Consider the following 204,044-nt stretch of genomic DNA (forward strand, 5'->3'; position numbering starts at 1 on the left):
AGCCTGCCTTGACGTTTTTCTATCCGTCTACTCTAGAGCAAGCAAGCAACTTATTTATTTTCAGTATACTAGTCCTGCGCGATGGGAAACGCCCCTCCATTTACACATTGAGCTTTTTTGGTAGTGGGAGTCATCAAGCTCGGGGGGTAAGCAGGAGGAAAAGCTCGCGGTGTTCAAGGGGGAAGCTTTTATGCGGGTGCAGCCGGGAAAGTTTTAGTTTAGTGGGAGGGAAAAGCTTCTATGGTGGTAGTAGTAGTGGTCGGGGTGGGTGGCAATGGGGTGAAAGGGAAACGCTTCAGGGGGTTTAAAGCGCCCTCTCGCTCGGCAGGTCGTACCAAATGAGGTGGGAGAAACAGGAGACCCGGGCAGTGCAAGCCGGGCAGTCTGCCCGATGATATCGGTTCCTTGATATATTCCTTTGTTAATATCTTTACTTGATAAAATCATTTTTGCCGCTATTTAGTGACTCACCACGGTTGTGTTTTTATTTTTTTTTTTTTAATAAACTATTTTTTCAATTTTTAGTACTTGTGTATTTTTTTAATTTTTCCTTCTTTACAAACATTAATTTTTTTTTTATTTTTTGTGAAATTTTTTTGTCTAAAGGACGACGTAACAGGTTGGTTTGTTGAATTTATAAATCTTATTTTTTCATAAATTTTTTTTCAATTTTTCAGTCAGTGCTTAGTGAGATAGTGAATTTAATTAACTTTATTATTATTTTAAAGAAGGATAGAGTGGTAGACATAATGATAATAATTATATAGTAAAAAAAAAAAATGGCAAAGTGAGGAAATAAACGTAGGTAGGGAAATTACTTCTCACTTGATCGGGGTATTTTTCCCTGTGAAAACTGTTGCGCCTCGAGCCGACCCAGTCTTTGTTAGGTCAAAAAAAAAATAGTCTACGAGTTTTTTTTAACAAAGCATACAATTAATTACACGTTTTTTTGGACTGATTGAAGAGTGTCACGTTTTTTCCGACAAAAGGGTAACTTTAGTACAACCAACTCAATAGCCGGAGTGTTGAAAAAAAAAAATTACTAATAATAATAATAATAATAATGAAATAAAAAAATGATGGTAAGACTCAAAGGAAAATCTTTTAGTCATTTTTTTTTTTTTCAATCTGTCGTACAAAAGAAGCTTGACCATGTTTTACTTTTTTTACCTTTTTTTTATAGCGTTGAAAGGAAAAAAATAGATATGAATTGAAATATAATAGACTTTTTGTTTGGCTTACTCAATTTTTTTTCAGATTCGGTATTTTTTGTTATCCGTGACCTTTCCATTTTTATTTTCAGCAAAAAAAGTTTTTTGCAAAAATTATATATTTTTTTTTTCGTCAATAATTAATATGCTGACATTTCAAAAATTTTTTTTTTTAATTTTGAATTTAAAAATAATTTCAAGTTTAAGCAGCAGAAAACAATTTTTTTTTGTAGTCACTTTGAAATTTTTGTACTAGTGAATTTTGGAACTTCGATTGAGATGTAAACAAATTTTTTTTTGAATTCGATTGACAAGAAAAAATAAATTTTTTTTTGAAAGTTAATTCGTTCGGCCCGAAAATGAAAAATGGAAAATTTGTCTTATTTTTTAAGATAACAGTCAATAGCGGATTTAAAATTCAAACCTGAATTTTTTTCCGTGTCCCCATTCCACCCCACCCTCCCCTAAATAAATAAATAATAAAAACAGCAAATATCGTATTGAAAAATAATAGCACGCGTAGATTTTGTTGAGCTATAAAATTTTCTCCATAAACATCTCTGGAATATATAAATATATATTTTATTAAGAGTAAGGTGTTTAGAGGAGCGAAAAAATTGTAAAGCAATTTCACGAAAGAAGGGAAAACAAATGGGGCAGAGAAAGGGCGTAAATGACATCTTGTACCTACAGGAAAGAAAAATAGGGAGAAAATGTTTAATAAAGATAATACGTTCATACAATAAAATCCATCAGCACGAAAAATGTCACGGGCAAAAAGTTAAAAAGTTATATCGGTCTTATTTTCTAAGCTCTCAGAATTTCCACGCTCAACGCATACACAAGTAAAGGAATTTTATCTATTCAACAGTCGTAGAAAATTCAGTCGACAGAATACGTGAAAATAAAAAAGGCTTAATGACCATAAGAAAATCGGTATTTGAATGTCGTCGCATTCAGAATATACCCGTCGAGTGTTTAAGCTTTCAGTGACAAGGGTACTTTTCAAGAGATTTCACTTTTTCGTGAGTTTACTCCATCCTCGGTCCTCTTTATTTCTCATCCTTATTTATTTCTCATGAGCATGTCTCTCGGGCGTTTCGCGCGCGGTTACCTTCGATGCGCGTGAGTAAGTGGTCTGTACCTATATTACTAAGCTCTGAGTCGGTTTATTCCGTGACAGGGTCACCTGTTGACCTACTTTACGTAACGTTCATGTGGGCCAGTGTGTTAGTTATTTTCTCTCGTTTTCTCTCTCATTATATGTATACATATATTTATTATATATACAATAACTTACCCTGTATACGCGTACTTCTCATTTACTAACTATTATTTCTCATTGTTTTGTCGTTATAAACTTTTTTTTTATACTCGACGGTTAAACTAATTTTTTACTCGGCCATTGTTTTGATATTTTTTATACTTTTCTATTAGAAAAAAAATTGACTCGTAATTTACTTGCTCGTTTTACCAAACGGAAAGTTAACATTTTTAATATAATGATAATTATGAAAATTTAATGATATTTTATTTATAGTATTTATAACCTGGGCTCCTTAAATTATTTCACTCTATTTAATTTATTTCCTGTTGTCAGTTTCGTTGATATTTAACATAATTGTGTATCATAAATTTCCGATAATTGTTTTATTTATTAATTTATATTATCATTGTTATTTTTTTTTAGCTTAGTAGAGTTTGTATCAAGCAATTGAGTGCTTTTTAATTGAATTATAGATTTAATGGCTTTAATTATTATACAAGAGACTAATATTTTCATTAGTAAATTATTTTTATTAAATATTTATTAATAGATATTAGAATGGCTTTTTTTTTATGACAATTTTATTTTTTAACTTATTTTAATGTTAAAAATTATTCAGATAATTTTTTTTTTAATTACACTGTAAAAAATCAGGAGTGAATTCGAAGTAATTACGGATTAAAGTAAAATCCGTAATTACTCCGACGCTTGGAGTCCCGGAATTTTTCCAAAAAATCGCTTCGCATACGAAGTAAATAGGGAGTTTTTTTATTTCATTGCACGGAAAAAAATGAACTGTATAAATTGATAATGACAAGTAATATAATGATAAAGTGATCAGTAAATAGCATCATTCTAAATAGTAATTTTTTCATTTATTTTTAAAACGTGAATAATTACAGGATAAGTATGAAAATTTATTGTCTATGCAAGAAAAATTACTATTTGAACTTTAAAAATCGTAACTGATACTTAGAAAATAGACGACACGTATTATAAAATTTACTATTTGAATGTTAAAATTCCCCATATTGACAACCGGGTCCCGGGTTATAATTTCAAATAGTAATTTTTAAAGTTTATTTTTTTCCGTGTGGTGATTTGAATTTTATTTAAATCCGCATTCACTCTGATCCGGAGTTTTGTTATTAAAATACTCCCCATTGGACCCATACGAAAAAAATATATATCCGGATATAGATTTTTATCTTTGGGGAGTAAATTTCACTCCGAGGGGATTAAGTAAATAAACAGTCATCCGGTCCGCATTCACTCCGGATTTAATCCGCGTTCACTCAAAATTTTTACAGTGTAGTATGCGGCAAAATTTTAAATTGCGAATTTATACGCACGAAAAAAAAATCTTAACGATCACCATCTTGTAATAGAGGGTGATTACCATCTGTATGTGATAATCATTATCACGCTTTTATGTTAACGATTCGTTGATGTACCTGAAGATCGGAACGTTTTTCGCGGAACGAAAATATGAAAATAAAATGAAAAGTAGAATATTTATTGGAACTAGATTTTTAAAATTTTTCGCACAGGTGCTAGTATGTCAGCCGAAAATTGCAGCCACCCCCAGCTACCTCTTAAGTCACCTCAGCATTTTCGTCGCGCGAAAAACTCTGATCTTCAGGTGAATATTCGTTGCTCGTATAGTAATAATTACTATTGCCGATAGTAATAGTTACCATCTAGATCGTAATATTCCTTATGTCTGAAAAAATTTTAATTTTGCCTTCTAACATAGTAATGATTATCATCGCAGATAAGAATGTTTACCATCTCCGATAGGAAAAGTTAACATAAAAGAATGAGAATCGTTAAAATGTAATGATGGGAATAATTACTAGTTAAGATGAGTATTACCCCTTTTTTTTCAGTGTATAATTTTTTTTTCGTAATTTCGGTGTATGAGAATTGTTCCATAAAATTTTTAATTTAAATTTAATGAAGAGAATTTCAAAGTAAAAATTTGAAAATAAATTTTGTTTCATTTCGACACGACAATTTTTTACTCGACTCACTTTTTTAAACTGCATCTCTTTTTTACGTACAAATAATTATTTTACAATTTTTTTAAATAGTATCAACACTCGTAATGAATATAAAACTTAATTGAGTAATAATTGAGTGATAAAACGGTGAAAATAATTCGATTAAAGTATAAATTAATGTATTACTATTTAAATTGATAAATACTCCAAGTTGAGTAATAAAATACGTTAGTATCCCATAAAACAGTCGTTGCAACAAAGTAACCGAAGAAAATATGTTTATAGTATAAATAAAAGTGAAAAATAGTAGACAGGGGAATACTTAGTAAAAACGTCTATAGATACGTTGAGAAAATGAACAAAGTACGCAAAAGTTTACCCGTAATATTCACGTAAGCTATTTTTTCCGATCTCAGGTGTCTTGCATTCTCTTTTAAATCCATATTACTTTTTGCAAAACTTTATTTTTTATTTCATAGATTAGTATTTTTTATACTTTTCATAAATTCAGTCAGAGGTTAATGGGTTACAGGACTAAATATCCCCGGCAAAAATATGACAAATAAGTAATTAATCATATTAATATTCACCGTCAACATTAGAATCGTACTGTCCCCTTTTTTCATATATTTAATATATGTGCATTTACTTTTTAATCTATAAATTAATTTTTTTCATACTTATATATTTATTCAGAGGTCAATGGCCTTTAATATACATCGTGAGCTATATGAGCTTATAAAAACTTATGAAAATGCCTCGAGCTCTTTATCGACAAATACAAACTCTATATCGTACAAAATATATATGAAAATATTTTCCGCAAGAGTTTTTAATTCGATTCGATAACTTATCCAATAAAAATTGTTTTTAATTTACTTTCAATAAATAAAGTATATATATATATAAGTATATATTGTTGTAATTAAAAAAAAATATTTTTTTAGTTTCGAAATACAATTAACTTGAGTACTACGTGTTTTAATTACATTTATAGAAGTTTGTTCTGACGTCAATTACAGTGTCACGTCACACGCAATTAGCAAATGATTACGATTCGAAAAAAAAGTGATACATGTTTTATTACTTTAATTAAAGAAAATAACTATATAAAATTGATTAAAATAAAATTTTCTATTAAATTAGAAAAAAAAAAAAACAGTAAATTAATTTTATTTCTTTTTTTACTGCAGTCTTTTTATTTCTATTGATACTTTTTTTAAAGATTAGTAAAAATAGTGTATTGGGTAGAAGATGGCGAAGGGTCAGAGAGAAATGTGAGCTAGCTTACACTACCGATCAATAGCTACAGGTGGCAGCCATTTCCCTTTACTCACTACATATAGCTTTCTTCGTTTCCTCTCTATCTTTCCATTTCTTCTCTTCTCTTATTTTCTCTTCTGGAAACGTCTAGTCTCTCAATGCTATACATTGTGCAACGGCATTAGTGTTAACTTTTCCTTGGTGAGAAATAAAAATATCGAGTATCAGAAAATCATTCGTGAAAATTTAATCGTAAAAAAATACTTGGATGCTGTGATTTAAAAATTTTAAATTCATTTTATGAAAAGTATTTTGAATTTTTGATACAATCATCATTAATATTCTAGGGTTTATTACGTAAGTAATTTATGTGATAACTACGAGATTAATCTAATCGTCGATTTGTTAATGAGACCTAGTTAATGCGAACCAACTAAACAGTTATCATGGAATATTAATATTATTATTAATGCTTCTATTAAATTTACAAAATAGCGAATGTCTGTTTCGCTATACTGGATTATTATCATTATTGTTATTGTGAGAGGAAGGGACACAAAATGGGTTAGAATAAAAATTTTTTAAAATAATTCTTCATTAAATTAATCACCATAAGGTAGACTTTTTTTTACAATTTTTATATTTTTTAAATTTATAGAATTTTTTAAAATTTTCCTGACTGTATGATACTGAAGTCAGCGGACGTCTAATAGTTTTTGAATTTTTCTAAAAACGATAAATTTCACAAAAAAAAATATTTAAAAAATTGCACCTACAGTTTTTAAAATTTTCTACCATATTTTTAATTTTATTTTTTTTTTAAATCAAATTGTTGAAAAAAAAATTCAAAAATTTTTAATTGTCTGCTAACTTCAGAATCATCATTAAATTAATCACCATAAGGTAGACTTTTTTTTACAATTTTTAAATTTATAGAATTTTAAAAAATTTTCCTGACTGTATGATACTGAAGTCAGCGGACATCTGATAGTTTTTGAATTTTTCTAAAAACGATAAATTTCACAAAAAAAAATATTTAAAAAATTGCACCTACAGTTTTCTAAATTTTCTACCTGTGCATATTTTTAGTTTTTTTTTTTTTTTAAATTAAATTGTTGAAGAAAAAATTCAAAAATTTTTAATTATCTGGTAACTTCAGGATCATCATTAAATTAATCACCATACGGTAGACTTTTTTTTCAATTTTTAAAATTTATAGAATTTTTTAAACTTTTCCTGACTGTTCATTTTTCCAAAGGCTTTCTACTAATCTTGACAGTTCCTTGCATGTTTGCCATGTCCTAGAATACCTCAGTCGGTTTTATAATTTTTTCAAATGTTCCCGCCACTAGAAATTTTTTTTTACGGATTTTAATCAGATTTTAACTCATTTTTAAACCCATACTACTCCAATTATATTTATTAATATTTCTATTAAAAAAAAAACAATAGTGAGACAGTAAGAGCCTTTAAAATAATTAAGACAACATTATTATAAGTGTAAAAATAAAAATCCTATTGTTTGATAATTTTCACAATTATATAGCAGAAAGTACACGTCGGTTGACCATAAGAAGCTTAGTAACTACCCCATTGGGCACGTGAGCTCACAAGGCCATTTCCTAGGGGTTGTTCTCGCGTGGGAAGTAATTCCGGTTCGCTGCAGTTTACGTCAACTTAATTTAATTTTATATTTTTGTTTGACCGCAACATTATTTTACAACCTTCCTGTTTATTTTCATGCTCACGTTTTTAACTTCCTTCCTTCCCTACTTACTCGCTTACTTACTTATCAGTCTTTTACGTTTCACTTTTCTCTTTTACGTTTCTCGTAGCTTCTATTTATTCAGCAATAATTACGAATAATGTTAAATTTATTCCGTCTTCACTTGACTCAGAGTCTTAGTATTTCTAAGAGATAAAAATATATATATATATATCTGTCTGCAGAGTGTAAATGATGCAGTAGTTGGTATTAATGGAAGTTACAGTTAGTGCTTTTTTCCAACGTAAAGGCAACTGAGTATATCACAGAAGTAAGAATTGAATTGGAGAGAAAGTGAAATACGTCACTGAATTATAAAAATGAAATTTAAATTTAATTTTTTTCTTTGATGAAATTTTACATTTCATCTTTGGCTGACTAATCAGACGTGGTCTTTAATTTAATTTTATTTTACGCTCCGAGTCTTTCAATTCAAAATTTAATTAAAATTATGATAAATAAATATTTCAATTTTTTTAAAATTCCTCAGATCTAATTTCAACTGTACAAATTTAATGAGTCAGATAAAAGAAAAATTATACGAAGAACTGATTCCTCTTTGATCGAGCTATTAAATATTTTATTTCTTCCTCAATTCACTTTTGAAATTTAATATGCAGATACAATATATATTTTAAGGCAACTGGAAATTGATCTATAAAAATATATATTTCAGTATCAGAACTTAAAACTTTTTTTTACGCTTCAAGTCAGATAATATTGAGCTTAAAAAAGTCGGGAAAAAATTAATTAAATGTTCTCTTATTCGCCATTAAGGGGGATAGCCACTGTGAGGATCGAAAAAAAAGGTGATTTTCAGGAATTTTTTTGACTGGAATAATAAAGGAATTTGGGGATCGGGTTTTTTTTGTTTTCTAAAGTATACATTGAAGATAATTCTCCTAAATTTTCATTAAAAAATATCATGTTGTTACAAAGTTATAAGCATTTTTGTGGAGCAACAAAAAAATTTCCCCCACCACGGTGTCATCTCTAACTCAAAAACGGATTATCAGAAACAAAAAAACCAAACGGCGTTGTAATCTGTATGCATGTGGTTATCGTTCCACGTAGGAGATTTTGAAAATTTGAATTTGAAAAAAAATGGCGACATATTAAAAATTTATTCGTTATTTTTTCTCATTTTTTTTGGATTCAAACAGCCCTAAAAAATCTTAAAAATCAAAATTTTCAAAATCCTGTAGGTGCAACTTTAGCTACTGAATAGACGATTACGGCGAAAAAAAAAGTTGCAAATCGGTTGATATTTATGCAAATTACAGATGCCACCAGTTCAAAAAAAGTAGTTTCGAGAAAAAGGCGTTTGAATTTTTTAGTCGATGCAACGGTCAGTTGACGCGCTGTCACAAAAATGACTATAACTTGAAAAATATTCCGAATTTTCATATAAAACTCTAGATACATATTTTTGTACATATACACTTTGATTTAATAAAAAAAAAAAAAAATTTTTTTTTAAATTTCACAGTGGCTATCCCCCTTAAATTATTTATAAAAATAACTCCCATTACTCGTTTTTTTCAATAAAAAAAAAATAATAAGAGCTTGCAAGTTTAAATTTATCAGATAATTTTTTATATTGACCCCGTCTGGTAAGTGACCTCAGTGGTCGTTTACTAATGTAGTTTTTAGTTAAACTCCGGGGAGTCTGTAGTCTGGGGTGATGTAAATGTGGTAGTAATGTAATAGAAGTAAAGGATCTCTTTGTTTAGTGAGCGACTCGAAGGAGAGCGAGTGTGTATCTGATCAGCCGCAACAAGTAGTCAAGCTGCGAGACCGAGCGGCCGTCGTCGCGCCACATGACCTCGACACATCCAATCCCATGTTACATAGAGATGTATCAAATCTATATATAATATATACATATATATATATATATACAAATATGTGGGTTTATATGTATATATACGTACGAACTTGGAGTATTTGTCAAAACAATCTGGCTACATTTATTTCAAATAAATAAATTAATTTATTATCATTAAAAATAATTTATTTGTGGGGTCATTTTCTCTAATAGGGTATAAATGAATAATAAATAAATTTGTCAATATAATAAATTATTAAAACTAATGAGTATTTAATAATTAAACAAATATTTGACAGGCAGTGAAAATTAAAAACTGACGTGATAATTAAATAGAAATAAATTTGGTGTATGTAAGGTCAAAGTTCTCGTTAAAGCCAATGTCGAGATGTATACGAATGATTGTGTGTAGACACGAAATATTGCGTTTTCAAGTTATTTTTGAATGAGCAAATAGGGTGCCGTGTTGATATTAGAATCGATAATTTGGAACAAGCCGTGTGCGATTTGTAAGAGGTTATGAGGATGACGCGAGTCGTGTATGTTGGTATGTTTGCGTTACCCTCTTAAAAAGAGGGTAAGGAATAGCAAGAAAATGATAAAAATAAAATTCGTAGAAGCACATGGGCATTTGAGAGAATGAGCTTCTGTCAACATGAGAAAAAATGACGAGGGAGGTTATCGATTTCAATTTATATTTACTTTGCTTGCTGGTTTCATTTTTTCGCTTCTTGTACTCTTGACCATCTCATTATAGTTTTCCTTTAGGATATTATGTGCTCTTCGTAATAAATTGTGTATCATAGTTTGTATGCTGTATTTTTTTTATTTGCTCTTGGGGTAGTTTATTATTTTGTTCAATACAAATTCAAGGTATTTTTTATTATTGATAGAATCGCTTGATTAACTGGAGATAGATTTATTTTTTATAGCAAATAGATTGTTCATTTTTTTTTATGGTTTATAATTCGGCGTATTGATGAAAAATTAATTGGAGCCGAAGAATGTATGGATGTTATTGATGGAAAATGAAATGTCAGAGAAACATTTAATAGAAGAGTATATTATTCGCTTCCTATTTTTTTTTTTGACTATACTTTGATAAAAATGTACTTGGTTTATTTAATATTTTTTATTCAACTGTTTGTTTGTCAAGCAGCCTGGTCAGTTTTATACAGCAGAAAATATAAATCAATGGGATGATAATTATTGAAATGGTTTTTTTTTGTTTTGGAAAACAATATTGATTAATTGTTAATATATATAATCGGTAAATATTTACAAGTGGGGGCCACCCTATTTTTATCAAGCATAAATCCAAAAATATTCGAATTGCCAAGGGACTTGTTCCCTTCTCTGGCATTTGTCGGCGGATTAAAGATATACTTGCTTATTTAGATGTTATTTAAGCATAAATAATTTGTACGTGTATACCAAAGGTATAAAATTAGCTTGATTCCAAAGATTTTTGTTTGAATTTTTCAGTTCCGTGCTACACTGCACCATTTGACATATTTTTCTTATGTTCTATGTATTGACTCTTAAGTCAATCACCAAAACTTAAGATATATGCCTATTTGCCATAATTTCTGTAGTTTCGTCCTAAGTACGTTAACGGACTCGTCAGTAAGGCTATGTTAACGCACTCATGCCTTAGACTACATCTCTTACTAGTACGGGCCGGCGTAAAACTGTGTTGCGAGCTTCAGTCAGACACTATACTAGCAAAGGAAGGCGGATACCGTCCAAACTACTTGCAACAAAGTGCTAGGTGAGCTGTTGTACACCGTTAGTGTATTGAAATAACAGAAATATGTCAATTTTCCACTATACAAGAGCTCAAAAAATATTTTAACTCTTAGTTAGACCTTTCTATCGCCACCGTCCATCTTACGGTATTAATAAAATTAATTATTAGTATTTATTAGAAATTTATTAAATTTATTTTGGAAAATCAACATGATTTTTGTCATTTTTGATCAATTTTGCTCACTTTAGTTACAAGGTTCGGATAGATATCTTGTGTTATAGACATAAATACATACAGAAAATTTAATCCGCCGTGTGGTAGAACACGTGGAAAAAGTTTAATTATAGATCTTAGATGTGTGAGCACTTGGAACTTTGGAAAAATGTGTGGACCCGATTTCGGTACCATTACCATATAATCTATATATAAAATAGAATTCGCATCGAAATATTAATTTAACTTGAAACAGATTCTATTGCAGTGGTTTTTGAATTTCATTATTTAACGTAATATTCGAGTGAGTTATTATTGAGAACAATATTTATAATTAAAATTAATTTTCACGTGGGTTAAAGTGAATCTCTTTGCCGCATGACAAATGTTTGTTAGCATTAATTTATATCTTCTAACTACGACTATTACGTCATCGTCCTACACTCGCAGAGACACGTACACTTATTTTCAAATGTACATATTCATTTGCTAATTACTTCTTTTACTAACTCAATATTTGATCTTACTCAATTCCAAATGTTTATATTTATCCAACTCCCTACACCGGAAACAAAATAAAATACTCGCATTAATAATTTACTTTTAAAATTAAACTCAAAATTTTCGCATTTCAAATTATTTGCCACCATCCGTCAGTTCATTCTCCCAATACCTCAAAACCTGAAGCGTGTAACAAAAAAATCAAACCCAACCCATTAAAACCAAAAGTCAGTTGTCCCTAAAATCCTTCGACACACCCAATATATTTTACCCCAACATTTCGGTATTCATCAATCACACTCGACAATTTTCATCCCCGAAATCCCACATAACATCTTAATAACCACCTAAACATCCATTTATCACTTGAAATTAATAAATAATAAACCGTAAATAATTACACTAATTAAGTCGCATTAAAAGCGCGGTCACTTTTGGTGGGTTCCTAAGGTTAACTTGGCTACGTAATCAGATTGTAATTAATGGTAAGCCAAGAATAACGAGCACAAATTCCCAGGAAACTACGTGGATCCTTAATTTGCCTTCTATATATATATATAATGCTGAAAATTTATTTCTGCCACTAGTGCGAACGTTGTTCAATTTGTTATAACTGCCAAGAGATCTACATGCTTGTTCGTTTCACTTAATCTCGATTATATAAGTCACATATGCGCTCTTCCGTAAATAATAACAATAATCATTATTATAATCAGTATTTTGACCTACTCTATGATTCTTATTTTTTGTAGGACGTAAATCTTCATATTTTTGAAAATTGAAATTTTCCTCAGAGGAATCAATTTTTTATCCTGTAGTTCCCAGAATATTTTCAAAAATACTTGACAGTATTATTTCAAAGCGTTGACATTTTTTGAAAAAATCTACGAAATTTTCTATAATATTCCGAAAAATTATCTACTGTTCTCGTATTTTTGGGAATATTTTAAGATTTCAAAATTTATACAGTTCTCAAGATCTTCAAATTTCCTGCATTGGCCCAAAAAAATGAAAACTTAAATTTTTCCAAACTTAAATTACATATTTTTGTATTCTAAATATTTCGCGCTCCGTTTAAAATTTGCCGAAATACTTCAAATAGTTCAAAAATTTTTAAGAAGTGTACGAATGTTTCCGCCGATTCCATAATTTTGAAAACGACATTCGAACTTATTTTCGCGCGCAACTAAAACTATGCGCACTAGTATAATAATAATAATTATAATGATAATAACGAAAGGAAAAGTAAAACAAGAGATAAACGGGATAATAATGAGGAAAGTTAACGCGTCTGTTCACTTGAGTGAGAATCTAAATGGTTTGGTAACACTGTTGATTGTTTATATAATATATTTATGCACAGTACGATGTACTTTCTACAGTTCGATTGTTAACATTTCCAAACAATCATGTTACCTATGCTCGTAACAATCCAATTGTAAATTAACATTTATTTATATATGGTAATATCATGTAAAGTATGCAAATGAATTGTCCTCACGTAATTCTATCTGTCGGTTTGGTCTTCTCTCATTCATGTATAGTAGATATATTACTACGAAATCTAGTAGTATAGTATAGTGTAGTGCAGCGTAGTGCGATTTTGCGTTCAAAATGTCATCTGAATATTCCGATATGACATTTCCTCATGTCAAGTATACAGAAATTGGAAAAAAAAAAATTATCGTTTCGTAATTTATTTGAGAGCTAAAAAAAAAATATTGAATAAAAAAAAAAATACTCGTTTTATTTCTATTGATTATATTTTTTTCTATGACGTTGATATAAAATAATGTTGGAAAAAAAATTCATTAGATTTGAAATGAAAAAAAAAAATAAATAAATAATTAGTGAGACAAATGAAATTTTATTGGTTTAATTTTTTATAATAAAAATTTTATTTTGAGAGAAAATAATAATTTTTTTTTTTATGTTGATAGATTTGATGTGAGAAGAAAATAAACAAGGAAGGAAAGGAAGAAAAAAGGAGAAAGTTAAAATATCACGTAATACACGGAAGTAATGCTTATGAGGATCCTGATGTTCGGAAGGTCACATTTAGGAAAGCCAGACGTGAGTCAAAATCGTAAGAGGGAAAATCACCAAAGTACGACATTAGGGCACTGTCGTTAGGTCACAGAGGAAACTAGAAGATAAAAAGTGAAAAAAAAGGAGCCAGAAGAAGGATAAAAAAATAGTAAGCTGTCTGAGAGGATAAATTGTTGAATAGAAGCAGTGAGGTAGCCCGCCGGCATTTATGACCGTCTTCGGGCATCAACAGGACGTCAGAGCGTCGTCCTGGTGGCCGCTTATTATTGACACGTCTTGAGATTTTTTTCTTTGAACCGCCAACCGGCATTTAACTCACCTCAAACTACAAGAAAATTTAATATCTCTGGCTTTACTCTAAATTTAATTGTGTGCCGACAGTTTAGAAAAATAAGTGGGACTTTATTTCAAAATTCAAAATGTTGCCGACAAACGTTATGTCCTTCATGAAGAAGGTGAGTTATTTTTATCATTTTTAAATTAATTTAAATATTTTTTTTTTCCCGCCAATTTTTAAAATTCAAAATTTTGTAAATTTAAAAAATCAACATCCATTCTAATAAAAAAGTCATTTAAATTCACAATTGCGACTTTTTGAAAATTAAAAACAAATGTCACTTGTAAAAATAACCGATTTTTTTTGCTGGTAACAAAATTTTGTTTAAATTGTCATTTAAAAAAAAAAAAAGGCTAATTGGTTGGTGCAGTGCTGTGCCTTAAATTAAGTCGCCTTCGATTGATTTACACCTACGGACGTATCTCGGTCGCACGCGAAACAATAAATTCCCAACCGCCCATTCCGGCCACCCCTTGAATAGCTTCAGATCACCGAAATACCAACCGCTACAATCTTCACTTAAGAGTGACCTAAATACCCGTGTGATTGCGTTAACCTTTTTTCCTATTCCACTTTATATTTTTAATTAATTGCTCCGAGCATTGAAAAGACCAGCACTCTTTCTTATCTTTATTATATAGTAAAAGAGATATGAAAATTTTTTATTCTTCGAATTATTCGAGTTACTTCCCGCACTCTATTCCTTGTCAACCATATTCAGTTTTATTTTTTTGTTGCTTTTAATACTTTTTTTTTTCTTTTCAATATCTATCGTATCATTTCCTACGTCTTATCTCAATCGTGCATTACTTCAAGGCATTCCCGCAGTACTAGGTAATGTCCTTGCTCTCGTTTCTTTGTGAATCATCTTCGAATCTTTTACTCCAACATTTTTTACAGATTGTTATTATTACTATTATTATTTTCTCTTTTTCAGTAATAAAATTGATTAGACTTTTTATGTCAGCACGAACATCTGAGAAAAATACTATCAATTTAATTATTTTGTAAATTAAATTTTTTAATTGAAAATAAATTACAAAAGGGTTTAGTAAAGTCGAATCTTTAGACAAGGTGATAAATGGGGAAATTAAAAGAAAAATTTTTTTTTTACTAAAAGTAGGGGATGGAAATTAAAAAAAATTTGGATAGGCCATTTTGAGCCGGACCAAAAATACAATCTTATGATTTTTAATAAATGATCATAATAAATTTTTTGGTGAAAATCTGAATAGTTTTATTTTGAAAAATTTTGGTCAGAATCGCCGCCTAAGAAATCTTATAGAAATTCGATAGAAAATCTAGACCCAGGGCTCAGTACTTAAAGAAAAAATTTTTTTCCTTTACTTTTATGTGCTAGCGTAATTCCAGAAGACCTCTGAATCCTAGAGAAATTTTTTTCCTTTATTTCTGTGTGTTAGTATTCTTCCAGATGACGTCATCTAAGAAATCCCATAGAAAATCTAGACCCAGGGCTCAGTACTTCAAGAAAAAATTTTTTTCCTTTACTTTTATGTGCTAGCGTAATTCCAGAAGACTTCTCTGACCCTAGAGAAATTTTTTTCCTTTATTTCTGTGTGGTAGTATTCTTCCAGATGACGTCATCTAAGAAATCCCATAGAAAATCTAGACCCAGGGCTCAGTACTTCAAGAAAAATTTTTTTTCCTTTACTTATATGTGCTAGCGTAATTCCAGAAGACTTCTCTGAATCCTAGAGAAATTTTTTTCCTTTATTTCTGTGTGGTAGCATTCTTCCTGATGACGTCATCTAAGAAATCCCATAAAAAATCTAGACCCAGGGCTCAGTACTTGAAGAAAAAATTTTTTTCCATCACTTTTATGTGTTAGAGTTTTTCCAGAAGACTTGTTTGATACCCTAGAGGCCTCCCAACCTTCAACAGCCGCCTGAATTGTGGTCAGAATCGCCATTTAAGAAATTCTATAAAAATTTCGGGGTTTTCCCGCAGCGTCAACCGTTTTTCAGATTTTCTTTTTGATGAAAAACTTGAATTAATAAAAGAAAAAAAAACACAATGTTCTATCTACAACAGCAAAAATATTAGCATGTAAAAAAATGCTGTTAGTCAAAGTGTCTTACAAATGATTTATTTAAAATCACTTTAAGGTTTCACCCGAATTGAAAAACATTGTAGGTACTTTTTAAAGAGCTGTAAGCTTTTAAAACGTGACTGAAATGTATTTAAAATGGAAATAAAACGTTTAGACATTTTAAATTAAATCACTTGACAAAGTTGAGATTTACAGTCTATGAATTTATCCTCGAATACCGATTTCCTAATAGAGAGAATCTCTTTTATCTTTTGCCACGAGCAGAAGTAAATTCAAATAAAAATAGACAAAGAAATAAAGCAATTAAAAATAATCAATAAAGAAGGTATAGATAACGTCTGTAATTAATGTCATTTAATTTTGAATAAGCCACTCTATGAATGATAAGACATAATACAGGAAAGTAAGGAGAAACTATGAACAACTAGAGTTATACTAGAGTAGGGGAGATGGGAGATGAGATGAAATGAGACGAGATGAGTATAGATGAAGAGTCTTATCGATTTATCGAGGAAATGTCGATTGGTGTGATAATTGGAGTGAAGGAGGCGAATTCTACTACAAAGTCCTTTACTTGCCCGATGCTCTCGATCCAACCAAACTCTCCATAGACTGCTTCGAATGTCAGATAGTTGCCCGCGGAATTTCACTCATCCTTAGGTTACGTGACTTGAAATGTTGGCGTTTCAACTAATCGCCAATGACACGCACACTTGCTTCTCTTTATATATAATCTGTCATTCAAAATATATCAATATCATGCTAACACGTGTTTGAAGATATAGGGGAGACCGAGGCATGACGGACCCTTTCATAAATTCTCCAAAAAAAAATTTTTTTGTGATCGTCATACTTTTCAGAACTTTGACATATAAGTGATGTTCTAGAGCGATACGAACTACCGGGGATCGACGGACCCCGCAAAAAAAATTTGAGAACAAATTTTTTTTTCTTTACCATCGGGGTTTCGTCGGGCCCCGAAAATTTCTTTTTAACGTTTAAAGTTTTTAGTCGATGCAACGGTCAGTTGATGCGCTGTCACAAAAATGACTATAACTCGAAAAATATTCGGAATTTTCATATAAAACTTTAGATACATAGGGGAAGGGGGGGGCAAAACGAGATACTTAACGAAAAATTTAGTTTTTAGCGACATAAATATCGTAAATTGGCTTCATTTTGATTCTATTTAAAATAAATATAACGAATTTTAGACTGCCATTAGAAAAAAAATTTTTATTTTCTGCGGGCAAAATGGGATACCCCAAAAAAAAGTAAAATTTTTTTTTTTTTCGAGTGAATAAAATTGATGTAATAATGTCTTTCTAAATTGATGTAAGTGATAAAATTTACTCTCAACATATTTTTTAAGAAGTTTTTCCTTGTTATTTCTTTTCAAAATTTGAAATTGGCGCCAATATTATACTTTTCGCAAAAAATATAAAAATGTTTTTTTTTAGCTTTTAATAGTGTAAAATGATACTAGATGTCATTTTTGACCATTTTCGAAAGTTTTTCGAGAAAAAAAAATTTTGGCGAAATTTTGAGGGTATCCCATTTTGCCGGCCTATCCCGTTTTGCCCCCCCGGTGGCACGTCTAAATACCCGAAGACAAATCACCCGCGACAGAATACCCGCGACAAAATACCCGACGACAAAATACCCGATACCAAAATACCCGACGACAAATCACCCGACGACAAAATACCCGCAAACCAAAACACCCTCGACAAAACACCCGCAATTAAAAACACCCGCCACACGGTGTGACGCTTTTTGACCAAGATAATTCATCCTGAAAATCAATTGAAATTAAAAAAATCTCTTTATTTTTTTTTCCATGCATTTTTTGAAATTTTTTTATGTGTGGGTATATTCTTTTAATTGCACACACACAAAAATCGTGAAAAAAGGGCGCTATGCTTCACACCCTTTTATGTATGGGTACATTGATATAATTGCACACACACAAAATTTGAACTAAATAATAATAATTGTAATCAGTATTTTATTTTTTCGTGAAAAAAAAAATTTTAATTTTTGAATAATTGAAATATTTTTCGTTATTAGTAAACGTATCTATAGTTTTGGCATTTTGGCATCGGGTATTTTGTCGTCGGGTATTTTGTCGCGGGTATTTTGGTTTGCGGGTGTTTTGTCGCGGGTATTTTGTCGCGGGTATTTTGTCGTAGGGTGAATTGTTACGCAACCTGCCCCCCCCCCCTACCCCTATATTTGAATATATAAACTTTGATTTTATAAAAAAAAAACACAATTTTTTTTTTTTTTTGAAATTTCACAGTGGCTATCCCCCTTAAGGAAGAAATAGCATCCAGTAGGGAATATAAAGAGTTTTATTATCAGTAAATACATTATCAATTTTCATTGGATATTTTTAAAAAATAGTAGCGGGGAGGGCACTGTCTGAGAATGCTCTTGAAAATTTATTGTCCTGCTTATCGGCGGACTAATTTTACTGAGGTTGCTGCTGTCGTGATAATCATAAGCGTTCTCATGTTTATAAACAAGTTAACCTTTGAAGTAATACACTAAAAAATAAAATAATTTTCTACAAATAAGATTTTAATTTATCAATAAAAATTGGGTGAAGATTTTAATTTCATTTATTATCCTAAAAATTCATAAAAAAGTTTAATAATTACTATGAAAATATTCGCATTTAAGCAGCATGTGTTCACTAAACACTTTCCAACTAGTGATGCACAACCTAAAGGAAGAATTATATCAAAAATTCGATGTGATGACAAAAATGTATATATTTACAATGGTAAAGATTCGACTGTTATGAATAATCAAGATCCCCCAAATGTTCTTTCACTCTTTTCAACAAAACCTGAATTTCGAGGTATCTGGGTGTTCGATTTACTAAGACAGCAATGGAGATTAATGAGAAATGAACGTAATTTACCAGATGATAATGATTTCATTTTCGGTACTCAGGAGGCTATGACGATAATGCCTTCAATGATGTCTGTAAATTGAATCTCACAAGTTCAAAATGGACGTGTCTCGAGAGATTTGGTACCCGGTCCAAAAATAAAACTTGATTCAGGCTCGCTTCGCCTTATTTTCTTTTGAAGTGATCGATTTGCCGACGATTTTTCGATAAGATCTCGACTTTTTCGACTTAAATTTAATTTTTTTCAACTTTTTGAACTTTTTTCATCTTAGTTTCAACTTATTTCAACTTATTCGTGTTTTTTGATCTTAGTTTGAACTTATTCGTCTTTACTTCGAGCATGATAGTCATTCACCTTACTTTTGACTTGCTGAACTAAGTAAAAAAAAAGTCATTTATTCGCCTTACTTCCGCCTTTATATACAAAAATTATTTCACCTTAGTTTTGACTTTTTTGTCTTATAATTTAAGTCGAATAAGTCTAAATCAAGTCATTTTCGACTTGATTTAGACTTTACCACCTTATATTTCAAGTCGAATAAGTCTAAACCAAGTCAATTTCGACTGGATCTTGACTTTTTCGTCTTAAGATTTAAGTCGAATAAGTCTAAACCAAGTCAATTTCGACTTGATTTCAACTTTTTCGTCTTAAATCGTGACTAAGTAAGCCAGTTAAATCTAAACCAAGGCGAAAACATATCTTCGTAAAAAAAACTCGAGTTTGTCTTGTGATAAACGGCTTCCAATTTCGACTTGGTAAACCAAGTCTAAATCAAGTTTTATTTTTGACCCGGGTAGTCTTACCTCACTTTGTTGAAAATAATTCAATGACAGTTTCTCCTGCTGTAAAATTATTCACATTTGGCGGATATATTTTCGATTATGATATGGAACAAGTAATTATTAAATTTATATGTAATTGTTAATTGTCAAAGCTATTGATGTTTGAGTAATTAATGATGATAATTAATTTAGGGATTTTGTATTTCTATTCTGCACTCAACTTGGCTCAGGATTCCTAAACTCACAGACAATTGTTGGGAAGCTGTTTTCCATTATTATCCAAACTTGACATCAATGACTGACGAAGAATTATATTCTCTCGGTATTCCATTGCATTGACTCAAGCCGCGTATTAATTAATAAAATATCTATAAATAAACTGAAGCACAGATTTTTTTTTATAAAAAAGTTTTTTATTTAAATATTTCCCTTGTGGAAATATTTCTCTGAAAAAACGATGAAAAAGTCTTATAAAAATATGAAAAAATATTACAAAAGAATTTTTTTGTCGAAAAAATAATGAATAAGTATGAAAAAGTCTGAAAAATTTTTAAACATTATAAAAAATACCTATTCGTTGCTAAAATTGGGCCACTTGTATAAAACTTTTTCAGAGAAATTAAAAATTTTGGATGGAGATGCGGAAATGTTAAGTAAAACTTTTTCAGAGTTTTTAAAAATTTTTAATAGAAAATAAAAAAAACTTATTAAAACTTTTTCATAATTTTTTGGGTAAAATTTTTAAGAATTTCATTTGAAAGAAAAATTGGTGCTAACATAATGGTTTATTTTAATGAAAATATTTTTATTTTTAGGAATATTAGGAAACATTTGATAATATTTTTTTATTTATCATTTTAATCGTAAAAAAATAATTATTATAATAATGACAAAACAATAATATTAATAATAATAATAATAGTAATAATAATTTTTAATAAATTATTCAATGTATATAAATATGTATTTCTTTTGATCGGTTAAAATTTTTGTTGTTTAATTAAGTGGCAAGCATCTAATGTCTTTTAGAATTTTTTTCTTATTTATTTGGTGATATTTCGTGAGTCCATTACTCATATCTTTAAACCATTAATTCATTTTTGATATAGAGAAAAATATTTATTTATAAATTTTATATTTTTTTATTTTTTCACATTGTAATTGAAAATTTTATGTTTTTGTTAATATTGTTGTCTACTTATATCTTTGACAATTTTTATAATTGAATTTTATTTATTACATTTCTATTAAAAATTTTTTATACCATATTTGTCCACAAAATTTTTATAAAAAATCAGATAAATAAAATTAATAATAAAAATTATCAACTATATTAATGAACAAAAGCCAAAAATTTTTAATTACAATTTCAAAGAATACAAAATTAAAAAAAAAATATTTTTCTCTGCATCAAAAGTAAATTTAAAGCCTGAGGATTTGAGTGATGGGTTCATGAAATATCACCAAATAAATAAGTAGAACTTTTTGAAAAAAATCGGATGTTTGCCAGTTAATCAAGCCAAAAAAAATGATATTAGTAATAGTAATAATAATGATAATACAAGTAATGTTAATAATGATGATAACGATAGTGATTAATTATTTCCGGCTTGCCTATTTTTAATTTTTTTTTCTGCTCCCGTAATGGCCCTACCAAAATATGTATTTACGTTTTTTAACTCGTAAAATATTTTTTGTTCATGAAAATTTTTTTCTTTAAGGTACTTTTTAAAATGTTGCGTAATTAATTCTTTTTTCCGAGGAGTTAGCTCAGATTTGTCAGGTTTTGTATTGGCTTGCATGCGTACGGTTTTTGTTGCTAAATTTTCATACCCCCAGACTGCATATGCCATTGTGGTTATAAATTTAGAGGGGTTGTTTGCATTTGTGGCATTTTCATATGCAGAACTGAAAATATACAAATCGTCACCTACATGGAACCTGCCATCAGGAAAAATTCTTACGGGGTTTACATTTTGTAACGGTACTGCCGGTGGGTAATTTAGGTAGTGAAGTTGTTGTTGTCGTTGTTGTTGTTGCTGCTGTTGTTGTGGTTGTTGTTGCGGCTGCTGCTGTTGATGATGTTGTTGTTGTTGTGGTTGTTGTTGTTGTGCTTGTTGTTGTTGCGGTGGTTGCTCTTGTTGCTGTTGTTGATTATGAGCTATTCCAATTTGTAGTTGTTGGTTTTGCATTTTTAATTTTTTAATTTGTGCCATGAGTAGCGTATTCTGTTTTAAAAGTGTATTTAAATTACAGCTTTGTCCATCAGGTTCGACTGCCTACAAAATATAGAAAAAAAGAGTGACTTACCACATAAAAAATATATTTTACGCTATATATCGCTATTAGCATCAACTTTACAGTATGTACATTTGACTGTGTATGTACATAGACAACAGAAAAAATTTTTTTTGTTTTAGATGAAATACATCGCAAAAGTTATTTTAATAAAACAAAAAAATCCTCATAAACTTTTATCTCTGTATATTAAAAATGGAGCTGGCCCAATTTCTCTTCCCCACTTAAAATACATTAAAAAGTTTTTTTTTTTCTATTTTGTAAATAACTATGTGAAAATTTATTGTTTTCTAATTTTTTAATTCTGAAATCTTCTAGGAAATTAAATTCTTTACGAAAAAAGATCGCTTGTATCATACGTTTAAAATTGATAGAAAAAAAATTATAGATGTTGAAACTTAGAGAAAAAATTCGAATTTTTGTGAAGTCGTTAATAGAGCTCCGTAACTTTTGTTTTATGAGCCCTATTAAAACGAAAATAATGAAAAAAAAAAAAAAAGAAATCCTGCTAGTTAATGAAGAAACAACAAAAACAATATTGTTTTCAATGTATTTAAAATGAGATGCAGAGAAATCTTCAGAAAACTAATGAAAAAAAAACGGAAAAAAAAATTACCCGACTGTCTTTAATAGTAACTGCTGGTGGAAATTTCCGTTGGGTTCCTGATGTTGATTCAATGGCCTACAATTATAGGTAAATTAATAAATTTATATTGACACCAATGTAAAAAATGAGCTTTCATTAATTGTTTTGCAATTTAAATTTATATATATATATATTTATATAGAGCGAGAGAGAGAGAGAAATTATTATGTTTAAAAATTACCTCATCTTCTCGTATAGCTGGTGTTTTTGGCTGTTGATTTTCTATTTCTAATACAGGCGTAATGACCTAAAATTATATATAAAAAAATTAATTTATATTATTTACACCATCATATACATTAAACATTAATTTGTAAAACCTGTAACTTTTTAACTGTGAGATAAAAAAATAACTAAATAACGTATTTTGATTGCAAAAAAAAAAAAATTATAAAAAAAAAGTCCTATGATATTTTGCGATCAGATAGTTGAATTTAAGCTTCTATAACTTTTGAATGACTATAATTTTTAAAAAATTACATTAGACCTTTTTTGTAGAGCATTTAACTCTCTACAAACATATATTATGGTCGTTTTAATTTATTGATCCGTGAACGAGTTATGGAATTTTGAAGCGAAAAAAAAAATTTTTTTCTTATGTTTTTTAAATAGGAAATTTTATTTAAGCGAGTGCGCGTTATTTAATTTAGTTGGTAGGCTTAACTTGGTACCCAATTTTTTTATTTGACACAGTCTAATATATATTTATATATATTATATATATATATATATATATATATAGAGCGAGTGAAATTATTATTATGTTCAAGAATTACCAAGTATGAAAAAAAAAAAAAAATTACCACTTCTTCTCGAATAGCTGGTGTTTTTGGCCGTTGATTCTCCGTTTCTAATACAAGCGTAATTACCTAAAATTATATATAAATAAATAAATTTGAATTTACACCATCATATACATCAAACATTAATTTATCTTTTTAAGTTCAGAAATTTATAACACAGTGCTTTAAAAAAAAAAAAACAAAAAATGAAAACGAAACATTAAATGAGTTTGTGTCACAATTGAGGTTGCATAAATGAACTTATTTTATTCCTATTAGATTATATTCATCAAAAATAAACGTGACTATAAAATTGAAAAAGAAAAAGAAAAATTATTATTCATTTAAAAAATGTTCTATCGTTCAAACAAAATAATTTTTTAATTATGGTATAAAATAAAAATTACCACAAATAGTTCTGCTAAAAGGTTCAATTATTAATAATTTTTAAATTAACTATTGGCATTATTTAATCAATGCCATGATAATTGAAGTAATGTAATTTACACGTTGAACATTGTAATTTTTTGCGCGTTGAGCCTTGCCAAGTAACGTCCTATTTTTTTTTAAATATTTCGTCTGCTTTCATTTACTTCTCTGTAGTTTCAAATTTTTTTTTAACTCTTCAATTCTTATTTTCTAAAATTTGCTTACTTTTTAAAAAATTATACTATCATACTCGAGAAATTTCTATAATATTTTTTAAAAGTTAATGGATTTATAATTTTTTAAACATTATAAAAAGTTTTTGACACATTATATGTAAGGTGTCACAGCTATATAGACAGAAAAATTTCACAAAGCTTTATAGAATTGTATTCCATATTCTTTAAAACTAATGACATTAAAATATCGAAAAAATCATAATGAAAAATTTCAGACGTACCTCTTTCTCGGTTGACTCAAAATTTGGTGATGCAAGAGGTTCCATTGCTCCGTCGCTCATTGGAATATTGTTATCTTTTGATGCTCCTGATTCAATTTCATCGCCACTATTTGACAAGCTCAAATTCTCAGAAACCTTTGGTAATTACAAAATAAAAAAATTAAATATCACTATTAATCATAACAATAAAACTGTACTTATTAATTATAAATTTACCTTATTTTTTTCCTGACGTGTCATTTGATGAGCCATAATTATATCATTGACCATTTCTTGTTGGACATTGGCTTCCAATTGTCTCTTAAACTATTTATTATTAAATTTCGTTAGCATTTTTTAAGTCATTTATTGATCAACCAGAGATATTTTGAAATTTAAAATTACATTACCATTCTTTTTTTTCTCGCTAACATCGTCAATGAATCTTCTGGTTCCTCTTCACTCGTATCCATTGACGATGGATTCACTTTTGGTGTCCGAATACGGCTTCCATTATTCAAATTTTCCTTTACATCTAAAATTATTGTAATTAATAAGAACCTGTAATATCTTTTAAATGTGATAATATACAATTTGTTTAACATGCGAGTAAAGATTAACGCACATAATTAAAATTTTTTCTTTCAACGAGTTCATATTTGTTCAACTCTTTGTTTTAATGTATTTTAAAAGCCAAAATTTTCAAGAGAGAGAGAGAGAGAATTTTTTATTTTTGCATTTAAACTTAAATTATAAGCTTGTTATTTTTTTTTAAATTCTAAAGTCATAAATTCAAATTTATCATGATGTTAAGAACGTGTTCCTCTTATTTAAGATAAACAAAAAATTATTTATAATTTTTTGAAAGATTAATTTAGCAAATAACATAACAATGATTGAGAAAATAAAAAAATAATATTTATACATAAATATAAAATATCCATTTACCTTCTACTTTAAGGATTACACATTTCACTTTTTTTTTTTCCTCATGATGTAATAAATTTTATTTCTTGTTAAAAAACTATATTTTTCAAAACTCAAAATGTCCTTCGTTTCAACGATTATTTCATTATTTTTTTCCGATGGAATTAAAATCAAAGCATATGCCATTGTAGACTGATTTTAAATATTTTTCCACGATGCACTCTACACAACAGCTAGTTCTGTACTAAAAAGGGTACCGTATTTGTTTTTGGTCTAGATGTCACAAACAAATGCGCCATCTTAAATAAAATAAATACATATAGATATATACATATGTGTATGCTTTTGAACTTCTTTGTCTCAAAGAATGACGTCAATGTTTTTTGTGTCTAGACATCAGTCCATCGACATACTGTAGACTTTTAAAAAATATTTAATAATAAATTGCGAAGATACATATTAATTTAATTATAAAAATAATTTTTATTTCTATGACAAATATCCATTATATATTAATTATTTTTGGTAAATTCTTTGGGTTTTCACTGACATATCATTAGAATCCAATTTGCCGTTTCAAAATATATGCATATATATATATATATATATATATATATATATATATATATATGTGCGCCACTGTCTCTGAAAGTTTTGTCCTGGATTTTTCCCGCCTAGCGTCTGTCTACTACTAAACTTTAGACTTTTACATATTCATTATACATATTCTTCAGTACATATTTTTCGCTTTTTTTTTTTTTTTGTTATTATTTGAATATTAAAAATGTGGATTTATTTATTCGACTTTTATCTAGTTTTTTTATAAATTAATTAAATACATTTAGAACTATTCGAACACTCATATATTTTATACAAACAAAGTAATTAATAATTTGTTTTAATCAACTACCAATTCAATAATCATGATTTTGAATCGTTTCTAAACATAAATTAGTGAATATTCGTTTGCATTTTTTAAGCCATCTCTTTTTTTTATAAGTAAAATTAAAATAAACATTTGCTGAGTGAATGGATTTTTATGGCGCTTTTAAATTTCAAAAAATATCTCAAAAACAATATTTTTTTTTAACTTCAAAATCTCATTAACAAAATAGCATAATTTAATCGTTTGCATATTTATGATTTATCCAACTTTCTTATGAGATGATGATAAAAGTATTGAAAAGGTCGACTATTTTTGATACGATGCAGTTACGTTAAGATCTCGGACCAAAGTATCTCAGGCAAATGCATACAGAGGCACGTAAATATATATACATGTGTGTGCGCACGTATGTATGTGTGTGTGTGTGACGTCTATGTTCACCGAACTTGTATTTTCTTCTCAATGGTATGGCCGACGAAGTATTGAAAGATGTGAGTTTTATTGAGATATTTTTTGAAATTTAAAAGCGCCATAAAAATCCATTCACTCAGCAAATGTTTATTTTAATTTTACTTATAAAAAAAAGAGATGGCTTAAAAAATGCAAACGAATATTCACTAATTTATGTTTAGAAACGATTCAAAATCATGATTATTGAATTGGTAGTTGATTAAAACAAATTATTAATTACTTTGTTTGTATAAAATATATGAGTGTTCGAATAGTTCTAAATGTATTTAATTAATTTATAAAAAAACTAGATAAAAGTCGAATAAATAAATCCACATTTTTAATATTCAAATAATAACAAAAAAAAAAAAAAAGCGAAAAATATGTACTGAAGAATATGTATAATGAATATGTAAAAGTCTAAAGTTTAGTAGTAGACAGACGCTAGGCGGGAAAAATCCAGGACAAAACTTTCAGAGACAGTGGCGCACATATATATATATATATATATATATATATATATATATATATATATGCATATATTTTGAAACGGCAAATTGGATTCTAATGATATGTCAGTGAAAACCCAAAGAATTTACCAAAAATAATTAATATATAATGGATATTTGTCATAGAAATAAAAATTATTTTTATAATTAAATTAATATGTATCTTCGCAATTTATTATTAAATATTTTTTAAAAGTCTACAGTATGTCGATGGACTGATGTCTAGACACAAAAAACATTGACGTCATTCTTTGAGACAAAGAAGTTCAAAAGCATACACATATGTATATATCTATATGTATTTATTTTATTTAAGATGGCGCATTTGTTTGTGACATCTAGACCAAAAACAAATACGGTACCCTTTTTAGTACAGAACTAGCTGTTGTGTAGAGTGCATCGTGGAAAAATATTTAAAATCAGTCTACAATGGCATATGCTTTGATTTTAATTCCATCGGAAAAAAATAATGAAATAATCGTTGAAACGAAGGACATTTTGAGTTTTGAAAAATATAGTTTTTTAACAAGAAATAAAATTTATTACATCATGAGGAAAAAAAAAAAGTGAAATGTGTAATCCTTAAAGTAGAAGGTAAATGGATATTTTATATTTATGTATAAATATTATTTTTTTATTTTCTCAATCATTGTTATGTTATTTGCTAAATTAATCTTTCAAAAAATTATAAATAATTTTTTGTTTATCTTAAATAAGAGGAACACGTTCTTAACATCATGATAAATTTGAATTTATGACTTTAGAATTTAAAAAAAAATAACAAGCTTATAATTTAAGTTTAAATGCAAAAATAAAAAATTCTCTCTCTCTCTCTCTTGAAAATTTTGGCTTTTAAAATACATTAAAACAAAGAGTTGAACAAATATGAACTCGTTGAAAGAAAAAATTTTAATTATGTGCGTTAATCTTTACTCGCATGTTAAACAAATTGTATATTATCACATTTAAAAGATATTACAGGTTCTTATTAATTACAATAATTTTAGATGTAAAGGAAAATTTGAATAATGGAAGCCGTATTCGGACACCAAAAGTGAATCCATCGTCAATGGATACGAGTGAAGAGGAACCAGAAGATTCATTGACGATGTTAGCGAGAAAAAAAAGAATGGTAATGTAATTTTAAATTTCAAAATATCTCTGGTTGATCAATAAATGACTTAAAAAATGCTAACGAAATTTAATAATAAATAGTTTAAGAGACAATTGGAAGCCAATGTCCAACAAGAAATGGTCAATGATATAATTATGGCTCATCAAATGACACGTCAGGAAAAAAATAAGGTAAATTTATAATTAATAAGTACAGTTTTATTGTTATGATTAATAGTGATATTTAATTTTTTTATTTTGTAATTACCAAAGGTTTCTGAGAATTTGAGCTTGTCAAATAGTGGCGATGAAATTGAATCAGGAGCATCAAAAGATAACAATATTCCAATGAGCGACGGAGCAATGGAACCTCTTGCATCACCAAATTTTGAGTCAACCGAGAAAGAGGTACGTCTGAAATTTTTCATTATGATTTTTTCGATATTTTAATGTCATTAGTTTTAAAGAATATGGAATACAATTCTATAAAGCTTTGTGAAATTTTTCTGTCTATATAGCTGTGACACCTTACATATAATGTGTCAAAAACTTTTTATAATGTTTAAAAAATTATAAATCCATTAACTTTTAAAAAATATTATAGAAATTTCTCGAGTATGATAGTATAATTTTTTAAAAAGTAAGCAAATTTTAGAAAATAAGAATTGAAGAGTTAAAAAAAAATTTGAAACTACAGAGAAGTAAATGAAAGCAGACGAAATATTTAAAAAAAAATAGGACGTTACTTGGCAAGGCTCAACGCGCAAAAAATTACAATGTTCAACGTGTAAATTACATTACTTCAATTATCATGGCATTGATTAAATAATGCCAATAGTTAATTTAAAAATTATTAATAATTGAACCTTTTAGCAGAACTATTTGTGGTAATTTTTATTTTATACCATAATTAAAAAATTATTTTGTTTGAACGATAGAACATTTTTTAAATGAATAATAATTTTTCTTTTTCTTTTTCAATTTTATAGTCACGTTTATTTTTGATGAATATAATCTAATAGGAATAAAATAAGTTCATTTATGCAACCTCAATTGTGACACAAACTCATTTAATGTTTCGTTTTCATTTTTTGTTTTTTTTTTTTTAAAGCACTGTGTTATAAATTTCTGAACTTAAAAAGATAAATTAATGTTTGATGTATATGATGGTGTAAATTCAAATTTATTTATTTATATATAATTTTAGGTAATTACGCTTGTATTAGAAACGGAGAATCAACGGCCAAAAACACCAGCTATTCGAGAAGAAGTGGTAATTTTTTTTTTTTTTTCATACTTGGTAATTCTTGAACATAATAATAATTTCACTCGCTCTATATATATATATATATATATATAATATATATAAATATATATTAGACTGTGTCAAATAAAAAAATTGGGTACCAAGTTAAGCCTACCAACTAAATTAAATAACGCGCACTCGCTTAAATAAAATTTCCTATTTAAAAAACATAAGAAAAAAATTTTTTTTTTCGCTTCAAAATTCCATAACTCGTTCACGGATCAATAAATTAAAACGACCATAATATATGTTTGTAGAGAGTTAAATGCTCTACAAAAAAGGTCTAATGTAATTTTTTAAAAATTATAGTCATTCAAAAGTTATAGAAGCTTAAATTCAACTATCTGATCGCAAAATATCATAGGACTTTTTTTTTATAATTTTTTTTTTTTTGCAATCAAAATACGTTATTTAGTTATTTTTTTATCTCACAGTTAAAAAGTTACAGGTTTTACAAATTAATGTTTAATGTATATGATGGTGTAAATAATATAAATTAATTTTTTTATATATAATTTTAGGTCATTACGCCTGTATTAGAAATAGAAAATCAACAGCCAAAAACACCAGCTATACGAGAAGATGAGGTAATTTTTAAACATAATAATTTCTCTCTCTCTCTCGCTCTATATAAATATATATATATATAAATTTAAATTGCAAAACAATTAATGAAAGCTCATTTTTTACATTGGTGTCAATATAAATTTATTAATTTACCTATAATTGTAGGCCATTGAATCAACATCAGGAACCCAACGGAAATTTCCACCAGCAGTTACTATTAAAGACAGTCGGGTAATTTTTTTTTCCGTTTTTTTTTCATTAGTTTTCTGAAGATTTCTCTGCATCTCATTTTAAATACATTGAAAACAATATTGTTTTTGTTGTTTCTTCATTAACTAGCAGGATTTCTTTTTTTTTTTTTTTCATTATTTTCGTTTTAATAGGGCTCATAAAACAAAAGTTACGGAGCTCTATTAACGACTTCACAAAAATTCGAATTTTTTCTCTAAGTTTCAACATCTATAATTTTTTTTCTATCAATTTTAAACGTATGATACAAGCGATCTTTTTTCGTAAAGAATTTAATTTCCTAGAAGATTTCAGAATTAAAAAATTAGAAAACAATAAATTTTCACATAGTTATTTACAAAATAGAAAAAAAAAAACTTTTTAATGTATTTTAAGTGGGGAAGAGAAATTGGGCCAGCTCCATTTTTAATATACAGAGATAAAAGTTTATGAGGATTTTTTTGTTTTATTAAAATAACTTTTGCGATGTATTTCATCTAAAACAAAAAAAATTTTTTCTGTTGTCTATGTACATACACAGTCAAATGTACATACTGTAAAGTTGATGCTAATAGCGATATATAGCGTAAAATATATTTTTTATGTGGTAAGTCACTCTTTTTTTCTATATTTTGTAGGCAGTCGAACCTGATGGACAAAGCTGTAATTTAAATACACTTTTAAAACAGAATACGCTACTCATGGCACAAATTAAAAAATTAAAAATGCAAAACCAACAACTACAAATTGGAATAGCTCATAATCAACAACAGCAACAAGAGCAACCACCGCAACAACAACAAGCACAACAACAACAACCACAACAACAACAACATCATCAACAGCAGCAGCCGCAACAACAACCACAACAACAGCAGCAACAACAACAACGACAACAACAACTTCACTACCTAAATTACCCACCGGCAGTACCGTTACAAAATGTAAACCCCGTAAGAATTTTTCCTGATGGCAGGTTCCATGTAGGTGACGATTTGTATATTTTCAGTTCTGCATATGAAAATGCCACAAATGCAAACAACCCCTCTAAATTTATAACCACAATGGCATATGCAGTCTGGGGGTATGAAAATTTAGCAACAAAAACCGTACGCATGCAAGCCAATACAAAACCTGACAAATCTGAGCTAACTCCTCGGAAAAAAGAATTAATTACGCAACATTTTAAAAAGTACCTTAAAGAAAAAAATTTTCATGAACAAAAAATATTTTACGAGTTAAAAAACGTAAATACATATTTTGGTAGGGCCATTACGGGAGCAGAAAAAAAAATTAAAAATAGGCAAGCCGGAAATAATTAATCACTATCGTTATCATCATTATTAACATTACTTGTATTATCATTATTATTACTATTACTAATATCATTTTTTTTGGCTTGATTAACTGGCAAACATCCGATTTTTTTCAAAAAGTTCTACTTATTTATTTGGTGATATTTCATGAACCCATCACTCAAATCCTCAGGCTTTAAATTTACTTTTGATGCAGAGAAAAATATTTTTTTTTTAATTTTGTATTCTTTGAAATTGTAATTAAAAATTTTTGGCTTTTGTTCATTAATATAGTTGATAATTTTTATTATTAATTTTATTTATCTGATTTTTTATAAAAATTTTGTGGACAAATATGGTATAAAAAATTTTTAATAGAAATGTAATAAATAAAATTCAATTATAAAAATTGTCAAAGATATAAGTAGACAACAATATTAACAAAAACATAAAATTTTCAATTACAATGTGAAAAAATAAAAAAATATAAAATTTATAAATAAATATTTTTCTCTATATCAAAAATGAATTAATGGTTTAAAGATATGAGTAATGGACTCACGAAATATCACCAAATAAATAAGAAAAAAATTCTAAAAGACATTAGATGCTTGCCACTTAATTAAACAACAAAAATTTTAACCGATCAAAAGAAATACATATTTATATACATTGAATAATTTATTAAAAATTATTATTACTATTATTATTATTATTAATATTATTGTTTTGTCATTATTATAATAATTATTTTTTTACGATTAAAATGATAAATAAAAAAATATTATCAAATGTTTCCTAATATTCCTAAAAATAAAAATATTTTCATTAAAATAAACCATTATGTTAACACCAATTTTTCTTTCAAATGAAATTCTTAAAAATTTTACCCAAAAAATTATGAAAAAGTTTTAATAAGTTTTTTTTATTTTCTATTAAAAATTTTTAAAAACTCTGAAAAAGTTTTACTTAACATTTCCGCATCTCCATCCAAAATTTTTAATTTCTCTGAAAAAGTTTTATACAAGTGGCCCAATTTTAGCAACGAATAGGTATTTTTTATAATGTTTAAAAATTTTTCAGACTTTTTCATACTTATTCATTATTTTTTCGACAAAAAAATTCTTTTGTAATATTTTTTCATATTTTTATAAGACTTTTTCATCGTTTTTTCAGAGAAATATTTCCACAAGGGTTAAGTTAAATGGCGTGCTGTGTTGAACCCCGTGGATTTCCAAATGAGATAACAGGAGATCAACTGTCTCAAATCTATGGTGACAAATATAACAATTATGCGATCTTTCTTTACACTGAGAAAAAATTTCTCTTTGGACAATTAAATTGGTTTTATTAAATTCTGTTAAACTAAAATTTATTTGGGACAACTAAATTTTATTACGTCAATATAATCTATTTTATCATTTTTAACAAATGATTTAATAGACTCTATTTGGTTGACATTAATATTTCTCTCTCTAAGATAATAAAATCATTTGGTAAAGTTTAGAAAATATTTATTCAATGGACAACTAAACTATTTTATAGTACCAACAAATCCAAATATTAAAGTAAAGTATTATTATATTAACTCTAATAAACATTACTTAGATACAAAAAAATATATTCATTTACAATAAATACATATATTTGTTTGAGGTTAATAAATATATATTTGAACCTAATGATTATTGATTTAAAAAGTTATGGTGTTAGGCAGCTGCAGCGGGAGTAGTTCGGTGCTCGCCACTAGATCGCGCCCACCATTTGTGGTGTCCCTGGTAAGATACTTATTTCAGAGTTTTTATATTCCGAGCTTGAAGCATTTATAGGACGAGTAATCTGTCGAAAATTTTTGATAGCAATATACGGGTATACTGCATTACACTATGACATTAATGTTTAATATTAATATTTTGCCTGAACAATTTCTGTCACAGTACGAAAAAAAGTACTTGTGAAAGAAATAAATTATTTTTCTAAATATGCATTTATTGGACTGTTGAATAAATATTCTGTCATTTCAAAATAATATTTAATTATTATCAATAACTCATTCTCTATAATGATCACTCATACATTTCATTATGACTACTTTATAAACACTACCGGTAATCAATTTGTTTTTATTCTTTCTACTGAACGCGTAGCTATCTTTACTAAATATTTTATAGTTTCTAATAACTCGTTTTGTTGGTGGATTATAAAATATTTAGTTAAAACAACCAAATGTATGATTGGCAATGGGTAATCAAATCATTTTCTTGTCATAACTAAAATTTAGTTGTCAGGAGAAAATTTTTTTCTCAGTGTAGAATGAGAAGTCATACGTCGTTTTAAATGAGATGAGTTTCTAAACGTTTTTTCACAAACATTGCACGTGATTGGATCCTTCGTGGTATTTGCGGAACGAATTTTACCTGACGGTCATGCTGTACACTAGGGTGGCTCATTTGAAACGACTATTTTTTTTTTTTTGCTCCATTGACGGAATATTGTTCTAGACATAAAAAAAAAATTTTCCACAAAATTTGAGCCCTTAATTTTAATTTTAAGAACTCGCTAATTGAATTTGAAATTTTCCCATTCATTTAGCATGCAAAGTGGAGGTTTTTTTTTTTAATTATCTATAGCTCTGCTGCATTCCACGTTTTTTTACTGTCCATAGGCAGAAGTTGTAGGGGAATCTTTATACTTCAAAAGTTCCTACAGTAAAATTTATGTGACAGGAACGGGGTCAGAGTTAAAAAATGTAAAAGTCGATTTTTATCGATTTTTGCGTATTTTTTGAGTTTTTCGTAGGAAATATTGTAGTTACCGAAAAAAGGTAAATAACAAAATTGTAGGAAATCAAATTTGCTACAAAAAAGGTCCTGTAAGCCAAGGCTGTAAAATCTGTTGTTTCTGAAATAAATTGAATTATACATATGAAAATTCAATATATCTTTGCAGTATATGGTTTGTTAAATTAATAATTTAATTTTCATTTATTAAATGATTTTTTTGGACATCATATTATTTTTTCATGAAAATATAACTTCAAAAAAATTTATCTATATGGGGCATTCCACGCCAAATCGGACGGTTTCAAAAATTGATTTTTCCGAATTTCTTCAATTTTTGATATTTTTTAGTACCCCTCAAAAAAGGCTTCCCGGTAAATTTTGAGATCTTTTTGATTAATGGTTCAAAAAATATCGAATTAAAAAAAAAAACCGCTCTTTTTATGGTTTTTTGATTATAACTTTCGTAATAATGGTCGAAATTCAATGTTTTTTTATTCAAAATTTTCGATTTTTCAAAATTAAAAAAAATTTTTTTTTTTTGCTATAAATTATCATCAGTACTGATTTTTGACATTGTACACTTGTTTTTCTTGCATATTATAAATTCATTCCGATATTTTTTCGTTCTGAGTAGGAATTTAAAAGCAGTAAGTAAAAGTTAATGCTATTTATAAGCTGTTATAATAAATACTTTTATTTTTTAAAAAGCAACTATTTCGAAGCAAAAGAAACATTAGATTTGCTATACAATACAGCTAAGATCATTACAGGAGCTCCAAAATTTCATATAATTATTCGAAAAAGCGACGAAACTGTATCACAAACGTTTTTAATTATTTCCGTGTTCTTTCGAAAATTTTACATTAACGATTGTTTTATGAACTAAAGAAATCCTTAGTGAATATACCTTCGTCGCTTTTTTGAATAATTATGTGAAATTTTGGAACACGGTTGAAAACTTAAAATTCGAAAATCTCGATCAAAAACATTTCGTATATTTGTTATGCATTTTTGTCTGTAAAGGCCAACTCAAAACGAAAATTTTGAATAAAAAAACATTGAATTTCGACCATTATTACGAAAGTTATGATCAAAAAACCATAAAAAGAGCGGTTTTTTTGAAAATTCGATATTTTTTGAACCATTAATCAAAAAGATCTCAAAATTTACCGGGAAGCCTCTTTTGAGGGGTACTAAAAAATACCAAAAATCGAAGAAAATCGGAAAAATCAATTTTTGAAACCATCCGATTTGGCGTGGAATGCCCCATATAGATAAATTTTTTTTAAGTTATATTTTCATAAAAAAGTAATATGATGTTCAAAAAAAACATTTAATAAATGAAAATTAAATTATTAATTTAACAAACCATATACTGCAAAGATATATTGAATTTTCATATGTATAATTCAATTTATTTCAGAAACAACAGATTTTACAGCCTTGGCTTACAGGACCTTTTTTGTAGCAAATTTGATTTCCTACAATTTTGTTATTTACTTTTTTTCGGTAACTACAATATTTTCTACGAAAAACTCAAAAAATACGCAAAAATCGATAAAAATCGACTTTTACATTTTTTAACTCTGACCCCGTTCCTGTCGCATAAATTTTACTGTAGGAACTTTTGAAGTATAAAGGTTTGCCTACAACTTCTGCCTATGGACAGTAAAAAAACGTGGAATGCAGCAGAGCTATAGATAATTAAAAAAAAAAACCTCCACTTTACATGCTAAATGAATGGGAAAATTTCAAATTCAATTAGCGAGTTCTTAAAATTAAAATTAAGGGCTCAAATTTTGTGGAAAATTTTTTTTTTATGTCTAGAACAATATTCCGTCAATGGACCAAAAAAAAAAAAATAGTCGTTTCAAATGAGCCACCCTACTGTACACGGAGAGAAAAATACTGCCAGATTAAGTATACGTATCGCTATTCTATACGCTGTATAGTCATCTTACTTAACGATACGCCGTATAGCCAATTCAGCTATACAGAGTATCCTCACAGTGGATCGTCAAAATGACGATCCGTATCCTTATTTTAGGCATTTTATGAATCGCTGACATGACTATTGCGCAAACTCTGTATTTAGGCATCCGGCAACCGAGAACGATGATACGTATAGCCAATTTAGCTATACGGATCCTCACGCTGGCGATACAGATATCTATATCAACGAAACTACATATCGTTACAAAGGCTATTCGTCGTATTGTTAAATTAAATAAACGAATACTTAACCTAACCCAAATACGTATCTTTATTTTAACGATACAATAGATTATTAAATTAATATGAAAGTATTTCTAAATTAGGTATACGAATCGTTATTCTGACGATACGTCATTTGAGGATACATTGGATAGTCATTCTGGCGATATTTTTCTCTCCGTGTATGCACACTTAGGTGCGTTCCCATATGAGATGCCAGGTGATCAGATCTATTAAATTTTTTGTCACAAACATAACAATTATGCGATCTTTCTTTAGAATGAGTAGTCATATGTCGTTTTAAAAGAGATGAGTTTTTAAACTTTTTTTCACAAACATTGCACGTGATTGGATCCTTTGTGGTATTTGCGGAACGAATTTCACCTGAATGGCTTGCTGTACACTGAGAAAAAAATTTTCTCCTGACAACTAAATTTTAGTTATGACAAGAAAATGATTTGATTACCCATTGCCAATCATACATTTGGTTGTTTTAACTAAATATTTTATAATCCACCAACAAAACGAGTTATTAGAAACTATAAAATATTTAGTAAAGATAGCTACGCGTTCAGTAGAAAGAATAAAAACAAATTGATTACCGGTAGTGTTTATAAAGTAGTCATAATGAAATGTATGAGTGATCATTATAGAGAATGAGTTATTGATAATAATTAAATATTATTTTGAAATGACAGAATATTTATTCAACAGTTCAATAAATGCATATTTAGAAAAATAATTTATTTCTTTCACAAGTACCTTTTTTCGTACTGTGACAGAAATTGTTCAGGAAAAATATTAATACTAAACATTAATGTCATAGTGTAATGCAGTATACCCATATATTGCTATCAAAAATTTTCGACAGATTACTCGTCCCATAAATGCTTCAAGCTCGGAATATAAAAACTCTGAAATAAGTATCTTACCAGGGACACCACAAATGGTGGGCGCGATCTAGTGGCGAGCACCGAACTACTCCCGCTGCAGCTGCCTAAGACCATAACTTTTTAAATCAATAATCATTAGGTTCAAATATATATTTATTAACCTCAAACAAATATATGTATTTATTGTAAATGAATATGTTTTTTTGTATCTAAGTAATGTTTATTAGAGTTAATATAATAATACTTTACTTTAATATTTGGATTTGTTGGTACTACAAAATAGTTTAGTTGTCCATTGAATAAATATTTTCTAAACTTTACCAAATGATTTTATTATCTTAGAGAGAGAAATATTAATGTCAACCAAATAGAGTCTATTAAATCATTTGTTAAAAATGATAAAATACACGGAAAAAAATGAACTATATAAATTAAGAACGACAAGTAAAAAAATGATAAAGTGATCAGTAAATACTATCATTCTAAATAGTAATTTTTTGATTTATGATGAAAAAACGTGAATAATTACAGGATAAGTATGAAAATTTATTGTCTGTGCAAGAAAAATTACTATTTGTACTTTAAAAATCGTAACTGATACTTAGAAAATTGACGACACGTATGATAAAATTTATTATTTGGAATGTTAAAATTCCCCATATTGATACCCGGGTTCCGGGTTATAATTTCAAACACTAATTTTTAAAGTTAATTTTTTTCCGTGTAGATTATATTGACGTAATAAATTTTAGTTGTCCCAAATAAATTTTAGTTTAACAGAATTTAATAAAACCAATTTAATTGTCCAAAGAGAAATTTTTTCTCAGTGTTGGTAATAATTATAATTATTTTTCAGTTCACAATATAGATGAGAGATTGGTCAATTTAGATTATAATGACAAAACTGATGGAAGTAATGAAACTATTCACCAGCAAATTCAGTTACAAAACCATATTGACATGACTTCATCAATCACGTGCAATGTTTGTGAAAAAACGTTTGGAAATTCATATCATTTAAAACAACATATGAATTCTCATTCTGAAGAAAGACCGTATGAGTGTTTTATTTGTGACAAAAAATTTAAAAACGCTGGTGCTCTGACATCACATTTGGGAACGCACCTAAGTGTGCATATACCTTTTGTTTCATGATATTCGGAGTCTAAAACTAAAATTGTTGAATCCTCATTAAATTTAATTTTAACAATACCAATTTTATCACTTGTATTCATTTCGATATTACAATCTATATTTTAATTATCAAGTAATAGATTCAATTATTGACACTTGATTTAATCTAATAATTACTTAATATTTACTTAACGTTCTTTGAATATTCAAATTTTTTTTTTCAACAAACCATTTACACGAAAAAAAAAAAACCAAAAATAAGTCCATGTAAAAAAAAAATAAATAAGAGAATCCGTTGATAATTAATAAAATATACACTCTGGATGTTTTATGCGTTAAATGTTCTCCCACTTTTCTGAGCGCATGCGCTGTTCATAAATGTTCGGTGGTGGGGGCAATTTCCGAGGTGTATTCTCTTACTGGGACCACTTTACGAAGTCGTTATGAAAAGCCAATTTCTAAAATCACTGTTTCTTTGCATGAATGTGTATGTAACGGATAATTAGCAATTAAAAACAATTTTTAAGGAATGAATAAAATTTGAGTAGAATATGTCTCAAAAATGCGTATATAGATAATAATTAGAACATCAGTACGTACATTTTTTAAATTCCGTTCTTTAAATTAATCAATTTATTTATTTATTTAAAAATCATGAATTGTCTCATGTCTGCTACATTCACACTCAATTTCTTTGTTTACATTAGCTCTTTGAGCTCGAAAACAGCGGGAAGTTTTGGGGCTGGCCCGCAGGGTCAACCGATAGACAGATTTTTTTCTTAAATTATGATGAATTTATCAGGAATAGATCAAAAGAACCTGTACCTGCTTCAAAGCCACAAAAAATAATTATCAGCGTGAAGGGGCCGTCGTGTCCTGCTCTCCCCTACATATATATGTATTTATTATACTGATATTGATACTGACGAATCCGATTATTTGGTAATACTGATTTTCTCTACTCTATCCAATTTTCTCTTCCTCATCTCCAGTGATTTATTAGACGAGATTATTTATAATCTTTATGTGTAGCGATAGCGATATAGAGATAGGGAGGAATTGATTCGCTCTCGAGTTGTGTATCGAATATCCGGAACAAATATTTTTGTAAATCAGGAAGGAAAAAAATATTACAGCTATTTCTTTGTCTGATGTGGAGCAGGTATTGCGGGGTTTTATTACCTATTTTTCACGCAGAACACATAAATTGAGGGTATGCTTGATGAATAGAAACATGCGAGGGTAAAATATACCGGGTTTAATATTATATATATATGGGAATTTCAGTGACTTTTATTCTGTCGGTTGTAATGCTTTGGATAAGATTTTTTTGTTTTACTTGCTGGAGATTTTTATAAATCGCTTGCATTAACTGACTAATGGAAATTTCTCCCAGAGTAGAGTACTAGTATTTTTTAATTTCAAAATATTGACAGTGAATAGTAAAATCCCTTATGGAAAATAATATTTATCTAACATATTAAAAAAAAAAACCATTTTTGATAGGAAAAATTTTAGTCGTTTGAAGTTTTTATTGAATAAATATTGCAAATGTGGATGAAATAAAAAAAAAAAAATAGAGAACTTTGATATTTGGTTGGAAACATCTTTTCCATCATTGAATACCTAAGTAACTGTAAACCGACTTAGAATCGCTTAAGGTACTAAATTTTTTCCTCTATGAATTATGAATATATTTACATCACATACTTCTATATATATTTTGAACATGGAGTCAGCCGCTGGAAAAAAAACCGCTTTAACATAAATATTTCTAAAGTCACTGGACTGGTCAGTGAGCTGTAGGAATTCTCTGTACCGCAATTTCTCTGTAGGTCTTTTTGTATCGCTATAAAAAGTAGCCTAAGGAATTCGAGCGATCAACTGATGTTTTTCTAGGTTCATACATTTCAGGAGCTAGAAATGTCCATATGTAGGCTTAAATATTTTTATGTACACTATAGAAGACTATAAACTACAATCACTCTTATAACGATTCCATGACGTGGAAAATTTTCACGCATAAAAAAAGGAACCTTCAAGGAGGCTGCATTGAAATACCGATTTATCAATGATAAGTAAATTTAGGGTCAACTGACTTTTGGTTTTAATGGGTTGGGTTTGATTTTTTTGTTACACGCTTCAGGTTTTGAGGTATTGGGAGAATGAACTGACGGATGGTGGCAAATAATTTGAAATGTGAAAATTTTGAGTTTAATTTTAAAAGTAAATTATTAATGCGTGTACTTTATTTTGTTTCCGGTGTGGGGAGTTGGATAAATATAAACATTTGGAATTGAGTAAGATCAAATATTGAGTTAGTAAAAGAAGTAATTAGCAAATGAATATGTACATTTGAAAATAAGTGTACGTGTCTCTGCGAGTGTAGGACGATGACGTAATAGTCGTAGTTAGAAGATATAAATTAATGCTAACAAACATTTGTCATGCGGCAAAGAGATTCACTTTAACCCACGTGAAAATTAATTTTAATTATAAATATTGTTCTCAATAATAACTCACTCGAATATTACGTTAAATAATGAAATTCCAAAACCACTGCAATAGAATCTGTTTCAAGTTAAACTAATATTTCGATGCGAATTATATTTTATATATAGATTATATATATTAACAATTAATCAATATTATTTTCCAAAACAAAAAAAACCATTTCAATAATTATCATCCCATTGATTTATATTTTCTGCTGTATAAAACTGACCAGGCTGCTTGACAAACAAACATCTCTTCTCAAATGAAAAAAAACAACACAACAGTTGAATAAAAAATATTAAATAAACCAAGTACATTTTTATTAAAGTATAGTCAAAAAAAAAATAGGAAGCGAATAATATACTCTTCTATTAAATGTTTCTCTGACATTTCATTTTCCATCAATAACATCCATACATTCTTCGGCTCCAATTAATTTTTCATCAATGCGCCGAATTATAAACCAGAAAAAAAAATTCAGTACCACTGTGAAATTAGTAAAATAGCTCTACTCAATTCAAAATACTCAGCCCACCGCGAATTATAATCCGCTCAATTGATAACCGAGTTGTGAGTTCATGTAACCAATAAAAAAATGAAAGCAGATATTTAGTCAACAGTATAAGTGGCAACAGCCAAACGATAGTAAGTAAATACCAGACATTAGAAATTCCTGGCAGCAATCCAGTGACTTGACTGAATAATACCCAGGTAATAGGCACTATAGAAACCAAGTGGAGTTGCAGAGAGTCTGGTCTTGGGGTTTAGATACTGAAAGGACCGCGTCCGCCCCATCCCTGTATTCTGGCAGCTCGCCAGGCATTCTACTCCCAATTTACATCACGATTCCGAGATTGGCTTTTGCTCAGTCCATCTCCAGCTGGCCAACCTCTTTACCTCTACATTAATCCCACATCTCCATCTTCCATTCCTCGTCCTACATCCTTCGTCATTCGTGCTCATCGTCAGCAGCCGGCGCTTCTCCACCTCATCCATCTCCTTTTGTGCCAACCTTGAATCATTTTCCACGACCCTGGACTCTGGACTTTATCAATAAATATCTCATTGTTCCCACTATCGTCCGTTGATGTTATTACGTTGTACAACGTATAAAACACTCGTCGTTTTATTGTCACTACAAGCGCTCATTTACTTACGAGAACAATACTGACAAGACATGAAATTGTTTCCAGAGATTCTTATTGTTCGGCCACATCAAGTATTTTGATAACATTCTGTTCATTGGATTCCACCCAGTGTTCTAGTGTTCTAGTAGTCTAGTAGTCTACTACTTTGGCATGTAGTCTATAATCTGTAGTCTGTAGTCTGTAGTCTGTAGTATATAATCCATCCTAGGGTACAAGTAATATCAGGGCTTAATATTATCCATTCGATGGCTGATCGAACGTGAGCATGGACTTTATCAACGCTCTAAAGCTTATATCAAGGTTCATAGATTATATACGTAGTACTTCATCAAAGTCGATCACTTGATTGTTCAATAAGCTGTTCATTAGATATCATATCATAATTATATCATAATTATCCTGATAGATATTTTTTTATTTTATTAATTGCTACCTCAAACTTTTAAGTAATAAATGTTATATTTTATGATCCTGAAGTTAGCAGACAATTAAAAATTTTCGGATTTTTTTTTCAACAAATCAATCACAAAAAAATAAAAACTAAAAATATGCTCATGTAGGAAATTTAAAAAACTACAGATGGAATTTTTTCAAATTTTTATTCTTTTATAATTTACCGTCTAAAGAAAATCCAAAAATTATTAGACGTCGGCTAACTTCAGTATCATTATATTTTATATGTATCACGTTTTTTTAAGAAAACTTTTTGCAAACATTTTTTTTTTTTTATTTAATTATTTTTATATCAAGTAAAATTGATACTGAAGTGATGATACTGAAGTTAGCCGACGACTAATAATTTTTGGATTTTTTTTTAAACAATAAATTATTTTTAAAAAAATATTTGAAAAAAATGCACCTATAGTTTATTAAATTTTCTACATGTGCATATTTTTATTTTTATTTTTTTTAAAAATTAAGTCGTTCAAACAAAAATTCGAAAATTTTTAACTGTCTGCTAACTTCAGGATCATACTGAAGTGAGCCGACGTCTAATTAATTTTGAACTTTATTTGAAATGATAAATAATAAGAAAAAAAATATTTGAAAAACTTACACTTATAGTTTTTTAAATTTTCTACAAGTGCATTTTTTTAGTTTTTTTCTTTTTTTTAATTAAACCATTGAAAAATAAATCTGAAAATTATCAATTGTCTGTTAAGTTCAGGATCATCAAGTAAAAGTATATAAATAATTCTTATCATTATATAATTGCGATATTGTATTTTCCATGTCTATCAAAAGGCTTAGAAAATTTTTTTCAACCTAATAATAATTTTTTTTTTCTATTCGCGGTGGCCTGGGATCGAACCCGCGTCCGTTTGATTACTAGTCCAAGCAGCTACTGCACCAAACCGGCTGATTAATAATTCCATTTAATTGATTGATTAAATATATATATATACTTTTTTTTTTTCATTTAAGATGGTGACAACGCAGCCAGAAACGACTGCTGAATCAGTAACACCCGAAGATACAGGAACGACTTTTAGCAAATTGCGGCAGCTGATGACTGTAACGGGCAACGGTAAGTTTTTGTTTATCGAATTATTATTTATTATTTATTAGTAATACTTTTGCGTGTACTATACACATAAGTAAGCATTTATCATACAGAACAATAAATAAAACTTTTATTTATCATGTTTCGTAGACGTCTAGGCATTTGCGAACAAATAAAATGTAAATACGACTGCAGATATTGAAATATGGTTTCCATTTGTTTTGTATTCTATTCTATACTTTATTCTTTGCTTTAAAATGGAAGCGGCTTAGAGATTCCCGAGAGCATTGGTCTAGTTTTTAGAACTGGACATATTTTAATTTTTTATTTTTACCGTAAATTCAATTTTTTTTTTCATTTTCCATTTCGAAATTCGGAAATGCAGTCTCTATTTTGCCATCGAGAAATTTTTCTGTAACTTCCGAAGTTTGATTTGTTTTTCAAGTCAGTTTGACACCGAATTTAAAAGTATAATAAATATTTTAAAATGTAAATTTTTTTAGTGAGATATATGAGTTTGAAAAGTAAAAACGCTCTGCCCGGATTCTGGAATGGCTTAGCAGCTGATTTTTCTATTTTTCATCGCTTTTCAAACCCTCATAATTCAAAAATTTAGATTTTGATATATTTTGATTATTTTTTATCATCTCGAATCTAATAAACGATCAAAAAAGGGGATTGAATTGAGGAGAGCGAGATAAAATGGGCAGTCATAAATTTTGAGGGTCAAAATTTTATTTTAAAACTCATTTCCAATCGTAATTTATTCGTTTCCCGCAATTTCTCGCGAAAAGTGACCATTCGAGGTGTGCACGGCTTTCCAATTCCTTTGTCCTCATTCTTTTATTCCCTACTTATTACAATTATTTCCAATAAATAAAAAATTTCCTCTGTATCAATTCTTCACATCTATTATATCGAACCGCAAGAGGCTCAACTCGAAGTAAGCCGTCATATCTTTTAATACAAATAAAAGTGACACATCTAATCTAAATAATAAATCTTCCGTGAATTATTAACGTGCCCGTAAATAATATAAAGCGATAATTTCAAACATAACACAACAATACCACAATATTTTTTTATCTGTCATATATATTTTTTTTTCCATCCACCGACGTAAATAAAAAATAATAATTATAAACTAGAAACTCCTTTAAATATTTTTTATACACTGTAAAAAGAGCGGTGTTATAAATGGACTCATTTTAACTCCGCCCGGTGTAAAAATGAAATTACACCGGTGTTAAAAATACCGTTGTTAAATCAAGGTAGCCGGTGTAAAAGCGGAGTAAAGTCGGTGTAGAAGCGGGGTAACCGGTGTAAAAACAGAGTAATATCGGTGTAAAAGCGCGGTAATCGGCATAAAAGCGGAGTAATACACTGTAAAAAAAGCGGTGTTAAAAATGAACTCGTTTTAACTCCGCCCGGTGTTAAAATAAAATTACACCGGTGTAGGAGGAGTACTACACCGGTGTTAAAAATACCGGTGTTAAATCAGGGTAGCCGGTGTAAAAGCGGAGTAAAGTCGGTGTAAAAGCGGGGTAACCGGTGTAAAAACAAAGTAATACACTGTAAAAAGAGCGGTGTTAAAAATGGACTCGTTTTAACTCCGCCCGGTGTAAAAATGAAATTACACCGGTGTAGGAGGAGTAATACACCGGTGTTAAAAATACCGGTGTTAAATCGGGGTAACCGATGTAAAAGCGGAGTAAAAGCGGCGTAACAGGTGTAAAAGTGGAGTAATGTCGGTGTAAAAGCGGGGTAAATTGCGTCCGCTTGGAGTAATAACTTTAAAGATTATAAAACACAAAAAATGTCAGTTCTTTATGAAAATTAATAAAAAATATCATTTATTTAGCAGTATAGTGATCGAGTAAGTAAAAATATTCACAAAGTAAAATATTTTAACACCGGTGTAGAATATCTACACCGGCGGCGGCGTTATTTTAACACCGGTATAGAATATTTACACCGGCAATGGTCTTATTTTAACACCGGAGAATTTTTTTTAACATCGGTACAGAATATTTACACCAGCGGCGGCGTTATATTTACATCGCTTTCGGTGTTTAAATTTAACACCGCTGATTTTAACACCTACACCGCTTTCCTTACCCCGGTGATTTTTTACAGTGTAACTTTCTGAAAGTGTCTTCAATTAATTTTTATTTTATAAATCCCAGAATTATTTGTTCATTTTTTCTACTGTCTGAATCGTTATACTTTTTTTTCATTAAACTGCCGGAGTGGGATATGTGTAAAATGAATTGGAAGCCATCAGGTCATGTTACTTGGCAAGGTCGTAGTCTGAAAGTCTTGAGTCCAATTAGCACCTCGGTATAGTCTCTAGTCACATAGTCTCGGCGAATAAGCCGTATTACGTAGCAGGTGGAAAGGGGGCGGGGGGTTAGGCGGTGAGTCAAAAAGAGATGAAAGTTTTAGCAAAACTTGAAGTGTAGCGAAGGCGGTGGAAGTGAAGGCGGTGGAGATGGAGAAAAGAAGGTGGTAGTCGGCAAAAAGATAAAGTAAAGACAGAGTGAATAAGACGAGCCTCCAAGTTTACCCTCGAGGGTTTTATCCTTCCTTCTAATTCGGTCATACCGATTCTTTCTTTTCTAATATATATCTATATATATTTTCTTTTCTTATTATTTTCTCCTGTACGTTTTTTCTGTTATTTCTTGAGCTCCGTCATTTCACGGTCCTTCGTAAAACTTTGACCCTAAAGGTATTCAAATTCAACCGACCCTTGTATATTTTAGCTCGGTAACTTGGCTACTAGGAAGAAAATAAAAAGGATGAGGGATGAAAAATAAAATAAGGTGGCACGTGCCTAGAAATTTGCCTAGAGATTCTAAGGATGAAAGGTGCCGTGTGAGTGAGCAAAGTGGAAGCAAACAGAGCAAGTGTGTGGTTTGAAATATATATAACCAGTCCAATAAGGAAAACGATGGCATGATAAATATCATCGGTTTTATTGAATTGACGTCGCCTTCGATAAGCATTCTCCGTTAGGTCGCACCCCTTAAGCCTCGGATATATTCCATCTTGAAAACGTGCTGGAAATTTTCAAATTCTCAATATAAATTACGTCATTGTCTATCGATATCCGTCTTTTCTTTTTATTTTTAATTATTAGTAATTTCATTTATTTTATTATAATTATTTTAAATTTTTTTATTGAAAAAAAAAAATGCCTTACAAAAATTATTTACTTTCAAATTCACAAAAGTCAAGTAAGAGAAGTAGGGGTAGAACGGGCTCCCTAAAAAAAAATGTGGATTTTTTTATGATACCGAAGTTAGCAGACGTCTAATAATTTTTGGATTTTATTTTAGACCGTAAATTATAAAAAAAAAAAATTGAAAAAATTGCACCTGTAGTTTTTTAAATTTTCTACATGCGCATATTTTTATTTTTTATTTTTCTGCAATTGATTTCCCTAAAAAAAAAATCCGAAAATTTTTAATTATCTGCTAACTTCAGGATCATAATTTTTTGCACTAATTACACTTTTGTAAAAGGTCTATTTTACCCCTCTGCCTCCTGCTTAAAACTTGAATGTTTTCCTATAAATCTTGAATTCAAAAAACATGAAAGATGTTTTTCCTATTGAAGCTAATGATCGTTCTTTATAAATGACTCGAAATCTCTTACAAATAAGCCCTTATTACAGAACACCTTCACAAATCCTCTAAAAAAAGAACTAAAAAAAAAATTTAACTAGATATTTTTTTTAAAAACACTCATTTATTTAAAAAAAAAATCTTTTAACTCCGGTTTCATTATCTTCCATACTCATTTAATTGTCGGGCAATTATAAAAAAGTGCTCTATTAATTTTTTTTTATTAAAAAAAATCATTACAAGCCACTCAAGATGAAACAATTACGCTCTATAATTATCAATTTTTTTTTTTTGCTGTATAATATTTTTTAAATTATATGGACTACGTAAAATAACGCTTCAGTAAGTCTGACCTGATTTATTCAAGCCGAGTTCGATGGAGAAACTAAGAATGAAATTAAGATTGCGAGGCCAAAAGTAAAGTAGAAAATAAAATACAGACGAGAAGAGAAGAAAAAAAGTGCAAGTAATAAAGTTAAGGGATGAAAATTTGATAAAAAAAAATATAACCAGTACTTTATAGTTAAATATCGATAAAAACGCCAGCTCATAAAATAATGACTGTAAAATAAAGTAATACATCGAGTTTTACGGGGTTCAGTTGAAGATGATAAAGCGCACTTACTATCTCGAGTTGTACATTTCGTAATAATGTCAACTGTGAATGAAAAATGTTTAAAAAAATGAGGTATCGTTAAAGGCTATTGATAAAAGACGACAGTCGATTCGAAAATTAAACCTGTCTGCCTCGAAACTTGTAACCATAACTCTATCAACGTTCGACTCTTCTATTCGTCTTTTACTCCTGCTCTTATTTTATTTTTTTTTTTTTCTGTCACTTGCTCCCCGCCTCGCGCCCCTCGATTCAACTGGATACATTTTAAAATGGAATTCTCGGCGAGAATCGAATGGAATTACTTCGAATGGAAAATACTACAGGAACTACGGGAAAATAAAAATAACAATAATAATAATAGTAATAACATAAAATAAAAAAAATAAAGTAAAAACCTCGTAAATGCTTCGCAGACATTGTTAAAAGAAGTAATAAGCTAAGAGATGTCATTGTAAACGCTTTTTTATATTTTTTTTAATCTTCTCAACCCATAAAAAATTTAATTTTCCGTTTAAAATAACCCGAGTTGATATTAAAACTTCACAACCAATTTGATGCTCTTATATTTTATGTTTTTTTATTTTATCGTTATTAATTGTTAAATAAACAATTATTATTACAGCCTTCAAGAAGTCATTACCTGTAAGTTAATGAAATCGAACTGATCATTAAGTGTAATTAATATTTATCTATATAGAGATACAGTTTCGGAAAAGTGGGGTGGGGGGTAAGTTTGTCAGCTTGAGTAGTAAAACCATTTTTGAGTTTAGACAACAAAAAATTCCATATTTACTAAAATTGAAAAGAGTACAATAGGAATGCTCGTGTAAAAAATTAAAAAACTCAAATTTTGATCAAAATTGAAAATCTGTGTAAAGAAATAAATTAAATTTAAATATTCAAGTCATAGCCGATACTTATAAAATATATTTTTTTTAATTTACGAAGAAATTTTTTTTTTAAGTTCATTTTACCCCCAGTTTTTTTTCCAAAGTAGCGGAAAAGATTTAATTACGAAATTTTTTTATCTAAATCTGTCTCCCTTTGGAAAAAAAATTTCAGATATGAAATACAGTAGAAACTCTGTAAGTCGAACCTCGATAAGTCGAAAACCTCCTAAACTCGAAGAAATCTTTCATCCCCTTCCCTTCAAGCCCCAAAACCTCCGCTCGAAATTTTGACCCTCTATAAGTCGAAATAATTAGTGCGTCCCTACAAGCTATTTCTGTACATTTTTACCCTCCATAACTCGAATACATACACTTGGACCTCTTTATCTCGAATTTAAAATTATTACCGTATGTAAGTCTTATTAGGATTACCAGTTCTACGAAATGGTAATGGAATTTATAGCTGACGTCAGGTTTTCCGTTAGCGATTGTAAAATTATCATGCCTTTAGACTTAGTTAGGATTCACTGCAATACACATCAATTTCGACAGCTCCTGCTGCCTAACTCGAAATCCTCTATAACTCGAAAACTCTATAACTCGAATTTTTTTGCCTCTCCCTTGGAGTTCGAGTTATAGAGGTTCTACTGTATTTGATAACCAACAAAATTAATAGTATTCAAATTATTTAATTGCTGTTTCATGTAATTAAACAGTCAAAGAGACATGCAAGTACACGTAAATCCATAAATTAATATGAAAATTTAATAATTATAATAAATGTTATCAGTAACATATTATTAGAACCATTTGCTACCATACATTTGATAAATAATTCATAAAAATAAATAATTAAACGCTCATCATCACCCACTTTTCCAAACTATTATTACACAAATAACTTATTCAACTGCATGAAAAGTTTATTTAATAACACTTTTCTCTTTTTTGTTTATCTTACTTCCATTATCGTAGACTCATTTTTCGTAACGCCATGAATATTCATGAGTTTTCAACACTGGTTGGTCACTCGGTAGCTTCTCTATCACGATAAGCGAGATGCTGCCGTTAAATTTAATTTTATCCGTCTCTATAAAAAAAAAAAAATTGTCCATAATTAAAAACTTACCAATTGTTAATCATGTTATTAAATTATTAAAAGTTTTACATAATATTTTGATTCATTTTTACTAATTATTCATTTAGTAATTACTAATTAGCAAACAAAAATAATTGTTATAAATTTTTAACGAAGATAATTAAAATGGTCATTAGTCGTGACATTTTTAAATAATTAAAATTTTTTTTAGTTAAAGTACTCCAGTTTTAATTCATTATTCGAATTCATAATGTATCATATATATATATATATATATATATATATATATATATATATATATATATATATATACGGTTGCTTATTAAATTAGTAAGTAGTCAGTACGAATGTATTGTATATATTTTTAAAAACCCGGGAAAAAAGATTTTATATGATCATGTATATATATATTCATATATAATTTATATATGATCATATCAGAAATATATAAAAATTATATATGATTACATAAAAGCTTATATGATCTTATAAAGTTCTTATAAGAATTAATATACTCTTGTGAGGACTTTATGAAAATTGATATGATTTTATATAAAGTTATATATAACTTTACAAAATTACTAAATAAAGTTTTATATGCTTATATATAATCATATATGATCATATAAAAGCTTATATGATCTTATAAAGTTCTTATAAGAATTAATATACTCTTGTGAGGACTTTATAAAAATTGATATGATTTTATATAAAGTTATATATAACTTTACAAAATTACTAAATAAAGTTTTATATGCTTATATATAATCATATATGATCATATAAAAGCTCATATGATCTTATAAAATTCTTATAAGAATTTATATAATTTTATCAGGATTTTATAATAGTTGATGTGATTTTTCATAAAGTTATATATGAGTTTCTAACATTACTAGATAAAATTTTATAAATTATATGCAGTCATATATGATTGTATAAAAACTCATATGATCTTATAATAATTCGTATAATCTCATAAAATTTTTTTAAAATTCCATGTAACTTCATATAAAGTTATATATAACATTATGAAATTACAAGAGCACGTTTTATATGGTTATACATAACCATGTATGATCATATATGAAATCTTATATAACCTTACAAATTTTTTCTAAGAATTCAGATAATTAACAAAAATTTATGTGATTTTATATAAAGTCATAAATAAATTTGTATGATTACAAAAGAGTTTAATACGGTTATATAAAATCATATATGTTTACATAGTTTTATGGTTCTTATATAAAATATAAGATTTTATAAAGTCATATAAGTTTTTATAGGACCAATTTCATTATAAAACTTTATATGATTTTATGTGAGTCACTTTTATATGATTTATATATGATCATATAAGAACTTTTTTTTCCGGGAAATTTTGTTTTAAAATAAAAAAAAAAGTAATTAATGGAGTAATTAATTAAATACACTGATAGTGTTGACTATTTTGTCCAATTTCATGGGGTTGAATTTGTTCAAGTATAAAATAAGATTTCCGGATTTATTTTCTATGATCAAACAAAAGTAAAGTGGGAAGAAAAAGAGATTAGTGAGGAAAGTTGTTAAAACAAAAAGTTTTAGGCTTGGCATAAAATATAATTTAATGGGGATAATTTATTATTGTTTTGTATAATATAGTATTAAGTTGAGACTGATACTCGGAAAATTATTACCAACCATCGGAAGTAATCTGATAGTTGACAAGAATTTTTAATTAAAAGCTATCAAGTATAAATTTTAATTTTACTAATTTATTTTTTTAGTTAAATAATTAAGACGTTAAACTTACTAGTACATTGTTAGTGAGTTATTCCAGTGAATAAATAAAGAGAAAAAAAAAAGTTCAAGGTATTAATCTGAGATCGCAAAAACAAGAGTGAGAAGTTATCGCTCTCTTTATCACTTCGTGACTTAAAGGGTCTAACAAGCGAACGAAAACAATAAATAAAATACAATAATATATATATATATATATATATATATATATATATTTGTAGACTGTCGGAGTACAAGCACTTGAATCCTCCAGCAACAAAAAGCAAAGAATTCGATAACTTTTTTTTATTTAAAAATAAAATTTTAAAAAGTTTTAATTAAAAATTTATTTAAGCACAAAGTGTATAGATATATATATAGATTTATTATCATATATTTTTGGAATTATTAGGAGGGCTTGTCAAGTGATCTGGAAAATTGCCGCAATTTATATTACCATCGACGTCGACGTTCTTTATCCCTCTATTTTATCAACTTTACAAAAGTAGAACAAAAAAAAATTGCACTGGTGGTTGTGGGATACTTTAGGCGATGGAAAATAAGGGTGAAGAGATATGAAAGATAAGTGGGCCACCATTGCAATTTAAAAAAAAAACTTCGATTCTTTACTTGCAGATTTATTTATTTTTTTGCCTCTTTAGTTTCAATGATTTTTTTTATTCAAATAATTTGAATTTATTCCCGGGTGTAAAAAAATTCAATTAACTTTTGACATTTATCATTCAGTAAATATATAAAATTAAATATTTACTCAACAAATTACAGTGAATATTTATTTTTGTTGCAGTTGCCAAAGGCTCGCCGGCAAAAGTTACTCCCGTCGAGGACCTAGTGCCAAAAGAAGAGGCACCCGTCATCGAGCCAATAAAACCGTGAGTATAAATATTTACGATTTCAAATATATATCAAATATACAGTATATTTAATTAATAAAAAAGCTTCCGATAAAGTAAAGTCATTAAAAAAAAATTAATTGAACTTTTTAATTTCAATGCTTTACAGATCAATGAAATTTCCCTTAATCTTTTTGAGTGAATAAAATAAAACTAAAATAAAAAAATACAATACAATAGTACAAAGTAAAGTGAAAAAAACTACTAGTGTGTCATTGGATCATTTTGGTCAGCCATTTTATTTAACGAGAACTCGTTATCGCACTACTGTTCGTAATACTCGTGAACCGGAAATACTTCCAGTTGATTTTTTTTATTTATATATATAAATTTTTTTTTAAAAACTTTTTCTATTATATATATATATATATATATATATATATATATATATATATATATATATATATATATATATATATATATATATATATATATATATATATATTTTATCCAATTCCGTAGTTACTCTTTTTACTCACTCTCATTGTTTGCCGGGAAATCTCACACATCTGACGCTTTGACCCGATTTTTTTCTTCTTGTTAACATCCAATGTCCATTTGCGCAAAGAAATATTGCAGCAGTAAATTTTATTATTTTTATTTTTCATTAATTTTAAAAATTCATTCATCAATTGCAGATATTGCTGAAGAATAATATATATTTTTTTTTTATTTTGAATAGAAAACCAGAACCAGGAAGACCAGCAAGTAGAGCTGGATCTTGCAGAGTCTGCCTCAAGGCCTTCAAACCCGATGATTTCTCACGTACCTGTTATGAATGTCAGTTCAAGGTTTGCGATGATTGCGCCTCTTATTCTGAAACAAAAGACTATGATGATCCGGTAAGTAGATTTATTTTTTCATTCAATATTTTATATTTAGACTTTCATTATTTTCACTTCATCTCAATAATTCATTAATTAGGAGAACAACTTCATTTTATTTTCCTTTAATAAACTCAATAATTAGTGACCAATTGAAACTAATCACTGCTTCGATATGTAAATGTATCAAATAATTATTTTTAAAATTTTAATCAACTAAAAAAATTAATATTTAGTTCGCGAGGCTGAAATTCCTGTTTTAAAAAATTATTTTTAACTGACCTAATTCTCTTGATATCTTTATGCATATATATATGTTTTATATAATTAATATATCTTATGCCTTTAAGCGGATTAATTTGAAAACAAAAAAAATAAGGATTTCTATCCACTCTCATTTAATGACGCGAAAATATGCAGTGGAATAAAATAATGATAATAAATGTGCTGGAGAATATGAATATAAAAATTAGGTTGGCTGTTTATTTATCGTTAAGTCCCGAGAATTATTGTCTTAATCAGGAATTTTAAAAATAAAACTTGACTCGTATTTAATAATTACTCCAACTCGCATTTACTTCCTCATTCGCGGTAATTCCGATTTTCTCTTCCTCTAATTCTCCTCTCAAGAGACCTGTTAATAGATAATTTCCTCCGGTAAAAAAAGAAAAAAAGTTTCTGGGTAAACAAATTCTCGTGACCTAATTCTGAGACTATTTTAGGTGAATTTTTACTTTTGAATTTATTTAAATATTTTATCATTTTAAGTAAAGTAATAATCGATACTAAGTATAGTAGAACATCAATTTAGTCTAAGGAATTTCATTTATTTTTAATGGATTTTGACACGATGAATATGATGGCGGAAATTAAAATATTGTATGGGAAGATTTCAGAATATCAGTTTGTAAATTTATTAAAAGATGCTGGTGTTTTTTTAATGAACGATTTCAAGGGACGGTAATGAGGCGGAATAATTGTGCGTGGGTTCAAATTGAAGCTTGAACTTTTGACTTTTAAAAAATAAATCACATTGAGAGCACATAAACATTCATCTCGTTAAAAGCACGGATGCACATTTTGTGTTCCTTACGATGTCCTATAGTAGGAAAAACTCCGAAAAGTCCCGAAAGAATTTTTTTTCGAAGTATGATGGTGTGTCTGAGCAGAGAAAGTCTCGGAGGGTGACGTCTATATTTTTTTTATGAACAGTGGCCTGTAACTTTGCTCCTGTTGGGAATAACTCATCATAATATAAACGTTTTTTGTTCATTATGATGTCCTCTAGTGGCAGAACCCTAAAAAGTCTCGAGAAAAAAATTATTTTTTGAGTTCGGGTCCATATGAGGATTTGGTGGAGATGGGTGGAGATGCTGTCCATGTCTTTCTATGAACAGTGGCCCGTAACTTTGCTCCAGTTGGGAATAACTCATCATAATATAAACGTTTTTTGTTCATTATGATGTCCTCTAGTAGGGAAAGCCCCTTAAAGTCCTAAGAAAAATTTAATTTTTGAGTTCTGGCCCATTTGAGGGAGGGTGGACATGGGTGGAGATGGTTGTAGATGATCCTCTATAGAGTGGCCTCTAACTTGGGTCCTGTTGGAAATAACTCATCATAATATTAACGTTTTTTGTTCATTATGATGTCCTCTAATAGCAGAACCCTAAAAAGTCCTAGAAAAAATTTATTTTCCGAAACCAGACCCATATGAAAATAAATGCGGATGACTCTGCCCATGTACTTCCAAAAACTTAAATCGCTTCCACCATCAAACTCTAAAAAAATCGACTGATATTTCCAACGTATTCAGCGTAAAAATATCAATATCTATATTTTTTCGTCAATCATAATTCATAAAAATCGAATCCATAAAATATTGATGCTTAATTTATTTAAACCATATTAATTAAAATTAAAAATAAAATAACCCTTTCAGTCAACGTGGCGGTGTAGTGTTTGTCGGCGTAAAATAGCGTCACGTGGACAACCAATTGTAACACAAGAATCAACAGACTCATTACTTGAAGTACCAGTCCTCGAAGCATTACAAAGACGCCACAGCGATGCACGGCTTAGTTGTCAAAGCGGTGGTCCAACGGCGAATCTTGGCAGTGGTCTCGCTCCACCCCGCAGTCCTGAGCTCAGACGACACTCGGATGTATCTCCAGCAAGTCTCAAAGAACTCGAAAAGGTAAAAACACTTCAATATGTATTTATATGTCTATATATATTTGTATATATAGACATAGACACGAATTATTCATTTGAGATGTTTGTTTTCACAGCAGCTGTATTCATATTATACACACTCTTCATACAAATCTTTAATCTCTCGTCTTTAGAAATATATATTAAATATATATATATATAGATATATATATTTAATGAAAAGCATTAAATTAAACTGTAAATTTATCTGAGTACAACTAATGTTTACTCAGATTAATTGTCAAGCTTTCTTGATTTCTGTGTTTGAAAGCCAGAGGACTAGATATATAGTGTGGGTAAAAAAGGAGAAAGAGAGGGAGAGAGAGGAAAGTGTGTTGTTGAGTTTGTAAGATGAGAATTATAAACCAGAGCTTTTCAGTGTTGAACTGGTGTGCGCTTTGAGTGTTGGTAAAATGTTAGCTGTTAATTTTCTAAAACTTGTCGCTTCTTTTTTCACCATTTACACATTTTATCTATGTAATTTCTTCTTCTTATAAAACTTTTTACGCTTCTTCATCAGCTCTCTCTCTTCTCTAGTCAGCAAACTTCTCTAGTATTTTTTGTCTCCATGTACTGTTAAGTCTTCTCATTAGCGATATTTTTTTTACAAAATTCGCTGGCTGTTATTCAATTTGAAGAAAAAAAAAACATGGTCGTTCGGGTCTATAGGACTTTTATGCTTGTTCAAATTTTTTGAATAAAATTTAAAAAATTTCAAGGGTTTGAACAAACAGAAACAACACTATCATAAAACTACGATTCTAGTTTTAAAAAATAGTGATAATTAATATCTATATATAAATACATTTTTGCACACCAACTTTTCCGTTCTCATTCTGGCCTCTTGACGTTAGTTTAAAACACTTATTTACTAAATGCATTAATCCGATACTAATCATTAAAAAACGGTACTGAATAACTTGTTTGTTACATCCACAAAAATGGATAAAAATTATTAATAAAATTTTTAATTAAATAAGGAATTAAAATAAAATAATTAGGATAGGGCCAGACAATATGAGGACACCAACAGAAATTTTTTTTTTTTTTTTTTTTAATCAATACATGATACATTAAGCTCATTTGCTTCATAAATCTTCTCCAGGGTTGTTTGCTCTCTTAAAATGAGTCAGTCGCAAATATTCCCTGATTATTTGCAGGACTTCACCGATCCATTTTAATATGCAATTGGCATCAGCTGATAGTTGCATACCGAAACTGGATAACCTGAACATGTTTTCGTATAATCAACTCTGATACAGCAGTCTTTCTTCGTAGAGCACTGCAATTAAAAAAATTTTTTATGCTATATTAATCAAAAATTTTGAAAATCCAAAAGTGCACGACTCGTAATGCTCATATATTATGAAATAAAAAATAACAATAAAAAAATGGCGGGAAGTGCAAATAAATTTAAAATATAAACAATTCTCTTTCATTAAAACTTGTCATGTTTTTTTTTTTTTTTTTTTATTATATTAGTATTTTTTTATAATTATAAAAGAACTTATTCAAAATATCTCAATTAATAACAAAAAAAAATATATGTAAATAAAAATAAAAATACAAAAAAATTGAATTGAAAAAATTCAAGCGTACCAATTAGCAAAAAAAACAGCTGTTCTAGGACGGTAATGCGCAAGCGCCCCTGGTGGAATAAATGTACGTATAATGTATAGATATATCACCATCCATGTTAATTTTACATAGATTTATATAGATATAGTTATATAGCCTTTTTTGTTCTTTTATTAATTGTAATTAAACAACACTGAGATACCTAGTCATTCGCAATAGGGGACCTACAAATCGTTCAAAGAATTAAAAAAAAAAAAATTGATTCAATTACTGGATTTTTTCACAAGTTATCATGTATACGGGATCCGTACTTGACGGACAGGAAATTTTTTGAAACTATTTTGATGTTTTTTCCGTTTTTATTGAACTAAATAAAGTTTTGAAAAGTATGGAACTAATCTCCATTAAATTAACTTTAAAGTAGTATGCAAAATATCTTAATTCCGTGAACTAACAAGGGTATAATAACTGAAATAGTCACCGAAGTGAGGCGAAAAAAAATTTTCGATCGTAAAGCACGAGTCGTGCAATAATAATCATTGCAATAAATACTATGATCATATACTGTGAAAAAATTGTGGAGTGAACGCGGATTAAATCACGAGTAAATACGGAGCGGTTGATTTTTTATTTCCTTAATTGTCTTGGAGTGAAATTCACTCCGGAGAAGAGTTTATTTTAAGATGAAAAGTCCGAGTTGGAGTAAATGCGGATCGAAAATTAAAAAAAAAATTTTTTTAATTAAAAAATTTGCTGGTACACGGAAAAAAATAAATAGAACTAGCTACCATGTCAGATAGTAGTCAGTGCCATCTGTAGAAAAAAAAAATAGAGATAGCAGTGGGTCCTATCTACGTAGTACTGGCTACTCTCTACATTGTTCTCAGCGCTATGTCAGATGTTGCTCACTACTATCCTACATATTTCACTCTTACATATTGCTCAGTTCTATGTACATAGCAGCCAGTCGTATGTCAGATAGCATTGGTTACTTTTTAAACATATTACCCACTGCTATCTGCAGATAGCGCCTGCGTCTATGTCAAGATATTGCTGGTTACTGTGTAACATAGTAGAGAGTTCTATGTAAGATAGCAATGAGTACTATCTGAGATTTTTTTTCCGTAAGGACTTAAATAATTTTTTTTAGGGATGGCACTAGTATTTATTATTGACAACGAACAAATAAAATTATTATCAAAACTAAATTAATTATGACTTATTCAACTACGTTTACGTATTTAAATATATAATTATTAATTATTATAATAATTATAATAATAAATAAATTATAATAATAATTATTATTATTATAAATTTACTACCGTAAATTAAAAAAACTTAATTTATAAAATAAAATTCAAAATTCAAGTGTTCATTAATTATAATTAATAATTGTAATTGTATAATAAATGTTGTTTTAGTAAATTTATTATCATGAATGAAAAAAACTTATTTTATAAAATAAAATTTAAAATTTAAGTACTCAGCAATTAACGAACTCATATGATGTAATTATATTTTTTTATACGTAATATAAATAAATATAAACAAATAAAAAACAATATCATTTATAATTAATAATTATATATTTAAATACGTAAACGTAGTTGAATAAGTCATAATTAATTTAGTTTTGATAATAATTTTATTTGTTCGTTGTCAATAATAAATACTAGCGCCATCCCTAAAAAAAATTATTTAAGTCCTTACGGAAAAAAAATCTCAGATAGTACTCATTGCTATCTTACATAGAACTCTCTACTATGTTACACAGTAACCAGCAATATCTTGACATAGAAGCAGGCGCTATCTGCAGATAGCAGTGGGTAATATGTTTAAAAAGTAATCAATGCTATCTGACATACGACTGGCTGCTATGTACATAGAACTGAGCAATATGTAAGAGTGTACTATGTAGGATAGTAGTGAGCAACATCTGACATAGCGCTGAGAACAATGTAGAGAGTAGCCAGTACTACGTAGATAGGACCCACTGCTATCTCTATTTTTTTTTTCTACAGATGGCACTGACTACTATCTGACATGGTAACCAGTTCTATTTATTTTTTTCCGTGTACGTGCCCTGATTTTTTTTAAAATCCAAGTGACAGAGTGCATTTGAATTCAAATAAAATCTGAATTCACTCCTTATTTTTTTTTTTACAGTGTATAGAGTAAAGTACCCGATTGCGAGCCCTCTCCCCGCCATATATATGGACAAAATATTTAATATTACACTGTAACGAGCTTGCGAAGTGAACGCGGATTAAATCCGGAGTAAATGCGGAGCAGATGACTTTTTATTTTATCCCCTCGGAGTAAAGTTTATTTTGAAGAAGAGTTCATTTTAATATTAAAACTCCGAATTGGAGTGAATACGGATTTGAATAAAATCCAGATTACTCCGATATCACTCTGATAAAAAGACGAAGTTTCTATTTACTCTGTATGCAAAGTGATTTTTTAAAAAAACTCCCAAACTCTGAGTCACGGAGTGGATTCGAATTTAAATAAAATCCGTGATCACTCCGAATTAACTCCCCATATTTTACAGTGTAATGTAGATTTATATTAAAAATATGAGTTATACATACCTGTTGTCCCTCTTCTACGCAGTTTGGGTTAGTCTGTATAGAACAACTCTCGGTTAACAAAATAATGGCCATTACAATACCCAAAATTAAATAAATTTTTATCGACATTTTTTTAATTTAATTATTGTACTGCTCAAAATATTTGAATAAAAATATATTTATTCTTGTCGGAAACAAAATTTAGAATTTATTTATGCTGACAGTTATTACGAGCACTGTGTCGTAGCAATTTCAGTATGATTGGTAACAGACTGATTCATGTATTTATATATATGTCCCCACTCAAATAATTTGATTAAAATTTTTTTTTCAAACTGATAACAGTAATGCGACGTAGGTAAAAACGTGGAAGTTACGTAACTGCAGACATTATTATTTTCGAAATGGAATTTTTTTTAACTTCCCGCTAAGAAAATCGAGGATTTTCGAAAAATTCGAAAAGTTATTGTTTTCACCCCGATTTGCGAAAGTCGAAATTTCATCAGATGTCGACGTTTTGAGATCCTAGAAAGCTATTCTGACTATTTTCAGAATGATGTCCGCGTGTATGTATGTATGTGTGTGTGTATGTATGTAAACTCTTTATAACTTTTTAACTAATGAACCGATTTGGATGGTTGAGGCGGCAATCGAAAGAGCTTGTTGGCCATCAACTTTTCTGAAAATTTCAGATCATTTGATTAAGTAGACTCAAAAATATTGGCGAATTACGAAAAAAATGTTTTTTTTGTTTTTTCATGATTTCTCAGAAACGAATTAAACGATCGACTTCAAAATCCAATCAGCTCTAGAACTCAATAAAATACGTCGATTGCCGCCTGAACCATCAAAATCGGTTAATTCGTTCGCGAGATATCGTGGGAGAAAGAAATGCTGAAAAACGGTTTTTTTCGAAAACAATGGCAAACAAAAGTATTTTCGAAGAGCTCGAAAACAGCGGGAAGTTTTAGGGCTGGCCCGCAGGGTCAATCGATAGACAGATTTTTTTGCATTATTTGATAAAATAAAAATTAAAAAAAAACCTATGACTTTTTACGATAAATTTAATTCTTTCAGATATACGATTTTTTCAAGGTTTCAAACTCACGAATTCAGATAATTTTAATGTATTAACAATAAATAAAAAAAAACCACGATAAGATAAAAAAAAATACACTAATGCAAAAAATTAAAGGAGCAGAAAAATTTTATAAATTTTTTAGTGATTTTTGGAAGGCTGTAACTTAGTGAAAAATAATCGTATCGAGATTTTAAAAAAAGCATTTTATAGCTTAAAATCTCTAGTTTTGGTGAATTTTTTTCAAAATTTTTTAAAAGCTCCGGTTATTGGGCAAACATGAGAAATACCGCGAGACAAAAAATTTCTAAATTTTTTTTTTTTGCCATTTTTTGGAAATTTTTTATTTTTTTTGTCATTTCTTTGCATTTGCTGAGTCACCAACGCAAAAATTTGAGAAAAGTCCAAAAAAAATAATTTTTTAATTTTGATTATGATTACACAATTAAAGGAACAAAACTTGCTCCTTTAATTGTTTAGCAAAACTTTGATCAATGATTCCCCAAAAATGGTTCGATAGATTAATTTCAAAATTTACAGGGGTCTTGGGGGTACATTAAGCTAAAAAAGTCCTTGGCAACATTATTTTTTTTATCGATATTTGCAGAGTAGCGGTTGATTTACTAAAAATCCAAAAAAAGTCATTTTTTTGTACTTTCTTCTGATGGATGTTAAAAATAAAAAAAATTTTTTTTTCCAAAAACTGATGACAGAGTCTTGTAGGGAATTTATTCAAGTTTTCAACGCCGCCCTTTAACTTTCTGTGCGATCATTGGTACCTGAAATATCGAAGATCAAAGCCAAATGAATCATTTTCTGTTTGAAGGCTGATATCTCTGCGACAAATCGTCCTACGAAGTTAAAAAAAAACCAAATTAAAGCTGAATAAATTTGCTAAACGAGCTATACATTCGTTTAGTTGAAAGAATTTTTCCGCGGTCCGTGGGCTCTTCGGAAAAAAAAAAAAAATTTAGAAATTTTTTGTCTCGCGGTATTTCTCATGTTTGCGCAATAACCGGAGCTTTAAAAAAATTTTGAAAAAAATGCACCAAAACTAGAGATTTCAAACTGTAGAATGCTTTTTTTAAAATCTCGATACGATCATTTTTCACCAAGTTACAGCCTTCCAAATATCACTAAAAAATTTATAAAATTTTTCTGCTCCTTTAATTTTTTGCATTAGTGTATATTTTTTTATTTCTATACTAAAGTCAATAAAATTCTCACTAAAGTTAAAGTAAGAAAATGTTTTTTTTTTTATTTTTATTTTATCAAGTACTAAAAAAAAAAAAAAATTTCCACTACGAAAATGACAATATCATGGAATTGCTTAAATAATTTTGGTTAAAAAAATATTACACCAAATTGTCCTATGGAACGTACATTTATATCACCAGTACACCATATTGAAGAAAATGGCGCGAAAAAATTGAGGCCGAATAAATTCCGAAACTCGTACGCGGAAACCCACCAGACTATTAGCTAAATTTTTATTTTAACGTGAGCGTTCAAGGTTGCCACGTGTGAATTTTTTAGCATTTCTTTTTCCTCCGTTTACTCAGATTCGTATCAGCGCTATACTGACAGCTTGAAGAAGAGATTCAACTTAAATATTATCATTTATGAAAATAATAAAAATCTCTTCTCAAGAATATCTAGAATAACGAAACTATAAAAACTTAAAGAAAAGTAAAATAATTGAATAGAGCAACCAAGTGTGTTAAGCTCGTCATGTTCTCGATCTCCACAGAGTGAGCGCAGCTGTCGAATATCGGTATACTGACACGAAAACTCATGGTGGAACACGATAGTCTACATAATTTCAATAAATTTACAGCACTAAGCACACACTGCTAAAATCCTATTTTAAATTGAATTGAGCGCGGCTGTCGTTGATTGCGTCATCATCATGGAAATGTCATTTCCAACTGTTTCTCTGCGCTCACTATACTACTCGCTATTTTTTTTACCCCAGTTTATTGCTTCACTTCTCTCTACTCATTTACATTCTCTCATTCTCATCCCCATCCTCATTCTACTCTTCTCTTTTCGCCCAATCTCACTAATTAGCGAGCTAGTTGAGCATGCGAATCAACATCAGTCACTTCAAAATATCATTTTTTTAAAAAACAAACTTTTGCGCTCACTCGCTTCTATTGTCTCGCAATAATTCCCATCAAAACATGACAATTATCTTCAAAAACACTCTTATCGTCCGTTCATTAAATCGTAACAATAACAAATAATTGACTCATTAAAAAACAATTTTTTTTATTTGCCATCCAACAATTCATTTTTATTCGTTGCTAATTCCGGTTATTAATATAAAAATTTATTTTAATAATAATCAGTATCTATATAATCCTGCCATTAAAAAAAAATCAAATGTGGGGGAAAATAAGCTCCCGTAAAATAAAAAAAAATTAGGGGAGGGTGGGCAGAGCGGCCCCCCTAAGCCAATTATTATTTTTTGTGACTTTCAACCATAATATCACTTTACTTTTGTCCTATTTCAAACAAATTTATGGACATTTTGCAAAAATTCTGAAAAAAAAATTTTTTAAAGTGTAATAAATCGTTCACTCTCGATTACTTTAATTACTAATTGTTATTTAATAAAAAAAAAAAATCAATTCTATAGTTTTACTTTATTTCAAAAATTTATCAATTAAAAAAAAAAATTTAATTTTTATAAATTTTTAGTGACCAAATTTGCCTCTTACATAGAGAACGGCCGAAAAATATGAAAAAATAATTTTTTCGGAAGTTTCGGCTGGTCCATTTTGCCCTAGGTGTTATGCCTAGGGCTAGAAATGTGGAATTATAATAATTTTTTTTTAATTTGCCGATAAAAATATGAAAAAATCACTTTTTCAAAATTTTGGGCTTGTCCATTTTGCCCCGAATGTCATGCGTAGGGGTAAAAATGCGCAAACATATCGGATTTATAATAATTAGTCGAAAAAAAAAAAATTTTTTGATCAAAATTTCAGGGGGGGCCGCTCTGCCCCACCCTCCCCTAATTGATTTAATTAAACTCTTTAAATAAAATGAAAATTTACAACTGCCTGTAAATTTTTTATTTTCATCAGCAATTTTAGCTGCCCCATCTTGCCCCTTATGTCCGAGTTGTCTCATGAGAGTTAAAAAAAAAATTCTGGAGACCCATTTAGTCTCTTGTAATTTAAATTTAAAAAAATTTTAGTCGGTCCATTTTACCCGCCGTTACTACTTGAGTAAATTAGACTCGTTCGACAAACTCAGAAGTACATTTTATCGATTACACTTGAGATGTAATGATGCACGGCTTGATGGCTTCAACATATCATATTTAAATTAATAAGCTCGCCGTAATACCTCGATGTCTACATGTCTACATGTCTACATGTCTTCAATTAAACTTGACTGGCTGAACTGTTGCTGCTGCAGATATATCTATACATCTTCATATACATATACAAATATATGACAGTGTACCGAGTAGCAAACAACACACTCATAACTCATCTAACTCGTAATGCATATAATTGAACGTCTTGCGCACAAATGTGCCTCTTGCCTAAACCCTTAACTGTGGTGGTGTGTCCTCGCTTGTGCCCTAATCACCCTCGTAATTTTGTAGTTTCGAAAGGTTGCAGGAGAACGCCGCGAGGAGCTCAGATGGGAGAGAGAACTAGAGTGGAGAAGTAAATCACGCAGTGGTTCCCCTGATCGGCATTCAAATGATCGCGGAAGACCGACCAGTCCATCGAGAACCGCGAAAACTCCATCTATTGGTAATTTATTTTATTGATTAATCAATTCATCTCCCGCATGAAAAAATATACGTCGATAATATACGTGACATATATGTGATATATACAAAATATATGTACGCAAAAAAAATATACGTCAAATATATTTTCAGTTATATGTTGATATAAATGTATGCATGTATGATTTCATAGATGTCAGGATATACGTGAAATATATAAAAAATATATGCAGACATATATTTTATCATATACGTCAATGTATATGTCTGCATATATATAAAAATGTACGAAAGTATATATCTCAATATATGTATCAACATATATGCAATTATATATCTCAACATATATACAGCTATATACATTCACATTTATACACTGAAAAAAATAATCGCTAGCTGCTAGCGATTTTTTTCTTTAGCAGCTAGCGATTTTTAATCGTTAGCTGCAAGCGATTATTTCGCTAGCTGCTAGCGATTTTTTCTTTAGCAGCTAGCGATTAAAAATCGCTTGCTGCAAGCGATTATTTCGCTAGCTGCTAGCGATTTTTTCTTTAGCAGCTAGCGATTAACAATCGCTTGCTGGAAGCGATTATTTCGCTAGCTGCTAGCGATTTTTTCTTTAGCAGGTAGCGATTAAAAATCGCTTGCTGGAAGCGATTTTTTCGCTAGCAGGTAGCGATTTTTTCTTTAGCAGGTAGCGATTAAAAATCGCTTGCTGGAAGCGATTTTTTCTTTGGCAGGGAGCGATTAAAAATACTGTTTTTATCATTGAAATAAATTTATAAATATACATATTCATTTATATTTATACATATATATATTTATACATATATATATTTATATATTCATATATATATATATATATATATATATATATATATATATATATACATATATATAGATATATATAAATATATATATATATATATAAATATATATATATATATATATATATATATATATATAAATATATATATATGTATATATATATATATGAATATATAAATATATATTTATATATATGTATAAATATACATGAATATGTATATTTATAAATTTATTTCAATGATAAAAACAGTATTTTTAATCGCTCCCTGCCAAAGAAAAAATCGCTTCCAGCAAGCGATTTTTAATCGCTACCTGCTAGCGAATAAATTGCTTCCAGCAAGCGATTTTTAATCGCTAGCTGCTAAAGAAATCATCGCTTCCAGCTAGCGAAATAATCGCTTCCAGCAAGCGATTTTTAATCGCTAGCTGCTAAAGAAAAAATCGCTAGCAGCTAGCGAAATAATCGCTTCCAGCAAGCGATTGTTAATCGCTAGCTGCTAAAGAAAAAATCGCTAGCCGCTAGCGAAATAATCGCTTGCAGCTAACGATTAAAAATCGCTAGCTGCTAAAGAAAAAAATCGCTAGCAGCTAGCGATTATTTTTTTCAGTGTATATATTAATTTATATAGAAACATATATATTTACATATATGTTCATAAATATGCAAATGTATATTGACATATATTTCAACATATTTGTTACAATATCACAAACTTACATGAATTTTTTTTATTTTCAATACCTGAAATCCCTAGTGGAAATTTTTCGGATATTTCTCTGAAAAATTCTGAAAAAGTCTAGAGAATATATGTGGGTATACATACATGTCTGCATATATTTATATATATATGTTCGTATATACACGAATATGTAAGTCAAAATATATTTAGTATATATGTAAAAATTTATGTAAAAATATATGTTGGCGTATATGTAAAATATATGTGACTTATAAATGAGAATATATGCAGTCTTATACATAAACATATATTTACACATATATGTAACCATATATGCGCACATATAATTTATGGCAAAAAAAATATATGTCAAAATATATATTTCTATATTTGACATATATTTAGAGTATATTTTTCACATATATATTTTTCCATGCGGGCTATTAGCTTGTAGATTAATAATAATAATTATTTTTTTTTAATAGAACTAGAGGGAGATATTGGCGAAGATGAAGACGAAAGACGAAGACGAGCGGCACGTAGAAGTGGAGGTACAATAAGACGAAAATCCCGAGTAACACGACAGCACTCGTACGATGATGAAATTAAACCAGGTGGAACTCCCGGTGGTGGAGGTGGAGGCAGCGGGAGTGGAGGGGGAGGAGGAGGTGGTCAAACGGGTCATAATGAACCTGGGCTTGGGCTTCCGGTCCAGTTGCCACGTAGAGCATCGGCTTACGATGTGTATGCGACACCCGGAAGCGGAGGCCTCAACGCCATGGCAATCGCCGCCGCTCAGCAACGAGCCTCAATTTCTGCACAAGGTATACTACCTTATATTTATCTATATATATGTATATGAAATAAAAATATAAAAAAAGCTGCAACTATAGATGTTGAGCTGGAGGTTTCGAGCGATGTCGTTCTCATTGGGGAAAAGCAATTTTATCTAACCATCGATCGGATTTTCACTCACTCGCTCGCTCACTCACTCGTACACTTCATACACTTCTGCTTCTTCGGGATTTTATTCTTCAGCTCTTTTTCCACGTGCTTTATCCAATAACCTTGGAATATCTTCATGTTACATTTTTAAATCCCGCGGGTTTAGAATAACGTCAGTTACAATGGATTTTAAATTTCAAGTTACTGTTATTTCATTTCAACAGCGTCAAGTTTTTAAATAAATTTCAATTTTTTTCCCATCATCAATGCATGCAATAAAATATTAATCGGCAAAAAAAACAAATTTCATGCTGAGAAAAAAAACCGACCGAGACTCGAACCCGGAACCTTATATACGATGTCAAGTGTTTTCATACTCGAGTAGTTTTTTATTCCTGCGTACTCGATAAACATTTATTTATTAAATTAATATTGAGTTTTTTATTTATTTTCATTTTATAGAAAAGTTTAATTTTTGTTTTTTTGAAAACTAAATAAAATTTAGTATTTAAATGAGTTGATGATAAGGAAAAGTTTTAAAACTTTGCATAACTTTTCTACCAAATATTGAACTTGTACAATTTATTGTACTGTAACGAGTAAATAAACCTATATATATATACATATACATGACTGAAGTATACACAGTCTAGCTATTGGTCAATGTGAGCAAACAAACAGTACAGCTAAATAAACGAGTCTAGGGACAGTATAAATAAAATATAAATTAAAGAGCCATCATTTGTCGTTCGCTCGATAACTCGTCTCATGTATAAATATCTATACATATTTTTTGTCATATTCCTACTTATTTATATTATTCATTCAACTCGATTGAATCCGCTGCTCTATTCTTTACATAAATCCGCTATTTTTTTTTACCACCACAATCTTTATAATAATAACAGTAGTAGTTTACAGCTATCGTTACATCTAATGACAAAAATATATGAGTTTTCAGCGGATAAAAAGATAATAAAATTGCCGGTTATTGAATGAAAAAATTGACAAGGTATTTTTATTGTTGTTTTATGATTCAGGTGCTCGAGAACCGGAAGAGAGGCCGTTGGGCAGAAGACAGTCCTTCCGTGTCGTAAAACCAGTGATGCCCTACGAGATGAGTAATGACGATGAGAAAATAATAAATTTAGACAGCACCAGTGCACCAGACTCCCAAGTTCTTCAACCAGATGAACAGTCGAGACCAATGAGACGAAGGGCTTCTATGCTGTAAGTTTTTTTTTCTTTTACGTAAATCAAAAGACGCAAGAGAAAATTAAAAAAAAATTAGGGCGTTTATTTATTTATTTATTTATTTTCAATCGTAAGGTTTGACCTCTTTCGATCATATACAAAATAATTATTACATGTAGTGAACAGCTTAAATTTATAATTTGTAATCTATAGTTTATAACTTAGGGGAGGGAGGGGCAAAAGGGGGTACTTTAGGAAGTACCAAGTTTTCGAGGACTCAAATACGCTAAATCTTTTTTTTTTAATGATATTCAAAGTAAATAGAAGAAATTTTCAGTTACCGTTGAAAAAAAAATTTTTTCATTTCTGCGGGCAAAGTGGGGTACCCCCTAAAAAAAGTAAAAAAAAAAAATTTCTGGATTTTAAACGAATTTGATTAAGTTTAATTTTTTTATAAGTAATTTACATGAAGAAAAATTATATTTTACATGTTTATTGGATACAAAAGAGAAAAAAAATTTTTCTTTATCCCTTAGTCGAAAGTACGCACTTCCCTCCCTAATTTTAAGGCCTAAAGTCTCATTTCCCTCTCCTAGTGGAGTTACACGCGCCCCACTTACATCGCCGGGAGCAAAAAATTTTTTCGTGCCTACGGAAACAGCCGGCTGCTGCCATCTACTGAACGTCTACCACTTTATCAATAAAATTTTTGGCGATAACATCATAGATCGTTGCTTTATTTATATGTACGTCAGTGTTTTTTGTGTCTCGTTGTTTGTGATATTTTAAGTAAACAGTGTACTTGCAATAATAAAATGACTGAAAAAGTATCATCTTATGACTCTATGGACGAGGATGAGGTGATAAAAGATTTTGATGCAGAGGCGAGGTTAATTATTGAAAGTTTATGTATTCATTTATATATTATTTATTGGCAGGAAAAAAATCTTGTTCATAGGCATAAATTTATTTCTTTCGAAAAAAAATAATTATTTTTTATTTTTATTTTTTATAAGTATAATTATGTCTTTTTTTTTGTTTTGTTTTTGATGCCTGCCCCCGCCGACCAGACGCACTCGCTTCGCTCGTGCTTTCAAATGTCGCGGGGCAGGCATCAAAAACGCAACAAAAAAAAAAAGGGAGACGGAAAAAAATTAAAGTTTTATGTATGTCCGAAAGAGGCGCGTCAATAGGGAGCAAATAAAAAAAACATGGCCGACCTGTCAGCTGAAGGCAGTACGTGGTTGTGTTGTTTATAGTATTCAAAAATGTAATTAATAAACGTACTTTCGACCAGGTATAAAGAAAAATCGTATACACCACACGGGAAGATAGTTAAAAGCCCTGCCCTGTGTGTCATGATGCCCTCGGCTTCGCCTCGGGCATCATATCACACAGGGCAGGAATTTCAACTTTCTTCCCTTGTAGTGTAATATACTATTTAATAGTTTTTATCATAAAACAAACGTCATTAATATTTTTCAATTGACAATTGATTTTTGAAAAAGTTTATCAAAAAAAATTCAAAGTACCGCTTAATTATATTTACAGAAGTGATTTTGGAATTTTTAAAAACCATTTAAAATATACAATTTTTTTTCATCAAATTTTGGGGGTACCCCGTTTTGCCTCCCCCCCTTCCTCTATAACATATAACCAGACTCATTTCAAAACTCAGACTCAATTAAAATTACTCCAACAGACTTTTAACAGTTCCATACTCATAAATATTATTATCTATAGTTCATTCGATTTTTCTAAATCGATTAAATAATTAAAGCATCTTTGACGAAATAAATCTAGTGATTCTGATGACGTAATCTCAAATGGAAGTGAGTTCCAAAAAGTACAACCTACTACAAAAAAATACTTTTGATAGCAAGCTGTATGTGCAAAAGGGACCTGAAGTGTATCCGTTTAGTTTTTCGGATGCCCGTTTTGTCCCTCTCTGCCCCTATAGATTTTTTTTGCTAAAATTCTTGACTTTCAAAGTAAAATAAATGAAATCTCAAGAATTCAATATTGAAAACTTGAGTAAAAAAAAATCTCTGCTCAATGAACGTAAGAAAAATGACTTAAAAAATATAATAGTGCGTGGAATTTGAAAGTTATTTGTTCTTTAGAATTTCTACCATTAATCTTTATTACCCGAGTTGATGAATCAGAGTAACGAGTTCCGATCGTAGATAAAAAACTAATTTTTCACTCTACACTCAAGTGATTACAGTCTGACTGTAGTCAGACTTACTGATGATAAATATTCAGTAACTTTGATGCAAATTAATGTAAAACAAAGTTCGCAACTCTCACTAAAATGCATTATTTAATTTTTAATTTTAATTACACTTGCATAACCCTCGTTAAGAATTTTCATACCGATATTCAGTCCTTCGGACATCCAGCCGCCGAAAATAAAAACTAATACCGTCGACCTACAAAGTATAGTTTAAAATATTAATAACGAATTAAAATTCTGTACAAAGTATATGTGTAGAGAGCTCGGAAACGAAATGTAGTATGTGAGGATCGATAGAAGAGGTGAAAGGTCGCATAGAAGATGAACTACTGGCATGAGCGACGAACGGTGACATCGAGCAATAGACCCGACGGGAACGCATATTAGATGAGTTTTTCATTGAATTTCAAATGTCGGCGTAATTAAACGGTCCTCTATAAGGCCTCACTCTTATGTTGCTTCCCCCGATCGACAGTTCCCTTATCAAAAAAAAAAAAAACTACTTTGTACTAAAGCTGAACTTCATCCGTTATCTGTTCTCACTACGTATTGTTTTTTTTTTTCATTGGCAAAAACACAAAAGACTCAGTCATATCACCCGAACAAAAAACGCGCCTCTTTTTGAACTGACGTTTGTTTTTTTGTTACGAAGAACAACAAAATGCGGATGCTCGGAATTAAAGTTCTATTAAAAAAGAAACGAAAATGAGTATTCGTGTTGAGCAGTTTCTTTAACACGTAATCTACCCTCACATCCGGTCGTTGAGGAAAAGTTTAAATAAGAATTGACGATAAAGGATATCAAGATCGCATATTTCATGCTTATTTATTGCCAATTGTTGAAAAAAAAAAAAAAAATAGAGACATAGACTGTTATTGTTATTATTTTTTTCAAATCCGATGTATGCTGCGTACCGCGAATTTATTTTTATCCTCAAGGAGATACTAATACTTAATATCCACTAGGCGACCCTCAAAGAGCTGAAAAAATAGAGAGGAAAAAAAGCTTTTAAGGTTATAAATATCGGCTCGCATCCCTAACGCGGATTACCATTTAAATCACCGATTTTCTTAACAATACAATCTCCACGATCGTCCTTTTCGATATCTTATTTTTTCTTTATTTTTTCAAATTTTAGTGGCTTTTTTTTTAGATCAACTTGAATGTCTAGATGAAAATTATCGAATGAACGTGAGCGGAATTTTTATGGAGATAGTGCTTGGATTAAATCACAAGATCACTGATAAAATTGTTTATTGTGATTAGAACTCGGGGTTATGTTGACGATTTCGTATAAATAATTTATCATTTTTTTATAAAAACAGTTTCATAAGTTTCGTAATTTTACGAAAATCGGTATGAATATTTTCGAATATTTACGACGAAAATAAAAAACTCAAGGGAAATATTTATGGGAAAACGGGGAAATAAAATTTGATATTTTTGAATTAAATATAAATTCGTAATAAAAAACAAAAAATGAAAATTTATTGGTTTTATCCGGAGTTTATACATAAGAAAAGTATATTTCAAAAGGGGGCGCGATCAAAAGCTTTTTAAGGAATTGAAATAAAAGAACTTTATGCGACATGTGTAGAATAGGGTGAATTATAAGACAATCGTGACGTCGGTACGTATTAGAGTTATGCACACTCGTCATTTGAATGCGACACAGCCTTCGAAACTAATCTCAAGTCATGACGGGTTCACTTCCTCTTGACACGAAAGACGCATAAATTTTTGCATAACTTGCTATCAAAGTTTAATTTAGGAATCAAAATTATGAGACGTAAGATTATTATTATTATTTATTTCAATTAATTGAATTTATTTATCGATATTTCGCGACCAATTACAACCCTGACATTTCATTAAAATTTTTTTTTAAGTCACACGAAATGGCGGTCGTGGCATTAGAGATTTTGTCGAGTTTACATGAGCGATAAAAGTTGGTTTAGTGTCGTGACGTTTATTGGCGCTTGTGTCGCTTTTTAAATTTGTGGTCTAGTATAAACTGTAAAGTAATCAAGTTTTATTGAACGAGTGCACTAAAGTAAAATTAATTTTCTGTAGACGTATAGAAGTTTTTTCAAAATAAAAAATTAATGAGCAGACTGTCAGTAATTATATTTTTTTTTATCGTGAACTTACAGACAATTAACAATTTTTGAATTTTTTTTTTAACAATTCAGTTGTGAAAAAAAAACTAAAAATATGCACATGGGAAATTTAAAAAAATATGAGTGCAGTTTTTTCAAATATTTTATTTTTTGTAATTTATCGTTTTGAAAAAATTCAAAAAATTATTAGATGGCGGCGAACTTCAGTCATTTTTTTTAATCGACCTCGAGTGAAATGATTATTACGAAAGTGTGAAAACGTAAAAGTAATGTAAGATTAGAAGATGTAAGCGTAATTAAACGCAGTCTAGTATAAAAATTAGGTGTTGAAGTAGGAGGTATAATTTAAAAATGTTGAGAAAAATTGCCGGTAGTAATTAACATTAGTGAATACGGAAGAAGCTGCTCTGGTTTTGAGAGACTTGTGAAGTTGTGAAGTACGTCTCGTGAGCCCTTGTCCTAGTCTCTGGCAAACAAACTTTCCCTTATGTACCCTCTCCACTTTACTACGTTCACCGCTTGCATTCTTAAACTCTCTCTTTTTTTATTTTTCCTGACACTGGAAAATTTAATATCTGCACTTTTTTAAATTCATTATTCCATAATTTTATACATTCAAACAATAATTAATTTCTAATTATTTTCCTCTTATAAATTCAATTTGATTAAAAAAATTTATGACTTTTGTAATAAACAAAAAATTTTTATGATAAAACATTTTAAATTAAAATTTAGTACCAAATATTTTGCTGAAATTTTCTATACCAACTTTTAAAATAAATAACAAATTCTTGAAATTTATTATAAAAATAATTATCAACCCTCATAAATTTAAACAAAGCATCAGCTTACATTCTACAGATAGAAAATTAATGATCGCCATAAAAAATCTATCAAAGCAGCCTAAAATAAATATAAAAAAAAATATTTTTCCAGTGTACATAAACGCATTGGGAGCGTAGGCAAAGTTACGTGGGATTATGGATAAAGTTTGTAACCGCTAGCCTCCCCACACGGGTGTGGCCATAAACCAATTAAAAACACGTGGAGCTTTATATACTATCCATATATATATGCATATACCCAACTACTATTACACAACTAAAACATTAACCTCCATACTAATATCATATCCCCGAGCTATTATAATTGTCAACCGCGCCCTTTGTATGTCATATTTTCAGCGATAACGTTTTACCAGTCAGCCATTGATGTCTGAATTTAAAATAAAGCGATAAATACCCTCATGATTTATTTCTTTTTATCTCGAACTCAAACTTCCGAGTGATATCATGCGATATTTTTACAAAATTACAAGAAGTTTGTAGAAGAAGGCTCGTTTAAATTGGCACTTTGAGATGTCATGAGTTATAACATTGTGTAAGAATAAGTAATGTACGTGGGAATGAGTTTGTTAATTAGTCGATGAGTCTCTACAAAAGTTTATAAAAGGGAAAATTTTAATTTCTATGAAACAGTTAACCCTTTTTCCGCTTTTTCTTTACTTACTTCCTTTCTTTTGTCTCTTATACAATTATACACCTAGATATATATACATATACCTCTAGATAAATTTTCTCTTCATTACAGCCGTTAATTAGACTTTTAAAAGGTCTTTTAGATTTTAATTTGATTTTTTTTAGATTTTTTTATTAAATGCCTGAAATTTTTTTAATTTTTAATTTTCACATTTTATGTATAAGACTTTTTTTGAAGGCCAGTTCTCAAAAAAATTTTTTGTCTGACTTATTTATGTAACATCAAAGTTTCAGCAGCAAACTCATAAATAAGCAAACACTTATTTGTGTACTGAAAATAATTACCCGGGAAAAATAATTTAAATCTGTTTATAAAGACGTCATCAAAATTTTGAATTTTTCCATTTTTCTTTTCCATAAATCTAATTAATTAACAAAATTTTTTTTTTATTTATTAATTTAAACTACAATCTGCTAATTAACATTAAGTAATTTTTATGGTGCATATATTACAGGTGTTAAAGATAAACTCTATGGTTTGCGAGGTATTTGATTAGTTGAATCAGTTTTTCAAATCTGACGGTTTATATCTTTTCAATCTTCTGCTAATTTGTTCGACGTTCAGTAGGTTTGTTGCTAAAGTGTTGGGGTGATACATTAGTCTAGTCTCATAGTTGATGCTGCATTGTTTTATTTCAGATTTTACGGTTGGAATTTCGAGATCTCTATGAATTATCTTGTTTGACACAAACCATGGCGCGTTAGCTATAGTTCTTAGTGTTTTAGACTGGAATCGCTGGAGTATTTCAATATTGGAATTGCTGGCAGTTAATTAACAAAATTAGATATTTTCGGGTCGAAGTATAGAAATGATCAAAACCCTGAATGATTTTTCAAAACTATATTCCAGGGACGAACGATTCTAATTTTTTTTTCAAATGTATATATACAGGTTCGACTAGTGTATGTTGAAACAGAGTCTTAAATTTCAAATTGAACCCTGGTTCATATTTTTTCGACCTTATTTAAGGCGTCCTAGGATGAAACAGTTTTAAACTTCGAACTAAACCCTTGTTCACTCCTCCTTACCCGAATTTCAGGCGAGTTGGGTTGAAAAAGGTTTTAAAATCGAGGCGGCAAATACCCACATCAAAAGGTTCAGGCGCTACAAGGCTCAGATGGGGTTTAAATATTTTGACTCGGGTATACTCAATTATTTTGAATACTGAACATGAGAAATCGTTGCTGCACTCAGTTTACTACATCTATATATTATTTATATTTTTTTCCACTCAATACAAGTAGATTTTATCAAAACTAACACAATAACAAAAATGTTTCAACATTTATCTCAGCAGTTTGTTGAATTTCAAGTTTTCGTATCCCGCTAAACTTTTTGGGCACAAATTTAGTCTACATAAATATATATAAGTACATATACTTCTCTGAGAATCCAGTTAGCACGTCTTACACTTTGAAACTTTGACATTTCTGGTAGCAGTTTACAAACTCTACAAAAGTATCTTGTCATTAACGTAAACTTGCTACAAATTATGTGACTAGTGTATAAAAACAAACAATTACCAGTTTAAATAAATAACTTACTTATTCTAAGGGCATGTTGAACAGTGAAATGAAGTATTAAAGTTATTTTTAATTAATAATTATATATAAATATTCCGGGATATTTGGACGGCACACAAATATATCAAACAAAGGAAAATTAATAAGGCCATTACACAAATTGTTGATTATAGATTACGATAGCAAAGTAATTTTAGGGAAGGCAAATATTTGTGATATATAGTGACCGTGTAGGGAAATTATTTAGTTTATTAAAGTTGATATGCAGGGTAGTAAATATTTCCACAACATTCTCTAACTCAATTCTGGATTCCATATGGGATGATGCGGATTTCAATGAAATAAATCTCGCCTACGCAATCATGGGATATTGTATGGGTGTTGATATATATAATATGTAGGTTTATGAATACATATATCTATACAAACGTATGGAGGTAGTACACGTATGTGGAGATTGCGTGGAGATATGGATGTATTGAATATCCGGTAAAATATTATTTTGGTGTATTATGAATGGTAATGCGGGTATTTGAGTTCTGAAATTGAAATACCGCGGAGCGAGAATATTTACATTATTTAAAAAAAAACCAGAGGTTGTGTGCTTGGCGTAAAAAATAATGAATGTGGAATTGATTTTTAATCTTCATATTTACTATGCGAGCTTTCAATGAACAGAGATTGTATGAAATGGTGGAAAACTTTTATTTATGCTCACAATCATTTTTAGTTTACATACAAAATTTTTTTAAATTTAATTTACTGGAACACACAAAATTATTCAGAAAATATCCTTTTTATTTTCGGACAAAATAGGAAAGTCTCTGATTTATTTTTGCTCGTATTTTTAAAAGATTTCAAAAATAAATCTCGGGTATCGTGAAAGTAATAAATCAATATTCAAAATTAAAAAAAAAAATACTTTTTGATTCCCATTTTTTTTGACTCCTACACGGAAAAAAATGATTGACAATAATTGTAGTTCAACTTCTAATTATTTATGTTCAATAACTAATGTCGTTTCAATCAGTAAAATTATGATTTTACACGGAAAAAAAAACTTTAAAAATTACTATTTGAAATTATAACCCGGTACCCGGTCAATATGGGGAATTTTAACATTCAAATAGTAAATTTTATAATACGTGTCGTCTATTTTCCAAGTATCAGTTACGATTTTTAAAGTTCAAATAGTAATTTTTCTTACATAGACAATAAATTTTCATACTTATCCTGTAATTATTCACGTTTAAATCATAAACGAAAAAATTACTATTTAGAATGATGCTATTTACTGATTACTTTATCATTATATTACTTGTCATTCTCAATGTTGGATTCTCTGTTCAAAAATCAATCTTTATTCTTATATATACTTTATTTAATTATTTCTCTTTACTAAATATTCTGTTCGAAATAATATTTCGAACAGTGTTGCATTTAAGTTGTAGTATATATATTTAAGTTCAAAATATGTATATGTTTACTTAAGAAAAGGAAAGCTAGCATGGATCAAATTTTATGACCTTAGGTACTTGGGTCGACGAGAGATTGAGGCCCATGTTTAGTCCAGTCGGCAAGTGATTTAAATGGCGGTCCTAGTAGATTAAGCGAGGCGGAGACCGATTTTGACGATTTTTTTTTTGATTCCGCACTAAAAAAGGATTTCCAAAAAAGTTGAACAGGTTTCCCGTGTTGCTTTTGATTATTTAAATATTTAAAAATTAGTACTTAGTTAACTTTTAAATATCTCGGAAACTATAGGGAAATCGGGAAAAAAAATCAAGAATAAAATGTAGAGAAATAATCAAAGAAAAAAATGAAACCAATCCGAAGTCTATACGACTAATAGTTTACGAGATATGATTTTTTTAATGCAAATTAATTTTTCGCCGCGCGCGCGGGAGTAAACAATTACCTGGATCTTTTTGAAAAATGCATAAATTAATAAAAATTTTTTTCTAATTCGTAGTTCTTACAATTCAAGCCGATAAACGAAAAGTTTCAAATCGAAAAAATAATTTTTTCGATTTTTTACATTAAAAAAACCATTTTTTGGTTTTTTGGATTTAAAAAATCAAAATTACCAAAAAAATTTTTTTGATGCAAATACAATTATTCTATTAGTTAAAATATACTCCCTAAATAAAAAAATAATCTAAAAAAAAATTTTTTTCTACAAAAAACAATCGATTGAAAATTTTAAATTTTATGTCGCTGGCCCTATCCATTTAATGAGTAAGACAGAGATAGCAATATATGTCTGTCACTCTAATCGCTGGTCGAGCGCCGCTAGTGGGGGATTCACAATAATAATAAAGATATATACGGTGGTCATAATTCGAAATATCCAAATCGTTTTATTTTTTTTTTATACTCCAAACTTTTGTAATAGAAATTTTTTTTTTTATTCAAATTTTTTTTTTTTTCTTTAATTTCTTCTGTGTGTAAACAAATTTTTAACGTGATATAAAAGTAATTTAACTTGTACTTAATGTTCTTAAATAAATCTCAATATTTTTAAAAATGATTGTAATTTATATCCAAACCATTCCTTATTTACAATAGTATTAATAAAATAAATATTTATTGATTCCTAAAAGGTTGAACTTAGATTACTGTAAAATTTTTAAATCTTTCATCGTGGAGTACAGTTAATATTTAAATTTTTTAAATGTCAAATTTTATAATTACAGCAGATATACTGTTTGAAATATATATTTTCAAAGAATAATTTTCAATCGATAAAAAAAAATAATTTTTTTCACGCAAAAAAAGTTGAGATAAAAAAAAAATTTTTGTAAAATTAATTTTTCAGATAAATAATTTTTTTTTGCAAAAAAAGTTTTGTAAAAAAAAAAATTTGTTTACACACAGAAGAAATTAAAGAAAAAAAAAAAAATTTGAATAAAAAAAAAAATTTCTATTACAAAAGTTTGGAGTATAAAAAAAAAATAAAACGATTTGGATATTTCGAATTATGACCACCGTATATATCTTTATTATTATTGTGAATCCCCCACTAGCGGCGCTCGACCAGCGATTAGAGTGACAGACATATATTGCTATCTCTGTCTTACTCATTAAATGGATAAGGCCAGCGACATAAAATTTAAAATTTTCAATCGATTGTTTTTTGTAGAAAAAAAATTTTTTTTAGATTATTTTTTTATTTAGGGAGTATATTTTAACTAATAGAATAATTGTATTTGCATCAAAAAAATTTTTTTGGTAATTTTGATTTTTTAAATCCAAAAAACCAAAAAATGGTTTTTTTAATGTAAAAAATCGAAAAAATTATTTTTTCGATTTGAAACTTTTCGTTTATCGGCTTGAATTGTAAGAACTACGAATTAGAAAAAAATTTTTATTAATTTATGCATTTTTCAAAAAGTTCCAGGTAATTGTTTACTCCCGCGCGCGCGGCGAAAAATTAATTTGCATTAAAAAAATCATATCTCGTAAACTATTAGTCGTATAGACTTCGGATTGGTTTCATTTTTTTCTTTGATTATTTCTCTACATTTTATTCTTGATTTTTTTTCCCGATTTCCCTATAGTTTCCGAGATATTTAAAAGTTAACTAAGTACTAATTTTTAAATATTTAAATAATCAAAAGCAACACGGGAAACCTGTTCAACTTTTTTGGAAATCCTTTTTTAGTGCGGAATCAAAAAAAAAATCGTCAAAATCGGTCTCCGCCTCGCTTAATCTACTAGGACCGCCATTTAAATCACTTGCCGACTGGACTATTCCAAATAAATGCAAGGCAATATGTTTTTCTTCATTTGCACTCATATATATTAGGATGATCCAAAAAATAACAAATTTTTTTTTTTTCTTCCAAACAGGTTCAAAAGTTTTATTTAGATAAAAAAAGACGCCTGTAAAAATTAGAGCTCTTAATATTAGCATTAAGAGGTTCCTCATCGCACTTTTCTATTTTCCATAAGAATAACATGGGAAAAATTTTTTTTACGTCTTCTGATTTTCATAAGTAGCTAACGATGCGTCATAGGAATAATTGGCAGGCATATTTTTGTAGGGAATTGAATGCTCTACAAAAAAAGATTCTTATCATTTTTTGAGGAATCTAATTGTTCAAAAGTTATTTGAGGTTGAAGTCGAATTCATATTAAATTTTTAGATTTTCTACTTTTCCGGCGAAACTATCAGACTTATTACAAAATATCATCACACCTTTTTTGTAGATAATTTTATTCCCTAAAAGTTATTTCTAATAAAGTTTTATCGAATTCCGCATTGTTTTCTAGTTATTTTTATTTTAATGTCAAGCTCTTAAAATCGATCAGAAGAATATTTTTTCATGAGCATGACAGTAAAATAAAAATAACTAGAAAACAATGCGGAATTCGAAAAAACTTTATTAGAAATAACTTTTAGGGAATAAAATTGTCTACAAAAAAGGTGTGATGATATTTTGTAATAAGTCTGATAGTTTCGCCGGAAAAGTAGAAAATCTCACAATTTAATATGAATTCGACTTCAACCTCAAATAACTTTTGAACAAATAGATTCCTCAAAAAATGATAAGAATCTTTTTTTGTAGAGCATTCAATTCCCTACAAAAATATGTCTGCCATTTATTCCTATGACGCATCGTTAGCTACTTATAAAAATCAGAAGACGTAAAAAAAATTTTTCCCATGTTATTCTTATGGAAAATAGAAAAGTGCGATGAGGAACCTCTTAATGTTAATATTAAGAGCTCTAATTTTTACAGGCGTGTTTTTTTATCTAAATGAAACTTTTGAACCTGTTTGGAAGAAAAAAAAAAAATTTTCTTATTTTTTGGATCACCCTAATATATATATATATTTTGAACTTAGAGATCTTTGTTATACAAAAAGAGGAGAGGTTGGTGGACCTCAGTGTTAAATAATATTAAAAGAATAAGTTAGTCTAAGCTAAATCTCTTACGAGTGAAGACATACCCTAGAGCGCGTATTTTAATAAAAGATATAATATTCATTTGTTTAATAAATTGATTTGTTTCATTCACGATTACCATACCTAAATTCCCAACACTCAATTTATATAGTTCATTTTTTTCCGTGTAATGTTTAAACTGCTATAATTAATAGTTAATCGTTGCAATATACTGCTTGACTATTTAAATTTACTAGTTAAACCTTAAAAAACTACAAGACACTTGTCAAAAAAATGCATCTGTTATTAATTTCTTACGTTCTACTCCATAACATTTGCTGAGATTTGGTCTAGGCGCGCTGTTGACGAGAATCTTAGTAATATTTACTAATCTTTTTTTTCATGTATTCAAAAAAACGCATGTTTGATATCAAATTAAAGCTGATGATCTCCAGATTTTTCTAATAATTTTCATCATAAATTTTTAATAAATTAACTGATCAATTCAAAAAAATCAACTTTCCAATTTAAAAAATTAATTAATTTCTGCCTCCAACAATGATTCTAATTTACGTTCTATGTTCGTGTGATTGATGTTAACAGGCCCGACATAAACATGATAAGATCATTGCCATCAGTACCAGGGTCAGTGAAAGGAACGCCAGCCTCAGTAGCTCGAGTTGCAGCCCAGGATGATCGGGAATTACCTCGTCAGGGCAGTTTGGCTGATGGTGAAGGGATCAAAATCGTCATTCATGACGTCGACAGTGATCTCGGTATGAAAATTTGATATTGTTATTACCACCACCCCCGGCCATTCGTTGTACCCAACCCTAGACGTATATTATATCATATTATAGTATAATATAATATAATACTGATAATGGGAGCTGCCAAAAAGTTGGGAGGTGCAGAGTTTACTGGGAAACTCCATTAGTGTTGTGAGTTATAATGAAGTACAGGAAATACTAATTAATTAAACTGAGAGAAACACAAGCTAGTACGTTAACTCTTAGCAATGTAGCTGGTACTTTCTTGCTCTAAGATAAATAGTCTTGTTGAGTTGAATGAGACAAACAAACAAAGGACAATCTGAGTCTCCCAACAAGAGCAAACAGTACAGATTATTTATAAATTTATAATGAAACAAGTATCGCTATTATTTACCGAGGGACGTTTGCGCTTACGCAATTTCTAGTAACCTTGCAAATGACATTTTATCACTCACGTTAATTCTGATAATTAAATATACAATTAAACCATTTATCCGATTAATTATTATCACCGGCCTTGATAATTTATCTATTCAATTAAATAAATACTCGAGATTAATTTTGTTATTCAAGGACATTAATTTACTTTTCATTTTAAAATAACGAAACTTTTTTCTTTTAATTTACTTTGATAGACAAATATTATTTACAGTTTACGTTCATCTTTTAGTATTTTTATTAATAAAACTCGTCTAAATATTTAATAAAATGCTTTTAAAAAATTCAATAAATTATTACCCTCGTTTTATATGTGGAATTTTTTATGCCCCAATAAAACACACCGGTGACGTAATAAAAATTTAATTTTATTTTAGTGACCCAGTGAAATAGGGACATGTATACTCGGTGAGACAAAATCAACAAAATAATCAATATAAATAAATTTACATAACATTTTGTGTACTCAGCCCACATCGAGGGCACGAGTATTTAAGACGCAGCTTAAGTCTTTACTCTTCACTTTTTACTTTTTAATTTTTTCTTAACTTTATCACCCATAAAACTCGCCGATAAATGTCACGGCGGTTCTTTCCCTTTACCACTAATTTTTTTTTTAAATATAAGTCAGCTGGAAAATTATTCCCATCATTTTTTTTTAATTTTTAATATGAGAATTTTTTTAAAAAATACCGAGATATCGGAGTCCGTAATAGAAAAAATATTCAACTGATTTTTACAGAATTCTGTTTGTTCATTAAATTAAATTTTTTAAAACTCCGAGAAATGCAAATTTTAATTAAACAAATTTGTTATCTTTTGGAATTCATTAAAATTTTTCTTTTAATAAAAAAATTTGACTACCCAATTTTTTTTTTTTTTTGTTTATAAAAGCGTAAAAATTTTTTCAAAAATTGATACCTCGATATTGGTGTCCGTAATAGAACGAAATAATTAACTGATTTTTTACAAAATTCTGTTTGTTAATTAAATTAAATTTTTTTAAACTCCGAAAAATTCGAATTTTAATTAAAAAAATTTTTGATATTTTGAAATTCATGAAAATTTCTATGATCCTAAAGTTAGCAGACAATTTAAAATTTTCGGATTTTTTTTTCAACAAATAAAATCCAAAGAAGAAAAATGAAAAAAAATGCACATGTAGAAAATTTAAAAAACTATAAGTGCAATTTTCTTAACTATTTTATTTTTTATAATTTATCGTTTTGAATAAATTTCAAAAATTATTAGCCGTCAGCTAACTGTAGTATCATAAATTTTTCTCTTATTAAAAAAATTTTACTACCCATTTTTTTTTTTTTTTTGTTTATAAAAGCGTAAAAATTTTTTAAAAAATTGATACCTCGATATTGGTGTCCGTAATAGAACGAAATCATTAACTGATTTTTACAAAATTCTGTTTGTTAATTAAATTAAATTTTTTAAAACTCCGAGAAATGCAAATTTTAATTTAAAAAAATTAAAAAATGATCTTTTGGAATTCATTAAAATTTCTCGGGTTAAAAAAAAATTTCACTGCCTTATTTTTTGCTGTTTAAAAAAAACGTAAACAATTTTTTCCAATAAAATCATTTTTTAATTGAAGATAAAATATGTAAAAAAAAATTTGCTTCGTTACAAACTTGTCTTTCTACTTGATGAAGTGTAAATTTATTCATCCAAAAGTCATACCAATACTCGTAACTATTTAAATATATTATCTTTATCTATAGTTAATGTATATATTATATATATATAGAAGCGATTTGTTAAAAATACTTGAATCCCTCTTAAGGTTTCGGTTGTCGTATCTCGACTCCGGTAATTCTCGACCGGAATATTTCAGTCAAGGGAATTAGAATCGCTTTGAATTTAATCCCGTACATTGGTACAGGACGTCGTGTAGCATTAAAGGGGAACAAAAGCACCAGTGCAGAGATAGATGTTAAAAGAGGGTGTGTATGAGGTTATAAAGTATAAGGAGGAGTTGCTAGGGATCGCGCGGTGAGGGTCTAAGTAAAATAAGAAAGGAATTCGGGTACCGAAGGAAGATGAGATGAAAGATAAGGAAATGTTAGCTATTTCAATCCTAATGTAATCTTCTATTAAAGACGCTAAATTACAGTTTAAATTTCCTTGCAGCTCCGAGGATGAATACAAAACGTCGGATTGTTCTCAGAAGGGATCCGCTGCTCATGGACAAAGGACACAGATGTAAGTCTATTATTTTACCTTTTGATAAATGTTTTATCATTATTATCTCTTGATACTCTTGACGTACTTTATTATCATATTTAAAACCCATTTACTGATTAACATTTTTTTTTATTTTCTTAATTAATTAATTACTCATAAAAATATATATTTTTTAATTTTAATTAAAAATTTTCCACGTATTATTTGAATTTTATTTTTAATGGAAAATTTTTCCACAAGATTTTGAAATTTATTATTAAGGGAAATCAAATTTATTATCCATTGAAAAATTTTTTTTTATAGAAAATTATTCCATAAGAGTAAAATTTGATTTTCAATAAAAATTAGTTCTATTATTTGTTAAAATTTTTTTTTTAACAGAAATATTTTTTCTCACCTCCGGGCGGAAAGCGTCAACTTTCGTCCCGCTGTGCAAAACGAAGTTGCCGCTTTCCGCCTCCGTCGAGGAGAAAAATAGTATACACTCCTCGGGAAGTAAATAAGAAAGCCTCAGATCACATGTTTGTTGACCTCGGCTTCGCCTCGGCCAACAATTACATGTGATCTGAGACATTTCTTACTTTACTTCCCTAGGTGTGTAATATACTATTCTTATCCACGGAAAATTTATTTCCCATGGAAAATAATTCCCTTCATTATAAAAATTTTTTTTAACAGAAATGTTTTTCTTATCCACGGAAAATTTATTTCCCATGGAAAATAATTCCCTTCATTATAAAAATTTTTTTTTAACAGAAATATTTTTCTTATCCACGGAAAATTTATTTCCCATGGAAAATAATTCCCTTCATTATAAAAATTTTTTTTAACAGAAATGTTTTTCTTATCCACGGAAAATTTATTTCCCATGGAAAATAATTCCCTTCATTATAAAAATTTTTTTTTAACAGAAATATTTTTCTTATCCACGGAAAATTTATTTCCCATGGAAAATAATTCCCTTCATTATAAAAATTTTTTTTTACCAAAAATATTTTTCTTATCCACGGAAAATTTATTTCCCATGGAAAATAATTCCCTTCATTATAAAAATTTTTTTTTAACAGAAAAATTTTTCTTATCCACGGAAAATTTATTTCCCATGGAAAATAATTCCCTTCATTATAAAAATTTTTTTTTAACAGAAATATTTTTCTTATCCACGGAAAATTTATTTCCCATGGAAAATAATTCCCTTCATTATAAAAATTTTTTTTTAACAGAAATATTTTTCTTATCCACGGAAAATTTATTTCCCATGGGAAATAATTCCCTTCATTATAAAAATTTTTTTTTGTGGAAATTAATTCTATTAGCTGTCAAAATTTATTAAAAAAAAATATAAATTTCTACCAATTACTCAAATTATCGATACTACACGTAATTGCTGTACTTAAAACTTTCAACTACGGGTTTTATTTTTTATTTTCGCATATTAAAGTAAAGGGAAATCCCCTCGACTGCCGATATTATAATGAGCTACAAGCTCCAAGCTACTCATCTCCATCCCTCATATCTTTCCTCCACAAAAACTTTTTCAATCCAAGCTCATGTCCTTCCTCGTAATTAATTTCTCGTGTACCTTAGTAGTTAAATATAAACCGAAAATCTATTATAATGGCCAGGTAATTAAAATTAAAATTTATCAAAGGACACACGAGAACTTAACTTACAAGGCTACAGTTTCAACTAAGCCATCGTCCTGACAATATCGTCGCACGTGCATTGATAAATTATTCCAACCCTCTATAAGATTATACGCTTCTATTATTCTCTAGCATGTAAGTACATTCGGTGCTCGTTAATTTCTATACCTCGTAAAATTTCTTGTCCTTAAATTTTCAATTTTCCTCCACCGAAAAATTATTTGCATCAATAAAAAATTTCAAAAATCTCAATATTAAATTTTTGTTTAATTTTCCCGCCACAAAATTTGAATGGATTATTTTAAAATAAATATACTGCACATTTTTTACATAAATATATTGCACATTTACCTCGAAATATTTACTTTATATTTGATTGCAAACCATTGAAAAAAAAATTTATAATAAAATAAAAAATAATTTTTTTTCATTTAAAAAAAAAAAGTAATAACGAGCACATGTGTGTATTCACACGAGAGTTTGAATAATTTATCGATAAAAATAGTTCGTTAATGAATGTTGGGAAATAGATTTTTCTGCAGATCAAAAAAAAAAAATTTAGTTTATATCAGAGTGAGTATGACAGACATTGATTGCCGGAAACAAGTTACCTTCATATAAATCGTGACCATTAATTCTCGTGAGGGAATTTAAAACCTATATAGACATATGAGAAAAAAATAAATATGAGTTTCTATGATTGCTAACGATTGCGTGCAACAGGTTCGTGATTTTCTTCTACGGTTTTGATAAATTAATGAGCTTGTTGTCGATGTAATAGAAAAAAACCCATGCTAAAAAATTGTTAGGGCTGTCAGTGGTATAGAGAATAATAATATATAGTATAGCACTATATAGTATATAGTGTGATATATAAATCATCATCAATCACTTGAGATAATCGTCTTCGGCACACCCGGGCCGTCAGAACACTAGGGCATTCTCATGCATCATCACTCAGGCATTCACACCAACTAGTGCATCAATTTTTTTTCCGATTCAATACGAAATTCGACACGCTTTGGAAAATAAAAAATAACTTTTAAGCTTCAAAGCTTCCATCTGAATTATTCCGTCAGAGATTATTTTTTTTATGGGCTTTGATTTTGATGTTTTTTCAAGTAAGAACTTTATCATTTTTTTTTATGTCAGCGTGATGGGAAGAACGGCAGTGAATGCTTTTTCATTTTGTCGGCGTATAGAGACCGTCTATTTGCATGTACATGTACCCTTTCATTTAGTAACGTCGGTAGACAGATCAGAAAATGAACGCGGACAGGGCGGGGTTTCAATGCATATGGAATAATTAAATGTCGCTCAAGCGTTTCAGAGTTTGCGGTTCCCTAGCACGTTCATTTCATTGTGTGGTATTACATCCATTTATCTATACACCATATATATGGTTTATATATTTTACAGATAAATATAGCCATTGAAATAGTTTTTGTTAGCGAAATAATGTTTTTTTTTAAATTAGTCTCAGAATTTTGAATTTTTTCTAAATTAGGTTGATATCGAATATGTTGTAAATCAATTATTTAATATTTAGAAATGAAAATACATATAAGTTATAAATTTAACGAGGCTAGAATGACATAATTCAACAAAATTTTGAGGATATGTTTGGACAGACGAGTTGTCCAAATAATTTCTGTGATACTGCAATTTAAATTTATGAAATTTACTTCTGTTTTCCTTAAAATGGCTGACAGTGAAATTTAAATTTTCAAACTTATTTTTGAACGTACAGTAAAAAAATGATGACCTGCAATTATGTCAAAAAATTCTTCAACGATGAAATAAAATCTTGTAATTTTGAATAACGAACCCGGACACTTAGAAAAAATTTAATCAAACTAGACTTTATTATTGACACAAATCATGACGTTGTTCAGAATTAATGACAGCCCACTGTACCCCAGAGTATTTTAACTCGCTGTAAAAAAAAATTGATTAAAGTTGCTCGGTATGAAAAACTAAATGAAATAATTTAAATAACAAATTTTATTCAAATTAAATCCTTTCTCGTTTCCCAGTATTTTTAAAAATATTTTTTACCCCACCCTCACCCACTGTGGATCTTACGATTTTTATTTAAAATAAAAATCTATTCAATACTTTCATTTAATTTATCTAATGAAATTTTTTACCACCAACCGCTCATTAGTGTCAAGAGCTTTCGTAAAAAAAATTCGTATATCTTGTGATTATTTTTACTCATTTATTTTATTTTAAAAATGTCAAAAAAAATAATTAAAATTTTAATTTTAATTATAAAAACTTCATCATAAAAATCTCTTTACTTTTTTATCATTTACTTGTTTCACTTCCATTTCCTGTTTTTTATTACTCTCATTTTTCTTTCTCTCATTCTCACAGATAATATTCTGTATCCCAGTTTTATGTCTACATATATACCCATAACTATACATATACATATACATATGAATATATGTTGTATTTTATATACATATATATATGTAGGTGCTATTTGTACAATCAACAGGTACCGAGAGTCGGGAATTGTGAGGGTCACGCGATAGTTACTATTAAATTGAGAAGTATATATACATATATACATATATATATGTAGGATAATAATACTGCGCACTGAAATGAATCGGAAAATAAAAAAACAAAAAAAACAATAGATAGATAGACAGATAAATATGTTTGGGTGTTTTTTCATTTCGTTTTTGTATACGTCCGAGCTCGTTAGTAAAATACTATTACATTGGTTAAAGTTTATTGTCCAATTGCTATAAATTGCTACTATACCGGTTTTAAAATACAGATAAATCTGATCATTGTAGTATTTATACATATAAAAGACAAATAAAATTTCCATGATGGTCGTCTGACCATACAGTGATTTAATCACTGCACTTTATGTTGCTCATAGACGAATAGTTGTTAGTAGTCTAGTGCTCCATAAAAATGACCGTATAGTTGTCCATTGGATTTATTGGTGAATCAATCCAATGCATTTACGACGGGAATAAAAATTTTTAGCTTTTATAAACTTCCTGATAGAGGGATAACAGGGCCAAGGGGGGGCTTCACTTTTTTTATCTTTGACACACGAAATTTTATATTTTTCTGATTCCCGGGTCAAAAATAAAACTTGATTCAGGCTCGCTTCACCTTATTTTCTTTTGAAGTTATCGATTTGCGATGATTTTTTGATAAGATCTCGACTTTTTCGACTTAAATTAAATTTTTTTCAACTTATTTGTATTTTTTGATCTTAATTTGAACTTATTCGTCTTCACTTCGGGCACGATGGTCATTCACCTTACTTTTGACTTGCTAAACCAAGTCGAATAAAAGTTATTTATTTGCCTTACTTTCGCCTTAGTATATAAAAATTATTTCACCTTACACTGAAAAAAAGAAATATTTGTCCCAAATAAATCAATTTATTTGTGGCTTTTTTAAAAATATTTCTTAATGACAAATAAATATATTTGGTACAACAAAATATGACAGTTGATTCAAATAATTTTATAATTTGACGGAAATGTATCATTTATTTGTGGTAAGTAATTGATATATTTGTGGTGAAGATATTAAATTTGAGACAAATAACCTAAAATTTGGCGATACTATACATATATTTGAAGCCCTTATTTATTTGTAGCAATTAGATCATTTCTTTACCACAAATAAATCACTTATTTCACGCAATTAAACTACTCAAATATATGATATCTTTCTCACAATTAAATATTTACTTGGCCATATCCAAATATACGATATCTTTGGCTCAAATAAATCTTAGTTGGCTCAAATAAATCTTTTTTTCAGTGTAGTTTTGACTTTTTCGGCTGATATTTTAAGTCGAATGAGTCTAAACCAAGTCAACTTCGACTTGATCTTGACTTTTTCGTCTTAAAATTCAAGTCGAATACGTCTAAACCAAGTCAATTTCGATTTGATTTTAACTTTTTCGTCTTAAATCATGACTAAGTAAGCCAGTTAAGTCTAAACCAAGGCAAAAATTCAATGTATTTTATATTTCCGTAAAAAAAAGTCGAATTTGTCTTATGAAAAACAGCTCCAAATTTCGACTTGTTAAACCAAGTCTAAATCAAGTTTTATTTCTGACCCGGGATTCGAATAAAATGGAATCCCCGAATTTAAAATTTTGAAACATTAATTTCTGGCGCGTTAAATTTTTTGAAACAGAGTAAAAGTAATTCAAGACCAGGAATTAGTTTTATAATCAAAACCAAAAAGTTTGATGTTTAATTAATGAAAATTTTTCTTTCAAATATATATAAAAAAATTTATAAAGACATAAGTATAATAACTAATAATATGACGGCCTGATGTCACGGAATCGGCATTTTCTAATAAAAGAACCGGGAGAATCCAGTTCACAATCTGCAACCCAGTCTGATTGTGAGTAATCGCAACAATCTTTGCAACTCACGCACTGTAATTAGAAAATCCACATTAAAAAAAAAAAATTGTTATAACAATAGGCCATTTTTGAGATTTAAATAATCCATACGTACTTCTTCACCTTCGTTTGAACATACTTCTGGTTGAGGTGAACAACACTCGGTCATAATTATTGCCAGACCAATAATAAAAATATAAAGAAATTTAACGAACATGTTCTATTAATACGCGATAGTTAAATATTTCTTTAAAAACGAATAGTCGTCTATTCTTCTCGATCTTTAATTTTAAACTGAGACTTAAGTATGTGATAACGACTTGATAGCCTAGTTCTGTACTATTTTTACGATTGGAATTCCCTATCATTAAAAGATCATTAGAATCTTTTATTACCAAGTAGTTACGGTACAAAGATATCTTTCGTTTAAACTAATCTATAACCTTTAATTAACAACAAATTCCAGAAAAATGAAAAAATAATCAGTAAAAAATTTTTTTTTATAAAAAAAACTACTAATTTTTGATGAACTATAAACTCCCACTTAATTTGAATTAAGACATCTGTCATTGCGTTTAAAAAATAAAAATCCAAATTTTTTTTCTCTCGATTCTAAAAAAATTCAAAGTTTAAAATTAACTTCGTACTAAAAACAAAATTAATTAAATGAAATTATAATTAACATTTGAAAAAAATTTCGCTGGTTCATTCTGCCCCCTTTTGCCTATTGACTGAAAGTTTTTCGTTTTCTCGACCCATTTTACAAATATTTTAAGTATGTAATTAATTTTCAATTAAAATGAAATTAATTAACAGCAACAAATTAATCAAAATTACATTTAATTTCATCCCTAGTGGATCCGAATTACGGTAAATTACAGTATTTTACCGCAAAATACCGTAATTTACTGCAAATTTGCCATATATGGCATACGAAAAAAATATATATCAGGATATATCCGGGCCAATCTGCATATATGAGACATACATTTTTTTATATGTCGTTTATATGCAGATTGGCCCGGATATATCCGGATATATATTTTTTTCGTATGGGTAAATTACGGCAAGTTACCATAATTTACCGCAGATTGCCGTAATTTACCGCAAATTACTGCAATTTGCCGTAAATTACTGTAATTTACGGTAAAATGTCGCATTTTATGGTAATTCTTCTGAATACCGTAAATTACGGCAAATTTTACGGTGAACTGCCGCAATTTTACCGTAAATTCGCCGTAAGATACGTTATTTGACCGAAATTTGTCGCAAATTGCGGAAATTTACGATAATTTACCGTGAATCGAATCTGCTAGGGATGGCGCGTAAATTTAAATTAACTTATTTATTTTACCAATTTTACTGGTTCCATTTTCCCCCAATCCAGTTTTTCCTTTAATAATAATAAAAAATAATTAACTGACTCATTTCGCCCATAAATAAATTTTTTTCGTTTACTTGTCATATTTAATTGTCAAAACAAAATTTTTTAAAATTAATTCCATTAAAACAGTTTATCAATAAACGAATATATTATAACATGTACTTGACCTATTTCATAAAATTTATTCACTTGTAAAATTTAAATTTTGTTCGTAAATTAATTATTAAACTCGTCTGGTCTGCATTTGAATAATTCAACATGTTTCAATAAATAATCTTGTTCAATTACTAAAATCCTTGGTAAAAATCCTTGTTATTCAAATTATAAAATAAAAAAAAATCAGTTAATAAATAAACACTTACGTTAACATGGAATCCAAGTTAAATAAAAAATGTAAGAAATATTTTAATGACGTAATTCCGCAACAGGTATTCCATTTTATTAAAAATTTATGTAGAGAAATTTCAAGTCGGTACAGAATAAAGTCCTCTGGGTACTTTTTATGTTTTTTTTTTATATTTGTGAGCGGTAATGATACTCAAGTTCTGCAAACAATTTACAACCCATGGGTTAAAAAAATGAAATTTTTTTTTGGTGGCGGTATCGATATTCATATTAATGATATTAATATACAGAGGTCGGTAGAAGTGATATTGACAGAATAGCTAATGGCGTTATATCGATTTCCAAAGATTCATCGAACCCAAAAAGATATAATCGGATTGATTGGGAGCCCGCAAGGCGTAGGGAATTAATTCCATCTTATCGCGATTGAATTAAACTTCAGAATGATACTTGTATCTATACACATTTAGTTTCAGTGAGACGTTACACTTTTGCCCCGATCTGTCTTAATCGCGATCTCTTTATGTACTTATGACTCTCTTCAATGAGAATTCGCCCTTATCTCTTGAGTAATTTAACTAATTAGTTCAATACTTAATAGAACTTTGTCTTTTTAAAATTAAAGGGAATAAACTAATCAGAGTTTTCAATTTAAGTATTTTTATAACACAATTAAATTCGCATTCAAAGAAATTTTTTAATTACAAAGATTACTTGGATTTAAAGTTCAAGTTAATTACTTTTTCTTTTAATTTAAATTCATAATACAGACAACCAGACAGCTGGAAAAATTATATCTTGAGTAAAAAATTTTTTTCATTCATTTTATTAATTATAAAGTAATTTTTTTTTTTCGAAAATTAATGACTGTTGTTTGCTTGAGTTTTATAATTTTTTTTTTTCAATGAAGCAACAAAATATTGATAAAAAAAATAGTTTAAAAATAACTTTTTTACGGGCTATTGTGTAATAAAAAGAAAAAAATATAAAAAAAAAAATTATTTTTAATTCTTAGTGATAAATTTTATTGCTTTAGAAATGAAGCATAGGAAAAAAAAGATTTTTATTTTATAGTTTAAAAAAAAAAATAAAAAAAAAGTAGATGAGGTAAAAGACTTAGTACCCGACTACTTCATGTATTTGCATATCTATACTTGGTAAAATTCAGTAAATATAGATTTATAAATATATGAGTGATCGGGTACTGGGTCTCTTATCTGAAATAATAATAAATTTTATTTTTACATAAAAAGAAATAATTTATACTTGCAAAATTCTAAAGAAATGACTAAAGAAAAAAAATTGCACGGAGAGAAAAAAAATTCTCATTTATAATCTAGACGATTGGAGTGAACTATGTACCTGAAGATTGGAACGTTTTCGCGCAACAAAAAAAAAATTGGACCGTAAAAAATCGACTAGATGACTAGATTTCTGAAATGTTTCGAATATAGATGCTAGAAAATCTTAGGTCACCCCTAACCTCGGGAACTATCCTTTAAGCAGTCGAATTACAAAAAATTTTTTCATTTTCGTTGCGCGAAGAACGTTCTGACCTTCAGATACATCGTGAACTTGCAAAAAAAAATATTGAGTGCCTTGGTTGGCTGCTGTTCTCAGTCAAAATTTGAAAAACAAAAAAAAAATTCGGTTGATCATTGATTAATTTGTTTAATAACTAAAATTTTTTCGTGTGCTGAAACGTAAATATTTACAGGACTATAAATACAGAACCGGAAGTTATTTAAAGCAAAAAATATTGATATCGTAACCCTGAATAAATAAAAATTGAGACTTAATAAATTTGAAATTGTTGGAATTAATGTCATCAACTAAAATCGATTTATCTAGAAAATTATTTATGTCAGTTAAAATGTATTCCCGAGCAAGTGCAATTGACGTAAAAGATTTATTCGAGATTATTGAATTATGCAATAAGGTTAAATGTGCTTTTAACATTTAAATTCAAATGTAACATATACTTTTAAAAAGTATTCATCGCATTATAAGTAAAATAACTGTTACTGTGAATAATAAAATATATTTTAACTCGATTTTATTTTTCGACAATTTTACCAACATCTGCTATCATAGTTTTAAGTTTTACATAAATTCATATTTTCTTCATCGTATATCCGAGTATTTAATATTGTAAAACATGCAGATAACTTTACATACTTCAGTTAAATTTCATGTGTATTCTTAAAGTTTAACTATTTCGTAAACTTTTACATCTTTATACTCCATTTTAATTTTACGCATACATAAAAAAGTTTTATACTCAACAAACATTTTTTTTCTTTATCTCAAGATAAATTTAAGTTCACTAGTTTCTAAAAATAGTCAAGTTTTTTTTACATTCTTGCAAATTATCGTTTTTTTGCTCAATTTTTTGTTTTTTTTATGAAACTTTATTTTTTTTATTTCATAAATTTAATTAAATCAATTGAAGAAGTACAGAAGTCATAAATAAAAAAAAGTAATCACATGTTGATTAAATTTTCTTTAATTAACTTTTTTAATAACCAATAATACAATACATTGGATTAACACTTTTTTTTTTTTTTTTTTTTTTTATACTATTTTCTGGATACAAAAGTATCATAAACAAGGAGGTTACCATTACTTACAAATAAATACTGAAACACATGAATAAATACAATTTCCTGCTTGCTACACAGAAAAAACAGATATCTTGAGTCAAGAAAATATTTTTGAAGACAAACGTTTTTGGGATTCAAGTCAAGATTTTCTTGAGCCAAGAGAATTCGTCTTGGTTGGAGAAGATTTCTACTTTATCTGAGAAAATTTAGGTCTCCAAAAAAATTTTCTTGAATCAAGAATATTTACCTTCAGTCGAGAATTTTTTTTTTTGTGTGTACAGACTCGCAAAAACTTTAAGAATCGAGTAACAAAAATATACGTGTGTTCAGTAAACTGCCACAATGGCTCCCCGGATTAGCAATTTAATGCAAGAGTTATGCATATTCTCCATAAGAGTACAGACATTTATAGTCTTCATCCTTTAAATTGGTTTTACCGCACTCTACAGTGTACGCTACGGACTGCGGAAATTTGCAGCATTCACTTAAGTCATTGCACTGTCCAAAAACGGTAACATAATTAATAGTTGTTTAGTTGTTTTTTGATTCATTTAATAATACTGATGTTACATACCGGCTCATTTTGTTTCTTACATTGCGGGTCATGGCTACAACATTCACTTGTAATGCTCATGACAAATCCAATAGTCAAAACCAATAAAATTTTTATTGACATCTTTTTTTTTTTTTTTTTTCGACAATATTTTGCTAAAAAAATATTTAGTGCTTTTGAATGCTTACATACTTATATATTTCTATGATCAGAAATGTAAAAGAAAAATTATTATACTTAATTTTGAAACATTGAATTACTAATTTTGATTTTTTATTAAAATTTCAAAAATTTATTCAGAATTTTTCAAATTTATGTGATATCAATTTTTTTTTTTACTTACTAACTAATGCTGTGTCTGAGCACTTGAGCTTCAATAACTAAACTTTTTTTTGACTGATGTTCCACGATTATTAGTCGTAAAAATAAAAAATAAAAAAAAAGTAATTGATAACAAGTAAATCGACGTCATCAATAAAACCCAATTATTTTCAAAACAATGAATTATAAAGTAAATCGGTCAGTTCTTTTTTATCATAAAAATAAAAACTTAATCAGTAACACATTTTGCCTGAGGGATCCACATACTAGCTCTTTGCCCCTCCCCTCTGTTTATATCTTCATGACTTTAATTATCTGCTCACTGCAGTCATTATATAACATTAGAATTTTAATTAATAAATCTTATAAAATTGAGTCATTAATATCTCGTCGGCTTAATGGTTTTAATTGATCTACAAAATGACATCGCGATTTTTGGCATCGGGTCTTCTATTTGTCCAAACTTTAGATATAAAAATATATTATTTTTAACAAATTTATTTGATAATAAAAATAAATTCAGTATGACACGTTTTCGTCGACAGCTGCGGTTGTAAAATCGGCTATAATCTCGCCTCAACGGCCGAACTTGCAACCACACACGTGCACGTACACATAAAATCGCAGCTGAGAGTTGTAACGTGCGACTGTTAAAATTAGTGTACGTTATAAATTTATTCCCCTGATATTGTACGTGCTCAAGAGCATATTTGCCGGATATAGAAATTGCAAATCGATTTATCCAATTAAGAGTCAAGAAAATCAACATTAAAATTCTCCATTTTTTACTTTGGTCAGTATTCATGTTTTTTACGCCTGATTTTCAGCAAAGTCCTCATTTTTTTCCCATCACTCGATGATTAAATTAGTCATAATTCCAGTATAATCTAAAAATTATTATTATTATTATCGCACAAAAAAAAAATTTCTTGGCGTAAAAAATATTTTGCATTATAAAATTGAAGACAAAAATTTTTCTAGGACTAGAAAAAATTCCTTGGCTTTAACCCGTACGAAAAAAGTATGTATTTGTATATATCCGGGCAAATCTTAACATATGTCACATATATGAGACATATATTTAATTTTGCTCGGATACCCAGAGAGGAAAGTACTACGGGCCCAGACTTGGCCCAACTTTGTAGAACCTTGGGCCAGGCTTGTAAGCCAGTCTTGGCCCAGCCTTGGTAGAAGCCTGGAATGATAATCTCGGGCCAAGCCTGGTTACTAGACCTGACCCATGCTTGGTTACCAGACCTGGCCCATGCTTGGTTGCCAGACCTGGCCCAGGCTTCCAGGAAACGAATAAATTTAATATTAAAAAATTTATTATTATTAACCTCGTAGAATTCATGATCATTAACGTTTTAACTATCTAAGGGATGTAAATGATGTGAAAAAAACTCGGTGGAAATTCTGCTGGGCTCTGGGCGCGAACTGCCGTCCTTCTGATTACTGGGTCCGAACGGTAGCTACTGGACGAACCTACTAACGTTGAACTGGTACATTTATATGATCTACTTATATAAACCATAGGTATATCCAAACTTGGGTAATCCTACCTTGGCCCAAGTCTGGGTTGCCATTGGATGGCCAAGGCTAAGTTACCCAGTCCTGGCCCAAGCCTGGGCCAATATAGGTGTGCCAAAGCTAGGTTCCCCAGTGCTGGGCCAAGTAGGGACCCGTTGTTCAACTTTGGCAGCTCCTGTATATATATATATATATATATATATATATATATATATATATATATATATATGTACTTTTTTCGTACGGGTACAATTTTTTTCTCGCCTTAAAAAATTTTTTCTTGCTCTAAGAAAATTTTTCTCGCCCACGAAATTTTTTTTTTTCAATTTATACAGCAAAAAATTTCTCGATTTGAGTAAAAATTTTGTTGGTAAAATTATCTTCTTCTTCATAATAATAATTTTTTTTTTACAGAATATTCTTTGAAGTACTAATATAAGTAGTATATTATTTTTAATGAGGCTGATAATAATTTGAGTATGCAGTGAATAAAGTAAAGATAAAAAGAGACTGAGATAGAGAGAAAAAGATAAAAAGTGAAGTAAATTGCGGTAGTTACAATCAGAGACATAATGTACGAGAATATGCTAGCGACAGGTTTGCGGTTCACCTCTGGAGTGGTTTTGTGCGCCTGTTATCTCAACTATTGTGCATCAGCTTCTAGAGCTGTCTTTACTGACATAACCACTCTCTATATTCACTTGGCTTCTTCAATATATACACATATAGATATATATCTCTCCTTCTAGCTCTGCTTCCACTCCAAGACACCTTTTGTTCACTTTAATATTATTTATACATCATTTTATCTATCAGCTATTAATTCAAATATTTTTCTCTCAAAAAACCATAAAATAATATTTTACTGGCAATTAAAAAATGGGTAATTTTTTTTACGGGCGAATAAATAAAACGACTAAATAAATAACGTTAAAAATATTTTTTTATTCAAAAATAAAAAATATTTCAATATGTAATAAAAATGATTTATTACACTCGGAAAAATCCACGGTAACGTGAATAATATCCCGCTATTATTTACAAACATTTCTAATAAAAACAAAAAATATATAAAATATCTGAAAAGTTTTCATGGAATTAAAAAGTACTCTTGACATTTTATCTCCTACTGGATTAACAGGAGCATGAAAAACATGAAAGTGGTTTTAATACCAAAGTGAAACAAAAAAATAATTCTATAGTAATAAAATCCGTGTTGTAAAAATGTATGATTATTAAAGCAAAAAAAAATGTAATTTAAAGTCGAGATGAAGATATTTATTATTTTTTAATTAATGTTTCAGCACGAGGATTCGGTATGCGTCTGGTTGGAGGTAAAAATGGAAGTGACGGGCGTCTGTATGCGTCAATAGTATGGACGGTACCTGGGGGACCGGCAGACAAGGCAGGCCTTCAGAAAGGTGATAAGGTATGACAATATTCTGTCTATTCTACTTGCACAATTATACGTTCCTATTTATCGTACTTCTATATGTGTATCAACGAATACACGCTCGTATATATTTTATGTATCGACTCAAACATTTACCGAGTGTTTAATTAATATATCGACAGCGAGATAACTGACATTTTCTCATTAAACTTATCATGATATTTATTGATTAACATTATTAATAACATGTAAGTTAACAATGAACCTGGATTACTTTGAATGTTTACTCTGAATATTTTGGTGGTATCGGAAAATTTTTTTAGTTTTATTAACACAGGAAAAAATCTTAACACCGCTACCGGTGGTATTTTAATCATGGGGGTTAAATTTCACACCGGGATAAAGTGAGTTTACTTCGTTTTTTTTTTGTTTCGCGTAATGAAAGAAAAGTTTACGTTCTTTCAATGCGATTTATTTTTTAAAAGTCAAAAGTTCTTTAATTTACACCCGCGCACAACCATTTCGCCTCATTACCTTTCCTTGAAATCTCTCATTAAAAAGGCAGTGTTCAAACAAATTTACAAACGGATATTTAAAAATTTTTCCCGCCATCAAATTCTGCCTATCAAAATTTTCATTATTTTCAATAAATTCCCGAGTCAAAATATTCGACGTAAGTTGAACGTTCTTAACGTTTTAAACGTGAATTGGATGTTTTTAACGTTTTGAAAATTGAACGATTTTTTTTTATTTGGTTCGTAAAAAATTGGTAATTTCATGAGTTATAATTTTAGTTTAATGATAACATTAATTAATTTATTTCAATATTTGTAATCACAATTTTCATAACCTTGATATCATAATATATGAAAGGACATAATGGTGTTAAAGATAGAAGTATGAGACTGAAAAAAATTTTTTTTCAGAATACGAATTTTTTATTCAAGAGCCAAAAAGGCGGACGACAAATTTTAGGGAATTGACGTGATTATAATCCAGGAGTACAAAATCGATGAAAAAAATTTTTTGGAATGCTTATGTTTTCTTATTCTGCCCTGTCATGACGAAACGACGTATCTCAAAAATTATAGTTTCGAGAAAATAGCGCTTAAAGTTTTAACAGAATTTGAAAACAACTTAACAGAAAAATTAATTTCTGTTATGACAAAACGGTGTAACTCGAGATACGTTTTTTTGTATCGTAAGAAACTAATGCTTATTTTGATAAATAGATGAAATTGTTATGACAAAACGCTGTAATTTCCAATGCAAAAAATATACGTTTTCTTTTCATTTCTTTTATACGCACTTTTGATCAACATTATTGGCATAATTAATTAAATTAGTAAAATTTTGATGATGCCCTATTATTAAGTGACACTAAATAAACCTTTTTAGCTTTGTTACGACAAAACAGTGTATCTCGAGATACGTAGTTTTGTCATAACAGGGCAGTATTGTAAGTCTAAATAGGTTTTAGTCATGTTTTCGATTTATGATGCTCCAATCTACGTTTTGAATAAGTTAAAAGCTGTCAAATTGAGTTTTTAATGTCCAAAACGTTCAATTTACGTTCAAAACGTTGAAAACGTTCAATTTCCGTCTAATAATTTGACTCAGGTTCGGATTTTATTTAAATGCGCATCCACTCCGGTCCGAAGTTTTAATGATAAAATAAACTCTCCTTAGTCGCATTAGATGTTAAAATAAAATTTCTAAAAAAATGTATACTACAGTAATTGAGTAAAAAATTCCTCAGAGACAAAAATGCGGAGAGTAAAAAAAAAATTTACAAATAAAACAGAACAAAGTAAATGGCATTTTCTTGTTCTTACATTTGCATATTCATGTTTATATTTTTATATCTTATGCAGATGTCCAATGAAATTGTCATTACTGTGTATACACCGCGTTTTATATATTTCATACATGCATATATATTTATATAGTAAATAAATATATGTAAGCGCGTCTTATACTCTACCCAAGAGGATATCCTAGCTATCGTATCAGCGTAACATCTTACTCCGATATTACGAGCAAAACGTCTGCACCAATAACGCAAATGCGAACAAATAACCAGACGTACTTTTAGTTGAAACTAAATTTTTTATTCCGAGCTTACGCGAAAGTAAACGATTGGTTTTGAAGTTAAAAAAACGTAAAGTAATTAGGGAAAATGTCGAGCGAGGGATTACCCATGTAAATATTATTTCTGATAATAATGAAAGTAACGGAGTTAAATAGGTTTTTTTATCGAATGCCGTCGGTTAGGAACCACTGTGTGCTGTATTACTTTCTCTAATTGCCAGGAACATTGCCCGCGGCTGTTGTTAATAGAGAAAGGTTCGCCTCTACCGTAATTAATTGCACGAAACTCCCAGAACGTCGTGTTATCGAACGCCCTCGGGCCTTTTACCTTCTACTCGTTCTCGCCCTCGAGTTATGTCGATGTTTGTTACGTCATGCAATATTATATTAAGTTCCTCCGTTTATTTTATCTCTCTCTCTCCCTCTCTCTTACTATTTCTCTTTATCTTACTCCTACTTTGTGGGAATAACGACCGCAGCCGCACCAATAATCAACTCCGTGACACTCTATTTCGTTAGACATCTTCAATATTTTTTTTTCTAGATAAATTTATTCATTAATTGGTTTTGTTTTTGCGTAAAATAAAAATTTTTCAATTATCTGAACTTGAAAAATTTTTTTTTAGTAAATAAAAAATTTTTAATTTATTTTACGAAAACTTAATAAAAGTTTTTAAGTTTAAAAATAAAAAAAAATGTCATTTTTATATAAAACTTTAAAAATCCCAAGAAATGATAAAAAATTGGTTGCTATAAAACGACAATTTTAAATAATCTCTTGAGGAAAAATGAAAAATAAAGTTCTTAGAAAAGCGAAACTGAGATAAAATATATAAAAAAATATTTGCCGAGTACGCAGGTTTTTTTTTCGAGTATCGGAAAATTTAAAAAAAAAAAAAGTCCACTTTACAACTCAATGAGTTTAGTAAAACATATCGGATTTATAGTCTTAAGAAAAATCCTCCTTAGAGGTTCCGGAAATATTTTATAGTATAACCGCGCTCTGCGTCGAGTCTCGATTCTCAAGTCTCAAGTCTCGATACCACTATTTATTATGCACTTTATACATATGTAGTACAGACGTACATCAGATGGCTGGATGTAGGTCGACTTGCAATGTCTGAACTGTTTACACGGTTATATATCGTCACCTCACACCTGTATCTGTGTAGAGGAACATGATATAGCGCTAAAAGTAAACTTAATTTATTAAATGCTTATCATGTTTCATTTTATTTATTTTTCCATCTAACACTTTTTTTATCAGCCGACATTAAAACCCGGACAATTAATTTTACTTTTTACTAGGATACTTTTTTTTATTTTGTGCTGCACCCAGAACATTTGTTTGCAAGTTCGGAGTTTTTCTCTTCCTACCTACGGAAATGCGATAAACGATAACCTTATAAATATTCCGTCTCATTAATTCCGTTTACAGAAGCTTTAAATCATTCTTAAACAGCTGGAATGATTAATTTGGCGGGTCCCCAACTTGATTGTAATACCTATAGCCTGAAATCGGTCATTTTTTTCGAAATAGAGGCTCCAAAGGGTAAAATAGCATAGAGTAGGCATGTAGCTGCACGCGGCGGGTCTCCAACTTGATCGAAATGCATTTACTCTATTCGATTTCTACACTTCGATACTTTTCAAAAATACCTATAGCCCAAAGTTGGTCATTTTTCTTTTAATTTTTTCAAAATGAAGGCTCCAAAGGGTGAAATAGCATAGAGTTGGCATGTAGCTGCACGCGGCGGGTTTCCAACTTGATCGTAATGCATTTGCTCTATTCGATTTCTGGGATTCTATTTTTTTTTAAATACCTATAGCCCGAAATTGGTAATTTCTTTCAAAATCGAGGCTCTAAAGGACAAAATAGTATAGAGTAAGTATGTAGCTGCACGCGGCGGGTCTTCAACTTGATCTTAATGCATCTACTCCTATATCTACACTTCGATACTTTTCAAAAATACCTATAGCCCAAAATTGGTCACTTTTCTTCTACTTTTTTCAAAACGAAGACTCCAAAGGGCGAAATAGCATAGAGTCGGCAAGTAGCTGCACGCGGCGGGTCTCCAACTTGATTTTAATGCATCTGCTCTATTAGATTCCTGGGATTCTCTCTTTTTTTAAATACCTATAGCCTGAAATTACCCGAAATCGGTAATTTTTCTTCAAAACGAAGGTTCTAAGAGTCGAAATAAAAACTTGACAAATTCATTTTGATCTCTCAAGATCATTACTTAGTCTCCATTTGCCAAATGTCATATTTTTATTTACTATTTACAAGTATCTACTATATTTTTTAAAATTTCATAAAAATAAATTGGTTGTAAAAAAAATTTTGAAATAACCAAGTATGTTTGCTATGCACTTATCTAGTGTACCATCGTACGTGAACATAACAATATAAGTATGTCCACAAGTGAGTGTATAAAGAAATATATAAAAAATAATGAATATATCCTACGATAGCATAATTTGTCAAGAATAACTTTTTTTAAGGACACATTGAATAGAATTGTCATATTAAATCCGATTATATTTAATGATATTATATGACATGACATATTACATTTTTATTTCATAAAATATCTATTATATTTATATTTTCATATACATGTGTGCTGCGGGCGTGTTTGAAGTTGGAAAAAAACATAATATAAAATAATTCGTGAATTATTTGGAGCTTTTATAAGTGTCTCAGAGACAAATGTATCTCGTCAAAGTATATTCTTAAACCTTTGAGATATAACTGCGCGTCAAAGCAAACGCGTAGAAGACTATTTGTAAGGATTTACTGAAAATAAGAGATCGAAGTTATCGTGAACGTTTATTTTCGCGGATTTATAAAATCCTAGAGGATTATTTTAGATGATTAAAGTGATTTTTAAAAGTATCATAACAATAAAAAAAATTGAATGACTTTTTTTTAGCTCTGATTCATCGGTCTTATTTTTATTTTATTTAGCAGAATAGTTTTTAAAAAGTAGTATCGGAAAAATGTCAGACGTTACTCTAGATTGATGAAAATTGACTTGTCATCATCGTCAGTGAAATTGCTGACATTTAACAAGAATGTGTATATATATATATATATAATTATATTTTACGGTGCAATTCCAGGTACTAGAGTGGTCAGGAGTGTCTCTCATCGATCGTAACTTTGAGGATGTGGCACAAATAATTGAACGCTCTAGTGATGTTGCTGAACTTGTTGTTGAGCATGTAGGAGATATGTAAGTATTAATAACGTTATATTTATATAACTTTCTTAACAAGCTTAATTATACATTACGACCACTATTTCGTTATCGACAAATTAATTTACAAAGCAGATAATAATCATGTAAAATGGAACAAAATTTTTTATTTCATTCAAATTCAGTTTATTTATATTTTTATTCATCGTAGATATCAATTAAATTTTTTTTGAGTGATTGATTTTGACCTAGAAAATGAAGAAATAATTATTGACAGGTTAAACTTTTTTTTTTTTAAATTAATTCGAGATGATTTATCGTGAAATTAATTGCAAAGTGATGGAAACTTGTTATCAAATTTTGAATCACGTAAGCGCATAATTTGACAAAGTATGAAGGATCAAAGTTCGCAAGTGAGATATCCGGGTATAAATGATTGGCGAAAATTATTTGAATTAGGCAGAAGTTAAAACGGATAGTGCCGAGGGTCAAAGGGATAAAATGGATTTCTCTAGTCAGTAAAGCCTAGAGAAAAGGTCAGGTAGTTAGGACCAAGATATATATGGCCAATAAAATATAAAAGGTGTTCAGTAGATCAGGAAAATACACTCGAGAAAACCAACTACTGAGAACATAATACTGAGAACATTATAACTCCAGTAAATAGATTTCATGACTTCTCATGTATTAGATAAAATATCTCTGCTTAATTTTGCAGTTGCGTAGATTAATTATTCATAAATTTTAGTATGTACCCCTTTCAAAAAAAGGCAGCCCAAGAATTTTTTAAAATCATTCAACATGATCATGCATGCCGATTTTTTCCCAGGAATGGCGCGAAAATATTAAAATTTGAAAACTAAAATAAATTTTTTTTACTCTTCGCCACAAAAATTAGAAATTGTAAAAAAAAGAAATCATTGATTTCAGTTTAATTTAAAAAAAAGTTTGGAAAATCCAAAAGTGCACACCTCGAACGCTCATGTTACAATGAAATATATAAATTATTAATTTTTATTTTTAATTACAAAATTTTTTAATAAATATCTAGAAAGAAATTCGTCGTTTTTTCTTTTTAATTTAGTTAATTCTATGATAGTTGGTAATAAAAAAAATTATTTGATGGTAAAGTAGAACCTTATGATATCAGCAAAGTTCGATGATAAAAAAAAAATTCCCGATAAAATAAAAAAATGGCTGCAGTGTGTGTTTGTTTACATGGAATAGTGCCGGTTTTAACAGAAATGATTTATTAAAAAAAAAAACGAGAGGGTCTACAGTAGTGATTTTCGAAAAGAACCTTCTTTGCATAATTCTGAAGACAGTGAAAAAAAAATAAAGTCATTTTGTCAAGCCGTTCACGAAATATCCGTGCCACAGACTTTTTTTGGACTACAGACTAACTGACGTCCACGATACATATTTTTTATTGAACTTTTTTTTATTATAATACGTATCGGACAACTTAATGAAAATATCAGTCTTATTAATTAGTGTTTCCTCTTCAGGTTAATGTGCTTTTTATAACGTGTGAGTGTGACATAAACATAATATATACAGTTTAATGAGGAAAAGTCAAGTGACCTTGACAGGTCCGTTATAAAGCACAACCTCGCCGCTTCGCTTTCGAGGCGTGCAATAAAAAAAAACTATTTTCAAAACTTCAATATTTTCGCGCCATTGCATATTTAGCAAGATCGAGAGTCAAAAAATTTCCAAATGCTCCCTAAGTATACAATTAAAAATTTTTGAGACACAGCCTGACCGAAATTTTGAAAAATGAATTCTTCATCTCAGTCAAAGTATGCAATATTTTTTTTACCCGTAAAAAATGAATCTGATTGTCTCAGTATAGATATTTATATATATGTATGTATACTAGACAATATAAACTCAAAATTAAATTAAATTGTTTAGGGGCATTGATTCGCTGGACGAACCGGGTATGCCGCCGCCATCATCTAAAACATCAGGAAACTTAGGTCTTCAGTTAGGTAAGTTCAAAATCGATAGTCCTTCAAATTAGTCCTCTAAACTATTACTACATCTAAACTACAACAATGTAATTAATATACGAAAACGTACAAGTGGCCGTACACAAACCACCGGGCATCACGATATAAGTATACAAATATACACTGACATTAAAACAGCAATGAAACAACCCACAGACAATTAATATAAATAAAGTTAAATGGTTGGTTTTCCAGACTCGGAAACGGATAAATCGCCTTCGTCACCGACCCGCAGGAAACTGCCAAAGACGCCGGTATAACGAGTTGATAAATTGAGTCTACAAAATGTGACCTTTGTCTATTTATTTTTCGTTTTATAAACACTTCTGTCTCCTCATTTGTCTCTTCATCTTTCAACAATTCTCAACACACTTTATTATACTTAACTTATTCATTTATTTTATCATTTGCTGTTTCTTTTTTTTTTATTATCTTCCGCCGTTTACTTTATTTACTTATAATTTAATACTCAAGTCGAACTTAAAAATATATAAAGTTATTGACTAGATAAAGTTAATCAACAGTTAGACGGGCTGATAGAGCCTCAGTAAATTTATTATTATTATTGTTATTATTATTATTATTATTGTTTTGTATATAGTTTTATTAGTGTATTTAATTATTACAACTATTACTATCACTAGAACTATTACTATCAATGTATACGATGTACCAAAATATGACAGGGATACAAAGTTTTATTACAAGTGGATTTCAATCTCTATCACTATTTCCAATATTTTGTGCCAATAATATAACTGTCATTTCAAAATGAGTGACATATTTTTTTTTTTGGTAAACTTGCGTTTTTTTTACACGCACAGACGTGACGAGTCACGTTACAAAGACGACTGTAATTTGTAAATATTTATAAATAATGCACGTCCATAATTAATTATTAATTTATAAATATGTGTATATATATATTTATATATTAGATTGTCATTTTGCAATTTTTTTTTTCGCTTACGGTTACAAATTATGAAGAGAAAAAAAAAGTTTTTGGAACAGCTCTCAATTATGATTTTTGAACCGCTCATAATTTTTTGATTTTTTCAAAATACAGAAATTTGGACGTTCAAAAAAAAATGAAAATTTAAGAGGCTAAAAAAAATTGACAAAAATTTTAACGCGACTGCGCAAAATTATTTATTGCAAATAAAAAATAAAATTTTGGCAAATATTCAAAAATTTTTAATTTTTCAAAATTTGTATCAAAGGCAGTAACGAAAATAATTTTTTTTTGAGTGATCACTTAATAATTTTGGAATCTGAGCATTAAGAAAAAAGTTGCATCATAACATTCATATAAATATATACAAATATATATATTTAATAAATTAATTATTATAAAAATTATTGGATAATTAAAATCTGATAAATTTTCTTATACTATCTCTTTACTTGCCACCATATCTTGATATATAAATATATATGTTAGCACTTGTCGTCTTAAAAGCACAATAATGATTAAAATTATTATTTAATTATTTTATTTTTTCACTACTGTGATACTAAAAAATTGGCATCGAAATATAAAAAAGAAAAACTATTAAAATATATAAAAAAAATATAATGAATAAAATTGTTTAGTGGATAATTTTTTGAAAAGTCTATATATATAAATATATAAATATATAAGATATTACATAATGTGAGTGAACGGTCGGAAGATGAGACACATGATGCTTACGTACAATCAACAGTAGTTAAATAACACCGCACGTGGAAATGTTCTTACGTCAATGCGGTTAACAAAGGGCAAAAAATAAATAATAATAATAATAATAATAATGAATATAATAATAAAATTATAGTAGAAGTGGGGGTATCTAAGATAATAAAGACGAGGCAAAAAATAAATATAACGGTGCTAAATATACTCGAGCTTTGACAATTTATCGTCTCTTCCTAATTAAATCTAAATAAACATAATATACATTTTAAAATATATCAATATATATATATTAAAGATAAAAGTATTTAACTAAAAATTTTTAATGTCTTTTACAAACTTTTATCTATATCTCTGACTTTTTAATCTAATCAAAAAGAGTTTTTAATAAATAGTTAAATTTTAACGAATTTTAAACAGAATTATCAATTTTTATGGACGATAAATTTAAATTCACACCTCAAATTTTCATGGTGTCATTTAAATATTTATTCTATTTTATATTTTTTATTGCAATATAAGAAGGAAGATAAGTTTGGGGGTAAATCAGGTCTTTGGAACATTTTCCAAAAATTACACTACGGAGTAAATGGATTATGAGGCAAATTGGGCCATTTTTAATTTTTGCTTAAACAAGAAAATGACAATAAGTTTAATTTCATTTTTAGTTAGAAATTTTGTTTATATATTTTTTAAAATAGGACATAAATTTGAAGGAAAAAAAATTTTTTTGGCCCTGATATTTTTTTAAAATTAAAAATTCTTCAATGTCCATTTTACCCCAGTTCTTTTTCTTTAATTACTCATATTAATATGAAATTATTACCCAAAGCCCAATTTGTTTTCCCCCTTAAATTTACAAGAAAATAAATTTCCCCAAAATTTTGACTTTACCGCAAATTTTCTTATGAAAAATTTCCAAAATAATTTGAACCTTTGAAAAATTAAAATCCACCATAAAAATTTAATTTCATATTTTCCCACTTAAACAAAATCAAAAAATCAGGTACTAAAATTAAAGCAGCGCAATATCCACCCTCTTTAATTTTCCAAAAATGCACACCATGCAATCTGGGGTGTGAACTTTTTTAAATACATAACTGAATAGTCTTTACCAGATGAAGGTTTAAATTAGTAAAGCTAGTCTAAAATAAAATGTAATTAAAAAAAAAAAAGAAAAAGAGTAACGAACTAAAATCTATTTTAAAAAATGTAATTTACAAAAACTATAACTCCCTATAATTGAACCGAACGGCAGTTCCAATACTCTAAAACATTTAATTTAATTGTTACCCACAAAACTTTCAACGACCACGATCGTTAAAACCGGGGTGTGTATAATTAAGTTAAATAAAATTAACACTCACACGCGATCACTTGTTCCCACTATAGCATTTAATTATCAGCTGAGCTCTCAGAAATCTGTCAGATTTTACAGTAACGTACGTTATTGAGAGTTTTTAAATATTTCAAAATAATCTTAAATCTTTATATTTATCTACTGATTTCTACCTTGCCTATGAAAAATAAATTCACTAATAATAATAATAATAATAATAACAATAATAATAATAATAAATAATAATAATAACAATCAATTTAAAACGTAGATTAGTTCATAATACATTTAATTATTCAGCCGCTTTCGAGTTAAATAAATAATAGGCCGTAGTAAATCGAAAATTTCATATCATTAAAACTTAACTAGGCATTATAGTGTTTCATTTTATTTATTAAATAAATAAAAATATTTTTTTATCATTACTTATATATAATTTAATGAATTGAATATAAAGTCCTCTCGCTCCAATAAAATTACTGCTAATTGATATATTTTTTTTTATTTTATGGTCGTTAATTTTTATAAATGTGTCAGTTGGGGCGAGTTGCGTTTATTAAATATGACGTTATCCCATATCAATATAACCCTCTAAGCAACAAATAAAAATATATATAGAAATAATTGACTCTGAAAAAATTGATCTCAAAAAAATATGTAATTTTTAACTTTTATTTGAATTATTATTTTTTATAGACTATATTTGATAATATAGTTTGGAGTCTGAGACTGTCCGTTTTTGACGGCATTCCATTGCTAATAAACGATAAATGACAGCCAAATTTACGTCCCAATGGAAATCCGTTGACTTATAATTATTATATTTAATTACCGTAGTTTAATCTTCTTAAAACAAATGGATTATAGATATATTGTAAAAAATATGTTGAATTACAATAAATAAATGGGTCATGTCTTGATTTAGATCTCGGCTGATTTTATTGTAATTTAACTTTTAATTATAAACAGAAAATCTTTAAAAAATAATTAATTAATTAATTAAAACGAGATTAATTGATTTTATGTATAAAACTGAATGTATGTTGAATAAACGAGATATATATAGAGAAAATTTATAAAATTGAATTTTAAAAAATATTAAAATTTATATTACAGTCCACAGTTCACTCTATCATTTATTTCAAAATTATTTTTTTTGGTTTTATCAAAACTCTTAAGTTCTCAAATTTTCATTCCCTTTGATGGAACTTTTTTTTGTGTACCCGTTGAATTGTGTCTACTCTTGTCATTACATTTTTATTTTTATTATTATTATTATTATTATTATGTTTATAATTATGATTATACTCTACGTCTTATAAATGTTTTTTTCCATCTCCACGTTAATTCATGGTCATTTCTGTGTCCCGTGTAAGAAAAGTTAACATTACTGAAAATAAAACCGCTGACGAATGACGAAAATGTAAGTTATGGCTATGATAACAACAACAAACAAAAGTTTAGCATAACTCGCCCTCACGCTACTCTCTCCCAACTGGCACGAATATCTAGTATTCTTAGAACATTTTATTTATTATTATTATTATCATTATTAATTTTAATTTTCTTATCTGATTATGATTAGTTTGTAAATATAGTTTTTGAATCCTCCGAATGCCTCGCAGCAAGTCACCGTATAAATTTAAATATTTCATTAAGTACTTTGATGATCGACAAAAAAATCGTATCTCAGTTTCACTTTATGGACAAAATTTATCAATAATTTGAATTTTTTTGGGAAAATTGACAATTAGCCATTTTTCAAAAAATGAAATTTTAAAATAATTCTTTGAAATTGATGAGGATTACAGAAATCGTCATATGTTTTCCGTTAATAATTAATAATTGGGAAGTCCGATTCTAATAAGCAGGGTACGGAAGTTTGTGCTCAACAATAAGAACAAAAGAAAAAAAAATTCGCGCAAATTTCTCAAAGAAAAAAAATTTCTAAAAGATACATTCAAATGTCGAGTGTCATTAAAGCCGTCGAAATTAAGGTTGTGAAAAAATATGTCAATAAGACAATCAGCAAGACGATTAACTTATTGCTCGTTGTCTTACTGGCAATCTTGCTGCTTGTCTTGCTGGTGATCTTGTTAATTATCTTGCTGATTGTCTTATTGATATATTTTTTTCACAACCTCAAATTTAATATTCTTTTATGGCATTCGATATTTGAGTATATCTTTTAATTTAATTCACATGAATTAGCTCGCGATCGTAATTTTGATATAGAGAAATTTGAACGAATTCTTTTCTTTTATTCTTATTGTTCCCTGATTGAGAAACCTAATTTGAAATCATTCAAACACGATCCGAAACAATTCAAAGTTGGCAAAATTGACTATAGATATACACTTTAGCATGGATTGAATCATTCCAAATGAGATTTCTGAATCAGGGTTAAGCACAAACTTCTGTACTCTGCTAATAAGTGACTGCATCTCTAATTTTGCTGTCACTGAGAATTTGAAATTTTTTACTCTAATTCACACAGTTCACACTTTGAAATATATGTGTGGATAAATAGTGGATACATAAACTCGTTTTAGAAAAAAAGAAGACATTTTGAAAGTGACGATTTCCCATACAATTTTTTTTCTCAACTAAAACGGCAGCTTATCGAAATTTGACTGTAATATCAAAATTTGGTAAAATTCCTCAGTGACGCTGTGAAGGCTGATTACTAATGAATTTAAATAAATTTTATATTTATAATTTATTAGATTTTTTGTAGAATTGAATTTGTTGAAAATTACTGGCACGCGCATGCGCACGCAGTTGATAGCTACTAGTTCGAGATAAGGCTAATATATTTTTTTTATATAAAATTTGAAAGAAGGCGAATTTGACATCCAATAGAAAATTAGTCTTTAATTTTTGACTTAGGGTTAAACAAAAAAATTGTATATCTTCAAAGTACTAAAATAATTATATCAAAAGTGGGTCGGTCGAAACAAGTAGACAATGCAAATGAGATTGTTCAAATTAAAATATTTATTATGAATAAAAAATATATATATATTAATAATGACAAATAAAAATGTATTTCTATAAATATACTCTTAGTCTTAGTCTAAGAATATTTTCCCGAGTATTTCATGAATAAACAAATATTTAAAAACATAAAAAAAAATAAAACATGAATAATAATACGAGGGAAAATGAAGACTGAGGTGTAAAATTGAATATCAGTTTGTTTTAAATTGAATCAGGACATCCCGGGTAAAAACATTTGGCCGAAACCATAGAATTTTATCAGAAGAGATCGAAAATTGACCGATGAATTGAGTCAGCCTATTAGCGATTGTTTTTAGGCCTAATTATCGACCATTTTTCAGCATTATGTTCACTACCTGGACCTTTTTTCAGCCGAGAAAAGAATTTTATTTTAGCTTGAAATGTTTTTACCCGGGATGTATCTCGCGATTCTTGATCTATTTGTATTTCTTCTATTCGCCTACATGTATATAAAAAATTTATATATATATTTATACGTATAAATAAATTTAGCTGTATATATATATATATTCTCTTCGGATATATCTCCCAACTGTACTATAACAGTATAACCTTATTCGGTGATGTTGCTTGGCCCTTACAAGTAGTGATACCATCAAGAATGCGAAATTTGCTCGTGAGCTCGCTGCCGCTCTATACTACTCGTTGCTCTCTATACTACTGGAAATCCCGGGTAAACGAGAAGGCGTACCACGATTTATGGTGTCTCAACACACCCTGGAGAGCCAGAAAATGAAAATGGACGTGAAACATATGGAGGGAGGAGTTCAATGTGGCGAAGAAAAAAAAGAATGGGCTCTTGGGGGTGAAAAGGGATAAATTTTACTAAAAATAATTATAATTAATTTTTTATAAATACCATAAATATGACTCTCATGTAGGATATTTTTTTCAAACTCTGTTCAAAATTATTCAGCATACATTTTTTTTTCAACTCTACAGCCCTTGAAATTTTTTAAATATTTTCAGTTTAAAAATCGAAATTTTGATCCTACATAAAAAAGTTCAAAGATAAATTTTTGAAAAATTTAATGAACTACAAAAAATGTCTTAGTAAAAAAATAAATAAATTCAAAATTTCAAAAATTTCAGGCATTTTTATAAAATAAAAAAAAATTTTATACTTTTTGAAACTTCATAATTATATATTCTGCAAAAGTATAATATATATGATTGATATTTTTAGATGGTAAAAATAATCACATAAATTAATTTTGTCTCTTTACTGGCAATACTCAAAAACTCTAAGCGACTTTTCAAAATTCAACTCAAAGGCTCGTAACTTTTTTTTCAGTATGTAGTACACGATTTTGAACGGAGTAAAAAAAAATATGTTTCAAAGTAACACACGGTGTATAAAGTATGTAAGTCATACGTTTTTTAGAGCCCACTCTTTTTTTTCTCCATCTCTCTGCCTTATCGTTTCACCTGGTCCGGTCACGTTTAAAAGTGACAAATAATTTTTAGCTTAACTTTCACGTGCGCTTTGCATGTCAAATGCATCCTCTTTCATGTTAACTTTTTTGAATTTTCTTTTGAGTTTAAACTTTATTTTTCGTTACCTTCTATTTTTTTTACTTTTGTAAAAATGCAGTCTCATGCTCAGCCAGTCCTCCTTCGTATTCTGTGCAAAACCTTCATGTAAATTTAACCAGCTCATCCGCATGACTCATTAAAAATAAAAATTTTTTTTTTCTTTTTCTGAAACAAACATTTTTTTTTTTTGTTAATAATAAATTATAAGCCAGTTACGGGCTATGAGATTTTCTCATTTCTACATGACAACAATTTTTATTAACAAAAAAAAAATTTTAACGTTTTCCAAAAAAATTTTATCAATAAATTTACACAGAAAAGAAGAATTTCTTGGGGCAAGAAAAATTTTGCATTATCAAATGAAAACGAAAATTTTCATAGGAGTAAAAATTTTTTCTTGCCCCAAAAATTTTTCTCTTGACTCAAGGAAATTTTTTCTCGCCCCAAGAAAATTTTCGTTTTCAATTCATAATGCGAAAAATTTCTTAGGACAAGTAAAAATTTTCTTGACGTGAGTAAAATTTTTTTGCGCCAAGAAATCCTTTTTTTCTGTGTAATAATCAATTAGCCAATTACTGACTAAAATTTTTCTTTCAAAATAAAACCAAAAATTTTTTAGCCATAAATATTTTTTTTATTTTTCCAATAAAACCATCAGCTCATTAGACGATAGAAAAAAATCGCGCGTCAAAATTTTCAAAATAATAAACCGTGAAATTTTTAGGAACAACTTGCTAAAGAGAGACAAGTGAGCGGACGTGTACAGATTCACGTGTGGTACGAAGCCGATAGGAAAGAGCTGGTGGTGTCAGTTTTGGCAGCTGACGAGCTCTGCGTCCGAGACGATGGTTCGCCACCGGAAGCCTTTGCCAAGCTGGTGCTCATGCCGACCTGGTAATTAAATGCTAACATAATTATGATAAAACAATAGGTCGTAATTAAATTAAATTAAAATGTAAAATAAATATATATATATATACATATATACATACATATACATATTTATGTATACATTGTTTGTTTGTCGTAGTGGTGATCAAAGTTCTCTACAAACAGACGTGACTGGTCCAACGCAAAATCCAATTTGGAACGCAAATCTGACGTTTACTGGCATCGCTGGTGAGAAGCTAATGGACAAAACGATCGATGTAACCCTCTGGGATTGTCATCCTGATGGTGATAATATTTTCCTCGGGGAATGTTCTATAGACTTGCAGAATGCGTTTGAGACTGATCGTGAAGCCTGGTTAGTATTTATTATTTTTTATTTGAATTTTAAGTTCAGTTTTGTTAGGGAATCTTTTATTTGGATTTCTGATTGAAGATAAATAACTCGACGAGGTGGAAAAGCGAATAAAGAAATCACGTTTTTTTATTTTCGTTATTGACTTTTCTATTTTAAATTACTCGTGATATATTTGGGCATATATGTATGTATGTTGGTGTGTTGGATAGGTATCGATTGGAAGACCCGAGGGGGATCCGTTCAGGAAAATCGCCTTACGCTTCACCGCGTGGCTCTCTGTCAATGGAGATAGCGCAGAGGCTGCTCAGACGGGAGTTGAGGGAACGTAGTTATAGCGAAGACACTCAAAGCGATAGCGGAAGTCCGGAACCGTATTTCCTTCATCCAGATCACGCTTGGCAGGCAAACTCACGCCGCGGTTCGTCCCAATCTGAACAATTAGAAGTTGAACCTTATGAACTTAGTAAGGATTACAGCAGATCGCTTCCCGGAAGTAGACGGAGCAGCTTTCAAAGTCAAGGCGGCACTGACAGCAAACGTAAGTTTCAATTACTCTGATAACTTTTATTTACTTTGCTTTGAAATATATATTTTTAACTTCCCGTTATGGAAATTTAAAATTTAAAAAAAAAGTTATTGATTGCGGTCCGATTTTCAAAATTTGAATTTTCATCAGATCTGACGTTTTGAGGTAAAGGAAAAAAATTTTGTCCTCAAATTTGAACCCTGAGTCTAGAATATAATTCAAATTTAGTCATTCGTTGCTTTAAATTAAATTTCTGGCTAAACTATCAGAGTTACTCCAAAAATGCACATGAACAATTTTGTAGAGAATTAAATTTCCTATAAAAAAGCTCTGATAATATTTCTACGTCAGCCCCTTAGTTTCCGCGTAAAATAAAAATTAAACAAAAACCAGAATTTAAATAATTAAATACCTGAGTTTTGAATGAATTCAGGCGGCAGCATAGTGGATACAGAAATGCCAAGTGTTTATTACAACCGTGATCGCCGACGCAGTTCCGTGGCAAGGTCAGCCCGCGATCCAGAAGAAGTGTTGAGATCCTTGAAAAAAGCTGCTGCCAAGGGCGAGCTCGGGAGAACAATGAGCCTATCGAGTGACAAAAGACGCGGAAGCCGTGAGTAATTTCACTACAAATGCTCATGAATCCCAAAAAAGACCATTCACATTTTTTTCTTTATCTCCATTTCATCTTTATTTTTATTATTATCATTATTATTATAATAATTATTATTATTATTATTGCTACTATAACTACAATACACATTTTTCACCATTTTTCCCACACTATTTATATTTTTAAAAATTATTCACCTCACTCACACTGTCAAAAAAATTGCGGAGTGAACGCGGATTAAATTCGGAGTGAATGCAGAGCAGATACACGCAGAGAAATTTTTAGTAAAAATTACCCAAAAAATATGATACTGTGAGAACATGTGGAAAATTACTAAATTTTTTCCATGCACATTGTAAAATATACTACTCGATAGCATGTAAATGAAGTGCAATTTTTAGTAACAACAATAAAAATTTAGTTACTGACTAGATGTCCTTACAGTACCAGACTTTATGGGTAATTTTTACTCTAAAATTCTCTGCGTGTACACGCCAAATCTCCACCGTCCATCGTACGGCATTAAATAAATTAATATTTTTGTATACTTAAATATAATCTGAATCGAACTAAAACTTCCCTGACTTTTGGAAATTGATTTTTCGCAGAATCGCCTTCAAGCTGAGATAAAGTTTGAGGGAGACCACGGGAACAGTATACCGGTATTCCCATGACCCGTGTAAAAAAAATTGTTGAAAAAAGGTTAAAAAAATGTTGACTATTCTAAACTTCAAAACGTGACACAAAATGACGAACTTTTTTTAAACGATTTTCAAACTCCTAAAAATGCACAGAAAAAAATACTTTACTTTATTCTAAAAATTAACATTTTTCAGTGCAAAATACGTTCAGAAAAAACGAATTTCGAACTATTTCTGAACTTTTTTTCGTTTTATCATATCTTAATAATATTAGGAAATTTATTGATTTTTCCCTTGAATTTTAAAAAGTTTACAAAACGTTCAAAAAAATTTTCGTCGTGTCAAGTTTGGAAGTTAAGAATAGTCAACACTTTTTTAACTATTTTTTTTACACGGGGTATTCATTTATTTAAGGCCTTTGGAGTGAAATTTATACGAATTTAAATAAAATCCAGATCACTCCGAAATCACTCTACTGAAAAAAAACTCCCTCTTTACTCCGTATGTGATTTTTTTACTCCAGAACTCCGAGCGACCGATTAAATTCGTCTTTAAATAAAATCCATAATCACTCCCGATTTTTTGCAGTGCACTTTAGTCATTAATTAATAATTTAATTACTTAAATATTTTATTATCAAACAAAATGCACAATACATTTATTAATTTTACTATATAATATTTTAATCAATCAATATTCATTGTCTTAAATCAATTTCATAATAATAATAATAATAATAATAATAACAATGATAATAATAATAGTCATGGTCGTATATATGTGTATCCAATCATCATTTATCTGGTGTGTGCGGTGTTCACCTGCATCATAGCATCATAATTAAAGTGCATTCATGTTGATAGATGCTAAGTCAAACGTCAATTCCCCATAGTCATGCGTAATCAAACCCTCCTCGATTAACATTATACATAGATACATATATGTATGTGTATATGTATGTATTAATGTATGGATATGCTTGCATATTGCTTAACATCTAACACCCTTGAACCTTTTCCCAAACTGATACATTGTATACCTGTCACATGCTACATGTTACAGATCAACTAAACTACCCGTCACTTAGATCTTAAACTATTTCCAAATAGGAATTTTTATCGGACAAAGTGACGGTAGTTTGTGTGAGCAAAGTGTGTGTGTGTCATTCATGTTTTTATTTATATATTTTTTTTATAATAGAGCATTGTGATTTTAATCTTATTTCTTATCCATGTTTTCAAATTATTTTTACAATATTATATACATATCTATGCATCTCTTTCATTATTTTTGTATAAAAAATACTGCCGATGCTTAATCAAAGTGCTTCGACCGAGCGATTTTATTTAAAACTCTATTTTTACACTTGATATTTTATTTGTATGAAAGAATGTTTTACTAGAGGAAAATTGGTCAGTGATTTTTTGAATTTTTATAAAAAATCAAATTTTGATATTAAACATTTTTTTTCTACTTGGACTTTTATGCAAAATTTTTATGCTAAAAATAATTTAGTTTTTGATCAAAATTTTTTTTCAAATTTTGTATTTACTTTATATTAATAGATATATTTAAATCTATATAAATTTTGGATAAACAATTTTTTTAAAATCAAATTTTTGAACTTTTTGCATTTGAATGTCAATAGTTCTCGATTATTTAATTTTTTGAAATTTTTTTAAATAAACCGCCAAAAATTTAAAAATTCGCCCTTTTAGCTCAAGTATAAAAAGATCTCAATCAAAAAGTGAGATTGACTCTAGTCAAATATAATTTTGGTGTTACGTCTCCAAAAATCTAAATTATCTATCCCTCAAAATTTACCCGCCAAATTTAAAACCAAAATAATTCAAAAAAAGCAAACTACAACCCATGTAATAAAATTATTGTTCGTAATGAATTTAGATATAAATTTCATCTCGAAACTCAAATCGTGACACAAATATGACTTTCATCATGAATTTGTATAAAGAACTTTAATCGCGTCAAAATTATGACTCAGTAAAATTTAAATCCAAGTGATCTGAAGTTCATTCACTAACTGATTTACGTAAATCAAGGACTTGATAGAAGAAGTTTATTGGTAATTTCTGAATCGATAAATTTGACAAAAGGTTTAATTCAGTAAAAATTCAGTCAAGTTTCTATCGAAGTCATCCCCAGTCCAATTCAAAAACATAATAAATTGATTTTATAATTGCTACCGATTTACTAGACGAAAAGTTGGAGTAAATTCATGATAAAAGTCATATTTGTGTCACGATCTGAATTTCGCCATGAAATTCAGATCTAAATTCATTATGAACGAAATTTTTTTTCACACGGGAATTTATCAAATTCTTTACTAAAAGTTACAGTAAAAACATTCTTTCATCCAAACACTTGGTTAATTAAACAACCGACAATGACTGAAAACAATTTTTCAAAATCTCACATTACAACATCAGATAAACTAAATAAATTAACTTGTACATATATTAATAACTATTAAACTTTTAATAATGTGAATAAACTCTCGACATATTTTTCTTTATAACAAAGTTCAAAACTACATAATGGAATATCATCTATTGTCCAGGTTTGAAGTCATGTTCAATTTCCTCTTATATATTATCTTCTTCATCATAATTATACAATATATTTATATACACACACACATACACACATTATATATAAATATATATATATATCACTATTAAACGTCTAGATGTCAGACTAATCCACTATATAACCCACTCGTTTTATCTCAACATTACTGCAATACGCGCACGCTTAATTCATACATGCAGTGTCTTAAACCTCTGGATAAAATTATCGTTGCTCATAATAAACTGAACAATCCTCGCTACATATAAAAAAAAAAAAAAAAATAATTAAACACCGGTACTGGCGATAGTAATCTCCCCTATACTATTAATGAAACATATTAATCATTGAAATGTGCTAAAGCTCTGCTATAACAATTATCATTATTGTTATTATAATTGTTTTACTATGTCGTTATTCATCGTGTCCATTACACTCTACGTCTATATCTATGCAGTCGTCCATAATGGATATATGTTTATAACTACCATTTAATGTCTCGTTGTCTATGCATTTAAAGCACGATATAAAATGATAGTTTGCCGTTGGATATTTCACTTTCATTTTGTTGTTCGAGCCGAGGATATTAAATATTTTTTACCCCAGCATTTTTTTTTAACGGCTGGTTTTAAACTTTTTTCAAATTATTCATTTTTGAATTTAGTTTCTTTAGTAAATATTTTTTTATTAGGAAAAGAGGCTGGGGTAAAATGGGTCACAAAATTATTTGAAGGCTGTACAGAAGAGTAATGATATGGGGCAATTTGGTCTATGATAAATTTCTTTTTAAAAAAAATAAAAATCATAAATCAGCTGTGAAATTTTTTTACAGCGGTCCATTTTGCCCCACACTTGAAATTTTTCTCTATAATCGAGTCTTAATAACAAAAATAATAGAGTACTAAAAAAAATAACTCAAATTTAAAAAAACTCAAATTTTTATTGGCCCATTTTGCCCCACGACCTCTAATTTATTTTTACAAAAAAAAAAAACTAATTCAACGACATTCTATCATTAAAATCGCTTTGTTTCTGTCCGTCTCACTAAAAAAAAAATATATATACATATATCTATATATATATATTTTTTTGTTTTGTTAATAAAAAAAAAATCATTAAATTCAATTGAATCAATATTTATTTTTCTTGCTGCCCGCCGACGAACGCGGTGCAAAAACAATAAAAAAAAAACGAACAAACATGTCACCACTCGCTCGGTCGAACCTCCGATCTGAATGATACGAAAAAAAAAAATCGACTGACGCAACCGATACTGCATCTCACTAAAAATCACCATAAAAATAATGAATAAAAAACCATGAACATGAGTCTGAATCTTAATTTAAAAACTGAAATAAACCATAACAATGATCACGAACCTTACTACCACATCACCAACCACCAACCTATGTTCGATTACCGGGCCGCACTTGATCGGGGCCCGGCCATACAACCAGAGTGCGTAGTCCCAACAGTTACTGTGTGGCAGTGCGAGCCTGTGTCTCCGAGGACCGGTAAATCGGCCTCCTTCTCACTACCGCACTCCACACCGCCCCGATAATAAACGCAAGGCATTGTCGTCCAACGACTTACGACACCGGTAAGACCACTCTCTGTCTGTCTCTTATCTCTAATCTAATCTAATCTAATCTAATAATTATTTGTCTATTATTTTATTTAAAGCGTATTGAAAATATTCAAATGTAATCCAGTTACAAACAGCCTAATATATTTTTCGCTACTAATGAATTCGATCGGCTAATTGCAGTTGACTTAATTAATTATTATTTCAATTAAAAGTATACTAACTTTATTTCATTATTTTATATTGAATTTTAAATTCATTTGCTCACAAATTATCTCGTATATTATTGAGTTATCCTGTAGTTGCTCTCAATATCCTAGTCTTCTCTAATAGTCTTCTCTATTATATTATATATTATATACATAGACGTAGATATATATAATGTAAATTGTATATAAATATTGGATGCCCCAAAAAAGCCGGTTATTTTTTTTTTCTCATGAAATTTTGTTGGTTTAAAATTTTTTTTGAACCTCCAAAAATTAATTCGATAAGAAATTTTTCGGGGTCGCTCAAGAATTTTGGAAATTTAAAAAATGATCGAAATTTTGTTTTTTTTTTATCTCTTGGCATTTTTAGAGTGATGTCGATTTTACTGATTGAAAATATTTTTGTTACAAAAAAAATCCAAATTTCGATCATTTTTGGAATTTGCAAAATTTTTGAGCGACACTGAAAAATTTTTCATCGAATTGATTTTTCGAGGTTCAAAAAAAAATTTAAATCAACAAAATTTCGTATGAGACTCAAAAAAAATTAGTTGGTGTTTTTGGGCCACTGTAATAGACATAGATATATATAATATAAATTGTATATAAATATGAGTCGAGGTAAAATATAAAATCCTATTAGATATACTTTTATTGCTACCAGTTGATACCAGTTGTATAAAACCTGCAGACGTGACTTAGGTAAGGCCGTAAGGTCAGAAATTAAATCTGATAATTTTAGTGTCCAATTAAAGTACGGGTTTGTTGAGACATAAAAAAAAATTACTGTGCTTGACAAACTTATGTAATTATTTTCTTCAATATTACTAGATACTAATTACTAATTAATTTATTAAATAACTTTTTAAAAATAATTAGATTTTTAAATTTTTTAATTAAAAACTTTAATCTTAGTTTTGATTATTTACTTCTTTTGGTACTTTTAATAACTTACAGCTATCAACTGTCTTTTCATTTTGATTTTATGTAAATTTTGTATTTATTATTATTATTACTATACTGATGATGATGATGATTATGATGATGATGGATAGTAGACGTGTATGGAGGCTTGCACTTTGCAATAAACTAGTAGCAACTGGCACGATTAGTAGCATTAGATATATAATATATATTATTTTTTTTTTTAGATTTTGCATCTTTTTTACTTTTTTATATAAATCTTATTACTTATTATTATAAATTGTGTATTTTTTTTTTTTATGGTAATTTATAAGATTTTTTTTTCTAATTTTAATATTTAGTTTGTAATATAATTTAATTACTGGGAATTGTTCTCTATTAATATAAATTTTTAAATTATTTTTATAAAATAAATATGAAAAAAAATAATAATATTTTACTGATGATAAATTTTTGGAAATTTTGTGACTGAGGGATGAAGAAATTTCGAAAATCGCGTAGAAATTTTTTTTTTTTTTTTTTTTTTTTTTTATCCTTCAAAAAAATTTTGGAGGTGGAAAATAATTTATCAGGCTCAAAAATTACGAGAATTTCAGGGAATGTTAATTATTCTAAGTAATTTAGAAAATTTTAATTACGGATTATAAATTTTTGAAAATTTTATGACTGAGATGGAATTTGGAAAATGGCGTAGAAATTTTAATTTTTCAATTTTTTATTTTTTTTTGATCATTCAAAAAAATTTTGGAGGTGGAAAATAATTTATCAGGCTCAAAAATTACGAGAATTTCAGGGAATTGTCAATTATTCTGAATAAATTAGAAAATTTTAACTACTGATGATAAATTTTTGAAAATTTTATAACTGAGATGAAATTTGGAAAATAGCTTAGAAATTTTAATTTTTTAATTTTTTTTTGATCCTTCAAAAAAATTCTGGAGGTGGAAAATAATTAGAGCCTCAAAAATTACAATTCAAATTTAAGTTAATTGTTAGTAATTTTGAAAGATTTAAAAAATTTTAATTACTGTCAAATAAAATTTTGAAATTTCGCTGTCATGAATTTGAAAAAAAAAAAAATATTTTTAGTCATCCAATAAATAATTTAAAAATTTTTCTGTAAAAAAAATTCAAATAAATTTTGTTCACGTAAGAAAAAAAAAAATATATGTTCATAAATATGAAATAATATATTATTAATTTGAAACGATAAATTTTTTGAGCTGCTAATTTAATAAGAGACAGTTATGATCTTAACAAATAAAATTATGACAACTAATTTAAAATAAAAAAAGTTCACCCACTTATAATATATCACACAGCGATTTTAATATTTAATATTTTTATATTCCGCAACTAAAAACTTTTAGTCGCGGTTTAGTTTTTAAAAATGCAAATAAGCATATTTCGTCCCTAGGCATGAGTATGAAAGAAGTTTATCTAGGACACAATATCAAACTGCTTAGGTTTTCGTGTTCTGAAGTAGGGTGTGGGAGTATTCGTGTATATATATCATATTTAGGTGAATATATATAGCTTGTGTAAGTACTGAATGCCCAGAGCCCTCGACTCGTCTCATCGGATGGGAGGGAACCTCGTAAAATGGTAAACGGATAAAGGAAAAAAAGATGAAAAATTTATTTAAAAAAGGGGAGAGCCGGTACTTAGTCGGAAAGTAGTAAGAGGAAAAGGCGGAGATGCCGGGTTACTAAACGAACGAGGTCGCTGAAATAGCTGCACTAGATGGGGTGAGATAAATTGGATTCGCGACTTTGCGAGTCAACCAACTCGGCAAGAAAAAAAATAAGACAATCAAGGGACAGGATCCAGAGCAAGAAAAAGACAATTCGAGGGTGACTAAAATTATGAGGGTGATGGGTTAGAAACTTTTAAATTGACATCTTCTATTCAAGTCTTAAACCACTCGAACTTTCAAATTTATTAATTGAATTTTTAAACTTTTTTTTTATGAAAAAAGAGATAAAAAAAAAACGTGACCTAATGATCTTTGGAAACATGAACTTTTTAATTTTTAAGTTTGGAAAAGTTTTATCTGCAGAAAAAAAAATTTTTTTCTTTATAAATTTGATATATTTTTTTACAAGTACATAAATTGCCTAAAATATTTTCAATTTATTTTTACATATTTTTTGAGTTTTATTTTTTTAAATTTATTTTCAAAAGCTCATTTTTCCTGCGATTAAATTTATCAAAATTTGAAATTACGAGATTAAAAAAAAATATTAGAAAGTAGATGACAAAAAAAAAAATCGACATTTTTTTGGAGTTTGTTATTTTTGAATTTACATATTGGGATATATATTTTATTTAAACATAAAACAAAGTTAGCAAAAGCGAATACGACTTGTTGATTACGACACGAGTTTCTGCTTTAGGTGAAAAAAAGTTTTTGAATACTCTCTTGAACTCACTTCCATGACTTCTCGAGTGTACTTCAAGAGAGCGTAAAGCGAAAAAAAATACACATATAAATAAAAAGGCAGAGAAAACTAAAATATGAGTACGCAGACAAATAATATTTATGACATGAGAACATTTCCCAGGCGACTCGCACGATTTTTGTAAAAAAAAAATTTGTCACTTTAATTAGTGACTTTGATCCGAAAATTTTGACTCCATTTCAAGGCAGAATTTTTTTTCAAAGACAAAATAAATCGTGGGGGTCATGCGACTAGATTTATGAATGATATACATAATTGAGAGAATGGGTAAAGAGTAATGTGTTATGATAATTGAATAAATAAAATGTCAGGGCGAGACGAGCGCAAAGACAGCATGGGAGGACGTGGCGAAAAACGTGACAGCATAGGACAAACAATGATGGCATTTTCCGAGCGATTTTATGACAGAAATAGTGAGTCTGATGAAGACGATAAGTGGAGGTAAAGAATTTATATTACTCACGTTCTTACATACACCCGTATAATATCTTATCTTATCATATTACTCGCTAACTTTTATTATTAAAAAAATTTTTTTAATATATGGTTATTTCTACATTCGTTTTTCCAACCCGTAACTCAATTCCCGACTTTTTTATGTACCTTTATAAATCAGTGTAGTATTACTTTAATAAAAAAATTTGTCGGATTGATATTTTTATTAAGAACAAATTTATTTAAAAGAAACTCGGGGAAATTGAGCGAAAATTTAATTTAATTTGGAAAATTTTACGTCTATTAATTTTTGAATTATTTTTAAAAACGATAAATTATTAAAAAAAAATATTTGAAAAAATTGCACCTGTAGTTTTTTTAATTTCCTAAATGTGCATTTTTTTATTTTTTTTTTTTTTCGTAGATTTGTTAAAAAAAACATCCGAAAATTGTCGATTGGCTGTCAATTCCAGGATCATTTTTTTAAATTTTTAAGCCGACCCAATTTTCCAAAATAAAAAAAAAAATTAAGAGAACTGAAAATTTTTCTACTCCTGTCCGAATTTCCCAACTTTTCAGCTGTAAATTTTGAACAGATTAAATCCAGTCGAACGATTTAATTTCCGAAGTTCAAATTTAAAATTTATGATTTGACCCAAATTCGAAGTTTGAATTCTCGTAAATTATTTATAAAAATTTTCAGTCAACTCCGAGACGAAAATGGTGTGGATGTAAAATTGGGTCCAGGACAAGTTGCACCTCGAGGATTTAAACTTATCGGAGGTAAACATAAAATAATAACAATAATATTAATATATTGCATAAAGTTAAACAAAAGTTTATTTTACAGCATAAATATTTCGGAGCGTAAATTAAAAAAAAAATTTATAAACTTTTGTTTTCATAGGTATACACAGCGGCGAAGTTAAGTTGGCCTTGTTCCTGAGCAAAGGCACACTCGAGGTCGAGGTGATCTGCGCGCGAGATATTTGCCCAGGAGAGAAAGAAGAACCGGGTAATAAAATAAAAGCCAATTTGCTTTGACAATTGGAAAACTTGCTCAGAGTTTCATAAATTTAGGGATTCAATTATTATCATTATCATTATTAATAATATTATTATTATTATTATTATTATTGCTATCATCGCTGCTGCCAAAGTGGGAAAAGTTCAATTAAATTCTGCTGAATATTTAATAACCTTTTTACCATTTCATTATATTTATAAATAAATTTAAAAAATTATATTAAAAGTTTGAATTATAAAAAATATATAGAAATCGAGTAATCTCTCGAGGGAGTAAAATGTATCCGACTTTTTCTCTATTAAATCGAATTTGCGGTCTACTTTATTTGATAAACTTTGTGTTAAACTTTATTACGTTTACTTCTTGTTAATTTTATTTTTATTGATCCACAATAATAATAATAATAATAATGATAAGTAATTAGTTTTCCGCTACAATGAATTTATTTAATAAAAAATAATTGGCCATCTGAATTGATAAATTTACAGACACATACGTTAAGACGTATCTCCGCGACGGCGAACGCTGGATTCATAAGAGAAAAACCCGAGTAATTCGTCACTCCCGAAATCCGCAGTATCGACAAACCCTAAAGTACGGAAGCTGCGACGCACTGGGACGTAATCTCCTGGTAATGTTGTGGGAAAAGAAACAGGGTTTCGAGAGTAATCAAGGACTCGGTGGCGCAGAAGTTGACCTCGAGCTATTGCCATTGACGACACTCACCGTCGGCTGGTACCCGATTTTCCCCATCCACACTCTCGGGACTCAGAACGACAACTCTCCATGATGGTTAAGGGAAAAATGGGCTCTCGAAGCCGGCGAACTCGATCTACGACTTAGTCTACTAGTTAAGGAAGAGACCGAGTCCGTCGTTAAAATTATATCGTGATAGAATGTCACTTAATTTTTATTTTTTAATTCGTTTCATTGACTTTTAATCGACTAATGACAATCAATACCGATTAATTTTTAAAAATAATTACAATTTTTAATTAATTTTCAAAAAATTATATGCACACCTCATACTTGAAATTAAATTTCCATCGAAAATTCTTAAAATTTTATAGGGGAGGGTGAGGCAGAGCGGCCCCCCTAAAATTTTGATAAAAAAAAAATTTTTTTTTTTTTCGACTAATTACTATAAATCCGATATGTGTGCGCATTTTTACCCCTGCGCATGACATTTAGGGCAAAATGAACAAGTCCAAAATTTCGAAAAAGTGATTTTTTCATATTTTTATCGTCAAATTAAAAAAAAATTATTATAATTCCACATTTTTAGCCCTACGCATAACACCTGGGGCAAAATGGACCAGCCGAAACTTCCGAAAAAATTATTTTTTCATATTTTTCGGCCGTTTCTCTAAGTAAGAGGCAAATTTGGTCACTAAAAATTTATATAAATTAAATTTTTTTTTTTAGTTGATAAATTTTTGAAATAAAGTAAAACTATAGAATTATTTTTTTTTTTATTAAATAACAATTAGTAATTAAGGTAATCGAGAGTGAACGATTTATTACACCTTAAAAAATTTTGTTCGAGTAATATAAAACCAAAAATAGTTGTCAAGAGAAAGAAATACATTCTTAACAATGAAAACAATTTAAAAAAAAAAAAACGAAAAAAAAAATTTTTTTATCATTTTTTGGAGGGGGGCCGTTCTGCCCCACAAAAAAAATTTTTTTTTTCAGAATTTTGGCAAAATGTCCATAAATTTGTTTGAAATAGGACAAAAGTAAAGTGATCTTATGGTTGAAAGCCACAAAAAGTAATAATTGGCTTAGGGGGGCCGCTCTGCCCCACCCTCCCCTATTACGGATTTAATTAATTGTTTTAATAAAAATTTAATTTTCACTTCCGGCCGAGTTTCCTTTAATTTTTTAAGAGGGGTCTGAACTTTTTTCTCTGTCACACTCAAGTCGACGAACGGGGCTATCTCTGTTGCACTTGCGCAGTAAATGGAAACTTTGTTCACGTTTTTCTCTTAAACAAATGAACATTTTGGAAAAATGAAAATGTAGGTTGCTAGATTATAGAGCAATGCATCGAGCCTCGTTCTTCTTTTTGAGTTTAGACGTTTTGTTTGAGAGAAAAGTTTTGACAAAAATTACCATAGACCCTACTACTACTTCTACAATTTGCACACCATAAATTTCATTAATAAATTTCTACTTTATCAACAAACGAAAAAAAAATTCTAGCCTAATTATTTTTAATAAATTAACTAATAACTAATTAACAAAAATTAAAATAAAACTTTTAAATAAAATCACATCCTAAAGTCTTCTGAAGCTGATGCTAAAAAAATTAATCCGTTAAATTAAATATTTTTGCCGTTATTGTGTTTCCATACATACGAAGCTCCGGCAAACAGGATATGAGTTTAAAAAATAAAATAATATTTAGCGCGAACATCAAAGTAAATTTAAAAAACCCGGCATCAATGGTTAATTATAACGTTCTCTTTGTAGCCGCGTGCTTTATTAACCGCTTTAACGATCTGAAAAAAGAATAACGGTGTGAGGTGTGCAAGAAAATGAATAACGATGTAAAAGAATAAATTTACCAAAGCTCCGTCAATGAAACGTTAATAAAAGTATTTATTTAATTTACAAAATGAGTTATTATTCAAACAAAAATTAAAAAAAAAACAATATTGAGTTTCATTTAAAATAAAATAGTTAAATTATTTCCTCGTTAAATCAGTAGTCGGCGTATATTTTTCTAAAGTTTTAAATAAAAATTTTAGCGGTCAGTAGGATAAAGTGATGAGTACAAAGTATTTGGTTCAAAGAAGAAAAAATATAAAATTAGTAAGCAATATCACAGAGATTTAGCAATAAAATTGTACCTGGTTGCGGTCTATAAAACGGGTAAGACGAGGAATTAATTAAATTTTTTTTATATTAATTTATGTTCGAGTAACGAGTCGCTGAGAGCCAATTTTTCCCGAAATAAGCAAGAAAATGTATGAAAATTAATGTGAAGATAAATCACGAAAGTCGATCGATATCGAAATTTGTTGTCTGGTTGATCCAGTTGAGGATTCGATCGAGTTTCGTTTGAATAAAAGTAAAGAACGCCACGTTGCCGATTTAATAATTACATTTTAAATTATTGTGTCGGCAATTTCCTCAATTTACGAACATTAAATTTTGAATATGCCTTTAAATTAGTCATCGATAAGTATTTTATTTTGTCAAACCAAAGACTTATAATTAATTGATAATTTAATTGTTAATGAATTTAATTGTTTAAAATGAAAGTAAAATATTCACATTTAATATTATTGTGAATTAATTTAAGTATTAGTATAATTATTGATTAATTAATTAATTAATTAATTAAAGAAGAGACGGCCTAATGACTATAAATTTTGAAAGCCAATCAAAATTTAATTGTTCGTAAATAATATGATTAATTATTGTTTAAAAATATATATATATCACGTCCTAATTAACTCGCTGGCCGAGTTATTAAATTTTCTAAATAGGATTGTGACACTAGAGAAAGTATATCTTTGGTGACTAATATATATATATGATATATAAAATAATAAGAATCAATTTCTAAAACTATATTATACAAAAGAAGAATATAAATCAAACTCCATAAATATAAGATTTTTATTTATAAATCTTCAATATATTATTAAAAAATATTTTTCTGCGTAGAAATTCCATCAATTAAATATATGAAGTATAAAAAATAATTACTGATATATATTAAGATTTATATGTTTAAATAATTTTGCGCTTATCTCATCTGGTGAGAACAGTAAGGAAAGATAAAGACGAATAATATATACATATATATTTTAAATATATACATATATATATTTAAAATATTATTTTAATGGTGATAATTATAAAATGATATTTTAAGTCAAAATTTATTAAATTAAGGATAAGTAATATCGATATTTGTGTACAGTAGCACTAGATTATATCAAATTACTCATTATATGGGAAATATATGTTACGTAAAATATATATATTATGGAACATACTGGCCGGCATGCATTGCGGTCATTACACGGTTACTATACTATACATTTTGTGTAGTAAAAATTACTGGACTATGAAATGTATATATATATATATATATTATGATTACAAAAAAATTTGGTTCTGAAAAGGTTACAAAAATTTTGACTATAAAGAACTCAAAAATATGAGACAGTGACCAACTTTTTATGAACTTTTGAAAATGTAAATAAATAAACGATGTCGGAAAACATTTTTTTCAAAAATTTACCCAGACAGTATTCAAATTATAACGACTGTCTTATAATGTCTTTTGAACGGCAGCTTCAAGAAGTTTTATGATGATTTTTGAAAGACGTATTTTTCAATTCCCAATTAAGAGTTTTAGGAAGATGACATTTTTTTTGCAAAATCAAAAAAACGGAATCTCACAGAAGTCATAAAAATAAATTTTTTCTTAAAACGACTTATCGAAATCGCTCCTTAATGACGCATTCGATATTTTGAGAGCTGCTTAAAGACCACATTCAAAAATTCCCAGAGAATCCACTTAAATGCGACGCAGTTGATTGGATCCCTGGTGGAAATTTTTGGGAATTTTCTCTGAAAAACTCAGTTCCAAAGTTCTAAAGACTTTTTCAAAGTTCTGAGACTTTTTCAGAGAAAATTCCCAAAAATTTCCACCAGGGATTCTATGGGAATTTTTGGATAGGGGACTCCGTTCAGACGTTAATCGGACGCCGAAAGCAGAAATAAGAAGAGATTCAGAATTTACTATCTGGGTAATAAATTTAAAAAATTCTAAAACCAATTTTTTGAACATAGAGTCAAAAATAGTTGAGAAAAAAATTTTCAGACCATTGTTTATTTTGAGAATTCAAAAAAAAGTTTATGGAAGTTATACTCGAAAATGCGCGGAATAAAAAATGGATTATTTATTTTACTTCTAATAAATAAAGAGTGCAATTCAATAAATTTAGACCTACAATGATACTAACGGCCTACAAAAGGTGTAGAAAAACACGAAAACCTTCTCACAGGGACAATCCGATGCAAAGAAAATAAGTTGCTATCATAAATTAAACCTTTTTCTATCACATTTCTTCATTAATCTAAAAAAACAATTTTTCTACCTTCAGCATCGAATACTCGTGGCCTCTCGTTAACTTACTAAACTTAAAAATTTAATCAATCGCTAACTTGTATCAACTTTGGAGTTAAATTTAAAATTCAAAATATTCTTGATCGAAAAGCTTTTCACAAGTTTACTAAAAAAAATATTTAAAGTTCGTTTGCACATTTACGCTTTAATGCGATAATTATAAAGGAGTTTAAAAAATGTAACAATTTTAAAGATTAATATTAATAATAGATAGTAATTGCTTTACTAATTAAATGAATGTTTTCTACAAACGAAAATAATTTTCAACTATAAACATAAATATCTTTTTCAAAGTATAATATATAAGCCAAATATTATATTTATTAATAGAGTAATTATAATTAATAATAATAACTGATAATGAACAAAAAAATATATAAATAAATGAACACTACCATCTATATCTGATTTGACAATCGATTCTACGACTCACTGCATTTAGTGTGGATATTATATATATTATTATAATTCGTACATACATGTCTATGTATATATATCGCAATATTTATTCCAAAAGGACTTATAATTTTTTTTTTTCTACTACTAATAGATTTGGAGACAAAAGACAAATTTTGAAAACCAAAAGGGCGCGAAAAATTAGTGATGAAGAAATAGGTCCCTGGGGCAAAATGGGCTTACATTTACATTTCATATAAGCCCCTTTTTTTAAGGGGCCCATTTTGTCCCCTCCCCTCCCCTGTAAGTCCTTTGGGAATTAGTAACGCGATATATATGACATAACAAAGAACTAAAAGCTTCTATAATATTAACATTTATGAATATTGCATAGAATCGTATGTAGATTTATGTATATAGAAGATAAACGCTTGGGTCCGAAACCTGATAAACTAAACTGCTCACAAAGTTGTTGCTGCATAAAGATAGATCGCTGTGTTTATAACTTTCTAAAGCATTATCTATCTTGTTTACATACTTTGTTATTATCGATATTATAAATATTACTAGTCAAGATATAAAATATTTATTATTTGTATTCAATTTTATTCAATTAATTTAAATTTTTAATTTATTTCATCTAAAAAAACAGTTTATTTTTTTTTCTTAATGAATTAATTTGAAATTTTTATTTTGTTGGAAGAAATTTTTCAAAATTATGATTGAGTTTAAATTTTGATGTTATGCAGAAATTAAACCCTGGTGGAAATTTTTCGGAATTTTCTCTGAAAAACTCAGTTCTAAAGTTCTGAAGACTGTTTTAGAGAAAAGTCCGAAAATTTTCCACCAGGGAAGTCTTCGAAAATGTATGAAACTTATTTTTTATCGGCCATTTTGCTTAGATATTTAAGATGGCGGCTAAATAGATACTTTTTTATTTGATTAAATAATTAATAGATAAAAACTAATAACTTTTGATAACATATCGAAAAAATATTGCTCTTGTTATTCGACAATCTCGAAAAATATTTCAAAAATAAATAGTTCAAAATAAAGTACTTAAAATATAAATATTTTTTTTTAACCTAACTCTTGATAACAGATTGCGCGGTATAGAGAAATTATATATTGATGTGGCAGTCAGGTATTTTATTTAATTAAATAAAATGAACAATTCTACTGTGGAGGTTTAGAATAAAACTACTTAGTCACTAGCATAACGTCCAAATTATGTAAACCATATAAATATAAAAGCTATAATAAAATATATTGAACAGAACTAAATACATCTATAAGTAGAGATATAAATTACGATAAATCGAAAAAATACACTAGAGTAAGACAACATAAAATAATTATTTGGGACCCATATAATAAATATATTGGCATATGAATATAAGATTTTGACTCATACTTTTTTTTTTATATTTTCTCCGGTCAAAAAAATTAAATTTGAATATTTTATTTTCAAATATTGTCCATGTTTTTTGTAATATATGCTTGGAAAATATTTTATAGCACTTGCACAGGGCAAAATTTTTAAAACTAAACCAAATTTCGAGTTGTCGTAAAAAAAATTTTTTCGGTTGAAGGCAAAATAGAAAAATAAAATTTTTTTTTCCGTAATTGCTAACAATTTCTTAAATTTATAATATTTAAATATGACGAGTTAATAAATATGACTCATGATAAAATTGGATAAATACAAAAAACGGAAATATGTTTTTTGATTTTTCGATAGTTTGAATTAATTTCAAACAATTTTAAGAAATAAAATTTTATTGAGTGACGTAAAGAAAAAATTCAAAAAAACTCTTTTTTGATTTTCGAAACAGTCAAAAAAAAAAAAAAATACGATAGTCGTAGAAATTAAAACTGTCAATAATTTTGAAAAAAATTCGCTTCCGCGAAATTTGATAGTTCCTTGACCCCTCCCCCTTTCACTGACTCTTACATATATATATATATATATAAATTTTAAATGTTATCTAAAGTAAAAAAATATCAAAATATAATAGAATCTGTCACGTGGCCTACACGGAATGATAGCGATCAAAAAAATCAAAATGGCTTTGGAGTTTTAAATTTAAAATTTACAAGTTATCAAAATGCTTCGATAGTATTAAAAAATAAAAAAATAATAGACTATTATATAAAACTGCCCTCTGTAAGCATGAAAGTTATATTTTTTTAGCATTTATTACAAAAAATAATTCAATATATTCATCAAAAAGTGACTAATATATACTACGTAACTAAAAGCTCGTGCATAAAATATGGCACGTACGTTACAAGTGGTGTAAGAGACTATCTCATATCTGCCGTAATACGCTCATTAGAAAGCGTCAAAGTTTGTAGAGAACTTGGGGAAAAAATACCCTTAAAAAAATGAAAATAAAAGTAATCTTATATAGTTAGGATATCAATAATTATAATCATGGAAATGAATAAATAAATAAATGTAAAAATATGTGATGTCCTATGTATTGAGTGTTGACTGTCACAAGCCACATAATGTATAAAAAAAAAAAAATACAATATTACAATCATATGAATGTATAGAACGAGTAAAGTAACGGTACTAATTTTGAGTATAATTAAATTATTGACGGATAGTAAAAAAAAAATGTATGAATTTTTTTTGCACAAGTCAAATTTTATGATCATGATTGGGAGGGATGACTAATTTTTTTGTATATGAATATATATATATTATTGTTAAATTGATACTTAAGTTAAAATTTTTCTGTTGACTTTTATATAATTTGTTAATTGGCGGCGAAAAATTAATGAGTTTATGATAAATATTTAAAAAATGATATGGAAAATATGTAAAAATAAAAATTATAATTATAATAATTGCGAGGTTAATTAATTAATTTTTATCAGCGGTTATATAAATGACTGAAAAATTAATATTAATGTATATACATATACTTAAAATATATAAATATTAAAAATAACGATATGTTTTAATGGAAAATAAATATGTATTGAAATGTGAGATTAATAATTTTATTTACTTAGTAATTGATAAATTAAATGTGTTGGATTGAATGTGTGAATTTTAATATAATTATTTATGTATTTTAAAATTTTATGTATGGGGAGTAATAAGAATCAGATAAAATAAAGTGATAATTCAAAATAATTAGTCTCTTTGTTTTAAATATTTTATATTTATATTTATTTTGAAACCAACAGCAAGTTATTTATTTTGACGTTGGGTCATACCAACAAGTTCATAAAAATATCTCAATCGAGCAAACCCATTATCGAATAATTAATTTTAGCATTGGGTTCTCCCTACAGGTTCCCAATTATTTCTCAATCGGGTAAACCCACGCAATTTTTATTTTAATGTTGGGCTTACCCGAAATGTCCACAATCATATCCCAATAGGGATAAATTTATCGGGCTGGCCCCATGAATACCCAATGGGGCCCCAATATATTCTTGGGGATAATTTCTAGTCGGATTAATCAAAATTGCAACGAGTAACACGGAATGGTGTAAAAAAGGTAAATTACACCGTGTTAAAGTTACACGGATGGAAAATTTACACCGAGATAATTTTACACCGTTATTTCACACTACACAGCTGTGTAAAGTTCTCCGGGTCCATTTTTACACCGAAATTTTTTACAGTGTGGTGTTGGTTTGAAACATTTAATTACTAACATCATTAATCCGATAACAATCATTAAAAATGTTTTTTACATCCACAAAAATGAACAAAAATATTTTGCATTTTATTAAAAATTTTTAGTTAAGTACGAAAATAAAATAAAATAAATAGTATAGGGCCAGACAGAGTAAGGACACCAAAGTTATCTGCTTTCTTAAAATTCATTAGTCAAAAATACTCCAATCAGCGATATACTTGGGACTGATTCGCAGTGAATATTCACTGACTCATTTTCCGACTCGAGCGTAGATTTGATATCTGCATTTCTTAACTCGTTGACCTATACACAATTTCAACGTAGGGGAGGGTGGGGCAGAGCGGCCCCCCTAAGCCAATAATTATTTTTTGTGGCTTTCAACCATAAGATCACTTTACTTTTGTCCTATTTCGAACAAATTTATGGACATTTTGCCAAAATTATGAAAAAAATTTTTTTTTTTTTGTGGGGCAGAGCGGCCCCCCTTCAAAAAGTGATAAAAAAAATTTTTTTTTCGTTTTTTTTTTTTTTTAAATTGTTTTCATCATTAAGAATGTATTTCTTTCTCTTGACAACTATTTTTGGTTTTATATTACTCGAAAAAAATTTTTTAAAGCGTAAAAAATCGTTCATTCTCGATTACCTTAATTACTAATTGTTATTTAATAAAAAAAAACATCAATTCTATAATTTTACTTTATTTCAAAAATTTATCAACTAAAAAAAAAAATTTAATTTTTATAAATTTTGAGTGACCAAATTTGCCTCTTACATAGAGAAACGGCCGAAAAATATGAAAAAATAATTTTTTCGGAAGTTTCGGCTGGTCCATTTTGCCCCAGGTGTTATGCGTAGGGCTAGAAATATGGAATTATATCAATTTTTTTTTAATTTGACGCACGGAAAAAAATTAATCGTGAATGCAACATGATGCAGTCATGTTGCATTCACATGATGAAATCATGTTGCATTCACATGATTTGTCATGTTGCATTCACATGATAGTCATGTTGCGGTAACATGAGAAAATCATGTGGCATTCACATGATTTGTCATGTTGCATTCACATGATAATCATGTTGCGGTAACATGAGAAAATCATGTGGCATTCACATGATTTGTCATGTTGCATTCACATGATAATCATGTTGCGGTAACATGAGAAAAATCATGTTGCATTCACATGATTTGTCATGTTGCATTCACATGATAATCATGTTGCGGTAACATGATTTGTCATGTTGCATTCACATGATTATCTCATGTTACCGCAACATGATTATCATGTGAATGCAACATGACAAATCATGTGAATGCAACATGATTTTTCTCATGTTACCGCAACATGATTATCATGTGAATGCAACATGACAAATCATGTGAATGCCACATGATTTTCTCATGTTACCGCAACATGATTATCATGTAGCCGAAACATGACAAATCATGTGAATTCAACATGATTTTCTCATGTTACCGCAACATGACTATCATGTGAATGCAACATGACAAATCATGTAAATGCAACATGATTTCATCATGTGAATGCAACATGACTGCATCATGTTGCATTCACGATTAATTTTTTTCCGTGCGATAAAAATATGAAAAAATCACTTTTTCAAAATTTTGGGCTTGTCCATTTTGCCCCAAATGTCATGCGTAGGGGTAAAAATGCGCAAATATATCGGATTTGTAGTAATTAGTCGAAAAAAAAAAAATTTTTTTTTTGGTCAAAATTTCAGGGGGGCCGCTCTGCCCCATGGGGGCCGCTCTGCCCCACCGTCCCCTATAGCTATAGTCACAGCAATCATTCTCGTCCCCGCACTGCAATAATAAAAATCTGTAAATCGGTTGATCCTGCGGGCCAGCCCCAAAACTTCCCGCTGTTTTCGAGCTCAAAGAGCTCGAAGCCGTAATTTTAAATATTTTGAACTTGACAGACACAAGCATTCGGTCATGATTTACTCCGTACGCAGAGTAATTTTTTGTAAGAACTCTAAAACTCCGAGTGATAAAGGGAATTAGAATTTAAATAAAACCGTAATCACTCCGAATTAACTTCCGATATTTTACAATGTATAGATTTACAAAAATATCAGTTATATACATACCACATCTCCCATATTTTGGCATCTTTTCTTATGTGTAATACAACTCTCTGTTAACAAAATAATGGCTAGTACAATACCCAAGATTAAATAAACTTTTATCGACATTTTATTTATTTAATTATTCTTGTGAGAAACAAAATTCAAAATTTATTTATGCTGACAGTTATTACGAACACTGTAGTATAAAAATTTCAGTATAATTGGTAATAGACTGATTCATATATTTGTACATATATGAGTACCTACTCAAATAATTCTGTTAAATTTTTTTTTTTTTAACTGATGACAGTATTGCGACGCAGGTAGAAACGTTAATAGTGGAAGTTAGTTAAAAACATCTTATACAGGTCATATTCATTTCGACATACTCCGATAATTATTGTCATTTTCATTAACATTTGATAAGAATTTTTATCTGAAAACAGTTTTTATGTTTTTTTTTTTTTTTTTAGTTTCTTTCGATAATTAGATAAGGTAAATGTCCCAATACTGGAAGGACAAAGGGTAAACGACTGATTTTTATCATTTTAAAAATATTCAAATAGATTATAAACCAAAATAATTTAGTACATCATATAGAATAGACATTTACCTATTCAAAAATAATAAAATAAGCTCATTTTTCTTAAATTTAATATAAAAACAAAAAAATTTTCTATGATACCCAAAAGACCCAATACCGAAACGCTGAAATAGCTTTGTCCCAATACCGGAATTCGGTTGTCCTAATTACCGGAACAGTAAATAAAATGAGTTATTTTTTGCATTTATCCATAGAGAAAATATTAAAAATTATTAAATAACATCAATGTAAAACGAGTGTGAATGTAGCAGACAACAGACAAATTTAATATTATAAATAAATAGAGTACACATTTTAAAAAATAATATTTATAAAAAGAGCACTATTAATTTCAAAATTTTTTAAATGCGCATTTTTTTAAATTTTATTTTATTAATGATTTACTCGATTTATTAATTTATAATTATGTGTACATTTAACATTTATTCTGTTAAATCAACTCAAAAAAGTGTTAAATATTTAACACAAAAATTCTTAACACTAAGTTTTTTGACGCAATGACACAACATTTTTTACTGTGTAATTATATTTTACTATGAAGTCGCAATAAGGATTTTTTCCTGTTGCTGCAACATAAATGCCTCCTGTTGCAGCAACAGTAAATTTTTTTCCGTGTACACAGCTGTGTAAAGTTTTCCGGGTCCATTTGTACATGGAATTTTTTACAGTGTGGTGTTGCGTCAAAACATTTAATTACTAACATCATTAATCCGATAAAAATCATTAAAAAACGTTATTTTGACGTTACGGTACTGAAATAGGGTAGAGGTGCCAGTTTTGGACACTTGGAAAATTTAAATAAAATAATTTGTAAAAGACGCAATAATATAATTAATTTTAAAAATGTGTTCAAAGATACTTTTATCCCACTATTAAAATTGAAATTTTATTTTATACTTTATCGTTGATTAAAATGAAGTATTAAATGTCCAAAAATGGAGCAGTGGCCACAAACGGTACTTCTACCCTACTTGATTGTTACATCCACAAAAATGGACAAAAATATTTTCCATTTTATTAAAAATTATTAATAAGATTTTTAATTAAGTACGGAAATAAAATAAAATAAATAGTATAGGGCCAGACAAAGTAAAGACACCAAAGAAAAAATTTCCTTTTCTTATTTTTAATCATCAATACATGATACATTATAGCTCATTTGCTTAATTAAACTTCTCCAGGGTTATGTGTTTTCATAAAATTCATTAGTCAAAAATACTCCAATTAGTGATATACTTGGGACTGATTCGCAGTGAATATTCACTGATTTATTTTCCGAGTGGAGGGTAGATTTGATAGGTGCATTTCTTAACTGGTTCGCCTGTACACATTTTCTTCGAATAGCTATAGTCACAGCAATCATTCTTGTCCCCGCACTGCAATTAAAAAAATCTGTAAATCGGTTGACCCTGCGGGCCAGCCCCAAAACTTCCCGGTGTTTTCGAGCTCAAGAACCTCGAAACCGTAATTTTAAAAATTTTTAACTTGACAAACACAGGCACGTGGCCATGATTTACTTCGTATGCAGAGTGATTTTTTTGTAAAAACTCTTAAACTCCGAGTGATAAAGGGAATTCGGATTTAAATAAAATCCGTAATTACTCCGAATTAACTTCCGATATTTTACAATGTATGGATTCATAAAAATATTAATTATATACATACCACATCTCCTGCATTTTGGCATCCTTCCTTATGTGGAAAACAACACTCGGTTAACAAAATAATGGCCAGTACAATACCCAAAATTAAATAAATTTTTATCGACATTTTATTTATCTACTTATTCTACTGCTCAAAATATTTAAATAAAAATATATTTATTCTTGTAGGAAACAAAATTCAAAATTTATTTATGCTGACAGTTATTACGAGCACTGTGGCGTAGCAATTTCAGTATAATTGATAACAGACTGATTTATATATTTATATATATATATAAGTACCTACTCAAATAATTCTATTAAATTTTTTTTTTAAACTGATGACAGTATTGTGGCGCAGGTAGAAACGTTAATAGTGGGAGTTAGTTAAAAACACCTTATATGTCATATTTATTCCAACATACTCCGATAATTATTGATAATTTAATTAACATTTGATAAGAATTTTTATGTAAAAGAATAGTCTTTATTTTTTAGTTTCTTTAGATAATTAGATATATTGTTGGGGAATAAAACGTCACTTATCGTAATTAATTTACAAAGTAGATAATGAAGTAATTACGTGTAATTAATTAAATTTCAAACTCAAGTTTTAAAGTCGTAAAATTATTCGGAGTGATTATGGATTTTAATTCACTGCGTCACTTGGAGTTCCGGAGCTTAAAAAGATATCACCCCGCATACGGAGTAAATAAGGAGTTTGTTTTTTCATCGGTGAATTCAAAGTCAACTGAATTTCATTTAAATCCGCGTTCACTCCGATTTGGAATTCCAATATTAAAATAAACTCTTTTCAAGTTTCAATATTAAATTAAACTCCCTTCGGAGTGAATTTCACTCCGAGGGGATTAAATAAATATGAGCGAATGTAGCAGGCATCAGACAAATTTAAAATTATAAATAAATAGAGTAAATAATTTAAAAAATCATATTTACAAAAAATCCACTCTTTTGTTTCAAAATTTTTTAAGTGCGCATTTTTTTTAAATTTAATTTTATTTATTATTTAGTCTATTTATTTATAATTTAAAATTTTTTTGATGTCTGCTTCATAAATAAATACCCAGATAGCAAAATGACGTCTTGATGAGATTTGAATGAATTCCTATAACATTTTTTTTTTTTTTAAGATCTGGTCGGTAAGAAAGTCAATTTGTGTCACTTGAATCTTGGTGATTAATCACCTGTATCATCAGGAATCGTTTTTAGGCCAAACTGTATTTCAGGATTTGAATTATTGGGATCTTGATCACCAATTCATCTGCGTCATCGGGATCTGTGTACCCAAGTAGTACAGAGATAACTTTAAGATGTCTTTAAAAAGAACAAGACAAATTTTTTTTTTGTCCCAAAGTCATCTTTTTATGTACCTGAAAATCGGAACGTTTTTCGCGGAACGAAAATAAAAAATCAACATGAAAAGTAAAAAAAATTACTGGATCTAGATTTCTAAAATGTTTCACATTTCAACCGGAAATTGCAGCCACCGCCAATCACTCCTGAAGTCACTTTTAAGCAGTCAAATTACATAAATTTTTTCATTTTCGTTGTGCGAAAAACGTTTCGATCTTCAGGCGCATATCTTTTTTGGTGTAAATACGACATGCGAATTCTGGTTCCGAAGACAGAGAAGAGTTGTGTTGTTTTTCTTGTCTTATTTCAATTAAAAAGTCATTTAGATGACTTATTTTACCACTATTTTATCACTATTTGTAAATTACTTTTTGTCGTCACTTGTGTTACGTCTTTTAAGTTGACATTTTTTCGGTGAAATAAATTTCTGATCATTTTGTCAACATATAGATGCCATTTCGATATGTCAAAAAGTTGCCTAAAAACTTATATCTTATAGATGTCTCAAAGGCAAGTGTGCTCCTTGGGTAGTAGACACCCACTCAAATTTTGAAAGTTTTCGCGCCTAAAATAAATGCGCGCAGAAACAGAGCGCATCTATATCTGCGCATGCACGAATTTTTTTTTTTTTTTTTTTTCAAAGAACGTGACCAGTGTCGCCTCTTCAGCAAATTATAATTATAATTGTAAATTAAATTGTAAAGAAAACAATAATGGCTGTTTGTGCGCCAACACAATGAGGTGCATCATTCTTGATAACTTTGTTTATAACATTTCAATTTAAAATTAACAAATGTTTAATTGTAATCATTTGATTATAAGTAACAATAATAAATAAAAGTTTAGCACATAAATTTAAAAAATGTCTAAAGTCAAAGTTACTGCGGAATGGAAAAAAAGGGTAAGATCGGAGTACATGAGACTCCGACAAATGAAAAGATACAAGCGAGCTGATGAAGTTAAAATAGCTTGGAATCAAAATCGAAAAGTTATGACAGGTAATTATCATTAATTATTTACTGTATAGTTTTTTAAAATAAATTATATGGACAATTGAATTTAGTATTGAAATTTGAGGTTAGAATCAAAAAAACATCCTGACATTTACAATTAACAATTTTTGGTTTTTTTTTTCCAACAAATCAATTAAAAAAAAAAAAAACTAAAAATATGCACATGTAGAAAATTTAAAAAACCACAAGTGCAATTTTTTTTATAATTTGTCGACTTACTGCAGTTTCATAAATTAGCAGACAATCAACATGTAGCTGACAATTGTCAATTTTTTAAATTTTATTATAAGGGCCAGTTTTTCAAACCAGGTTTATTTTTAATACTTGTTTAATTATCATATTATTCATATATAGATATACTGACAATATTAATTAAAACCTGGATAAAAATAAACTCGGTTTGAAAAACTGGCCCTAAATGAATAAAATGTCAGTAGTCATGTCCATTTTTTTCAACTTCATTATTTTAGTTCATTTATTTATTTATTTCAAATCGATAAATTGTCTCACGTTTGCCAATAACCAATAAAAAAAAAAATGCACATGTAGGAAATTATAAAAACCATAGGTGCAATTTTTTACGACTTGTTCTGAAAAAAATTCAAAAATTCCATCCGCCAACTTCAGTATCATTAAAAAAAATTTTTTACAGATTTGTTAGTAACAGAACAAAAGCGTTGGGCAGATGGAAAAGCAACATGGCTAGCGATGCAAGATGTCCCAGCCCACGTGTCCTGCATGAAAAAAGCCGAGGTCACGAGCTCTGAAAACGATGCCCAGACATGTCCGGTCAAAATAATAAACGCCGTGACTCCAATACCCACGATGTATACTTGGGCGCCTATCCAGCAAAATTTTATGGTAGAAGATGAAACTGTTCTTCATAATATTCCTTACATGGGTGATGAAATCCTTGATCAAGACGGTACATTCATCGAGGAACTCATTAAAAATTACGACGGAAAGGTAATTTTAAATTTATCTATTAAACTTTTTTTAAACTCCTCTTTAATTGTGGATTTTATTCAACAGGTTCATGGCGATAGAGAGTCAGGTTTCATGGACGACTCAATATTTATTGATTTAGTCAAAGCTCTGATAACTTATGAGAAAGAAGACAAAGAACGTGAACCAACGCGCAAAGTTCGTGATAAAGATGACAAAGATAAAAAAGATAGTGAACCGCGTGCTGATAAAACTGCTGATGTCAAGGATCTTAAGCCTCCAGGACGATCTCCGTCAATGCAAATTTTTAATGTATTTATTTTTGAAACATTTAATACTTTGGGAAAAATTATTTGCTCTACTAATTTATTAAAATTTTTCAGGCCATCTCCAGCATGTTCCCGGACAAAGGAAGTCCTGAGGAATTAAAAGAAAAATATATCGAGCTGACAGAACGTTCGGATCCAAATGTGCTGCCGCCGGAGTGCACTCCGAACATTGATGGTGTCAATGCTAAAAGTGTACCAAGGGAACAAGTCATGCACTCGTTCCACACTTTGTTTTGCCGTAGATGTTTTAAATATGACTGTTTTCTCCACCGTAAGTGTCTATCACATTTCAAATACTTTTATGTACTTAATAGTCCTCGTAAATAATTAACTGTTGGTAAAAATAAACGATTAATTGGTTGTCTTGGTTCACTACTAACTTTAGCATCCAAGGGAACATCGCAAGGTAATCACTGAAATTTTAAATGGGTGTTTTTGTTTTTAGTTTAGCGCAGAGACATCCAGGGATCATCTCACTTTTCATTTATTCATTTTGCAATTCGATAGTAAGACTGATGTTGGATTACATTTTTATTAAATTTTTTTTTAATCTCTAGGGCTGCAAGTTTGTCATCCGGGACCGAATTTACAGAAGAGAAAGGGTCCGGACTTGAAACCTTTCTCAGACCCCTGCGGGGCTGAGTGTTATATGCATTTAGAAGGAGTCAAGGAAAAATTAGCAGCGCAGGCAGCTGACAATAAGGACGATGATGCTGATGACAAACGGGGACCGCGTAAAGTCCGTAAGCAGGCGAGTGTTGACTCCGGAAATGAAGCCAGCAGTGAGGACAGCAATGACAGCAACAAATACAGTCAGAATGGAAACTGTCAAGGTATTGATACAAACTTCAAATTTATCTGTTTAAATAAATTTTTATAAAGTTCAGGTTGGGCCTCATTCGGGTGTCAATAGACCTGGGATGTCACTGTTCGACCCATGATTTTTAAATTTTATTCGAAGGGTTTTGAATTCTAAAAATACAAAATTAAAATAAATTTATGATACTAAAGTCAACCGAGGTCTAGTAATTTTTTCAAAACGATTAATTATAAAAAAAAAATGCACTTGTAGTTTTTAAAATTTTCTACATGTGCATTTTTTAAAAAATTTTTTTGTAATTGATTTGTTGAAAAGAAATTCCGAAAATTGAGTATATTTTTAAATGAAACTTTAAATTTAAAGTCGGTCACCTGCATCCGCGGATCCAGTAAAAAAAAATTATAAATCGTCTGTCACATCTCAGGTTACCAGCGAACGTCATCGAGGCCTGGGTCTCGTGTCTCGTCATAAGTTTAGACTACAGGCCACGATAGTGTTCACAGAAATCGCTTATCTGCTTTAATTACTCTGTTGAAAAATTTTTATTCATTTTTTTTAATGAGGAACCTGACGGGAATGTCACAGTATTTATTAAGTGATAAATAAATAAGTAAATTAATTTGTCTATTTATTTATAGATTTCAAACAGAACGTAAATCATGATTCCAAGACTGAAAAAACTGATGAAGAACAAGTGCAACCGGAACACCAGTCGCCCTTCATGTTGCTGGGTCTTGACAAACGTGTAAAGACGGACAGTCAATTTATTTGGACCGGCTCAGAACAAAGTATCTTCCGTGCTCTCTACAAAGCGTTCCCTGGTAATCCTTGCGCTCTGGCGCAGGCGATGCTGACGAAAACCTGCAAAGAGGTTTACGAGTTCGCGCAGAAGGAGGCGCATGACATTCCCGCGGTGGAGAGTCTCAAGGATTACACGCCGCCGCGCAAGAAGAAGAAGAAGCATCGTCTCTGGTCGATGCACTGCAGGAAGATCCAGCTGAAGAAGGACTCGGGAGCCAACCACGTCCACAACTTCGCGCCTTGCGATCATCCTGGCAGGCCGTGCGACAACTCGTGTCCGTGTATACAGGCGCAGAACTTCTGCGAGAAGTTCTGTCAGTGTTCAACGGAATGCCAGAACAGGTTCCCCGGTTGTCGTTGCAAGGCTCAGTGCAATACCAAACAGTGCCCTTGCTATCTTGCCGTACGTGAGTGCGATCCCGATCTGTGTCAAACTTGCGGCGCGGATCAGTTCCAGGTCACTCAGATATCGTGTAAAAATGTGAGCGTACAGCGCGGGCTGCACAAGCATCTTCTGATGGCGCCCTCGGACGTCGCCGGCTGGGGAATTTTCCTCAAGGAGTCTGCAGTTAAGAACGAATTTATATCCGAGTACTGCGGAGAGATTATCAGTCAAGATGAGGCCGATAGACGAGGCAAAGTCTACGACAAGTACATGTGCAGTTTTCTGTTCAATCTCAACAACGGTAATTATTTTTTCACACTCAGAAAAATAAACGGGACTATCTTTGTTGCACTCGTTGAGTAAATGAGAATTTTAAAACAATTTTTCTCGGAGACGTATTAGAATTTTTGAAAATACGAAATTTCTAGCCCTCTGTTAAGGTTTTGAAAAACGCTGAAGACTCTCTATTGCACGCCTCGGAAGTGAAGCGGAGAGGTTGTGCTTTATAACCGACCTGTCAAGGTCACACGATTTCCACTCATTAAAGTGCATATATTTTTTTTCTATTACTCTTACACATTATGAAAAGCACATCAATATAAAGCTGACACACTTATGAATAATCCTGATACTTTTTTTAATTTGTCCAATATGTATTAATATAAAAAAAAGTTCATTAAAAAAAATTTATCGTGGACGTCCATTAGTCTGTGGTTAAAAAAAACGGCGTGGTACGGATATCTCGAGAACGACTTGGCGAAACTACTTAATTTTTTTTTCACAATTTTCAGAATTAAGCAAAGAAGGTTCCTTTCGAAAATCACTACTGTAGGCTTCCTCGTTTTTTTAAAAATAAATCATTACGATTAAAACCGGCAATCTTACATGTAAACAAACACACACTGCCGCCATTTTTCATTAGGAATGTTCTCCGTATATTTTTTTTTACTTTTATTACCGTATATTTACCATGGAAATTTCTATGGGAAAAGAGCGGGATATTCAATTTTATTCGAAATTTAACTTTAAAAAAAAACATAACATGAGCGTTCGAGGCGTGCACTTTTGGATTTTCCAAATTTTTTTTTTTTAGGTTTCTAGTGTTTGTCCGTAAATTAAATTGAATTGAAAATCGGTTACCGTTACCCCTTAATTTCTAAACTGTTATTGTTGCTGGTTACAGACTTTGTGGTCGACGCGACGCGCAAAGGAAACAAAATCAGGTTCGCAAATCACTCGATTAATCCCAACTGCTACGCAAAAGTCATGATGGTAAATGGCGACCACAGGATCGGAATCTTTGCCAAGAGAGCGATACAACCTGGAGAAGAATTATTCTTTGACTACAGGTAAATTCTCATTGTCATCATGATTTAAAACCTGACATACTTGAAAAATAAATTTTACTCATCCAATTAATTTTGTTTATTTGTCTTAGATATGGACCAACTGAGCAACTAAAATTCGTAGGAATCGAGCGAGAAATGGAATTCCTCTGATCCCACTTCTCTCGTACTCTACAAATTGTAAATACATCGCGTTCCAATGGATTAACCTACTAATTAATTTCATGTTATTACACATTTGCTTCGTAAATTATTTCAATGTCTGTAGACATTTTAATATTTTTATATACTTTGCTATTTATTCTAGCAACAAGTAATTTAGTTCATGCCGAATATTGTTTTTTTTTTTTTTTGGCAAATCACTACCGATCTGCTACAAGTAATCCGATAGATTATCGATTTTTATTTTTACTGCATACATTTTATAAAAAATGTAACTTTTTATTTTTATCTTTTTTGTAGATAATAAATTCGAGTATTTTTTTACTCCACTTTTTATTTAATATTTTTTAAAACTAAATACTACTGTCTTACTGAAGCATGAAATATTCAAAAAAAAAAATATCATTTTCGCTGTAATTTAATTTCTACGGCAGACTTCTTAGAAAAAAAAATTTAATTCCTCTTATGTATAAAAATAAAAAAAAATTTCTTAATTGATATCCAAAAAATCGGTAGGAATAAAAATAAAAAAATTTTACGAAGAATTTTTTTTAATTAAAAATTAATTACTACCAATATATTAATTAATTAAATGATACTGAAGTTAGCCGTCTAATAATTTTTGAATTTTTTCAAGTGATAAATTATAAAAAAAAAAATTTTGAAAAATCGCACCTACAGCTTTTTTAATTTTCTACAAGTGCAAATTTTTTTTTTTTTTTTTTGGATTTAATTTGTATAAAAAAAATCCAAAAATTGTTAATTGTCTGCTAACTTCAAGATCATTTAATTATGATACTGAAGCTAGCCGACGTCTAATAATTTTTGAATTTTTTCAAGTGATAAATCATAAAAAAAAAATTTTTGAAAAATTGCACCTACAGCTTTTTTAATTTTCTACAAGTGCATATTTTTTTTTTTTTTTTTTTTTTGTATTTAATTTGTAGAAAAAAAAATCCAAAAATTGCTAATTGTCTGCTAACTTCAAAATCATTTAATTATAATACTGAAGTTAGCCAACGTCTAATAATTTTTGAATTTTTTCAAAAGCGATAGATTATAAAAAAAAAAAATCTGAAAAATTGCACCTACAGCTTTTTTAATTTTCTACAAGTGCATATTTTTTTTTTTTTTTTTTTCTGTATTTAATTTGTAGAAAAAAAATCCGAAAATTGTTAATTGTCTGCTAACTTCAAGATCATTTAATTATGATACTGAACTTAGCCGACGTCTGATAATTTTTGAATTTTTTCAAGTGATAGATTATAAAAAAAAAAATTTTGAAAAATTGCACCTACAGCTTTTTTAATTCTCTACAAGTGCATATTTTTAGTTTCTTTTTTTTTGTATTTAATTTGTAGAAAAAAAAATTAAATAAAATACTCATTAAAAATTTTCATTTTTATAAATAAAAAAAAACCAGCTGATATTTTGCATGAGAAATATTTATCTAGGAATTTAATTTTTTTTTACAAATCCGCCGTAGTATGAAACTCTTCACTCACAAATTTTTAAATCGTAATTTCTTTATTTAACTATCAGATTACAAGCGATAAGACTGAATTTTTCGGAACCCGTTTTACTACGTACTCAAAATTCACTACAAATATATCAACATATTTGTAACTATGACCAATCAAATAAATATTTTACTGTACATCAGTAAGAAAAATAAATTTTCCAATTGTCGATTGTTAAATAATTCAGTGCAGCTCAGGACTTTGAGTTGGAAACTTTGTAATTGTAATATATATATAATTAGCAATAGTTATTATAATTGTCAATAAATATCAATTAAAATTATTACTCAGTGATATTTATATATTTTCATTCAAATTTGCATCCCAATTCTTATATATATTTATGTATAAATAGTGACTGTCATTTATTTAAAAAAAAAAAATGGAAGCCGAATGGAGAAGACGAGTGAGATATGAGTATAAAAAAATAATTAAATTAAGAGAAATAAAACACGAGTACAAAATTAAAAATGCGTGGAAAGAAAATGAAACTCAGCTTAGACGTAAGTCATTTTTTTTTTAATTAAAAAAAAATATTTGTGTATTTATTTGCAAAATAATTTAATAGATGACACTATTGAGCTACAAAATAAATGGGCTGGTAAAAATAATGTGTGGGAAGTTGGCCAGGAATTGGAACCGAATGATTCTGGTTGTAAAGTGAAAGCTATACTTGTATGGCCGATAGTTGAAGTCCAGGAATGTCCCATTGTTGAGATAAATCCAGTGACGACTATTCCGAATTCGTATATATGGACGTCGATAAGAAAAAATATCAGCGTGCGAGATGAAACAGTTCTTCCACATGTTCCGTATATGGGAGATGAAGTTTTTAATGACAATGACAATTTTCTTGAGGACTTGCTAAAACATTACAATGGCAAGGTATTGGCTCTTATTTATTATTTTATTTACTGGGATTCTATAAAAAAAAATCCATGTGGGACTGCATGGAAACCCATACACTGTAAAAAATCACCAGGGTAAGTCCAAGCGGTGTAGGTGTTAAAATTGGCGGTGTTAAATTGCAACACCGAAAGCGGTGTGAAAATAACGCCGCTGCCGGTGTAAATATTCTTTACTGGTGTTAAAAGAAATTTTCCGGTGTTAAAATATTTTACTTTGGAAATGTGTGCATATGTGTGTGCGTGTGTGTGTGTGTCAAAATATTTCTTGCGTTTTACAAGCTTCCCTGAGCTAATACTATGAGCGGACACAGCTTACCCCGCCTTTACACCGGTGTAATTTCATTTTAACACCGGGCGGAGTTAGAGTCCATTTTTAATACCGCTTTTTTTACAGTGTAGGAATTCATATAGAAAAGTAGGGGAGACCGCGTCTCTCCCATGGATTTAGGTAAGAATCCATAAGAATTAATATAAGAATAGGGGAGGGTGGGGCAGAGCAGCCCCCCTAAGCCAATTATTATTTTTTGTGGCTTTCAACCATAAGATCACTTTACTTTTGTCCTATTTCGAACAAATTTATGGACATTTTGCCAAAATTCTGAAATTTTTTTTTTTTTTTTGTGGGGCAGAGCGGCCCCCCTCCAAAAAGTGATAAAAAAATTTTTTTTTTCGTTTTTTTTTTTTTTAAATTGTTTTCATCATTAAGAATGTATTTCTTTCTCTTGACAACTATTTTTGGTTTTATATTACTCGTAAAAAATTTTTTAAAGCGTAAAAAATCGTTCACTCTCGATTACCTTAATTACTAATTGTTATTTAATAAAAAAAAAAATCAATTCTATAATTTTACTTTATTTCAAAAATTTATCAACTAAAAAAAAAAATTTAATTTTTATAAATTTTTAGTGACCAAATTTGCCTCTTACATAGAGACACGGCCGAAAAATATGAAAAAATAATTTTTTCGGAAGTTTCGGCTGGTCCATTTTGCCCCAGGTGTTATGCGTAGGGCTAGAAATGTGGAATTATAATAATTTTTTTTTAATTTGACGATAAAAATATGAAAAAATCACTTTTTCAAAATTTTGGGCTTGTCCATTTTGCCCCAAATGTCATGCGTAGGGGTAAAAATGCGCAAACATATCGGATTTATAGTAATTAGTCGAAAAAAAAAAAATTTTTTTTTTTGTCAAAATTTCAGGGGGGCCGCTCTGCCCCACCCTCCCCTATATGGATTTATATATAAAAATCCATGACTATTTGAATCCCCATATGAAAAATCCACATAAGAAACTGGATTCCGCGCGTTTTCATCCCCGACAAAATATCCTACGGACAAAATATCCCCCGACAATAGATCTCCCAACAAAATATCTCCGGACATAATATCCCCGACAAAATATCCTATCAGCAAAATTTCTCTTTTTTATTTAAATATTTTATTTATACTGTTTACAACTAATTTTGGTGCTAGTTTTTCAAGAAAATTGTGCAAATTATATCGAAAGATGTTTTGTCGTGGATATTATGTCTGGAGATATTTTGTCGGGGGATGAAAACGCACATTACCAAGAAACTGTGGGTACCTGGATTCCCACATAATTCCCATAGAATCTGAGTTTCTATATAAGTAATTTCTGTAGAATTCGGAGTATCGATTTCTATGTCTCGTCTAATGATACGCGATATGAATAAAAGAACAGATTAATATTCCTATGGGATTCCATCTGAAAACGCCATAGAACCCACAGGAATCTAGGCTAGATCCCTCATTTAACAAAATATTTCTCCACGAAATTTAGTAATAACTTAAATATTTTGACCAAAATGTCCAAGAGATATCTGATCTCACAAGTGTTCTATTACGGGCACGAAAAAAATATCAATCCAAAAAGTTATTTATATATATTTTATTTGTTTCATTTATTATGTCCAATTTAACCGATTAAGGTACACGGGAAATCGGCTGCTTTGGACGACGACTTATTTTTAGATCTTGTTAACGCTTTGACGATTTACGAAAATACTTCACCCCAAAAACTTCCAAAGAAGCGGAAATTTATCAATCCAGCTAACAATGATAATAATGAAATTGTTGTCAATTTAATGAGATTGCCGTCGATTAATATCTTCAACGTAAGTTTTATTAATAACAATAATCTCCAATAATTATTTTATTAATTTTTGTGGCCGACAAATGAGCAGCAATTAAGTAGAGTCGATTAATTAACAGGCGATATCAGAAATTTTCATTGATAAAGGGACACCAGAAGACTTTATGAATAAATATATACGTTTAGTAGAACGTTCAGATCCTAGTCTATCAGCAACAAGGAGTACACCGAACATCGATAGTGACGAGAGCAAAAGTTTATCGAGAGAGCAATCCTTGCAGTCCTACCAGAAACTTTTTTGCAGGAGATGCTTACAGTACAACTGTTTTACTCACCGTAATTTTTTAAATATTTATTTAATACGAGAGTGTGTGCAACTCGTGTTCAAATCGAATTGAATCGAAACTCTCCGAATTATTAGTCAATTTCCAAATTATTCAAGTTTTTGTCTACCTGACGATCGGAACGTTTTTCGCGCAACGAAAATGAAAAAATTTATGAAATTTTACTGCTTGAGGGTGACTACAATTTTCGACATACTAGCGCTTATTCGAAACATTTCAGAAATTTAGATCAAGTAGATTTTTTTTTTTCATTTTGTTTTTTTATTTTCGTTCCACAGAAAACGTTCCAATTTTCAGGTACATGAGTTTTTGAATTATTTTGAAATTTTCAATTACCAGATTCGAATCACGAAAGTTCTGATCAGCTTTCAAATATTCAAAAATTTGACAGTGTCTCCCACTTTTTAAAAATTTTAAATGACCAGGTGGCATAAGCGTATAAAAATTTATCAATTGATTAAAAAAATTAATCAATTAATAGAAAAAGAGACAACGGAGTTAAAATTTCGCCGAGGTATAGATTTTAAAAAAAATTACTGACAGTTGTTATCAATCAGGAGTTAAGCAAAATTTGGTAAATAAATTTTCGCCTAAAAAATTTAAAAATTCAAATTATAAAATTGACATGAAGATTTTACTGAAATTTATTTTCAAAATTTCGTTTGACTCCTAATTAATATCAACTATATAATTTTTTCGTGGTTTCCTGTCTGAGCTCTACCATTTTTATATAGTGGAAACCTAAACATGCAAACACGCAAATAACCTTCTCAATAAGACAATTTATAGATAAATTGAGAAAAATGTAGATAGCCCGAACTGGGAATCGAACCCAGACCAATTCGGTATCGCGCCGAGTGCTCTACCAGTTGAGCTATCCAGCCCTATACTATATTCCATTCAATTTGATCTATAACTTATTGAGCCACACCGTCCATCGTACGGTAATACACCATTTTTATATAGTGGAAACCTAAACTTATCTCTCATAAAAATTTGAATTATCGGAAAAAATTTTTGAATTATTCGTAAATTAGGAAAGTTTTCAATTATTTGGATCGAGTAGTTCGATTCGATTCGATACGAGTAATTCGTAAGTTCGATCTATTTGCCCACCGCTATTATGTAATTAATTATGTAATTAATTAGGCCCCGACAGCTGTTCAGTCTCAAAAATTCCTATTGGCCCTCGGCTTGAATTGTCCTCTGTACCTTGCAGTAGTGAATGTTACCTACTTATCGTAAGTATTATTCTTATATTTCTTTTTAAAAATTTATAACAAACCCAAAATTTAGTTTAACTTTTCCATTATTAATTACAGAGAGAGGTACAAAAAACCCTAGATGTAATTAATACAAAAAAAGTGACAGTTGGTGAAGCCGAGGTTTTTGGTGAATTTGAAAAATTGCAAATAGATAAAAATCCAAGAAACGATTCTAATAACAATGAAGAAGCGTCAGATAATCAAAGTAGTTACGATGAAAGCGAACAAAGTAATTTATAAATAAGACTATTTACTTGATGTGTGTAAAAAAATTATATTTATTTGATGATAATTATTGAAGGTTTCGAAAATAATGATGAGCAGACTGGAATAATGGGAGAAGAAACGCAAGACGTTGAAGTAAATAAACACTCGTCGTTTACATTACCGGAGATTGATGAGGATGAGTACAGAGAAATATGGACGGGTGCGGAAGAGACTCTTTTTCGCGCACTGTATCCACTGTTCCCGGGCAATCCATGTGCGATAGCTCACATAATTCTTACAAAAACATGTCAAGATGTGTACAAGTTTTCATTTAAAGAAGGCCATGAAATACCACCAGACGAAATAGAGGAGCTCAGTCTTCCACGTGCGCAAAAGAAAAGACGAGGACTGTGGGAGATACGGAGCAAAAAGAAACAGCTGATGAAAAATAACGATACGAGTTATTTATGCAGCTACAAACCGTGCGATCATCCGGGTGAGGAATGTGACGACTCTTGTACGTGTGTGCAGTCGCAGAATTTTTGCGAAAAGTACTGCAAGTGTTCAAGGGAATGTCTGAATAGATACCCCGGTTGTAATTGTAAGATAAAGTGTAACACCAAACAGTGCCCTTGTTACATGGCCCTACGCGAATGCGATCCAGATCTGTGTCAAACTTGCGGCGCAGATCAGTTCCACGTCACTCAGACATTATGTAAAAATGTGAACATACAGCGCGGGCTGCATAAGCATCTTCTGATGGGACCCTCGGACGTCGCCGGCTGGGGAGTTTTTCTCAAGGAGTCTGCGGTTAAGAACGAATTTATATCTGAGTACTGCGGAGAGATCATCAGTCAAGATGAGGCCGATAGAAGAGGGAAAGTCTACGACAAGTACATGTGCAGTTTTCTGTTCAATCTTAACAATGGTAATTATCTTTATTGTTATTTTTTATGACACCAGGATCGAAACTTTAAGTTTCAGTGTCTCTACAGTCAGTCCGATGCGCGAATTAATAGTCGCGAGCAAGTAAATTGTGAAGGCCTTCAGTCAGCGGGCAGAAACAATCGTGTTCTGTTCCCGGAGAAGAATTAGTACACTAAAAAATCACCGGGGTAAGTCCAAGCGGTGTAGGTGTTAAAATCGGCGGTGTTAAATTTCAATACCGAAAGCGGTGTGAAGATAACACCGCCGTCGGTGTAAATATTCTGTACCGGTGTTAAAAAAAAATTTCCGGTGTTAAAATAACGCCGCTGCCGGTGTAAATATTCTAGACCGGTGTTAAAATATTTTATTTTGTGAATATTTTTACTTACTCGATCACTATACTTGTTAATAAATGATATTCTTTATTAATTTTCATAAAGAACTGACATTTTTTGTGTTTTATAATCGTTAAAGTTAATACTTCAAGCGGACACCGTTTATCCTGCTTTTACACCGATATTACTCCGGTTTTTACACCGGTTACCCCGATTTAACACCGGTATTTTTAACACCGGTGAATTACTCCTCCTACACCGGTGTAATTTTATTTTAACACCGGGCGGAGTTAAAATGAGTCCATTTTTAACACCGCTCTTTTTACAGTGTATATTACACACTTAGGGAGGAAAGTTGGACATTCCAACCCACGTGTATAATTGACTATCCGAGCCGAAGGCCCGTTGACTGAAGGCTATTAAAATTAAAACTCTGATACGTAATTTATTACGATACTGAAGTTAGCCGACGTTTAATAATTTTTTGATTTTTTTTAAATGATAAATTATAAAAAAAAGTATTTGAAAAAATTGCACTTATAGTTTTTTAAATTTTCTATATGTGCATATTTTTTTTTTTTATAATTTATCATTTGGAAAAAAATTCAAAAAATTATGAGATGTCCGTTAACTTCAGGATCATAATTTATTCAATAGTAATTTCAGACTATTAATTTTATTTACGATTTTGTGATGAAGTTTTGTGTGTAACTCAGGATGAAACACGCGGGTGATGACAGCCAACTTCACCCTGGCCTGAAATCGTTTTGTTTCATCTCTAGACACACAATTTACTATTTAAATTTTACCTTAATTTTTAAACTGTTATTATTGTTGCGGTTTACAGACTTTGTGATTGACGCGATGCGCAAAGGAAACAAAATAAGGTTCGCAAACCACTCGACAAAACCCAACTGCTGCGCAAAAGTTATGATGGTAAATGGCGACCACAGGATCGGAATCTATGCCAAGCGAGCGATACAACCCGGAGAAGAATTATTCTTAGACTACAGGTAAATTTCCACTGAAAATTAATTTCATCACCCGTCTAATCCTCTTTACTCCTCTTTCAGATACGGGAACACCGAGCAACTGAAATTCCGCGGAATCGAACGTGGAAACCCGCATTCAAACCAGTCTTCCTAAGGAAATTTTCAAATCCTCCCGTAATAAAACGTCTAACCGAGGGTGTTTTGCCCATCAATTATTTTTCACAGTTACCAACTACTGAGACGACCCGCATAGATTAATTGCGTCACAAAATATACCAGTTACCCCAATAAATTAATTAATTAATTTCATTTACTAGCTGCCGAAACAATAAAAGACCAGGGTGTCAGTTACATAAATGATAAATTAAATAAATACATTTATATATGACTCCAATTATTATCATAATAATAATGATTTTTTCTTCACTGTATTGATATAAATAAATAGCCAGACAATGAACTTAAATGAATTTGTTATTTTTTTAGCGCACTTGTGTCTTGGGGGTATCAATGTTGCTTTTGTTCCATTCTCGTATTCCGTTCCACTAGTGTACTAACATTTATATTCATCATATATATATATATATGTATATATAGCTTAGTATCACATACTCTTGCGCGGTTTTGTCCTTCATCCAAGTTAACGCGAATGTAGTAGTAGTCAGAGCTTGGCAAAGGAGCTTGCACGCAGTCTGCCACCAGTTGCAGGCGCCGTGTGGCCGACGACACTCACCGACGTCGGTCTTTATATAAATATTACGCGGGCTTTAATTTAATAATGACCATTATAAATTTAAATAAATAAAACTTAATTATTTTTTTGATTTTCCCGATAAGAAGAAATAATAGGAAGTGGCGGCAAATTTATTTTAAATTATGGAGTGCAGATTTTTCGGGAGATCGTCACAAATTTAATTACGAAGAAATAGAAGAAGAAGAAGAAGAAGTTTGAATTCATGGACGTATGACAATACTTTGCCTCGAGGTTGTCACAGAGTTATAATCGGTGAGGAAATAGCAAGTGAATTACCCATCGAAAGTGCTATCAAGTTTCGTGATAAAGTTTAACGTGCAGTAGAGATAGAGTTTGCATATTATTCAGTTACGTTCAAGAAGAACAAGTAGAACGGGTACAAGTACAAGTTGAGAATTTGAATTCTGGGTAACTTGTAGCAAAATGGATGAAAAAGGTATAGATTTTTTTAACCCATTTAATTATTAAAGTCATTATTACGGAGAAGATTTTTGCCTTATTTTTGAAATTAGTTCAAATTTTTGATATTACGGGAAAAATATCGGTCTTAGTAAAAAAGTTTTCAAACAAAAGTTATAGAAAATTTAATTTTCTAAAAAAAATGTCTCTTATGATTTTTTTATACGATCAATATTTTCACCGTAATTTCAAAATTAAGATTCATAATGAATGATTCAAAATTTGGGGAATTATGAAAATGTTAATTTAAAAATTACGGCTTTCCTATTGGTCCTAAGAAAAAATTATAAGAGACATTTTTTTTAGAAAATTAAATTTCCTACAACTTTTGTTTAAAAAATTTTTTAATCAGATCAATATTTTCCCCGTAATATTAAAAATTTCACACCACTAATTATAAATTATTTTTGAATTAACGTAAAAATCCTGGCCCTAGTCATTATTTTTCAGAAAGCGATGAATTTAAAGTTTGTTTTGCGAAGACAAAAAGGAGGAGCGTAGAAAATAAATGTTCGAGAATAGTTTTTGTAATTAATTTTACGGGAACTATGCCTGTGATTATTCGCGAGCGCGATGGAGAATGAAGTTATTTATAAAAGATGAATATTAAATGCGTTTATGGATGTCGTTTATTCAGGAATCGTCGACGGAATTGCTATGAGAGACAGGGAATACATTTTAGCGGCTGCGAGGACGCTTTATATTTTGCTAAACACGTCGTACGTTACTCGCGACGGCCATTTATGTCGTTAACTGTCAAATACACGTGACTATTCAATTTGTTATGATTTTATCCAGCCACAGGAAATGACTTTTTTTGAGTTAATTTTATTTATGGCATCCATGTGTCGGTTTAAATATTTTCGCTGCTAAAAAATTTTACGTTTCTATTTTTTTTCGATTGTTTTATTATTCAAAAAGAAGCTTTTAAGTTAAAAAAATTTTCAAGCGGAAAAAATCAATTTTTTATTAATTATTCATTCAAAATTTTACTCGATCGTCACTAAATTAGAATATAATAATTTTTTTATAAATCGCAGACGTGGAATTATTTACTAGCGATAGACAGAAAAAATTTAACCTGTGACATTACGGAGGGAAATTTAAAATTTATAATTTTATAAAATTTTTATTTTGCTTAAAATTCAATGAAAAATTTTGTCTATTAATTTTAGCAAATAATTGCTCAGTATTTATTTTTATACTCGGGTTTAAAAAATAATTACAGTAATTTCTGTGTAATTTCAAAAAAAAATTTCCCGGGTAATTTGAAAAACTGAAATTATTGCCCAGTAAATTACGATTTCAAATAAATTTACAAAAAAAAATATCCCGCCCTTCGCATTTAATTAAAAACTAAACTTTCCAAAAAACCAAATTTCGACAGCTTAACTGATAATTAAAAAAAACCAAAGAACCAGACATTAGAGAACGAGTGATAACTCGAATCAGGATGCAAGATAGGACTGAGTTTTGTCCGCCCGAGGGAAAACTTCAGTACCCTTTTAGTGTAACGTGGCATCTTTTTCATCAACTCTCAGCACAAATTCACATCCACTCGGAATTACGATCCTCTGTAAAATAAAAGTTTCCGCGTAGTGTGTAAATGAGCCGGCTTTGAGATTAAAGTAATAGGGGACAAACATTAACGTACATCATGCCCGTGACAGTTGTTCTCTTGCCATTGTTTAGACCCGACTAACTGAAATCCTTTTCTCCCATTACCTACTTTTTACTTAATTTACATCCGTTCTCAATTAATCATTCAGTTCTCTGCTAAAAAATTTAAAAAATTATTAAATTATTTCGAGTATCCGAGTATTCAATTAAAATTTTTTATGCAAACTTAAAGTATTTTTTTTCATACTTTTATATATGTAAATATATCGTAAAAATTTGCATGTCAATAGAAAAGAAAAATCTTTAACAAGATAAAGTAAATAAATAAAATTAAGAGCGCAAATTATTGACATACGAAATAAAATTAATAAAGTTACAGGTCGACTATCATTCCCGATTGCTCTTGAACTAGAATTAAAAACAATTGACAATTGACCTCCTGTGTGTCTTACAATTGAGTAATAAAATCCGCTGGATAGCAATAGATCGGCATCGTTAAATAAATATTTTTTTTCTTACTATTTATTGATAAAAAAACCAATTATTGTAACTAAAGTCAATTTATTAAATAATTTAAGGCGATTAAATAAAAAAATTTATATGGTATAGATTTTTTTATCAGACTTAGACTATCGAAATAATTTTTTTCAATTTCTCTATGTCACACGAGCATTTAAAAAATATATATGATTGATAGCAAAGTATAAAAAATATTTTTTTGCCAGTGAAATAAATGAAAAATACTTATCTGGAGTATGATTTATCTTTATACATTTTTCTCGCAGTTTTTTTATGACCGCTATCGTTTTTTCACTCAATAATTTTTATAAGAAAAGCGGGGGTGAAATTTTCATGAAAATAAATTTATGACTGGCGTTTAAAAATTTTAATTTCAAATTAATTAGTTCGCAAAATTTTATAAAAAGAGAGAAAATCTGTCCATTTTGCCCCCGTGTTTAAATTTTTTTATCTTATCTTCTGATGTAAGGGAGCTCGGGGCAAAATGAGGCTCTGGGGAAAAATTACAAAATTTATTTATGGGGTAAATTGGTCACAGGTAATTTTAAAAAAATTTTGTAAACTATTTCCACATTCAGAAATTCCCAAGCTACCCCACGGTCTTTTAAATAAAAAATTTCGTAAATAAAATTCGTATTTTCCAAAGAAAAAATTTTTTTATCTTAGAAAAATATTAATATTTAGCCCCAGGGTTTCATATTTTTATTTCCGCAAACTTTCCTCTGCGGAAATTATACTTCCGTGTGTTGTTTCATACGCGGATATAACAGAGTCGTCACACTGGAAAATTTCCTCGTACGAAAGTTTGAAAAATAAACATTTAAAAGCCTTGAAGAAATGTACTCAGTCATAAAAAGGAATAAAAAATATAAAACTGCTAGCAATTTATCAGCATCTGTCTATCATAAAAGTGAAACTTCTTAAGTAAAGACAAAAATAAAAACTTTTATTTTTAGATAAGAAATATCTCCGTTACAAAAATAATAAAAAATATATATTTTAATTGTTTTAATTTGATCATAACAATAAGTGCATTATTTTTCTATTATTATACAGCAGTGCGCTGAAAATATATCACAAAAGTTGGTTTATTTTTGCCACTGCAGTGTCTAATTTTACTGAGTGTGCTCTTTACGATTTTAATTTTACATTCATGACATTTTGTTTAATTTATTTGTCGTTAAAATTTATAATTTTTCATTCATACATTTATTATTTATTACCTACATTACATACATTTATTAACCCAAAAATTACAGTGTCTAGAAAACTAGATTATAATGATTGTCAAATTAACCCGTTAAATTTACACGCATTGTCCCGAACGTTACGACCTCAGTGATAATATGCGCGTAAACAAATTACGATTTAAATCCATTGTCGAGGATATTAACGGATGGAATACACGGATCCCGTTAAATAACTAATAAATGTATGACTATTCGCTATAAAGATTTATATTTAATGTTATTTAATATTCACAATAATGCATTTGTTCAACCGTATTAACTTTCAGTTAAATAATTATTCTCATTCATATTAATTTATATTTGGCTATTAAATATTAATAGTCATCCGCGCTCAAAATTTGACTGGATTTTTTTTAGTATATATTTTAATCTGTTTAATTTGTGAGGGAAAATATTTATATATTGGTTCTGTAAATAATTTAATTAAAAATCTATTAAATTTTTTAAAAATATGTAACAGCTGTCGTTTATATTGGAAGTTTGCCCAAGAATATCATTACTCACTAACATTGATATATATATATATATTTTGTGTGTCATCTTCTGGAAAAAATCATAGACTGTAGAGATTTATTTACGGCTGCTTGTAGTATAATACTTAAATGTAAACTACTTAAAACACGTTTATATATTTATATATATATATATAAATTTTTTTTAAATACTAGAATAAATTTTAAATCTAAATCACCATTAGGTTGGGATTCAAAATTGATTTTACTCCTCATAAAATTACGATAAAGTGATAGGAAGACCATGGGACAGTTTTCCGTATTTCCCATGACCTTGGTGGACCGTATACTCCACCGTTCATATATTTTACGACTCAGTAATTGATATTTTTAAATATTAGAATTAATTTTAAATCTAAATCACCATTAGGCTGGGATTCAAAATTGATTTTACTCCTCTTAAAATCACCATAAAGTAATCGGAAGACCATGGGACAGTTTCCCGTATTTCCCATGACCTTGGTGGACCGTTTACTTCACCGTTCATATATCTTACGACTTAGTAATTGATATTTTTAAATATTAGAATAAATTTCAAATCTAAATCACTATTAGGCTAGGATTCAAAATTGATTTTTACTCCACTTAAAATCACCATAAAGTAATCGGAAGACCATGGGACAGTTTCCCGTATTTCCCATGACCTTGGTGGACCGTTTACTCCACCGTTCATATATCTTACGACTTAGTAATTGATATTTTTAAATATTAGAATAAATTTTAAATCTAAATCACCATTAGGTAGGGATTCAAAATTGATTTTGCTCCACTTAAAATCACCATAAAGTAATCGGAAGACCATGGGACAGTTTTCCGTATTTCCCATGACCGTCATAACTTCTGATAAAATATGTAATACAAATTTTTTCGGAAGATTTTCATCATTCAAGTGACATAATTATTCAAAACGTGATTAGAAAAGTAAAGTCGCTTAGTACTGCCCACCTTAAAAGTTTTAAAATGTCACATAATTTTAAAACATCTGTCATACAAAAGTATAGAAATATATATATAATATAAAAACATTATCCGCTGTAATTTTGATTTTACAAAAAACTTTTCACGACAATTTTGTAGAGAATTAAATGGCCTACAAAAAAGGTGTCATTGAAGAATTTGATAAATTCAAAATTTAAAAAGTTACCGCCATTAAAAAAAGAAACTGAATGATCAAATTACTGGAATATGAATCAATTAAAATAAATACTTATAAAAATTTTTTTTTTTAATTTGACTATTACTCAAATTCCAATCAACAAGTGTTTTGCCCAGAGTTCAGCGATTGGCGGTTAATACTTTCATTTGAATTCAAATTTAAAAAATAAATGACAGTTCCAAAAGTTTGATAATACAAAAAAGTCATAAGTTATGCGAGCAATAAACAAATAATGTGTAAGGTTCTCACTACACCACGAAACGTCAGCTCTAACAGAGTCAACTAGTACCCAAGTACTATTTATCTTGTTAATTAACCCGAAACTCGGAAGTTTAACGGTTAGATAATGGCCCATGCGGACGGAATGAGTGTGATTGCGCTCTTCATTAATGTGTTCCGCACTTTGATAAATTATTAGCAAATGACTTTAATTTATTTCACTAATGTTCACCAGATACTATTTAAATTAACCATTTGCCAGTAGCAGTAATTGAAGACTATAACCTTCCCCAAGTGCTCAATAATTCAAACATATTCTCTCTCCAAAAACATCTAGTCCATAGTTTTAGCTGAGCATTTTCGGCTTAAGCATAATATTTAATAATTTTTAAAAGCTTTTTTCCCATAATAATGATAACATTACGTCGTAGGCGATGCTGCAGACACTTCAAGGGAAGAAACGAGTGTCGAGGAGTTACAAGAATTACCGGATAGATACGAGGGTAAAGTAACAGCTTCTCTATACACGAGTACACTCTTCGTAGCTGCTGTGGCTTCACTCATCGCACTCATCGCCTTGTGTGTTTTGCACTCCCACGTAAGTTCATTCATATGATCTTCAATTTATATACTTCATACTTCATATTACCTTATATTTTATAAGGGCTTTGAAAAATAAAATTTTTCAAGACTTAATCAACGGAAATATGAATACGTTTTTTTTTAATGGAAGATAAGAGACCCAGTACCCGATCGGGAACTAAGACTCCGATCAAAAAATTTATATGGGAATCCAGCCTAGATCAACATGGCGTTTTTGGATGAATTCCCATATGGTTTTCTATAGGAATATTAATCTGTTCTTTTATTCATGTCGCGTATCAATAGACGAGACATAGAAATCGATACCTCGAATTCTATAGAAGTTACTTATAGAAACCCAGATTCTATGGGAATTATATGGGAACCCAGGTATCCACAGTTTCATATGTGGATTTCTCATATGGGGATTTAAATAGGGGAGGGTGGGGCAGAGCGGCCCCCCTAAGCCAATTATTACTTTTTGTGGCTTTCAACCATAAGATCACTTTACTTTTGTCCTATTTCGAACAAATTTATGGAAATTTTGCCAAAATTCTGAAAAAACAAAATTTTTTTTGTGGGGCAGAGCGGCCCCCCTCCAAAAAATGATAAAAAATTTTTTTTTTTCGTTTTTTTTTTTTTTTTAAAATTGTTTTCATCATTAAGAATGTATTTCTTTCTCTTGACAACTATTTTTGGTTTTATATTACTCGAAAAAAATTTTTTAAGGTGTAATAATTCGTTCACTCTCGATTACCTTAATTACTAATTGTTATTTAATAAAAAAAAAAAAACAATTCTATAGTTTTACTTTATTTCAAAAATTTATCAACTAAAAAAAAAAATTTTCTTTTTATAAATTTTTAGTGACCAAATTTGGCTCTTATATAGAGAAACGGCCGAAAAATTGAAAAAATAATTTTTTCGGAAGTTTCGGCTGCTCCATTTTGCCCCAGGTGTTATGCCCTAGGGCTAGAAATGTGGAATTATAATGATTTTTTTTTAATTTGACGATAAAAATATTAAAAAATCATTTTTTCAAAATTTTGGGCTTGTTCATTTTGCCCCAAATGTTATGCGTAGAGGTAAAAATGCGCAAACATATCGGATTTATAGTAATTAGTCGAAAAAAAAAAAATTTTTTTTTTATCAAAATTTGAGGGGGACCGCTCTGCCCCACCCTCCCCTACCCATGGATTTTTTATATATAAATCCATATATTCCTATATTAATTCTTATGGATTCTTGCCTAAATCCATGGGAGAGACGCGGTCTCTCCTACTTTTCTATGTGGATTCCTATGAGTTTCCATGCAATCCCACGGATTTTTGTGACAGAGACCCAAATTTTACTAAATATATCTACAAATACTTGAAGTGATCGAGTACTAGTTCCCTGATCGGGTACTGGGTCTTCTATTTTACAGAGAAATATTTGATAAAATGAAATTATTATTTTTGGAAATGAACTCGGGACGAAATGCGCAGAGGAGATGAAGTAGAGCTTTTTGCCGGCGTCGGTTCACACAATTAAGCTTGAGTAACCTTCTGTATATAATGCTCTGATTAATATACAACGGTACGCAAATATAACGCTAGTAGTACTCGACAAATAAAGCGAAACTATGAACACGACACTGGAAACACTAGAGCAAGTGGGTTATATAGAAGACAGGTGCCGCCAGCGATTTAAACTAAATCTCGTAATCCCTTTTCAAAATATTACCTATAATGTACTAGTTAAATAATACATTTTAATGCGTGGGTGCTGCTACATGCAGCCGGAAAATAAAGATACGGGAATTTAATGCTAGAACTTGGGAAGAAATAGTGTAGATTTTTTTCGGTCTAATTTCGGTCATTATTGAGATTTATTTTGACTGAGGCCAAAAAAAAGCAAATTATTAAATAAAAAATTAAAACTTCTTATTTTAAGGAAATTTTGGAATCTTATTTTTAAAAAATGAAATTTATGTGAATTTGAGATCTCATTTTTTCACGATTCAGATCAATGGAAATTTTTGTAGACCAAAATTAAAAAAGTAAAATTTCCGAGGATTAAAAAGTAAACGAATTTTTTTGGTAAAATAAAAATTCCCGTAAAAATAAAACGATACTGAAGTTACCAGACGTCTAATAATTTTTGGATTTTTTTTTAGATGATAAACTATAAAAAAAAAAATATTTGAAAAAATTGCACCTGTAGTTTTTCAAATTTTCTACGTGGATATTTTTAGTTTTTTTTTTGTAATTGATTTTTTGAAACAAAAAATCCGAAAATTACTAATCTTCTGCTAACTTCAGGATCATAAAATAAAATAAAAAATTTTGAATTTAATTAATGATCCTGAAGTTAGCAGACATTTAAAAATTTTTGAATTTTCGTATTTCAACAAATCAATTGTGAAAAAATAAAATAAAAATATGCACGTGTAGAAAATTTAAAAAACTACAGGTGCAATTTTTTCAAAAAATTTTTTTTTTTCGGTTTATCGTCGAAAAAAAAATCCAAAAATTATTAGACGTCTGCTAACTTCAGTATCATTTTAATTAAAATATTAAATAATTTAATACATGACACAGTTTCAAATGATATCGAGACTAAAGTCTGCAGTTCTGATTATTTCCCTTTTATACCAAAGGAGAAAGAGAGAAAGGGAAAGAGAAAGAGAGAAAAGAGAGTACCTATTATTTATGATATGTAACAATGAACTGTAGCTTTTTATTCGACATTCATTGAGGATAAAGAGATATATTCAGGTTCTGCTTGAGCATAAATATAACGAGGCGACGGTCGTGTCTTCCAAGGCTAGGGCTAGTAGGCTAACTAGACATCGATATTTTATTTCGTTAATATCAGAATAATCTTGTAGCCGCACATCAAACGAACTTGTAAACTACAAACGATTAATTACCTGCAGGCTCTTGGCGGTAAAAATAAAATGTGGTTTTGCATTGTTATATATCTGTAATATAATTATTATTCTGAATACTCAAATTCAGACGGAGGAATTATTTCGGGCATAAGTAAATGATCTATCATATGTTGGATGCTGCGTATTATTAAATTATCTTGCATTAATATTATAAAAGCTGTGGGATAAACTCTCAAACCAGAAACATAGTTACACATATTGCGTTACTCAAAATCAAACAGCCAAAGCTTCTACTATACGTAATTTAATGTTAACTCGATGCTCTACAACTTTATGATTTCGGAGACCGATATTGTAGTCTAATATTGGATCGGGTTTAAGTTCGCTAAGTGTTCTTTGTTGCATATTAATGTCAAACAAACATTTGGTAATATTATTGTCCTGTTTTTTAAATAAATTATCTATTGAAAAATTTCAATGCCAAATCCTGTGAGTTTTCGGTGAGAAAAATATTATGATACTGAAATCAGCCAACGTCTAATAATTTTTGGATTTTTAAAAAAACGATAAATTGTAAAAAAAAAAAATGCACTTGTAGTCTTTTAAATTTTCTACATGTGCATGTTTTTAGTTTTTTTATTTCTTCAAATTTAATTGTTGAAAAAAAAATCCAAAAATTTTGAGTTGTCTGCTAACTTCAGTATCGTAAAAATATTTCATATTTTTATTATAGAAAAATTTGTGTTTATTGAGTTCTAATAATTTTTTTTTTATTAGTAGAATATGAATAAAAAAATTATGATTTTTAAAAAATGCAAAGCAGAGATTAACAGGTTTTTAGTTTAAAAGCTATATGACGTAAATAAAAAAAATTACAAGTATATGAATTTTTTTTTATTGATTCACATATGCGTGGATTTAAAGATAGTTATGAAAAAAATATATATATAAGGTCTGGTGTTATAGCCCTCAATTGTAATTTTAAAAAGTCGCCTAATTTTTAAAAATTTTCCAGAAATAAAAAAAAATAATGATACTGGAGTTTTATAATTTTTGAATTTTTTTTTCAATGATAAATTACAAAAAAAAAATATTTTAAAAAATTGCACATGTAGCTTTTTTAATTTTCAACATGTGCATTTTTTAATTTTTTTTTTTAAGTAGTTGATTTGTTGAAAAAAATATATAAAGTTTTCTATCGCCTGTTAACTATGATATGATACTGAAGTTAGCAGGAGTCTAATAAATTTTGAATTTTTTTTTAAACGATAAACTGCAAAAAAAAATATTTGAAAAAATTGCACCTGTAGTTTTTTAAATTTTCTACATGTGCGTATTTTTAGTTTTTTTTTTTTTTTTTTGTAATTGGCTTGAAAAAAAAATCCAAAAATTACTAATTGTCTGCTAACTTCAGGATCATAACTATGATACTGAAGTTAGCTGACGTCTAATAATTGTTTGATTTTATTTTAGACAGTAAATTATAAAAAAAATGAAATTTGAAAAAATTGCACCTGTAGTCTTTTAAATTTTCTACATATGCATATTTTTAGTTTTTTTTTTTTCTTCAAATTTAATTATTAAAAAAAAAATCCAAAAATTTTTGTCTGCCAACTTCAGGATCGTTGTTAACTTCAGTATCTTGAAAAAAACTTCAGATTTTCAAATTATCAATTTTTTTAGTGAGACCTTTTTTGTAGGCCATTTTATTTTCTAAAAATTTCCCTTTGCCTTTTTTATGTAATCTCAGAATTTTCGGAATATATATAAATTTTTGTATTAAAAAATTGTGAGCAGACGTTAAAAATTTAAATTGAGGGATTAAAATTTTTAAAAAAATTCCATACATGACAAACTAAAGAATAAAAAAATTTTCAGAGTCCAAATGGTGTCGTACTACAAATATCAATTATAACGATAATGTTAGTGTCGTCATTAAGCTTCTTAGTGGTATTGCAATTTCCCATAATACTGACATCATCTCGTGCGCGTTTTATCATCGGGCTGTCAGCCTCTTTGGTCTTGGGAATGGCAGTTTTAGTTCTCGGCGGGCCATTGCCGCTCTTCATCACTGTCCTCGCGATAATTGCAATCTTGCCGGGTATCAACAACAATCAGCAGCCAAGTATCATCGCTTTTGTCCTCACCGGCTCCCACATTACACGGGGTATAATAATGTGCGCCATCAGCGATCCAGTCGACTCTGACGCTTACTACCAGGTAAATATACTAAACTTCATTTACTACTTTTACTCCCGCTTATTTTTTTCCAATAATGTCCAGCCCGCTGTCAGTGCTCTGCAACTCTCGACAATAGATCGACGTTTTTTTTTATTCACTTGCTATTACAATATTTTTCCTCTATACTTTTTTAAAATCTAGGTTGCCGCGGACGGAGTGCTGCTACTTTCCGCCTGTCTCGCTGGTATTTATTACAGAAATTTAACGGCCCAAGCTCACAGGCAAACATTTTCAGGGACTAAAACAGTTATTGAGTCACGAATTAAACTCGAATGTGAGAGAGAACAACAGGAACAATTATTACTGAGTGTAATACCTGCTTACATTGCCGCTGAGGTAAATATTTTTATCTATTTATACAATTAAAAAAGAAAAGATAAAACTCTCAACACGGAAAGAAAATTATGGGAAGTTTTGCTATGCATTATGGGAATGGTTCCCATAATGGTATGGGAATAGTACCTATACTACTATAGGGATGGTTCCCATATATTATGGGAACCATTCCTATAATAGTATGAGAATAGTTCCCATACCATTATGGGAATGGTTCCCATAATGATATGGGAACCATCCCTATAATATCATAAATTTTTTTTTTTGCACAATAGTGTAGAAATTTCCCAAAATTTGAATTTTCTTGAATGTTTTGTGCTGACAAAAAATTCTTGTTAAAAATTTTAATGTTTTTTTGCCAAATACGATTTTTTTTTTCAATGTTTGAATTTTTGTTTTTATGTTTAATAATATTTCTGTGTATTGTAGAAGTGATTACCAGACTTTTCTTTAAATTAATTTTTTCATGATAATATGGGAACCCTTCCCATAACATTATAGGAATGGTTCCTATAATAGTATGGGAACTATTCCCATAATATTATGGGAATGATTCCCATAATGGTATAGGAATCATTCCAATTGCATTATGGGAATCATTCCCATAATATTATGGGAATAGTTCCCATACTATTATAGGAACCATTCCCATAAATTATAGGAATGATTCCCATAATATTATAGAAAGTATTCCTATAAATAATAGGAACCATTCCTATAATTATAGGAATCATTCCTATAGTGTTATGGGTATCATTCCCATAATTATAGGAACTATTCCTATAATTATGGGAAACATTCCTATAATTATAGGAACCGCTCCCATAATTTATGGCCGTAATTCCTATGATGGTATAGGAAAAAATTTCACAAAATTATGGAAACCGCTGCCATAATTTTCTTTCCGTGAAGTGCTCAATAAAAAAAAATTTTATTATTCAGTGAATATTTGAATTTAAATTTCATTATTCAAATAATCGATCTGTGAATTAAAAAAGTCACGTCTCGTTATACAACTAGAACTTTTCATTTTTATACGCGTCTTCAAAGCAAATTCAAAGAACTTTATTATTCTCCTTCTTTAGCTTCTTATGAACTCTCACTTTACCTTTCACACATAATTCAATTGCGCGGGTCTCGTTAGTGCGAGAATAAGAACGCGGGTATAATAAAAAAATCTGTAAAGAAAAAAAACGGCAAATGACAACTAAGTGACGCGAATGATTGATATTAAATAGAGAGCGTGATTGTCAGGTACTTAGAAAATCCGCTAAGCTATCGAGTATCCAAAGATTTAATTTTTTTTTTTACTTTCTTTTCATCTATAAATTAAAATGTTAACTTTTGTGACACGTTAAATCTTTGCATTTATTTTTTTCTTGTACTAAATCCATTGAAAAATCAACTCACGTACAATCGTTATTTCCGAGATTTCTTTTTTTATTATTATTATTTTTTTTCGCAATTAATTCGAGGCTTTGCGCGCCAGATTTAAATCCGCTATTTATTAAGTCTTTTTATTTGAATTATTAATTAATAAATATCAAGTCTGAGTTCCTTTTACCGACTATTTATTGAAAAAAAAAATTTATAAGACACAAAAACCCGTCATTAGTACGATGGCTACAAAACTGCTGTCCCGAAAGCTTAAACCTTTTTTTTTATCCTTCTCTATTCTATTGGAGGTCCCCTTCCATTGATGTCATGTTAAACAACCTCTAATGACCCAATCACGAAAAAAGATTTGGGATAAAGGGAGACATTAATCTCTGGACAGTAATTTCGGAAGAACATCTTGGTAGTGGCCAGAGTAACTTGTAATGACTTGTAGCGCCGTTAAATTATTCAAGGAACAAGTTCACGAACTAGGGACTTAATCCTGATCAGTAGATCTAATAATGACGGTACTGATGAATTAAAAATAATTTGGGAATTAAAATAAATAATTTACGTATTAATTTTGACAATTGGAAATTTAGCGGGGAAATTCTGATACTAAAGAATGATACTGAAGTTAGCGGACAGTTATCAATTTTTGAATTTTTATTCCACAAATTGATTGAAAAAAAAAAAAAATCTAAAAATATGCACATGTAAAAAATTAAAAAAACTACAGGTGCAATTTTTTAAATACTTTTATTTTTTATAATCTGTCATTTTTAAAAAATTCAAAAATTTTCAGACGGCGGCGAACTTCAGAGTCATTACTAAAGATGATACTGAAGTTAGCAGACGTCTAATAATTTTTGGATTTTTTTTTTAGACGATAGAACATAAAAAAAAAATATTTGAAAAAATTGCTCCTGCAGTTTTCTAAATTTTCTACATGTGCATATTTTTATTTTATTTTTTTACAATTGATTTGTTGAAATATGAAAATTCAAAAATTTTTAAATGTCTGCTAACTTCAGGATCATGAAATTTGATAGGATACTGAAGTTAGCCGACGTCCAATAATTTTTGGATTTTTTTTTAAACAATAAATTATTTTTAAAAAAATATTTGAAAAAATTGCACCCATAGTTTTTTAAATTTTCTACATGTGCATATTTTTATTTTTATTTTTTTAAAAAATTAATTCGTTCAAACAGAAATTCGAAAATTTTCAACTGTCTGCTAACTTCAGGATCATAATTTGATACTGAAGTTAGCCGACGTCTAATAATTTTTGGATTATTTTTAAAAATGATAAATTATAAAAAAAAAATATTTGGAAAAATTGCACCTGTAGTTTTTAAAATTTTCTAAATGTGCATTTTTTTAGTTTTTTTTTTTTTTGGCATTTGATTTGCTGAAAAAAAAAATCTGAAAATTGTCTGTCAATTTCAGGATGATGTGAAATTAATTATTAATTAAATTAATTAATTACTTATTTATTTTATAGACAATTTTTTTCAACTAAAATATGAGACAATAAATTAAAATTTACTTGCAAGTGCAATTTATTTTCTTGTACTAAAATAATTATCGCCCGCGCGGTAAAATTCAAACTTCGACTTTGTAATGAAAAAATTACTTCCGATAAAAACCATTAGCAGTTTTTTTTACCGTACTCATAAGCTCATTACGTCATTACGTTATCAAAAAAAATACTGTGACGTCTTTTAGTAATTTTTGTTCATTAAAATCACAAATGATCATAAAAGGTTGGGATTAAATTTAAATGACAAACTTTTGAAAACCCGATAGGAGAACAAAGTAAATTTAATATTTATTTTATTTTGTAATTAAATGTCAACAAAAATATTTTAAATTCTTGTTTTTAAAAAATATAAAAAAGTATATAAAAAAAATTGATCGGATTTATATTTAATCCCATCTAGATATTTTTTTATCAATGAACGAAAGACAAAGAGACGTATAAATGAAATGAGATTTAGTCTATAGAATTGCGAATTAAATATTGTAATTAAATATCTTTTATGTTCTTCAAAGCATATATATATAAATATATATATATATATATATATATATATATATATATATATATATATAAAAATTTGTTATTACAATTTCCATTGTAAATTCAATCCTTCGCATGAACCAAAACTAAACTAAGGCCGTATTAAATTCATCAAACAGAAATATATATATATATATATCTATATATATATATATGTATGTATATATTTGACTATCATCACTCGGAGCTTGGAGTCCCACAGCACTCTATTATATCTACTATTTGTCTTGAATTTACACGGTCTTTGTTATTGAATATTAACATGACAATACGCACACTTGTATATTACGCAGTATTCTGATGCAGGTGAAGCGGAGTATAATGCTGAAGATGGCTGATGCATGTCAGGAAGTGAGTAAGCACAAGCAAACACGTTTTCACGAGATGCATGTACAACGTTTTAACAATGTCAGGTAAACTTTAATGTATTTATACGTTTATATATACATATATATTCGTTTATCTAACACTATATTACTCCACACGTGTCGCGCGTAATCCTCGTACATATAAACAATATCAAACAATGTTGTCCAACTGTCAACTTGGATGAGCTTTCTAAACAATTCACTTGTTATTTTAAATCACGAATCACAATTACGCTAAGAAATTTACGATTATTTATTATGCTGCCAACCAAACGAAACAGGAAGTTGTTGATAAAAAATTATGCTGCACTAAAAAAATGTTTCACACGAAATTTAGTGATAAATTTTGATGAATTTTATTCGGTTAAAGTACAAATTACACTGAAAAAAATAACCGATTGGCGATCGGTAGCCGCTACCTATTATTTTTCGGTAGACGCTACTAATTATTCCGGTAGCTGCTACCGAAATAATCGGTAACTGTTACCGAATAATCGGTAGCCGTTACCGAAACAATCAGTAGCTGTTACTGATTATTTTTCGATAGACGCTACTAATTATTCCGGTAGCTGCTACCGAAATAATCGGTAGCTGTTACCGAATAATCGGTAGCCGTTACCGAAACAATCAGTAGCTGTTACTGATTATTTTTCGGTAGACGCTACTAATTATTCCGGTAGCTGCTACCGAAATAATCGGTAGCTGTTACCGAATAATCGGTAGCCGTTACCGAAACAATCAGTAGCTGTTACTGATTATTTTTCGGTAGACGCTACTAATTATTCCGGTAGCTGCTACCGAAATAATCGGTAGCTGTTACCGAATAATCGGTAGCCGTTACCGAAACAATCAGTAGCTGTTACTGATTATTTTTCGGTAGACGCTACTAATTATTCCGGTAGCTGCTACCGAAATAATCGGTAGCTGTTACCGAAACAATCAGTAGCTGTTACTGATTGATTTTCGGTAGCCGTTATCGATTATTTCTGTAGCTATTACCGAAATAATCGGTAGCTGTTACCGAACAATCGGTAGCCGTTACCGAAATTATCAGTAGCTGTTACTGATTAATTTTCAGTAGCTGTTATCGATTATTTCAGTAGCTATTACCGAAATAATCGGTAGCGTCTACCGAAAAATAATCGGTAGCAGCTACCGATCGCCAATCGGTAGCTGCTACCGATTATTTTTTTCAGTATACAGTAGAAAAAAAATAATTCTTAGAGGCTCATAATAATTATAGTGCAGCATAATAATTTTTTGACGACCCGACTTCCGGTTTGAAGTTTAGTCGACAGTCTAATAAAAATTCCTACATTTTTCCCCGTGTAGAAAATTTGAATTTATTTATATTTATGTATGCGGATTGTCATTTCGCAGCAGCATATTTTTTCGTTCTCTGTTCAAAATTATTCAGTATCCATAAAAAAAAACATTACAGTCCTTAATTAGAGTTTTAAAAGCGAGCGCGCTCTAAAAATGTTAATTAAGAATTATAACACGAGAATTTTCAGCAAACGAAAGATTTTTGCCATAAGTAAAAAAAAATTTCTTTTGGCTTTTTTGTGTAGTCAAAAGTTAAGAAAAAATGTATTTTTAGTGATAGATATTAAATTTTGAATGTAAAAATGAAAAAGAACTACAGAAGACGATCTTATACAATTATATTCTTTGAAAAGTTTAATGTTCTTATAAATATAAAACGTTTTTTATTATTTTTCAGTATATTATACGCGGATATTGTTAACTTTACTCCACTTTCTGAACAACTTTCAGCATCAGATCTGGTTAAAACTCTTAATGAGCTCTATGGAAGATTCGACCAAATTGCCCAGGTAATAAATGAATATAATAATAATTTCTTAATTAATAAAAGTTCCTTATAGATTCAATTATAAATAAATATGAATATTAATAAGCTAAGTATTTTTAATTAATTACTTGAAACTGTATTTACGTCCGGTTGATTTCGTTCAGTGCAGAATTACATGAAAAAAAAAAAAAAATAAAAATAAAATGGAACTCTAGTTATGGATAATGGCATTTAGACAGAAGACAAGACGGTCGATAGAAATATAAAGAAAATATCGCGTCCAAATGTATTTTACCCCGAGGACTTGTAGATTTTATTTTTCCGATCTATGTAATGGATTTTTTTTATTGAATTTTCTCATACTGTCATACATTTACTTTATATTCTATTTGATTTTGTTTCAAACAAATTGTTTTTATGTTTTGTATTTAAATTTAATTGTGTTTTATATATATAGAGTTTTTGAACCTCTTTCAAGTGACCTGAGAATTTTAGTGTACAGAATTCGATCATATATTTTTATTTACTAGATGGTGATTGGAAAAAATTATTTGATTGATTTCTTTCGTGGCATTGAATATTATTTTATGTAGCAAAAAATCTAAAAGTGAAAAAGGATAATGTTGCGTGAGGGTAAGAAAAATAAATCACCTAGTAAATTTAAGATACTCGAGAAAATAAAGTCAGAAGAACGAGAAAGAGAGTGGCCACATCAGAGTAACTATTTATCGATATAAAATTCATCATAAATTTTTTTTTCTTTATGGGTAATGTGTTATATATTATACATTTTACAGGAGAAAAAAATATTACTTAATATTTCAGCCACCGGAAAAATCGTACAGCGTAAGCCAGTGAGTCCCAATTGTCTATACAATGGTCTTGTAGCAGCTACAGGCCCTATAGCAGCTACAAGCCCTATGGTAGCTACAAGCCCTGTAGCAGCTACAGGACTAAGATCTATTGCAGCTACAGGCCCTGTAGCAGCTACAGGACTTAGTTCTATTGCAGCTACAGGACTTAGTTCTATTGCAGCTACAAGGCCTGTAGCAGCTACAGGACAGATCTAATGCAGCTACAGGCCCTGTAGCAGCTACAGGACTTAGTTCTATTGCAGCTACAAGCCCTGTAGCAGCTACAGGACTTAGATCTATTGCAGCTACAGGCCCTATAGCAGCTACAGGGCAGTTCTATTGCAGCTACAGGCCCTATGGCAGCTACAGGACTTAGATCTATTGCAGCTACAGGCCCTGTAGCAGCTACATTACTTAGTTCTATTGCAGCTACAGGACAGTTCTATTGCAGCTACAAGAACTTATGCTCAGAATCTGTTCCTGTTCCAGCGACAGTTCTTTTTTTCCGTGTAATAAATTCAAAAAAAAAAAAAAAAATAATATAAATTATAGTATAAATATAAATATATATAGACATTGACTTAAATAAATAGAGATTACTTTAATTAATTCTACTTATCAATTTTTCAAATTACTAAAAATTTATAATTCTAATAATTATTCTGGCTCCATAATATTTACGCTCCAAAAATACTAATTTGAATAAATTAGCAGTGTAATTACAGTACATGGACTGAAAATAAACAGAAAACTGTTTGATATCATTAGAAAGACGTTAGTTAAATGGAAACATGAATAACCATATATTTAATTACTTTAATAAGCATAAATATTTTTTTAATTAATAAACTTAAATAATTAAATGGATGTAAAAAAAAATAATTGTGTCAATTAAAGTGGATTGAAGCAACAGTCACTCCCATTTAATAAATAAAATAACGCGTCTACAGAATCAATACGAATACGAATACGGATGTGGATGTGGATGTGAATGTTTATGGTTGGTCTATAGACATTTAGATATTTGAAGGAAAATACCTGAGTTAAACTCATTGGATTCCATGCCCACTAAATTGCGATGATCACAAACATAACTCGCGTCTTTCTTATCATTGATAAATATTTCAAGGATTTCCTTCTTTTTTCTTTTTTTTTCTTCAAAAATTTTCATACAATTAACTTTAAATTATACTTTGTATTCAAACTGTTACTTGATTATCATCCGGGTCATTAGTTACTATTACATTTAATTCAATGTTTGTTCTGAGATTTTTTTTATTCAGGGGAGCGGCATTAAATAAAAAATAAATACTGGAAATTCGGAAAAAAAATATTTGCTGATAAATCAGCAGCTTGAGGACGTTTACAAAAAGTAAATATGTTTTATACGTTACTGAACTAACTTTCAAGGGATCTTCGACCCTAGTGCTTATTTATCTTTAATGTCTTTAGTCAGACTTCCGCTAATAAATTATTATTTATATTTTAATTCATCTCAGTAACTTCAGTCAACGTTTGACTTAAGATAACTCGTTAACTATTGGACTGAGTAAAAAAAGTAATGATACATTTTTTTTAGGAAATTTAATTTGCTACATATTCATTCATATACATTTTTGTCATATCATTAATAGTTTGGCTGTAATTTTGATTTGAAACATTCGTTTTATAATTTTGAACAAAATAACTTTTGGAAAAAATTTTTTAATCTTTAAATTAAAATTCTGGCTTAAGTACTGAGGTTACACAAAAAATATATGAGAGCAAATTTATTAGAAATTTCATTTTCTATACTTTCATTTCTCTACACTTTTGTCCTATCATTGATAGTTCAGCTGCAATTTAAATTTGAAGCATTCGTTATAAAATTTTGAACGAAACAAATTTTGGAGAAAATTGATTAATCTTTAAATTCAAATTCTGGCTTAATTAATGAGGTTACATAAAAAATGTATGAGAGCAATTTTATTAGAAATTTCATTTTCTATACTTTCATTTCTCTACACTTTTGTCCTATCATTGATACTTCAGCTACAATTTAAATTTGAAGCATTCATTATAAAATTTTGAACGAAACAAATTTTGAAAAAAATTTATTAATCTTCAAATTAAAATTCTGGCTTAAGTACTGAGGTTACGAAAAAATGTATGAGAGCAATTTTATCAGAAATTTCATTTTCTATACTTTTATTTCTTTACACTTTTGTCCTATCATTGATAGTTCAGCTACAATTTAAATTTGAAGCATTCATTATAAAATTTTGAACGAAACAAATTTTGAAAAAAATTTATTAATATTTAAATTAAAATTCTGGCTTAAGTACTGAGGTTACAAAAAAATGTATGAGAGCAATTTTATTGTAAATTTAATTTTCTACAAAAAATGTATATGTAACTTTTATCATAAGTTTGATGGTTTAGGAGAAATTTTTACTTCAACAATGGCCTGAAATATTTCGATTCCCTCAGTTGATTCAATAAAGTAAATAATTGTCGTAATTAAATAATAAATATAATTTATTGTTTAATAAAAAAGCGTCAAAATAAATAAAGAAGAGTAATAGATAAAAATGATAAGATATTTGTATTGGTTGGATGTAACAAGTGAATCGAGGGATGAGAAAGAACCTTCGAGAGATAACGCGTAAGATCATCGAGGGTAGAAAATAAACTCGGAATTTACTAAAAACAAAAAAACTATCCGACAAATCTCAGCGACCCTTCTGCCGTAACACCGGCAATGAAATAAAAGAGATGAGAAACTAGAGATCCAAACTAAAGCTCCCATTCTTCGGAAACCATAAAATTTTTTTTATTTATCTCAGATAAAAACTCGATGCCGTTACACATTTATTTTATTTACGTAATTAAAAACCAATAAATACTTTATCACACCTACATTACTCATTCCGATCGACAAAATTAAAGGACATAAAAAGTTACAAGTAACTTTTTTAAAAATCTCATTTAACTTGTTTAATTTTATATTTTTTTATATTTCACTTCTTCTTCATCTTATTACTTTTTTATACTTTCCAAAGTCACTTAAACTTTATTTTTACAATCATTTTGTCGAAAAACTATTTAATTAAATTTTTAGCAAATAGTTTATCATTAGATCTCTCGAATTTTTATTGCTACGCAAAAAAATAAATATTTTAAAAATTACTATCCAGCAAAATGGACTAAAATTTCTTAACATCCTGCTATGAAAATTTCAAATTCTCAATAAAAGGAAAGTTATTGGTTTCGGTCCGAGCATAAACACATAAATTCACTGATTATCGAGTTTAGACGAACTTGGAGCAAATTGAGAGGCCTCGTCACGTCCGATTATATATATATATATATATATATATATATATACATATATATGAATAGATATTGAGACAGGGCAATTTAAACATGAGTAAGTTACTAAGGTAATAGCAAAGGGAATCAATTACTCATCTGCAGAAATAATATTGATTTAAGAGCTCATATGTTCTTAAATATATATATATGTAGATATATGATAGAAATAGTTAATTACGATGATGCAGAGTGGTCACGAAACAAGCCTTTTAATTATTTAATGTCTTCAGTTGATTCGAAATACGTTCACGTGATAATTAATAATGCATATGTTAGTAAAACATGTGCATGTATGTTCTTACATTAAATAATACACATATATATATTAGGGTGACCAAAAAAAACCGACTATTTTTTTTTTTGAGTCTCTTATGAAAATTTGTTGGTTTAAGATGTTTTAAGAAGCCTCTCCAAAAATTAGCTCGATAAAAAATTTCCAAGAGGTCGCTCACGAATTTTGAAAATATCAAAAATGATCGAAATTCGGATTTTTTCTTCTAAATTTCTTCTTTCTCGTGGCAGCTATAGTTTATATTTATGAAATCATGACTACGCTGAAAATTTCAGCCCAAAATTAAAATATTTAAACGTCGCTCAAGAATTTTGAATGTTTCCGAGTACTGTCTCTTGGACGTTTTCAAGCGAGCCTTGAAAATTAATAATAAAGTTTCTCAATTTTTTTATCATCAATTTGTATCATAATGAATAAAAATACAACCCAAGAAATAGAAAAAATGAGTTATCCACATACTTTTTTATTTTTTAATTCAATTTTTAGGTTTTTTTGCTTATTCAAAACTTACCCAATTTTATTGTTTAAGACTGTCCTGTATATTTTCGGTTATGCAAAAGTTATTTTTAAGTGAAATGACAATAATTGAGTTATAAAAAAATACAAAAACTAATTCAAAGTATTAATTACATATTATCAGTTAATATTCAAAATTCTTGAGCGCCGTTTAAATATTCAAATTTTGGCTGAAGTATTCAGCATAGTCATGATTTTACAAATATAAACTATTGCTGCCACGAGAAAGAAAAAATTTAGAAATAAAAAATCCAAATTTCGATCATTTTTTATGTTTTCAAAATTCGTGAGCGAGCTCTTGAAAATTTTTTATCGAACTGATTTTTGGAGAGGTTTCTTAAAACATTGTAAGCCACCAAATTTTCATAAGAGACTCGAAAAAAAAATAGTTGGTTTTTTTGGGTCACCCTATTATATATATGTTTTTCCTTTTTAAAAATAAGAGATCAAACTTAATATTTCATCGTTATTTTTAATAAAAATCTGCTGACCACAAAAAAAATTAAGGAGCTTAAATTTTTTCTGTTTTTGTGATCGAAAGCCCAGTAAACAATCTCTCAAGTTTTCATTTATTTTAAAATAATGAATTAAAAAATTTTTTTTAATGTCCTTAATAATATTTGACTGTTAATTAGGCAAATCAGTGTATGAGGATCAAGATTCTAGGTGATTGTTACTACTGTGTTTCCGGTCTGCCTATTTCTAGGCCAAATCACGCCATCAGTTGTGTAAACATGGGTCTGCAAATGATCGAAGCGATTAGGTATACATCTAAATAAAATTATTCACGATAATTAGCTTCGGTTGAAAAAAAAATTTAATTAAATTGAATAAATAATAAAAAGCTTTCACACTTTAAAATAAATTTACTAAGAAAAGAATAATAAATACTTAACTTGTAGCATTATTCAAATTTAAAAAAACCCGGGCTTTTATGTCAGCATAAATTCAAAACTTTCAAGGGAAAATGAATTTAAAAAAGACAAAATCTCTTTGCACAATGAAAATGAATTTTGAAAAAAGTTTAAGTTTTATTTCCTCGGATGCAACTCCCGCGTAACGTCAACTCACTTCCCTATATTTTAACTCATAGTTTAAATAAAATAAGTGCCTTCTTGATGAGCGCTTCCTTGACAATCTAACGTCGGCTTAAAAATAATATAAATTCTCATACTTTATCTCGAAAGCTTTTAAAAAAAATTTACATTCTTATTGTTTGCGTGACTAAAATATTTATGGATTTTTCCGACATTTTTTCTGTCTGCGGTACCTGAATTTTTTTTTATTGGATTGGTTTTGATATTTATTTGTAAATAAATAAATTAATTAATTAATCGATGAGCAATTAATTTTTGTAATAATTTGCGACTCATAACAACAATAATTATGATAGATTTGTACGAGAAGCAACAGGATTCAATGTCGATATGAGGATAGGGATTCATACCGGAAATGTTCTGTGCGGTGTCCTCGGATTAAGGAAATGGCAGTTTGACGTTTGGAGTGACGATGTCACTCTTGCAAATCATATGGAAAGTGGTGGATTACCAGGGTAATTTATAATTGCAATATTTTATTTTCGAAATATTTTGAATCCAATTTTTATTTAATTCAGAGAAATGAATCAAAAATTAATTGTCAATTTTATTTAATTGATTTTTGATTATTGAAAAAAAAATTTTTACGTCAAAAATTATTAATTTAATATTTAAATAAATTCAAATTTTTTTTTTTAAATCGATCAATAAAAATTTCGCTTATTACAGACAGAATTTTAATCCTCATTCTTTTGAATTAAAAAAAAAAATTCATATATTTATTAATAATTATTAAAATCAATACGCGCTTTGAAGTTTAAAGAGTTTGGAATTTGTAATTTTTAAAAAATTCCCGCGCAAAAAGACAGCAATTTAATTAAACATTAAATTATTATTATTATTGATATTAATTTGGTTAATTTAAAAAAAAAAATAGACGAGTCCATGTTACAAAGGCAACTCTAGATCAATTGGAAAGCCGATTTGAAGTTGAACCAAGCAATGGAGAATCACGTGACAGTTATTTAGCGGATCATAAAATTGAAACTTTTTTAATAATCCCACCGAAGGTAAATTTTTTATTATTCTATTTATTGTTCAATAAAAAATATTGGTTTAATAAAAAAATATTTTATCGCATGTTTGCTAAAAAAACAAGTTCTAAACTATTACAGAATATGAAAAAATAATGCAGAGCCGAGAGATCTCGGAATTTATTCATAATTTTGTTTATTATCACAGAAAGTTACCGGAGAAAATGAATTGGAAAATGGAAAAGTATCAGGAGTTAAATCTGGTCCTACTAGATCCCGGCCCGGCAGCAAAATGACTAAATATGTGGAGTGTTGGGGTGCTGATAAACCTTTTGCAAACATTGCGGAATCTACACTCGCAAAAAATATCGGCTTAACTGTGAGTTTTTTTTTTAATTATAAAATCAATCTAATAAAAATTTCAAAGTCATATTTAAATTATTTTTATCAAACCCCATAACCGCTTGAGCTCAATTTCGAAATATGTATGCATGCACTCAATATCTTCACTGGAAAAAAAAATTTATCTTCAAGGAAAGTCTTTTCTCTCGCACTCGAGTGGACGAAAATTCCATCCTTGTACTTGCGCAGTAAATGAAAACTTTATCCAAATTTTTCTCTTAGCAAATAAAAAATTTCAAAAAATAGAGAATTTTTAAAAAATCTAGAGTAAACTTGGGTCAAAAATAAAATATATGAAAATGATAAAAACTAAGAGCTTTTATTTTGTTTTTAACTTTTTTTGTTTAAAAATATTTATTGTATACAGAAAAAAGTGGATTCTCGCTCCAAGAAAATTTTTGTTTTCAATTCGAAATCCAAAACATTTCTTGGGAAAAGTAAAAGTTTTCTCGAGGCGAGTAAAAATTTCTTGTGTACAGCAATACTTTTTTTCTGTGTAAGTGTCCATTGAAACAAGTGAACTAGTAACTCTAATTATCTTTTTTTCTGTTTAGTACCCGGCTTCAAAAATCCGATAGATTCTTATACCTGTATGTATAAAACCCTGTACTTAACTATAGCACCTCACTGAACTCATTCATTCTTATAAAATCTTTATAGAAATATATGAGAATCTATTAGATTCTATGAGATTTTCTAAACAGGGTATGTACATATTAAGTACATAGTTTCTGATACCTACTTTTGCCGTTACGAAGCTCAAATGGTTATTGGGGTATATAAATATATATGAGAATGCTTGAAGTTGAGTAAAGGAATGAACGAAATTTGTCACCGATCCGGTATGGTCTAGTGGCTATGATTTCTGGCTCTCACCCAGGCGATCCGGGTTCGATTCCCGGTACCGGAATTCAATTTTTTTTTTTTTTAAATGTCAAATTAACTATTAATAATTTTTTGTAAACTTATTTACACCATTTTTGATAAACTCCGATTTTCAATGTGTAAAAAATACTAAAAAAAATATTATCTACCCCCCATAATTGATTAGAAGTAATCAGTAGTAATTGGAAATTTTTTTTCTGATCAAAAAAAATTTTTTGTTTTAGAGCATTGCGATGATTGAATCAAATTTTCTGACCAATGACTCCAATTGCTGTAGCATGAGGTAAGTAGTCAATAATAATAACAAATAATTAAATAATTAATAATTATAAATAATAGACAGTGGGGAAATAACGAGGGAATGTCATCAGCAACGTACTGGTTTCGGGACAAATCTCAAGAGACGCAGTATCGTGATCAGAAAGATGATCAATATCCCTGGTATGTTGTCGCGTCGAATGTTTTTTACCTGACAATGTTCTGCATTCAATTAATTTACTCACCCAGGTAATTAAAAGAAAATAAGAAGAAGTTTAAATTTTATGGGAATAAATTTGTTTTCTAAATCCTATGAATAATATTGCAGAAGCATTACAGTTTACGGATGCTTTGGGGCCGGACTTATCTCACTGACGATGTTCTCGGGGATTTCATGGTACGTTGATAAAACCAACGACAGCTCAAATGATCACGATCACTCGGCAATTTTAAGCCGGGGGATTAGAATCACGGTTTATCTCATCACCGCAGTACTTGCGATTGCCTCAGCTCTTATTTCTCTTATTGATTATGAAAATAATGACAAAGCTTATACTATTGCACCCGTAAGTATATTTATTTATTCATTTACTTATATATTTTATTTTTTAACCGTTCACTCTTAGAATTAATCACTCATTTCTTTAACCCTTCGTTACCCACGTTCTTTTGCCAGCCAAATTTACCCACGTGGTTAGCGTCGCGCCGCCGTGTTAAATTGAACGCGCTGTTGCCAAATGTTCAACCACGACTATTATACAGTATTAAATAATTATCAAAGAAAAATTGTAATATAAATTCGCAGTTTTTTCATGGAACCAGATTATTTATTATCAAAAATCGAAAAATTAACATTTTCAATTATATTTATTATTTATATTTATATACATATATATATATAAATATTGTATTATTCTATGAATAATAATTTTTTCAGAACTTATTTGTACTAAAGTTTATATCATTATATTTCTATTTTATATAATTATATTTTCTTATTATTATTATCAACAATAACAATTATTTAATAACAATTAATTTGTAAATAATATAATTAAAATAAAAACTAACCTGAAAAATCACTTCTCTTTACCAGTTGTGTTGAACGTATGGTAAAACAGGCTAAAATACTGGCGGCAAAGAAAGTTGGCAACAGTGCAGTTTGAAAAAGATCGGGAGACTTACTCACGATGGGCGGCAGAGCGCCGTTTTCTCAAACTCGGTCTCGAATTTTAGAATGTAAAAATATTTTCCAAGGGTTTTTATGCATGTAAATAGCATTAAAAATTTTTTAATAGATCAAAGAAAGAATTAAATTTTTTTCAAAACTACGAATTTAAGTAGTTACGAGAAAAAAAATAAAATTTAAAAAAGGCGGTGCCACGCTCATAGCGTGGGTAAGGAAGGGTTAAATAATTATTTAATTGGGAGTATTTAGGGGGCGGCTGAAAAATGCGGAACTAAAAATTCACTTTATTGATTTTTTAAATAGAAATTTGTGTTCTTATCTCATATATTTTAAGGGGATTCCCCCGTGTAAGGGTCTGTTTTTTAAGCGTTTTTTAGGAATTTTTTGAGATGACCCATGAAAAGATAGAACCGAGTTTTCTGTAAGCGTATATGAGTGGAGTGAACTAGAATCTTACGAAAATTTGGAGAATTTCTATTTTTTTCGTAACGGAAAAGTAAAAAAAAAATCATGAAATTTGAAATTTCTTTTTCAGAAGTCTGCTAAAAATCCAATTTTTAATATTTGCAACTGATTCTAGTTCACTCGATGCATTTAAAACTCAAAGTTCTTTTCATTGATCGTCAAAAAAAAATTCCCAAAAAACGATTATAAAACAGACCCTCACACGGGGGAATCCCCTTAGTAAAATTAAATGAGGGTCGACTTTGATTACGAGACTGGATTTTGTACAGCTCTCCCCTACGTATATTTGAATACTTTTTTATTGTAAATAAATAAATTTGCAGGCATATGTGCATTCAGTAGCAATAGCATTAATAGTTGGCTGGGCGCATTTAAGAGTTGGCTTTCTTCTTAAATTTTTTGTGATGCTTGTATCAATAATTACTGTCCTGGTTGTATTTTCTCAAGTTGAAATTATAAAATTGTATTATCAGAATGGCCGAGAGTAAGTAAATTAAAAAAAGTAACAGAAAAAAAGTTTTAAGAAGTCTAGTGAATTTTTTTTTTTACAAACTCTTGAATTTTCAGATTCACTGGAGTTCCTTATCTGATACAAATAGGCTACTTGCTGTTTTTGATAGCATCGATACTCCATGTCCTTGACCGTCAGCTGGAACTCACGACACGAACGGACTTCCAGTGGAAGTACAAACTGAAAGCCGAGCAAGACGAAGTCGAAACTATGAGAGGCATAAATAAAATTCTGCTGGAAAATATCCTGCCGGCCCACGTCGCCCATCACTTTTTGTCACTCAGCGACAACCAGGAACTGTATCACGAGAGGTACAACAGCATCGCGGTAATGTTCGCCTCGATTCCTAACTACAAAGAGTTTTACGATGAAACTGACATCAATAAGCAAGGACTCGAATGCCTGAGGCTGCTAAATGAAATAATTTGCGATTTCGACAAGTTGCTACTGAAGCCCAAGTTTTCTTGCATTGAGAAAATAAAGACGATTGGCAGCACGTACATGTTGGCTGCTGGGTTGAATCCTGGGAAGGAAGATACTGAAAATAAAGTTGGTTTAAAAAAAAAAAATGAGTTCTTCATTTAAAATTAAACGCACTAATCTATTGATGTTTTTTTTCTAGGATTTTACAAAACAAGAAGAGCACAATGTTATTATACTAGTAGAGTTTGCTATCGCGTTGATGACAGTACTGGATCATATTAACCGCGAATCATTTCAAAGATTTAAACTTCGTGTAGGTAAGAAAATTTCATTTTTTATTTTAAAATTTTTAAATAAACCGCCAAAAAAAAGTCATTGAATTTTTTACTTGAATTAGTTACCAAAAATATTTCAAATACCACCCGGTCATCAAAAAAATTTAAAGTGGCCTAAGTTACTCCACTTATTAGTTTTGTTTTTTTTTTTTTACTGAAAATTTATTTATTTTACATTAACTTCGGATCTAATTTTAAAAAATTTTTCATTTATTTAATTGATCAGAATCGTCATTAATTTTTTTTTAAACCAGGTTTGAATCATGGACCAGTAATAGCGGGTGTCGTAGGCGCACAAAAACCTCAATATGACATTTGGGGCAACACAGTAAACGTTGCATCGCGAATGGACAGTTGCGGTGAAATAGGACGGCTCCAAGTAACCGAAGACTCAGCCAGAGTACTCAGGAACGCGAATTACGAATTAATTTGCCGAGGTCCAACTTACGTCAAAGGCAAGGGAACACTGACGACATATTTTGTAAAAACTCCATTTGACGGTCGTGAAGATGACTACTAATTTATTTAAATAAAATATATCTTTTGTACATACGTTTAGTAAAATATATAAATATATATTTTAAAAATAAATCAAAATAATCTATTTTAAAATTCAAGATTCAAATAATAATAATAATTATTATTACTAGTAATAAGATTAAATAAATAATTTGATGCTGTGAGAAAAATGATTTTTAATAATTTAAAAAAAAAATAAGTGTAATATAATTAATAAAATAATGATCTCATGTCTGTATTTACTTTGTGAAATATTTAAATTTAATTATTCGGTAAATTAGAATTTAATTATTATTTCTAAGTATTTAAATAATGAGTAGATTTAAATTTATGTATTAGTAGTAAATGGACTGTAATTATTGTGGTGTAATTAAATTTTTTAATTGATATTTTAACTATAATTTAAGTGATAGTTGGTATAGAATTTATCCAGATGTCGAGTGAATTAAAATTTCAAATTTAATTAAAGTTTTATGAATGGAAAAAAATAATGTATCTGCGACTCTTACTTTTGAAATTTGAAAAAAAATTTATTTTTAAAAATAAATGATATACAGAACCAGATGCATCGCTATTTATTTCATTACAATTCTTACTATGACGTACAATATTAAAATATTAAAAAATATGCGGTAGAAAAATTAAGTACCTGCAACGTAGAATTTTGAAATAAAAAAAAATTATTTCTTAAAATAAACGATATACGATATCAGAATTAGTAAACTTTTCACGCAAGGAAAATCGTCAGAGCTTGAACATAAGTGAGTATCAAGATAAATTTTATATTTATCATTATATGATTCATATTCGTTTGGAAGCAGCTAAAATAGAAAATAATTTGTTCGAACAAACTATTGAAATATTATTCTCGTTATTTAATCATTATTTGTCGTTCGATTGTTGCGAACAAATCGCAAAGTTTTTTAGTCATGAAGAACTAAAAGAATTTGTGAATATTAGAGCAACGATTAATTTTAAGCTTTGACTTGATTTTATTTATACCCAACGAACGAACTGACATCTTTTAGATGGCTTTTAGGTGGCAGTTTTGTGACCAAAAGCAAAAAAATTATAATAAAACAATTAGAAAATTTTGTGGCTGATTAAATATCTAGTGAAAAAACGATCGAAGTGATAACAAGAAATAACTTACAAGTTAATTATCATCTGAAATTTATAATATTAAATTAAAGTCATGATGTATTATAGGATATATAATACCATAGTACTATTCATAAATGGACTTGTCGCTCTATCAAATGACAGGAATAATCGTACTGAAATTTCGAATTTAACACTTCTAGAATATCTTTCTTACCAGGGACACTACAACTGGTGGGCGCGATCTCGCGGCGAGCACCAAAATACTCCCGCTGCTGCTGCCTAGCACCCGTGACTTTCCCCTTCTCCATATCGATCTTTTCTCCCAAGAAATTTTTTCTCTTGGCTTACGCAACTTTTGTTATCTTGGAGGGAGAATACAAAACTACTTGCGTGAAAGAAAATATATTTTATTGTAGTTTGAGTATGTTGGCGGTTGGGTTGAATTCTGAAACGGAATATACCTGACCACAACGCGATATACATGGAAATTTAACAACAATTAGTTTGAAACTGTAATGTTTGTTATTTTTGTAAAATGTACTGATAAAAAATGTAATTTTTACAGTTTCAGGCTCGGAGCGCTTTACTACTATACGAAACTGTAATTTTTCAACTGCTCCTTTTTCCGTGTACTGCACAATTATCTTGCATTAGGGTGGGGATGAGAATGTAGAGGGGGGAAACAGCATAACTATATGCAAGAGACTGACCTGCCTCAAACTCAAACTACAGTAGAACACATATTCTCTAAGTAACGACCACGTGTTTCCATTAGTGGAAAATTAAACCTGTGCGTATATCCTCTATTGTATAAAACATATAATTAAAAATATGTCGAGTGTTACAAGCAGTTATATTACTTCAAGAAATCTAATTCGAGGTGGAGAAAACTATTACAATTTTAGAGAAACTGGAAATAAATCAAGAACTTCCAAGGCTCTACGTGAAAAACTTACTCAAATTAAATCGAGATATGCAATTAGAGGATCATTTGAAGATGCCGTTAGAGTTGGCGATATGACAGTGGTCAAGGTGTGGATTCGCGAAGGTGCAGATGTTAATGGTTTAGGACAAAACGACATGTCACCTTTGGACGTGGCAGCATTGAATGGACATATCGAGATCATAAGCCTTCTTATTTCTCATGGAGCACGTTTTAATTTTCTATCAAATGGCGGACCAATGGGAACACGCAGTAATTTCATGCATTTTTAAGTAATAAAATAAAGGGTGTACAAGTTCTTTTAAAATATGGAGCAAGTGTTACCCCAAAATGCGCCGATGTTCACCATCCAATCCACATCATGGTATTTGAGAACTATGTTAAAGTAGCGGCGTTGCTTTTAAACAATGGCGTAGACGAAAATCTACTACTACTAACGATTATTAACACAAGAGCTTGAAAATATTAAAAAAGACTTTGAAGATGGTATCAGATATGCAAAACGAACAACGATTGGAAATACTAAAATTTCTGTATGGCATGTATTGACTTGTTAAATGGCAGAGCTAGTAAGACTTTCATTTCAAAAAGATTTTCAAAGTTCATGTCTAACTGATTATTTAGATGTTTTGAATCGCTATTATTGCATATTTGAAATTCGTTTGAAATCTGCCATTAAAAGAAGTACTTCAATAGAAAAAAGTTGGGAAATAATATTTAATTATTTCTCACTCATTTACCGTATGATTGTTGCGAAGTAATCGTAACATCTTTTTATGATAAAGAATTCGAAAATTTTATAAATCTTCGTTGTAACGACATAATTTGTTTATTTAATGTGATTTTTCGTCTCTATATATATGTATACATTGTAATAAATACTTAATATTATTTAAATCTTTTTGTTTTTTTATTTCATAGGCTAATGTTTCATTTTTAATTTCCCGCTGAAATAATTGAAAATTTAAAAAAAAAAAAAAGGGAAGTTTTTGGTTTTGATCTGATTTTCAGTAATTGAATTTTCAACAGAAATTTCTTACTAATTTTTTAATATATATCTGTATATATTAATTTATATTTATAAAATCATTGATAATAAAATCCAGATTAAATCGGATATACGATATGAGATAAAATATTTTTTGTCAGCTTTATTTTTCAATTTGTTTCTCGTCGATTTTAACCAACTACTTTTTTATATCATTTAATATTTCTGAATCGATAATTTCGATTATTTTTACCGCAGTGTTATTAAATATTTTGAAAGTTCATTCACCGGTTGCGGATTTTATTTGTAAGACTGCAGTGATGATAACATCAAAGTGCCTCAGGTGATCAATTGAAAGGGTTCTAAGACTCGTTAGCTTTTTTAATGGTTTTTAAAATGATACTGAAGTTAGCAGACGTCTGATAATTTATGATCCTGGAGTTAGCAGACAATTAGTAATTTCCGGATTTTTTTTAAACAATTAAATTTGAAGAAAAACAAAAATAAAAATATGCACATGGAGAAAATAAATCAAAATAATCTATTTTAAAATTCAAGATTCAAATAATAATAATAATTATTATTACTAGTAATAATGTGAGAAAAATGATTCTTAATAATTTAAAAAAAAAAATGTTGGAAAATCCAGAAGTGCACACCTCAATCGCTCAATTTATTTTTAATCATTACTTTTATTATTATATAATATTAATATATTTTTTAACTTCCCGCTAAGAAAATCGACGATTTTCGAAAAATTGGGAAGTTATTGTTTTCACCCCGATTTTCGAAAGTCGAGTTTTCATCAGATGTCGACGTTTTGAAGTCCTAGGAAGCTATTCTGACTATTTTCAGAATGATGTCCGAGTGTATGTATGTATGTGTGTGTGTGTGTGTGTGTGTGTGTGTGTGTGTGTGTGTGTAAACTCTTTGTAACTTTTTAACTAATGAATCGATTTGGATGGTTGAGGTGGCAATCGAAAGAGCTTGTTGGCCCGCAACTTTCCTAAAAATTTCAGATCATTTTATCGAGTAGACTCGAAGATATTGGCGAATTAATGAAAAAAAAATTTTTTTTTTTAGTTTTTTAGTGATTTCTCAGAAACGACTCGAACGATTGATTTCAAAATCTATTCAGCTCTAGACCTTTATAAGCCGCGTCGAATGCCACCCTAACCATCTTAATCGGTTAATTTGTTCGAGAGATATCGATGGCGAAAGAAATGGTAAACAACGTTTTTTTTCGATTATCTTTAAAGTGACTCATCTGATCAATTTTGAAATTTAATCGGCTGTAGAGTTCAAGAAAACGCGCCGATTGCCACCTCAAACGTCAAAATCGGTTGATTAGTTCAGAAGATATCGGCGCTGAAAAGTTAAAAAAATAACATTTTATGTTATTTTTTCCGGATAAATCAAAATATAATGTGCTAAAATTGTGCTAATATGCTAAACTTGTTCCTTAGTTTTAAAGATATCGTCATCAGAAAATTGAAAAAACCCAGTCGTTAATGTTTTTCTCGGATTTTCTATATATTATTGCTCTGACCTAAGTCAAAAATCATTCAAATCTTGATTTTGATCACTGACATTGATTTCTGCCTCAATACATCTATTTCAGAGAACATAATCGATAATAAAAATTTAAAAGCCGCTTCTTTATTGATGATTTTCGATTCTTAACATTTCAAACTCTAGCATGAAACGTAACTTGATAGAGCTTAAAAGGCTCATAATAAAATGATTTCATGTAATAGCATTTTCGAGCTCGAAAATATATTCACAGTAATGTTTTCAAGCTGCTCGAGCTCGAGAACAGCGGGAAGTTTTGGGGCTGGCCCGCAGGGCCAACCGACGCCCAGATTTTTTCTATAGAATTTCAATGGTATGTCTCTGGGATTTCTCGAAAAAATTTAACTGGTGATAATTCTATTTTTTCTATAGAATTTCAATGGTATGTCTCTGGGATTTCTAGAAAAAATTTAACTGGTGATAATTCTATTTTTTCTATAGAATTTCAATGGTATGTCTCTGGGATTTCTCGAAAAAATTTAACTGGTGATAATTCTATTTTTTCTATAGAATTTCAATGGTATGTCTCTGGGATTTCTAGAAAAAATTTAACTGGTGATAATTCTATTTTTTCTATAGAATTTCAATGGTATGTCTCTGGGATTTCTAGAAAAAATTTAACTGGTGATAATTCTATTTTTTCAATAGAATTTCAATGGTATGTCTCTGGGATTTCTCGAAAAAATTTAACTGGTGATAATTCTATTTTTTCTATAGAATTTCAATGGTATGTCTCTGGGATTTCTAGAAAAAATTTAACTGGTGATAATTCTATTTTTTCTATAGAATTTCAATGGTATGTCTCTGGGATTTCTCGAAAAAATTTAACTGGTGATAATTCTATTTTTTCTATAGAATTTCAATGGTATGTCTCTGGGATTTCTAGAAAAAATTTAACTGGTGATAATTCTATTTTTTCTATAGAATTTCAATGGTATGTCTCTGGGATTTCTAGAAAAAATTTAACTGGTGATAATTCTATTTTTTCTATAGAATTTCAATGGTATGTCTCTGGGATTTCTAGAAAAAATTTAACTGGTGATAATTCTATTTTTTCTATAGAATTTCAATGGTATGTCTCTGGGATTTCTAGAAAAAATTTAACTGGTGATAATTCTATTTTTTCTATAGAATTTCAATGGTATGTCTCTGGGATTTCTCGTAAAATTTAACTGGTGATAATTCTATTTTTTCTATAGAATTTCAATGGTATGTCTCTGGGATTTCTCGAAAAAATTTAACTGGTGATAATTCTATTTTTTCTATAGAATTTCAATGGTATGTCTCTGGGATTTCTAGAAAAAATTTAACTGGTGATAATTCTATTTTTTCTATAGAATTTCAATGGTATGTCTCTGGGATTTCTCGAAAAAATTTAACTGGTGATAATTCTATTTTTTCTATAGAATTTCAATGGTATGTCTCTGGGATTTCTAGAAAAAATTTAACTGGTGATAATTCTATTTTTTCTATAGAATTTCAATGGTATGTCTCTGGGATTTCTAGAAAAAATTTAACTGGTGATAATTCTATTTTTTCAATAGAATTTCAATGGTATGTCTCTGGGATTTCTCGAAAAAATTTAACTGGTGATAATTCTATTTTTTCTATAGAATTTCAATGGTATGTCTCTGGGATTTCTAGAAAAAATTTAACTGGTGATAATTCTATTTTTTCTATAGAATTTCAATGGTATGTCTCTGGGATTTCTCGAAAAAATTTAACTGGTGATAATTCTATTTTTTCTATAGAATTTCAATGGTATGTCTCTGGGATTTCTAGAAAAAATTTAACTGGTGATAATTCTATTTTTTCTATAGAATTTCAATGGTATGTCTCTGGGATTTCTCGAAAAAATTTAACTGGTGATAATTCTATTTTTTCTATAGAATTTCAATGGTATGTCTCTGGGATTTCTAGAAAAAATTTAACTGGTGATAATTCTATTTTTTCTATAGAATTTCAATGGTATGTCTCTGGGATTTCTCGAAAAAATTTAACTGGTGATAATTCTATTTTTTCTATAGAATTTCAATGGTATGTCTCTGGGATTTCTAGAAAAAATTTAACTGGTGATAATTCTATTTTTTCTATAGAATTTCAATGGTATGTCTCTGGGATTTCTAGAAAAAATTTAACTGGTGATAATTCTATTTTTTCAATAGAATTTCAATGGTATGTCTCTGGGATTTCTCGAAAAAATTTAACTGGTGATAATTCTATTTTTTCTATAGAATTTCAATGGTATGTCTCTGGGATTTCTAGAAAAAATTTAACTGGTGATAATTCTATTTTTTCTATAGAATTTCAATGGTATGTCTCTGGGATTTCTCGAAAAAATTTAACTGGTGATAATTCTATTTTTTCTATAGAATTTCAATGGTATGTCTCTGGGATTTCTAGAAAAAATTTAACTGGTGATAATTCTATTTTTTCTATAGAATTTCAATGGTATGTCTCTGGGATTTCTAGAAAAAATTTAACTGGTGATAATTCTATTTTTTCTATAGAATTTCAATGGTATGTCTCTGGGATTTCTAGAAAAAATTTAACTGGTGATAATTCTATTTTTTCTATAGAATTTCAATGGTATGTCTCTGGGATTTCTAGAAAAAATTTAACTGGTGATAATTCTATTTTTTCTATAGAATTTCAATGGTATGTCTCTGGGATTTCTCGTAAAATTTAACTGGTGATAATTCTATTTTTTCTATAGAATTTCAATGGTATGTCTCTGGGATTTCTCGAAAAAATTTAACTGGTGATAATTCTATTTTTTCTATAGAATTTCAATGGTATGTCTCTGGGATTTCTAGAAAAAATTTAACTGGTGATAATTCTATTTTTTCTATAGAATTTCAATGGTATGTCTCTGGGATTTCTCGAAAAATTTTAACTGGTGATAATTCTATTTTTTCTATAGAATTTCAATGGTATGTCTCTGGGATTTCTAGAAAAAATTTAACTGGTGATAATTCTATTTTTTCTATAGAATTTCAATGGTATGTCTCTGGGATTTCTAGAAAAAATTTAACTGGTGATAATTCTATTTTTTCAATAGAATTTCAATGGTATGTCTCTGGGATTTCTAGAAAAAATTTAACTGGTGATAATTCTATTTTTTCTATAGAATTTCAATGGTATGTCTCTGGGATTTCTCGAAAAAATTTAACTGGTGATAATTCTATTTTTTCTATAGAATTTCAATGGTATGTCTCTGGGATTTCTAGAAAAAATTTAACTGGTGATAATTCTATTTTTTCTATAGAATTTCAATGGTATGTCTCTGGGATTTCTCGAAAAAATTTAACTGGTGATAATTCTATTTTTTCTATAGAATTTCAATGGTATGTCTCTGGGATTTCTAGAAAAAATTTAACTGGTGATAATTCTATTTTTTCTATAGAATTTCAATGGTATGTCTCTGGGATTTCTAGAAAAAATTTAACTGGTGATAATTCTATTTTTTCAATAGAATTTCAATGGTATGTCTCTGGGATTTCTCGAAAAAATTTAACTGGTGATAATTCTATTTTTTCTATAGAATTTCAATGGTATGTCTCTGGGATTTCTAGAAAAAATTTAACTGGTGATAATTCTATTTTTTCTATAGAATTTCAATGGTATGTCTCTGGGATTTCTCGAAAAAATTTAACTGGTGATAATTCTATTTTTTCTATAGAATTTCAATGGTATGTCTCTGGGATTTCTAGAAAAAATTTAACTGGTGATAATTCTATTTTTTCTATAGAATTTCAATGGTATGTCTCTGGGATTTCTCGAAAAAATTTAACTGGTGATAATTCTATTTTTTCTATAGAATTTCAATGGTATGTCACTGGGATTTCTAGAAAAAATTTAACTGGTGATAATTCTATTTTTTCTATAGAATTTCAATGGTATGTCTCTGGGATTTCTCGAAAAAATTTAACTGGTGATAATTCTATTTTTTCTATAGAATTTCAATGGTATGTCTCTGGGATTTCTAGAAAAAATTTAACTGGTGATAATTCTATTTTTTCAATAGAATTTCAATGGTATGTCTCTGGGATTTCTCGAAAAAATTTAACTGGTGATAATTCTATTTTTTCTATAGAATTTCAATGGTATGTCTCTGGGATTTCTAGAAAAAATTTAACTGGTGATAATTCTATTTTTTCTATAGAATTTCAATGGTATGTCTCTGGGATTTCTCGAAAAAATTTAACTGGTGATAATTCTATTTTTTCTATAGAATTTCAATGGTATGTCTCTGGGATTTCTAGAAAAAATTTAACTGGTGATAATTCTATTTTTTCTATAGAATTTCAATGGTATGTCTCTGGGATTTCTCGAAAAAATTTAACTGGTAATAATTCTATTTTTTCTATAGAATTTCAATGGTATGTCTCTGGGATTTCTAGAAAAAATTTAACTGGTGATAATTCTATTTTTTCTATAGAATTTCAATGGTATGTCTCTGGGATTTCTCGAAAAAATTTAACTGGTGATAATTCTATTTTTTCTATAGAATTTCAATGGTATGTCTCTGGGATTTCTCGAGAAAATTTAACTGGTGATAATTCTATTTTTTCTATAGAATTTCAATGGTATGTCTCTGGGATTTCTCGAAAAAATTTAACTGGTGATAATTCTATTTTTTCTATAGAATTTCAATGGTATGTCTCTGGGATTTCTCGAAAAAATTTAACTGGTGATAATTTTATTTTTTCTATAGAATTTCAATGGTATGTCTCTGGGATTTCTCGAAAAAATTTAACTGGTGATAATTCTATTTTTTCTATAGAATTTCAATGGTATGTCTCTAGGATTTCTCGAAAAAATTTAATTGGTGATAATTCTATTTTTTCTATAGAATTTCAATGGTATGTCTCTGGGATTTCTCGAAAAAATTTAACTGGTGATAATTCTATTTTTTCTATAGAATTTCAATGGTATGTCTCTGGGATTTCTAGAAAAAATTTAACTGGTGATAATTCTATTTTTTCTATAGAATTTCAATGGTATGTCTCTAGGATTTCTCGAAAAAATTTAATTGGTGATAATTCTATTTTTTCTATAGAATTTCAATGGTATGTCTCTGGGATTTCTCGAAAAAATTTAACTGGTGATAATTCTATTTTTTCTATAGAATTTCAATGGTATGTCTCTGGGATTTCTCGAAAAAATTTAACTGGTGATAATTCTATTTTTTCTATAGAATTGCAATGGTATGTCTCTGGGATTTCTAGAAAAAATTTAACTGGTGATAATTCTATTTTTTCTATAGAATTTCAATGGTATGTCTCTGGGATTTCTCGAAAAAATTTAACTGGTGATAATTCTATTTTTTCTATAGAATTTCAATGGTATGTCTCTGGGATTTCTAGAAAAAATTTAACTGGTGATAATTCTATTTTTTCAATAGAATTTCAATGGTATGTCTCTGGGATTTCTCGAAAAAATTTAACTGGTGATAATTCTATTTTTTCTATAGAATTTCAATGGTATGTCTCTGGGATTTGTAGAAAAAATTTAACTGGTGATAATTCTATTTTTTCTATAGAATTTCAATGGTATGTCTCTGGGATTTCTCGAAAAAATTTAACTGGTGATAATTCTATTTTTTCTATAGAATTTCAATGGTATGTCTCTGGGATTTCTAGAAAAAATTTAACTGGTGATAATTCTATTTTTTCTATAGAATTTCAATGGTATGTCTCTGGGATTTCTCGAAAAAATTTAACTGGTGATAATTCTATTTTTTCTATAGAATTTCAATGGTATGTCTCTGGGATTTCTAGAAAAAATTTAACTGGTGATAATTCTATTTTTTCTATAGAATTTCAATGGTATGTCTCTGGGATTTCTCGAAAAAATTTAACTGGTGATAATTCTATTTTTTCTATAGAATTTCAATGGTATGTCTCTGGGATTTCTCGAAAAAATTTAACTGGTGATAATTCTATTTTTTCTATAGAATTTCAATGGTATGTCTCTGGGATTTCTCGAAAAAATTTAACTGGTGATAATTCTATTTTTTCTATAGAATTTCAATAGTATGTCTCTGGGATTTCTCGAAAAAATATAACTGGTGATAATTTTATTTTTTCTATAGAATTTCAATGGTATGTCTCTGGGATTTCTCGATAAAATTCAACTGGTGATAATTCTATTTTTTCTATAGAATTTCAATGGTATGTCTCTGGGATTTCTCGAGAAAATTTAACTGGTGATAATTCTATTTTTTCTATAGAATTTCAATGGTATGTCTCTGGGATTTCTCGAAAAAATTTAACTGGTGATAATTCTATTTTTTCTATAGAATTTCAATGGTATGTCTCTGGGATTTCTCGAAAAAATTTAATTGGTGATAATTCTATTTTTTCTATAGAATTTCAATGGTATGTCTCTGGGATTTCTCGAAAAAATTTAACTGGTGATAATTCTATTTTTTCTATAGAATTTCAATGGTATGTCTCTAGGATTTCTCGAAAAAATTTAACTGGTGATAATTCTATTTTTTCTATAGAATTTCAATGGTATGTCTCTAGGATTTCTCGAAAAAATTTAACTGGTGATAATTCTATTTTTTCTATAGAATTTCAATGGTATGTCTCTGGGATTTCTCGAGAAAATTTAACTGGTGATAATTCTATTTTTTCTATAGAATTTCAATGGTATGTCTCTGGGATTTCTCGAAAAAATTTAACTGGTGATAATTCTATTTTTTCTATAGAATTTCAATGGTATGTCTCTGGGATTTCTCGATAAAATTCAACTGGTGATAATTCTATTTTTTCTATAGAATTTCAATGGTATGTCTCTGGGATTTCTCGAGAAAATTTAACTGGTGATAATTCTATTTTTTCTATAGAATTTCAATGGTATGTCTCTGGGATTTCTCGAAAAAATTTAACTGGTGATAATTCTATTTTTTCTATAGAATTTCGAAGGTATGTCTCTGGGATTTCTCGAAAATATTTAATTGGTGATAATTCTATTTTTTCTATAGAATTTCAATGGTATGTCTCTGGGATTTCTCGAAAAAATTTAACTGGTGATAATTCTATTTTTTCTATAGAATTTCAATGGTATGTCTCTAGGATTTCTCGAAAAAATTTAACTGGTGATAATTCTATTTTTTCTATAGAATTTCAATGGTATGTCTCTGGGATTTCTCGAAAAAATTTAACTGGTGATAATTCTATTTTTTCTATAGGATTTCAATGGTATGTCTCTGGGATTTCTCGAGAAAATTTAACTGGTGATAATTCTATTTTTTCTATAGAATTTCAATGGTATGTCTCTGGGATTTCTCGAAAAAATTTAACTGGTGATAATTCTATTTTTTCTATAGAATTTCAATGGTATGTCTCTGGGATTTCTCGAGAAAATTTAACTGGTGATAATTCTATTTTTTCTATAGAATTTCAATGGTATGTCTCTGGGATTTCTCGAAAAAATTTAACTGGTGTTCATTCTATTTTTTCTATAGAATTTCAATGGTATGTCTCTGGGATTTCTCGAAAAAATTTAACTGGTGATAATTCTATTTTTTCTATAGAATTTCAATGGTATGTCTCTGGGATTTCTCGAAAAAATTTAACTGGTGATAATTCTATTTTTTCTATAGAATTTCAATGGTATGTCTCTGGGATTTCTCGAGAAAATTTAACTGGTGATAATTCTATTTTTTCTATAGAATTTCAATGGTATGTCTCTGGGATTTCTCGAAAAAATTTAACTGGTGATAATTCTATTTTTTCTATAGAATTTCAATGGTATGTCTCTGGGATTTCTCGAAAAAATTTAACTGGTGATAATTCTATTTTTTCTATAGAATTTCAATGGTATGTCTCTCGGATTCCTCGAAAAAATTTAACTGGTGATAATTCTATTTTTCCTATAGAATTTCGAAGGTATGTCTCTGGGATTTCTCGAAAAAATTTAACTGGTGATAATTCTATTTTTTCTATAGAATTTCAATGGTATGTCTCTGGGATTTCTCGAGAAAATTTAACTGGTGATAATTCTATTTTTTCTATAGAATTTCAATGGTATGTCTCTGGGATTTCTCGAAAAAATTTAACTGGTGATAATTCTATTTTTTCTATAGAATTTCAATGGTATGTCTCTGGGATTTCTCGAAAAAATTTAACTGGTGATAATTCTATTTTTTCTATAGAATTTCAATAGTATGTCTCTGGGATTTTTCGAAAAAATTTAACTGGTGATAATTCTATTTTTTCTATAGAATTTCAATGGTATGTCTCTGGGATTTCTCGATAAAATTCAACTGGTGATAATTCTATTTTTTCTATAGAATTTCAATGGTATGTCTCTGGGATTTCTCGAGAAAATTTAACTGGTGATAATTCTATTTTTTCTATAGAATTTCAATGGTATGTCTCTGGGATTTCTCGAAAAAATTTAACTGGTGATAATTCTATTTTTTCTATAGAATTTCAATGGTATGTCTCTAGGATTTCTCGAAAAAATTTAACTGGTGATAATTCTATTTTTTCTATAGAATTTCAATGGTATGTCTCTGGGATTTCTCGAAAAAATTTAATTGGTGATAATTCTATTTTTTCTATAGAATTTCAATGGTATGTCTCTGGGATTTCTCGAAAAAATTTAACCGGTGATAATTCTATTTTTTCTATAGAATTTCAATGGTATGTCTCTCGGATTCCTCGAAAAAATTTAACTGGTGATAATTCTATTTTTTCTATAGAATTTCGAAGGTATGTCTCTGGGATTTCTCGAAAATATTTAATTGGTGATAATTCTATTTTTTCTATAGAATTTCAATGGTATGTCTCTGGGATTTCTCGAAAAAATTTAACTGGTGATAATTCTATTTTTTCTATAGAATTTCAATGGTATGTCTCTGGGATTTCTCGAAAAAATTTAACTGGTGATAATTCTATTTTTTCTATAGAATTTCAATGGTATGTCTCTGGGATTTCTCGAAAAAATTTAACTGGTGATAATTCTATTTTTTCTATAGAATTTCAATGGTATGTCTCTGGGATTTCTCGAAAAAATTTAACTGGTGATAATTCTATTTTTTCTATAGAATTTCAATGGTATGTCTCTGGGATTTCTCGAAAAAATTTAACTGGTGATAATTCTATTTTTTCTATAGAATTTCAATGGTATGTCTCTGGGATTTCTCGAGAAAATTTAACTGGTGATAATTCTAATTTTTCTATAGAATTTCAATGGTATGTCTCTCGGATTCCTCGAAAAAATTTAACTGGTGATAATTCTATTTTTCCTATAGAATTTCGAAGGTATGTCTCTGGGATTTCTCGAAAAAATTTAACTGGTGATAATTCTATTTTTTCTATAGAATTTCAATGGTATGTCTCTGGGATTTCTCGAGAAAATTTAACTGGTGATAATTCTATTTTTTCTATAGAATTTCAATGGTATGTCTCTGGGATTTCTCGAAAAAATTTAACTGGTGATAATTCTATTTTTTCTATAGAATTTCAATGGTATGTCTCTGGGATTTCTCGAAAAAATTTAACTGGTGATAATTCTATTTTTTCTATAGAATTTCAATAGTATGTCTCTGGGATTTCTCGAGAAAATTTAACTGGTGATAATTCTATTTTTTCTATAGAATTTCAATGGTATGTCTCTGGGATTTCTCGAAAAAATTTAACTGGTGATAATTCTATTTTTTCTATAGAATTTCAATGGTATGTCTCTGGGATTTCTCGAGAAAATTTAACTGGTGATAATTCTATTTTTTCTATAGAATTTCAATGGTATGTCTCTGGGATTTCTCGAGAAAATTTAACTGGTGATAATTCTATTTTTCCTATAGAATTTCGAAGGTATGTCTCTGGGATTTCTCGAAAAAATTTAACTGGTGATAATTCTATTTTTTCTATAGAATTTCAATGGTATGTCTCTGGGATTTCTCGAGAAAATTTAACTGGTGATAATTCTATTTTTTCTATAGAATTTCAATGGTATGTCTCTGGGATTTCTCGAAAAAATTTAACTGGTGATAATTCTATTTTTTCTATAGAATTTCAATGGTATGTCTCTGGGATTTCTCGAAAAAATTTAACTGGTGATAATTCTATTTTTTCTATAGAATTTCAATAGTATGTCTCTGGGATTTCTCGAGAAAATTTAACTGGTGATAATTCTATTTTTTCTATAGAATTTCAATGGTATGTCTCTGGGATTTCTCGAAAAAATTTAACTGGTGATAATTCTATTTTTTCTATAGAATTTCAATGGTATGTCTCTGGGATTTCTCGAGAAAATTTAACTGGTGATAATTCTATTTTTTCTATAGAATTTCAATGGTATGTCTCTGGGATTTCTCGAGAAAATTTAACTGGTGATAATTCTATTTTTCCTATAGAATTTCGAAGGTATGTCTCTGGGATTTCTCGAAAAAATTTAACTGGTGATAATTCAATTTTTTCTATAGAATTTCAATGGTATGTCTCTGGGATTTCTCGAGAAAATTTAACTGGTGATAATTCTATTTTTTCTATAGAATTTCAATGGTATGTCTCTGGGATTTCTCGAAAAAATTTAACTGGTGATAATTCTATTTTTTCTATAGAATTTCAATGGTATGTCTCTGGGATTTCTCGAAAAAATTTAACTGGTGATAATTCTATTTTTTCTATAGAATTTCAATGGTATGTCTCTCGGATTCCTCGAAAAAATTTAACTGGTGATAATTCTATTTTTTCTATAGAATTTCAATGGTATGTCTCTCGGATTCCTCGAAAAAATTTAACTGGTGATAATTCTATTTTTTCTATAGAATTTCAATGGTATGTCTCTGGGATTTCTCGAGAAAATTTAACTGGTGATAATTCTATTTTTTCTATAGAATTTCAATGGTATGTCTCTGGGATTTCTCGAAAAAATTTAACTGGTGATAATTCTATTTTTTCTATAGAATTTCAATGGTATGTCTCTCGGATTCCTCGAAAAAATTTAACTGGTGATAATTCTATTTTTTCTATAGAATTTCAATGGTATGTCTCTGGGATTTCTCGAGAAAATTTAACTGGTGATAATTTTTTTTTTTCTATAGAATTTCAATGGTATGTCTCAGGGATTTCTCGAAAAAATTTAACTGGTGATAATTCTATTTTTTCTATAGAATTTCAATGGTATGTCTCTGGGATTTCTCGAGAAAATTTAACTGGTGATAATTTTTTTTTTTCTATAGAATTTCAATGGTATGTCTCAGGGATTCCTCGAAAAAATTTAACTGGTGATAATTCTATTTTTCCTATAGAATTTCGAAGGTATGTCTCTGGGATTTCTCGAAAATATTTAATTGGTGATAATTCTATTTTTTCTATAGAATTTCAATGGTATGTCTCTGGGATTTCTCGAAAAAATTTAACTGGTGATAATTCTATTTTTTCTATAGAATTTCGAAGGTATGTCTCTGGGATTTCTCGAAAATATTTAACTGGTGATAATTCTATTTTTTCTATAGAATTTCAATGGTATGTCTCTGGGATTTCTCGAAAAAATTTAACTGGTGATAATTCTATTTTTTCTATAGAATTTCAATGGTATGTCTCTGGGATTTCTCGAGAAAATTTAACTGGTGATAATTCTATTTTTTCTATAGAATTTCAATGGTATGTCTCTGGGATTTCTCGAAAAAATTTAACTGGTGATAATTCTATTTTTTCTATAGAATTTCGAAGGTATGTCTCTGGGATTTTTCGAAAATATTTAATTGGTGATAATTCTATTTTTTCTATAGAATTTCAATGGTATGTCTCTGGGATTTCTCGAAAAAATTTAACTGGTGATAATTCTATTTTTTCTATAGAATTTCAATGGTATGTCTCTGGGATTTCTCGATAAAATTCAACTGGTGATAATTCTATTTTTTCTATAGAATTTCAATGGTATGTCTCTGGGATTTCTCGAGAAAATTTAACTGGTGATAATTCTATTTTTTCTATAGAATTTCAATGGTATGTCTCTGGGATTTCTCGAAAAAATTTAACTGGTGATAATTCTATTTTTTCTATAGAATTTCAATGGTATGTCTCTGGGATTTCTCGAAAAAATTTAATTAGTGATAATTCTATTTTTTCTATAGAATTTCAATGGTATGTCTCTCGGATTCCTCGAAAAAATTTAACTGGTGATAATTCTATTTTTTCTATAGAATTTCGAAGGTATGTCTCTGGGATTTCTCGAAAATATTTAATTGGTGATAATTCTATTTTTTCTATAGAATTTCAATGGTATGTCTCTGGGATTTCTCGAAAAAATTTAACTGGTGATAATTCTATTTTTTCTATAGAATTTCGAAGGTATGTCTCTGGGATTTCTCGAAAATATTTAATTGGTGATAATTCTATTTTTCCTATAGAATTTCGAAGGTATGTCTCTGGGATTTCTCGAAAAAATTTAACTGGTGATAATTCTATTTTTTCTATAGAATTTCAATGGTATGTCTCTGGGATTTCTCGAGAAAATTTAACTGGTGATAATTCTATTTTTCCTATAGAATTTCGAAGGTATGTCTCTGGGATTTCTCGAAAATATTTAATTGGTGATAATTCTATTTTTTCTATAGAATTTCAATGGTATGTCTCTGGGATTTCTCGAAAAAATTTAACTGGTGATAATTCTATTTTTTCTATAGAATTTCAATGGTATGTCTCTGGGATTTCTCGAAAAAATTTAACTGGTGATAATTCTATTTTTCCTATAGAATTTCGAAGGTATGTCTCTGGGATTTCTCGAAAAAATTTAACTGGTGATAATTCTATTTTTTCTATAGAATTTCAATGGTATGTCTCTGGGATTTCTCGAGAAAATTTAACTGGTGATAATTCTATTTTTCCTATAGAATTTCGAAGGTATGTCTCTGGGATTTCTCGAAAAAATTTAACTGGTGATAATTCAATTTTTTCTATAGAATTTCAATGGTATGTCTCTGGGATTTCTCGAGAAAATTTAACTGGTGATAATTCTATTTTTTCTATAGAATTTCAATGGTATGTCTCTGGGATTTCTCGAAAAAATTTAACTGGTGATAATTCTATTTTTTCTATAGAATTTCAATGGTATGTCTCTGGGATTTCTCGAAAAAATTTAACTGGTGATAATTCTATTTTTTCTATAGAATTTCAATGGTATGTCTCTCGGATTCCTCGAAAAAATTTAACTGGTGATAATTCTATTTTTTCTATAGAATTTCAATGGTATGTCTCTCGGATTCCTCGAAAAAATTTAACTGGTGATAATTCTATTTTTTCTATAGAATTTCAATGGTATGTCTCTGGGATTTCTCGAGAAAATTTAACTGGTGATAATTCTATTTTTTCTATAGAATTTCAATGGTATGTCTCTGGGATTTCTCGAAAAAATTTAACTGGTGATAATTCTATTTTTTCTATAGAATTTCAATGGTATGTCTCTCGGATTCCTCGAAAAAATTTAACTGGTGATAATTCTATTTTTTCTATAGAATTTCAATGGTATGTCTCTGGGATTTCTCGAGAAAATTTAACTGGTGATAATTCTATTTTTTCTATAGAATTTCAATGGTATGTCTCAGGGATTTCTCGAAAAAATTTAACTGGTGATAATTCTATTTTTTCTATAGAATTTCAATGGTATGTCTCTGGGATTTCTCGAAAAAATTTAACTGGTGATAATTCTATTTTTTCTATAGAATTTCAATGGTATGTCTCTCGGATTCCTCGAAAAAATTTAACTGGTGATAATTCTATTTTTCCTATAGAATTTCGAAGGTATGTCTCTGGGATTTCTCGAAAATATTTAATTGGTGATAATTCTATTTTTTCTATAGAATTTCAATGGTATGTCTCTGGGATTTCTCGAAAAAATTTAACTGGTGATAATTCTATTTTTTCTATAGAATTTCGAAGGTATGTCTCTGGGATTTCTCGAAAATATTTAACTGGTGATAATTCTATTTTTTCTATAGAATTTCAATGGTATGTCTCTGGGATTTCTCGAAAAAATTTAACTGGTGATAATTCTATTTTTTCTATAGAATTTCAATGGTATGTCTCTGGGATTTCTCGAGAAAATTTAACTGGTGATAATTCTATTTTTTCTATAGAATTTCAATGGTATGTCTCTGGGATTTCTCGAAAAAATTTAACTGGTGATAATTCTATTTTTTCTATAGAATTTCGAAGGTATGTCTCTGGGATTTTTCGAAAATATTTAATTGGTGATAATTCTATTTTTTCTATAGAATT

At 29.0% G+C, this 204,044-nt stretch overlaps 6 protein-coding genes, 1 long non-coding RNA gene and 1 other non-coding gene across 12 annotated transcripts; 6 read left to right on the forward strand and 2 right to left on the reverse strand.

The window, feature by feature from the left end:
- The first annotated feature begins 378 nt into the window (after window positions 1-378).
- On the forward strand, window positions 379-126,678 carry LOC130669312 (regulating synaptic membrane exocytosis protein 1). 3 transcript variants are annotated; one of them, XM_057472114.1, is made up of 23 exons: window positions 379-619; window positions 13,742-14,305; window positions 43,927-44,029; window positions 52,809-52,893; window positions 53,597-53,756; window positions 55,678-55,932; window positions 64,804-64,957; window positions 66,929-67,267; window positions 68,429-68,618; window positions 81,496-81,668; window positions 84,246-84,317; window positions 98,391-98,515; window positions 103,697-103,809; window positions 105,691-105,767; window positions 105,984-106,042; window positions 114,084-114,253; window positions 114,390-114,605; window positions 114,815-115,143; window positions 115,565-115,744; window positions 124,463-124,592; window positions 125,290-125,369; window positions 125,494-125,601; window positions 126,102-126,678. In XM_057472114.1, the coding sequence occupies exons 2-23, from the start codon at window positions 14,270-14,272 to the stop codon at window positions 126,401-126,403; spliced, it is 3,456 nt and encodes a 1,151-aa protein (XP_057328097.1). In that variant the 5' UTR covers window positions 379-619; window positions 13,742-14,269; the 3' UTR covers window positions 126,404-126,678. The 3 variants fall into 3 exon arrangements, 2 of the variants coding, with proteins under 2 accessions (XP_057328097.1, XP_057328098.1); XM_057472115.1 differs by having other exon boundaries at window positions 64,813-64,957; XR_008990155.1 differs by lacking the exons at window positions 125,290-125,369; window positions 125,494-125,601; window positions 126,102-126,678 and adding an exon at window positions 120,461-120,571 and having other exon boundaries at window positions 124,463-124,483.
- LOC130669313 (alpha-protein kinase 1-like) lies at window positions 20,933-25,695 on the reverse strand. The gene is made up of 8 exons (XM_057472116.1): window positions 25,501-25,695; window positions 24,963-25,087; window positions 24,790-24,879; window positions 24,574-24,708; window positions 23,709-23,774; window positions 23,087-23,152; window positions 22,876-22,941; window positions 20,933-22,240 (listed from the first exon to the last, which is right to left on the reverse strand). The coding sequence occupies exons 2-8, from the start codon at window positions 25,023-25,025 to the stop codon at window positions 21,557-21,559; spliced, it is 1,170 nt and encodes a 389-aa protein (XP_057328099.1). The 5' UTR covers window positions 25,026-25,087; window positions 25,501-25,695; the 3' UTR covers window positions 20,933-21,556.
- LOC130669314 (alpha-protein kinase 1-like) lies at window positions 27,724-32,484 on the forward strand. The gene is made up of 8 exons (XM_057472118.1): window positions 27,724-27,918; window positions 28,332-28,456; window positions 28,540-28,629; window positions 28,711-28,845; window positions 29,645-29,710; window positions 30,265-30,330; window positions 30,476-30,541; window positions 31,177-32,484. The coding sequence occupies exons 2-8, from the start codon at window positions 28,394-28,396 to the stop codon at window positions 31,858-31,860; spliced, it is 1,170 nt and encodes a 389-aa protein (XP_057328101.1). The 5' UTR covers window positions 27,724-27,918; window positions 28,332-28,393; the 3' UTR covers window positions 31,861-32,484.
- Window positions 111,967-120,478, reverse strand: LOC130669315 (uncharacterized). 2 transcript variants are annotated; one of them, XR_008990157.1, is made up of 4 exons: window positions 120,351-120,478; window positions 115,544-115,716; window positions 113,252-113,524; window positions 111,967-112,540 (listed from the first exon to the last, which is right to left on the reverse strand). It is a non-coding gene; the product is annotated as an uncharacterized LOC130669315 (long non-coding RNA). The 2 variants fall into 2 exon arrangements; XR_008990156.1 differs by having other exon boundaries at window positions 111,967-113,524.
- Window positions 126,679-141,240: 14,562 nt separating the features above from the next.
- Window positions 141,241-146,789, forward strand: LOC130669781 (histone-lysine N-methyltransferase E(z)). Of its 2 annotated transcripts, XM_057472845.1 has the most exons (9): window positions 141,241-141,538; window positions 142,206-142,519; window positions 142,586-142,810; window positions 142,882-143,098; window positions 143,213-143,233; window positions 143,385-143,660; window positions 144,286-145,134; window positions 146,017-146,182; window positions 146,272-146,789. In XM_057472845.1, the coding sequence occupies exons 1-9, from the start codon at window positions 141,403-141,405 to the stop codon at window positions 146,330-146,332; spliced, it is 2,265 nt and encodes a 754-aa protein (XP_057328828.1). In that variant the 5' UTR covers window positions 141,241-141,402; the 3' UTR covers window positions 146,333-146,789. The 2 variants fall into 2 exon arrangements, with proteins under 2 accessions (XP_057328828.1, XP_057328830.1); XM_057472847.1 differs by lacking the exon at window positions 143,213-143,233 and having other exon boundaries at window positions 141,242-141,538; window positions 146,272-146,786.
- Window positions 146,790-147,505: 716 nt separating this feature from the next.
- Window positions 147,506-155,419, forward strand: LOC130669592 (histone-lysine N-methyltransferase E(z)-like). The gene is made up of 9 exons (XM_057472575.1): window positions 147,506-148,364; window positions 148,430-148,746; window positions 150,720-150,905; window positions 151,003-151,219; window positions 152,377-152,468; window positions 152,550-152,721; window positions 152,794-153,627; window positions 154,809-154,974; window positions 155,035-155,419. Exons 1-9 carry the CDS (start codon window positions 148,244-148,246, stop codon window positions 155,105-155,107), a joined length of 2,178 nt encoding a protein of 725 aa, XP_057328558.1. The 5' UTR covers window positions 147,506-148,243; the 3' UTR covers window positions 155,108-155,419.
- A 205-nt stretch (window positions 155,420-155,624) lies between these two features.
- Window positions 155,625-185,416, forward strand: LOC130669591 (adenylate cyclase type 2). The gene is made up of 17 exons (XM_057472574.1): window positions 155,625-156,143; window positions 161,874-162,040; window positions 166,778-167,119; window positions 167,282-167,476; window positions 171,246-171,352; window positions 173,031-173,142; window positions 178,772-178,899; window positions 179,530-179,688; window positions 180,111-180,243; window positions 180,416-180,586; window positions 181,719-181,777; window positions 181,834-182,001; window positions 182,081-182,318; window positions 183,730-183,890; window positions 183,974-184,466; window positions 184,540-184,657; window positions 184,930-185,416. Exons 1-17 carry the CDS (start codon window positions 156,131-156,133, stop codon window positions 185,193-185,195), a joined length of 3,030 nt encoding a protein of 1,009 aa, XP_057328557.1. The 5' UTR covers window positions 155,625-156,130; the 3' UTR covers window positions 185,196-185,416.
- Trnae-cuc (transfer RNA glutamic acid (anticodon CUC)) lies at window positions 181,448-181,519 on the forward strand. Its single transcript has one exon. It is a non-coding gene; the product is annotated as a tRNA-Glu (tRNA).
- Window positions 185,417-204,044: the final 18,628 nt, after the last annotated feature.

This window comes from Microplitis mediator, chromosome 6, assembly GCF_029852145.1.
Source record: "Microplitis mediator isolate UGA2020A chromosome 6, iyMicMedi2.1, whole genome shotgun sequence".
NCBI classification, from domain to species: Eukaryota; Metazoa; Arthropoda; class Insecta; order Hymenoptera; family Braconidae; genus Microplitis; species Microplitis mediator.

Excerpts from the sequence above, each read along its gene's own strand:
- LOC130669314 (XM_057472118.1), top strand. The coding sequence starts at position 28,394 with ATGGATACGAGTGAAGAGGAACCAGAAGATTCATTGACGATGTTAGCG. Across the intron at positions 28,457-28,539 it reads TAGCGAGAAAAAAAAGAATG|TTTAAGAGACAATTGGAAGC; the intron begins GTAATGTAATTT and ends AATAATAAATAG. Across the intron at positions 28,630-28,710 it reads CACGTCAGGAAAAAAATAAG|GTTTCTGAGAATTTGAGCTT; the intron begins GTAAATTTATAA and ends TAATTACCAAAG.
- LOC130669312 (XM_057472114.1), top strand. The coding sequence starts at position 14,270 with ATGTTGCCGACAAACGTTATGTCCTTCATGAAGAAG. Across the intron at positions 53,757-55,677 it reads CAAAAGACTATGATGATCCG|TCAACGTGGCGGTGTAGTGT; the intron begins GTAAGTAGATTT and ends TAACCCTTTCAG. Across the intron at positions 115,745-124,462 it reads TGACAAAAGACGCGGAAGCC|GGCGAGACGAGCGCAAAGAC; the intron begins GTGAGTAATTTC and ends ATAAAATGTCAG.
- LOC130669313 (XM_057472116.1), bottom strand. The coding sequence starts at position 25,025 with ATGGATACGAGTGAAGAGGAACCAGAAGATTCATTGACGATGTTAGCG. Across the intron at positions 24,880-24,962 it reads TAGCGAGAAAAAAAAGAATG|TTTAAGAGACAATTGGAAGC; the intron begins GTAATGTAATTT and ends AATAATAAATAG. Across the intron at positions 22,241-22,875 it reads TTACTATTAAAGACAGTCGG|GCAGTCGAACCTGATGGACA; the intron begins GTAATTTTTTTT and ends TATATTTTGTAG.
- LOC130669781 (XM_057472845.1), top strand. The coding sequence starts at position 141,403 with ATGTCTAAAGTCAAAGTTACTGCGGAATGGAAAAAAAGGGTAAGATCG. Across the intron at positions 142,520-142,585 it reads TTAAAAATTACGACGGAAAG|GTTCATGGCGATAGAGAGTC; the intron begins GTAATTTTAAAT and ends TTTATTCAACAG. Across the intron at positions 146,183-146,271 it reads GAATTATTCTTTGACTACAG|ATATGGACCAACTGAGCAAC; the intron begins GTAAATTCTCAT and ends TATTTGTCTTAG.
- LOC130669591 (XM_057472574.1), top strand. Across the intron at positions 181,778-181,833 it reads TCCAATTGCTGTAGCATGAG|ACAGTGGGGAAATAACGAGG; the intron begins GTAAGTAGTCAA and ends TATAAATAATAG. Across the intron at positions 182,319-183,729 it reads AAGCTTATACTATTGCACCC|GCATATGTGCATTCAGTAGC; the intron begins GTAAGTATATTT and ends ATAAATTTGCAG.
- LOC130669592 (XM_057472575.1), top strand. The coding sequence starts at position 148,244 with ATGGAAGCCGAATGGAGAAGACGAGTGAGATATGAGTATAAAAAAATA. Across the intron at positions 150,906-151,002 it reads CGTCGATTAATATCTTCAAC|GCGATATCAGAAATTTTCAT; the intron begins GTAAGTTTTATT and ends ATTAATTAACAG. Across the intron at positions 154,975-155,034 it reads GAATTATTCTTAGACTACAG|ATACGGGAACACCGAGCAAC; the intron begins GTAAATTTCCAC and ends CTCCTCTTTCAG.